This window comes from Tachysurus fulvidraco, chromosome 16, assembly GCF_022655615.1.
Source record: "Tachysurus fulvidraco isolate hzauxx_2018 chromosome 16, HZAU_PFXX_2.0, whole genome shotgun sequence".
Taxonomy (NCBI): domain Eukaryota; kingdom Metazoa; phylum Chordata; class Actinopteri; order Siluriformes; family Bagridae; genus Tachysurus; species Tachysurus fulvidraco.
Window position 1 is genome coordinate 9,478,469 of NC_062533.1, and position 228,380 is coordinate 9,706,848.

The 228,380-nt window shown below is 37.4% G+C and overlaps 16 protein-coding genes and 1 pseudogene across 47 annotated transcripts in view; 8 read left to right on the forward strand and 9 right to left on the reverse strand.

Moving 5' to 3' along the window:
- pak5 (p21 protein (Cdc42/Rac)-activated kinase 5) overlaps positions 1-20,116 on the reverse strand; it is a 49,966-nt gene extending 29,850 nt beyond the window's left edge. For 3 of the 5 annotated variants that reach the window (XM_047801886.1, XM_047801887.1, XM_047801883.1), the window contains exon 1: positions 19,755-20,116. Coding sequence is in view for 1 of the 5 variants with exons in the window: in XM_047801885.1 (XP_047657841.1) it covers positions 5,081-5,096 (16 nt within the window). In the remaining 4 variants the exon portion in view is untranslated. Of the gene's footprint in view, positions 1-5,080; positions 5,551-19,754 lie in introns of those variants that run through there. The other 2 variants (XM_047801885.1, XM_047801884.1) reach the window with 2 other exon arrangements.
- An 8,622-nt stretch (positions 20,117-28,738) lies between these two features.
- On the forward strand, positions 28,739-31,317 carry LOC113644784 (galectin-3). Its single transcript, XM_027149890.2, has 5 exons — positions 28,739-28,802; positions 29,532-30,078; positions 30,222-30,310; positions 30,432-30,603; positions 30,808-31,317. The coding sequence occupies exons 2-5, from the start codon at positions 29,545-29,547 to the stop codon at positions 30,964-30,966; spliced, it is 954 nt and encodes a 317-aa protein (XP_027005691.1). The 5' UTR covers positions 28,739-28,802; positions 29,532-29,544; the 3' UTR covers positions 30,967-31,317.
- Positions 31,318-31,454: 137 nt separating this feature from the next.
- On the reverse strand, positions 31,455-46,545 carry LOC113644193 (mitogen-activated protein kinase-binding protein 1-like). 2 transcript variants are annotated; one of them, XM_027148828.2, is made up of 29 exons: positions 46,229-46,545; positions 44,580-44,671; positions 43,875-43,937; positions 43,713-43,770; positions 43,332-43,502; positions 43,099-43,236; positions 42,503-42,685; positions 41,917-42,077; positions 41,153-41,342; positions 40,185-40,325; positions 39,756-39,940; positions 39,437-39,528; positions 39,201-39,326; positions 38,819-38,889; positions 38,320-38,441; positions 38,123-38,198; positions 37,912-38,023; positions 37,501-37,564; positions 37,305-37,412; positions 37,056-37,210; positions 36,935-36,972; positions 36,467-36,697; positions 35,300-35,477; positions 34,403-34,546; positions 34,223-34,295; positions 33,879-34,138; positions 33,084-33,782; positions 32,263-32,348; positions 31,455-32,021 (listed from the first exon to the last, which is right to left on the reverse strand). In XM_027148828.2, the coding sequence occupies exons 1-29, from the start codon at positions 46,334-46,336 to the stop codon at positions 31,794-31,796; spliced, it is 4,353 nt and encodes a 1,450-aa protein (XP_027004629.2). In that variant the 5' UTR covers positions 46,337-46,545; the 3' UTR covers positions 31,455-31,793. The 2 variants fall into 2 exon arrangements, with proteins under 2 accessions (XP_027004629.2, XP_027004628.2); XM_027148827.2 differs by having other exon boundaries at positions 42,503-42,688.
- Positions 46,546-48,043: 1,498 nt separating this feature from the next.
- magl (MAX dimerization protein MGA-like) lies at positions 48,044-63,114 on the reverse strand. Of its 7 annotated transcripts, none has more exons than XM_027149494.2 (23): positions 62,813-63,114; positions 61,245-62,226; positions 60,426-61,032; positions 60,202-60,301; positions 59,914-60,021; positions 59,708-59,839; positions 59,150-59,257; positions 58,510-59,057; positions 58,167-58,407; positions 57,751-57,920; positions 57,408-57,551; positions 57,248-57,296; positions 56,205-56,573; positions 55,951-56,096; positions 55,559-55,856; positions 54,899-55,153; positions 52,697-54,741; positions 52,492-52,592; positions 52,249-52,282; positions 50,601-50,786; positions 50,360-50,471; positions 49,878-50,099; positions 48,044-49,156 (listed from the first exon to the last, which is right to left on the reverse strand). In XM_027149494.2, the coding sequence occupies exons 2-23, from the start codon at positions 62,165-62,167 to the stop codon at positions 48,666-48,668; spliced, it is 7,389 nt and encodes a 2,462-aa protein (XP_027005295.2). In that variant the 5' UTR covers positions 62,168-62,226; positions 62,813-63,114; the 3' UTR covers positions 48,044-48,665. The 7 variants fall into 7 exon arrangements, with proteins under 7 accessions (XP_027005295.2, XP_027005297.2, XP_027005294.2 ...); XM_027149496.2 differs by having other exon boundaries at positions 59,150-59,227; positions 62,763-63,114; XM_027149493.2 differs by having other exon boundaries at positions 62,763-63,114.
- A 5,544-nt stretch (positions 63,115-68,658) lies between these two features.
- LOC113644692 (bromo adjacent homology domain-containing 1 protein) lies at positions 68,659-89,465 on the forward strand. Of its 4 annotated transcripts, none has more exons than XM_047801689.1 (7): positions 68,659-68,977; positions 79,672-81,369; positions 81,998-82,347; positions 82,425-82,584; positions 83,325-83,404; positions 84,277-84,368; positions 84,501-89,465. In XM_047801689.1, exons 2-7 carry the CDS (start codon positions 79,692-79,694, stop codon positions 84,685-84,687), a joined length of 2,547 nt encoding a protein of 848 aa, XP_047657645.1. In that variant the 5' UTR covers positions 68,659-68,977; positions 79,672-79,691; the 3' UTR covers positions 84,688-89,465. The 4 variants fall into 4 exon arrangements, with proteins under 4 accessions (XP_047657645.1, XP_047657646.1, XP_047657644.1 ...); XM_047801690.1 differs by lacking the exon at positions 68,659-68,977 and adding an exon at positions 69,161-69,299; XM_047801688.1 differs by lacking the exon at positions 68,659-68,977 and adding an exon at positions 74,657-74,885.
- Positions 89,466-91,040: 1,575 nt separating this feature from the next.
- LOC113644290 (echinoderm microtubule-associated protein-like 1) lies at positions 91,041-99,497 on the forward strand. 2 transcript variants are annotated; one of them, XM_027148970.2, is made up of 7 exons: positions 91,041-92,881; positions 94,432-94,614; positions 95,648-95,783; positions 95,908-96,012; positions 96,103-96,137; positions 97,193-97,219; positions 97,427-99,497. In XM_027148970.2, exons 1-7 carry the CDS (start codon positions 92,497-92,499, stop codon positions 97,684-97,686), a joined length of 1,131 nt encoding a protein of 376 aa, XP_027004771.1. In that variant the 5' UTR covers positions 91,041-92,496; the 3' UTR covers positions 97,687-99,497. The 2 variants fall into 2 exon arrangements, with proteins under 2 accessions (XP_027004771.1, XP_027004772.1); XM_027148971.2 differs by having other exon boundaries at positions 97,438-97,625.
- Positions 99,498-100,051: 554 nt separating this feature from the next.
- On the forward strand, positions 100,052-130,023 carry evlb (Enah/Vasp-like b). Of its 3 annotated transcripts, XM_027149120.2 has the most exons (14): positions 112,085-112,205; positions 114,594-114,699; positions 119,332-119,500; positions 120,401-120,578; positions 125,582-125,645; positions 126,735-126,811; positions 126,968-127,248; positions 127,521-127,615; positions 127,715-127,760; positions 127,888-127,930; positions 128,279-128,339; positions 128,932-128,992; positions 129,094-129,151; positions 129,261-130,023. In XM_027149120.2, exons 2-14 carry the CDS (start codon positions 114,656-114,658, stop codon positions 129,296-129,298), a joined length of 1,215 nt encoding a protein of 404 aa, XP_027004921.1. In that variant the 5' UTR covers positions 112,085-112,205; positions 114,594-114,655; the 3' UTR covers positions 129,299-130,023. The 3 variants fall into 3 exon arrangements, with proteins under 3 accessions (XP_027004923.1, XP_027004920.2, XP_027004921.1); XM_027149122.2 differs by lacking the exons at positions 112,085-112,205; positions 114,594-114,699 and adding an exon at positions 100,052-100,375; XM_027149119.2 differs by lacking the exons at positions 112,085-112,205; positions 114,594-114,699 and adding an exon at positions 107,731-108,213.
- A 596-nt stretch (positions 130,024-130,619) lies between these two features.
- yy1b (YY1 transcription factor b) lies at positions 130,620-139,531 on the forward strand. Of its 4 annotated transcripts, none has more exons than XM_047801596.1 (7): positions 130,620-131,357; positions 133,573-133,735; positions 135,617-135,652; positions 135,929-135,989; positions 136,237-136,395; positions 137,641-137,665; positions 138,374-139,531. In XM_047801596.1, the coding sequence occupies exons 1-7, from the start codon at positions 130,775-130,777 to the stop codon at positions 138,415-138,417; spliced, it is 1,071 nt and encodes a 356-aa protein (XP_047657552.1). In that variant the 5' UTR covers positions 130,620-130,774; the 3' UTR covers positions 138,418-139,531. The 4 variants fall into 4 exon arrangements, with proteins under 4 accessions (XP_047657552.1, XP_047657553.1, XP_027004924.1 ...); XM_047801597.1 differs by lacking the exon at positions 138,374-139,531 and adding an exon at positions 138,017-138,039 and having other exon boundaries at positions 130,621-131,357; XM_027149123.2 differs by lacking the exon at positions 137,641-137,665 and having other exon boundaries at positions 130,623-131,357.
- Positions 139,532-145,691: 6,160 nt separating this feature from the next.
- On the reverse strand, positions 145,692-158,815 carry lrfn5b (leucine rich repeat and fibronectin type III domain containing 5b). Of its 4 annotated transcripts, none has more exons than XM_027149479.2 (7): positions 158,630-158,815; positions 157,576-157,636; positions 155,352-155,498; positions 154,823-154,921; positions 152,093-154,048; positions 147,754-149,176; positions 145,692-147,240 (listed from the first exon to the last, which is right to left on the reverse strand). In XM_027149479.2, exons 6-7 carry the CDS (start codon positions 149,148-149,150, stop codon positions 146,268-146,270), a joined length of 2,370 nt encoding a protein of 789 aa, XP_027005280.2. In that variant the 5' UTR covers positions 149,151-149,176; positions 152,093-154,048; positions 154,823-154,921; positions 155,352-155,498; positions 157,576-157,636; positions 158,630-158,815; the 3' UTR covers positions 145,692-146,267. The 4 variants fall into 4 exon arrangements, with proteins under 4 accessions (XP_027005280.2, XP_027005278.2, XP_027005281.2 ...); XM_027149477.2 differs by lacking the exons at positions 157,576-157,636; positions 158,630-158,815 and adding exons at positions 155,736-155,922; positions 156,429-157,541; XM_027149480.2 differs by lacking the exon at positions 157,576-157,636.
- entpd5b (ectonucleoside triphosphate diphosphohydrolase 5b) lies at positions 158,054-166,240 on the forward strand. Its single transcript, XM_027149452.2, has 14 exons — positions 158,054-158,555; positions 160,154-160,418; positions 160,547-160,626; positions 162,214-162,357; positions 162,487-162,562; positions 163,019-163,054; positions 163,476-163,558; positions 163,953-164,032; positions 164,113-164,174; positions 164,302-164,403; positions 164,517-164,657; positions 165,143-165,199; positions 165,586-165,701; positions 166,043-166,240. Exons 2-14 carry the CDS (start codon positions 160,196-160,198, stop codon positions 166,124-166,126), a joined length of 1,284 nt encoding a protein of 427 aa, XP_027005253.1. The 5' UTR covers positions 158,054-158,555; positions 160,154-160,195; the 3' UTR covers positions 166,127-166,240.
- A 763-nt stretch (positions 166,241-167,003) lies between these two features.
- znf410 (zinc finger protein 410) lies at positions 167,004-172,036 on the reverse strand. 3 transcript variants are annotated; one of them, XM_027149450.2, is made up of 12 exons: positions 171,901-172,036; positions 171,297-171,374; positions 171,145-171,196; positions 170,903-171,035; positions 170,547-170,717; positions 170,047-170,238; positions 169,747-169,906; positions 169,243-169,424; positions 168,782-168,871; positions 167,539-167,658; positions 167,227-167,337; positions 167,004-167,140 (listed from the first exon to the last, which is right to left on the reverse strand). In XM_027149450.2, exons 3-12 carry the CDS (start codon positions 171,175-171,177, stop codon positions 167,040-167,042), a joined length of 1,293 nt encoding a protein of 430 aa, XP_027005251.1. In that variant the 5' UTR covers positions 171,178-171,196; positions 171,297-171,374; positions 171,901-172,036; the 3' UTR covers positions 167,004-167,039. The 3 variants fall into 3 exon arrangements, with proteins under 3 accessions (XP_027005251.1, XP_047657620.1, XP_047657621.1); XM_047801664.1 differs by having other exon boundaries at positions 167,004-167,161; XM_047801665.1 differs by having other exon boundaries at positions 167,004-167,161; positions 171,825-171,963.
- A 3,734-nt stretch (positions 172,037-175,770) lies between these two features.
- Positions 175,771-181,882, reverse strand: cipcb (CLOCK-interacting pacemaker b). Of its 6 annotated transcripts, none has more exons than XM_027149462.2 (4): positions 181,743-181,882; positions 180,491-180,652; positions 180,149-180,324; positions 175,771-179,707 (listed from the first exon to the last, which is right to left on the reverse strand). In XM_027149462.2, exons 2-4 carry the CDS (start codon positions 180,597-180,599, stop codon positions 178,862-178,864), a joined length of 1,131 nt encoding a protein of 376 aa, XP_027005263.1. In that variant the 5' UTR covers positions 180,600-180,652; positions 181,743-181,882; the 3' UTR covers positions 175,771-178,861. The 6 variants fall into 6 exon arrangements, with proteins under 6 accessions (XP_027005263.1, XP_027005265.1, XP_027005262.1 ...); XM_027149464.2 differs by having other exon boundaries at positions 180,491-180,637; positions 181,743-181,865; XM_027149461.2 differs by having other exon boundaries at positions 181,633-181,754.
- Positions 181,883-184,781: 2,899 nt separating this feature from the next.
- Positions 184,782-193,996, reverse strand: pgfa (placental growth factor a). Its single transcript, XM_027149475.2, has 8 exons — positions 193,653-193,996; positions 188,484-188,586; positions 187,766-187,799; positions 187,450-187,646; positions 186,559-186,638; positions 186,413-186,442; positions 186,251-186,322; positions 184,782-185,907 (listed from the first exon to the last, which is right to left on the reverse strand). Exons 2-8 carry the CDS (start codon positions 188,547-188,549, stop codon positions 185,889-185,891), a joined length of 498 nt encoding a protein of 165 aa, XP_027005276.1. The 5' UTR covers positions 188,550-188,586; positions 193,653-193,996; the 3' UTR covers positions 184,782-185,888.
- Positions 193,997-195,230: 1,234 nt separating this feature from the next.
- On the forward strand, positions 195,231-196,697 carry LOC113644538 (annotated as a pseudogene).
- Positions 196,698-197,638: 941 nt separating this feature from the next.
- On the reverse strand, positions 197,639-205,023 carry actr10 (actin related protein 10). The gene is made up of 13 exons (XM_027149457.2): positions 204,837-205,023; positions 203,980-204,052; positions 203,623-203,705; positions 203,383-203,491; positions 201,921-202,028; positions 201,512-201,579; positions 201,118-201,197; positions 200,847-200,882; positions 200,666-200,745; positions 200,434-200,507; positions 199,485-199,566; positions 198,447-198,648; positions 197,639-198,355 (listed from the first exon to the last, which is right to left on the reverse strand). The coding sequence occupies exons 1-13, from the start codon at positions 204,911-204,913 to the stop codon at positions 198,174-198,176; spliced, it is 1,254 nt and encodes a 417-aa protein (XP_027005258.1). The 5' UTR covers positions 204,914-205,023; the 3' UTR covers positions 197,639-198,173.
- Positions 205,024-205,351: 328 nt separating this feature from the next.
- Positions 205,352-213,487, forward strand: LOC113644527 (armadillo like helical domain containing 4). Of its 2 annotated transcripts, none has more exons than XM_027149449.2 (8): positions 205,352-205,823; positions 206,589-207,671; positions 208,761-209,135; positions 209,364-209,450; positions 209,527-209,685; positions 211,295-211,326; positions 211,416-211,550; positions 211,656-213,487. In XM_027149449.2, the coding sequence occupies exons 2-8, from the start codon at positions 206,696-206,698 to the stop codon at positions 211,725-211,727; spliced, it is 1,836 nt and encodes a 611-aa protein (XP_027005250.2). In that variant the 5' UTR covers positions 205,352-205,823; positions 206,589-206,695; the 3' UTR covers positions 211,728-213,487. The 2 variants fall into 2 exon arrangements, with proteins under 2 accessions (XP_027005250.2, XP_027005249.2); XM_027149448.2 differs by having other exon boundaries at positions 205,354-205,823; positions 209,304-209,450.
- Positions 213,488-213,603: 116 nt separating this feature from the next.
- Positions 213,604-219,301, reverse strand: LOC113644534. Its single transcript, XM_027149465.2, has 4 exons — positions 218,408-219,301; positions 217,301-217,424; positions 217,116-217,171; positions 213,604-216,859 (listed from the first exon to the last, which is right to left on the reverse strand). Exons 1-4 carry the CDS (start codon positions 219,128-219,130, stop codon positions 216,722-216,724), a joined length of 1,041 nt encoding a protein of 346 aa, XP_027005266.1. The 5' UTR covers positions 219,131-219,301; the 3' UTR covers positions 213,604-216,721.
- Positions 219,302-228,380: the final 9,079 nt, after the last annotated feature.

Sequence of the window (228,380 nt, forward strand, 5' to 3'; positions counted from 1 at the left end):
CTCTCAGAGGTTTTAACAAGCCCAAGCCAAATGACCACGAGCCATGAATCTGTGTATTAGATCGCCATATTGGTGCCTTGCCCCAATGAGGCAGAGCCTCCATCCCTGAGAAAAGATAGATAGAGACGTATATTAGAAAGGCCATTCTAATATACCTTCCTGATTTTTTATTTTTTTGCATGTTTGTCACACTTTACTGTTTCAGATCATCAAACAAATTTAAATATTAGTCAAAGATAACACAAGTAAACACAACATGTAGTTTTTAAATGAAGGTTTATCACACCTGAGCTCAAGTTCTCTAGCCACACCCAGGCCTGATTACTCCACACCTGTTAGCAATCAAGAAATCACTTAAATATGGCCTGACTGACAAAGTGAAGTAGACCAAAAGATCCTCAAAAGTTACACATCATGCAGATATCCAAAGAAATTCAGGAAACAACGAGAAAGAAATTACCCCAAGAGTGCAGTGACGACTTATCCAAGATGTCACAAAAGACCTCAGTTAAGGTCAGTGGTCATGACTCCACCATAAGAAAGAGACTGGGCAAAAATGGCATGCATGGCAGAGTTTCAAGACGAAAACCGCTGCTGAGCAAAAAGAACATTATGGCTCATCTCAGATTTGCCAGAAAACATCATGATGATCATGATTTGTGAAAATACTCTGTGGACTGACTAGACAAAAGTTGAACTTTTTGAAAGGTGTGTGTCCCATTACATATGGCATAAAAGTAACACTGCATTTCAGAACAAGAACATCATACCAACAGTAAAATATGGTGGTGGTAGTGTGATGGTCTTGGGCTGCTTTGCTGTGATAAATGGAACCATGAATTCTGCTGTCTACCAAGAAATCCTGGAGGACAATGTGCGGCCATATGTTCGTGACCTCAAGCTGAAGCAAACTTGTGTTCTGCAGAAGGACAATGATCCAAAACACACCAGCAAGTCCACCTCTGAATAGCTGAAGAAAAACAAAATGTAGACTTTGGAGTCCTGACCTGAATCCTATTCAGAAGATTGACCTGGCATGACCTTAAAAAGTGCTTGAAAACCCTCCAATGTGGCTGAATTACAACAATTCTGTAAAGATGAGTGGACCAAAATTCCTATACAGCTCTGTAACAGACTCATTGCAAGTTATCGCAAACGTTTTCCCTTAATAATACAAACCTTTATTTAAAAACTACATGTTGTGTTTACTTGTGTTATCTTTGACTAATATTTAAATTTGTTTGATGATCTGAAACATTAAAGTGTGACATACGTGCAATAAAATAAAAAATCAGAAAGGGGGCCAACACTTTTTTACACCACTGTACAGTATACAGACTACGAGGGACATAAGGCAAGTATAAATATCCCTTTCCCCTTGTTCCCTACAACCCATTTGTGCCCCTATAATAATGTCGAAGCACAACAAATATCTAGTGATGTTTTGTTGATTGTTCAACAGCCTTTTTTGTTGCCCAGGTTTTTGCTAGTAACACACTTTCCAAACATTCTTGAAATGTTGTGTTGTATTTTATATTGTATGTATTCTTCTTTTCAGCCACAATAACACATTAAACATTCATCAAGTTTGGCTCTATGTTCCTTAAGATCAAATTCAATGTCAAACTGGAAAAATGTTCAAGCAGCCTTCTACAGCCTTACTGGGACACATTCTGTATCATTAGGGACTGAAGATGAATGACACCAAGCTTAAGGCAGTCGCAGAATGCCCACAATCCTGCTTAAAATATTTCAACAATGGCAGGCTGTACAGTTTGAAGCCATGCTAAAACCTTCCTTTCTTTATGAGGGATTAGGTAAAGTGACCAGCAGTGTTCTTATGAACATGGGTGATGAGCTGCTGACTTTCTTGCTTCTTCATGGACATCCTTTAAAGTATGCATATATATATATTTCTGGTTCCTTGTTCAAGTACCATCTGTTCAAAATAATATGTCTGTGCACAACACTGCATTCCTACATCTATATCATCTTACTTATTCCTTTTCTGCTGACTTGTCAATGAGCTCATAATATCACCTACGCAATGCAGGCATGCCAACACTCCTTCTCAATCCTGGCTTCATGCCCACTATCACTGGTTTATTGGCTGAATGTGTCGATGTGTGTCGCTGTTGCAATTGGGAGATGTATCCAAACACAAAATGGCACAACACAAAACACAAAAGCCAAACAAAACGAAGAATGTGAATAAATGTCTACTTGATTGTCAGCGATTTTGACGTTGTAAACAGTATTCTGTGCAGGTGCACTCTTCAGAGGCTTGAAATTCTCTTTAATCCAAGGCTATAAAGACATGAGTATCCCTCTACAGCTGTAATTTCGTTAATGGACAGATGAAGGAGTGAATGGGCACTGCATGAGTGGTCTATTAGCTGATCTACCAGGACAGGAACAAGCTATTTTTGATTTATTATTATCGAACAGAGCTTAATAATATAAGCTCTGTAATATACAATAGGCAGACAGACTTTTAGTTCTCCTCCCATTCAGGACTTTATCAATAAAATGTCTGCACTAAAGGTTGTGGACGATGTTGTGGTTTGAAGAGATGTGTGTGTGTTTGAGGGTTTGCATTTATCTCTTCCTTGTCAAGCACTAGACAATCACGTGTGCCCATGTGTTTATGCATACAGGAGAGGACATTAGCATTCGAGTACAATGAGCTCAGCTGTAATGTTTTATGAGCAGCAGATTGAAGTGAGACAAGGCAGAGCTGCAGATGTTTTGGACGAAGCACACCTCCCATACTGGTAGCTGATACGTTATGGGAGGAAACTAGTTATTAAGTGGGGAATATGGGAAGAAAATTGAGTAATACATTCACTAACATCCAACCAATCTGGACAAGAAGCCCTGTGATCTCTCCTGTCAATCACACCTACCACCACCCCCAATGGATTTATCTCAACAACGACAAATATCTACATAGTAAAGACTGCACTCGAATATCATGGTTTAATTTTTGGCCTTGCACTGTTCTGCCTGTGTCTCTTAAATATCTCACAACTGAGCAATTGGGCTGGATAACAGGCAGTCAGTGAAGGGGCTGCTGGCAGTCATGCTCCTGTTAAAACCTTTGACCTAGATGAGTGGAGATGTCAGTTAAATAAGATTACATAGACTGCTGAGAGCTTAAAGGCATTCTTGGCAAAGAAGAAAAAAGGAAATGTGGGCACAGAGAGAGTGCAGCTGTGGCCTTTTCATGACATCACCAAAAAATATACAGAGAATCTAATTACTTGTGAGCAATCAAGTGACTTAAAATGAAAGTGTGGGAAGGTTTTGCATGAAAGCCCTGGACAATTAACATGTGGAGATTTCATGGATGCAACACTGAAGTCAAAAATGTAAGCAATGCTGAGAAAATTCCTGAAAAGTTAACAATTTATATTAGAATTGTATAACTAAGGTCTTAAAATTAAATATATTAAGATCACAATATTATATATTAAGATCACAAAGGTAGAGGTAGCTGAAAAAAGATTTACACAGCTTGCATAGTGGGTATTAAATTTGCTTATCCCTAAACCCAGGACAAAAATCAGTACTTGTCGTGAATCATTTATAATGCCAGTTTACATATGCAGTGTACGCCAGTTTGTGCCAACACTCCAGACCACAGATTTGTACTTGCAATTCACACTTCAAGTTACCCAAACAGACTTCATGTAATAATGTGAAAGATTCAGTTCCACTTATGACATGCATAATCAGAGAAATGATTAAATGCATACATTAAAAGCCTCAGGGACTGAGGCACTCAGGGGCCATGGCAGTGAAAGGAGAAGACTTGCACTCGACCTGAAGCTCAGTTTGTCCCTGAACCATCTGTCACCATCTGAGGGACGGCAGGCATTTCCCGCCCGGAGCAGTGCACAGGCATCATGGGGCAGAGCATGGCCTGGCCTTTCCCCAAAAGCCCTGCTAACAAAACAGAGCCCAGTGCTATTTTAGGCCCTTGTACACATGTGCTGTTAAGTTACTCTTTGCAAGGCCAACTGGCTGCAGACCCCCTGCTGCCTATAGTTTATGGGGATACACATATCACTCACTCACTCTCACTCACTCATTTTCTACCGCTTATCCGATACACATATCACAATTAACTGATTTAGGACAAGCATGTTGTACACGCAGGTTGTTCTTTACATTAGTAAAACTGTAAGAAAGAGAATAAGGAGAAAATAAAAGAGCACAGTATGTTTCGAACATTTTCTGGAGCAGAATTCTTAGTTCTCTCTCACTACAGCAATGTTGACTGCATATCACATGTTTTTAGACAACTGGACTAACTGGGCTTTGAATGGTCACTCATTGTTAGTTCACCTTTACTAAAAGACAGAAAATAATGACCTAGACAAGTGCCCATCTAAACGGTCTCCAGAGGTGTACAGACATATGGACATACTTATTCAAGTAAAATAAAAGTTAAACCTAAAGCCTAAATCCAAACCCCCAAACATGGATATCTGGACCAAAGGAATGCAATGTAAGGGACATGCAGAAGGGGGAAGGCAAAACAAGGAAAGACAATCAAAAGAAGGGAAAGCAAATGACAGTAAAGGGAGGAATTAAAAAAAATAAGAAGAGGTTTTTGGCCACACCAAATGAATACCTAATGAACCAAAGATTCCCTTTTATAAGTGATTCCAAACCAAACCAATTAAAAGAGTAAAAACCATTAACTATACAAATATCCAGCAGCTTTCCTGGTTGGGAATTCCCTATAATGAACATATAATGATCATTCTAACTGAGCAATACAGTTCCTCTAATCTGAATCAAAATAATGCTCTGACTTTCCAGAAAATTAGAAAAAAGACAAAAGAAACTTGATAAACAAAAATCAATCTTTGAAATTTTATAATATACTTACAAATTATAAATATATATATATATATTCTACAACAAACAAACACACACAAATAAATAAACAATTTTATGGTTTCATTCAGAAAAAAAAACATTGAAACAGTAATCATTTAAATTGTTTTGCTCCATGTAAACATTAAATATAGATCAATAAAAACTCTGTGGAAAAATTCTGCCACCTTACCTTGTATCAGATTCATTCGTCCTCTTTCATTATATAAAAATTCAAGAATTTCATATTATTTATATACACAAAAATGTCCATAAGGGTATGTCATTTCGGAAACACATTCCCTGGATCTTCACTGTGGGTGTAGTAGAGGCCTCGCATTGGGCTCACCCATTCCCGCTCCTGTAATGACCAAAGAAACACTGTGCCAAAAAAAAATGCCAACGACAGCAGCCTAATGCAGACAAGCTAAGCCTAGGGCATTGGGATGCAGGACAGCAGAGACTGTCCCAGGCTGACACCATCCTCCTGTGTGTCCTGAATTCCTACTCCAGCACTTCCTCTCACCTCCATGAACACTGTCACCTTATGTAGTCTACCAAACACGCAGAACGGCACAACATCCGGAGTGTGACCACTGAATGCCACCGTCTATCACATTATGTGTGAGAGTGAGAGTATGAGCCACCCCACAGAAAAGAAAGAATGAGAGAGATAGAGATAAAGAGAGAAAGACAGCTGCTACAAACAGTGAGTATATAATGTCACACACACACCCACACGACAGCAGTAAACGAGGATACCTAGATTGGAGGTTATTTATTTCATCCCCCTCATCCCCCCAAGGGTCAGAAACATTTCTCAATGAAAGAAGACACATATAGCGCACTACAAACTCGTAGACTTTCAGGAGGAAGTAGAGAAACTGCCAAAGCTTCTGAAGCTGAGTGTGAAGCCTACAGCTGCACCACACCCCTTTCCCTCCACACGCTATTTTTACCCACGTCCCCACAGCCCGACTGTGGCATGCATATTAGGGTGTGGGCTGCAGGGGCATCTGGTCTACCGGTGCAGATAACACTGTGATTCACCGCTCCAACATAGAAACATGCCAGATCAGCCACGAACATGAGAACGGCCATCTTAAACATCCAAAGATTTTTCAATAGGCGCGTTTCACTTGTTCCACTGCTAATACTTCACTCGGTAGGGTTTCTGCCTTTAATCACCATTATACTTTGATTTTAGTTTCAATGTCAAACATAGCATGCACAAAGACTTCATTTATATTTTATTTTTTATTATTATTCATTACTTGGGATCTTAGTAAACTGGGCCTGACGTAGATGTAGACATAAAGATCTTTTAATAATGAGAACATACTTTCAGACAAGCAGTGGTAGAAAGCTATCTTTATAGAAATCTTTCACATTTCTTTTGTCAAAGCCCATATGGAGTGTGTTAGTGTGCCTAGAGCGAGGCATCTGTACACTGTCACTGAGACTGACATAGAGGACTTTGCTCTGAATCAGCATATTCTTTTCAAGAATGAGAACTGAACATCTCTGGCCATGTCTGACCTCTGAACAGCTGAGTCATGGCCCAAGGATACAGCCATGCACGTGACATCGGATAGAATTTCCGGTATGTGAAGGCTGATAATGACAACACGTGCAGGACAATCAATCTAAAAAAACCCACAAGAAATAAATATATATGATTCTGAGAGGTCAATTCCTTGTGTCTCAAGCCAATTCTTGTAGGCTGACATTTTTACTACTAGACCATCTCAGTGAGTTACAGCTCTCAATCAGCAAATGTATCAATCAAACACACTGGTTTCAGTGCAGGGTCTCAAGGAAAAGTCAATAAAGCCGGTCTGTAGATCAGGTACAAGGTTAGGAACAGGGTAAAAAAATCAACAGGGTCAATCATCACAACCATTTTCTATACCATCACACATATTATTCTGAGACCTGCAACACCTTTCAACATTTCAATCATCACACACTGCACCTTTAATAGAAGAACAATATTTTATGGAACAAGGCCATCTAGCACCTCATCATGCCATGTAGGCACACACATGCAATATAAAAGATCACTGAGCACTAATCATGAGCTACAGAGCTATAGTTTAAGGTTTAATCATAGCCTGTCAGTCCATTATTAAGCTTTCAGCATGAGACAGAGGTGTTCTGGGCAGTGAAGTTAAATTACAGTCTATCAGACTGCTGAGCAGCAGTGCACACTTGCATACACACACACACACACACACACACAAACACACACACACACACACACACACACACACACACACACACACACACACAAACAAACACACACACACACACACACACACACACACACACACACACACACACACACACACACACACACACACACACACACACACACACACACACACACACACACACACACACCTCCAATGCCCACATAGATTATTCATTCAAATATGTAGACATTTCCGAGCACACATCTTACACACACACACGCGCACACACGCACGCACGAATGCACGCACGCACGCACACACCTCCAATGCCCACATAGATTATTCACTCAAATATGTAGACATTTCCGAGCACACATCTCACACACACACACACACACACACACACACACACACACACACACACTCTCACACACACACACACACACACACACACACACACACACACACACACACACACACACACACACACACACACTCTCACACACACACACACACACACACTCTCACACACACACACACACACACACACACACACACACACACACACACACACACACACACACACACACACACACACACACACACACACACCTCCAATGCCCACATAGATTATTCACTCAAATATGTAGACATTTCCGAGCACACATCTCACACACACACACACACACACACACACACACACACACACACACACACACACACACACACACACACACACACACACACACACAGCAGCACAAACAGCATACAGTAGATTAACATACTGCAGTAGCTTTCTAGTTTAAAAGTGCACTCCTGCATATCTCCTCTGTGACCCTGTTTAAATTGTCTTGTGAGAGAGAGCACTTTGCTGAATCCCGTGAGATTCTTGACAAAATCGCTCTACATGAATCATTTAGCAGACACAACACACTGCACGGGTACGCTGCATGCACGAATTACCCGAACATGCGTATATACGACTGGGTATGTGAACGAGACTTTCTTTTAATTACGCTGAATGTGACAACCCTATGCAATAAAATTCACTGGAACTTAAAATTTTGCACAATATAATAGAGCTACTTTTATTTAATTTGTATTTGCTTTCACCCAAAACATCAACATTCACCAACAACTTTAATGGGAACAGTTCATGTTCACATCAATCTTCAGGAAAATGGATGGGGAAAATGGGATCTTGGTGATTCTGACTGTGGCATGTTTGTTAAAGCAAAATGGCTGGTTTGAGTATTTCAGATACTTTAAGAAAAATATTAAAGTATTGTTAATTCTTAAAAACTGTTTTCACTCTTTGTATCTGAGACCATTTACAGTATAAAAACAAAAACGATGTTTCAAAGTTGCTGAGTTCTAGGAACATCTAATGTACGCTCAAACTGGCTGATCTGACAATATAATGATCTTATTATAAATAAATGTTTTATGTCGTTTAATAAATACAGACCAGCTTAAAGCTGCTAATTAGTTTTTAAAACTTTGTACAAATTCTAAGAATGTTTGTAGAATAAAAATTGTATTCGTATAAATAATGTCTGAGCATCTGCATATATGTGAGTTTATACTTTGCATGTGTGGTTTTTTTTTTTCAACAAATATATCTGCAGTCTCTGCCTCTGCATTTCTGACAGCGACCGGATCTTAATGACAGCTTCGCTTCCCAAAGGCATTATGCAACTTAAAAACAAGGTTCAGTATAGCAGCAGGTCAGCAGCCTACACACAAGAGAGAGAGAGAGAGAGAGAGAGAGAGAGAGAGAGAGAGAGAGAGAGAGAGAGAGAGAGAGAGAGAGAGAGAGAGACTGCTGAGGTACAGAGATGACACACTGACATCATCCTCTGCAGGCTGGAAAGTACATGATTTGACTGGTGATAATTAGAGGTGTCCAAGTCCATGAGCTCATCTTTGGAGGATGTAAACTGATCTAACTGGTAAGCAAAAGAAAAGCTGTTAAGGTACAAACAGTGAAATAAGAAGTAAGTAAACAGACTGAGGTGAAAGTTAAACAGTGGTACAGCGGGCAGAGTTGTCGCCTCACACTCCTGAGCTGTCTGTGTGTGACTGTTGCATATTCCCCGGTTAAGAAAAACTGCCTCAAGTTATGAATGAGTTTGTGAATGTGATGGACTGGGTGTATCCTGCATCAAGCCAAGACCAGCATAAACATTTACCAATGGATGAATGAATGAATAAATAAATGAAGAATCAGACTGAATACAGTTCCGCTTTTATTCCCTCACTGTGACATTTACACTGACATTTCCATCTGCACTGTTAGATCACTGAGATATGATGCTTTGGTATCGAGGTCCATGAGCCAACATCAGACAGATGAACAAATATATCTATACATTTAATCACTATTCATGTAATAATTTACTACAGACTAGAAAAAGTAAATGTGCTACACACAGGCTAAAAGCAATTTGCAAAGAAGTTGACAACAGAGAAGTGATTTCTGCACGAGATAAAGGTTACGACATGGTTTTAAAAATCGTGCTGAACAAGAACAAAGCAACTGTTAACTTTTGTGGTCTGTAGTCGTACAATAGTGGGAAAAAAAACCCTTACTATTATTCAAAATCCTAGTGTTTCTTATCTGTACTTAATATTAACACAGAAACATATTAGCTATATGGTCGGTTCTTAATCAGAGAGCATTTAAAGACTTTGACAGGAAGGAATTATTGTTGGGTCTGTGGTGAATGTAGAGTTTGCGATGACCCATGAGTTCATCAGGAGCTCTTGGTTGCTTGACTACAAACTGTTATAGAAATTATATTATTTACATTTACATTATTTCCTGTCCAGTGTCACCCAAATGATGATGGGTTCCCTTCTGAGCCTGGTTCCTTTCAAGGTTTCCTCCTCATATCATCTCAGGGTGTTTTTCCTTGCCGCCATCACCTCCGGCTTGCACATTAGGGATAGATTTTAGAGATAATATAGTAACTTAATTTTAAACTTAAAAATATTTATTCTGTTTCCATACTTCTGTAAAGCTGCTTTGAGTCTATATGAATTGTTAAAAGCGATATACAAATAAACTGAATTAAAATTAAAAGTGAATTAAATGGAAACATCATACTGCTAGATGTCTGGGATTCATATCGCCCACACGGACGGTAAAGAAAACAAATCTAATTTACCCACTACACATGCAAACAACAAAAATTCCAAAAACACACAGTGCTTCTGGGAAAAATGTTTTATTTTTATACAGAAATTATAAAAGCAAAAAGTCATTTGCAAAAAAAAATTTTTGCAAAAGATTTTGACTGTGTATAAGCTCAATATGTTTTAAAACAACAGTGTATTTTTATTACACAGTAAATTGGAAACATTAAAACAACACTGATTTAGTAATACTGTATCAGATGTAGTATTCAGGTTAGTAATATTTGCTGGAAACACTACCGGAACCTACTAATCTACTAATTTGATACTAATTTATGTGTGCGCGTGTGTGTATGTGTGTGAGTGTGTGTATTGTGTATACTATACTAAATTGACTCAAATTACACACAGACAATAATCTGAGATTTGGATCAAACCAGTGACCCCGGAACTGTAGGGCAGCAACTCATCCCACTCTAGCCAAAAAGTCACTTTCTTCCCAGAAGCCTTATGATGTTAAAAATGTTCTAATGGTCTGTTGTCCTACTTTTCTGTGTTCTGTGTTGTTACACGATCTGCTGTTTGCACTAAATTGTAACACAACCCTGAGTTTGAAAATGTAATCTACATGAATGAAATCTACAAGTAGCTCAGTTACATTTAATCAAACTTGTTCCCCACACACCACTGGGTAGAAACAGTCAACAAAAAAAGACAAATATACATGAGATTATTATGATAAAGATGATGTCAGTATCATAGAACATGCACGCTAACACACTAACACTTATTCATGAAGAACAGCAGTTTATAACTAAACCTCTCACTGAGATGCAAAATATTATCAGTGAAGAGTCATACAGAGGCTTTGTGTAGTATAATAGATAATAGATAATTCATCTTCTCTCCTATTTTTCCAATACAATGATATATCTGAGCTTGATACAGAATATTTCACAGCAACTCCCTAAACCACTGCTGACATTAAATTTAGCCTTCACTGGTTATGTGTTTTTTAAAAGGAATAAAACACGACAGGCATGCTGTTATAACAGAGTTACTGTTTCTGTCCCTACAGAGAAAAGCATCTTTTACCGCTGCCTCCTCTCTCTCTCTCTCTCTCTCTCTCTCTCTGTCATTCTCTCTCTCTTTCTCTGTCTCTCTCTCTTTGTCTCTCTCTCTCTGTCTCTTACACGCTATCTTTCTCTAAGTTACAGAAAAAAACACACAATACAAACACCTTCTGTTCTGAAGACTTTCCTGTGAAAGAAAACTTAAAGGAACAGTTTTGCTTCTATCACTATTACAAGTGCTGCCTTTTGATATTCTTTCCATATATAAAATAACCAAAGTATATATTTTTCTTTGTTAAATAACATGTTTTTAATCTGTTTATTATTAGCTATAATTTATGTGGCACATCTGCTACATAAGTCCATGTGAATATCTATAGAAATGAAAACACAATACAATATACAAGACTGTACATCACTTTGCAGCCTAACTGTCTGGGCTGCTGTTATATAAAAAATGAAGAGCTTTTGACTATTTAAATTCAAGATACCTTTAAACTGCATTATTCAGGTGTGAATGCATTCGATGGTCAGCCTTTAAACTTTTTCATCCTAGTCTCCTGTATAGCCTTACAAAGCTTCCAGCTGTAGAGTGTCTGATGCGTGGATCCATGTATTTGCTTTTCGGAGTGAATTCATGCACTTTCATGCCTCGTTTCTCCATCACAGACCCCTAGATTACAGACTCGCATGAATCCAGGCCTGACTGACAACCTGACAGGAAACGCACTAATACTACGCCAACACTACAGTTATGTTATGGTTGGAGCACAGTGCAGTGATGATGGTAATGACCCTCCTCCATTCACGTCTATGCTTTCTGCTCTAACACATCACTCATCGGAAGGACTAATCTAGCTGATGGTAAAGTATGAAGAATGTTACCGAATTAGGCCAGTGGTGTTTTTTTATTATTATTTATTTATTTTTATCCGAGATATCTAGAAAAGCATTAAATAGACCACCTCAGAGCAGAATGTGGATGTGCCAATAACTTGTATATAGAGCTCAACAGTATGCTCAAAATTACAGGAGATTGAACATGAATAAAACCATAGGGTTTGTGTCCAAAAGCAAGGGTAAAATACAAAAAGATTGCTTTATAAATGTCATAGACATGTCATATAGACACGTCATAGATATGACCTAGATATGTCATACAGCTACATCATAGATATATGGCACGTATATGGATATCATATATCACAAGTCACACTATGTCATAGACATACAGTAAACTTGTGACATATCTATGACATATATCTATGAAATAAACCTTTCTGAAAAATAATCTGCTGTTCATGACAAATGTTTGGCCTATGTTGTATGTTGTACAATAATTATATGTAAACTCAGTCTGGGAATATAATATAATGTAATATAATATAATGTAATATAATATAATGTAATGTAATGTAATGTAATGTAATCAGAGTGAACATCATGTGGTTCTGTAGTAATGTGTAGGGACGAGCACAAGCCTAATTATGAGATGTGTGAATAAACCTGAGACAATGTAAGGTCTGCAGAGATGAATAAGTTGCACCTGTAGTGATTAAAGCTCAGGGTTGGTGACGGGGAGGCTGGGGTTCAAGCTCCAGCACCATTGCAACTACCCTCTCTGTTCAAGGGGTGCTGTATCATAGCTGTGCTCCTCTCTGATATGTAAGAAAAGATATGTGGCATATTCTGAATACAGCCAAATCCCTGTGAAATACTGACCAGCTGCTGGACATATATATAACATATATATAGGCTATAGAGATGTTCGATCAGCGATGCAATAATCAGAACTACAGTATACTTGTAAGGCTGTCAAATCTAACATTAATCCCAGGCCTTGTCCTTGAACCACACCAGGAGCACTATACTGATGAAATATATATCTTTAAATGTTATAAATCTTTAAAGACAGAGTTTGGTCATAGTTAAGTTACAAACTGCAAAAAAAAAACAAATCATAAAGCATGTTTCTACAGCAGTGTGACATTTTTCCAAATGAAGCAGGCTCAGCTCTTTCCCTCAGGATAGCTGGGAAGAGGGGGAGGTGAAACATGACATGATATTATTGGTATTATTTCTCCTTGGCAGTCTCTAATGTCTCATCTTTGTTTTAACATTCACGTTGTAAATGTTTGTACTTTTTGTACTAATTTACTAAGATTGGAAATGCTTGTCTCTATTTTGAAGATATTTTATGAAATACTTTTACTTACAAATGTGGCATGACATATTTTCAATTGATATTTGTTAAATAAACCTTTTACAGTATATGTGCATATTACAATTGCCTTCTCTATTGCATATGATCAAAGGCTTATATAATGAAAATATGATATGAGATATGATCGGCTTAAATAGCTGTGACAGAACTGGCATTATACATGACTGTTAGAAGTTATCTTTAGATTTACTCACATAAATGTTTATTAAAGTCTACATATTTTGTCTTTGCCTCATCTTTAATGAGTAGCCTTTATTTTTTTAGAAATTACATTTTTGTTGTACCATATAATCAGTGATGGTAGGTAACAATGAAATCTAGTGAGAATCAATATCATGACAGAGAAACTATTACGGTTGAGTAACGCGTTATATAACAAGAAGACACTGATGATATAATAAGAATGATTTGGAGCAAAATCACACACACACACACACAAATACACACACACACACACACACACACACACACACACACACACACACACACACACACACACACACACACACACGCAAATTCTTCTCTTCTCTCTCTCTCTCTCCCTCTCTCTCTCTCTCTCTCTCTTTTAAAGGTGGATAGGCAGCTGCATTTATAATTTACATTTTCTGACTGTGTATTTTTGTGTGGTCCTTAATGAATAGACTAGTTTCCTCTGAAACCCAAGCAAAAGTTGTGACCATTCATTCAAACAAAAAAAAAATCACTAAACCTATAGTTCTGTCTAGTTCTTGTAATGTGATTAAACATTATTCGGCTTTTTCTCCAAAGGCATTTTTTAAAGAAAAGATGATGGAGTAAATGATCCACTGCATTCACATTCATTACCCTATAACTGTACTCCATGTGCTACTTGTCTTGTCCTGATTGCATGATACAGACATATCAGCAAAGCACAGTGAATATATTAGCTCAAATTGAGGGGGCTTTTCACACTGTGTAGTCTCCTGGCACAACTATCAACACATGAAACTGTTGCTTCTTCATACCATTTTGTTTAATGTATTCACCATTTGTATTGCTGTTAATTATTGCAGATGTCCTTCTTACAGTATATCCACACTGGTACACCTTCCTAGTAGGAAGGAAGTAGGAAGGTCTATCTTCCTACATCCCAGATGTTAATATACACAGGCAATGATACCATTCAACATACAACACACAATTACAAGAAGTGAAAAATAAGATAGGTAGGGTAAATTACACAGTGACACGAAACAACGTTCCTCCAGATTCCTCCACAGTGGTACATAAAACAACACAAAACCAAATAAGTCTATGCAGACCTAAACAGGACTATATATAGTGTACATGTGCAAGACAGTACCATAATTACTAAAAATGGGACAACAGACACAGTGAATCTGTACAGTATTTAGTTTACTGTGTTTTATCAGCAATTTTAGAAAGAACTGTGTGAAAATGGCAAAGGGAAATGGATGGCAGAATGGTGTTCAGTTGAGAACAACATCAGTTCATGAGCACCAGGTTCAATCTGTTACCTATGGCAGTGCATTAGTTATTAGGACAAATCTGTTGGTTTGATGGAGAGCTTTCTTACACACTCCATTCCCCTTACTGGTGCTGGAGAAAGATTACCAAAGCATGACGAGTGGCATGGCCGTGATGCTATGGCTGACTCATAGCTTCCAGAGCTTTTATTGGATAAAGATGAGCAGGAAAATTTAATGAAATAGGGCAGAAGGGCCAAACAAGATTTGGAAGACCAAGTGGTGCAAGATGTTTCCCCAAGATGAATATCCATGCCAAACACTGATTCAGTTACTCTTTGCAAACCTAATTTTTTTTAACAGTATATTTTGGACAACCAGGTTCAGAATGAGACACGTTATCAAATTTAACCTTTTGTTTATAGTGTGCTTGAGGTGCCAGACCCAGAAGCGTATGAGGAGAGACATCTAGGATCAGGAAATCTAGGTCTCTAATTTCTAAATCTGCCCTTTGAGTAGGAATGTTAGTGACATGTGCACAACCTTCTGAAAAAACTTTTAAACAAATTTAAAAATTGAGGGTCCAATGACCCTAATGTGCAACCAGTTATAGCAATTTTCTTCATAGTTTACACCTTTTTGTTGAGTTTCTTATTGGGAAAAAATGAAAGCATTACATTACAGCAAATAATAAAACTATCTGGACCATACTGAGGGAAATGGCTGTAATTTTACAGGTGTTTTAATGGTAAAGAACTAACAGTCACTAACAGCCAACAGCATTCAACATGTGCAACGCTCCCAAGCTGAACTAAACATAACTGACAGAAACTTAGAGACGCTAAGCTTCACTCATGCACAAAATACTTATGAGCAAAGACTGTAATGTGAGCTAATCCACTGCTGCTGCTGGATTAAAAAATAACCACTACTGCTGAGCAAGTCCAGCCCTGGAACTAAAACATACACATTTCAAGAGAACGTTTAATTGAACCAACAAAAGGATTTGCATAAATATACATGATCAAAAAAACTATTTTCCTTGAAGTAATGAACTATAAATATTCAAACCAGAACATTTCCAAGACTACTTTTGGACTTTCTTTTTCTTGTTGTATTTATGATAGTTTATTGCTTAAGTTACAAAAGTACAAAAAAGCTCTAAAACACCCATAAATCACACATTCAAACAGTGAGCTTTCAGAGAACATTTGTAGTAATTTACTGGAAAATGTACTGCATCTGATAATTAGCTGCAAAGATGTAACTCACATTGTACAGTATATACAGTAAGTACCATTTCATTTCAACTAGAATGAGTTGAATCATGTAAATGTTCTCTGTATACATTCAAAAGGTTTTGTCATTAAGCAAACTGCTTAAACTAACTGGCTATTTCAACATGCTGTTAATAGAAGTGAATGTTATTTCCACAATAGCAAAAGAAATGGATAGATGAGTTATTGTTTTGTTGCATTAGCTAGCTCAGCTCTCGGGTTGCTGTTAGCTAGCTAGTTAGCTAAACGGAAGCTTGAAGGTCCTGTTAGTTCACTCTTGCATAAAAACCTTTTGAGTAAAAACTAGCTCTCAAATCCTCCGTGTACATTTTTACCAAAACAGTGAGTTTCAACTTCTATTTAAAGAAAGAAAAAATAGATGGAAAGTGCCTGAGCCCTTTACTGAGCTTTTGCTTTTCTGTTGAAAATATACAGTTCAATAAATTAAATATTGACAAAGTCAGTTAATTCATAAAATTGCCAATTCTGAGAATTTGTGACTGTAAATTACAATTGAAATATGTAATGTAAATTGCACAGTAAATGACAATATACATTTGGATTCAGCAAATTGTGCTCAATATTATCAATTTTTATTTTTATCTTTGCTTTAATAATTAAAAATGAGCTGATATGTTGTAAAAAAATATAGTCTTAGAAAATGTGAAAGTTGAAAAAATTATTAAATATTTTGATTTCTTCTCAAAAATAGAACTGAATTGTAAAATGAAAATTTTAGCTAATTAATTGCTGCCCATTTAATGACAAACCAAGATGTTATATATCATGTATCACAGAAATGTCCAGAAAAATTGTAATGTGTTATTAATATGTCACATTGCCCAACCATAATATGGAGCCTTATCCAGGGAACATCTAGGGACAATTCAGAATCATCAATTCATATACCAGAATATGAAAGTAAACCAGAGAAACCAGAGTAAACCAAAATGCAAACTCCACACAATATTATTATTATGCAATATTAGGTTTCATTCATTCATTCATTCATTCATTTTCTACAGCTTATCCAAACTTCTCGGGTCACGGAGTAATCGGGCATCAAGGCAGGATACACCCTGAATGGAGTGCCAACCCATCGCAGGGCACACACACACTCTCATTCACTCACACACTCACACACTACGGACAATTTTCCAGAGGTGCTAATCAACCTACCATGCATGTCTTTGGACCGGGGGAGGAAACCGGAGTACCCGGAGGAAACCCCCGAGGCACAGGGAGAACATGCAAACTCCACACACACAAGGCGGAGGCGGAAATCGAACCCCCAACCCTGAAGGTGTGAGGCGAATGTGCTAACCACTAAGCCACCGTGCCCCCCTCTATTAGGTTTCAGTTTATGCTATATGTAATAGTAAGAGTGCAGTAATATTCAGATACTAAAACTTCAGAAACACTCAGTAATTATTGACCACCTGCATGAACAGGTCATCATGAGTGCAGGCTGTAACTGTTACACAGAAATCACACACTCTGAGCATGTGTGATGCTAAACTGATGCATAATCTGCTTCGTTTTCAATATCGTCACCTCAGCGGCTGGAGTTGGTAAGGAGTTGGTATTTATTACAGAAATGCACTACAAATATCTAAATTAACTTAGGTCCTGAGCAAGTTCTAATTAAATAGTGTCTTTGTGAGGAATTTATTTGTACCCTAAACACAGCACCTCGATGGAATCCTCTTCACCATCATACTGTGGTCTGCACCCTCTTGACATTTACAAACCTCCACCACCAGCAGCACCACCACAAGCACCCCTTTTGTGCATATTATTCAGTGAGCTTGCAATTTTAATCACAAAATAAACACACCACAGTCAGTGGCCGGAAACAAATCACTGACCAACCAAGCCTGTCTGTCCCTGCTGTTATTCTAAAGCATCCTTCATTTGTACTGATGCACCACCATAGTTCATAATGAATCTGCCTACTTGCTTACTTAAAAACGCCTTGTCTCTGCTCTTTCTAACAGTCCCACACTCCTGGTGGATTTCCCCCCTCATTAATATGTGTTTGTTGGCTTATCTAAGGGTCACCCTGATCGATCTTTAAGAGTCTGGTGTACTTAAAGTGCTGGGTTCAATATGCAACATTTTTTTTTTGCATAGTTCAGTCTTTGTTGAAATATTCATAAAATGATTGCATGTATTAAAATGCTAGAATTCATACATGTCCATGTAGATATGGGCTTTTGAAAAACATTTCATTTGTAACATTAGTAGAAAAATGTCATTACAAGACAAAAAAAGCTTAAACACCATCAACCCTGAAGCATTTTAAACTATTACATTATAATATCATCCTCTTTTCATCTCTCTCTCTCTCTCTCTCTCTCTCTCTCTCTCTCTCTCTCTCTCTTCTGATTGGTTGCTGGCTCTTGCCTGGCACAGTGTAGTCAGATAGTGTATTTCATTCCAGCATGTCAAGACATGAAGACTTTCACTGTTTATGAGACAGTGTACAACAAGAATAGAAATTTCCAACCAACTCCAAACCAATAGATTTGAAATAGTTCAGACTGTGGTTTACTATTAGGTTGCATAATTGTCAGGATTAATAACAAAAGCTAAGGAGCGTCATAATAAAAACGCCTTGTCTCTGCTTACAACAATTTTCCACACTGTACCAAATAGATCATTTCTCACTGCAAGTCAGCTGTAGTTTTGCTCCTATGTGATATTAATATCCAAATTGGAGACAGAAGTCCTGCCACAGAAATCTAGTTATTCAATCATGTCCTTCCACAGTGCCCGGCTAACATGACACCAGAACGTCATCATGTGAGGTGAAATGCTTACAACTCAAAGTCACCCAGACAGACTAACAATAATAGTAAGTTATTAGTAACATTCTCATGACTGATATTATTAAGATGTTATCGATGCTATTCCTTTGCCTTATTGCACTTGAACACTAAAACTGCAGACTACAGCTACAAACCAAGATGCATGGGCCAATGACATGCCTAAGTGCATGCAAGGAAACAGTATTTACTTCCCATGAAAGGCAACAGTGCTTCTCTTCGGTCGATATTGACTGCCAGCCAGCCATGATGACACTCTATTTCTCTCCTTAACGCTTTGTAATCATGCAGGTTTAACTACAAGCACTCGGGACAACCTGCAGAAGCACCAAATCAGAGAAGAATCCATCTAAATGTATGTAATATAGCGGCTGTAACATCCTCGGCCTTGCCGGTGATGATCTTTCTCTTAATTGATCCGTTCAGCTCGCGCTCGCGCTACTGTTACAGCATCCTGCACTGACAATGTTTTCACGCAGTCACTTTGGACAATAACGACACATATCCGAGGTCAGAAACACGGGTTTCTTGTGCATTCTGTCATGTGTGCAGTTTTATGGATGAAGCTCTGTGAGAGGATGAGGATGGTTTCTGGGTTACAGTGTAATTTCCGCACAAAACATCACGTCACGAGACGAGACGTCTGTCGCTAGGCAGAAACTACAATACACACATTTCTCTTACCTGCAGCCTTTCGACAGACTTCTCACATTTCTTGTGCTCCTGCGCTGTGATTGACCGGGAATGATGCACCGTTACGTTTTCGCCAGCGCCATATTCCCGCTCTCCGGTCCGGTCCTGATGCGAAGACGCTGAAGCTCACATCCGGGCTGTTGCTACGCAGCGCGAGCGCACGGGGAAAGCAGAGCACCTGAGCGCTAGGCACGCCGGGATAAACGGCAAATCACGGCTCGTCACGACAACACGCGAGATCCAGCCTATAGCGACTGGAAGGGATTTGGCTGCCTCACTTCTGCTAAGTCACGGTCACGGCCGGAACTAACGCGCGAGACACTGACAGCCGTAACCACGGCATCATGGATGGGCAGGTGTGGCTCTGTGACTAGGACACGCCCCTCGGTCGTTAAAGCCACGCCCAGAACCACCGTACACTATCGTAGCCTATAGATTCAGACTCAGAATCAGGTTATTGACCGAGTGTGTTTACACACACAAGGGATTTGGTTCCAGCTGTTTGTGGCTCTCAAAAGTACAGACGTAAATAACACTATACTATACATTTAGCTTGGACAAGACAATGCAAGACATTACAGAATATATAAGACAATACAGACATAAATAGCTCTATTCTATACGAGACAATACAGCCTATACAAGATAATACAGACATAAATGACACTACTATACAAGACAATACAATACAGACTATACAAGACAATACAGACATAAATAACACTATAATATACAAGACAATACAATACAGACTATACAAGATAATACAGACTATACAAAAGACAAGACAATACAAACGATAAGATACAATATCGACTATACAATACAATACAAATATAAATATCACTATACTATACAATACTAGACAATACAGATTATACAAGACAATACAGATTATACAAGACAAAACAGACTGTACAAGACAATACAGACATAAATAACAGTATACTATACAAGACAAGACAATAAAAACTATACAAGACAAGACAATACAGATGATGAGATACAATATAGACTATACAAGATAATACAAACTATACAAGACAATACAGACTATACAAGACAATACAAACAATGTGATACAATATAGACAGTATGAGTATTACATATGATACAGAATCTGTCATCACATAATCTGTATGATCTGTCATACAGAATATACTGTATGACAGATCAGTTATGTACATAAATTGTGAGAGTGCATGCAAGTGCAAATAATTTTTGTTGTATTGTCTAAAATGTATTGTGCAATATTATGCTTTTTGCACAACATACAGCAGCAGTAGTGTGTAATGTATACTGATGATGTGATAACTGACAGTTCTTATAATGCAGTACTTAGAGATGAAGCAGGGAATGTAATTATGGTCAGTTGTTAATCAGGGTGATTTGGGGCCTGGGGAAAGGAACTGTTCCTGTGTCTGGAAAACAAAGCTCAGGAAATAGGTGTTCAGGGTGAGAAGGGACAGTAGTGATTTTTCCTGCTTGCTTTCTGCTAGTATGTCAATGAATAGTATATGAATAGTATTCTATATATCTACTAAGAATAGTAGTCTTTTCTATTGTACTCTATTCTTGCAATTATTGTATGCATAATGTAGCAAATACTTCAACATAGTATATGAAGTTTGAAATATAGTTATACAATAGTATAACTCTTAATAATAATAATTCAGGCTGGTCTATACTGTGAGTAGCTAGTAATAGCTCATATGTACTATTTAGTACGGTAGCATGTACAATTAGCCTAATTACCAGCAGACTGACGGATAATGAGTACAACAAATAAGTAGCTAAGACAACTGCTTAATCCAAAAAATATTTTAAGACACTTCGTTTTTACATGGATGAAGTGAATGTAACCACTGTGGGGCAGTACACACAAATCTGTCAAAAGCAGATCTTAGTTGTGATCCTAAACCTTAAGAATACCTGCTCGTTTCTAAGAACTGGGCAGATGGGTAATAACATTTATAAATAGCCTATGTATGTAAAGTAAAAGAAAACAACAATTTTTATTATAGTAATGTGTCCTTCAAGAGAATATATGTGCATGATTAAAATAAATAACATACATATGAATATACCAACTCTGCAGATCAACACAATTTGTGTTAGTTAAGTCACAGCACAAAGCAGAATGAAACTCATCATTAGTGTCCTATGCACACTATTTTCACGTATATAAAGTGACAATAAGAAAAGCAGTGTAACATGGATGGACCTCTTTTTGAAATGAAGCAGCACTTCAAATTTACACTTTTTTCTTTCTACAGAAAGAGTGTGTTTTTTTTAGCATAAGACTAATGCAGAAGCTTTGTAGTTGACAGCCTAGTTGACAACCCCCACAATCCTCTCCAGCCTATCATCCTCCTTCTGTGCCTGACAGGCTCCCTTCCAATGCTGCTCTGTAAGGAGCTTAAATTGGCTAGACATGTTTTACTACTTAAACATCATTAAAAAAAAAGTGTCCAAGTGTTAAATATCTAAGTGTCTAAGTGTTAAATATCTCTCTTATTTCATTCTTTACAATGTCATACACACATGGCTATAAGAAGATATTCAAGCTTTATATATATATATATTTACACTTTATGTTGTAATATTTCAGGAATTACTCAAAAATAGGTCATGAACATTTGACAGGTTTAAAAAGGCTTCAGTCATACTTTTCACTTAGAGGTGTTTTGTGAGATTTTCTTCACTATAATGTAGATCTATTTTTTTCTCTGCAGGATAATTCCCACAGTGGCCGATTACTTAATATAGATATTTAGTGCATGTATTTTAAGTGTCAATGTACAGCCTAGATTATTGTACAGCCTTAAGATTATTGTCTCAAAGGAATACCGTACCAATTTTACCAGTATATCAACTTAATTCCCATCATAAATTCCAAATTAAATTCCAAACACCAATGTTTTTCCACCAAAGTAACAAGTAATTTCGCTTTACTAAGTTTTTCCTAAGCTATTCTGGTATCTATGTGCCTATTGTTTTACTGTGAGCTACATCAGTATATACTAAAACATAGTTTGGAACCTTATTAAAAGACAAATGACAGATTTAAAGTTAAATTTGTGAACCTGAGAAAAACATGTTTCACGTAAACATTTATTATGTGGGTTTATTGCTCATTACTAGACAATGTACTAGAAATTGTACTGTCTATACACTGTTGATGTATCAGATAGATATTAGGGTTAAAAACATTTTACAAGTATTCATTATTGTTTATTTGTTTGTAAATATCCATGCATTACTTATGCTTTTACATTTTCCAAAATTGTTATAAATGCTGTCTGAAGTTGAAATATAAGAAAGAAGCATTCAATAAAATACTACTACTACTACTACTACTACTACTACTACTACTAATAATAATAATAATAATAATAATAATAATAATAATAAATATAGCTGCAAGCAACGATGGCGGGCCCTCGCACGTTGTTTTATCGCTGTACGGTGCCTCTCAGAAAACAATGCACGGTGTGCAAGTGCATCAAGTGGGTAAATATCAGTGGACTATTTGACGTTGTTACTGAACAATTTGGGGACTGTGGGTAAATGAAACCCCACATTTTAGACAAACGGGGGCGCTACTGAGCCACTTAAGAGACGCACCTTTGTCTGACATTTTTGTCCACATTTAACAGCCGACAAATGTGATGTATGTTTAAAATTTCAAGTTAATCTAAGCACGCCAAAAGCCTTTAATATGCTTGAGATAAAAGTACAATTTGACACGATGCCATGGCAACAGTGTTTGAGATAAAATCCGTTCGCAATTTCACATCTCTAATATCTCTGAATCATGGTGGCCAAGTCTGGCCTCAGTTGCATGAACCCACTAGTAGGAGCATTTAAAAGTTTACCGCATGCAGCTGTCAAAAAAATCCACCTTTGTGACTGACACACTTCCTGGGACCTGTTGGTGGCGCTATACCCGGGACTCACAATTAGTACATCGATGCGATCGGAATCCTTGGACGAACATACACGCCGCGTGTCATCACAATAAGACATTTTTTTGCCTTAGATAGAAGACACTTCCTGTTTCTCTGAATGCGCCATAAATTAGTCGCCTCGCCATGGCAGCACCGTTCGAGATATCAAAAATTAATTCGGAATTTAGCAAGTGCAACGTCTCGGCATCATGTTGACCACTTTTGGTGTCAATCGCATGAATGTCCTAGGAGGAGTATTTAAAAGTTCACCACATGCAACTGTTGTGACTGACACACTTCCTGGCGCCTGTTGGTGGCGCTATGTCCGAGATTCACAATAGGCACATCGATGCGATCGGAATCCTTGGCCGAACATACAGACCACGTGTCATCCCAATGAGACATTTTTTGCTTTAGATATTAGACATTTCCTGTTTCTCTGAATTCACCATAAGTTTGTCGCCTCACCATGGCAACACCGATCGAGATATCAAAAATCCCTTTGGAATTAAGCAAGTGCAATATCTCGGCATCATGTTCACCACGTTTGGTGTCAATCGCAGGCGGACTACTTAAAAGTTCACCGCATGCAATTATTGAAATAATCCAAAATGGCCGACTTCCTGTTGGGCGGAGCTCATAGTTTAGAGCGCGAAAGTTGTTCAGGTCGATGAGATCTATATGCGTACAAACTCTCGTACATGTGCGTACATAATTGCCCGATCTGTGCACAAATGTTTGTTTTTTCATTAAAGGGTGAGCTACAGAGCCCCCTGCCACGCCCGAGTTTTCGAGCATGGTAAGGGACCCCAATTGGCCAATGTGTGCTAAAATAAATAAATAAATTAATAAATAATAATAATAAAAAAGCTCGGGCCCTAATAATAATAATAATAATAATAATAATAATAATAATAATAATAAGAATAATAATAATAAGAATAATAATAATAATAAGAATACTAATAATAAGAATAATAATAAGAATAATAAGAATAATAATACTTTGTATGATATTTCATGTATAGAATCCAGGGGCGGTTCTAGGCCTTTTTTAGGGTGGCTTCAGCCCCCCTGTCTGTGATTCAATTCAATTCAATTCAAGTTTATTTGTCTTTTTACAATAGACATTGTCTCAAAGCAGCTTTACAGAACATAAACACAGAGCAGAAGGTAAACATAATTAATGATAAAGGAATTAACGAATAATAAAAGAAATAAGAATTAACAGAATAAAAATTCTAGATTATTATTAGTTGTATATAGTTCACAGTGTGTATGTATTTATTCCCCTATGAGCAAGTCTGAGGTGACTCAGGCAGCAGTGGCAAGGAAAAACTCCCTTAAATTGGTAAAGGAAGAAACCTTGAGAGGAACCGGACTCAAGGGGGAACCCATCCTCATATGGGTGACACTGGGGGTGTGATTGTAGTATACAGTCAGTTAAATGTTGTATTGGTGTAAGGTTCATCTCAGCCACCATAAAACTAAAAGTATAATTTTTACTTTAGTATATAAATAATAAAAATTACGTTTAAATGCAGGACATGTCGTCGAAGGGAAAGAAAATTGTTTATCAGTTTGAAGCAAGAGCGATTTTTTTTAACTTTGCTTTTACGCGCGTGCGTTGTACTCTTTCAAAAGTGCGTCTTCAGCTGTTTGCCTTATATAAACGGAGAAGCACAGGTACGAGCAGCGTGCACGCGCAGTCAGAGAAGAGGCGTTTATCTATAACGTTTATCGGCGGAAAGCCGCAAAGACGGCAACCAAAAGCAGTGAAATTTCACTATTCTTATTAGCAGAGTTGATAGCACAAACAAAATATTAATGCAAACAATCCATTTAATACTAAATACAAATAATATTTATTGATTTGGTCTTTGTCTTGTGAATATTTTTCTATTAATGACTGCATTCATAGGACACACTGTTTGTACAGAATGCACACATACATGAACTGATTTGATTCAAGACTGGCATCATGCATAAAATTTTGGTGTCCACTTCTGCCATTTTAAATAATACCATAACTTTTGGCTTTCAATGTAGTCATATATAATATATAATATAAAACTCTTCTTGTTTTAAATTCTCACTGAGTTCTAAAACCCCCTAAAGATGAAATCCTAGAACTGCCCAGATAGAATCTATCAATCTGGTCTATTTTACACCATGTGGTTTGTTTTTCAGATTTCTTAGATGAGTAAAAATGAAAAAAGGCTATATAACAGATATTAGATAGTGTTTAACAAAAATGTTTAATTCATAACAGATGTTCTTTCTGTTGGTCAAGATGAAACTCTGTGTAGTCTGGGCTCAGTTTCTGCCTCACCGCATGCCGTGTGGCTTTACTATTGCCAGCTGGGAAAGCTACAGGAGAGACACAAGGCCTGTCAAACCATCCAACATCAGCCGACACAGATAAGGCTCAAAATAGAAGCTCACCTTCTTCTCACAGTTCCATACCACACAACACACATACAGAGAATCGAATAGCTAGGATAGACATAACAGATAATATCATTTCCATGTTTGTTGAAGAGTATAAATCCAACATTTTAACATAAAAGTGATTTTTTTATTGAATTACCAAGTAACCTTTTTATAATCCTTAATCATTTTGTCAATCTTTGATTAGTTTATTTTAGTTTCTGGACATTACCTTATTTTTCAGTAGATACATTTTCAGGAAAAAGATCACAATTTGCCATTTTCATTGAGCATACTATAAACATGGGAAACTTAAACTGCTTTCTTTCTTTGACTGGGATACAGAAGCAAAATACAGATATTCAATACTGTTGTAAATTTCCTCTCTATATGTAAATGCAGACTTTACTCATGCATTTAAACTCATGAAAGTTAGTGCACAGAGAATTAGTATAGTCATGAGCAGATGGGAGAAGATAAAAATGAATTAAAAAAATGTTTGAAATCCTTTAAACCACACAAGCACCCAGATACAAATGCTTTTAAAGTAACTACTGTATATAACAATAATCGTGTACAATTCTGTATAAACTCAAGGACTCTTGTGCATAAAAATTGCTGGCAATCACCAATTTTTGATATACTCAAACATCTGGCACCAACAGCCATGAAAACGAGATCTGCTTTCACATGATTGGCTGACTGGATATTTGTGAACAATAAACTGAGTAAATACTGTGTCTTAGTAAGTTTTTAGGCCACTACAAACTACCAGAACAGCCAGAACAATACAAATTCTACAAATCTCTGGACCTTTACTGGGAAAAGATTACCATTCTTTCAAAAACTAATCCTTCAGCTGGTGTTTTGATGATGTTGGTGGTTCATATCTGATATATGATTGAAGGCCATTGCATGAGATTTTTATGATTTTCATAATCGATAAATGTAGATTAAACTAAATGGTTTACGTTTCATTTCTCACCTGAATATATGCATTGTTTTATCACCACTATTGTTGCCTGGGTGGTGAAATGAACTCATTACTCTATTCAGTACTAGAAAAAATGAAAATGTTGTATATGAGGAAGACAAGAGTGTAGGAAAATGATTATGTAAATCACATAAATACACTGATCAGTCATACTTAGAAATATAGTATTGCAATTCAATACAAGTAACAATAGGGTCAATATTCAAACTCTAATATTTTTGTTCGATGATATCCAGTGCAGTAAATAACAGCTTTGATGGAGATGCCCAGATTTTACCCAGGTCTTATTGTGGTCACAGGAATTCAGACACACACACAGTGACATACATACAGTCATACATTCTTAATAACAGCACAGATTGTCAGGTCACAGTTGGTGCTGTGTTCATGTACAGGGTGTCTTTGTTTGATAATAGAGCTGTGAGTGATACGCATCCACATTCTGCACTGTCCACTCACAGCAATTATCACTTTCTCAATTAGGTTGCATTTTTAAATCTAAACTATTTGAAGGAATTTTTTTCGTAAAATTCTGTTTTTAAAAAGTCCCATTTTTGTTTATCCACATCATATTATGTAATAAACAAAGCAGGAGAGTGGGTAGCATTGCCACCTTACAGCTCCAGGGTCCTCTGGACTTGCATCCTATACTGGGTGTATTCTGTCTCTCTCACTTTGCACCCAGTGTTCCCTGGATAGACTCCAGTCCACCATCATGACCTGGAAAAAAGAGTGAAAAAGAAAAACAAAAATGATATTATGCATGTTTAATTATATTCTATCATTTATGCATTCATTAATTTATTGCATACAGGGAAATTATATAATACATTATGATCTTTTGTGTATTGTTCATAGCAAATGCTAGCAGGTATGTATTTCCAAAAAACATACAAACTCTAGCTGCCACTAATCAGTGCATTGCTTATTGGTGAACCTCAAACTTTCTAATCACTTATGAAAGCTGAAATAAATGTATAAAATATACTATGTCTACTTGATGAATATTCTCAGTATGTATGGACATTTTACAGGTATGTGGCCAAAACCAATGGACAAAATGATATTTACCCAATGAGTGGCTGATAACAATTTTGGCTTGCTAGATGATATTGTAAAATTGTACTGGTTTTACCTCGACCTGACCACTGACCTTGACTGCTATGTCAGAATAAGAAACTAATTTACCCAACAAACTGCATTGCTTTTAATGTTATAGCATTGTGAGATTTGGTCTATGCTGTGTTTCTGTCAATTTCCAATCTAAACACTGGGGCTTTATCATGGGCCAGTGTTGAACAACAGCTCAGCTGTGTCACTGTTATTGCATTATTGCACTCCTGACTAGTCGAGTTTTGAGCAGTTAGCATGAGTCTCATGACTGCTCACAATAATGCAGTATCATACACTCAGGTACTCCAATGTATCACCCTGGATTATTCCGCCCAGATCTTTAACAAAGCCTTGTTTATTGTTTACAGAATAATGAAGTGGAATGTGACTTTACTTAACTGAGTGTGATTTTCCCTAAAGTTTGGCAAAGAGGGAGTGGCCAGAGCACAAAGCATATATATATTCATGTGTTTATGTACTTATGGCAGGTTTCTTTCACAGTCTCCCAGAGATCTCTTGTATTTGTGTTTCCCAGTCTTCGCACTTTAACAGGTATGTTAATGCTTTCTTTATTTATTGATTTTTGTGAGTGTTTATGGGATAACCCATCATTTTAATTAAAATGCTTTGTCTGCTCATATAATTATTTATTACAGAATATGACATTTGCTTTTGTCCCTATATACTGCCTACATTCTAATGATAGATAGATAGATAGATAGATAGATAGATAGATAGATAGATAGATAGATAGATAGATAGACACTGTAGTAGCAATTGTGCAAATAGACAAGTGCACATAAATATGTACAGTAGCATATGTACAGCATGTAATATATATAGATATATATGTAAACATATGTACAGCAAATAATAAAGATAAATGTACAATACAGTTCAATTATATGCTTTGATTTCTCTGGTAAAAAACATTAATTTAAATCATATTATTTTTATTCATTAATTAATTTTTCTTACTATTCGATTTATCATATACGATTGAATTCTGTCTGACATTATTATAATATGCAGATAGTATTCTATATTGTAGCATGTGGAATATTATATTGAACAAAACATCTTAAACTGAAGAGATGCATGGACTAAAATGAACATGTAAAATGGCTGCTTATAATTTAATGTCACAGCTCGCATTTCATGTGTAGATGTGTCTGTATGTCAGTTTGTCCATATGTCTATGTTAACATATATGTCCATGTTTACTTTCACTACAAACAAAACCATCATACTGTATGTGTATTATTTGTTACTGATCTGTAGCTTCCAGATAACGATGAACTGCCCATCATCTGGATCCCAGGGCAATGGTATATGGCCTTGCCAGAGCACTCAGCAACCTGGGGTACCAGTGTGGCCAGGTCAACCATACCAGCCTTGCTGGCCCTATCAGCCCAACCAAGCTAACTGGCCTGGGATGCAGCCCACTGTACCAAACTGGCCAGCTTACCAGCCAACACCACCCACCCAGGCAGTTTGGCCAAGTCCTCCACAAACTGGACCTAGCCAACCACTGCTACCAAGTCAACCAAGCCAACCCATCTCACCAAGCCAACCAATGCCACCAAGTCAACCGATCTCTCCAAGCCAACCAATGCCACCAAGTCAACCAAACCAGCCAACACCACCTAGCCAACCAATCCTACCAAGTCAGCCAAGCCAGGCAATGCCACCAAGCTGGCCTTCACAACTCCCCAACCCCATTCCACCATCATGGAATGGAAACCCTGGTCAGCCAGGATGGCCTAATCAAGGCCCCACTGGAGTTCAACAGCATTCATGGCCACCTGCCCCACCCACGGGGCCTGTGGTAAGTTATAGGTGGTAGATATTTGGCAGTACAGCATATAGCAACTCGCTCCTTTACGTATACTTATGACTGACTGATAATTGCAAATTGTCAAGTGATAAAACACAACTCAACCCTATGCTTTCAATTTGTTTTGATCTTAGTCTGTGCCTTTCAACATGAATTTTCCCCGAGGCATCTATGATAAGCTGATGCTTACAATCAGAGGACAAGTGAAGCCTGATGCAAAAATGTGAGTGGACATTCTATGGTTCAGATATTTTTAACAATGTGTTTAAATAACATATGGTATATACTGCAGTAGTATTTGCCATCTTCATTACCACAGCTTTAATTTGGTATTTGGGTACCAGGTTTACTGTTAATTTCGTGCGTGGTAATGACATCGCCTTGCATATCAACCCACGCTTCAATGAGGGTGGGAAGCAGGTCCTTGTTCGCAACCACAAGCTGGGGGATCAGTGGGGACAAGAGGAGAGAACTCTCCAAGCACCATTTCCCTTTGCAGCAGGACAATACTTTGATGTAAGAGACAATGCAATCAGGAAAGACCATACATTTGCAAAGAGCTGTTAATATTCAATACACAATAGATTTTTATGACATTGTATAAAAATTATTAACCCTTGAGCACTCTGGTAATGTGAAACCATTTCAGATGTGAATTTATTATACTAAATGCAGACTTGAGCTCTGCATATATTTACAGGATCTCCTCTTCCTCTATAGATGAAGATCCTCTGTACAGTCAATGAATTCAAAGTGGCAGTCAATAACACACCTGTATTTGACTTCAAGCACCGCATCAGAGAGGTGAACCAGATCGATCGTATCAACATCCTGCATGATTTAAATCTTACATCTGTCAATGTGGACACTCTTCCCTGAGACACTGATGCATAACTGCGACAGTTCCCTTACTTTATCAACATTGCATATGAATAAGGTTCAGGAACGGCAAAGTTAATTCGTCTGTCTTTAACACAATGTTTGTGCATTTATTTTAGACACTATGCAAGTGTTTCCATTCACAATGTTTTGCAAAATAATGGCACAGACTCTTGCGAGTCCTAATTTGATGACCGTCTTGCTGAAAGACTTTTTCCTTAATATGGCACACAGTGATGTTAAGTCTTATAAAATAAACGATAATGTCATTCTATGATCATTAAGAAATTATGTACAGACCTGATGTGAATTGACTATGGTTGGTTAATAAATCAGCGAAAAAGTATTTAACCACTTCGAATTTTATTTTAAGAATATTAGTAACAGCATGTGAAATGGAACTTATGGTACAGAAGTCCGAACCAGAAACACATCAATAAACACACAAACTCACCCTCTAGTTAAAAACACTCAAGGCTTCATCTTGTGTTCACAAGGTTCTTCCTTTTGAATCTAATAGACTATGTACACTGTGTAGGATGTTTAAAACTTTATTCAAATAAAAATAAGACCAGCATATATTTAAAAAAAAAAAAAAGGATATTCTTATTAATATACTTAAAAGACACACATACATTAAATTACATACATGCAAAAAAACTTCATGTTAAAAGACAGTATAAAAAAAAAGTATTTTCTTGGTATAACACGTTAACAGAGAAAATCTGTCAAATTTGTGTATAGATATCCAGTGCATAATTCCCATCTTTACTACCATATTAATGAGGTCAAGTTAGAAATATTAGATATTAAATAGATTATTTAGACTAGATTTTGTGTTCGAGTCTCTTCTCTACAGACTGCAGTAGAAGCTGAGAGTACTGCTCCAACAGAGCCATTGTCTTCTCTTCACCTTCACCGAGTACAGTCAGCCCTGATGCCGGATTGAGCCCCGGAACAGCTTCCAGCTCGGAACGTGCCATGAACAATGCCTCAATCAGCACACGCTCCATCTCCTTCTGATCCAAACCAACATTTCCATCACAGGAGCTCACCTAGTTCAGCACATGCACACAGGCACAACCACAGAGACAGACACATAAAAACACACAGATCCAAAGACACAAATAAATCTTCTAAAAACACATTCATGGGTTTTGAAACAAATGATAAAACCACACACTAAACAACAATAATAACAGTAATGATGAAATTGTGTTATAGACACTAATATACACACTGTAAATGGAGTATATAATATAGTATATATATAAATAAATGGATCGCTGCACTCACCATGGTGTACACTTGAATGGCCTTCTTCACACAATTGTACAGCTCTGCAGCAACTTGTCTGCAGGTCTCCAGGTTTATCAAGGGCTCTGTAGGACAACAGCAAATTGAGAAATTGGACATGGGGACATGTAACTGAAGTAGAAAAGGCCTTTCAGGTCAGACCTCCATAATGGTGCAATTTACAGCTGTGACATGGACAATATGGACAAAACACAGATTATGTGGCTACACATTTTAGTTGATGACATGTTTATGACTTATGAGTCAAGGTTTGGGATCAGCTGCTATTATTATTTAATACAAATTACCTGCTGGCTTTAAATCATGCAATGCACAATTTTTCATACCATGCAATTTTGCCATTTGTTGCTCTAGTAGGGCAGGGTGATACTGCAGTAAGGATATTGTGAGAAACAGTCACCATATTTTCTCACAATATTTTCTCAGTATTGTAAAATAATTATAAAAGTAGTTTTGTAATTGTTTTGAATATTGTAAAAGTAGCAACACTGACTAGTTTTATTATTATGCATAGCCAATCAGAAATTATTAATGGACATTAGGTGGGGTTTTTTTTTGGCTGGTGTGGCATGCATGTTCTAATCTTTATCACCTCATACTGTATACTGTACTGTATACAGTGGGGGTGTGTGTGTGATATTTATGTTGTAAAGCAAGAAAAGAGAATAGCATATTAACCCTACAATAAGAAATGTAGCCCAGAGTACATTTAAAAAAAAAAAAAGACATTAAAAGAAACACAGCATTATGATATTTTGAAACAGTGCAGATACAATAATAATATAGAAAAAACCTCAAACCTTGATCACACTGGCTCTTGCGCATCTCATTGCATGCCTGGATATCCACTAGAGGGTGTTGCAAGTTGTGGGTTGACGTTTCAGGGCCCAGAGAGTCTGTTATAGACAAAGACTGAGAGACAGGAATAGGGAACGCATACTTTGTAGGTTGCACCTGACTCTTGGTATAAAATTTATCACCATGACGAACTGCAGTGTTTGTGCCTGCAGCAGAGACTGTACTGGGAGCAGGTGTGAGCCTACTGGGACACTCCAATAACGGGCTACTCATTCTTGTTGAGACGCGGGACTTGATGACTTTAGCATTTGGATTTGGAGGACTTCCACCATGGCTCAATTTTGATTCGACTGGGTTGCACATACCCGGGAGAGGGGCAGATAGAGATGTCAAAATAGGTGAGCTGGCACGAGATGGACTGGACTGTGGGGATGGAGCTGTTTGACCTGTGAACAGGTTCAGATGAAGACCTTCTTTAAGGGACATGGAGCGGCTGACTTTGGCTCTGGAGCTGGTGGTGGGACTCATGTATGAGCGCACTTTGAGACGTCGGATAGTGTTTGGGCTTTCCCATGGCTGGGGAGATGGTGAGTCTGTAGAAGATGGGTGCTGGGATATTGAATCATTCCTGTCTGCATGTAGCTCGGATGAGGAAGTTTGCGATGCTTGCTTCAAAAGGGATGTGGTTACACACTTTCGACCTTCAAAGAAAAAGAAAAAAAAAAAAGTTCTCACACCTATAAATGAGCAAGTAAAGACAAACCTTTTTGAGTTAAAAAACATCAGAATCAACATACTGTTTGTTGTAATGCTCAGTGCTGACATGGATTTAAAAAGTGGCTTGTCTACAGGGCTGACCACCCTGGACATTGTTGGGCTTGTCACATTCGTTTTTCTCCTTTTGGGGGATGAGTGTAACTGCTCTAAAATGCACGAGTCTGATCCCTGTTCCACTTTTGTCTCCTGACTGTTTTCCTTTTGTAAGGGATGTACTGTGGACACCAGCGGCTTTAATACAGACTTCTTGCCAGAATTGCAGTGGAATTGGGAAAGTCTCCTACCGACAAACACACAAAATGAATATCACATATGTGCAAAATCATTAGGTAATCAGGTTAGCCAATTTAGTAACATGTCATACCTGGGGGTGAAGCCTTGGGCAAGGAAGCATGCTGATCTGCTTCTCTGAGGTTTGGCACCTTTACCAATTGGCTCTGTACATTTGACAAAGTACAATTTTGGTTACTAAAAAAAAAAAAAGGTGTGAAAACTACGGATCAGGATTTACACATTTACTCAGCACATAGATTGTAGACCCTACCTGAGATTCTAGCGTCAGCCAGTGTTTCAAAGTGATTTTTGAGGAAACTCTCTTGTTCAGGGCTCTCTGGTTTGTGAAATTGCATTTTTCTTGCTGCTTTCTCATCTTCCTCATCAGTACTGAGTGGCTCAGGATCATCTAAGCCTAAGATTGAGAGAGGAAAAAACAACAGTAACTGATCACTATAAACAGGCCGACTGAGGTTGACTAATCTAGTTCTATGGATATCCTGATCAATAGCACAATTCTGAAAGAAATGCTTGTTCCCTCACCCAACTGCCCCTCTACTGAACAAAAAATTAAAATACCCATGAACTCATTTATAATACAAATTTAAGGCAGTTTTAAGGACAATAGAAATACACTTTGCAGCACAGAAAACCATTTTATATTTAAACATTTTATAGCAAGGTATCAGATCCTTTTGAAGTCAATAACAGTTTTACTGGTGTGTTTAATAAACTGCCTTCTTACCCAGTGTGATCTTTGCAGAAATGAGAATTTTAAACCAGAGCAAAAAAGGAACACAATTTGTTCTTTTGGAAAGAAAAAAAAATGAAATATACTGCAAACTTGCACAATATTCTGGTGCAGAATGTACAAACCTAAGCATGGGAATCAAAATATGGGTTTCTTTGACTAACCACTTCATATAAAATCAGAGAGAATATTTGGATCGATTATTCATTTAAAGCCATAATATTTATTTTGGTAAGCAAAGCTCCGGACATCTGTGAACCATGTACGAGGGCAGAATAAATATCTACAGAGGGCTATTTGTGACATATGGTAGCTAATAACAGGGTGTCTAGCAGGTGGCTGTGTGAGTGGTGTTTTAATCATGCATCTTTCTTTATGATTACTCCTTCGGTTTTTCTTTGTAGTAGGGATTCTGACCTTCATGGGCGTGCTCTGGGCTGGATCCTCCACTGGCGTAGCCCATGGAGCTGCCTCTGTCAGAGCTGTGGCCACTCTGGCATAGTTCTGAGCTCAGCATTACACCCTCAGGTTCAGGAGACGAGGCAGGACCCAACCAGGAAGAGTCAAGATGAGCCTCCAGTTTCTTACTACACTTCTGAGTTAGTATGAGAAAATCTCATCATTAATAACATAAAATAACACCTCTCTTGAGACAATCAACTCTATTGGATGGTGGCTCACAATGGAGTTAGTGTTCTACAGGTCTTTATATCCCTTAGCCCTTGTGTGAGGTCTAATTTCTACTAAGCATTCGGTCATCTTTATTAACCTACTGTATATATACACTCACCATTTGCCTTATTAGGCACATCTGTAAAAATGCAGCCTAATGCAATCATCCAAACAGCCAATTACCCAATCAGCCAAAACATAAAATATGCAGATTGAGGTCAAAAGCTTCAATTAAATTTCATATCAAACATCAAAATGAGGATAATCTGAGAGACATAGATGTTGGTGCCAGCAGGTTTTGGTGTGAGTAGATCAGAAACTGATGACCTCCAGAGATTTTTACCCCCAAAAGTTTAAAGTACCCACACAGACTGGTGTGAAAAAAGAAAACACATCTGGTGAGCAGAGGTTTTGTTAGTGGAAATGGCTTGTTTGAAAGAGAGGTCAGAGGAGGACAGATGGACTGTTTCAAGCTGATCAGAAGGCTACAATAACTGAAAACAATCAACTTTACAACCGTGGTGAGCAGAAAAGCACCTCAGCTTGAAAAACATGACTACTGAAGGCGAATAGGGTATAACAGAAGAAAACCACATTGTCAGACAAAAACAGGAATCTAAGGCTATGGAACTGGATTATAATAAAGATCTAAATAATACTTTTGACCTGAATGTGCAGGACTTGCATTGCGCTGCTACCACATGATTGAATGACTGTTCGAATGACTGGATAATTACATGATTTATGTGCAGATGTCCTTAATCAAGTGAAAAGTGAGAGTAGAGAAATATGTTTGTAAAGAATGCATAATCTATGAACAACTGGAAATATTAACAACAAGACCTGTCCTAAATAACAGCCACACCACCCATCAATGAACTATTGATGATAACATCCTAGTACTGAACTCACAGTGACTTTGTGATGGCTGGTAGTTCTGCCGCAGGCCTGCTGGCTGAGCTGACCAGTGGAGCTCCTTAGGGGAGATCCAGGCTTAGAAAATGAGTCAAACTGCCTAGGTTCCAGCATGGACTTCACCATCACCTCAAAAGAACCCATCCTACAGTTCCAGCGTTTTCGCCTGCGTGGAACCTCAGGCAAAGATGGCTCAGATGTGCTCGAACCTGAAGATGACTCCTGCAACTATATCATACCAAACAATTGGAACAGTACAATAGTATTAAAGTCATGGAACTAATTTTCCAATAACAGAGCTAAGTCCCTGCAAAGAAGTGATGCTACATTAAAAAAAAATTATTTTACATCGCCAAAAATGGGTCAAATGGATTGTGATTTATGGTCATAAATGGTCAGGCAACCAGTTGCAAGCTTATGAAGCAGGAAACGAATGTATGTGATCGAAATGTAAACACTTCTAACCTTAGAGGAGTCCCAGTCATTTGTGTCATCAGAAGCACCTGTGGCAGAGCAACATCAATATCATCATCTAAAATGACAGCATTTAAACATACATTGTGGGTGAAAAGCATGAAAGCATTACCCTGATACTCGTCTAATGATCTTTGTGGTACACTGCTGTCATCTGGTATATGGAGATCCTCAAATTTTTCTTTGTCATCATCTTCCTCACTCTCAGATATACTGATCGGTAGAGACAGGGTGCTGTTCATCTCCAGACTGCTTGTAGAGGCCCGTCTGAAATTTTCCAAACTTGTAAACCATGTAAGATCCTCATCTATCTTATTCATGTAAAATTATATAACTGTATTGCAAAACTGTATTGGTGTACCTGCTCTCTGAATCTGTGAAAGCTGGTCCACTTTGACAGTGTAACTGTTCCATCCTCTCCCTCATGTTAATGGTCAACTCAGGAGCAAGGCGCCATATAAAGATACAGCTACAACGCACCACAAACATCAGCATGGCACACACTGAGAAGTGAACTGCAGATTCCAACATTAAAGATACCAAAACCACATTCCTACCTATCTCCTGAGGCAGAGATCAGATGCCTGCAGTCACGTGTGAATTTAATGCCTGTTACGCCTTCTGCAAGGACACAGGTAAAGAAAACATTACATATTTTTTTACTTTTATATTCTTTTTAGACTCATCAAACGTTTTAAACTGTTTACACACTGTTACAAAGCAGCTTTACTGAAGTTCAGGGGTAATTGTACATCTTTAACAAGCAAGACAGGGTTGACAGGAGCAAGGAAAAAAACCCCATGAGAACAAAACCCCAAAAAGGAGGAAAACAATTCTCTATTTACTATATCTATGCTATAAAGTGGAAAATTGAAATCGTATAAAATTCCGACTAAACTATTACTTTTATCAGATCAAGATAATATAGCACATTATTCTAAATGTTAAATAGCTGAGACAGTGTTTACCCGAGTGGCTGTACACGGAAGCCAGACACTCTCCGGTTCGGATATCAAACAGGCTGAGATTCTTATCTGAGCAGCTGGTAGCCACATACAGGCCAGATGGGTCAATCTGAACCTGCAAAAACATATGCATATTTGAGGTGAAATCTACAATGTTTAAAGCCTTAAGTCATTCGGTAAATAAACTGTGTGTTGTGCTGAAGACAAGCCGTACCCTGAGAAGGCTGCCATCTTCAGCCTGAGAGCCTTTAAAGGATTTTTTCTGTTTCCCACTGCTTATGTTAAACACTCTGCCAGACAAAATCACATTAAGATTGTGCAGTTTACAGATAGAGATAAAATGTAACAGCATGCTATAAAATGACCACAGGAGCAGACATTTCAAGCGAGAGTATGTGTGAATAAATTCACCTGATGTTTCTGTCCTGACAGCCTACAGCTGCATACTTGCAAGTGGGATCCACATCCATGTCATGAAGTGTGCTCTTTCTCACCACATGGTGTGTGCGTTTAAATTTTACTCCTTTAAAAGTCTGGTTTGTGGAAAAAAACAAATAGGTGGAAAGTGAATGAGATATTTTACAATTAACGGTTTAAAGGTGCAGGTTGGAATTTTTTATGTGTTACATATAAAACATTAATCCTATGATGTTAAGGATAAATTAGAAAAGAAAACCGGTCCCTTTTCCAGAAGAGTTACTTTACTTAAAGGGCACAGTTTTAATGAACATTTGAAAAGACCCCAATAGTACAGAATCTCTAACAATCCTTATTAAAAGCCCTGCTAGGAACACCCAATTAACCAGGAGGACTTTTAGATCTGGAACAAAAACTAAAAATCTGTAACCACTCATGGTTTAAATACATTTCTTAGCAGTCTTCAATCTGTTGCTAAGCCAAGTTCGCTCACCCTGTGGGCAGTGCGGAAGTACAAACTCTTATCGGCTCCACAGCTGACCATCCTCACCTTTCCCTCGCTGGCTGCAGAGGTGATAGCAAGCACAGGGAAAACAAAATAAATAAATTAAGGCTGTATGTGAGAGGGAAAACATTCCAAAGGTAGAATTACAAAATTTTATTTCCATGAATGAAATTGAGCCTCATAATGATAATGATACTCGATGGTTGAAAATCATTTCAATTGACCACTTCTGTGACAGAGTCAAGCAGGACACACAATAGCATCTCTTACAGACAAATCTGGATTTATGAGACAATCCAAAACAATGACCAAATATTACTGCCTATTTACATTCCACCATACACATCACATATGAAACTAAATGTCTCACTGGCAAATCGAACAGCTGTGATGAATGAGGAGTGTTCATCCAAGGTCTGCAGTAGACTGTAGTCTTCCTCAACATCCAGTACATGAATCATGCGATCTCTACCTGCCGTCGCCAACAGTTTCATTCCTAACAGATCCCAAACACACAGGAAAATCCTAGTGAGACTATGCCAAATCCCTTAACGTTGCATTGGAATGCACACACCAACTCACAAACAGGATCACGCACATACAGACCTGTCTCAGGTTTGGAGTACTGCAGGCACAGGATCTCAGAGTCGTGCACCTCTACGTTAAGGATCTCCTCCATGGTGTTAAGTTCATGAATTCTACAAGTTAGAAAATGGAGTTTAAAGCTAATTGTAAATATTTCAGTGAAATAAAGCATATGTAATGTTTCAGCTGCTCCCCCCCCCCCCCAAAATGTGATTTTTACAAAGACTTGTTAATAGCCAACATTTCTGCCCTTTTTTTTTTTAAATACATTTTTTTTTTCCATTTTTACCATCCAGTGTAAAGCTGATTGCTAGAATTAAAGTAATGGCAAGGTCACTACCTCAGTGTGCCATTCCTGTCTCCTGAAGCCAGATGTTTGCCATCTGGACTCAAACAGATGGTCCTGATGCCCGTTTGGCCTTCTGCAGACTGCTCCTCTGGCTTCTCTGTGCAGCCGGTGCCTGTTCCCTCTATGTCCAGCAGGCACGCACTGTTACTGACTGTATAAATCACCCTCCGTAGATCCTATTTGTGGCAGCATAATGTTAAACATGAAAATCTGTCAGTCAATGATCTTTACAGGACAACAGAAAATAATGTGTACACGCTATAAATTTTTTTTTTTTTTTAAGTTTTTTTTTCCAGCAAAACTATTGAAAAAGATTCCCTAGTGTACTGTTTTTATGCAACAGCGCCGCCTTCTGGGCAAAATGCTGTCGGCAAACATTTGCATTTGCAGACCTATACAAGACCTATACAGAAGACTTACATTGCTCAGAAGATTGCTACTGGTTGGGTTGGTGTGTGGCTCTGTGCTCCACATGCGGACTGTGCTGTCTGCAGAGCAGCTGATGAACAGCCCTGAAGAAGTGAGCCCCGGCAGAGGCTCCTCTTTAGCTCCAGGGCATATCTGGGAGGGGAAAAAAGCATTGCCACATCATTCACACCGCATACAATGCTGATTAACTGCACATCACGAGTTCTAACGCAGAAATGAGACAGTCATATCTTTGTTGTTTGCATTTGTATGATCTCTAATGCAGCTTGTTGTGTGTTATTTATGAATTTAGATTGTAATGTATATACTGTTGGATTCTTACATCTGTTTAGTCAGAAGGTGATTCATTTTCTATAACAATGCAAAAATGACAATAGTGCTGGCTTCAAGTCAAAATACAGGTTTTTATTAATGCACTTGTTCGAATACATTATTGCTTCTATAGCAAAGATTTACACTGATTTCATTTAGGAATTTTATAAGGAGTCCCCAGTGTCAGCACTTTATGTTTTCTGACACAGGAAAAAGGGGCTTTGCAATTTCAGTGTTATTTGCCAAACTGCATGTCTTCTTTTCTTAATAATTTCAAGGGAGAGGAAAAAAAAAGAGGATAACATTACAGCTGGTGCTAAATAAAAGATAACAGAAGCTAGCTTGTTCACAAACATCCCCTAATGTTAAATTAAACGAAATATATGGATAGAAATATGATTGCCATTCTTGAAGAAAAATAAATGTGCTGTGGTATAAAAGATTCCTACATTATGTAGGAATCTTATGTAGGTAATTATGTGGTTACAGTGTTTTGGAAGTCACATAAAACCAACCTGAAAGTCAGTTCTGAACCTGCTCTGAGGGAATAATTGCTAAATCTAATGTACCGATCAAAGAGTAGATCGGTAAAGCTAAAACATTAATGACTTCTGTATTACAGGTTTAGCCCCATGTTCAAAACATACCTGCACATCCCACACACAAGCAGAGTGGTAAAGACCAGAGTACACTTTTCCTACTCGCTGCAAATCTTGAACGTCCCACACATACAGGCTGTGGTCATTATATACACATGACAGCCAGAGGTTAACAGGGTCATAAGTCACTGCTACGGAGTCAGGATATCGGGCATCTGGTTTGTTGCAGAACAGGTGACTGAAAAATTAAGAGAAAACAAGACATTTATCTGGGTTCATCTACAGAATGCACTTTACTGGTCATAGTCAAAGTGCATCCAGAGCCTAACAGCAAAGTTTTATATTTAATAATAAATGCGATATAGATGACATGCCTATGGAATATGCACTTTAATATCTAAGAAATGTTTAGCGAAGATGCAACTGCAAAAGCCATGAGAAAGATTACCAAAAAAATGTGGTGTCAAAGAATATGATTAAGTGTTAGAATTAGTCAGGAATCAGATTTCCTTCTAGACCAGTATATATATATATATATATATATATATATATATATATATATATATATATATATATATATATATATATATATATATATATACATATACATATACATACATACATATACACACACACACACACACACTCAAAACCAATTCATCTTGAAAAAAAACAAGGCCCTGTTTGCAAATAATAATTTTAGTAACCTTTTTATAATTATTCATTAATAATATGTATTAATATGTAGGCAAAGAAAGCCTAGTCGTTCATTTACAGTTAGGGGTCTCACAAATGAGACTGCGTGATCCCACCTGGCCTGCGTGACAGACGATATATCAACGCCCAAGTGATGAGGCCGAGGCAGGGTGCAGATGAAGTGCAGGTCAGACGGACTAAACACTCGCACAGTTCCTTCAGCACACGCACAGAAGATCAGCTCCTCCGTGACAAAAAGAGCACTCGCTGTACTGGTCTAGAGAGTTAAACAAATAAAAAAAAAACAGGATCACAGTGGAGTAATTAGACATGTGAATGAAGAACAGCATTTCTTGTCATTGAGAACTCTTTCATAATTAAATAACTCCGGTTCTAACCATAGGCTCTTGTGCACTGCATGCAGATCACTAAAAGCAATTACACTACCACTGAATATCATACTCATAGGCACACATTAGTACCCCTTTCTGATAGCCAAAGTAATCCTGTTGATAAGCATTAAACTTTAACTGCAATTCATATACTAAAAAAAATCCTTAAAAAATCAGAGAGAAAGCATGTGTTATATAAAATAATATTTAAAATATTTAGAAATGCTGGAAAGGACTGAAATAACCCTAATGCATTATCTATTCAGAGCACTATAGTGAGAATGCAACAGGTTCTCCAGCACCCACTCACCCGCAGGTCCACCCATTTATCCAGCATCCTCTTCTCATTGAACTCACACAGCAGCCCTGAAGACGTGATGCAGAAGGTACTCTCAGATTTCCTACCACGGCCACAGGCTACATCGCAGAAGTTGTTGTTCTGCAAGTCCCCCAACAGGCCCGAACGGCCAAGCAGTGGAACAGGGGCTGTGAGCTGCTGTGCATAATTGAGTATAGGAAAGTGATGGTACAATGAAGAAAACGGTCAGTGAAATGTACAGTTTTGTCGTCTAAATTTAAAAAAAAAGTACTTGCTTGGTGTCTGATCTGTAAATCTGGAGTAATGTGTGTACATTTGGTAGTAAGGGATAAAGTGTGTTAATCTGGAGTAAATTTTAAAAATAATGTGAATACTTTGAGAATCTAGAATAAAGGGTAAACGTATTTTCTCTTGATGTCAAACTGCCACATTAACATAGGAGCTTAAAACTTTGCAGTTTTTCAACCTTATGCTTCACACCAACCATTTCACAGAAAAAAATTAAAAAGCATTTCATACCATAATAACGGAGGATTACAGATCACAAACACTATCCAGATTCCCTCGTGCTCATCAGTAAAGTATACCTTGGTGGAGCTGCAGGGTTCCAGGTACCAGTATCTGACATGTCTGTTCCCAGCTGTCACAAAGTAGGAGCTGTCCTCAGAAAAAGACACCGCTGTTACCTTACTGGACACTTTGTTAGCAGCCACCAACATGTTTTTCTGTAAGAGTAATGCATCAAGAAGAGCCTGCTATTATCTTGGTTTTCTTGTCTGTTTTGCAGAGGTTGAATGCATGGCTAGAGATTTGTGTTTACCTTCCAAGCCCACACATTGACACTCATGTCATGCTGGTAGCCAATGCTAACAATGTATTTGTTGTTTGGAGAGAAGGCCACAGAGGCCACTCCATACTTGTGCTCCTGTAGCTCTGCCACCTGAGAGCCATCAGCCACATCCCAAACCCGCACTGCAGGCAGGTGACCATACTGGGGGAGAGAGAGTTTTATGTAATTTTAAAGAAGCCTTATAAAACCAGGGACTCAACTCTGCCCTGCAGGCGCTCCAGCTAGGAGGAGGATTACATTAATGTGCTTCTGCAATAAGCACAGAAACATTTCTCTGCAGACTTATCCCAAAACACAACTTCACATCTATGAAACAATTATTCTTTTCTAGTTTGTTAGAAGATACATTACCTCTCCTGTAACAAGATATGTGCCATCTGATGAAAAGGCTAAAGCGGTTATAGTTTTTCTGTGAAAAGAAGAAGAAGAAGAAGTGTTCTTCATGCCTGTTAATTTTTCAATAAACACAACATTTGATCATGTCATCATTCAAACATTATGTCAGCTAATTACCTGGACACGTTGATTATGTGCTGCTGTCGGTTCTTTGTTGGGTTAAGAAGCACTACTACACACCTACAGAGATCACACACACAACACAGAGACAGCTATATGTTTAATGTGTACACATATGATGCCTGAATTTTTTTTAATATAAAATAACAATGAGATAGCATTTGAAAACTCATTAACTAATTAACAATTAACAGACACAAAATGTTTTTCTGCTTCAGCAAAAGCATAAATACACTTCCTCAATCATCTGTAGGCTATGATTAAAGGTTTATCTTTAATATTTATACGAACATATAAATATGTTCTTGATGTGTTCAATTTAACTCAGCTTAAATGATAATATGCTTAAGCTGAGTGCTTAAAAGGAATGCAGTTTCTTGATTACACAACACAAAGCTAAAAACAAAGCAGACTCGCAGTTTCATCATGGCAATAATGGGTGCTCTGTGGTGTTAAAACTAATAGGCCTTATTCACAAAGCTTTTACATTTTTAGCTAATAGACTTTCATCAATGGACTTACTAAAAAATAAAAAAAAACTGTAGGCATATTGTGCCAAAGCTGTGTGTTTAGGGTAAGAATAAAGTCTGTACTGTAAGTGTGAGGGATTGCCTTGCAACATACCTGACCTACTACTTTTTGGGATATTAGATTGTTAGGAATTAAAATTAATTTGCTTTCGATATAAAGCTTCATACTCACCCGGCCGGATAGGCAACAGTCCCAGAACAAGGATCACATGTTAGTCCACTACTTCCAGATGTAGTTATACCAAGCACTCTCTCCAGAGTTAACTGTAACATCACAAAGGCAAACTGAAACTACTGTCAGAATCAAAACACCACGGAAATCAAGGAAACTAATTTCACTTGAATGAATTTTTTTTTCACATGTCAAGCATAAACACCTTTTAATTAGGATTTCTTACGATTCTTAAATCATGAATCAATCAGTTTTTAAACTAAAAACTTTTTAATACAAAAACATCTTAATCAGAGCCAATTTGTGTTAACATTTGTAGCGATCACTTTTAATCACACAAAAAGCTTGCCACAGATCACTAATGGTCTTTTTTGTGTGGGTTTCTCATCAAGGCATTGTTCTTTACTGGTTAAAGAAAAGCCTTAAGCACTGAGGGCATTTATCAGCAGCCAGCAATCAATGCTATTGATCAAATACTCAGTGGCCATTTTTCACAGAGCTACTTTGTCTGTCTATACATGAAAACGGACAGACATTACAGATATAAATAGATAAAACAGACCTCTTGAATACAAACCACATGATCAGTGTGGACTCACACACAGCATGTTTGGTCATATATAATGTTACATATAGTATACATACATTACATACAGTGTGTGTATATTATATGTGTATATATAAAAAAATTTAGATTAGTTATTATATTAAATCTAGATTTCATACGATTTGTAAATCATATAATCCAAAACACTTATTACACAACTGTAAGATGATTAGGCAAGTGTTACTTTAGTTATGAAGCCAACAATCTTATACTACTGTACTAAAGTCGTACTGACAGAATAATGTGCCAAACATTTAAAACTGGTAACAACTTGTTTTAGATATTATGGTGGATTCAATGACAGAGGTGCAATGGTGTCCTTACACAACTTAAATGTAACTTTATTTTTCATTCCCTTTTAACATTAAATCTTAAAAATTAAAACAAGTAAATAAGCATTCAAAATAAGTACCAACTCTGATCATAAAAAAAAAACTTCAAAGTTTTGTTGCTTAGAACAAGACTGTACTTTTAATTGTAACCTCACAAAAAATATCATAAATCATTCTAAATGAAGGGGAAAAAAGCAGAGAGAATCTAATTTTCCTATGATCTACAGGAAATATAAATGTAGATTATGCAACTTCCTGTTAGACATCTGACTTGTTATGATGTCCAAATGTTTTCGAAGGGTGAATGTTGTAGGACACAATTATAATATACAGCTCATGGGAAAATATGTTTTAAAGCATGAGATGTTAAATGGATATTAATATAAAATAAATATTAAAAAAAAAAAGTCTTTTAATGCTTATATTTAGGTAGAGTGTATTGCATATGTTGTTGTAAATGACAATATATATTATATATACAAATGTAATATTAGTGGGATATAAATACCAGCCACATAAGACATGACCTGACTAAAAAAAAAACCGTTTTATGAATATAAAGTAAAACATTATTAAAAAACAGCTGAACAATTGAACAGTCTAGGTTTCATTGTGAACCGTCTGCATTTTGTTTGCACACTGATTTATCACTAATGAACACTATTAAATGAACAGTTCTATTTAAATGAAGATACTGTGCACAAATATACCTTGTTAGTCATGTTTTCTTTGACCAGCCCTCGGTTTTTCTTCAGCTTTACAGACGGCGACCGCAGCAGAAGATTTTTGATTCTGTTTTTAATTGTTGAAGCCTCCATGTGCGTTTCACCACAAACTCCACTCAGTATTAACTAACCGTGTTCGGCTCTCATGGGTTACCGCATTAACTCTCCGCGTCCAATAAACAAGAGCATGTGCTGTAAAATATTTGGTAACTAACTCAGTAATGTAGATTGATTGGTAGCGGTGTGAATCACGTGACTTAGCTGTATAGTTTTCATGCAGCTTTTCCGACTGGAACGTACCTTGAACTGGGGGGGGGGCAATGGGCGAATCTGATTGGGTGTCACTTTTCTCACGTTTAGCATACAATTAGAATGGTCGTGCTGAAGATACGTGCAAAAACGCATAGTCGGGTAATAACCGTCAGGTAAAAGATTAACGACAACAGGATTAAATTGATGTAAATAATTTGAACATTTATGTGTTTGTGGGAAAAAAAGCCCTTAAAACACTTTTCATAATTAATCATGTAGTGTATCGGATTTGTTCACATCAGTGTTTATACCCATATATAGTAATAAATTACATATATATATATATATATATATATATATATATATATATATATATATATATATATATATATATATATATATATAAGTGCACACAAGTGCATAATTAGTGACAAATTCTGGCTAATACCTGGCATCCATTCAAAATGCACGAAATGCACTTTTCAGTTTATATGCACAGATCACACGAGGAAATACTAAATAAAATCAGTGATTTAGTCTTTTTTTTAAGCATGGTTTTGTGACAACATGAAAATGGGTTAAAAGGATAATATAAGACGTTTTTTATGGTGTTGCTACATTTTATCTTATAAAAACACCACCATTTCCATGTTACCATGTTATCAGCACTGACTCCAGCTTTCAAAAAGAAAGGGATTTTGATTATTTTTCTTCTGGTTAATCTTTTTCTCTTTCTCTATGTTAGCGCCAGCACTAGGGTTAATGGAGGTGATCGTGGGTATCTTTTAGAGCCCCAACCCACTTAAAAATCAGTGGACCATGAATAAAGGCGTGTGAATCAAAAGTCATTTTTGAATTTGATTCTCATTAATTGTATACATTTTTTTTTTTACAATTATTATGGATTTGTTTCAGTCCTAAATCAAGATACATGACGTTTTTAGGCAACAGTTGACCACAATGTCCCTCTAATAATACTTTATCTGACTACTAGAATATAATTATCAGGAGCTTATTTTAGGATTATTAAGATACTCTTTTTGATAGCCAGTAATAATTTGCAACTCATGAGCAATATGGAGCAAAATCTTCTTGGTTTTTTTTTTTTGGATAAAAATAAGATATGAACATAATTCTATTTTTGAGACTACTAAGGTCATGCTTAAACTAAATAACTAAACAGTGCATCTCCTATTCAGATGTATCTGCCCTTTCTGTCCCCATTTTTAGCTAGTCTTTTTGTGTGGTTTTCAAATATAAGTTACAGCCTGAATTTTGCTGAAACTTGGCAATCTCCTCCCTGACCTTCAGTAAACTTTTTCTTTGCTCAACATTACAGCAAGCTTTCTTTTTATATATACATACATACATACACTATAGATAGATAGATAAAAAATAATAATTAATTGTTCTTCTTGTTGCACATCCACAAAGGGCCAGTATAGTAAGCATGCTTTTATTATAGTCACATAGGAGGCACACTCGATAGTTAATTGGGGACCAAAATTAAAGAAGTGGAATCAGGTGGGAAAAAATAATCCAAAAAGCTTTCTTTAAAAATGGCATATTTAATGAGTCACTTTTATACATTCCTGCACTTTAGTAACTCCCTCACAATTCGTCGACCATGAGGCATTTATACTGCCAAATGTATTTTGCAACAACTAGTCAGACCCAAAAGGATAATCAGTAAAAATCATGATTAAAAAAGTATATCATACAATGAGTTAATCCATTCCTTGCTTACATGTGAAACCCTTATTAACAAAATATGAACTTATCAGCAGACACATAGCATGATAAACCAAAATAAAAAGCAATTTAGTAAGTTTATCCCAATATGGGTTTCTCGTGCAACAATTACAGGTAATATGCATACATTAATTTAATGTTTTATTCAAATGCTAATTATTCTTAACAATCCTCAGTTTGGGCACAAGTGTATTTGCAGTACCCTGAAAATCAAATAGCAAATAGACAATCAGTCCTAACAGTCTGGATGCAACCACCAAAATAAAAAGTACTGCAGTCTTTATTCTTTTTTGCAGAGAAATACAGAGAACTACATTTTTTACCCAAAATCCTCTGTAGTCTCAAAAAAACTAAAATTAAAAAATATAAATATTATTAACAGACAAAACTGAGAAGACAATTCACAAGTCTAACAGTTCTAAATAATTCTCCTTCTTTTATTTGCTGTTCTTCCCCTTTTGGCCACTCCAGTAACTGCAGGGGGTCTTTGCCTTAGCTTCCTGGGTCCTAAGGCATCAGGATTGGATACGGTCTCTTCTATTACCACTACATTCTTTCCTATTTTTTTCCTCACTTTTACCACAACTGCAGAGGCTTGTTCATTCTCCAACTTGAACATGGTTTTATTTTGGACATCATTCCCAGTGACTTCGGAGGATGGAGCTGGGCTCTCTTTGTTGGAGTTCTCTGCCACTAGAGTTTTCTCCATCACATTTGAGGCTCCTGTTGCACTGCATGTTTCCATTTCTTTGGTTTGAACATTCAGATCCAAATTACCATCCATTAACTCTTTAGCAGACTTGGAGACTTCAGTAGAACTTGCTTGAGATGTTCTTGTTTTATATGTGTGCTTTACGGCGTCAGTCTTGCCGAAGGACTGCAATGCAATCTTTGGCAATGATTGTTCATCTGCAAAGGCAGACAATTTATATAGTAAGTATGCTGTGACTCATCATTGACTCAATGTCATTCAAAGGCAGATATGTTCAAAATTACCTTTTAGAAATAGAAACTTTCAATTATTACTCCAAAGTGCATTAAGAGAAAAATAAATCTAATGATTAAAAAGTAAAATAAAAAAGAAATAGTAATGTTAAATCAGCAATGATGTTAAAAGTGCATACTGTAAACTACCCTGATTAATAACAGTTCATTTTATGTTCCAATTACGGGATTTCACCTTATTCACATGTTCATATTCATTCCATGTTTTTTAATATTTCAAAAAGTGAAAGTATGGTGACCCACACTCAGAATATGTTCTCTGCGTTTAACCCATCCAAAGTGCACACACACACCGTGGACACACACACAGAGCAGTGGGCATCCACTTATGCTGTGGCGCGCGTAGAGCAGTTGGGGGGTTCGGTGCCTTGCTCAAGGGCACTTCAGTCGTGGCCGGCATGAGACTCGAACCCCAAACCTTAGAGTTAGGAGTCAGACTCTATAACCATTAGGGCCACGACTTCCCCAGGACAGTAGATTTCACTCTTATGCACTAAATAAGAACTTTTTCTACACAAACTTTGATGAATAAGACCCACCCGCATGAGATCACTAAATGCACAAATGGCCAGCTCTGGATGCCAACCCCAGAAATGATAGAGGCAATGAAGTGTATAACACTAACCTGTGGTAGTAATAGGAGGCTGCCTTAAGGCCGTTTTGCGTATATAATTAGGTGCTTTCCCACATCCAAGACTGGGTGGAAGTCTGTTGGCATCACTATCTAACCGTTGAGGGTTTACTAAAGGAGCTGAAACTGAGGTCTGCAGTGCATTTTGGGAGCCAATCTGCTTTTGCTGTTCACATTGTTCCTGAACCCTGACATTGATGCCATCCTCTGTCTTTTCTGTTCAAATTAAAAAGAAGAGACATTAACCTTGTACAAATGTCTCATAAAAATTCATGATATTTTATAATACTTTCATATAAACTTGGAAAAGTGTAATTCGTCTTGTGTGTCACAAAGGAAGGGCAACAAAGCTGACATGCTAAAGGAACTGTGTGATCCCAAAACTTCATAGTGCTGTATGGCAGAGTCCAAACAGGTGATGCACATCAAGAAAAGACTGCTGATATCTTATGAAGTGACACTTCCACATATCTTACCAGACAGTTCTACAATCTTGTGAAGATAGGCAGACTTTCTCTGAAGTAGAGCTTTTTTCCTTTCCTCTAAACACTGACCCCGGTCCTTGAGAGCCCAAATCGTAAGTCGAGCCTGCATCCAAGGCAGAAAAACACATTGTTAAATTCATTAATCTTCAGGAGTCTAGTAATGATGTCACCTTAAAATAGGGGTTCTCAGTATATTACTAATCCCCCTTACATCTTTATGCGTGTTACTAACCTGATTTAGAATGTCATGGTTGCACATTTTGACTCGTTCCTCAACATTCAGTGCTTTTTTCAGTGCAACAAAGGATTGACGCATTTCATCTCTGCGAACGCGCTCTTTTTGAGTGTGATTGAGCCGTTTTTCTAGCTCATGCAATGGCAGATATCTTGATGTCTTAAGACTTGTGAAATACTTAATCTGTTAAAAAAAAGAAGAAGAAGGAAATAAATAAATAAATAATAATAAAAAAAAAAAACATTGCAAATTCTATTTAGATTAATTCCAATACATGTATTCTATTGTAATACACTGCTGAACAAAATATTAAGACATTGGAAACATTCCAAATATTTGCATTTCGTGCTGGTGGATCATAACCAGGTGGTAAGAACTGCTTTAAAATGTCAAAAGAAGAAAGAGACAAAAACTGCAATTAAACTCAAACAGGCTGTTCATCGGCTGATCAGACATTTAAAACCATAGCCCAAAATTACCCACAACAGAACTAAAAGTGTCAAAAAAGGACTCGGTAGTGAGTAACCCCACCGTTCTTGTCGATAACTTCAAACCACTGGTTTCGGCATGCTTGATGCAACTGTTTCCCGGAGTCTGGTGTGAACTTTGCTACATGTGCTGAAGACGGCTTCACGAAGGGCTTCCAGCGTTGTTATGTTTGAAAGACCCAGTCATTACCGCACAGACGAGAGCCCTAAGTGAAGAGGGATGCCTGCTGCAACATGTCCACATAGCCAGCCGCCGTTTGACGCCCCTGTACAACCTGAAGCTCCGTTTTCCCATTGAAGGAAAAATCATCCCAAATCATGATGAAGCCTCCTCCGTTATGCCGGGTAGAAAACATCTCCAGTGAGATCAGGACCATACAGGTTACATTTTTTCTCGACAGAGAATAAAACTTTCTTCCATCTTTCAATGTCCCCTGTTTGGTGATCCCTTGCAAAGCCCAAATCTCCTCCCTTGCAAGTTTTTGGTGGGAGGAGACATGGAACTGTTCTTGTGTTCTTTAAGCCCTTCTCTTGCAAATGCTGTCTTGTGGTTATTAGGCTGCTGTCAGCATCAGTAATGGCCTTAATTTGGGTTGAATATTGGCCTGTGTATTCACGGTCAGCCCGTCTTATCCTCCAGCTCATGGCGGCCCAATTTTTGTGTGTCTACCACTTTATTTTTTTTGTTCCATAACTATCAGGATCTTTTAAGAAATTTAAAATGACTTCCTTAATGAGTCCAGCAATGGCACGTTGTGAGAGCCTATGTTTGTGCAGCTCAACAATCCTGCCACGTTCAAAAACAGAAAGGCTTTTTTACTTTGCCATCAGGAGATCATGACAGTGTGACTTTCTGGAGGACAATGACATTAAGGCCATATTTTTGCAAATTTTGCTCCGTTGCCTCTTGCTCCATATTCTTATTTTGACATTTAAAAGCAGTTCTTACAACCTGGCTATGATCCACCAGCACGAAATTCAAATACTTGGAATATTTCCACCAAACTTCCCCCAAGATTTTGTTCAGGAGTGTATGTGAGTTTTCCAGCAAAGGTATTAAAAAGTGTAAATCTGAGAAACATCATTTAGACTGACAACAAAAATCTAGACAATTTAGGTAATTTTTTTCATGGGTTCTTTTATAAAGGTAATCTTACCTTTTTTTCCAATTTAGTTGCTTTCCTTGATTTGCTGTGTGAATAATGTACATTGATCAATAAATAATCACCACAAAGTATTTGAATAATAATGAAAAAAAATTTCACTCCACCACTGACATTGTTTTGGCCTAAAGATTTCTGTTAATGTTTGGCCATAGTATTCATAAATCACAAAGACAACATTTCAAAATGAACAACCAGCTGCCAGAAGTAACATTGGAAATCCTACTGAGGTCTTACTGTTTATGTCTGGTCTGAACATTTATCATGTTTATACATCTCTTTCCATCATTGTCCTCAAATGATTCAGCATCAAAATAATCTTCACACGATAAATCCATCTAGGATTCCAAAACAATTTCAGCAAAAATGTATTTCATTTTTTTTTAAAGTGGCATCTGGTAGATTATTGGTCATTTTTAAATATTGATACTGGGCCACTTACAGTGTCATCTGTTGTTTCGCTGTCACTAGTGGAGATATTACTGGAATCCTCGTCATCACTAGAGGTCTCACCAGAGGCTATTGAATCGGCCTCATCTCTATCAAACTCGAGAATTGGAGCTTCATCTTCACTCAAGTTCATCACATCCACAGCAATCTCATAATCACTGCACAGCTCTCTGACTGCAGTCTTGTTCCTATCCAATGCTTCATCTTTTCCCTCATTTGATTCTGATATTTTAGAACTCTTAGTGCAGTTGTCTGACAGGTTAGCAAAACCATCTGATAGCTCAGGGGATAATTTCTGCTTATTATGAGGAATAGGCGACACACATTGTAAGCCAGTTTTCTCAACCAAAGAGGCTGTGTTTAGTGGATGTGCTGTGGGTGTGGAGATCACAAGGATCTGACTATCGAGTAAACAGCATTGAGCATTACCAGCAAGGTCAGCATTCTCAAGAATTTCTTTGGTATGCAGTGAAGCTGTGGTGTTGGGTTTGGATGGATTATTATAAAACTCCATATGAGTGAGAATTGGAGAACTGTTTTTAGAGTCCAAACCTTGCTTATTTGGGTCTTGTGGAAATTCAGTCACTGTTTGATTCATACTGGGTTCTTCTTTATTCATAAGTAGTAAAATATCCTCTGAGCCAATATGCTGTTTAGCAACATCACACATGGTACTGGTGTGTGTCCTGAGTGAGTCACTGCATGATTCTATTTTAGTAGAAACACTGTTATTATTAGCAGAGTCAAGTCTTTCGTTCATGAGCTGAACGTGTTTGAGAAATGTATTCTTCCCTGTTTGATGGTTAGTTTCTATTCTACTGATAGCCAAAGTGCTATGTTCAGCTAGACGCCCTTGGCCCTTGATGCCAGGCTCATTCCCAGCCATGTCCATATCGGTTGTGTTATATGGATCATTTTTAATGTGAACTGAAGGACAATCTTCTTGAAACTGAACACTGATATTATGGGAGCCAGAAAGTATCTGTGATGGATTATTATTGCCAACCTTTTTAATGGGAACTGAGAAAGGTGGCTCTTGCTTGCTAATTTTTGCAGTGTAGGAGTTATTTGCATTTATGAATGAATCACAGTCTTTTTCATTGCTGGATATGCTAGATTTCGGATGTTTTTGTTCATTAGCTGGAGAACTTTTAGAACATGCATCTTGCAGATTATCTACAAGCCTTTCATCACAGCTACTAAAGTTATTTCCTGTTGTTGTAGTCTTTGGCTCACTGGCTTCCTCTGAAGGTGGGTTTTCATTCTCCTCTTCATCAGCAGAGTCAATCCACAAAATTCGCTCTGCTCCATTGGGTGGCCAGTCATCCAGATCCTCAGTTTCCAATTCACTAACATCACGGTGTACCATCACAGCACCTTCAGGTACCCAGTTATACTTGTCTGGAGACAATGTATTTACTGAAGCAGAGAAGTGTTCCACAGGCTCATCTTTAATAGCATCTTCTGAGGGAAGGCTAGCAGGAGCCCCATGTTCAGAGTTTGAGGTTTCAGGAAGAAGTGGTTTGGAAATGCTTTCTGAGACTTGATGATTTTGTTCAATGCTGGGGGAGCCACTCTGTAAGTTAGATTTCCTCATATTTTCATCATTCTGTGGGATTTCAGCTTGATGAAAATCAGTGACATTTGCAGGAACAGCTGGCGCAGCAGGCTGAAGGAGTTTAATCAAGGTGAAACCTCCAGGAAGTAACACAGCAGAAGGACGGTCAGCAGAGGGTTCAGGAGGCTTACCACCATGCTCTGATCTTACAGTCTTCCCTTGGCCAGTAGGGGGACAGATTCGAAAAGAGAATGTACCAGTTTTACCTGGAAAACTCGACTGCAAGTTAAAAGCTGACACGCCACTGGCAACGTTCATGCCACTCTTTGCTGACAGAGAGAGCGCATTGGGTGAAATGTCTGGCAAAGGCTTGAGTAACGCTTTTGAAAGAGGAGTAGAGATCAAAGGCATCTGAAGAAATTTGGTGTCTTTTGGCAGGCATGTGTTGTATGGTGCTTCCATAACCTGTGAAGTGCTTTCTATATAGCCATTGCAGGAGAAGAGAAACAAGCATGTTTTTCAAAACAAGTAACAAAACAAGTAACAGTTCAAGTTAAATCAATATATCCACTTTGTAATTTTGGATGTCTTAAAGTTTAAAAATCCATACAACCAAAAAAACGAAAGGACACTAACCTTCACTGGCAGAACTAGGTTGTGGCTGAACAAGAGGCCCAGTGCTGATGGGCTTTAGTTGGATCATTTGGCCATTGTACTGACATAAAAAGTTTGACCCTGGAGCAGGCTGCAGAACCACTTGCTGACCAGGTGGGAGGGTGGAACTATTAACAGTTTCTGCTGACGAAGCAGCTGCAGAGGTGGAAAATGTTACTGGCATAAGAACAAATCTGGTGCCATCAGGTACAATGGTGGTTGTGCCAGGGGGTGAGCCTAGGGAGATAACAGAAATAGCTTCCCTTAAAAATGCTATTTTCAAGACAAGAAAAATAGATTTATGAAGAACAGAAATACTTAATATTGCAAGCAATTAATTAATCACAAGCAATATGGCCACATTATATTTCACAGTAGGAAAAGTTTTACAGAGCAATTATGATGAGAAAGGGTCAACTATGTAACACTGGTCCATGCATCAAAGCATACTAAGTAAATAGTAGTACATAGTAGTACATAGTACAGGTTGTCAGTTTGTGTACTTCTAATAATTTTTCTGCACTGTTCAAATGATGTCAAATATATGAAAGGAAGCAACATCTGTTTGGCATTATAACATTTAGAGAAACATCATTTCAGATTAAATTTTCTATTTGCATTGTTACATAAAACATTACTTACCCACAAGTTGTGAAAGGGCATTCATCGGACTATTGTTTGAACTACTGTTCTTAGGTTCAGGTTCACTGGCTGCAGCATGATTTGTTTGCCTTGAAACATTTGTCACTTTGATTTTAGAACTAGGCTTGAGAGATGCTTTGGGAAGACATGTTTTAGTGATATCACCCACACATTTAGTCTGATCTCGAAGTACATGCTGTAGCCTGCCAGTGACAAAAGCTGCAATGCGATTTACTCGATGTAAAGCACCAAGTTGGCCCAAGAGGAGTTTAGCTTTAGAGTACATTTTGCCATTTACCTGCAATTGAGACCCAGAAGACATCAGCACAATGAAAAGGGAAAAAGACATGCAATTATTGATCAAGTGTCTCAATTTTGTTTAGACAATTTACCTTAATTAGACTTTGAGTAGGGCTTCCGGGTTTCTTTTTATCGGCCTTGAGGCAACCAACATGAGCAGCATGGGTTCGGTAGGGCAAAGCCCTGAACACTCTCTTAGAGAAAAACCTTTTTTGCTGCTTTAGAGAATCATAGCCCTCTGTTGCAGTGCAAGAGATAAACAACATTAATATCAAACATATAAAGTCACATAAGTGTAAAATGTTATTAATATACAAAGAAGGCTCCATAATTGCCCAAATGTTACCTTTCTGAGCTCGTGTTTCACACATTTTTAATACTTTGGTTTTAACACCTTTTACACTTTTTCTTTTTATTCCCTTCTTCACTGGCGGCTGCAAGTCTTCAGTCATCTCTTTTTCATTCGCCCGGGAGATGCACACCTTGTAAGTAATTGTAGAAGACCTGTCTACTCCTTTGATGGTAGTAGAAAGGAGCTGTATTTTGTACATGCCAAAGCAGAAAGGCTCAGAGAGTAGGTCACTGTTCATGCGCCGGAACAGAGTGCTCAAAACCAAATTTCGATGAGGCTCCCAGTTACATTCAGACAGGATTTCCAGCAGTTTAGTGGGCTTGGGCTCAAATGTCTTTATTGGAATCTCTGTCGGATTTGTTTCTAAGTAAAATTAACAAAACTAAATTAACACATCACTTACTACAGCAGTGGATCAACAATTCACACTAACTTGTTCAGGTACAATTGGAACACACAACAAGAAATGCACTATGAGCTTCACTTTAAAGCCTGGCAACTCATTTTTCTGTTATATATATAGCTTTTGTTGTGAAAGAACAAAAAAGGTGTAGTATAAATCTAATTACATTTTATGGCATTTACATTCCATAAAATTCTCACAATAAAAACAATGATGTATATGAAAAATATGATCTGAGCTTGCTGAGTTTCACCAGTAAACCCATGATCCTTAATAGACTTAGTTTAACATCTGCTGTAAAGTTGAATAATATATAATTTAATATATTTGAATATAATAATATAATTAATATATTTGTAAAGTTGAATAATATATAAAATTTAATATATTTCATTATAGGATATGCACATAACTCCTTAGACTTAGCATAGGGTTCTCAATAAAAGTGGCCTGCAAGGGTATATTTGTGTCTACCATTAAGTAAATCTATCACTGATTGGTTATTTAACTTCCATCCCAATTCTATAAACATTTGGAAACAAAATAATTAAGATTTCTATTCATAAGTAATTTATATCAGGCTAATTCTGTATAAGGGCACAATGCGATGAAATTCAAGATCACAGATGCCAACCTCTTGCTTTTTGAGAGGAAGTTGGTTCGCCTGCTTCTGCAATTTCATTCTAGAAAGGAAAAGGCACGATGTCACTTTAAGTGTTGCAGTAAAACATCAAGGTAAGAAAAGGAGCATTTAAAAACACATTTGTTCATTTTCTATACGTCATAATACTTACAAGCTCTTCAGGTTCTGCCATTTCTTTTTTGGTAGGGAACATGTGTATCTGAGGTGGTGGATTACTGTTGTACTCTCTCACACGAGCACATGTCATCATACTCTCAAAATATAGATACACAGGATCTTTATCTTCCTCCCGCACCTAAAACAAAAGCACAACAATCCATGTTAAAGAGAAAAAAAAAATCATGCTAAAAAATTAGACTGATTTCAACTACAGGCTTGCTAGAGTTCTTTAAGGACAATCATTTTAAAGTAGACAAAGCAATTAAAGTGTGGATTCCATAACATCTTTACTGGGACAAATAAACTGCTAACTATTAACCAGATTTATTATTCACCTGATTAAAGGAGTTAAGACTGGTACGTAAATAGGGCACTTTTTTAGAAGAAAGCGAAGGCTCTGGAGTAAATATTGGCTCAGGGTCATATTCCCCTGTGTTCCTTTTCCATAAGGTGGTGATACTGGGTGCAGGTGGTGGTCTGGTTTCCGTCTCTGGGTCTGAAATAGCTTTTGGGAATAAAGTGATTCATGTTATTCATTTTCAGTTGGAAGAATAAGGATAACAATTTTAGGTAAAGGTTGTTAGTCAGAATGCTACTTTCAGGTAACAGTAAGTAAGTGGTAGTAGATGATTTACAGTGTGGTTTGTTGTGCTTATGCTCTTTTCCAAACACAGATAGCTAGTAAAAGCATCAACTCTGTGTGGAGCGTCACTTCCTCCTTACTAAACTAGGTAATTACAAGAGAACTTACAAAAAGCCAGTACTGAACTCTTCCTTCCCTGGTGAACATTTGCCGTCTCTTTTGGAGGACAACGCAGAACCTTGTGCTTGAAACAGTTGCAGTCAAACATGCACTCAACTCTCCGACAGTGTGTAGGCCCTCGGATTTCCCTGCCCAGGCTATCACATACGCAGCCCAAACGACAGAAATCCTCAGGACATTCTCTCTCATTTTTTCTGTGCATGTAGTACTTAGTCCTTTTGCGTGATTTCTGAAGAGATTAACAATGACTGTTAGGAAGGAATTCATTTACTTTACTGATATGTATAGATTTAGTAACAATTAATGCAAAATATGGTTATATAGAATTTACCTTGAAATTAATCAGAGAAGTAAGAGCAATTTTTGCTCTTTCAGCAGTGATGTGTGTACAAAGTTTACCAAGATCCATTGCCTTTTTCTCCATCTCTTGAAGTAACATCTTGTTTCTGGCTTTTACAGAGACATATTTGCCAGGTTGTTTCTCTATTTCACCTCTAGAAACAGATTTGCTGGCTTGAAGTGTAGACAATGCATCTTGCTGTGCCTGAAGTGAACATGCAAAATTTCTCCCTTTCTCTCGGTTTCCTTGTAATCCTGCTGAAGACAAAGATATAGCAGTGTTTGGAGATCCTCTAAGTGGAGATCTGAGCAGAATTTCGTCCGTCGGCTTGGTGTAGTCCTTCTTTGATGAAAGAGATCGACTCTTAAGAAGACTGTCCAGAGTAACCACATAACTGCTGCTCTTTGAAGGTAGCTGGTATGATACTGGTGATGCAGAGCATTTAGAAAACACAGCAACACGATCGCTGATTTGCTGGGCCTCATTTTCTAGATACGCATCCAGCATTTCACTGCAGAATGCCGAACTATTTTTCAGGCCTATTTAAAACCAGAAAATTTTCAGAATCAAATCTGTTCACCCAAACAGACATAATGTTACTGAAGTAGTTATTCACAAAGCAAGTCCTTACCTTCAGTTGTGGACTGCACAGTGTTCGTTTTAAATTTATCTTTCCAGCCTTTAATCTTTGTGGGATCATTTGTCTTCCCTGTCCGTGACACAAATAATCCAGCACCATCTAAGCAACAATAAGCATTGTAACTTTCCTCTCTATATATATTTATATATACATTATTTTTTCACATACATTTTCATATTCTATATAGTTTTTATATAGTTTATACTTTATATTGATCGATCTCCTTTTGGTTTTATTTTTTATCTCTTTTTTGCATTCCTTTTATGCTTAAATACCGGACAGATGCAAAAAAGCATTTCACTGCATGTTGTACAGTGTATTAATGCGCATGTGACAAATAAAATGAAATTTGATTTCAAATTTGATTTGAATTTGAATCTGTGAAAATAGCTAAATTAGGACCGTTGTGACATAACTCGACGTATTATATAAAGCACACTCTGTTTCACAGTCTCTTCTAAATTTTTATCTCTGAAGAGCCACTTATCCTGCAGGAAGATGCACTAAAAAGTTACAGTGCAAACTAGTATTTTTTATTTTTTTACACACCAGAAGGCGACAGGCTCATGGGATGCATTTTATCCGAACCTTTGTGAAGAGCTGGAAGAGGCGGCAATTGCACACCCAGGTACTGCAAGTCTATCGGTAACTTTGGATCCAGAAGGGCCAATTTCATGCCAACTGTAAACATAAACAATCTTCACTTTTTAGCACAGATAGCGACTCTTAATATTAGACACTCGTTCTCTACACACCGTCTTGTAGGCATGGGTGAATGACCTGTCTGTGTTTTCGTTGTTTTAGGTGAAGGAGTAAAATTTTCTCCAATTTGGCAATTCTTTCCGGCACAGAAAGATTGACATCTATAATAATACAAAGGAAATATAGAAACAGAGACATGCTTTGTAGATAAGATTTTAAGCCTTCCTAAAAAAAAAAAATAATTTCACCAGACTACTAACCTAGTTGTAATGAAGATTTAATATAAAAACTAAAAAAAACCCCTCAAAAATAAATAAATAAGCCAGTGAAGGTCTTCATACCTTCAGCTTCATGATTATCTGACTGGTCATGTGTTGGAGATGGTGAAAGCATTGACGTTTCACTTTCCTTTGTGTTTTCAGCAGGAATTTTTAAGGCTTCCTTTGGAATAAGAACAAACTCTCGCCTCAATATATTATAGTGAAAACAATTACAATCACATGGTTCAAAATAAGTAACAAATCAATTCATTGAAATATCAGAAAACAATGTTTAAAAATCTTACCTTTGCAACAAAAGATACAAACAACATTCCATCCACATCTTCAAGGTCTGGGTGCGAGGGAGCGTTAAGTGGCACAACTGTAGGAGGGGGTTTCTTATACTTTGCCCTAGACCACAGTTTAGATTTCGCTTTTTTGGCCCTCCGACGTTTAAGCAGATGGCCTGATTTTTGCTCGTGTACTTCACTAGCATTAAGTGGTGGTCTGGGCAGGGAAGCAGCAACAGACTTTATTTCCCTCTCAGTCTGAGGACTCCGAGCAGACATTAATGTTTTTGTTGGTAAGCCACTGTTTTGGCAGCCTAAGTAAGAACTAACAGCATGTTCAAAACTCTCAGAAGATTTTGAATTTTCAGTGCTGCTTATGGGAGGAAATGGTTCATCAGCAATTGGCAAGGGTTCTTCTAAAGGATCACTTTGTTCGAATTCCAAAGGTGCCATATACTCATCCAGCACGGGTTCTGCTGTACAATTATACACAGAATCATTTCCTCTGTCATTTTCACTGTAATCAGTATTGTTTGGACAACTTAAAATGGCATTTTTCATTTTACTAAAGATGCCCTCTCCCTCTTTAAGAGATTCTGTTCCTGCAGAAAGACCTCTTTCTCTGGAAAACAAAAAATAAAAAATTCAAATGTTTGAAGGCAACTATTTTATCCAAACTTATATGTAAACACTAATTAAATAAAATTCAGGCAAAGATCTACGTTTTCCCAAAAACAAAGAAATCAATGAATAGGGTTTCAAAATCCATTTTTGAAACAATTTCCCAAGTTAAAAATGTGCCAGATTATCAATCATCTAAAGAAATTTAAGTACCTGTTGTCTTGAATACGGGTTGAGGCTCTGTTCTTTACTGCACCCTCTTTCCATTTTCCACTGAAATTCCGTGCCAAACTTAAAAGAGGAGCTCGAAAGCGTGTACCAACAGAAGAGCAGGGCCTGGGTTTGTCTTGCAGCAGGCAAATGCTTTGACTGTCTTCTCTGAAGGCCATCGCAAAAGGGTTACAGTCAATTTTAAGCTGAGTGATTCGAGGGTTCTGGTAGCTGGTGACGGCATAAAACGCTGTTTGAGGGAAGCTAAATATCTTAACTTTTGGACTATCAAGTGCAATAGTCCCTCCTGAATTTGGATCAAAAGGAACAATACAAAGTCGTGGTAGGTAGCGATGCATTGGATGCAAACGCACACAGCCCTCTTGGTCCATGGAATCATTGGATAGCTTCACCTTGTAAAAAGACACAGTGCTATCCATCCACTGTTGGCCCAAGGCCGGGGACTCTGGGTGAACACATATCTGTCCCAGCACATGAGACTCATCCAATACAACAGGCTCCCAGGTCTTTCCATTCCATTTGTAGGTAAAATCATCTAAAGCCATGATATCCATAACCAGAAAGTACTTCCTTTGCGGATCCAATCCACTTAGTTTAAAGCGACAGCAGGGGAACATACGCCGGCCTTGCTTTGTGAGGATCATCTCTGTGCCTAATTCGTGAAACCGACTCCAAACCGATTCGTTCTCCAGAGTGACTTTAACATCACCGTTCATGTGACTTTCTTGAGTTGAACTCTGAGTAAGTGTAACAGAGGACAAGGTAACTTGGTTTGTCTGATTACTCCCACACTCATCAATTTTGCTTGGTTTCAAAACCTCAGACACCGAGTGTGAAGTATGTAGACATGCCTCTTCTGTCAATCGCTTCATTTCCAGTGTAAGATCACTTTCAGTACCTTCCATGGTGCAAGCACTATTATGCCACAGTTAGTGGTGTAAAGGTCAGTCTGATACTGGGCAATCTATACGCATACAAATTAAACAGAATGGTAAGACAAATCAGACTAAATCCTTGAAAAATAGTAACATTTCTTTACCTATATACATTAACACTCTATACAGTTTTACGTTAGCAGGATCTCGCTAAATACATAATGAAACCAACATGAACAAGAAAACACACAAAAATAAACAAAAACACGTCAGAACGATCCTTGGATTAGAAATGAAAAAGGGCAAACGAAGAAGCGGCGAAAACTCGGAATACGACGTGATTGTTGCTAAATGGATTGGATTCTACATGTTTGTTTTTGTTTGACTGTTTGTTTGTTTTGAAAACACGACTGTACACAGCGGTTACAGCCGGTTAGCTATCTCTTGAGTTAGTTAGCAAAGCAAATAACAGCTAGCTGAAGCTAATTAGCGCTGTTGCCTAGCGACTCGAACCAAAAGGCAGTTTCACGTTAATAATAAATGTACTAATACAATAAGATTCGGTCGAAATGTACACTATTTATACGTTCTTTTGCTAAATGGAGCAAACATAGCGTTGTGTTACCGTGTAAGATGCGAAAAGCTGAGCAACTTCGACGAAGAACCCAAACTCACCAATGGTGGCTTGTTTGCAGCTGAAGCACAGGGGTACTGAAAAGACCTAATACGCATGCGTACAAACTACATGGCGCGTAATTCCCGCACGTGTCCGACTGGAAGCGGGAATACGTCTGTTCCGGTTTCTAAAAAAACAACAAAAACATATTTTCCTAAGCGCACGTGTTTTACAGACAGCCCACTTGCCTTTCACCGTCAGCTCTGCACGCGTGTTGGAAAAGTGCTCCACGTTTTTCTTTCGTTGTCTCTCAGAACTGAACTGTACCGTGCATCATCGTGTCAAACTGTAGCGCGTGCACACACTTACAAGTGCGCGAGCTGCGTACGTGTGTGACGTCAGCGCACTTGGCAACCATGGCGGCTCTCTGAGGTGAAGAAGCTTCCACACAATCGACCTGCTAAAGCTAATCGTCTTAAGACTGTTAGAAGTTGAAGTACATTTCAGAGAGCTGCTCAACAGCTTGTGTATTATTACTACAATCACGGGGAATTGTATATAATAGCAAAACCGACCTTCTGTATAGACAACATGAAGTAAACATGCATTATTTTATGAGTTATTGACCTGTAATTACATTGGATGAAAATGTTTCATTTATTAAAAAGATTGTAATGATTCAATGGCTAAAGAATAATTGTAATTACTAAAAAAATTTACATGTACATTTCTGGCACTTAGCAGATGGTTGGAATGACAATAAAAGCTTCTTGACTTGACACCCTTATATCCAGAGAGACTTACAATTTATTTCAATTCATACAAATGATCTAGTGCTTACTAATATTATGAACAACAGCTACTCTAATTCCTCTCCACTGCTTATCTCTTTCTACCCATCCCGAGGCATCCAGAAGTTGTACCAGCTCCGATTGTCTTCCGTGACATGAAGATTTTGGACCTCCACTGAGATGAAGCCAACCATGTGAGGATCCTGAGGCATCTACAGAGATGTACCAGCTCCAGTTAGACTCTGCTATACTAAGAGGAGATGCCAACTAAATATGGTGTTTGAGGACAGAAATCTCCTCATCAGTACAACATTTATCAGACTGTATATTTATAATCACACCCTCCAGTGAGGATGAGTTCTTCTTTGTGTCTGGTTCCTCTCAAGGATTCTTCCTTTACCATTCAAGGAAGTTTTTCCTCACCACAGTCACCTGAGCCACCTCAGACTTGCTCATTAGGAATAAATACAAACACATTTAAATATATCTAATATTATTCTTGAATTTTGTATTATATTAATCTTTATATTAATCTTTATAATAACCTTTTGTTTTATGCTTATGTTCCGTAAAGCTGCTTTGAGACAATGTCAATTGTAAAAAGTGCTATACAAATAAATTTGAATTTAATTTAATTGAAATTATTAAGGTATCACAGTGGCTTAAACCAGAGCCTAATTTGTAAAAACTTATAAAAAAATATGTCTGTTCATTGGGCTGGTCTTCTGCTGACATCATGAAATAAATTGGTATAAATGCAAATATGAAATCTCTGACTAAATATACACTTAAAGGGTTTATTATATACTATATATACATACAGTATATATACTAATGGGTAGAAAAAAATTAGAAAGTAATCTAAAGTTCACTTAAGATTTCAAGACTTTTTAAAATACACAGTCCAACTTTTAATACTATAATAACACTAAAGACCCAGGAATGTAGCTGTGTGCTTCTCTCCTTCTGCACTAACAGAAGAAGGTGAGAAGTGTATCCATTTTGTTGAGAGAAGATTGTGGAATGGAAGAGGATCATGGATCAATTTGCTGTTTAAATGGCTGACAGTTAAGAAGTGTAGGTCTTGCACTTAAATCTTGGTGTCATGTAGTCTGCTGTTGAAGCAGTGACATTGTCAACACTTTTGATGGCATCTAGTGTCAAATAAATAATCTGTAATTACCACATCAGTAGTCAGCTAGATCCTTCATGTTGAATGAATACTTACAGTGATAATTTGCATCTAGCTGGAGTTAAATGAAAAGAGACTGAATTGTTAATATCAACATTTTGCTGTGTAATAAACTTACTGCCTACTCAATGTTGAATATAGACCAGTAAGCCTCACAAGAACAAGGACGTCAAGTGCCATGATCATTTCATGTTAGGATGACAAAGCTCTAAGGCATCAATTATATGCCTCCCAGTACTTCAGCTTTTCCTCAAGTCCCAATTAACCAGTGAGCAGCCAGTAAGTTTCTGTAAGTCTCCTGACATCAAGCTCTCTGATTCACTGAGGCAGAAAAAACAAGTAGAGGAGGCAAAAGAAATAATTGTGCAGCATCATTCTGTAGTTACGGACTACAGACTGACAGGGATTTGTCAACACAGCTATCTAGCACTCTAACCTGATGGAGAAAATTGTTTTTTACCTTTTTTTGCTGAAGATAATTATTTCTGTTATTGGCATAATAGGAAATGGGGTCTTGATCATATCAGTCCTCCACTTGACGCAAGTGAAAACATTTGAAATGTTCCTGCTTGGACTGTCTATCACAAACTTTGGAGAGATTATGCTTGTGGACATCTATGACACCATTGTCCAATCTTTGAATTCCAGACAAATCCAGTACTGTGTTGTGCTAAACTTTCTAAACATCTGCGGAGAAAATGCCAGCATTTTTTTCACAGTGCTTATCAGCATCTACCGCTATCAGAAGATACGCAATGCTGCCATGAGGATAATCGCACCTATCTTTATGGATAACCACAAAGCTGCATTTGGTCTCAGTATGGCATGCGTTTTGCTAGCTGTGCTTTCAGGTTTGCCTTTGTACTTCATAAACAATAATACTTGGCATATGGAAAATTCCACTACAGGAGAATGTCTAGCAGATGTTTTCCAGTGTTCAGAAGGTCACTGCCCTACTGGAAATAGCGTTTACAAATACTTTTTTATCATCATCTGTCATGTTCTGCCCCTCATAATTGTCACATGGACAAGTGTGTTAATTGTCAGGATATTGTTTGTTCAGCAAAAAGCAGTGGATGCACATCATGAGTCGGATCCAGGTGCTACAGCTGGTCATCATCATCATCATCACGAACATGATGTGTTTCATCGGAGCACCATCGGTATCCTGGCTGCAATGGCACTCTTCCAGGTGTACTGCATTTTGTATCTGATTCTTCACTTAGTGTTTAGCCCATATGATTTTCCTGCTTGGTCAGAGATGAAGCTCTTCATTACAACAATTTATATAGCCATCATCCCCTACATTTATGGTACAGGACATAACTTTTTCAGCGTGAAGCATTTTATAAAAGAGTAACTCTCCCTGCAGATCTCATAATAGAAATAAGTATATTAAGCAAATGTGACAATTTCCTTGTATTCATTTCATATTAACTGTTATTTCACTGACATTTCAAATTGAGTTCAAGCTGTTTTTAAAAAAGTTTTTAGTTATTTTAGTTCATCAATAGCTAGAATTTAGATAGCAAACATTGTTATGTGAACAGAACAGATAGATAGGTTTGTTTAAAGTGAGTGTTTGGAACACATCTTAATTAGTGCTGAAAAAAGGGATAGGTTATTTGAGTTCAATTCCTTTATCACTTTACCATTAGACAGTGTAGAGCATTCCCTGCTTTCTACTGCTTTTAATTTTCTTTTAAAATCACATTTTTCTTAGCTTCTTTTATTTATTTATTTGTTTGTTTGTTTGTTTCTTGTTATTTTTTAATCATCATTAGTATTTTCATTTTTGTTAATTTATTTTATTAAGATCTATATTTATACACGTTTATTTTACTACACCACATTACTGTTATTATTATTAGTAATAGCAGTGTTATTATTACTTCATAATAATATAACAGGGTGTCAGAGTGGTACAGAAGATATAGGATCACCACATCACAGCTCCTGAGTTGATCCTGAGCTTATGTTCGTCTGCTTGTAGTTTTGATATTTACAGTATACCGAAGTCAGTGCTGCTAGACTATTTCACCCTCTGCCTCAGCTCTCTCATGCTTTTTATGTATAACTTGGACTTTACCACAGAAACATATGTACCTATCACACAGAGTGTTTCAGTGGGTGCAGAAAAATTAAATAAATTAATTACTTGTATACGTTGTGTGTGTTTCATGTTTAAAAGGTAAACATTAAAAAATGTTTTTCAAAATGTATAATAAGCTTAAATAGTATATTACATAAAAGATATAGTAAATGGTGGTGCATTCTATCTGTTCCAATTAATGCTGGTTAAAGATAAATCTATTTAGCTGTAAAATGCTTAGTTATTATCACCCAGCTGCTAGCTTATGGTTTCTGAATTTTGAAGCTTATCATCCACAGGGCTTTCATTAACATGTTCTCTACACAAGTGGAGGCTCTATTTTTTAAAGCTTTCACAGATGGCCTACACAAAACAAATAATATAAAAGAGAGGTTCTGATGCCTGCACTATGCAATCTTTAAATAAAATGTTGTCATAAAATAATAATTCACATTGTATTTTTTTGAGTTAGGATAAGGTAGGCACGGTGGCTTAGTGGTTAGCATGCTCGCCTCACACCTCCAGGGTTGGGGTTCAATTCCCACTAATAACCACAGCAGTAACAGGGTGTAACCACTGCAGTACAGCAGTGACACTGACATGTATGTATATGGTAGTGTGCTGTTTGCAGTGCAGGGTTAAGCGTATACTGCCAAACATCCCACAATAGCTCTATGGTCTGAACGTGGCTAAATAACATCAACTATATAGGTTACATCACATACTACTATATTACTGTCTGTATAGTGTTGCACATGTGTTTCCCATGTATTACATGTATTATACGTATACATTACACTCTCTCTCTCTCTCTCTTTCTCTCTCTCTCTCACATGTTATACTGTATACAGTATATATATATATATATATATATATATATATATATATATATATATATATATATATATATATATATATATATATATATATAAATTTAAAACCTTTATAGGTACTCTGAAAAATCCAGTGTACTCTCATCAGCCATCAGCTGCCACAAACATCTATTTCCACCATGATTTATCTTTTTTACATCTTAAATGCTAGAGGAAAAAAAACAGGATCTTTGTATCTTTAAGAAAATAAATTAACATTAACAAATCTGGTGAAAAACAATAAGATACATCAGAAATAACGTACAGTAGCCAGTAAGACCAAGCTTGATATTTTCAGCACAGCCTCATGTACAGCTGATTGATTGTTTCTCTATCAAAAAGTGTTAGAAAGAAGAACAGTTACTGAAAGGTAGGAACCGTTCATTATACAACAAACCAATAGAGAACCCTTGATTTTTAAGTAGAGCAGTTTTGTGATGTTCTACACAGATCTGATAGCAGGAAAATTACATGAAGACAGTTAGAGATTATCACATAAATGTAAATAAACAGATATTCACATGCTTTCTTAAAAAAAATAAAATTTTAACTTAATATAGTGTTTCAACATATGATTAAAAAAAGTCTAGAAGCCAAACAAAAAGTAACTGCTGAATTCAGCATTGACCTCTATATCTGCATGGATATAATGCCTTTATGAACCCTAGTCCATGTTTGACCAATATTTTTGACAGACTGACAATTGTGGGCATTGTGACAGATGAGCTGCACTCAGTAACTACACCTGCCAGTTGCATTGCCACCACACAATAATGGTCCAACTATAAGAAATGCTTTTAAACTGGTTAAGTTAAATATTATGGACCTATGAATATGAAGCATGGTGTGAAGGGGCGATGCTGTGATGGTCTTCACACTGGAACCACGTGGTCACGAGTGTCTTGGTGCTTCATAGAGGAACAACCACACAGTGTGGTCGCTTCAGGGCTGTGCAAGTCGTATACATCCATTTAATCCTCGAATGCACTTTTCTACTTTATTGATTGCGCTTTAAAATTAAAAACATTGTTGTTTCCCTCTCTGTTTTATTTATTTTACTTTGAAACGCAGACATGTCCCTTTAAGGAACATGTGATCGGACATCGACATGGAGATGGTGCGGTTATGAAAAATAGTATATATGTATTGAACAAGGCGTTGGGCTCCAGAGACAGGAGAGATATCTGAAGCTACGTCTGCTGATCGCAGGGTAAATTCAGATCAGTGTTATTCCTGTAAGGATAGTGTGGACTGCTGCGCTTCTCCAAGTCTGGGAGGTAAGAAAAAGGAGCTCTAAGGTGTGCAACGGGTTTGATCTGTTACTGATCTCGACTTCTTCTAATCATTATCCTTACCATTATGCTTGGCTTATATATATTATTACCATTATGGTTCATTTTTATGCATGCATCTGTTGTGCGCATGGGCACAGATGGGGTTTGGAACACGTCAGTGTTGTCGACTTTGTCGTTTGCTGAATTATTTTGAGGTTTCAACCGGGGTAAAGCGGAAGACGTCTGAAAACATACAACACAGAACACACCAACACAGTAATGGCATGCATCTAGGAACTGGAAAGAAAACAGTGCAATATAAAAGGTGCGCATTATTATTATTATTTTTTTTGTTTTTACCAAAGTATTTAAAGGTTTCGTTCAATCCAATCGGATGCAATTTATCGTCCATTCTGTTAGATAAGTTGTTGCACGAATTTAAACAAGTTGCATTAGACTTGGACTTGAAGCATAACTAGTTGCAACAGTAATCTGACGGATTATTTTTGGCTCGTGACATATTTACCATGTGCCAGTGTGTGTGTGTGTGAGAGAAAGTGGGAATATGACAGCTGGAAAAGGGCTTTGCAATCTATTCCGTATCATTTCCAGACAATTTTGTGAATGTTTGTGTGTTTTTGTTTATAATGGCCGTGTAAATGTTTTCATTAGCCCCTTCAGGTTTACACACGTACTGTGTGTGTGGGAGGAGGCTCGTGGGAAAAAAAGGCAAGTCGCCATAACCATGGGACAGGTTTTGTGCAGTGTAATAATGATGCATGTGAAAATGCGTTAACCCTATGTATGAGCTCTCAGGTGACGTCATCGCTGGTAAGATATTCGTGTGGTTAACAGGTAGATGTTCAGATAGCTTGATGAAGGTCACCAGAGTGTGACAATGATTTCCAGCCAATCTTGTTACCTGTCAGTTTGGGTTATGTGTAAAACAGAAGATAGCTTTTTCCATGCTTGATGTCTCATTAATTAAATTCTTACCTTTTGCACAGTGGGAACCCACAATATGCCACGCCAACCAATGCAGGGAGCCTTGAGTACACAACCCAATTCCGACTAATCCCACACACATACAAAAGGTGGCAACACATACGGAAATATATATTATATGGAAACCTGATCCTGGCACCCATATACAGGCTTGCCTCAAAGTACCACAAAAGTTAGAAGCCTATTTGTCCAGAATGCCTTTGTGTGCTGTGCCGAGGTTCACTAAATTTAAGATGTCTATTACAAACCTGCTCCAGCATTGCACTGCTCCTGTGCGCAAATTGAGGTCCATAAAGATGTGGTTTGCCAAGGTTAGTGTGGAAATTTCAGTGGACCTGCAAAGAACCCTGCTGAACACCTTTGAAATGAATTGGAGTGCATACTGTGTGCCAGGCCTTCTCGCCTGAAATCAGTGCCTGACCTCATGATCTTATCGCCAAATGTGGAAATCCCCACAGCCAGGCTTTAAAATATAGTGGAAAGCATTCCCAGAATTTTGGAAGCTGTTACAGCAGCAAAGACGGGCACATATGGGCATTAATATGAGCATTAATACCCCCATTTTAAAAGTCCATATTTTTGAAAAGGGACATACAGTAGACCTCTATCATTACACATTGATTTTGAGTTTTTAATGAACCTGTTTGCTATACAGAAAGTTGTCTCATCTTAGGTGACTGACATCTTTCTTGTTTGTCACCTTGCAAACTCATCCACCAAACTGGCACATGCTCCAGCTCAATAGTCAGAGGTGACACAATGCTGAATCTACTTTGGTCCATTTTAGTTCAAAGTTCATTTTTATTGTGAAGCAATAAAATAGGGAAAAGTGTATAGGGAAAAGTGAAATTAAGTTTTGCTTCCATTAACTTTTTAGATGTTATATTCATCTGCCTACGTAGTCTGGCTTTATGGTTATGTTTTTCATTTATTTATATGTTTAGCAGGCATGACCTTTGTGGTGAATTCTCCCACCGTGTAGCCAATGATCCTGGGGCAGGCTCTGGATGTAATGTAGCTATATTTGCAGAAGTAATGTGTATTTATTATTTTTTAATCATATGCAGTGCAAATATAATTGAAAGTGAATCTTAGCACGGAAATGAATGAGTTATTTGGCACAAACAAATGAGAGTCAGTTCTAGTGGGAATGGTAATGTGTTTGTCTCACCTCTTTAGGTGTCTTGGGCAGCAGAGGGTCTGACTACACTGCTGCTTTCTACAATAATGGATGCATAATATAGTTTGCTGGGGAGGTGAACTGTTGTTAGGATAACAGCTGGACAAAAATATTCTTCAAATTTCATTTAGAAGTCTATTGAGAAGTTTGTTAATATAAATGACTAACTAACATTAGAGAAGGATTATTTTTAATCAATTACCATTTATTGATGGCATTTAAAAACGTCAACAAGTCAGTGTTTAACTTTTTTTTTTTTTTTTTTAAGTGTCAACACATTAGCCTGATTTGAAGCAGGAGTGTCACAGTTAGGCACGGTGAGACAAAGTCGAGTGAGGATCCAAATGCAGTTTAAAGTTTTAATCCAAAACACAAATGAACAGGCAGGCAACACAAGGCAGAACACGGAACAAAACAGGAAACGGGAACATTGACATGAACACACCACATACCAACAACGACTAACACCAGGGAAGTGAACAAACAGATGTAGTAAACAGGAACCAATCACAAAGCGGAGACAATCAGAGACAAGGACAAAACACCTGGGGAAGAGATTGAGTGCAATTAGTGTCCATGGTAACAAATGAGTGGGCGGGGCCAACAATTAACAGCAGGGCAAGACAGCAGACAGAAACAGGGCAAAAACACAGACAGACTTATTACAGTGCACTTGTTTGTTTATGTTCCTCGTCACATGTCTGCCCTGCCCTCGTCTGTTCCTCCCTGTTTCCACACCCGTTCCTAATTGTATCTGATTGTTTTTTTGTATTCAAGTGTGCCGCGTTGCTGATGGCAGCGCGGAATCTACTGTTGTCCTGTCCTGTCTTTAGTCCGTGTCCTGTTTAGTGTTTCTTTTGTTATTAAACCCTGTTTTGTTTTGCTATCCTGCGTTTGGGTCCGCTTCCTTACCCTGCGTCAGGACATGCACGTGGCCAAAGTCCGAGCTGAATCATGACAGTACCCCCTCTGAGGTGCGGCTCCCGAAGCGCCTAATCCTGACAAAGTCCGGGAGAGGGGGGCGAGGCACACGGCGAGGCAGGTGGGGGGAGCAAGGCACATGGCGGCACAGCCAGAGAGGAACGAGTGACGTCCACAGCCGAGCAGGGGGAACGAGCGACATCCACAGCCGAGCTGACGGGCCGAGTGCTACCCTCGACGCACCGCAGCCAGTCCCACTTATCAGGAACCAGGAACCAGGAATGGGGAGGGGGGGAGGGAGGGAGGTAAAGAAAGAAAAAAAAATCCTCCACAGAACAGAAAATCCATAGGGGCCAAAAAATACGGGCCTGCAACACCCCCCACTAATAGGAAGTGGGGCGGCGTCCTCCACGGAAACAAAATGTGAAGCGACGCCCCCCACCGGACAAATGCGGGGCGATGTCACAGGACACCGAAAAAAACAAAACAAAACTCTGGCTGGCGACATGGCCCGCAACCGGGAAGTGAGGCGGCGCCCCCCGCGGAGAAACCGGATGCGGAGCAGCGTCCCTCACCGAAATAATGCGGACCCGATGTCACCAAACCCGCGAAGTCCAAGGGGAATAAAAAAACAAAAATGCTCCCACGATAAGCCGGTCCAAGCTGCTATCTTGCTGGGTCCTGGTGCGACAGAATCTTCTGTCATGACGCGGGGTAAGGAAGCGGACCCAGACGCAGGATAGCAAAACAAAACAGGGTTTAATAACAGAGGAACACGAAACATGACACGGACTAGAGACAGGACAAAGACAACAGTAGATTCCGCACTGCCATCGGCAATGCGGCACACTTAAATACAAGACAATGATGACACAATGAGGAGCAGGTGTGGTGACAGGGAGGAGCAAACGAAGGCGGGGCAGACACGTGACGAGAAACGTAAACAAAACAACTGCACGTGGCCAAAGTCATAACACATTCACATGCAAATGTACAAAATAGCATTTTTCTAATTACCTACAGATGCACTGCACTACACTGAACAACCATTTCCAAAATACTCTCCTCAAAACCAGTGAGCCTGTTACCAAATGTTGTACCCGTTAATACTGGCTAGGGAGAAATTGTGCAAACATCTGCCTTTACCAAACATGAATTCATTTAGCTCTGGATGTTTTCTTAATGCTCTCCTAAGAACCACGTTTGCTCTTCTCAGACTGAAAAGAGAGTATATGATGATGCAGTGTAAAGTTTCAAAAATCCAGCTGTCTTTATTGTGAATGTGCCTGAATTTCACAACATGTATATTAATAGCAGTACATTGGTTTACACTGCCACGTGTTTACATTTTGCTCAGTTGCAGAAATTTTTATCTTCAGTAACTTGCAATTGAGACGTATGAATGAAGATCTCGGGCCCCCAACAGTGGCAGCTAAGTTGAGATTTAAAATCAGCAATTTGTAGTTGGCTGTATGTTAAGTGCCTTATAATATTAATATTGTGTTTCATCTTCAACTTCATAACAGCTAGGTGTTACACAGTTACACAGCTTATTTTAAGGGAACGAATGTGTATATAGCCCTTGGACAAGTAGCAATTCAAACATCATTATTCAGATTCAGAAAATCTTACATTTTAAAAAAGGAATGTTTTCACTACCTAAGTTTTTTGCTTTTCTTAGGCATACATGACCTAGAATTACATGGACTGAAACTATATAGAGAGACAGATTGTGTGTGTGTGTGTGTGTGTGTGTGTGTGTGTGTGTGTGTGTGTGTGTGTGTGTGTGTGTGTGTGTTTAAATTCCATTCTAAGCAGTGCATAAACATATAGATATATTGTAAGTCTATATAAGCCCATTGAAGGCATGAGAAATGCATTAGCAAATGATTATTCTCACAAAAGGTTAATGCTGTACAAACAAGCAAGACAACTGATGTGTAGATTTGTAGAAAGTGAAAGCATAGCCTGTCTGATAAACACTGGTGTCCTATGTTGCTGTTTTATAATTTCCTACTGTTGAAACAGTAACACTCTTATGTAATGTGATATATAAGTAATGTGAGATTCCCAACTCAAAATATCTAAAAGTGTGACTGTATTGATACTACTGTACTATGATAGAACAGTGTACTATCCTAAAGTTTATACAATCTTATTATCCTAAAGATTATATTACTTTGACTTTTACTAAAAATCAGACATTATAAAACAGATTAAACCGGTGCACACACTCACACACACACACACACACACACACACACACACACACACACACACACACACACACACACACACACACACACACACACACACATCTTCTGATGTGACTTGAAGTGGGTGCTGTGCTATATGTGTAAAAAAAAAACTTGTAAAGGGAAAAAACTCTAAGGAAATATTTTTATAATTATGAATAAAAAATAAAAAATTACATTTAAAATTTTAAGTTATTTTGAAGACCGGAACAGTGGATCTGTAATCATTTTGATCGAACCTTCCCCAGGATGAACAGCTAAACTTAGCTTCTATGTTCTGCATTATTTACAAATAGTTATAGCTTGGAAACAACAGCTGGCGCCGCTCCTGATTGGACGGCGAGAGTGTCAGGCTGCGCGTGCCTCCGCTGTCATTGGTGCGGCTGAAGTTGAGAGCAGCTTTAAGCTCGTGCCGAAGCAGGAAGAGGACAAGCGGGCAGTCAGCTATAGCGTCCGTACCACACATCAGCCCTCTGCTTGGCCTTTTAAACGTGACTCATAAGGGAAAAAAACACCTCCTTCGACGTTCAGCAGGATTGTAGCTTTAACCGTAAGTACGGTGCTTTTTATTTTCGAAAACTCGATTTGAAACGACAGACATCTTTTTCGTGAAGTGTGCGCGAGACCCTGCTCGGGACGTGTGGTTTTCTGTTCGGGGCGGATTTTGTCTGCGTGCTGCTGTTATTGTGCTTCCTACGATACGATAGGCGAATCTGCACTCGGTTTAAGGCGTGCATATTTCTTCCTGATCCACCTCGAAGTGTTCCTGCACTGATGAAGCTTCTGTTGCACCGACGAACATCGCGGGCGTTCATGTATTTCTCCTCCTGATGGAGGCTGACGTCAAGCGAAACCGCGTCAGCGCGCGCGCGCAGCAAAACGTCGTCCTCAGCCGTTTGGCACTTAACTTTTAGTTGTAAACATTTTAACGCATTCTTTTTTTAATTTAAGGAAGCTCGGGCAGGATTAGGGAAAGAAGACGATAGAAAAAAAAAGAAGAAAAAAAAAACAGTGTGGGCTTCGGGTTTTTGTCGCTCCGAAGTTCACGAGCGTTCAGTTTTGTCGGAAGCTCGCGGGCGGGTGCGCGTGTGTTCGGCCTCATTAACGGAGAGCACGAGCTTGCACAGGTCAGGTGCAATAGAGCTGCTCTTATTGATCTAATGATGTTTGGATTATAGCACAGTGACCTCAGAGCTTCTGGGTGAAAGATTATTTTAAAAATGTTTGAGAAAATCAGACACTTTGCAATTTAAGGGCATTTTTGCAGCCCATAATCTGGTAAGTGCATGAAGGAGGTTACATGCAACCTGTTTTTAACCTTAAACTGATAGTTTAAATAGTAATAACTGCTATTTATCTGTTTACACTACTTCTCAAAGTATTAGAGTTAAATACAGAACAGATTTAGTGACTGAATTGTGCTGCATCGTTCTGCTTTTAAATGAAAACAGTATAGTGTCTCTAAAGCTTCTGTGTCACTATAAGAACAGCTGAGGAGCAAATATCAGGGCTGCAAAACCTGAAACTAAACATAAACTGAACTGTATATTTCTTTGGACTGTTTCTCATCACCTTTCATTGTACACGTCCTCTACTTTTTGTATTTCCAATATTTTTTTATAGAAAAGTTTTTTCTAGCGTACCTTTTAAAGCTTTAATCGCACACATGGGACAGGGAACAGAAAGCATGCCTAAGTTTAATTCTGGATTTTTTTCATTCGTCCGGGCTTAAATATCAGTCGAATGGTTCTCACAAACTTCTGTAACAAACTAACTACCTCGGACGGCAAAATAAACAACAGATTTTAGAAAGTGGACATGCAGAATTCCCTTCAACAATTTTGGCTCACTTTTCTTTACAACATTGTTTCTGTATCCTTGTATGAGGTCTTGTCAGAATTGTCCATTCTGAACCTTGATTTTTTTTCTTCTTTAGCCAGTCACATAACTAAAACATAGAATTGAAGGAGGGAGTACTTTCTTTGTCCCTTTTATGTCCCTGTTATTTTTTTAAAGGTACACTACATCCATGTTTACAGGTGAAAGATTCATGTTATGGTACAGAAGATAACGATACCACCACAATAATGTGGAAAGGTACAGTTTAGCACTTTTTAATCAGAGATTGTGTGACAATAGTGAGTTTTTTATGGAGCCTTTGGAATGACATTATTATTATTATTATTATTATTATTATTATTATTATTATTATTATTATTATTATTGTAGGACCTTGTCTAACTAGGTCTTACTTGGATCTGAATGAATTCTTTTTTATTATTATTTCAACATTTCTATGTAATGTATCTATTATATATTGATACTATATATATATATATATATATATATATATATATATATATATATATATATATATATATAAATTACTACACATTAATTACTAGTTTTAGTTATGTAGTTACATGCCACTGACTGTCAGTTTTTCTTGGTCTTTTTGGTGATAAATATAAAATTAATACCTTTCAATTTATGTACAGAAGAGAATTTGATATTTATTTAATGGCTTTTTTCTGCTGAAAACCTCTGCCTGTTATGACATGACCTGAATATTAGAGTAGTGCATTCTTATGAAACGTTCACACGTACAGCAACATGCAGTGACCCGAGATCATTCATTCTTCAATGAGAGCTGCCGACTTCCAGTGACATAAGTGACAGCGACCATTGTTGTTGACTGGATGTCCTTGTGTCCAGTGATATGACAATGTTGAGAAAGGTTTAACTTTATGCAAATATGGAGTGACTTGTGCAGCAACTTCCATTTAGAGCGAACACAATATAACGCATGCAATCCGTGGCAAAGAGCACACACTGCTTCTCTTTCATAACTTATAATATGACGCATAAATACAAACGCTCTTCCCCCCAGAATGTTTAATTTTAGAAAACCGATTATTATTGTCAAAAGTGCAATGCTAGTTTCACCATTGACAGATAAATCTTATTACCATGGCAACCAGTAATAAGAATGACCAGGAACCAGTACTAACAACTTCATAGTACAGCAACTGGTGACATGCAGCCTTTATCTTTATTAGCATTGACATTGCCATGTTCTGGCAAATGTATGTTAATGAACCATATCAAGGTGTCTAATGACCTAAAACAGTCAACACAGGTTCATTTTAATCTCATGCTTTAAATCAAGCTTAATGATGAGGCCAATTCAAAGTTTCAGTGGGATCAGAAAACAGCTCACAAAATACAAAATCCTGCATTGTTGCTCTTCTAATTTCCATGTAATAAAACAGATTTAGCAAAGCAATAACACGAGTGGGATTTCTCTATGGTTGATGTCATTAATTTTCCTCTTAATCATGTTCCCATGTTTAACAGTCAAGTGGCTTACTTAGGGATGTGATAGCTCAGTGGTTAAAATGCTGGCTGACTGATCACAAGATCATGAGTTTGAATCCCAGGTCCACCAAGCTGCCACTTCTGGGCCCCTGAGCAAGGCCCTTAACCCTTAGCTGTATAAATTGAAATAAATTTTAAGTCACTCTGGATAAGGGTGTCTGCTAAAGGGCAGAAATGTGAGTGTAAATGTTTTTAATGTCATCAAATTTGAACCAAAATCGCATGTGGTTTTAATGTTTAACATTTATATTTCCTGCTTATATTAAACTTGATCCTGCAGTTTTATATTTTGATGAATTGCAGACCTACCAGTAAATAAGATGTTTTGGGGAAATAGATCAATGACACTCCACTGGCACAATAAACTTTGTTTCTGACACACAAAGTGACAGTCTGTCTGCTGCATCTATATTGCTACTAAGTGAATTGATCTGGTTTTATGTTTTAATGCACTGCTGCCTTCTTTCATTTGAACTTCAATATGTCCTTTGTACACTGAGTGTATACGGTATATCTTGTGCAGAAAGTTGAGATTTGCGCTGCTGTCAGACAACACTGCTGAACAACACGCACATTTATGCATCTATCGTTTATTATTATCCGGTCAGCTGCTTGCTGGAGTAACTGCCTGCAGTCCAAGGGTGCCACAATTATTCCTTTGAATAGGGAACGCCTATGAAACGCTATGAAAACAGTCTGGCCTTGGTTTATATAAAGAGCAGAGTAAAGCCTGAATGGTTACAAACCATCCAAATGTGCAGTGGGATGAGCAAACTAACTGTCTAAATGTAGTATTTAGCTGCTGCATTTAGAAATAGAATTTTAGGAAAATTGCTTTAAATGGTGAATAAATTCAACAAGCTATAATATATCAGTACATTAGGCTTTTCCTTATGACCAAAATAAACCTGTGGTTAAGATGCGTTTGACTAAGAAACATGCTAGTGAACTAATCACAGACGCTTTTACCAGCTTTTTAATCAGCTTTTAATGACTGAGTTTTAATATTTATAATTGTTTCACGATCGATTGTTTTTGTTTGGTTAGTTGTTTTTTATTTCATTTTTAAAGAATGAAATTGGGGCATAGAGGCCTTTATTATCACCACATTGCAGCACAGTGGAATTCTTTCTTTACATACCCGAACCGGGGACGATGACAGGGGCAGGAATAATACAGTGCCCTGCAGCAGCCAGGGTTAAGGGCTTTGCTCAATTGCCCAACTGCAGCTTGTCAGTGTTGAGGCTTGAACCCTGACCTTCCCATCAACAACCCAGAGCCTTAATCACTAAGCCGGGTCAGGCATGTTGCTGTTGAAGTGAACTGCGAGAGAAAGAAGAAATCTCTTTGGCATATAATTCTTATCCTTTGATTTCATTTTAAAATATTTTACTTAATTTACTTCATTCTTACAAGATGCTATATAAATAAAATGAGCGTGAATGAGTTAAAACTGTTTGTTTTTTTCTCATAATCAAATGAGAACATTACGATATTCACTCTGGCACAATAGTTCCTTTGTGTGAACTAGAGGTGCTTGCTGCTTTTTTTTCTTTTTTCTTTAAATCTTACTTAGGCATTAGTAAGCATTTAGTGACTTACTTGGCTGTTTTTTCCCCCAAATCTGAACAAATATGTCATTTAAAATACAGTAACCCTTCCTAAGAAAATGCAGTTTCTGAAAATGAATAAAAATGTAAAAGATATTACATTGTGCTACTCGGTTAACCCAGCTCATCCAGCACCAAAGTTACTCAGCGTGACCTTTCATTGTTCCACAACTTTCCTATCTGAGTGGCTGCATGAGTCTACATAAGTCCTGAGTGATCCCACTCAAATACACACCTCTGGTGTGAACATGTTTCTAAGCACAATTGGCAAAACCCTGAATACTTTGAGTGGCCTGTTACAGCTTGATATATTTTTAAAATAAATTTTTATGTTTCTGACCCATCTAGATTCTCTTCGAAAGCATGTGATGAGCCAAGCTCAGAAAAAAGTCTCCCTCAGCCAGGGCTGTGGCAAGGGCTGTAACCATGTAGATGGTTGTCCCCATGGTAAAACCATGGGTAGAGCTTTGCCTGGGCATTGTTTGAAGGAGGCCAAATCACTAAAGCACACAGCCAGAGACAAGCAAAAGAAACGACAGCCCATGGAAGGATGCCTCCATGACGGAGGTAAGACTGAAGCTAAGTTAAAAAAGAGCAGGACTCTGAAGGTTGTGGACAAAAAAGTCAAGGCAAAAGTGTCCAAGAAATTGAGGGAAGAGCGGAATAGGAAGCTTTACCCACTACGACGAAGAAGTAACCAATCAAAAGACGAGGCCTTAAGTTGCCAGGTCCTGCTTACCCGCCTGGAGCAGAATGCCTTTGAACAGGATAGTGAATTAAAGGAGGAAAAGTCAAATGCAATTTCAAAAAGAGGTCAGCAAAAAAGGAGAAGAAAAAACAACCCAAATGCAATTAAAACCTTATGTACTCAATCTAAAACTAAAAATGAAGCAAGTACTAATACAATTCTTGCTCAAGAGCCCCGTAAACGCCGGCTTGCAGCTCTTAATGCCGAAGCAGTCAACAGCCTGCTGCTGGAGAAAACAGATGTACCACTAAGCAAACTTCCGAAGAAACAGCACCATGAGACAGCACTTGTTTTTAATGAAACAGATGATGCAAACATTTGCTCCCTGTCAAAAACTGCTGCTCAAGCCCTCAAGACTGAAACGTGCCAAACCCGTAAAAAGGCTAAGAAGCGCAAGTCAGAGAAAAAAGACATTATCGATCTAAATCTAGATCTGTACACTCCTACTCCTAGACGCCTTGCCGGACTCAATGCTGCCGCTCTGCTGAAGCTCACAAGCTCCACTACTGGAAGTAAGCAGCGAGTGAAAATGGACAGTAAAGGTGTCTGTGCTACAGGGAAGCAGACCACATGCTGTACATCCCGGGTGCCACAGCCCAAAAAGCAAGGACTCAAACAGGCTTTACCTCAGGGTGGTGGTGCAGCATGTAAGACCAAGGGGAGTGAGTCTAAAGTGAAGTGGGATGGACCTTCTGACTGTCACTGCTTAGCCAAATCAGGGTATTATTCTCATGGCATGATGGGATATCCCATTAATGTGGTAAAAGAAGAGCAGGTGGAAACTGAGCTTGGTTCTTGCTACTGCTGTTCTGGAGAAGGCTCAGTGGAATACTGTCACAGGTTGGCATTGTACCTGAGCCAGAAGGCCTGTAGTGAGACAGACGAGCACCCTGTGGCCTCAGTGAAGCACAAATGCCTGGTTGCCCCGTCTTCACTGACCCACCCAGCGCTCACCCTCAGTGCCCACCCATGCCTATGTGCAGACCCATGCTACTCTAGTTACTATGTTCACTTTGCAAATCACGGGCCTCGTTCAGTTTGTCTAAGTACGCAGCCACTACCTTGTGCACATAGCTCCATGTGTCCCAGCAGGGTCTCTGCATCAAAGCTGCTGTCCTCCTCTGTCTCCCACGCCTCAGGAATCTCACACCCTGCCTTCTGTAGTCCCGTTCGCTCTCCATGCTGCAGCGAGGGCTGTAGAGTTGGCAGCTACACTTTCAGCGCTATGCAGCCTGTCACCAGCAGGGCGTGTTCTTATGCCACAGGCTGCTCCAACTGTAGCCATCAAATCAAAACAGGTAAAATGTAATAAGGGAACTGTCAAAAAATATCTATGTCATATTTTGACACTGTGGTAGAATCATTTGGGGGTTCTTTGGCATGATCCCAAGGGGCATACTTATAAAAAGAATGCAGTCTCTTCTGGCAGTACGAAGGTTGTTGTAAGGATTTGTGGTATATTTTTTAAACTTCTGAATCATTTGTGGAATAATTTTTTATGACAATTTAATTTGGCTTAGGGAAGCTCCATTTAGCTTCCTAAAGTGTTTTTTAGTTTCTACCTCTTGTAAACCATTTATCATTTTTATTTAAAACCATGCAACATTTGCCATTTGGAAAGGTTTCCCGGCGTAGCCCCTTTTAATGAGCCCATACAAAGAACCATTTTTTTTTCAGTCTACTGTTAAGCAGTACTTAACAAGCTGCATTCACGTGGATCTTTTGGAAATCTGTTGCTGTTAATTTCAGAAAGAATGCTGTGTGATTGAAAGATGCATATCCATGCATATACAACATGACTTAATATGTAATGCTTTAATAGGTTTTCTGACAGATGCCAGAAATTTCTTATAAAAGTAGCCTTGAACATTTGAATCATTATGGATAATGTGTCAGTCATCTAAACAGTGTATTGTACTTGTGCAGAAGGCTGCTCTTCAACCCAAGGGGAGCAGGGTTCATCTTTGCTTGTTCCACCAGCCCTGCCTCTTTCTGGATGCCCGTTGCCTAGGTTAAGCCCATCCACCACGGTTCTGCCACATCTTCTGTCCACTCTTGCAGACAACAGACAGACAGAGGTCAGAGGACCAAGAGAATGCCCTCAAAGCACCAAACCACCAAATGGCTCTATTGGTGCAAGACCTACAAAACTGTCTCAGAGACAGCCAGTGCCCTGCCCAGCAAGTGCCAAACAGCAGAAAAAAGTACAACGCCACCGTACCACAAATGGCTGGCGTCCTTTTGGAGAACCCACAGAAAAAGAAGTCTTTATTGCGGTGAGTTTGTTACCCTGGTGATTAATGTGGATTATTGAAGAGCATCCCCCCAAAAAAATAAATGCATTGTGTCGCAGGGTGACGACATGACAGTACTGCGACAGTGTTATGAAGGAGTACAGCGAGATGGAGAGGTGATCCGAGTCAGAGACACAGTGCTGTTGCGCTCCGGACCACGAAAGAAATCCTTACCCTATGTGGCGAAGATATCAGCTTTGTGGGATGACCCTAAGACAGGTGAGAGAATGTTTACTATGATTATCAGTGCTCCCATTTAATTAAACATGACTATTTTAGTACCTTTTAGACTTGAGGTGTATGAACTGCCAATAACATAATGTAGCTTTGTTCTGCTTTGTATTTTATATAAGAAATAAAAAAAAAATGACATTGGTTAGAGTGTTCCTGTGTATCTGTGGTTATTTATTTATTTGTTTATTTGTTTGTTTGTTTGTTTGTTTGTTTGTTTGTTTGTTTGTTTATTTATGAGTCCATAGAAGGCTGCTGAAAGATTAGAAATGTACTGCAAGGTGCACGTCATAACAGTTATCAGCTTAAGTGTAAAAGAAGATTGCTATGATTCATGTACACCTCATACTGTAGTGGGAGGCTACTGATGCAGGCACCTTAATGCATCTGGATTGTGTGTGTGTGTGTGTGTGTGTGTGTGTGTGTGTGTGTGTGTGTGTGTGTGTGTTTTCATGTGTGGTTGTGTTTTGAGGTTTCTAACATATTGTTAAATGTCATTACCGATCTCTACTGATTACATCTATGGCAAGTACAAATGTTTATTTATAGCAAGTGACACGATAAGTGAAATACCAGAAGCAAATTTGTTTGTTAAAGAGAATAAGTCTTTGTCTCTGTATTTGTATTGTTGTTCGTGTCGAAATGATCAAATTGTCTTGCTTCAACATATTTGAATGTAATTTTTTATGAATGTTGCTGAAGATTTTGCTGCTGCTTACCTTTTCCAGGAGAGCTGATGATGAGCCTGTTCTGGTACTATCGACCAGAACACACACAGGGAGGCAGAGATCCCAGCATGCACTGTGAGGTGAGACAGCTCTGATGGGCGGTTTAATAATGTCCTCCATGCAGTTGGTTTCAAATAATTTAAAAAATATTGTCATTGAAAGCTTTAAAAAGTGCCCATTTCCACCATGTTTGTCTGTTTACGAAAAACAAAAATTATGACAAAAGCCAACATCCAATATTAGTGTTGTTATTTAAAAAAAATTTAATACTAATGGCAGAAAATTTCCCTTAGTTAAAATGTAATGTGGGTTTGTCACAAAACAAGAAAGTACACAAGGCAAAAGCAGCAGAAAACGATTTGCAATTGACCGAAAGCAAGACGTTGTGTTTTGTAATGACCCCCTGAGTTTACACACCTGATATGAAGAAGTCAGTATTTGGCTGCTATCTGGAGTTAGAACAGATATTTCAGGACAAATGTGGTTAAATATTAATGCTGAGGAGATCCAGAAGCTGATTCCGGATAATAAGGCAAAGAATGAGCTAACAATTTGCTAGAGGCTTTTATTATCACGTCCTGCATGGGAGAAATCCAAGATTTTGAACAGAACCCATTTTTATGTTTTTCACTACCATTGACATTATTCAGCAAATTCTGTTACTTGTACGATGAAACATCTACAAAACCCAGAACGTTAAATGTCTTGTCGGTGTGCAAGCACCTTTTCCTAAGACAGAATCTGCTGAACTGTATGACTTTTTTCTGTTTCTAAATTTTTAAACATAACATAACATTTAAGTTTTAACATGTCTACAAATTGTGAAAGTCTTGTGCTTCAATTCAACTGTAAATTAAAAGTGCTCCAGGTAACCACAAAAAAATGTATGTTTTGGAAGAGCTCCATGTCTTGAGCACATTTTAACTTTTGTCACTGCAATGGCTGGTTCCAGAATGAAATATTCGCCTCTCGACATCAAGATGAAAACAGCGTGGCCTGTATTGAGGACAGATGCTATGTTTTACCTTTAGCACAGTACTGTAGGTAAGATCTTTTAATATTTTATTGGGTATGTCTTAATTGAATGTACTAATTGCAGGCCTTTTGTTAGAGGATCTATCTCATTTAGGACATAGTATATTAATTTTAGAGAGTTAATCTCCTGTCTTCTTGTAGATTTTGTGCCTTGGTAAAGCGCCGCTCAGAGGGGGTTTCCCACAGCGTGCCCATGGTGCCCCAGCCCTCTGACAGTGCTGTCCCCACTCACCGACTTGTGCCCGATGACGTTGATCCCGAACTGGTTTACCTATGCCGCCATGTCTACGACTTCCGCTACGGCCGCATACTGAAGAACCTGCAGTAAGAGTGGAAGCCTGCGTGCAGCGCACACACACCTGCACCTCACTAATAATGGAAAGCCTTCGTACTAAAAAGATCCCTGTGCAACCTACTGGCCTTCTTGTTCTGATTTACTGTTGAAAACATAAACGATCTGTTTTTCTTATTATTCGCTCAGGAGGGTAGACCTCAGGGAGGTCTGGGGCTGTTGGACAAGATTATTTTTAAACTGTCTCCACATTCCCAGAGTGGCAGCATCTAAAGTGAGCGCTGCAGAAGAACGGAAATGACAGCTTTATTAAATCCTTGATGAGACGCTTTTTAAATTCTCAGTAGAAATGTAGTTTTTATTCACCCTTCCATTTAATACTGGAAGAGGCTTTATATTTCCCTTTGGTGATTTGTCTTGTACACTGGACTATGACACTGGCAGGGGAATTTAGATGAAGATGCCAGTTTAGATTCAGCGTGTAATCAAATACAATTTCTTACAAGTGTCGCTTACATTGTAGGCTGAAAGTCCTTAAGATAATCTAGTGCTCTTGTATAGGAAAGTCTGGCTGTTTGGATTAAAAAAAAGAAGATAGACAGACAAGGTAGACAGGTTTTTATTGTTTGTGTTGGAGCAAATGCTTTCTGTTCCTGTGGGACTCAAACTGTACCATCGAACCCATACCCATACCATCGAACGTTCAAATGACTCGGTGACCAGTGAAGAGTCGAGGCTTGTCTTTTCGTTCTCACGTTTTGCTTCATTGCATTCAGGTCACTTTGTAATTTTTGTCTTTTTTCGTTCTTCTCATGTCTTGCTTTATGCAGGTCACTCGGTTGGCAGCTAGTTAGGCCGAAACCTCTAAAAATTTACCTTCTGTACTAAAACCAAAGGTCAGCTCAGTGCTAATCTCTGTTCTCACTAACTAAGCCCCCAGGATATGTGCCCTATAATTCCAGAGTTTGGAGAAGCTGACACTTGTTTTTCAAGTAAAATATATCTTTATCACGTACCGAGAGGAGACACTTAACAGACACACGTAACAAATATATTGTCCCTTGCTTCTAGTCACACTAGCTTAATTGCACTAATCCATTGCATGATTTTTCTCTCTTTCTTTCTCTGCGACTATTTTAATTTACAGTTAGGTTTTTCTTTCTGTTTTCGTCAACACCGCTGACAACATTTAGTCAGCAAGGAAAATCCCTGGAAGGACGTCTTTATAAAACTTTATAAATAGATATCAGAACAACAGAATAAAGAATTAGCTACTTCGAACAACATGGAACTTCTACTATTTTGCTAGTTCTATATTAAGTATATACATACAGAATTCAATTCAGTGGCGCTTTTACACCTGTTGAAAATTTGCTGGATGAATCAGAGGGAAATGGATCTTGTTGGTTTCACTTGTGATTTGTTTTGGTTTGCCCTCACACTACACATAATTAAACAAACCAAACGGTTAAAGAAACATCGACTAAGGGGTAGGCTTGTGCGATACTGATTTATCCCTGATCGCAATTTTCTATTTTAACATAGAACTCACAGAATAGACTGAAAAATGTAGATTTTCATCATTTCCGGTTATTTCCGGTTCCAATATATCCAGCAAATGGAAACTACAGCAATCTCGAAAAACTTTTTAAGTGATTCTGCAGTAATGCAGAATATATAAAAGCCCAAACAGCACATCTGGGTATAATTCTTCTACAATTCAGATGTCTAACATTTCATTTTTAATCTTAAAGCTGTTCATTGTTCAACAGGTAAAAATGATAAATATTCTAATAAAGCATCCCTGATTAATACATTCAACTGATGTTAAATACATATTTGACTAATGTTAAGGAACGGGGTGCAAATCGTTACAGATTCACATGTCGATTGTCTCAGATCTCATTTTACTGGGGAGAAAACTCACCGGTGCATCTGTTGTCTAGAGGTTCAGGGCTGGAGCACACTAACCTTCTGCCTCTCTGGGGTAATTTCGTTATTTTGGGGTCTTTCTCTTACAGTGATGGTTCAGGAGAGAGCCTAGCAATATTCCAGTTTACTTCCATACACAAAAAACAAAAGACAAATATGCAGACTTACAAAGTCACTCAATCTTGTTGTGCCTCACAGACTCACAGCCCTAAACCCCACCCAAAACTACCCACAATGCAGTGTACCTAAATATGAGCTTTTTACTATCTAACACTAGCATGCTCCAGGTTTCCTTCTTGTGGAGCTCCTATGCAAAACGTCTGGATATCGTGACCGTGTGTTATTGTGTATTGTAGGGAGTATTGTAGTCATTAGATCGCACAAGCCTACTGCAAAGTGTATAAGGCTGAAAATGCGTTCGTTCTTTTATCAGATTCATGGTGACAGAAACTGATTCATCGGACGCTTTTATTTCCCCCTTTTTCTATGTCGGTGAAAACATCTAACCTAAAGCACACGGCATGTCTGGAGGACTACAGCTCTGCCCTTTGGTTCAGTTTGCGTCTTAGACTAAACCCTGAATTTGAATTTTAAAACCCTTTTTTAAAAAGATTTTGAAATCACTGCACTCCACTATCCTTTGTGTGTCCTTTATTGGCATCTAAATCGGAAATCTAATAACTATGTGAATCGTATTATTGTTGTGGTTGAATCAGGGCCTATGTGCTTAGAGATGAAGCTCTCATTATATGTTACAGTAGTGACCTCTAAGCTTTTGAACAACAATGAGTAATACTTAGCACTTTTTAGATTAGCTAACGCTAGTTGATTTGAAGTAGTTTTCAGTGTTTGAGATGCTTAAGATTAGGAATGCATATCATTTGCGTTTTTAATGCTTTACCTGTAAACCATATCCATGCTCATATGAATTATTGATATGTTAAACTGTTGTACAGTGGGATCAGAATTTCTTCAGTAAGGTAGCTTAGATGGCTTTCCAGCATTTTATATATATACAAGTTTAATGTGTGTGAAATACCCAGAAGTTGTTTTATTCCATTGTATCATTGGCACAGATTTTGCTGCAATTATTCCTTGATAAGCAGGTCTTCTATAAAACAAAAATATATATAATATTAATATTGTGGTTAAAATGAAATGACGTTTTTTGATTCCATGTTCGTAAAAAAAAAAAAAAAAAAAAATCAGTTTTTCAATTTCTCCTGCAAACAAGATATTTTATTAAGGCTATTTCTAAAGTTAGAATATGCAATATATTTTTGGGACTATTTTTGAGGAATCTATTTAAATTAAATTACTTATATTGTTTTAACCGTTTTAAAAAAAAAAGGGTTTTGCTGTGGATTCTAAATTGAAAATGATAATAACCAAATAGGCATAAGCTAAAACATGGACAGTGTTTCGTTTTTATTTATTTTTCCTCTCAATTGGAATCCAAAGGTTTGGACAACGCGACAGCCATTCATGTAGAAGAAATGAATTGTACATATCTTGGTTATTGAGGAATCAATCGATCATGTTTGAAATAAGACAAACCGTTGCACAATACATTTTTATTACTTACGAGTAACTCTATTTAAAGAAGTTATTTAACATTGAGTAGAGATACAATATAGATATCTATATTTCAAGTAAATCTTTCAAGTCATTTTAGTTTGAAAGTGTTTTGAAGTGCTGTTGCAATACTTGTCAGTGAATGCCATACTTTTTTTTGTCTTTTATAAATTATGAAGTCTTTGGTGATTATGATTAAAAACTGAAACTGTTGTATTTATGATGTACTGGGCATCAAGGGTTAAAGACCAAAGCACACTCTTAAACTGGTGCCCTGTTGTGTGTATATTGCATCTACATGGGGTTTTCCTGTACAACACAGCAGAAAGCCTTTCCGTCACCAAACCAGTCACACAGGTACTTGAATGATCGCTTTGTCTGAGTCAGTTTTGTAGTCTCTTATAATATCCATTCTACATGTGGCCTTTGCCCATTTACTAGAAGTTGTCTTGGTCTGATTCACAAGAAACAGGCCAAATACAAGAACAAGTACAAGAAACTGCAATTGAACTTGTTACAAACATGGCAGGAAAAGTCGATAAACTTGAGAATGCTGTACTCTGAATGTGTTTCTGAACGAGAAGAGCAGGTGACTGCAGTGTCGTCCCACTGTTCTTTTGGTCAATCAGATAGAGTTTGCTGGGTTTTTTTTGTTGTTGTTGTTGTCTACATAAAGCCTGTGCTCTTTGAGGTCTTTGGGATAACAGATAAGGAGCCTGTGCCAGGAAGACCTCACAAGCACCACGGCTCCTCGTGCAAGCCTCTACAGCAAGTGTTTTCATCACAGTGGTCAACTTAACAGATGATCAGGAAATTTCAACTAAATCCTTTTTTTTTCCCATACATGACAAATTTAAATAAAGTGATAAAAGTGAGAAGCAGGTTAATTATAAATCATACTATTATATACTCCATATTATACTATTATTTACATACTATTTAAGTGTAATTCACTTTGGTTGACCGCTTTGTTGCAATAAAAACTGCTGATAGGCTTTTGTATGATTTCAGATTCGTTTTAAATACAGTGACCAAAAACAATTTAAAGATTTTTTTTTATTATTATTATTATTATCCCCTTACCCTGACCAACTTAATGTTCATTTTGTTCTGTATTGCTAGTTTCATGCTTACTGCTAACATATATTTTGATAGAATAGACCATTGGTTAAACAGAGGTTATTTTTAAATGGGGGGTGTGTTTTTATGTGTCGCTAGGTCATGCACTTTTTTTTTAATGACAACAAGAATCCCTGCTGATTATTGTCAAATGAAAGAGTATTTATAAAATCTTTTGTTAAAACCTGTTTGAAGTGTTTTATTGTTTCTTTCACCAGCACCAACTCCAGGTTTAATGTCCTTGACCGTGTTGGTCATGTACATGGTCTTCGCTGAAAACTTCGGTCTCAGTGCAAGCATGATAGAAGCGTACAATTAAAACATTACTTATTTATCGTTTCTGTTGACAAAATAAGAAGAAAAATTCAATGTCTAATTACATGCATATTATTTTATATATATATACTATTCTCTCTCTCTCTCTCTCTCTCTCTCTCTCTCTCTCTATATATATATATATATATATATATATATATACATATATATATGTATGTATGTATATATATATATATATATCCCTCTCTCTACTGTATCTCTATCCCTCCTCTCTCTAGTCTGTATCATTGGAATCTGCACTCTCAGGTTTGGGCTTGAGGCAAGAGGCAACATAAAAACTAATGCAATACACAAACATAGCTATAAATGAATATGAATATTGAAAATACTGTAAAATAAAAATTATATATATATACATATATATATATGTATGTGTATATATATATATGAAATAAGTGATCTGATGGCTGGTGTTCCTTCCCCATTGGGGCTTGAGTGATCTGCTTTTTGTTACCTTTGTCAGCATCCTTCTCTCTGCTGCTGGGTCCAGGTTATCCTCCAAGGACTGATCTAGATCTATTTAGTCTAACACACAACAGCATAAAAGATAGTACTCAACATGACAGACCTATAGAAAGTAAAGTTGACTCTGACACTTGTGCAGCCTGTCCACATTCACTACTTATTGAGGCCAGGAACTGATGTTAAAAGTGAAGAGGTCTGAGGGACAGTCAGCATTCCAGTTCATCCCAAAGGTGTTTATTATGAATGAGGTCAGGGCTCTGTGCAGGACACTCTGTGCAGGACACTCTGTGCAGGACACTCTGTGCAGGACACTCTGTGCAGGACATTGGAGTTCCTCTACATCAAATTCATGGATCCTTCTTTGTGCACAGCATTGTTAAGCCTGGACATTTTTGGACCTCTTAATTCCAGTGAAGGGAAACGATAGCATAATATTGCACATTGTTATTTGCACTCCCACACTTTATGTACATTACTGATCAGTCATATTCTATATTCATATTTTATATATTTTATTCATTCTATATTAATATTTTATACTCATTCTATATTAATATTTTATACTCATTCTGTCTATATTGTATCTCATCGTCTGCATTGTTTTCTTGTTTAGTTTGTATAGTATAGTGTTATTTATGTCTGTACGTTTGAGAGTCACAAACTGCTGGAACCAAATTCATTGTGTGTGTCAACACACTTAGCCAATAAATCTGATTCTGATTCTGATTCAGATAATGCAATCCTGAGCTTTAGACTTTGTTACAACTGTTTTAGGAAGAAATCACATGATGTTCAGGTGGTCACAAACTGTTGAAAAATGGTGGTATTTATAACACAATAAAAAAGTCTGACACATATGCAGTGAATTAATACCACCACTTAACTTATACGTTAAGTGGTGGTATTAATTCACTGCATATGTGTCAGACTTTTTCAAGAAGTTAAGAATATTCCATGAGTAACTGCAGTGTGAACTTGTGTTATTCCTAACCAGTAGAGGTCACCAGCAGTCTGAAACATCAAGTGTTGGTCTTTGTGCTGTCTTTGGTCACTTTGTTGTTTAATGCCCTTGGCTTGGTTACTCACTGTTCATAAGGATCTGTGTTGCATGCCTCCTGGTGTCTGTGTCTGTCTCGTGTCACAACAAATGTCCTTGTGTGTTGCCCTGTAGTTGGATTCAGCTTTGGACTCTGATCCTCTTTAAAGATATTAGTGGTGCGGAGCTCTCAGTGTTGCCTAAGAGTGGGAGGCCCTGATCAGACATGTCAATAAGATGTGTGTGTAAAGACACAAGCAACATAAGTACAGAGAATGAGGTTGTACCACATTTTAATGAAATGCAGTTATGATCATAATTTTGCAACAAAATGAGAAAATAGTGCAACATTTGGAAAAATTCCTATGTATAAAATATTTCTGTTCTTTCTATACCTTTAGTCATAAATCCCAGTAAAACTGAATACATGTTGAAGAATTGTGGGAAAACCATCCTAAGTAGTTATGTAAGCATGAGCTTTGTTATAAAGATGATTTATAGAGGTTGAAAATTCTCCAGAAACCTATAAATTACAGTGTTTGAGATCTTGTGGATGTTTGGCAGTCCAGTATGAATTTGGCATAAGAGCTGTTTTTTAGTCTTCCGTTAGCATAATGATTGTGACACTGAAAATACAGTCAAGCCTTGTTCGGTTTAGGGTGGATGGAAAAAATGCACAAAATTATACTTATGTGAAAGAATTGTTTCGAAACGTAACTCTGTAAAATGTGGAGGTCAAAATGATATTTGAGTAATATTTGAGTTAAAAAAGACATGGCTTTATCTGAAATCAGAAATCAGACCATTGTTTTTCTAATCAGTCCATTCTATTTGAATAGTTATTTGAAACTGCATCAGTGGTTTAGGGTCAGAGGAGAGAGTGAGTATTTTATCTCACAATTATTTTTATAGAAATTGTAATGAAATTTATCAACGTTTGTTGTGCTTCAATTTTAGTACATTGTGTACATGAGATAAGTTTCATTTTCATTCTTTCATTCAGTTACCTTCATTAATTACCCTGTCACTCACCAGACTTGCGGTAGATCCTGAACCGATCCTACGAAAATAGGGGTGTGTATTTGGGAACATTGTTGAACACCACATGCAAACGTATTTACTGTACATATAACAGCAATTTAAACCAAACGGGTTTTTCTCAAGAACGATATAGTTTGAGTTCTATATAGTGTTGAGTGCAACACACTTATTTTTGGTGTATTGAGTTTGTTGTGTGTTGTGATTCGATATTTGCTGAAATCCATTAGCTGTTTATTCAGTTGGGGCCTCCCCCACATACACAGTCTCATTTGTATAAGGGCTCTTTGGAATTAAACATGTCTCTTTAATCTCCCAGCCCTCAAAATCCAACCCACACACACATGCACGTAGACAGCTCATGTTCGCTCCTGAGGTGGCTTACTAGAGGCAGTAATCTGGGGGCAGTTACATCATTCATCTCAAATTGTGTGTATCTGAGGATTAAGAAGGTCAAGGGGAGGAGGAGTGTGCAGTGGTGGTGTGGTCTCTGTTATGCGCTTTTAGTTCAGGACAATTTAGAGACTTGGACACACATGAACACAGGGGTTTTTTTGCACACACGCGCTCACCAAGTAGGCCCTCACATGATGGAAGGCACGTCAGCAGCAGCGATGGCAGACGCACACATGGAGGAACTGGTGGAGCGATCTGAAGTAGCTGAAGATGGAGGAGCTCAGCTGTACCACGATGGCTCTCTCTTAGCACCCGAAGTAGACTTCATAATAGGTCAGTACCGTATTACAAGAGTTCTGCTCAGCCGTTACATATGGTTTAATTGTATGAAAACAAAACTTTTTTTAAAATTACTCTGATGTGTATTTGTGTTTTGAAATTTCAGTACAAATCATTAATATTAAATTATTATATAAGCCTTGGATCTATACCACTGCATATAAGTGTATACTCTAATCGTTATGTCTACATTAAACCACAAACCTATTAAAACTACAGTAAAAGTGTAGCTTTATATTTGATGATCATGCCTATGACCATGATCACCTGAAAATAAATCCATTTAACATTTAAATAAGATTTTGTTACATAAATATCACTCTCAGGTACGAAGGATTGTGCACTGTACGTTTGTTAATCTGTTGTTTTATTACCTCTTTATATGACGTTATAAATGTTGTTTTTCCTCTGAATATAATGTACATACATCAAAGTTTCTGACTGTGTTTCTGCACAACAAGAATGCAGTTCCACTAATTCCCTGTTGCTGCCATGGGATTAAGCACTATTTCAATCCCAATCTCCATATGGGTCCTCTCAAAATAACAAGTGCCTACTGTTGGATTAATGCAGCATGTAATAATGAGTGATTCCTTTTTTTATTTTGGAGCAGTGAGATATTCATGAGCAATGCATATATGAAGTGACTGAAACGCTTTATATTTGGATTTGCCCTGATGATCCCCTGACGAGCCCCTGATGATCCCCCTCCTTTAAAATGAATGTCTCTGAAGGCCGGTTGTAGAAATTTTTCAAAAGCATATGAATCTACATTTATAGTATGAGACCAATATTAGAGGGTGTCATGTCAGCAATGTTCCATTGGGATTTTTATCCAGTGTTTTTTATGTTATATGGTAAAAGGTCATATCAATTACCTCTACTTTTCCTAAGCTTTTGTTGTATACATGCAAAGTAAAGGAAATGTTCTACAAAGTACTTTATCAGAAATTAGAAATTCATATCAGAAATTCTTTAAAATTAAACTAATAATAAATTAAAAGTCTATATTAGCCCTAAATATGCATCTGTGTCAAGGCAGGTAGGCTGTCAGGTATCTGTCTATGGAATAAGGTATCTTTTTTAAAGCATCTTGGAAAACTTGCTTACAATATTTCTAAACACTTTGGCTGTCACACTTGCTTCTATTTCTAAAACATAAAAACATTTACAGCATTTAGCAGACACTCTTATCCAGAGTGACTTACATTTTTTTCCACCCAGTTTACACACCTGAGCAATTGAGGGTTTTGCTTGCTTAGGGGCCCTGCAGTGGCAACTTGGTGGACCTGGGATTCGAGCCAGTGACCTTCTGATCAGTAGTCCAACACCTTAACCACTGAGCTTCCACATCCCACAGTACTACCTTTCTTTTAAAATAAAGACACACTCACAGGCTAGGCAGGGAATGCTTTGTGGAATGAAAACATTTACAATTAAATGCTAAAAGTTCATCCATTTTTGCTATGAGCCATAATCTGGCATGTACAGTACACTTAACACAAGGTAAAAACAAAAGTGTCCTGTCCTCTGTGTGATGACAGATGAACACAGCTCGACACACAGTAACATGGAGGTGACAGACAGGCTCATGTACTTGGAGCAGCGTCTCCAGATTCAGGAGGATGAAGTGCAGCTGCTGAAGATAGCTCTGGCTGATGTGCTCAAAAGACTCAACATTTCAGAGGCTCAAACTGCTGCTCACACTAAAAGAGGGCCTGCTAAAGGTACCACACATGCATACAGTATACACAGCAACGGACCACTTTTTTACATAGTCTTTAAACAGAGGATCGGTTTAAACTTTAAAGCATTAAAAACTAAACAACTAAGAGATTTACTGTGGCCAAAAAGAACGATTGCTTGAAAAGAAACATTTCAAAACAGGAAGAGAAAGGAAACATACCAGACTGTGTAGACCTACTTGATGTCTTTCGGCAGAAAATAAGGGAAATAATCAAAGGTTTTGTGTACAGAGTTATTCCCACTATAAAACTAATGATTTTCCAATAACAGCACACTCTCTTATTCCAATTATACCTCAGCTCTGTCCTGAAGATTTTCCCATGTCTGAAAACCACAGCTTTACCTCTGATAGCTACAAAGCACTGACAGCAGAGACTTTCTGAAAATACTAAAAAAAAATAAACATCTTCTAACAGAAAACTTCACCCTATCAAACTTGATTGTGTGTAGCTTCAGCCAAGAAACAATAATGTATTAGAATGAGAACATTGATAATAGATAGATAGATAGATAGATAGATAGATAGATAGATAGATAGATAGATAGATAGATAGATAGATAGATAGATAGATAGATAGATAGATAGATAGATAGATAGATAGATAAATGTGATTTTCCTCGCAGCCACAATTACTGTCAGAGCTGCTGTTACAGAAAAGTAATCAACACATTAGAACTAAAAATATTTGAGAATTCAACAGTCCTCTAATATAATATAATATAATATAATATAATATAATATAATATAATATAATATAATATAATATAATATAATATAATGTTTTCAATTATGAATAACATTTAAACTTCCCGAACCTCAGTTGACTTTGCTGAGATCGGAAGGCTGGGTTCCCTTATTTGATTAGCTGGTAGTTTCATTAGTGTAATTAGATTAGTGGTGTGCAGGCTTTCAACAAACACATGTATATACCAAATATCTGAATTCATATGATCTGAATGTTGGCACGAGTAAATATGACATTATACTAAACTATTTTATATATATTCCTTTAGCATCCAGGCCTATGTCTTTGGCCCTGCAACCTAGAACAAGCAGTAATACAGCCAACTCCATGAAGAAGTGCTCCAGCTCCACACTGCCCTCTTCCACATCCTTGAAGAATTACAACCCTTTGCTAGCCACTAAAAGGTGCATGGCATTGGCTATAAGGATTGAAACCAACTCACAGTTATCACATAAAACTGCTTATGGATTTGTATCTATTCCATTTTTTAACTGAGTAAAATAATGATTTTTTTTCGGTCTGGTTTAGAGGCCCAGCAAGCAGTACAAAAGACAGTTACAGTCTTCCTGCAAGCCGTCGCACTGCTCCAACAACCAGCACCACCTCAACCCCCTGTAAGAAACTTCAAGAGAGGTCAGGCTCGTCAAAATAATCCTAATTCTGCATTGACTCTTGCACTACTGAATACTAAACATTATCATTTGGGATTGTTTGTTCATTTAGCAACAAACCAAAGGAGAGCATCACAAGTGTTGTAGGTAAGAAATTAAATAAGGCATATTCAAATAATGTTACTTTCCTCCCCAAAAGTATACAAGCAAGCTGATTTGTTACAGTACATTCTGTTCTACATATAAAATGGAATTCTGTATTATAGATTATTCATAGATTTAATGTCAGATTTACTATTGAAAATATTAAGATTCCCGGAGAAGACTAATTATAAATTGTTTTCTGTAAGGGAAGGTCTTCAGGATTTACACTTTCTGGTTTCTCAGTAACGTGACAAGCTGTCAGGATCTAGCCCAGATTTTTGACCTGTGTTTTTGTTCACGTGTCTGCCCCACCCTTGTATAAATAAGGAATTAGACAAGAAAGTGGCAGACACGTGAACACAAAAACGTAAACAAAAACACAGGTCAAAATGTCCGGGCTAGATCCTGACACAATCTGTTTTTTTATGCTTTATTTTTTGGTGAGGTAACCACTGCTTATAGCTCTTATACTGTAGTGTAAATAATAACAGAAACATTAAAGTCTACTATACACAATATATGTTATGTGCCATTCTTGCTGTTATATGCAAGGAATAAAAAATGTTAGGAAATGCTATTTTATGGTGATTGTGAACTCTGCTTCATATCGGGCCACAGTACAACACTCCATTTTGATTGTTTATATATAAAAGCATGTTTAATTACAGTACTTACATAAATAATATTTTCTGCAAAGGTTTTGAAAATTCATAGCATCTGGTGAAAATATACTAGAGGAACTGTACATGAGAAGCTACATGTAAAATAGCATCCATTTGTAATATATATATATATATATATCCATTTGTAATAATATATATATATATATATATATATATATATATATATATATATATATATATATATATAGTGTATTTCTATTCTATTAATTCTGTTTAAAATGCCATGATATGCACTTTGGCTATGTGCAACTTGATGCCAACCTTGTTCAGACAATGAGACACAAATATTACTTCTGTAATGTGGAAAGAGAGAATCACTCTGGAAATGTGGAGGTCTGATGAAAAATGTGATTTTTTTCCTTTTTTGTTCTTTAGGAACCCGACGTGTGACTCACTGCAAAGGTAGACCTCATGCCACTCTTATTATGCCACATTCATATTCACATATTTAATTTAGGGTGACAGACAGAAAGAAAACTCAAACATTTTGGATAACTATTCTTATGAATCTTTGTTGTTACTTTATTTTATTTTTTTATCTCTTTTTCTCCATCTCATTTTCACCCCTTTCTTGTTTCTGCACCCCACCACCATGCAACCTTCACTTAGTGACTATGCAGATCTATCTGAGTCACCCAGCAAAAAAGACTGGGCCAACTGAGAATGCGGTCGCTATACCAGTGCGGCCGAGTGTGTGGTCTCCAGATAAAGCTGCCTCAGACAAGAAGAAAGTAGGAGCTGTGAAGAAGCCTCCCTGCTCACTATCCTTACACAGGAGCACATGTCAGAGCCCCTTTTCTCCTGCTGACACCCCTATCTACAAGAGCCCCCTTAAGTCCCCTAGTCAGTATTTCCAGATCTGTTATTAAACACACACAGTAGAAGAACCTGGACAATCAATCTGGTGTTCATAAGCCACTAAATAAAAGCTGGTGATTGTTAACTAGTGGAAGTGACATGTTGGTTAATTCTTAACTCTCGAATGACTAACATGTTGGGTTTAATTATTTTGGTTCTGATAATGTGAATTTGCAGGACGTTATTTGTTGCATGATGTAAGTAAAGTAATTTTAGGTTGTTTTTTTTTTTTTTTGGAAAAACGTACCAACAGATATTCAGTTAGTCTAGTATTTGGCTTTCTTATTACTTCCTGTATTGTCATTTCTCTGTAAAAAAGATTTTTTTGAGTTGTTACAAATGATATATCCTATAATAAGAAGGCAAAGGCTCTTATCTAAAGTAATGAGTCTGTGTTAGTGCATGCTGCCACCAAAATCACAGTGCAAAATCATTTACGCAATATTTGACTGGTGGAGTATCTGTAGGTTACCACAGAAGACTTTAATTACTATAGAAGGGCTATAATCATACCGGCAATCAATCTGCCACTCCACTGATATTATACATTACTATTATACATTACTGTCTGCATATGCAAAAGGATAGAGACTGCACTTGTGACCATCATCATGAATTATTATGTTAGATTTTGCATGTATTCAGTGTTATATAGTACGTGTAAGAGCTAATGCTAATGCTTGTGTTCATGTGTAGGAAAAAGGGGACAGGCTTTGAAAATCATTTAAAATTTTTCAGCTTCATCCTACACACACCTGAATCACAGAGAGTTTTTGGTCATTTGTTAATTTGGAGAAATCTGACCTAAAGAAATTTTCATAAGGAAGTAATATATTTCAAATGAAAATTGTAGAGTGCTTGAGTAACAGATTGAAAGCCAAAGGTTTAAGCTATATGATGTCATAACTACCAGCCCTGTTACATGTTTAAATACACAGGATTGTGGTCTAAAACTAAGTAAATAGATTTGCTGCACATAGCAGTGTTGCCCTGCAGTGTACTGTATTGTATGGAATAGACAGTGTATAATGAATATGTATTATTTTTAATGTCTAAAAAGACATACTGAATGTTGAATACTGTGTTATTTAGGATATACACAAACCAGGGCTTAATACAAGGCTAAACAGATCATAACACACAATCAGAGGATTTATAATTTCATTTGGTATATAATAGTTGAAGAAGATACTTTTCTGCTCACCACAGTTGTAAAGAGCGCTAAGTTGAGTTGTTGTAGCCTTTCTGTCAGCCTGAAACAATCTGGCCATTCTCCTTTGTTCTTTTTCATCAATAAGCTGTTTCTGCTAATAGGTCTGTTGTTCACTGGACATTTTTGGTTTTTACACACACCGTTTTGTGTAACCTCTACAGACTGTTGCAAGTAAAAATCCCTGGAAATAAGCAGTTTCTGAAACGCTCAATCCAGCTTGTCTGGCACCAACAGCCACAATTCCAATCAAAAATCAGATTCACAAATAGAGATTTCAAAATAGAGATTTCAAATAGAGAGCACTTGGCCTGTATCTGCATGATTTAAGTGCACCGCCACCACATTATTATATAGAATTTATTATTAAACATAAGCACAGGATTATGATGCCTGTCCTACTGTGTTTCTAATTAATCTGTTCATCTCCTACTTGAAGGCTAAATTATTCTACATAAAACACATCTTATACTGTAAATACTAAGTTAACTATGCTGTAATTGTAATAAAACTAGGACTCAAATGATGATATTTGTACACAACGTACCTACCTAATTCTGGATGTGAGTGTAAGCTTTACTTCAAAAAGCAAATAAATATGCTGGCTCATAGTTGCCATGAGCTAAATATTTGCTGTAAATAAATACATGTTGCGATTATAGAGTCTAATTTTTACAATGAAAAAGTGGAACATTGTTCGGAATTCACAATTTTGTTGATAATAAATGGCTTATAACAAAAATAGGCAGCATGGTACAAATAAATCAGGATGGCAATAAAAAATTAATCCTGTTGATACTTATGATTGATTCAGTCAGTCAGTATAAACCAATTCCTCTGAGAATCACTCATCACTGAAATATTACAGCAAAGCAAACTGCTCTCTCTCTCTCTCTCTCTCTCTCTCTCTCTCTTCATCCCCCCTTCTCTCTTCCTCTCTCCATCCCCCCTTCTCTCTCGCTCTCTCTCTCCATCCCCCCTTTTCTCCCTCCCCCTCCCCGTCTCCCTTCCTCTCCCCCCTCCCTGTCTCTCTCCCTCCCTCTCCCTGTCTCTCTCTTCCTCTCTCCCCATCTCTCTCTCCCTCTCCCCCCCTCTCACTCTCTCTCCCCCCTCACCCCTCTCTCTCTCTCTCTCTCTCTCTCTCTCTCTCTCTCTCTCTCTCTCTCTCTCTCTCTCTCTCTCTCTCTCTCTCTCCATGTATGTAAGGATGTAAAGATGGCATCTTCTACGCCGTTGCCTATCCACACATTGACTCGCTCCACAGAGACAGCAGTGGCGATCGATGTGAAATGGAAGTGAGAGAGAGATCTGAGGGAGCAAACAGAAGAGACGCTTCCAGCCTCCGCACATCCGGCGTGTTAACGGAGCCGTCACAATTACAAGGATAAGAGACTTAAAACAGACGGGTAGGGAGTGAATTCGGGAGAAAAAAAGAGGTCGGGGAAGATTTTGCGCAGTCCTCCATACGGAGGGGAGAGGAGAAAGATGAGGTAAGCAAAATCACGCGCCGTTAAAACACACGGCGCCGTTAAACCGCACAATGAAGGGCGCGAGCGCTACTGCATGCGGCGCGTGCCGATGCCGTTTGTATGGGATTTACACCTGAAGTTGTTGATGACATCTCTGTCCGGTGTGCTGCTTATACGTGGCTTCGTTTACATGATTGATGCATATAATCGTGTGTGTGTGTTCTCTGTGTGTGACACTGTGTGTGTGTGTGTGTGTGTGTGTGTGTGTGTGTGTGTGTGTGTGTGTGTGTGTGTGTGAGGTGGGGCAACACACATCACCACTCCGGTTGGAATGCAGACTGTTTTTATTTGTTCACTTCTGTCTCCGTTTACAAGAGGCGCATTTTCAAGGTTATTAGGAAGCAGCATAGTGTCTCTGTAGCATAAATAGCCAATGTATGCTAGTGCATGGAGCCGAGGGATGCATAGAATGGAGCCGTTGTCATAGAAACCCGAGAGCACGTGCAGCTTTCATTGATGAAAAGACGGCGGCCGACGAGGAACCGAGCGCTTTTGTATCTATGCGTCTGTGAATCAGACTCTACAGTCCCACGGCTCACTGGGGTGAGACTACATCAGACCAACTGTTTCTGTCATCTACATCTAACCTTCTCTTGTCTCAGGGTCTCATTTATTTCAGTCCTCACCAAGTTTGATGCTTCATTCCATGATATGTGTTCCATGATTGACAGAAGCATGATTTAGAACAAGGTTCAAAGTTCATTTTCAGAATCTCTGCTGTTTCATGCAACCACAAGACCAGATACGTCAGTGGATTTGCCTGATACATATCTTCATGTTCCCACCACACTGGAGCACAGATGTTTTTGAGGTTTGTTTTTCAACATCCAAATTCAAAGTCCTACCCTTTGGCTTTTCACTAGTACCAGAGGATTCACAATGAATCTGTACTTGGACTGGCACATATGTGCCTCCACCATGGAGCAGGCCATCTGGTAAACGGTAGAATCCTTGCATGCATTACAGCACTCTGTCTTACAGTGTAGCTTTATAGTAAGAATCAGTGTTAAACAAGATTAACTGAAAATGCAATTTTAATGCTTACCAATCAAATTTAAGCAATCATTATGTACAGTTCTAGTTAATGCTGAGGATATGGTCCCCTTGTACAGATTGGAACTAAAGACATTTTATAAAATGGAGTACCAATTTGAGTTTAAACCCAGACTTTCACGGACAGCTCTAACAAGCTGTAGCTGCAAGACAAAAGGGGTCTGTCTGGATGCAGTGTCTTCTTAGAGAGATATATCACAATGGATGCCTCCTTCACTGCCAGACAGACTGTACCACAGAAGCACAGGTGGTGTGTGAAGCCCCAGTGAGATAGTAGAACACATCAACCAACTGGAAGTGAGGCAGCTCTTAATTTTTTTTCTGCTTTCTACAACCACCATATGCTGGTCTATTAGGGCAACACTGTAACTGTCAGAAAAAAACAGAAAACCATGGCTGCTTCCATTACAGGAGATTCTTTGAATTCAAGAGCCCCTGGTAGACAGTCCTTTTGTGCTCGAAGGTGCAAACTGTTCCACAAATGCTGTTTACTCCATCATCTGGTGATCATTTCAATAAAAAGAGTGGGAGAACTACATTGCCTTAGAGATATGCTTGCCTTATAGGTGTTGGTGGCCCCTACTTTCTTTTCATGAGCTTTCCATTAAGGCGAGCCTGCTGAGTGTTCATTGCACACTACACTGGTGATTTGATCATAAGACCAAATCCTACAAGACCATCTATAATGAAGAAAAGGATGAAGACTGTCTTTGTCAAAACAGAGACATACTCAGTAGGTGGTGAACATCATCACTTTTCTCTAAAGGCAGGCTGGCTTCCAGGCCCCTACCATGACGTGCTACTCTACAGTATATGGACCTTCTCCTCTTCATGTACACTTCTTAAAGGAAGGTGGCTCCACGAAGTCTGAACTACTGCTATCTGAGGTATTAGTGTATAACTTCAGGATCTATAACTTTAACACTGTCCCTCCTGATGATGTGACTATGGCAGCATTCTTCAAAAACATTTCCTGTCACTAAGGTAGGCCAGGTTCTCATGAGACTCTGGCATAGATTATCCTGGTGCTGATGAGGGGTGAAATAGACAACTAATGACTTATGTAGCTCCAGGGTTCCCTATCATTCACAACCAGTCTGCAAATTATACAACATATGGACACAAGGTTTCTGCAAACATGCACATATGCACAAGAAGGTATCCTGGTGATTTTCACCACCCCTGGTGTTTACTACACCACTGTCTTTCAATTCAACTGAATTCTATTTTTAAAGTTTTAAATGTTTCTTAATAAACCTGTATATCTTTTCGACGGAACAGAAGATTTATTTGCTTATTTATATCATTTGCATAAACTCTGGATATATCTATAAATATTTGTGTATCTACATTCATTCATCCATCTAACACTAGTTGTTGTTTAGTGCCCCTTAAACAAACTCAAACTTTTCCATAATGCAAATTAGGGAATGTATCTGCGTGGGTGACATAGTTGAGTCATATGTGACTTGTCAGATATTAAGTGTCTCTCTGCGTATGCTTTGTCTGCTATATAAAGTATATAGGGAGATGGATAAGCTGGGTGTCAAGGAGATACAAATCACAGTAAGATTTGCTGGCCTGAAGTTAAAAGAGTTTGAATAGGAATTTATTCATTATACCGTAATAATTCTGCCATCATTCTTCTGTCTGCTGCTGGTTTCAGATTCAGATCTTCAAATGCAGTCTTTTTGAGATAGGTGTCTGTAGGTGTGCAGAAGTGTGTCATAGTCAGCCAACTTTTCATTGAATGATCACCCTAAATCTAAATGCATAATATCTAAATAATTATTTTGAATTATTTTCCATGTAGTTATAGGATAATAGACTTTAAGGCAAAGACCCATACTGTAATACATGAATACATTATATAATGATTATATTTACAAGGTACTTAACACTTACCTAATGATTTTTCCATAATGGAACATCTAACAAAATGAAAGAGCATTAGCAGCATGTGAATTTTATTGACCTCATTTAAAAGCTGTGGGGCTGGTCTACAATTAAGCCTTCTTGTTTAACTTTGCTGTAGAGCAGACAGACTAAGCAGTTACAGACCTACTTTAATTCCTCTCAGAGTCGCTGAGTCAGAATATCTTTTGATCCCCAATTCAGGTACTGTAGTGTAAAACCTGGCATATATTTTATAGGTCAGACGTGTACATCTAGCACAGGTGGTAGGATTGTAAGGGATCACAGACACACACATGTCCTAGACTGTTGTGCTGGGAATCTGACCAGAATATATGATTTTTAGATCCCAGCACAACAGTCTAGGACATGTGTGTGTCAGATAACAGATAACATTAGAAATGGACAGGGTTTTATTTAAAAGGAGAAAATATAGAATGTAAGTTATGAGATTCATCTATTTTTTCATCTACAGTAGTTTCTTTATTCTGGTCAGGGTTGCAGTGAATACAGATCCTTTACTGGAAAAACTGTGTGGGAAGCCTGTCCATCACAGTGTACTCATTCACAGCCAGGGAAATGTAGTATAAATTCCAAATATATGACATATAAATGTGTTTTTTGTTTCAAAACTAGTTTCACTTCATCTCTCTTTTATTAAAAAAATGCTGGAACATTTCACTGCTTCAGATTTTCCCTTGGGGATCAATAAATTACATGTCTCCCTCTCTCTTTCTCTCAATCTATTTATCCATCGATGTAATCCACTTATCCTTTACAAATCAAAAAGCTTTGTAAGTTATACATAATACGAGAGGTTGTTTTTACACTACATATAAACACTGCCAACATTTTTGCTTTTCAGGGGTAAAATAGCATCAAAGCAAAGGCACTAAAACTCACATCCTCTAGATCCAGTCCAGTCAATATTGAGCTGGGTCAGTGTATGGATCTTCTGACGGCGCTTGCTTGGATGGCCAACATATGAGTTTGAAATAGAACATCTTAAGCTGAATGCATCTCTGGATCTGCTGAGATGCTTATAAAAGCAAAATAACCCGCTCACAGATTTTCTTCCGTGTAAATACAGAGCGTGGCATTAGCGTCACACTGCAATTATTTTCTGAAGTGTAAAACATCCATCTGCTTCTGAAGGAAGTAACTGGCACTCTGTTGGTTTTGTTAAATGGATATTAAGAGACACTATACAGATTTGTCAGAGATATACATGAGCAGATACATTCAGTGGAATTTAGTCCAAGGAGAATTCTACTGTAGTGTATCTGTAAGTAGAGCAGATTTGGTCTATAAGTGAATTCAAATAAAACAGTATTTTTTTTATCTATTCGTAATCTTGGTACGTTTAGGGGAATACTTTTACAGACAATTATTATTTTGCACTGGATAGATCTAGTAACTTGACTCTCCATGATGTATCTGGAACCTGTCCCACAGACACTATAACCCTCCAGTTCCACATTTTAATTGCTGTATAAGAACATAGTAAAATATATATGTTTGTAACATTAAGACATAGCAGTTATTGCACAGCAGATATTCAGTAATTATTGTTCTTTGGCCTTTTGGCAGTGTGTAAGCAGTGTGTAAGCTTGCATTTATTTGTCATAAATAAATTAATCATTTCCTTGAGTTAGTTGAGTTTGAAGTTAAGGTCTGGGTGAGGTGTAGGTGCAGGCATGATGAGTATTTTGTACTCTATTTGTGTGTGTGTGTGTGTGTGTGTGTGTGTGTGTGTGTGTGTGTGTGTGTGTGTGTGTGTGTGTGTGTGTGTGTGAGAGACAGAGAGAGAGAGAGAGAGAGAGAGAGAGAGAGAGAGAGAGAGAGAGAGAGAGAGAGAGAGAGAGAGAGAGAGAGAGAGAGAGAGAGAGAGATGGATATTTGGGATGGGGCAGAAGTGAACAGCATCCTCTTAACCTCCAGATTCTCTCTCTGTCTGTGTTCTGCTCTCTGTCTATCAACCTCCCTCAAATCTTATACAATTAGATTGTAGGAGACAGTCCTTCTGGACCAGTTGCCATTGTCCAGGTAAGTCATGAATATTAAACCATATTCATGAACCCGGTTTATTATGAATATGAACCCTGATGTGTCAGCCAAAAAAAGTTATTCACACTTGGTCATATTATGAACTCCAATTTGCCTTGTGATATTGAAACAAAACTGCAGTAGAACATCATTAGCAGTTGAAAGCCTTACAATATTCTATTAATACCCCATATTAGGGCAGCTCAAGGGTAAAATGTTACTCTTATGGTCTGTACCTGAGCTTCTAGCACATACTCATTTATAAGTTGTTGAAAGAATAAGTGATTGTTATAACAGCACATTTGATACTGTAGCACCTGTTGAACTGATTTTTACAAGTATATTTCACTTCTCGCAATTACTGCAATTGATTATATCAAAATGTTGCAATGCCTTATTTTTCCTCTTATGCCGTGGTCATGGACACACTGACTAAGCTTACAGCTGGCAAATGGTGATGAAATGTTACTGTTATTTAAGCATGTTATATCTTTATATCACCACAAATCACTAGATGGTTTCTAAAAATGGTCTAATAAAACTAGTCAGAAATACAAACATATTATGTGTTTAATTTAATTAAAGTTTAATTGTAGGGGTGTTTTTCACAGCATAATTTTAATTAGATGCTCATTATAACAGTGTGTGAGTTGAAATCGGTCAAATTATGCTATGCAGAAATTTGATCACAGCGTGTATTTAGCATGCGCATGTTTAAGTACTGTATAGTGTAGAGTTATAGTGCCTTTTGAACCTAGTCTCCGATGACATTATACATATAATCCACTTCCCTTAATGGAAGACCATGCCAACAAATGGCTGTAAAAAGGCTAAGGAAAGTGATCCGCCTTGGAGCCAGCTGTCAATCTCCATCTATCCAACCTCTCTTCTTGTCTCATTGCTTAATCAGAATTTCACTGTCAGCCAATTCTCCACTTTGCTTGATGTCTATGAAATGTTTATGTTTACATTCTCCTGTGCCATCCATGAATTATGTTTGATGGGTCCCCATTCATTCATATGTGTATTTCATTACCTTTCTCTTTCTTTAATTTATTGGCTTGTATACTCCATCCTGAACTCCCCCCTCTCCATCTGTGGTAGTGCTCTTCATCATGGGAGGCTGTGTTCATGTGTCTAACAGAAAGTCATGGTCCCTGCGGTGTGCTAATGGTTGTGCAGGTTACAGATGACTTTTGGCTGAGCTCCTCTTTAAAGGGCGTGTTTCCCTTTAAGGATTAAAATGCTGTCTGACGCCATGCAGGAACCTGCTAAAGGGGATGATGATGATGATGGGGGAAGGGCTGCTTGCTTCCTCTACATAAGAGCCTCCACTAGTCTTTTATATCTGTATCTGGAGTATATCTATATCTATAACTAGTGTCATGACTAAATGCATACACTATGACCTGGTCAATGTTTGAAATATTACATTCTTGATAATAGTAGAGGGATTTTCATTGTTTAGTTATCTTTAAACCTTGAACTGCCAATGTTAGTTTAAGCATTAAGTTTCTGTTGATGTCTGTTACACACTATAATCACAGAAAAAAAAACCCTAATTGAAGCATTTTTCTAAAATGTAGAAGTTTTTGATGCATAATTACGAAGAAAAATGAGATGAGGGAACACTTTATTAAACCCCGGTTGCAAATTCCAATCTTTGGCGCATGCATGGTGTTTTTAATGATCATAGCATCATTATAAATGTTTAACCCTTTTATTACAGTGTACATGACCAGATCAGAATAAATGACAGAGCTCATGTCTGAATGTCATGTCTCAGAGAAAATGATGATGGCTTAGTGCAAGCTCTGGTGACTTCAATTCACAACCTCTGATTAGTGACATCAAACCAAGAAATGTTTTCTAAAAGCATTTACAGTTTAATCAAGTGTGTTGTTGTCAGTACTGTGTGTGTGTGTGTGTGTGTGAATTCTCATGTGGCATAGAAGATACTATTCAGCAAGTATAAGTTCAGGTTTTGAGAGAGAGAGAGAGAGAGAGAGAGAGAGAGAGAGAGAGAGAGAGAGAGAGAGAGAGAGAGAGAGACGGGGGAAAGGGGAAAATGGGAAAATTAAATATTGAGAGGCAAAAGAAAAGAAGGAAGATATGAGAGAAGGACCAAGTAACAGTAGTAGCTGTAATTGTGAACTGGGGGTTTTAAGACTATTTTTTATCACAGCTGGAAGGAAGGGGGATGGAGAGATGGAGGGTTGTGGGAGGGATCTAATCCAGTAGATGTAGCGAGAAGCAGTCGGAGGGGGATGCCTCATACAGAATCACTTCATTCCATCCTCTCAGAGGAGAGCTCTCTTTTTTCCTTTTTCCCCTTTTTATTCTACTACTTTCTATTACCTAGCTTCTCTGGTGTCGTATTCTGTCAGGACTGATTCAATCTTTTCCTTCTCACTAAGAACATCTGATGGCTTCATTCTATTTTTCAAACCAAATCCATTCCAGGGTCTTTGCTTTACTGAGTGTCTGCGATGTGGATGTCTGTGTGTGATGGAAGGTGAAGCGAGATCAGGCAGCTTCCTCTGCCTTTTGTGCAACTCCTGCTCCTACCAGATGCTGTTGCTTTTTCTGTCTTTGAACCGTTAATGAATGCTACACTGAGTGGAGGAGCAGCACAGCTTACAGCCCGTTGAGGGATTGAACCAGTGAATGTGAACACTTGTTCCCCTGCTATGACACAAAATGGATATTAACCTGCAGTCACACCGCTTCTACCTCCCCCAGATCTACTGTGATGCCAGCACACAGGTCATTGAGTATAAGCACAGGTAGGTTTGTCCTCTGTCCAGCTGTCCCTGCACTGAGTTCTGGAGAGGAATTCTAATTGAGTGCTTTTGTTGAAAATAGACCGGAGGTTGAGTTATGCTTTCCACTGTAGCTGAGACGGCTGTGCTGGCTGGCAGTGGAAGTGCTGCTTATCATGCTCATGAAGTGTACGGCTATGAATCTTTTGTTCTTGCTTTCTTATTTTCTCTGTTGATGTTTCCTCAGGATGCCTTGTGGGGCCACATCACTGATATTGTTACAATGGATTTCACTCAAGGAATGTGTTTAAATATTGTTAGCTATTGGTTTGTCCTCACACGGCTTTAACTTCATGTGAGAGTTTTTTCCATGTCAATTAAATGACAGCCTGGATAAGCATCATCATTGGGCTGAGTGAGTGGTGAAATGCCAGTCCATCCATTTCTCCACTCATTTATTATTTCAGATTCATTTATCCCCTTATCATCTTATTTTTCCCTTTCCACAGTTACGTATAATTTAAAGTCCCAAGGAGTATTATTATACTAATCAGATTTTATTGCTTTGATGGTCTGTGACTTTCCTATCAGCTGCCGCTGAATTTTGAATTTAACACTGTTGCTTGGAGGCTCAACCCTAATGTGCTTGGCTGACTGTGTGTGTGTGCTCTGCTTTGGGGAAATAGTCCTTGAATATCTGTTTGATTTGGACGTAGAAGTGTTCACACAGCATGCGGATTGTATTTCTGGCTCTGATTCCATGTCCACTCAGGGATATTGTTTTAGCACATTCCCCAATCTAATCTACTAAAGATGTGATGAAATTTATGCGATTAAATTTTAGTAGTTGAAGAAAAGTATGACATTTTATAGTGAATAAAAGGAAAGCATTATTGTCCATAGCGTTTTAACGATGACCAAATGTCATAAATGTATTCACTGTAGAATTACCTACATTCTGGCTGTGTTCTTGAAGCCAGTTTGTTTTTAGAAGTGGAGGTTTTGGGTTTGTGCTGCTTGTAACATAGTTGTGAGGTTTGTGGTCTTGATGTATGGACTGTTTCCACTGACTGTTACTAAGATAATACAGATCAGCTAGACTGAGTCAGAAGAGCATAGCTTCAGTGTCAGGCTACAGACCCACTGGCTTACAGTGTGATCAGTAATAAGGTTTACTGGGTTAGATTGGGAAGGTCAGAGTGAGAACAAAGCAAATAAAGGAAAGGGTAAAGAAAGAGGTAAAGGCCAGATGGATCGATGGACAGAAAGAAAATGCTGCCCTACATGTAATTGAAGGGAATCCAAGGGAAGACTAAGAGAAGAAAATGCAAAGAAAATGATCAATACATATGAAATATAACTGTAAATTGAATAAACATAAGATCGATGGCTGTGTGTGTCTTCCTGTCCGTGGTCTATAAGGTGGGCAATGTAAGGAAATGGATGCTTTGTACCACAGTAAGGATTCTGGCTACCATGGAGACATGGTGCTTCCCAGCCTCCAATAATACAATTCACCAAGGCTACATGGCGGACTCGCCACGGGAGAGCACTCACTGTATCCTGTCTACTCAGATAGCGAGGAGGAAAAGGGGCTGTTGATGTGTTCTGATGCATGTTCATTTACGTGAGCTTTCACAGACGTCTGCAAGGAATTAGATGTCTGCAGGCTTTTTGTGTTGAGTACTGAGATGCATTTACAAAATGAATCAAATCATCTATGATTGTCTTAACCATTTCTCATGCCATAGATTCCTTAGAAGATATAAAGCCATGGTAAAACCATAAAACGTAACTGACTGAAAGCTTACATGCTGTAGGATGTTTGTACCATATGATACAGTATTAGCTTGCTTTAAGGCTTCAGTGCTCACATGGAACATAGAAAACTGTAGTCTCTCACTGCCATGCTCCCATAATTTAGGTATGTTCCTCTGTTATATCATATCTCAGACATTGATTTGTGTCTGTCTATCCCCATACATTATATAAATGAGATCAATTTAAAACAGGATGTCTAGGAGTTTTAATACTAAATTGTCTTTACTCACAAATAGCTTCTAAATGATCATAAACATCCACAAGGTCTGTGACATGCTGAAAGAATACCAGTAGAACTAATGACAATATAAAAGCCAAATTGTAAAATAGGCTCAACATTGTGAAACCTAATAATATAATTGTGTATCCTTTTTTTTTTGTTCATGTATAGTGACAGTTAAATAAAAAAGATAATATTATTAAACGATTTACTTTGTCTTGTAATTGATTGCTACTTAGGAACAACAAGATAAACAAAATGCTGTCCTGGCTTTAAGAGTTGAAGAAGGCTGAAGACAATGTTTAGAATAGATTTATGATTTGGAGTCACTATAACACAACAAGGTTCTCAGATTTTTAGCTTTACTACTAAAACATCATTTTCAAAGCTTAATGTTGATCCATGGAAAAGAGGCTTAATACAGTTTATACATAGTAATTAGGTTAAAATGTTGTAAAAAGTCATTAATATTTTGAGTCATATATGAATGTTGCTTGTCCAATCGACTGTGCACACATCATTTTCTTTCTTTGTGTTGTGTAGCCTTGTGTAGTGTTTCTTATTTTTTTGCACACTTGCAGAACTAGCTAATGGCCATGCTTTTTTATTTTCTATATGGTGTAATCCATAGGATAATTACAAAGCCGTCAAAGATGTTTTCCATTGGAAAAGTGCTTTTTTTTTTTTTCCATTTGACGGGGTCTGTGATTGTGTCCAATGTGTGTAGACTGTGAGCAGATGATAGAGGCCACCAGTGATGCCTTTAGAGGCCATAGTGTGTTTGCAGATTCTGCATTAGCACCTAAAGAAAATACAGATATATAAAGTACTACTGATATTGAAGATAATTGCCTTTACTGATGATTATTTGTCTGAAGGCATGTAGCATCTTTAAATAACTTGTACTCAAGGGGAGATTAAATGATTTTGGGTATCCCAAATGATCATGATTTGTGTCAGAAATTAACAAGTAAGCAAATATTGCTATGGTTTGTATGTATTTAGTGCATGTTCATTTTATCCAGTGTTTAGATTAGCTAGGTTTATTCAGTGTCCAGCTCAATGCATTTCACCCCAATACACAGTGTTAGACACTTTTAAATTTAAAGCACGTAACCAGTGTTTATACTACAACAACTCTTCTGTTGATTGTTTCTGTAACAGCACATCTCTGGCTGTCTTTACAAACTATGATTCAGATCACAAGTTATTAAACACGCTCTTTCTGATTCTGTCTCATTTACAGGGACAGATTATCTGCATAAGCTAAAGCTAATAATAAATTCTAATATTAATAAAATATCATATAATCTGTAATAAGTCTGTCCGTGTTTTTGCCATGTTTCTGTCTGCTGTCTTGTCCTGCTGTTAATTGTTGGCCCCGCCCACTTATTTGTTACCATGGACACTACTTGCACGCAATCTCTTCCCCAGGTGTTTTGTCTTTGTCTCCGTCTCTGCTTTGTGATTGGTTCCTGTTTACTACATTTACTCTGTTTGTTCACTTCCCTGGTGTTGGTCGTTGTTGGTATGTGGTGTGTTCGTGTTCCCGTTTCCTGTTTTGTTCCGTGTTGCCTGCCTGTTCCTTTGGGTTTTGTTCATTAAAACTTTAAACTGCACTTGGATCCTCACTTGGATCCTCACTTGGATCCTCACTTGGATCCTCACTTGGAGCCTCACTCGCCTTTGTCTCACCGTGTCTCAGCGTGACAGAACGACCAACCCCAGGGAAGTGAACAAACGGAGTAAATGTAGTAAACAGGAACCAATCACAAAGCAGAGACAATCAGAGACAAAGACAAAACACCTGGGGAAGAGATTGAGTGCAAGTAGTGTCCATGGTAACAAATAAGTGGGCGGGGCCAACAATTAGCAGGACAAGACAGCAGACAGAAACAGGGCAAAAACACGGACAGACTTATTACATAATCGTTGATGTGAAAGAAGCGATTGACTTATGGAAAAGCAGTTCCAGGTATCAGTGCTTTGTTACAGTCATGTGTATGTTTTATGCCCTTGGAGATCCTTTCTGCTTTCTCTGTAACATAACAAGCTGTGTTTATTTGTTATATATCAAGACAAAAACGTACAGAATAAAAGAGTCACTGGTGGCCGAACTTTTCTTGTAAATACATAAAATGTACCATTTATACTAATGTGCTCGTTATGCTATTTCAACGTTTAGGATATAATATTTAGGGATCAGTATGAATTATTATGATTGTTGTTGTTGCTGTTGTTTAACATAATCTAAAGCTAATTACTCTTATCCAGAGCAACTTGCATTTATCAGTTGAGCAGATAAGGGTTAAGGGTTTTGTTGAAGAACCCAGCAGCTGCAACTAGGCAGAGCTTGTATTTGAACTCACAACCTTCTGATCTGAAGGCCAACAGTTTAACCAGAGAACTACCACTCAAATAGCAAATAATAAATAGATTAAAAATGTGTTGACTGTGTACAAAAATGTGTAAAAAAAAAGCAAAAAATATAAGACTTGTAGATATGGTGAAGCTTTCTGTAAGGAGATTTATTTAACATTTATGGAATGAGTCTCAGGTGCTAGTGCTTTGAACAATCAGAAATAAAACCTTGTTTCCTTAAGTTTTCAGACATGGATGTGGAATTGTTCAGTTTCTTGGCACCTGTATTTTACCCTTGTATTAACTTAATTATAGGATTAATAGAATGACTTGATAGCAGCTGTAATGTAATTGGTAGGAGGCACAAGCCTAGCCTATACATTTAATGTAACTCTTAATAAATTTTATGTCATTCTTTAATAATTACACATTTATAAATTACCAGGGGCGGTTCTAGGGTTTTATCTTTAGGGGGTTTTAGTCCTCAGTGAAAATTTAAAACAAGAAGAGTTTTATATTATATGACTACATAGTAAGCCAAAAGTTATGGTATTATTAAATGGCAAAAGTGGACACCAAAATTTTATGCATGATGTAATGATGCCAGTCGTGGATCAAATCAGTTCATGTATGTGTGCATTTTCTACAAACAGTGTGTCCTATGAATGCAGTCATTAATAAACAAATATTCACAAGACAAAGTCCAAATCAATAAATGTTATTTTTATTTAGTATTGAATGGATTGTTTACATTCATTTTATGTTTGAGCTATCAACTCTGGTAATAAGAATAGTGAAATTTCACTGCTTTTGGTTGCCGTCTTTGCGTCTTTCCGCCGATAAACGTTATAGATAAACGCCTCCAGCTCTGACTGCGCGTGCACGCTGCGCGTGCCTGAGCTTCTCCGTTCAAATAAAGCAGACAGCTGAAGACGCACTTTTGAAAGACTTCAACACACGCGTGTAAAAGCAAAAAAATTGCTTCTGGATCAAAATGATAAATAAATTTCTTTCCCATCGACGACACGTCCTGCATTTTAACGTGATTTCTATTGTTTATTTATGAAAGTAAAAATTATCCTTATAGTTTTATGGTGGCTGAGATCACATACAGGGGGCTGGATCAGGCTACCCTCTAATAAATCATACTACAACCAAACTAATTTTTCTTCAACTTTAGGTTTATTTATGCAAATGGTTTTAGTCTCTCAACAATTACCATAGTCTGTGACTGACACATCAGTTTCATGCCCGTAAAATATGTCTCAGAAGGTTTTTATTTGTGATTGTAACTGAATAACATTACCAAAAAATGGACTTGAGATTTTTTCATTTCAAAAATCGTATCATTTCTATAAAAAAAACATCCTATCAAAAAACATCTCTTTTGGCTCTGAATGATTTCAGAGGAATTTTAAATGTCAATGCTTTTTATTTTTGTAGTCCAGACTTTTGATAGCAGGAAGCTTTTTCCTCTCCTTGTTCCTCCACTGCCACCAAACCTCAAATGTGCAGTCCAGCAAGCTTCTTATGTAACACCATCTTCCCCCAAAAAACCTGACTCATAATTCTGACTGCAGTTCCTGATCCTGGAAGGCTATTTTCTTTGGCAAGGCATTCTGCCACTTCTATCACAGAAACACTCAAACCTAACTGTGTAGTTTCTACAGCCTCTAACCATGTAGTGTCCAGAAATGCTACTATATGATACTACAGAGTTATTAAAGTTTCTCAACTTGACTATCTGGTCCAGGATTATTTTATTTAAATTGTAGTTAATATTTAAATATAATAGTATTTGCCTGGACCGATAAAGTATTAATAGGAAAAGAAGTGTGTTAGTGAACTTACGAGGGCCAATATTATTAGAATTTCATAATACAGTATCTGATTCATCATCCTGGCCTGGATACAGAGACATACATTTTGGGATTCTACAGCAAGGTTTATACACAAAACTCTGAAGTTCATGCATCATATGTCCTGGTCTCTGCACATCCAGGGTGATGGTGAGTCCTGAGCCGCTCCTGGGAACACCGGACATGAGGTGGAAATACACACTAGATGGGCACCAGAAACACCTCACACATACATCCAAGAAACACCAGGTAAAAGGCAAGAATATACCCTGGATGGGAGTTTAGTCATTCAGGCATGTATTTGGGAGGTGGGTGGAAACCTCCTGGAGAATAAACCTGTACTGACCTTTGGACTACATGTGAATCTCCCTATATACAGCCACCATCTGTGCCACCAATATTATATTTATGTATATCGGTATTTCTTGTGGATGCATAAATTCTACCTACACTCAATGAAATTAAATCTTAGAGGATCTTTCGGGTTGTTATCCATTTTAGAGTTCTGTTTAAAATGTTTTTGGACAAAGGAAACTTTCCAAAATCTCCTTTCCATGATTCTACATACAACAGACTAGATTGTCTCAGAATGTATGGGGGTTGATACCTTTCTTTTAATTTATTTTGACCCTACTGGAGATTTAACCTGCTGATTGGGATTTAAAAGCACTTAAATGCACACACATTTGCCAAATGTGATGTGATAAGGGAAGACATTGACAATAACTTTTACAAAGTAATCCCATCAGCAGTGATAGCACTTTGTGGATGATAGCATCATGTCATCATTAATAAAGCTGTGTTGTGTTGGCTTCATTTCACCTTTGAAGCAGCTTTGTGGTGTTAGATTTAAACAGACTCAGACACACTTGCAGATAATAAACCTCTCCCTTGTCATCATCTCAAAATACATCATGTTTTGATAAAAATAGCCAGCCTGTGAATCACATGCTTTATCACATCTACATGAGTCATTCAGTGCAGTGGTGAATTGGAAAAAAGTCTGTCTCTGATTAGAAATCATGGCATAGGATGGTGATAAGAGGAAAGATGTGACAGATCACTCTGTAGGAGAAATAGTCAAACTATGTTAAATCATTGACTAGGTGGAAGGGGTTCATAACAAAGCCTCTTCTGATAATCCCAGATCACTGGGTTAATGATCATAAAGTCTATGTGACAAACAATGCGATCAACTGTAGTGCTTAATCAGCTGTATTGTTGATCAAGGAAAAGATGCTTCCAGAGCATTTCAGAGGCACAAACTCTGTATACACACAAATACACACACACATACACACGCACAGACACACACATTCACACACACACACACACACACACACACACACACACACACACACACACACACACACACACACACAACCAGCCCACACTACCAAGCAATGTATATTTACTGTAATAACAGACCATGGTTGTAGTGTGTTATACTCTTGGGAACAACAATCCTGCACTCTGACTAATATTAGGCTTTGATCAAGGCCTCACTGTGCACATTTTCCGCAACAACACAAGGCCATGCATTGTAATCTCTAGTGAGTAAATCGTTTTTAATTTAGTCTTGTTATATATTTAGATAGGGATGATTCCAAATGCATCGCCCACATTAAATTGTTTTATAAGGAATAGTCAATAAAAACACCATGGAGAGACAGAAGGTCTGAAGGAATAATAATTCATTCAGTAATTACTGAATGACATGGATTGGGGATAAACTGCAAACTTTTCCCATTACAAGTCACAAAAATCCCTTGAAAATGATAGAAATTACAATGATGTACACATCTCTAAACTTTTCTCAATGTTATTTAATTTATCTACTTATTATTATACAGTTTATACTTCTGGAAACTACAGATTTTTTCCTGGAATTAAATGTGTTTCTATTTTTCTGTCTAAAACCAGAAGGATAGTTTTGGGCATTTTAAATATGAGAAGTAAAAATATAGAAAATCACTTTTAAAAATGCAATTCAACAAAGCAGGTTTTCCAAAGCTGCCAAAGATAAAACAAACCAACTTAGGATGAATTTAGGTTAAAGATGGCTTATGGAAACTGCAGCAAAAAACTTATTTTTGGTAACATTTTTGGTAATGTAAATTATTAGCAAAACAAATGGCAAAGATATTCATATTGTCACATTGTTAGAACTGCAATGCATTAGGCATTAGGGTTGGCATATTTTCAGTTTACCTCTATTGACCTACAAATTCAAACCTTTTAATCACTGTTAATCAGGTCACAAATTGAAAAAATACTGCACTTTAAATAAACTGGACTCTCAAACATTCAGTGTGACATTTTACTTACGTAGCTTTAAATCCAGCATGTAGGGCACAAGACAATAGAAAGGGTGTAGAGATATTAAATATGCAGTCTGGGGGAGCGGGAAATGAAGAGAGAAGAGGTGATGATGGGGATGTGAGATGTGTGCATTGACACACAGATGAATTATCCATGAGAGGTGCAGGGATGTGGCTGAGCCAGCTTGAGATCTTTAAGGGGACAGACTGCATCACGAAGCCTCAATCCACACATCCATACACACATCAGTCGGTACTGACAGCCTGTCTGCACACACACAAACACACAAACACACACACACACACACACAAACAAACACAGGCTATGCTTAGATTTGCATGTGATTTTAAAGAGAAATTCAGTCATCTGAAATACACATTAAAGTGATCCTCTGAGTATTAAAGGGATTTCAGGCCTTTTATGAAGATGTGTTACAGAACTACAGGACATTTTCAAAATCATAAAGTTTTATGAACCCAAACTTTTAGATTTTATTAAATGCATATCTTCAGAATTGAGGGCGAGGATAAATAGATATATAATTTCTCTTTTTTCTGATGAGGAGTATTCCACTCTAATTAAAAAAATTCAAAGAATGTAATATGGAATATAATGCACAGTGTGAGTGTGTGTTTGTATGTCAAGATATTTGTATATTGTTCCTTTTTCTAAGCATTTGTGTGGGTGGGTGTCTCACTCTGTGTGAGTGTGTGTGAGTGTGTGTGTATGTGTGTGTGAGTGTGTGTGTGTGTGTGTGTGTGTGTGTGTGTGTGTGTGTGTGTGTGTGTGTGTGTGTATGTGAGTGTGGGTGTCTGTGGGTGTGGGTGTCTGTGGGTGTGGGTGTCTGTGGGTGTGTGTGTGTGTGTGTGTGTGTGTGTGTGTTTGTGTGTGTGTGTGTGTGTGTGTGTGTGTGTGTGTGTGTGTGTGTGTGTGTGTGTGTGTGTGTGTGTGTGTGTGTGTGTGTGTGTGTGTGTGTGCGCGCGTGTGTCTTGCTGGCTTTTGTCACTTCTGTTTAAATTGCTAGGAAACTAAATTAGACATGGCCAGTTCAGAAAAGGAGATCTTCTAATGTGCTGTGACTTTTTCATTAGTCTTTTAGTCTTAATGTAGATATTTATCATAAGGCTTTTTGGAGTGTACTCAAATTACAGTCCAAAAATAAACCTATATTAACCTATATTATTGAATAATTATGGTTTGTTTATTGCAACGGCCATAGATTCTAAAGATTTCTTTTCCTCTTCTTGTCATTCACCTTATAACCCAGTCCATTATAGTAGTCAAGTGGATTCTCTTTGTTTTTCTCAGTGCAAAAATCATATCAGTGCTTATTCCTCCTTCATTTCCTTCTCATACACTATAAGTATACACTATAAGAGTAAATGCATGCGGTACATTTTTCATATCTGTGTTAATAAAATGACTTAATATTTCATAGTACAGAGCAGAGAGTAGCAGATATATATATTGTTCATATTCTTAGCGAGCAGGAATGCTAAGAAAAAAACTTGTTCATAAGATGTGTTAAAAGTATTTGATAGACATTTACGAAATATAAATAAATGAAATGAACAAATGAAAGTATTTGATAGCCATTACATGCTGGAGTTGCTTATGAAATGTATGTACATGGATTAGGCCTCCCTGTAGTTTTTTTGTCTATAACAAATACAAAAATTATTTTAGAACAATATCATTGTCAAAAAAATATCAGTCCTTATGTAACCTCGTATCCAAAAGGTATAGGTCACTATGGTGTGGTATGGTGTGGTATGGTGACCAACTGGTAGCTAGCAATCATAATGTACTAGTGTTATCAAAAGTTAATAAAAATTGATAACGCAGAAAATTTTTGGATTTTGTAAAAAAAAAAACAATGTCATGTACAGATTTCATAAATGTCACCTAATGTAGAGGACGAGAATAGCAAAATAATGACTGGCCACTTATGAACCTTAATAACAATAATAATTCTTTACAATTCTCATTAAATCACCTGGTGTTGCTGAACACATTATGTTCCTTTTGCTGTAAAAAAGGGTTAACAATGACAGTGACAAACTATGGAAATGGATCAGTCTGTCATTCACTGTAACGTACAAGCATAGGCCCACTGATTAGTTCCACTTTTATCAATACATAATATTCTTTTGAAATTCCAGTAACTGCCTTTCTAAATTGCACCATCTATTGTCTGGCACAAGAAATGCATAAAGCATATCTTCAGTAATCCCTTATTATATAAGGGAGAGAAAACTAGGGCTAGGAATTCCCACTAGCCATGGGACAATTCACACTCAGATCATACCTAGAGTTGATCCCAATCAACATTACTATATTAGTGGAAGCATTTGGAATAACATTGTGTGTATTGTATATATTATAAGTATAATAAAATATTATAATATTTCTTCCTGTCCACTTTCTCTTCCTTTGGATTCTGGTGATCTATGCACTGGGTTGCAATGCTGGTTTGAGTAGGAGTGTAATTTTTTGCTAATGCACCTGTATGATTATAGACTTTCTACTTATCATGTCACCTTTTTCCATTTATTGTAGTGAACAGAGTATTTGCCAGGCCCGTGCCTCTGTGATGGTCTATGATGACACCAGCAAGAAGTGGGTGCCCATCAAACCAGGCCAGCAAGGCTTCAGTCGCATCAATATCTACCACAACACTGCCAACAGCACCTTCCGTGTGGTGGGGGTCAAACTACAGGATCAGCAGGTCAGTGCCCTTGTTTCACATGCTTGAGCTCCACTTAATTTAGTGCTTTAAAAAAAACATTTTTACAAAGCAACTTTACAGAAAGCTGATTGTAGAAGTGTGTTGAAATGATGTTCAGACCCTGCATTTTTTACAGGACAGTCTTTATTATTACAGTAGTACAAATCTAAAGTGTAGACATTAGGATAAATCAGGAAGGTCCAGAGGGCAAGATGAACATAAGCAGAATTTGTGTATCAAGATCTCAAAACATTCTTTGCACATACTGTCTCACATAACACTGTGTTCATTCTAGTATTACTGCACACAATATTGTTAAACATATAGTATTCACACCAGTCTGTGCTGTTTCTGTTTATTTGTCTTTAGTGTATAGTCTTTTTTTTATTGTCTTGTAATTGTTTGTCTTCACTGTCTTTTGTTCTGCACTGTCTTGTCTGTCTTTTTTGTCTGGTCCTGCACTGTTTGCACCAGGTTGCACAGATGCACTTTATGTATCTAGGACTAACTTACTAAGTCCTCATAGCTCTGTCTTTGTTTTATGTAGCACCAGGATCCTGGAGAAATGTTGTCTCATTTCACTATGTACTGCAATAGCTATATATGGTTGAAATGACAATAAAAGCTTCTTGACTTGACTTGAAACATCACATCAAGCTTTACAGTCTCATTTACTGAGTTACTGCAAAATATGGACTAATTTACCTCCATATATGAAAATAACTGTGGAACCGTATCAAATTGACCCTGATCAGTTAGTGAGTAAGTACAGTATATAGGACATACATTGCTACTCATTAATGGTGGGAATTATTGCTTATGTTGCTCTTCAAGTAGCCATTAATCATGATCATTTACCAGATTCCTCACAGTAAAGCTGACCTTCCACTTCTTTTACAGGTTGTCATTAACTACTCTATTGTAAAGGGGCTAAAGTATAATCAGGCCACGCCTACATTTCACCAATGGCGTGATGCCAGGCAAGTGTATGGACTCAATTTTGCCACTAAGGAGGAAGCCACCACATTCTCCAATGCCATGCTGTTTGCCCTCAATGTGCTCAGCACTCAGGATGGAGGTGAGCCTACACACAGGATTGCATCACTTTGCTTTTATAGCTACTTTAAGTAAGACATGCTTCTTGATTTTTTATTTCTGAAATACATCGTTAGTGGTAGTTCAACTACTGACTGCATATATTCAGTTAAATGATTCATTCCGACTCGTTCATTGATTCATTGCATGGCTTCCGTGGCTCAGATGTGCAGCCTGGTCATGCTGCCATTTACAGATAATAAACAACGTGAGTGGTGGAGAAAACTGATCATTCTTTATTTTAAGATATCTTGTTCATCTCTGTGGAAAAAAAGGATTTATTGAGTATACATGTAGGTTTAGCAAACATGCAATTGCAGCTACCTCATCTGAATCAGAATCAGATTTATTGGCCGTGTGTTGACACACACAAGGAATTTGGTTCCAGCAGTTTGTGACTCTCAAACGAACAGACATAAATAACACTATACTATACTATACTATACAAGGAAACAATGCAGACAATGAGATACAATATAGACAGAATGAGTATAAAATATGAATATAGAATTAAGAACATATATAGAATATGAATGATCAGTAATGTACGTAAAGTGTGGGAGTGCAAATAACAATATTTGTGCAATATACAGCAGCAGTAGTGTGTAATATACAGATGATTGATGACTGACAGTCCTGATAATGCAGTACTTATGATAAGAAGCAGTGAATATAATTATGGTGAGTTGTTGATCAGGGTTATTGCCTGGGGAAAGAAACTGTTCCTGATTCACATGCACAATTGACAGATGTTTGAAAATATTGGCAGATAAATGCATATAGAATAAGACAAAATCTGAAATATATAGGTTTGATTTGCTTGGGTTTTGGGTCAAATATTGGTTAAATTTGCATGCACTAAATTCCATTAAGGCTCTTATATAACCACCCTGACCTCAAACAAGCTTTCTTTATCTTTCAACTTCAAGGAAAATGCAGTTAGAACAAAAAAGTGTAAAGTAATAACAAGAGGCCGTGTGAGTTTATATAATAAAAATAAGTATTAAAAGCAGTATTAAAAAGGTTTTGCTACAGTAGATAAGATAAGTCTGTGGTGGCAAGCAAACAGTAAGGGATTAAACCTGGCTGTAATGAAACCCTGTACTGATGGTCACAGAGTATCAGAGTATCTGAAAAAAAATTACCATCCATTCATTCCTGGAATCGGATGACTCTTTATATCTTTGACGTCTGCATCAGTGTGTTCATGGATTATGCTCTGATGAGATTTTCACTTGTGAGGACTCAGTGGGTTTAAAGAAAGATTTGGTGGGTTTTGCAGCAGACGTTGGTCTTATCACTTTTAACCCTGTAAATACTCGTGTGTATCTGTGGCTAAGTTCTGTGCAACTCAAGCATTTCTACTGAGTGGTGATGTGGGCAGAGAGCCTGCATGGCCATGTGGTAATCAGGGGGCCCTCTAATGGTGCTCACTGTACACTGCATCACAGACTTATTTCAGAGGAAACACTTAAAAGTTTATGTTAAATGTAATTGGTAGGAAAACAGAATAAGGGTTCATTGTGACTGTTGTCACTCACTAAGTAGTGGCCTGGGAAAACCCTTCACTCTTACTATTACATAGGTTTAAAATTCTCAGCTTAATATATTCAGTTAAAATCTGAATATTTTTGCAAATACCTCAGTCTCAGTAAAATTAATCTGGCTTCTTTTCTAATTAGCATCATTGGTCAAAACAAGTCAGTGACTGATCTTCATTTATATCCAGCTTTTTTTCTGTGCCGTTTCACATGTATTCGTTCTATCCCCTACACAGGGCATACAGCATTTGAATCATCTCCCACACATGATAATATGAACTCAACCTTGTGACTGATTATCATGAAACGTGCAGAAAGTGTGCATAGGGAGATGAATTAGAATTAGGGCTGCTAAGTTAATAACTGAGAAGGACTGAGAAGGACTTTCCCATTACAATGCTAATCTTAATTAAACCAAGTGGTTGTGTTGCGTTCCCCTGGGTTCGGTACTAAAGTTTATTCTCTGCTTTTTTTCGTTCTTGTCGAGTGAAAATGAAAGATGAAAACATCTTCACGCATGCATCTGCACTGCTCTCTGTTGGTCTGGAGGTGTTTGTATGTATGTGGTAGCAGAGGCACTAGAGCCAGTGAGCTTTAGAGAAATACGAGCTGGTCAGGGCTCGCTAGCCAGCTGCTACACTTCAGGTGTGGGGTTACCCTGTGGAGAAACAGGAGACCTGCATGAACGAGTGTAGAGGACACAGACAGGAGGAGGAGGAAAGAGAGGAAGAGAAGGGATGAAGTGCTCGGGTGCACTATGATCAGCAGTGAGTTTGTCTGTGGGTGTCTGTGTATCTGCCAAGGCCGACTCTTCTTCTTCAAGATGTCCTGTAGGTACTGCTTGCTCTCCATCTCACTTCTGTTGTAATCTTTCCTATCAGGATGGTTTAATGGTCCTTTAGTGGTGTTGAGAAGGCTTTAGATCATGTTCGTCAGGAACTATACTGATAAACTATACTGACTATACTGATCAACTCTACATGCATATATACTGTACACACAATAAATACATATAAATTCTATATGTTGAAAGAAAATAATTATGGGTAGGGAGGATAAATTAAGTTTTACTAAGGTGAACTGGAATATCGATATCTCTGGGTATGATGCTCTACTTACTCTGAAAAGGTTTCTAGTAGAGGAAAGTTAAGAAATAGTAACACTGGTAAAAGGACCATATATTAATACGCTCAATTACATTTCACATGGCATCAATAAAATGCAACAGGAAAAATCCATATTATTCAGATTATATTGCCAAGTGACAGTGCAAACAGACCAGGATACAGGGTCATGTTAAAGGTCACTGTAAACTTGTAATCTCTCAACAAACCTGATGTACAACACCGACACATACAGTATCATAACAGCTGATGGCTTTAACTAGAGCTTGTGTTTTCTCTGAATGTTTTAATCACCTAGATATAATACAAATTACATACAGGCTTCATTGTTTTGCTATTTTATTTTATGCTTCTAGGATGACTTCATTTGTGTTACTTGTAATGTTTACATTTACGTTAACATTTACAAATGTAAATGCAGTTGTAATATTTTGTTTTACCGTGTCACGTGCATGTCAGTGTTTACCGGTGAAAAATGAGTCAAAGTGCCGGTGTCAGGCTCTGAAAGACCAGATCAGGTTCTGTTGTGTTTTATGTGTTGGTTCAAAAGCTGACATTTGATCCTGAGGAATGACTGGCATTCCCTATAACAATGTATCAGTGACCGACAATATTATCAGTTCATAGCTGTCAACTACCTTCTAGCAATCAGTTCTTGATATTCCTGTGTATTTTTCTAAATTGCTTACAGAAGGTGCAGCAAATATACTGTATAGCAGTAATAAGCTGTATTGCTGTTTTTATTCTTTTACTTATTTAGCCTTAAAGGTAACATGTGTACCTCCTTCCCTTAACCAATATTCCAGTTAAATCCCAAATGTCAATCAGTCAGCATTTATTACCTTAAATCAATTGTGCTTATATGTCTATTTTTTCCAAGATACTTAAAATGCAATAATTGCTTATATGTGAATAAGCAGCCACATTTTTAGTCACATGTTATTGTTATTGGATTCAATTTTTAGTCCCTGACATAAAGACTGAAGCTTTAATCGCCTGATGAATTCCTGCCAAGTCTAGATCATTATCATAAAACACAGTGTGACAGCCAGAGGGCATTGCATCGTCTGCAAGACCCTGAAATAAAACACTCTTTGGTTCTGTTAGGGAACAACAAGGCCATGAGCATGAAAAGCACAAGCAAACACCCACACAATTAATTACATAGTATATATACTTCACTATATAATTTAAAGACTCATACCCATCCTGTCATACTAAATAAACTGATTAAATACACAGTATGTGTCTATGTGTCCATGCCGGTCAGTTCCTTAACACCATATTTTTCCATATTGTAGCATTTGTGCTTAAATGACTTCATTGTAAATGCTTTAAATTTTTAAAATCTTGCCAAAGGAATAGGTAGAATCCATACCTATATCTAAATAATATATCTTTAAGACTTTTTACCCTGGTTTTACCCTGCTAGCGTGTTTATCGTTCAGTCTGCTTCAGTTGAATATATTATACTGTTCAGTTATAGAGAGTGTTATTCAGAGGGAACAGTTAATAAGTTGGTAAGAAGTAACCTCGGGCAGTTTATATACTGTATATCATGTACTGCCTTGGTATTTGAACAAAATATTTAAGTATTTGTCCATTCTAATTTGCTTTGGCTATAAGCCAGATTTGATCCATTTTTCCTCTTCCTGTTTGTATTTATGGGAGTATACTTTAATATAAAAGGCACATATCATCATGTAGTTAAATGTAAATTAAACAAATGAAATAAACAGACATATAAGATATACTGCCCTTACTGAGACAAGACATTTTGTCAGTATAAAGTCACTGACATGCTCTGAAGTGTTCAGCAAAAAAAACTCCTGCAAAAGCACACAAGAAGACAGAAAGCACATGCTGTAAAATAGTGACAGCCAACTGGTAGTGTTACTACTGATATATCATTGTGATGTCTATACATGAAATTTAGTCAATGGACAATCTTCTTTTTTTTAAAGAAAATAAGAGGAGCTGCTTTGGTTAGATATTGTAGTATACAGCGCAATAGAATCTCATTTTATAATTAAGCTCATCTTTGCCAGATTGCTGTCAAAGATACAAGGCCAAATGTCAGGCTTATATTACAAATAATAACTAACCAATAAAATAGCTTTTTTATTATTTGTTTGTTTGTTTGTTTGTTTATTCAAATGTTTAATACATTATGACTATTAGGAATTCATTAACTACTATGAAACTAAATGGAAAACATGTTGCTATAAAAGTGAGGAATGAAAGGTTTGCCCCAGTGGCAGATCCTGGCAGTTTTTATATGAAATACTGCAATCATCCTGTTCTCAATCTTCTGTTCTCAGGTCCAGCAGTTCAGCGCCATGTACAGAACGGCCCCACAGCAGAAGAACTGGAGGTGCAGAGAAGGTAAGGTCCTACTTATAACTGCAGCAAAATTTTGCGAGGCTCACAACTTGAGAGTCACGAATCATGCAAAATAACAGACATCATTCTCCCTCATTATGTACTCCTTCAGGAAGAACATTTTATTTATTCACATTCAGATGAAATATGCAGTCAGACTTAGTGAAGCACCAGAATAGAAAATGTTGTCCAAAGAGGGAAGAAAGAAATTGTGGCATGTTTTTTTTTTTTTTTTTGCAGTTATGAGGTGCAGGTGAAAACCTTTACATCTCTCTTTTTTTCCATGTATTCTAATAGAGCGCTGGCAAAAATAGCAATCATTGTGCAATAATATATGATATAATAAATAAAATTAGTACACAGTATTTTAACAAGCGATCTCAAATGGCGATCATGGGATCTGTGCCAACTAAATGTTGAATGAGAAATCCTTGCAAATGATTCGTCCTTTTTGTTTGGTAGAACATTCTTTTAAACACAAGACATCACGTCTGCCTGTAAAACTGAAAAGATGACTATCTGAAATGTATTGAGAATGCCAGCATGCTCCCTTTGAGTCAAAAACAGTTTTTACTTTAAAACAGGAATTTTCTCCAGCTCCAGGGTTGGGTTGCTCTTTTTGTGTGGAGTTTTGCATGTTCTCTTTTAGTTTCGTCCTTCCTATCAAAATGATGCATGTACAGTATACTAATTGGTTAAGCTAAATTAATTGCATGTGCATGATGCCCGGCAGTTGTCTGGCATCATGCTCATCCAGAGTGTAAAGTGTAAAGGGATAGATTTTTCATATATTATGACCCTGATCAAGGTAAAGCAGTTACTGGAGAGGAAAGAAATAAATTGATTCTCTGAATAATTATTATTTTAAAAAAAGGACCCACTACCAACCCATAGGAAATAAAGTCCTACAGTACCATGTGTAAAAGATAAAATTACTCCAGATCCCCATGTAAAAGTTATTCTGTACAGGCCCTAACTCTTCATTGCTGTGAGGTCTTACTGCATGAGAGTAATTGCATGGTATTGAGCTGATTCTAATGCAGATTATATCCCCTGTTCTCTGACTCTATAAATTGCATGTGTGCTCTGCAGGCAGATGGAAATGCAGCAACAGCAGCAGCAGCAAATGCAGGCACATATTGAAAGAGAGCGACGCTCCTCCAACTCAGGTAGTAAAAGAACGAGAGATATGGCCTAGCAGAACATAGATTAAGTATCAGCTCCCTCATATTTTGTTAGCCTTATTTGCTGCTCCCTGTCTTTTTTTTACATTATCTTGTGTTACCCTTTTAACTTTTCATCTATTATTTAACCATTTTTGGCAGGCTCCCCGTTTCAGGGACATCCCGCAGTGCTCTCGGTGGCACCTCCAAGTATACTGCCACCAGTCATGTCAGTTGGAGGCCCATGCCCACCTCCACCTCCTCCTCCTGCACCTCCTGGGCCCCCGCCTTCTACAGCAGGAGCCCCTCCCCCTCCTCCACCCCCTTTACCTCTAGGTGGAGGTGGGTATGGAGCTCATCATCATCATCATCACGAGGATGCGCACGCAGCCACTGGCCTCGCTGCCATGATTGCCGGGGCCAAACTGCGCAGAGTGCAGAGGGTCCGTTTGATCTTTGAGCTATGCAAATTGCAACTTGTTCTGGATTTACTGCAATGATTGGTGAAAAACTAACAAGTTGTTTATTCTGTATCAATACTGCTATCATTAATACTATTAATATGTGAAAAGGAATACTTGAGATTCATGATGTCTGTTAGTCAGGTGTATGATATTAAATGAGCTTTACATTTCTGAAACCTATATGCATGGTGGAGGTGCTGCACGTACAGAGCTGATGCTGTATTATTTGTGATTGCTCTGTTTGTTTACAGCCTGACGAGAGTTCAGGAGCCAAAAACGATGCCAATCGGACGAGCGGAGGGAGTGGGGGCCTGATGGAGGAGATGAATGCCCTGCTGGCACGGAGGTCAGGAACAATTCAATATCTAAAGACAACCAAGTGATATCTCTTTTTGTTTGAAAAATAGCTTGGTTTTTTTTTTTGCACTTCTAAATTAATACATAGACGAAAAGTGGTCGACCAGTCAGAGAAAGATGGAGACTGCCAAAATGTAAGTACATTAAATCTTCTCTTGAAATTCACAAGATAACTAAAGTAATAAAATGACTACAGAAGCAGTAAAATGCTTTATTCTCTAGATGTTATGAAACATTTTATACAAATATGCTTTATTACAGGATGATGCAAATTCTTCTCCAATGTCTAGAGGACAGAATGCAGGTATCTGTTACAAAAGCATGATCTTTTAATGCTGCTTTTTGGATTTTTCTTAAAAACCAAGGAGGCATAAAAATCAAAATGATCCATTTATCTAAATCGTTTATCTATTTAATGTTCGATGTATGTAATCCCTGTTCAATGGATAAAATATCCACTGTGTCGACATATCCCTATACTATAGACAGTTTTAATTTTTACTCTATAACTCATGGCAAATTGTATTGATAATATTATCTTAGCTGATTCATGATAATAAATTAATATGATTTATTATATAAATAATGAAGTGCAAGAGGTGGAATTCTTGCTGTCAAACAGCCTGTAAACTCTTCTTGTTCTCACATGCAGATGGTGCAAAGAAGCCGTGGGATCGAGCCAACTCCGCAGAGAGATCATCACTGGTCTCGAGGTGAGGGTCTCACAAATCATGGAATATTATCAACACAATCAAAAGCTTTTAAAAAGAATGCCATTGCTGCCACTACAACTCTGTTTGTTGTCTAACAACTATAATAATTATTAGAAACATCATTCACATTTGATTCGTTTTGTTGACTTTTCTGAATGAATCTGTTTTGAATCTGTGGTAGTTGTTAAAATTTTGATCCTTTCATTCTTTAAATGCATATTTTATATCAGTTTTACACAACCGTCTAAAACATACAAAGTGTTTCGGATGACATTTACTTGCTAAGGGAAAGATAGCTGTTGTATTAATCGGTGCAATGACTATAATATTCTTGTATAGACTTTTCATACATGAAATGCATCACCACTGTGGGATTAAATTATGTTAATGGAGTAATTTAACCCCTTACTTTCTGTGGTTAGTATTCAATTACCTGCAATAAATCATGTTAGTCGATAACTGTATCTGGTAATTATTCAGTAACTACAGTAAAATTAATTAGAAATTGATGTAGTTATGTTCACAAATTCTTCATTATGTCTGAACCCAATTCATTTTTTATAATGAATCTGTGTGTATTTGGTCTGTTCAGAGTTCGACCCGTGGGCAGTAGCACTGACACAGACTCCTTAGACTTGGATAGAATGAAACAAGTAAGAGATTAGTCTTGTTACACTCAGTTAACTTAACGTTCCATATTCTTAATATATTACTTACTATATTTCCCTTGTTATTTATGTTTGTTTATCCATAGGAAATCTTAGAAGAAGTTGTTCGTGAATTGCACAAGGTGAAAGATGAAATCATTGATGGTATGTTAGGAAATTTCATAAAAAACATATAATTACAGTAAAGTTAGATCTTATTTATGCTAAATAAATCATGAAATAGTAAGAAAATGTTTTTTCTTTTCTTTTCCAGCCATTAGACATGAACTTAGTAGAATTAGCACGACATAGTCTCCCAGCTTTCATGTGACCCCACTTTTATGAGCCCCGACCCCTGGCAGGAACTGCTGTAGCTGAAGAGGGGACGACATCCAGCAACGTTACCACCATGTTAAAGCAAATGCTTCAGTTTGCTCTAATATGTACTCAACATTGTGGTACCCCTCAGATGTAAAAACAGATGGAAGACATTTGCACTGACTTCTCTGTTTTCTGGTTTAAATTTATATTTGGCAATGACCTTTTCAAGTCTTTAATATCTTTATAGGAATTTCTTCTGTTTTGTCCCTTTTTTGGATTATTTATTATTATTATTATTATTATTATTATTATTATTATTATTATTATTATTATTATATTACTGGTAGTAGTGATTATTTAGGTGGTAGTAGGTATTTATGTAGTGCATTAATAATAATAATAATAATAATAATAATAATAATAATAATAATAGACTGAACATTGCCCATGTTCATAGGTCAGCCTTTTATATTGTTTAACTTTTATTTTCCTTTGTTTGTGTTAAAAATATTTGTTTCTCACCATGATTTTGTAAAAATCTTTTTTAAAGTACTTTTGGCAACACAGATGTGTAACCACTGACAGGAAGGAGGAACATGACACTGGGGGTCAGGAGATAAACTTCCTTTTTGGATATTGCGCTCTTACATGAAAAAAAAAACACTACACCAGAGTATTTGTGATCATGTTGTTAATAAAATGTTTATTGGCTAAAATGGTCCAGTAAAGATAGTTTGTTTTGAAATTTCCCCTTTTCTGACGGTGTGTTTTAAAGCACATGAAATAAAATTGAGAAAATGTCTTGCATAAATTAGTTGCTATGATTAATTTGAGAGATTTGAACAGGAATATTCACTTCAAGTGCATCCTCTATAAGCCATAATCAATCATAAGTTATCAATATTCTATTTTATACTTAATAAATAAAACTCAAGATTATTTTCAAGTGCAAGAGACTGTTAAAACATGCAAAAGACATCTGTATGTTTCTCCTGAGGTTTTATTTTTACTGACTGTACTTTTTACAGAGCACTTTTCATTGTCACTAAATAAACAAATCACTCAAATAATTAATGAATAATAACAACTCAATGAATTAATTACTTAATTAATTACTTAATTAACCAAATAATCGACCAGTTGGTTAAGCAATTAATAAATCATTTATTTATAGGTTTCCTGGTATGACATGCTGACTTACTACAACATTAAATAGAAAAATTATGTATTTATTTATTTATTTATGTCAGCAATTTGAGATAGTGAGCGTTTTTCCCCTCTCTCTCAAATCTCGCGAGATCTGTAACTGGATCTGAGAGCTGACGTGAGCTCGTTGTGAGGAAGTAGAATTATCTGTATTATCGAAAAGAGGAGGGAGGGCAGTTATCGTTTCTCTAAGCTGAGGGGGTGTGTGTTTGTGAGACAACGCGCGCGTGTGTGTGCATATGTTTGTGTGCATATGTGTGTATGCAAGCAAGCAAGCTGGCGGAATTCAATATGGCATCCGGAGAAACGCTGTATATTGAAGCAGACGGCTCGGAGATGCCGGCTGAAATAGTGGAACTTCACGAAATAGAAGTGGAGACGATTCCGGTGGAAACGATCGAGACTACTGTGGTCGGAGGTGATGATGATGATGAAGATGAAGAAGAAGAAGATGATGATGAACACCAGCCTATGATCGCGCTGCAGCCGCTTGTAACAGACGACCCGAATCAGGTCCATCATCAGGAGGTGATTCTGGTGCAGACCCGAGAGGAGGTGGTCGGTGGGGACGAGTCGGATCTACGGACAGATGATGGGTTTGAGGACCAGATCCTTATACCGGTTCCTGCTCCCGGGACAGATGAGGACTACATCGGACAGACTCTGGTCACGGTAGCAGGGAAGAGCTCCATGGGCCGAATGAAGAAAGGAGGAAGCGGTGGGAAGAAAGCGGGTAAAAAGACGTACCTGAGCACTAACGAAGCCACCGGGAGGAAATGGGAGCAAAAACAGGTGCAGATAAAAACTCTAGAAGGAGAATTCTCCGTGACGATGTGGGCGTCGGGTAAGTTACACTGTCACACACCGTGTAAGTTTCTCAGCTCGTTGTTTTTGTTGTAGATACAAAGCGCGGCCTTGCAGGGCGTTGTCTGTCTGTACCACTGACTGTATCTCGGAGTAATGACGGGAGAATCGTTTCTGAGACTTAAGTGCGCGAACATGCGAAGAGTTCGACTCTCTTGTGTTTTTGTTTTGAAGGGAAGCCATGTTTTTAAGTGTTGCTGGGCGCCGCCATGTTCCCCGAGTCCAGTATGGCGGCCCGAAAACATGGCGACGGCGCGGCCGAACGAAGATGGCGGCGTTTGCTGGCGCGAGCACGCTGCTCGTGCAGACTGTAGGCCGCTAGTGTGGGAGGCTAACTCGTTAGCACGGCTTTTAATGTATAGTTAAAAAAATTGTGTTACTTTAAGTACGTCGTACTAATTTGGTGGAAGAATTATGTTGTGTGAACTTTTAGTACATAAATAAATAAATATGAACGTGGTTATCAGTGAGTCGATTGTATTTCCGTCAACGTCCATTGTTTGTTTATAGCTAACTGGCTAACTATGATAGCATCACCTTATATAGCTGGCTAACTAAATTAGCAATAGCAGCTGTCGGCTAGCACTGATAAGCCCTATATGGTTTGGGATTCGGTGTTGTTTCAGTAATTTAACCCCGAGCGATATAAACGTGTATTACAACACGCTTTTTTGTTTTAGTTCGACCTCTTTAATTTAACGGTCATTAATAATATCAGTCATTTAAACACGTATACGGTTTAAATGTATAAGGAGTGAATTTGTCAGTAACCAAGGCAACAAAGCCAAGGAGACTTCCTTTGTGACCAGACGGATGACATCCAGCTTCTGAGGTTTATGTCAATATTTTTCCTGTTTTATTCGTTTGCATGTAGTTTAGCTGTAGCGAATGAACATGGTGTGAAGCTAGTGACAACAAAAGCCCGTGTATTATTTACCCTCGTACAACAGTTCGAAGAGAAACGCTCCTGTTTTCTGTTTACACTCACCGTCCACTTTATTAGGAACACCTACACATGTATGCAGGCACCGAAACAGCCAAGTGGCAGCAGTGCAGTGTAAACAAAATAATGCAGATGAAGGCAATAGTTTCATTAATGTTTACAAATCAATAGAATGAAGAAAAATGGGATGTCTGTGTGAATAAAGCAGAAACATCCTGTGAGCAAAGGGTCTGTAGACTCTCAGAAACTGGCCAGATAAACAATAGAAAATTACCATTTTATTTATTTAACTTTTTTTATGGAAACCTGGCACACAGACTAAACCGGTTTTGGCAAGCTATGAGTCACAGAGATCAGACTTTTTCTTCATTCAGATGATTAACGTGAACATTATCTAAAGCTCTTGTCCTGTATTTACATGATTATTTACATTGCACTGCTGCCGTGTGATTGGCTGATTAGATCACCATGATTATACAGGTGTTCCTAATAAAGTGGCTGTCTGAGTGTATGTATATGCACAGCAAACTGCACCCTCTCTAACAATGTCAATGTCGACAAGAAGTCACAGCCCCCACTAACAATGTCACAAGGAAACTAAAACTAGACTCGATATACGTGATGGGCTTTTTTTTTTAATTCACGCAGAACAATATTTATATAACTTACTGTGGCATTACAATATGACACCTATACACACAATACATTTACTTATGTACAGCGTGCAATATTCCACTTCCCTGCTACTTCTCGCTTCTTGTTTCACTGATTGCACTGCATCGTGTCAGTTTACTACATGCCCGTGCTTTGATTTGACAGACTCCGTTTTTATATATATATTCATATTAATACACACACTCACACACACACACACACACACACACACATTCTGGAAAAGTAAATCTGGTCCAGAGCAGAGAATATCAACATGTACCAGAAATACATCTGAGTTGTTTTAAGCAGTTTGCTGAATGTCTGACGGTGACAGTCGTTTTAGTGCTTCTACCATAATAAAAATTTAGAAGGACATCCAGCGTAAAAACCTGGGAAATGCGAACCAAACGATATTCGCATAAAGAGAGAACTGTTCTATCGTGACAACTTTAGTCATTACATCTCTGTACACAATACAAATCGGTTACGCTGACCCTGCACACTTTATATATAAGATTTTCATAACATTCTTTGTAATGATCTGTAGTTTGATGATTAATAATGTATTAATAGTTTATAATTTTGTTTTATATATCAGATGATAAAAAGGACATTGACCATGAAACAGTGGTGGAGGAGCAGATTATTGGGGAGAATTCTCCTCCAGATTACTCTGAATACATGACTGGAAAAAAGCTTCCTCCCGGTGGTATCCCGGGCATTGACCTCTCTGACCCCAAACAGCTTGCAGAATTTGCCAGGTGAGACACACATACACACATACACATGTATTTATGTAACTGATGACAGAGGATGGCTACTGTACATGACTTGGCATTTGCTATTCAGACTGACTCACTCAAAGAAAGGTCATTTTAACTGTACTGTAATGTGGTTTCGGGTCAGAACTGACTTGTCAGACGTCTCTGAGCAACATGTAATTTGGCTAATCTGTTTTCTGCTGTTATGGAAAAAGAAATATTTATTTATGGCGACAGCGATTTGGGGCAGTTTATCTCAGTCCTGCTCTTCATATGTGGATTACAAAGTTAGGTGGTTTGGATTGATGTCCACCTCTTCAAAATTTAGGTTAATTGGGGCATTCATAAAAAGAAAAAAGGACACTGATTGATTAAAAAAAAAAAAAAAAAAAAGCTTATCTACCCAACTATCACCTGATACGGTTTTAACCTGGTTGAGTTAGAGATGGGAAACTGACATGGCAAGATGGCAGTACTCCAGGACATGGTGTGAAAACTGACCTTGAGAGAGAGTAAGTTAAGGGTCTTTACTAATGACCATGACATTTGTGAGGTCAAGTACAGTATGTTGACTGTCACTACAGGGTTTTTGTTGTTGTTGTTGTTGTTTTGTTTTTGTTTTTTTAAACCTGCAGAGCAATTACTGATTTTATTTCTCAAATGTGACCGGAACAGACCAAATGTTAAGAATAAAACAAGTAAAATCATATAGCAGACAAATTTAGTTTTTTTGTTGTTGTTGTTGTTGTTGTTGTTGCCTGGAGATTTGGAGTGCAGACACCACTTTGCTGAGAGAGCAGTGGATCATTATTCAATTTAATTTACCCAACACAATTTTAGCTGATCTCTAATCTAGAGTTTTCAGACACTGGTACATTTATCTGAGAATGCGCAGACAGGTCTGGCATTTTGCAACCCACTATGAGCTAAATAATGACATGTCATGCGTGTATTTATATCATTCTCTGTGCAGCACATCACGTCTCTAACTACGGCAGCAGAAAAAGACCGCAATAATGAGAGATTCTCATACTATTGCATAGAATTCAAACATGAAGCCATACAATAGAAAACCAGTTTTAAATTTATTTCACAGTGAAATCACTCAAAATTACAAAATCAACCATTTTGTTTATTCTGCCTCATGCAGTATTATTTGTTCTTCACTGATTAAGTTTATCTTCTTGGATCTCTTGCCATGCTCAATAGGAACAGAAAGCAGATGTACAGTATGATAACTGTCACTCAACTGTACAGCTCACATGTATTCTGATGTAACACCTCACAATCACTCTATTGTTTATGGCATGTTCATTTCCCTAAACACGGCAATGTTTCTTTTCTGTTATGTGAGAAAAGTGGTCAGTATCGCTATTGAATATTCTGACAAATTAGTGTTTCAGCTGCTCAGCACATTGGCTGGAGAATGTGCTGTGACTTGCAATGAATCACTATTAAATGCTCTCTGGTTAGGGATTTGAAAGGATTTGTCACAAACTAGAAATCCTGTTAGCAACTAATTACAGATCATAGCTTTGTAATGAACTCTTAGGAAATCAAGAGTAAATAAATTATTACAAACGATTTTTCTTTCGGCTCGAGACTGTTGTGAGATTAATGGTTTTGGGGGGGGGGGTGAAAAATCGTGTGGCTTTATTTTAACCTATTTGTTTAACCTTTGTGTGTGATTTAGAATGGACGTGATTTTGTATATTGTGTAAAGACAGCTTTCCAGTTTACACAGTGATGCCCTTATGGCATGGAATAAAATGATTGCATGTTAAAGTAAGGAGTGATTTATATGTAAATCACATGTTTTTTTTTACCCTACATTTTAACCTGATAACTATAATAAATATTAACTGAGGTCTTTTCTTACAGTAACAATAGCGGCTCTTTGGGTCGCACCTCAGCACGGTAAGACATGGACCCATGACATGGACCACCTGTCAATCATACTGGTGTCAGAGCTTGTGTAATTCTCATTGGGTCTATAAGGGGGTAAACACAGGACACACTGGTGGTGTAACTATTGAAGTCGCACAGCTATTTTTATCACGTTGTCTGTGCTGTGCAAAAATGTTTGCACATGAGGCAGTACATAAAGAAAAATGTTGTTTTATGAGCAATAAATACAATAGTATTTTGCTTTGATTCATCTCATCAGGTCCATTGTTCTATTTATTCTCTCAGAATGAAACCACGAAAGGTCAAAGAGGACGATGCACCCAGAACGATAGCCTGTCCCCACAAAGTAAGTGTTTGTGATGTATTCGCATCCTTCAGTGGAATTTGCACCTCTTTTGTGTTTTGTCAGCATGCAGAAGTAATCCTCTTGTACAACACAAATTTTAAATTCTTAAGAGGTCTTCAAAGCCTTCAAAGCCAAAACAGGTTTATAGTAATGTGTTTATCTTGTTTTAATACTTTGCACTTTTATAAGTTCTTGGTGTGAAGCTTTGTTTTGCAAGTGAGAGTAAACTCGCATCTGTTTCTTTCAGGGATGCACTAAGATGTTCAGGGATAACTCCGCAATGAGGAAGCACCTCCACACCCACGGACCCCGGGTTCATGTGTGCGCAGAGTGTGGGAAAGCCTTTGTAGAGAGTTCAAAACTAAAGCGCCACCAGCTTGTTCACACCGGAGAAAAACCTTTCCAGGTTAGTTTCTACAGAAGCTGTCTAACACAATATCTGCCTTCTTGTGAGAACCTGAAAGACCGTAATCTAAGACTCTTCATATTTTTTAACCTAAAATTAAAGCAAAGATATATCTTAAAAAAAAAAATATTAGTTCATTGATTCCCACCAATGACTGGCTTGTAATCAGAACAGGTTTTTTGCAAATAATAGGGAAATCTGTTTAAGCGTATGTGCTATTAGGTGATTTATTAAAACAATTTCCTTCTATATATTTGTATACTTTGTGTAATCAAATTATTTATTTATTTTTGCCTGCCAGTTTCTATGATTTAGAAAAAGGAGTAGCAAATCAGGTTCAGCAGGTATTTTCTTTGTTTCTGTTTGAAAGCTACTAGCCAGATATGTGCACTGTAGTTATCAGAAAAGCAAGCAATTCTATACTATTTAAATCGTTTTCTTTGCTGTGGTATATGTGCTAAATGATTTAGATAATAGATTTGTCATCACCACTCCTACTACTGTGCCTGTAAATTGTGTGAAACTGTTGCACGGATCACATTTTTCTTTCATACTTTTTCATCACACTAAAATGAATTCCTGGTTTGAGGATTACCAATACCCAACATGTGTCTGTATAGTTTTTAGATGCGAGTTTGACTCGCATTATATGCAACAGTGTGTGCTGAAACGCTGATTAAAATCAACCACTGAGAGATGTGAGCCTGCTTGCCAAACAGTGGTGTTCTCTACATTTCTGATCTCTTGTGAATTCTAGATCTTGTAAAAATGTTGTAGTAGTGCTCTACGAGCTGCACCAATATTATTTTCTCCCATGTTCATTCAGGCTGAATGAAATGTGACAGCAGGCCATATTTAGCCTTTGGGGCTTGTGCATGACGTGCAGAATAAACACTTGGCCATACTCAGGCTCGAACTTTGACATGCTTTGACATTTGCTTCCCCCATTGCACATTTAAAATAAGAAAAGGATCCAGTAGAGCATGAGGTTATAGAGGTTTTAGTGCTCTATAATATTTTACCAGCTGTGATGACAGTAAAAGCACCTGCATGTACATTTCAGCATGCAATAACCCCATAATTGGGTCCAATATTGAAGTAAATTGTTGAATTGCTTGGATTAACATTGTTCATTTAATCTTATTGATTAATCTGGTTAACTGTCTTATATTGGCTGAAATGAAGTTACTAATGAAAAGGCTCATTGATTAAATGTTTTTCAATTTTCTTTATGCCCCTATTCAGATTGATTTAATCACAGGGATGCTGGGTAAAAGCCTTTATTCTGATTTTCTTCTTTTTCTTTTACTTTATTTATTCTTGTGAGCAGAATTTGTCATGTCAGTAATTTTTATTGGCAGTGTTTTCCAGTTTCTCTAAAGCTTTACATTCTTATACCTCCTATAAAGGACCAGTAGGTATATACTCAGCTAATATATATTCACTCTGAGTAGATGCAGAGATGTGGTATAATTGCATTATACCCTTTATGAAAAGAAACTTTAGCTCTTGTAATGTTATGGGCATGCAGCCTTTAATGCAACATGTATATCTATGAAAAGCAGTTAAAAAAAAACCCAAACATCAGAATGTATTAATCTTGAGTGTACCTGCATTACAGATGTCTAACAAACATTATTTCAAGCAGAGATGGTTGGTGACATACTTTTTTTTTTTTTGGTATGTTAGACTAGATTAATGTTTAAAACCACAGACAAAAATATTTTCATTAAACTAAATGAAAATATCTGTGTGAAGACATTGTTGGTGTATTAAAATATGGCCTAATATTATATAATATTATAATATAAGGCCTGCTTGTATGCACTGTAATTGTTGTAACAAAATAAAGTATATAATTTTATACTTCATATGAATGAAGGTTTATTTCACATATATAAGACTCTGTTGCTACCATGGGATATGTGGGGGGATACCTGTAGAAAGCTCAATTCTGATTCTTATCTCTCTTCCCTAGTGCACTTTCGAGGGCTGCGGCAAACGCTTCTCCCTGGACTTTAACCTCCGCACACATGTACGAATTCACACCGGAGACCGCCCATACGTCTGTCCTTTTGATGGCTGCAATAAAAAATTTGCTCAGTCTACCAATCTCAAGTCACACATTCTAACGCATGCAAAAGCCAAAAATAACCAATGAACAGCTCTGTACTGCATTTTTCCTTTTACTCCTGAACCCAGCCTCAACGTGACAGCATCTTAAAACACTGGAGGTGTGAACTGTCCCCTTCTGTAGTTCTCCTAAGGAGTGCAGAAATGATGACTAAAAGGACTTGGGGTTTAATTATGACGTATTGTAAAGGACACAAAGTGAAACATTGGTAACCCCTGTATTCTTGAATCAGCCCACTTAAGCGTGTGGCCCTTACCGAGGAGCAGAGCACGGCCGTGTCCGGCCCAGCTGCCCATCCCACGTTGTGATGGCTTACTGCAGCCAGCAGAATGATGGAACTCATGGACACTCATCTGTAGACATTACTTTTTACCACAGTAAGGAACAAGAACATTTTGGCTCCATTTCTTTTCACTATTATATCAGTTTCATCAGTCTGCATAGATATAGCTTTTAATTTTGTATTTTTCCAAGTGTGCATATTGTACACTTATTTTCTGGAATGTACTTAGTAATGCAACCTTGTGATTATTCTTTATCCCTGAAGACTTAAGGATTTGCTTAGGGCGTGTTCTTGAAAGGGTTGACTATAGTTACTGTAAGACAATACTTCAAAAGTATTTTATGTAAAAAGATATCTTTTTTTTTTTTTTTGCTTCATTTCTGTTTGGTTGTAATCTAACCATTGAATAATCTTGTACACGTGTATTGTATGGCTGTGTGATGATCATGTAGAAATGGACAGTGTGATTTCAAGTGTTTACTGTTTATAGCATTCGGTCATCAATTGCTTTTTCTTTTGTCACATTGTCTCACATGGCAAAGAAACATTAATTCACTTTTTAACCCATATATTGACCCATGTTTCACAATAAACCACAACATGAGAGTTTGTTTTCCTTTGTTTGTAATGTATTGTAAAGGCCTAAATCATGGAATATTCTTTGTTAATAATTACATTGTCATGTATTTCAGTCTACAATTAAAACTCAAATGCCTCAATGTTTTCTCTGTGCTTGATTGTATGGACTGTATAAATATCATCAGAAGCAATTAAAGAGCAGAACTATACTCTAGGCCATCCTATCAGTGCTTGATCTGACTTTAGTTGGAAGTGTTTTTTTGTTTTTTTTTAAATCTGACTTTGAACATATAGTGACCTCTTGTGGTCCGGATATAAAGAGGTGAGTCACTCTTGTTTTCAATAATGATTTCTTCATTATTCTTAAAAAAAAACCTTGTCTGTGTCAGTGTGTTTGCAATGGGGGATAAGGAACTGCTCTTCACAGAGAGCCATTGCTGCAGCTTGAGTCTCCATTAATCAATAATCACTGTATTTCTATGATGTTATTAAATGTATTAAGCCAGAGAGATATTTTGATTTCAACATTAAGTCCATCCAGCTCCTCTGATTATACCTGAGTCTTATTAATGCACTGTCCATGGTCCTGACCTGCTATGATGATTCATTCACTGATTATGTAAAATAATGCATGATACTGAGTGGGTGGCACCATGGCGCAGTGGCTAGCTTTAACGGGTTACTGTCTGTAGAGTTTCACATGTTCTCTCTGTGTTTATATGGGTTTTTGTCAGGTTCTGCAGTTTCCTCCCATTGTAAAAACAAAACCTGCAGACAGGAGGACTGGCTATGCTAAATTGCTCGTTATGAATGTGAGTTTGAATGTTGTCTGGCGATGATCTGACATCCTCTTTATTCTGCTTGGCCTAAATGTTTCTTTTTTCTTTTTTTTCTTTTTTTTTGATATTCAATATATTCTAATCTTGACCTGTTTATGTAGTATTTAAAATTGAACATGAGCCAATGAGAATATAGCTTTTCATTTGTACAAAGGTGAACAGGGATTCCAAAAATAAGGGAAGAGACTTTCCAATAAGGCTCCACTGCATCTGTCATACATATTTGTTGTTCATCAGATAGGTATACTATCTCACTCTGACAGGGTCGAAAACAGGTCCACACTGTCCAGGTTTTGTGATTCCTCACTACTCTAGAGACAGTGTAAATAAGCAATCATCTCAGATTGTTGTTTTTTTTTGTCACTGTTGCCTCTGCTTTGCTCATTATGGATAAAACTTCACAATTTTCATTCTGAATTTTTATATTCCTCTAAAGCTGATTTGTGACAATGTCCACTGTTAAAAGCACTAGACAACTTAAATTTAATTGAACGAAAAAAACATAATTAACATTTGATGGTAAATCATAGTAGTAGCTTTGTTTGTACTTTTATAATTGGTCTATTTATGCACTAGACAAACCCATTGTATATTTTATTGTGTGTACTCAACAGATGGAAGAGATTAAATCTGGTGCATTCTATTACATTGTCAACAGAGACTATTTATTATAGTCGCTTTTATTCTGTAACCAGGCTTGAATGGAAAATTGGGATATGTTACATTCTATGCAAAGAAATGTCTATGATAAATCCATTAACCAGTGTTTGTGGTATATGCACCATATTGATTCTCATCTTCTTTTGTTTTTCCGCTGTTGTGCCTAAAGGCTAGAAAGCACAGATATCTTTGTATTACCTGACAGTAATGATTAATAATGGTGGTAATGTAGAAAGCCATAACATTAAAACCACTGACAGGTGAAGTAAATAACATTGATTATCTTGTTACAATGGCATCTGTCAAGTGAGCAGTCAGTTCTAAAAGTTAACATATTAGAAGCAGAAAAAATTAGCAAACATAAGGATCTGAGCAACTTGGATAGGTGACAAATAGTGCCTGTAGAAGTAGAAGACCTGATCATGAGATCATCTGCAAAAGAAAGTGGCCTAGTCTGATGAAACATGTTTCCTTTTAGATCATGTGAATAGCCGAGTGCACGTGCATGACTGAGGTGATGGCACCAGGATGTGACATAGGCAGAAGCCAATGTGATGGTCTGTTCTGATGGAAATCCTTCTGTCCTAGAAGTTTTCATGTGACTGTTATTTTGACATGTGGAACTGACCAACACATTATTGCAGACCAAATCGCACAATTTCATAGCAGTGCCATCCCTAATCTTAGTGGCTTCTTTCAGCAGGATAATGCTACCTGTCATGTTCCCTGCCAATGATTTCAGGAATAAGACAATGAATTCATGGTGTTATCTTGGCCAAAAACATTTCCTACTAAAACAGCACTGTTTCATGGAAAACTCATATCACACCTTACTAAATTTAAGGTTTTTGCTGGTAATGTTGCCCTCAGCACACCTTCGGAGCTCTTATGTAGTCCATACCTCAAAGGGTCAGAGCTTTTATAGCATCACAAGGGGATCTACACTATATTAGGTAGGTGAATTTAATGTTATAGCTGATCACTGCATTTGTTTATCCACCTAATAATTCACACAAATCTGTTTTAAGGCCTGTCAGGTCTGTGGGCGTGAATTTAGATTCTGACATTAAGTATTTCCTGTGAAATGTACTGCAACACAAATTTCCTATTGTCTGTGAAAGAGCTGCCAGCAACGGATGCCTTGTGTGCAGCAAATGGAAGCATGTTTTTGTGTCATGCGTGTGTGTGGAATTTACAATTTATCACTGGGAGGAGTCGTCTGCTGGGGTGTTTGTTTAGGTTTGGAGCGATTGTGAAAGGTGGTGGGGAGCAAATGTTCTACTTCTCATGCAGTCAGGCCTCCTGCCCAGAATGAGCATGAAAAACATGGGTGTTTTTTGCCTGTTCATTAAGCATTTCCCCTCAAGCCAAATCCTCCGCCTGCTTCATCATGTTTCTGAGCATATGCCACCGCAGTTTGTCAACATAATGAAATGGAAAAGTGGATTTAAGCCTAGCTGTTTGTTTGCCTTGATGCAGTAATAGTAGATATGCTTTTCTTATTTTGTCTCTTCATCATAGCTATATTATTTATTTACCAATGGTGAATATTTTATTTAGTAGAGTTCATGCATATCTAAATGAAAATGCATTGCATGTTTGTGCTCATGTGTATTTATGTCCGTGCACATGCATCTGTTGGTGGTGTGATAACAGCAGGTGATATGATTTTAGAACGCTCCAGACATGAAAAATCCTGTGTGTCTTTGCAGCAAGCAAAGCCTGCATTTCACATATAGTTATGCAGAAATATGTTGCCAAGGTAACAAAGTCATGAAGGGCTGCATGCAGATCCCCTTGAATTCCATGGAGTTGGGGAGAGAGTGGAAAAAATCATGCATGTGCCCATGATTGATTAATGCATTGATAAGTGGATGATTGTGTTTCATTTAGCTGTTGAACTGACTAAGGAGAGATGCTTTACTGAACATTTACTTTTGTGTGATTATTGGATTTATTCTAAGGCCAAGCATTCAGGAAAGACATAATGTATCATAAGCTTATTATCATCAGGTTAGAGGTAATTGTATGCTAAGGATCATGAATTCCAAATGTCAGGGTTAAATCATAAAACAGCTCATTTGGTTAGTGAGACAGTGTAGATTGAACCATAATTAAATCTTAGGTATAATTTCTGAAATTGCTCATAAAATTTTCATCAGTGATGCTAAAGACTAAACAATTTGCAATTAACTTGAAAGTTTTGTGTAAAAAGTAATATCAAAATGGCATTTAGGAGAAAGGAAGGAAATTGGACTGAGGTAGCATACCACAACATTGGTTTTAAGTTAATACAGAATATTAAAATGACCATTTTTGTGAATCAATTCATATTTTCCATAAGACACAGCAGCATTTGAACCGTTTTACCTGAGTTCTATGGCAGGCCGTGTTAGTCTAGTCTTGAGTGTTCTTTAGGCTTTACCATTTCAATTACTCGACTGTATTCTAGACAGCACTTTCCCAGAAGGAGTAATCACATTCAATATTAACAAGGATGTTCATTCAGAGCACATTTTCCTGCATTAATAATGCATATGCTTGAAATTGCCTCTGCATATATTATAATTCTGTTTATAATCCCACTCCATAGGAATGCAAAGTCCAGTCACTGGACACATGAAAACCAATTATTTTTTGCTCTCATTGTAGACATTTAATTGTTAAATCAATAATGCAAGAAAGACATAGTTGATGCTTTTTATGTGACAAAATATAATCACATCCTTTGTATGTTTGCAAAATTGATATGGAGAGATTCAGCTTGTATATACCCTACACTCTTAGAAAAATGTTACATCTAGGACTCTTGGACTCTGCGGTTGTCCCATTAATCATTCTATCAGTATGCAAAATCCTACAACAGAGCAGTTCCATTCTTTCAGATAAATGTTCCAAGAAATATTGTATTATACAACGGCCACTTGAAAAGGCACTTGCAGAAAAGTAATAAATAAATAAATAAATAAAGTGCAAACCCCATGAAACAATACAGACATGGTACCTGTATATCATTAAGTGTTGATTAGCTGATTTTATCGGCTTAACAGGAAATTACTACCATTTTTTGTTTGAAAGCTACAAGCCTTTATTCAGGAGTATCTTAAGTGGTTGACTCTTCTCCTATATGAGGGTAATTAAACTGAAACTCTCATTACCTTGGCCTTGGTATATCAGTGCTAAAGTGGCAATGCACCATATGGCCGGAGTAGTAATTACTGACCCTTTACGAACAGGATGAGCTCTGTTTATCTGCAGCTGACTGAATCATAGCCCAAGAGCTAAGGAGCTCCTTGTCGGATTTCAAGTGAGGCTCTTGCTCCTGATACTCATGTTTTATTTATGCGCCCTTATGGGACCGATTTGAGACTGTCACACAGCGTGCTAAAGTTTGCAGCATTTTAATACTGATAATGAGCAGAAGGAACAATGACCTGCCCTCCTCATGTGCATGAATTAATCAATCCTTAATTGACATCTTAGCTTCCAGCAGTAATGTTAATACCCTAATCTGTTCAACACCATATTCCATGGTTGAATTTATCCATCCATAGGCATCATTTACATTTATTCTTTTAAAATGATACCTGGCATTTATCTCTCCAGTCGCGCATCCAGCTAAGTGGAAAGACACAAATCTTTTTACTGCTGATGCAAATTATTGCCTATTTAAACCCATTTGTCCTTTAACAGTCAACTAAAGTGATGTTCTGTAATCGGTGCTATGGTGGATGCAGGCTCGTTGTCTGTGTGAAATTTAAGGGCTGCTTTTATAAGCATGAGAGCTTGTGGGAAAGGGAGGGGAGCAGAGTCTCCTGGGACTAGAATGGCCTCTTTCATAGCCTTCTTGCCATTCCTTTGAACAAACAGAAGACCTCAGAGAGCCTATGCTTGCGAGAGATCCCCTCTCCTACTCAGTGCTGCCGTGGGAGCTGAAGATTAACATTTCTAAAAATAATTACCGCACAACCTTCACTGCTGCAGGCTTATTCAGCCATGAAATATATTACCTCCACCTAGCCAGAAAGAACATGAGCTCATCTCTCCATATTGGAGATAACATCAGAATGAAATATATTGACAATGCGGCTTTCTGATCGCTTCATTGTTAGACTCCATGATGTATCTATACCTGTTTTCTAGTCTGCAACCTCAAAGCTTGCCAACGGTTGTTAACATAATCATGTAATTATATTACACTGCAAAAAATATCTTAGCAAATTTGGATATAATGGATAAAAGAAATGTTAGCTGATATATTTCCTTATCATCTTATTATAAATTGTACCAATTATAAGACCTTTAATTCTATTTCTAGACAGGCTTTATTATCTTATTCTGTAGGCACTTATTTTTGCCTTTTAATACATGAAATGAGCAAAAGAAGATCATTTTAATCTTGAAATGAGTAAAACATATCTAGGCTTAATAATCAAATATTGCTTGAATTTGCCCATTTTTTTTTTTTTTTTTTTTTTTTTGCAGTTTACAGACTGAAATGCAACATTTTCCCCCCACAACTAGGCTATTTTTGTGTGTTGTGCATATAAATTTAGCTTGGACAGTAAAACATAATCTGTGGTGCTGTGGCATGATTTAGGTGGATTTTAATTAAGAGTATTTTTGAATCCAAACTGCTCTCCACAATCAAATCTCTAATTTCCCAATCTAATTTTGATTTATTCCCAGCTCTTTTACCATGACCACACCCCCTGTAAAGTGGAAATTACTTGAAGGTTTGTTCACTGTGCAGTTAATAAAACAATGCTTTCTATACAGTGTACATTGCTGTAGCATTATACCGCGATTAAAACTGTCATATCGTATTGTCCTGTACGTTTGGATGGCTTTAGATCAAAGGGCAGGAACCATTACACTTATCTCAGTACACTGATAATGGAGCATAAACAGGAACAATATTGATTACAGGGTGATTTTTAGCAAATAAATATTTATATCCACTAAATGTGCTGCCTATTAGTTCTTACTAATGATCACATCTCAGGTTAGTTATATTGGCAAGCTTGTTTTAAATATCAGATGAAAACCAAGGGGCTTTTCACATTTTATTTTACACAACATAACATGTTTATACAGGATGTACTGTATGGATTACTCCATATAACAAAGTAATATACATGTCAACTGCATTATTTAGTATATGCAGAAAATGGTATTTTTTTTGTACTTAAAAAAAAAAAAAAGACATTGATCAGCCTGTTGCCTTTCCCCCTGCTATGTAAGAGTGTCATGTCCAAGACAAAAACCAGATACTTTTAAAAGATTTGAGTTTTTCATCTGACCTATAATAAATATAATAATAAAATGGTCTGTAAGTCTACCAAAAACCAGTGTGATAAGGTTGTAAAAAACCTAATTAAAGTGTGCTTTCTAGAACCCATTCTGACCTTGACAGTGAGTCTTTTCCATGGATTTTGGCTGAAACATCCAGCTGTGGAAGATCTCCACCACTCATGGACAGACTGCGTTTAGACCGAAGGCTGCCAGTCTGCTGTGGGAAACTCCCATAGCTGTTTTGCTTACAGGAGTCTACGTTTAAAGAGTGTCTGCGACTCACTCTCATACATCCCACTGGAACAGTCATGTAGCGTGAGGACTCTAGCTGTACCTTTTTGGACACTGGAATCACTGTGGTGGAATAGACCCGTATTTGGGCAGATTTTGGACGTGCCTTGGCTGAGTTGTTTTTGTTGGTGTTGTCAAGCTCCACACTGATTTGTGTGTCTGGTTTTTGAGGGCCTGTAGGTTTGTGTGAGGCAGCATGCATGGGACGCTGGGTGTTGGGGGAGGCAGGATGCCAGCTGTGACTGGCAGCAGAGGTAGTAACGGTGCAGTCAGGAAGGGCAGGTTTAGAGGGCAATGGCCCAGGTGTAGTTCCCAATGTGGGCACTGACTCCAGCTGTGGGGAAACTTTCCGACATGCATCCATCTCCACACCCAGGACCTGTTTAGACATAGACTTGATGATTCCACAAACCTGCAGCTGCTCACTCCTGGATTGAGAACAAACTTCTCCTAACTCTACTCCCTTGTCCTCTCCCTCCTGGTTGCACACTCGATAACGTACAATAAGGAAGATGATGAAAGACAAGACTGAGGCCACAATGACACCTCCAATGATGACAACAATGGTACCTCCAAGGAACTGTGATTGCATGAAGTGGCATCGGAGGTACTGGGGCTCTGTTGCAAAGTGAACACACCCCACCACACGGGTAGCCGTCAGCGTGGTCATAGCGTCATCGTAAATCGCAAGCACACAGAGGTCATACGATGTCCCAGCTGCCAAGTTGTTCACCAGGATGTTTTTACTGGTTGGGGGGATCATTCTGCAAGGACACATGGTTTAAAAGATCAGCAAAATTTAAATATAATTATTCTATTACTCTCTGTTAATTAGAACTCACTGGGCTCAACTGAAGTGCAAAATATTGGAAACAAATAATGGAAATATGAATTAAATGGCATGAGAGTTCCTTGCTGCTGATGTCATGCACTTGAATTTCCTTTGTGTTTAAAATATAGCTGTAGATTTATCCCACAGTCCTTTTTACTTACACAATAAAAAAGCCTGTGAATTCTCTGAACATTATTTAACTTGATAAGAATCATGGTTTATGTTTGGGGACTATTTCAAGTGGCATGCGAGTAATTCTACATTTCTACAATGCTTAAGTTTTATTCAACTCATGAAACAACAAAATTGTGTATGCAGGTTTCTACATATATCCTACACAGTCTGCTTCCAAAATGCCATTACACTAAAATTAACAACAAATTAAATATAACCGCTTGCACAATAATGCCTATTATATAAAAATGTCCAAAATGTATGCTCTTACCTGTAGACTAGCGAGTCATCATAGGTGCCATTGTACTGGATTTGGAACATACGAATCCCTGGTATATTCCGTTGTAAGTTAAATTTCACCAGAGCAGAGGAGGATGTAATTTCAGAAATCAGCACCCGTTTTTCCTGCCCAGCTTTGGTGCTGCTAATGGCAGTGCCACTATCTCCACCTGATTTGGTGGATGTAGCAATATCTGAGGATCCAGGGTCTGGCTCCTGTACTAAGCTTGTATCATTAGTAAAATGTGGCAGTTTGATAATAAATAGCTGAACAGTCTGCTGTGCTTCTCCTGAAGGATTGGATGCCACACATGTGAACGATCCAGAGTCTTTCACTGTGCTTATGAGGATATCTAGTGTCCCATCAGTGTGCACAACTGTTCGGGTTGAGTTAGACACTAGTCTACCATCAGGGGCAATCCAGTGAATAACAGGGTCTGGGTCACCCCGTGCTTTACAGCGCAAAGTAACATGTTGGCCTTCTAATGCCCGGGTCTCCTGGGAATGACGTGTGATGAGGGGAGGCTCACACAGGAACTCCTCTTCAGACACTGTCCAGAAGTAACGTCCAGAGAGGTGCTGTGGAGCAGCGCAAGTCTCCAGGTCATCCTCACGCCGTAGTCTCCTCAGCCATAGCAACTCACAGTTGCAGCGTAATGGGTTCCCCCCAAAGCTCAATGCAAATGATGATGGACCCAAAACACCTGATGTGGCCAAAACACCTGCACGCTGGAAGACTGGATCAGGTGGAAGCTTCTGAAGCTTGTTGGAAGTGACATCCAAACGTTTGAGTTTCATGAGGCCTGAAAATGTGCCCTCAGGTATATAGTCTATCATGTTGTGGTCCAGACTTAAGGTGTGCAGACTAATCATGTGCTGGATGGCCACCCATGGTGCACTTTCTAGATTATTGTAGGAAAGATCAAGCTCTTCGAGGGCCAGGAGGTCGTTAAAGGCTCCTATGTGAATATATGTGAGCTGGTTGTTGTTCAGAATGAGATGATGAAGCTTTGACATGCCGCTAAAGGTGTCATTTGTGATTCGTATCAGACGGTTACTGTCCAAGTGCAGGGCACGCAAATTCTCCAGATCATTGAAAGCGTGAGGTGTGATAGAGCCTATTGTGTTCCTGGAAAGTGTCAAGTCTACAAGCTTGGTCATGTTGGCAAAGTCCTTCCGTTTGACAGTTGTGATAAAATTGTCACCAAGTCTCAGTTCTACTGTGTGTCTGTCAATGTCTGGGGGAACAAAAAGCAGCCCCTTTTTGTCACATAAGGTGGCTAAGTTGGGAGGCAGCACTTGGCAAATACAACGTTTGGGACATATTTGGATCTTCTGGGCTTTTACTGCCATGATCATGACCATCAAATAAACAAAAATGGTCTCCATCTGGGTTCACTGTTGTAATACCACCCCTGTGAAGATGAACCAGAAATGTCTTAGTGAGTAATTCAAGTCTATGTAGTAAACAGGATAGAATAACAATACCTATAACTCTGAGGTATAAAAGATTTCAGGTCATGAATTGATGAAGAATGTTCCACAGCATGAAGAACTGCACAGAAATGGGCCTAGTACAGATCAGCTGAAACACCCAATGTTCACGGTTTTGGTATGATAATGCTTAGCCTTTCATCTTTGTATATAAAGGGATCAAAGACTCCTCTGGTCATCCAGTTACTCATTGAAATTAGGCTGATGTCTCCAAAGATCATTTGGAGACAAAGAGAAGGGATCAGCGCAGATGCCACATCAAGAGGGAGACATGGTTCTGTTCATATTGATTTTCCATAGTGCTTCACTTCTGCTCAAGTTTCTGTCTATACAAAAGTAAGGAGGAATAAAGTATATATTCAGTGACTCTTGACAGATATATAACCTTGACAAGGATATAACATTTAATACATCCTTAAATTATGAATGGTGGATTTATTAAGTGTTTTAAAGACTATTTATTGTAGAGCATACTGTATATAAAGTGCTTATTATTTTTAAGAGGTAAGTATTTCTATACTCTAGTTCCTTTGTGTAAAATATCCATTGTATCTTTAGTACATTTGATTTACTACTGTTGTGTGATTTTTTTAACCGTTTTGTGCTGTTTAAATCTAGATATCTAACTTTGACATTTACCATCAGGGGAATTGGGTCTTTAACTACATTCGCACAAGTGCCCAGGGTGCATTAACTGTCATCTGAAATACAACTGTCATCTATCATGGTTACAATCATGTGTGACTTATCAGATCAAAATTTAAATCACTACGTAAAATCAGCCACAAAAAAGAGCTATCTTGACACATAGACTAAGAAATCTTAAAGGCCTAAAATGTTACTGATAAGAAAAAAATGATTGTGCATGATGAAACAATCGACAACCCTGTCTTTTCAAATTTAGAAATGTTCTGCTTCTGAGCAAGCTAAATAGCTACTGTGTTACTGTGAATATATGTGACATTTTGCCACATTTGGTCACCTGTAATGCATATTATAGTTCATATGAATTGAGCTGTTCAATGAATACTATTTTATCATGTCAAATGCCCTTCACATCATGCCACTTTATTAACCAACTGCTGCTGGTACTGCAGGCCAACCAGCTGGCTGCTTTAGCTGGCAGAGCTTCTGTCTGCTTGCTGGGCTGAAGTGGAGCCGCTATTACCCCCCACTGAAACACTGCATCAACTTGCTCAGAGCAGAGTTTTTTCTTCTATCCCAGAGAAAAACATCAAATGTGAAAAGGAGAGCATAAACGCATCTTTAGAGTTTTTTGGGGTGCTTTTCATAACAGATGAATACTTTTGCACACTTTGCAGATTATCAGACGTTGTCAGATTGCAGACGGAACCTGATACATCCAAGCCCTGCTTTTACAAATGCTGATAAATTCAGGGCTATTATATCTTACTTTCTGGCCCTCCTTTTAGACAGCTTCTGCCCTGCACCATGTTGTTTGTGTATCAGGGTCATCTGGGATCAGGCTTTAGACTGCAGTAGTCAGATGTTTTGGATTATCAGGCTGTCAGTACTGGTTTCTGCTGGTTTCTTTATTATGTCATTACCTATAAACCAAAATATAGCTGGCAATTTGAAATGTATGAATATCTCTCTGTATTGACCTGCTATAGCCACTTCCATGCCGATACAACATAATTTAGAATGCAGTTTCCATGAGAAAATATTTCAAACCTACTGGACACTAGAGCTTTCAGTGACAGAAACATGTCTGCCCAGCTTCATGCTTAAAAGGCATTTTCATTACTTGTCTGGTCGCTCAGGCGGCGGACGGATACCGCTAATGGAGCAGTGGTGACTACTTGCACACTGTCACTAAAATCAGGTCAGTAAAATCTTCAGCTCATATATTTATCTCTCCTTATTTGTTTCCCTTCTTTTCTTTTCTTTTTTTTTTTTGCTAAACATGTGCAGTTAGATTCATTGTGATTCAGCCCATTTTCCAATTATGCACAGGTAATTCATCCATACACAATAAATTGGGATGACCCACATGCATATGACATCACCGTTATCAGGTATGTGTAATGCAACAATTAATGAGATATTACTGTTAATGTGGCCTATGTAAGTGGAGAGCTGAAGTGAAATTGAGCATAATATCTTGCACTCAGCTTTAAGAGTGAGCTTTAAAACACGTCTCTCTAACATCCATGGTCTCTCACACAACCTCTTATTCCACAGCCTTCAATATAGTTCCTTAGTTTATAAAACCACTGATGTTAATAAGGTAACAGTTTAGAAGTTTAATTTGATATAAATATATATATAAATTTAAGCTTTAATTAGTGCTTGTTATAGCATGGCAAAGTTAGAAGTGTTTTAGATACATAAATACATAAATCCCATCATTTTCTAAGGACCACATTAAAATAAATAAGCTTAGAGTGTTCAGAAAATGTGAAGCCTCAATAATAAAGTGATCAGTGCCATAGTGTATTGAGAAGGTAATAAGATGCTCAGTTTGCCATCCTAACACCAAGGTTAGGTTGGAAGCCATGCATAATTGGTTACCACATAGCCAATGCATTAACAATTATTTTACACGTCGATTATTGTCGGTCGGAAACGACTTTGCAATGCAATCCTAGATTTCTGGTGCGATTGCAGCTGATGTATAGAATTCTGTGACCTTGCAATGTACTATCTACACTACCAGGATACATTCTCCATAAGATCATATTTCAACAATCGACCATCTCTATCCAAAGAAAGACAAAATAAAGAACTTTAATTTACGTTTGCATTTGAGCAAAATGGCAGCAGCGTGTAAAAGAAAAGCATCAGGGTGTAAACGCCTTGTACAAGAATATTACCTTGTGTAGATTTGAGCCTTGCTTCGTGCGGCACACCGCCCCTGTTCCCAACAAATCCCGCTTATTCCCGTTACAGCATGATCGCCCAGTTCCTCTGAGCACGGCTTCTTTAGCTCTGACCGTAATAAGCGAACGAGGGATTACTAAATAAAACAATGCAAATGAGATCCCATCTCTGCGGGAGTAACAGACGTCCAGCTCCAAGCAGCCTCTGTGAAATCCTCACATGCGGATGTCTCTCTGTCTCTCTGTGCGTGTCCGCATTACGGCTTTACGTACTGGAAATGTCTCAGTGGCCGCCGATAGCAAACACACAGCGCGACTGGTCTTGAACTGGGATCGCATCTCAGCAGGCCAGGGCAGATGTTTTTTAGCATCTCTTGGCTCACCCGCCCCAAATATGGCCTCCGGTGGTGTCAGTCTGGAGCGGCGGAGCAGGTGTCACATCCGCGCTCTTCTCCGCGCGCCGCCGCTCTCTGACATGATGACAGCGCAACGCAAGCCGCAGCTGGACGTGCGTGGCTTCAGATTAGAGATCACTGAAAAACCCCGTTCCGAAGATGATCTTAATTGTTGCTGGCTGCAATTCATCTAATCCACAGTATTACTTTGCAGGTTTACAGAAGGGCATGTCATCACTCTCGCTTCCTCTATAGGTTTTAACACTAATGGGACCACTTAAGCATATTAGCTCAGCTGAATCAACAGATAAATGTCACTATCAAGGCTTCAATCTACGTATTAGACTTGTTAATAACATAAACATTAATGAGTAATAATTCTGTAAGTTTTAATATTATATTTGGTTTAAAACTGTTATATTCCAGACCAAAAAAAGAGAGAGAAAAATAATTGTTATTAATGTAACTTCTTTTAAGGGTGTTAAGTGATCATAAATAAAATTGCTTAAATAAAAACATGCAGCAATAAGCATTAGATAAACCAATTCCAATGGTCACCAGAACCAAGCTGTCCCTCATCCAGTTTTTGTTGCCAAATTGTGCAAGCATATGTACACTATTGTTGAGTTTTAATACAATTTGTGTCCTGTGTTCATGTGCAAGGTCTGTGTTGTGTGTAATATAATGCATTCTCATGCTACAAAATATGTCTGATCCAATCCAAGATGTGGTAGCTCAGCAGTTAAGGTGTTGGACTACTGATCAGAAGGTCATGGATTTGAATCCCAGGTCCACCAAGTTGCCACTGCTGGGCCCCTGAACAAAGCCCTTATCCCTCAATTACTCAGTTGTATAAATCGAAATAAAAATGTAAGTCACTCTGGATAAGGGTGTCTGCTAAATGCCAGAAATGTACATGTAAATCTGATGCCAGTGGAATGTTTCAGATCAGTATTAGCTCTTATACCAACACTCATTTTCAGAGTGGTGCATTGCTAGGAATCTATACATTTCTTGCTTAATTTTGAATTATTTCTAAAGCTACAGTACATATTTGGGTCTCATAAAATAATGAAAAAGGATGTCACTAAGTAAGTCTAAGCATACTACAGGCCTAATTAAACCTTACATAACTTTCAATTCCCCATCACTGTAAAACACATAAGGCAAAGAATGCTTAAATTATGAAGGCAAAGCCCAGTATGCCATAGTCTATTTCCCACAATCACACACCAGGGATAGATCAAATTGTGAACAACAATAGAAGTAATGAAGCTCCTCAGGCAAATCTGTAAAGCTAATTATAATTAAAAGAAAAGCTTTAATGTCTTTTTATTATTTGTTTTTACTGAGATTCATCAGCTGCTTTACTGTAACCTTGCTGTTTACTTATTTGTTTGAGGAACTGAGCATAGGTAAGATTATCAGCTCTTTCTCCAGTCCTGCTTCTGACTTGTAAAAACATGGCCATATCATCTCTTGGTGGGTCTGCAATACTGCGATTCCACAATGGCTCTGAGATGCCTAACAGCTCACGGACACATGCTGAGATTGCCTGCAAAAGAACAAAAAGAGTGAGAGATTGATCTCCATTATGAAATGCTTTACAATATTATAGGGCTTCTACAGACTTTTAAAGTATTCTCTCCTATAGCTGGTGTGTCTCCATTCAACTCTGAGCAAAATATACCATACTCAAGGATATCCTGAAACTGGTGTAATTATTATAATTACTTATATAATAGTTAGAACATGTCTGACGATGTGAAGTTTGATTTTGACTTCTAAACTTGCATCAGTGATCTTAAAGGTCTGCATATCCAAAAGTCAGCCAACTCAGCATGTTTTAGTGCAATGTTACTAATGACACAAGTGCACTTTCGCTTTGCTAGAGCAGACCATGTCCTCAATTGACTGTCAAATGGAGTAAGTGGGGAAAAAAACTGTAAAATAAGTGATTCTGTAAAACAGGAGAGCTGTAAGAACTTGGCTGATTCTGGACAGCTTCTGATTTGCACTAGATACTCAGGCATCCCCTGGGTAGAAGTTGATGAACACTAGAAAGACAGGGAGCTGGTAGGTGCAGATATTTCCTCATAAGTACAGAAACTGACAGATGGGAATTTATAGAAAGTTATCTAGGAAGAAGGTGATGCTTTACGTGTGGTCTTTTTCCTGAACACCTCTTATTTCAAAACTTCATTTCTAAATAACATCACTTACAACCTGGAGAAACAAAATGTGGAACTTCCTTTATCTATGTAGAATCCTAAAAGCAAAGTTTTTCTGGCTATACAAAAATTGCATGAGGCAGATTATGCATTCTTACCTTCATGTGTTCAAAGTCAGTGATTCCTAATCGTGGCAAATAATTGCAGTTTACATAAATCAGCTTTTTTCCTGTGATAAAATTCTCAGTAAAGCATGCCTGTGAGCAGATTAATACACAAATATACCACAAAATAAAAACATGGTTTTATATAGGGTATTGCTTTAATTAATCATAGCAAATGAAAGTAAATTTTTCAAAGCAATAATAAAAACATTTGTGTGCTCAACTATGGCCCACTTTACGTCTGAATTTATGTTTGATATATCATTGTTTTACACAGTTTTACATTGGTAAGAGAAGAGCACACACTGCTGATGTTAAACATGTTAAAGATGAACTTCTTGATAAAATATGTTTGATATTCTTTCAGAGAGGACTAAATCTGGGTCTCTCTGCTCAGAACATCCCCATTTCATTTTCAGGAGCAAGACTAAAGCCAAAGACTAGTCTGTATCATCATCCTAAGACTTACACATCTGTGGTTAAGACTTTTATAACACATCAGCAGTTATTTGCTCTGTTTTACCTTATACTGTGGATATCCGATGGATTCTATCCACTTTGCCACGTCTTGGCAGCTCCACTGAAGGAACGCCATTTTTTCCGTTTGTCTTGTTGCCATGGCAACACTTTATCCAATCAAAAGTGGTTTCAATATGAGTGAATTTGCATACTGTGGGGAGAGAGAGAGAGACACACACACACACACACACACAGAGAGAGAGAGAGAGAGAGAGAGAGAGAGAGAGAGAGAGAGAGAGAGAGAGAGAGAGAGAGAGAATAATAATAATAATAATAATAATAATAATAATAATAATAATAATAAATTGGTGTATGAATAAAAAAATGCAAAAATAATAGACTGTGCACGTTTTAATAGAGTATTGTGTTGATAAGCGGCATTTACAACCTAGCTGCCTCCTACACTGTGCAGCACTTAATTTAATTTAGCTGTGTCGTGGCTTCATGTTGCTGGTGTTTAATTGCGTTCATGCATCACAAGTCTGCCATCCTCTAGTCCGATTCATCAAGCCTACATCAGCCAGCTCAGTCTGACTCTCAGTGCAGCATTTTATGAATCTAGAGAGTTATGTATTCTGAAATAACATGTAAGACAATATCCATAATGATGATGATGATTATTTTCTTCACTATTTGTATCTATGCTTTGTTCTCCAGATGTTCTATAAAATTGTGTAGTATTTTTTTTTGTAAATAATAACACCCATTTAATTTTAAACCAATTAAAACATGAATCACGTTACGTGAATATAATCAAACTGTATATGGGACTAACTTTGAAAATAAAAACAAAATATACAGCATATTTCCATATTGTGTTCAATATATGATATTGTGTGTTTTTTTTTTTAGACAAGAAACCAGAACAATTGATACTGTTAACATGTGCATAATTGTATAAGCCTGCATGCATAAAGATATAATATTCCTATAAAGATATAACATTCCTGTTCATGTTCTGGGTTCTCCTGCCATTTTACATTTTGCACTAATTTCTGTAGCAAAAACAAATAAGGTTTTTAAATATCACATGAGTTATAAGTAATACTTCCAACATTGCTGCTTAATTAATATTACTTACCTGTGTATAGTCACTAATGATGTTATTTTTATGTTGCTATTTGGTCACCTTCTGGGTTTTGCATATAGAGCATCACATCACATGGTGGATCTCTCATACATCTTGTTACTATGCCAACCATGGAATCCTTATAGATCCATTTACAGATAGAATGTTTGTATTCTGTGTTATTGTATCTGTGTGCAATTTAGATAATTATATGAAAATACTATTTTTCTAAACAGCTGTTTATATCAGGAAAAAAAGGAGTTCATTTCTTCTAGTCCATATACACATGAATTATTCATATTCATGCACCCGAGGGTACTAGTTTTGCAGGTTTTGTACAAGCCATTTGGTGTATACATATTTTATTTTGATTAATCTATTTAATTAATTTCATGACTGAAATGACTAAGCAATTACTAAACATCTAAGTGTGAAATTAGCTGTTAGACAAATTGCCGCTTCTATAAAGGACCATATTTGCTTAATCATTATATAGTGCTGTGTTAGTGTAATGTGCATATTATCAACATGTTATGTTTATGCATAGATAGCCACTTATCTGTATAGGGACGGGTCTCCCTTTTGCTTCAGGAACAGCCTGAATCATAAAGGTGTTTGATGATTGTATTCTATTAACTGGTAAGATTAATAGAATACAATCATCAAACACCTTGATGAACAGCACAGCACAGTCATTTTAGCACAGACTAATACTGATGAATAATTTCACTTTGTGAAATATGTTATTATTTTTGGTATTAACCTATAATTTAATGTGATAGTGAGATTAAAAGTCTCATGGACCCTCTGCATTTTCTCACCCAACATGCAAACCATTACCAGCTCAAGGAATGTGGCAGTGGGCTTTAAGTGGTTAATGCTTTGAGCTAGTGAGTGGATTCAGGAATCACGTTATGTTTCATTTATACAGCTAGACAGCCAGCCTAGTCATTTAATAGCACAGCACAAATAATATTAAGACCATACAACAAGGTGGCATGGTAGCACAGCAAGTAGTGTATTTCCACCTCACAGCTCAAGGGTTACCCTCCTTTCAATAACATGCTAGTAGGTTGGCTGGCTATGCTAAATTGACATTAAGTGTGAATGAGTGTGGGAAAATATGTGTGCTGTGCCCTGGGATGATCTTGTGACCCACCCAGGGTGTGTTTATTGCCTCCACTTATCCAGTATACCTAGGACATAGATCTAACATTACGCTGAACAGAATAAATGAATGTCAATACACCATTACAACAAATAAGAGATGGCCTCATTAAAGGCCAGAGAGAGAGAGAGAGAGAGAGAGAGAGAGAGAGAGAGAGAGAGAGAGAGAGAGACACACACACACACACACAGACAGAGAGAGAGAGAGAGAGAGAGAGAGAGAGAGAGAGAGAGAGAGAGAGAGAGAGAGCACATCATTTCCAAGAATTCCAATCGCGTCGCCATTTTTTATGTTCCAGACTTGCTCGTTGTTTTTAAATAGTTATATTAAATAGCTTTACTTACTCAAGTAACAAAATAATATATATTAGTAGTGGACATGTATTTAAAAAATGATACGACTTCTACTTCTACTACTATGAAGTGATTCACGTAGCTATGAGATTGTGTTGAATAAGTGGGCGGGGTCACGCCACTTAACGCGCTCAGCTGTATCTGTCAATCAAAGCTCCAAGAGAGTCGAGTTTAACCGACAGTGTCTGAGTCGCTAAAATTATCCAACGACTACAAGGAGTGAACTAGATTTTTACTTTCGAGATTTTAGCCCGCAGTGTAGTATAGTAGAAAGTGCGATTTGTAATAATTTCTAGCTATCTAGCCATGTCACAGTAGTGTTTGCTAACGTTTATAGTAAATAAATTAAAAACAACTGGCTAGCTAGCTAACAAGCTAACTCGCTAATCAACACAGAGACTCGTCATGTGTTGGTCAGCATAATGACACGTAACAACAAATAATAATACTCGACTTAAACTCTAGGAGAAAGGTCAATGTTTGTTTGGTTTATTTAGAACATAAACCGAAACAATGCTGCATGAGACAGGGGACGTGAGACGCCACGCCAGGGACATCACCAGGGTTAAATACCACTTAATACATCGCTGTTCTGCCCAAAATGAGGATTACACACCGGTAAGTGCACATAAAACACTGTGGAGTCTTTAATTACCCGCATTTCTTTAGGCACTTATTCAGGTGTATCTCACCTCATCATGCACGATGACCTGTCCAATAAGCGTTCAGCAACTAACAAGTAATCCATTCTGAAATCTCTCTGTCTCTGTGTCTCTCTGTATCTGTCTCTCTGTAGCTCTGCCTGTCTCTCTCTCTCTCTGTGTCTCTCACTTTGTATCTCTCTCTGTGTCTCTTTCTGTGTCTCTCTCTCTGTATCTCTCTCTGTCTGTGTGTGTATGTATCTCTCTCTCTCTCTCTCTCTCTCTCTCTCTCTCTCTCTCTCTCTCTCTCTGTGTGTGTCTCTGTTTCTCTGTCTCCCCCTTTGTTTCTCTCATATTTTAAATTAAAAGGAAATTTTATGTTGTTGACGGATATGATGTTTAAACTGATTTTAGTTTATATATTTTTATTTGGTTTTAATCATTATACTCTTTGATGGCACACAACCTTAATAATCCTTAAACAAGTTATTTATCCACAAGTGGAATATGAGTTAAAATGAGTGGAAGGTTAAGGAATAAAATGAAAGATATAATTCCCTGTTAATTGGGTCTGATGAGGGTTTATTTTTTTCAACATTTTAAAAGGTGATAAAGGAAGTTGATGTGTCAGTGTTTATGATTCACTTTATCTGTTTATTCCACATCAGATCTGTTCCCCTTATGAAAAACCCACAGCATACTTTGAAACTGCTTTGAATAAAAACCAACAGACACAGTTTTTTCCATTTCAGTAGATAAATGCGCATCCTTAGACTGAATCATACATTAATAACTAATACGGATTTATAGGCAAGAAACACCATACTCCATTAATAAATAATGATTGATCTGTTGGCTTGCTTGTTAAAGATCATGTCTCGAGCGGGTTAAATAAATAATAGAATTACTATATTTAATACTGTACCTGTAGTGTTTTGCCGTTGTCTTGAATTGCAGTGTAAAGTCATATTTAATGCTCATTCTTTTGTCCGCTTCAATATAACTGATTTTTGTTGGTATATGTATTTGTACGTATTTTACTTATCATTGTACTGCATGTGAAATTTGTGTGTGGTGGTATATATTTGCCCTAAATTTTCACTTTAACAACATTGCAAGACACTTTACAGTGTTTTGTCTAATATAATTAGCCTGTGTTATAATTTGCTTATTCACCTTGGTAGATGTTTGTACACTGATTTCTGCTTTAGCATAAAAATCTGATGAAACTTTTTTTTTTCCTTGTATGTTTCAGATTTGTTAAAGTTGTAAGAGCTGTAAATTATGAATGAACTGACATCTGAAAGCTGTTTGTCAGACTTCTAGCCTAAATTTAAGTTCCCATGTGAACTGTCTTACCCATTTGCATGATGTAGGAAGCTAGTTTGCTACAGTAAAAGTGTGAGGTTGTTTCTGTGTCTGACTATAGAACTGTATGAAATTTGTATTTGTCTATCCATCTGAAAAGTCCGGCCTCGCTCTTACCGACTGACTTTTGTGGGTGTGGCTTTGTCTTGTTTTATAAGCAGCACCAGAATCTGTGAGCTTAACTTCTTTTTTGTTGCTTTCTAAAAGCTTCCCTAGAGAGAGAGTTTGCTGAAGGATTTCTGCGAGAGCATGGCTCATGTGCTGCATTTGCTCCTTTTATGGCTCTTCGTGAGCAGGTCAGAACCCCAGGGTTATGTGGGCAGTGGATTGGATCTTGGGGCAAACATTGAAAAGATTTTACCCTCCATTACTCACCGTGCCAATGGCAGCCGAAGTTTCTATGGAATCATGTTTGACGCTGGGAGCACTGGGACACGGATCCACATCTACACCTTCATTCAGAATGACCCAAGTGAGGGGTTTAACACTTTCCCATCACTATTAGCTGAACTGAACATAGCTGACATTTGTAAATGTCTCATGTTTTTTGTGCATGTCAATTTTATGGATAACTTTTGTATTCTTCGGTTTGTTTTCTAGACGGTCTCCCTATTTTGTATAATGAGATGTTCCAGTCTGTGAAGCCTGGTTTATCTGCCTATGCTGACATGCCAGAAAAAGTAAGTAAAGCCTCCTTAAGTCAGGTTAGTAAAGTGAAATTTTCAGGCTATTAAACCAAAATGCATTCCTTTTGCACATATCTTAAGCACAAGTAATGTAAAGAAGGAACAAATGGCCGCAAGCCCTTTTAGTAAAATAGCAGGATTTGAAGTGTTATTCTGGTTATTCCACAGCTTTCTTCAAAGTTTACAATAATTCATTTATCAGTGAACAAAACATTCCAGAGCATTTTAACAGTTTCCAATTAGATTTAATGTTGAACATCCATGAAACAAGTTAATTCCTCCTCTTACCGGTTATAGCTGCGATAACAAGCCTCTGTTTATTATTAGTCCTGGATTATTGTGGAGCCTCTGCCATATACTACCCTGTGTATGAGCTGTTCCTATAGAAACAATAGCGTCTTACAAGCACATTGAAGGTAACTGTGTTCATGTTACAGCCAGTATCATGTTACAGCCAGTAACTCGCTGTTATGTGAAAAGAATCCAGACTGAACTGATCAGATTTAAGCATTCAGCTGCACTGTGGTATAAAACACTGTAAAGTCTTGATCCCCGCAAAGTAAGAGGAAAAATTGCATTTAAAAATGTAATTACAATTGTACTGAAAAACACTCACACTGCTTGTCTAAAGCAGCAGCTACATATTGATTCACTTTGCATTTAATTTATCCAGTAATAAATAAAATGACCAAAATAATAAACATGCCCATGAAAAAACTGCTGGCTTTATTTTTAGTCTATAGCTGTTTTTGGTGTGACATATTTGTAAGCGGTGCAGAAAGCCTAGAGAGGTTTACGTAAAATGTGTTGCTTACAGCAGCACCGATAAAATGGGTTTTAGGCAGAAGAACCTTGTTTTGCTCATAAACCAAAGTTTGTCAAGATTCACTTACACTGATATTCAAATGATATTCCAAGACCACCACCACACATTTCAAGCCAGCTAGAGGATTGTTGATGTGCTCTTTATTTCATATAGCAAAATTGCGTGGTCTGATTTATTCTGGTCTTCTTGAATTGTATAGTTTTTTTTTTTAATTATTTGTACTGTGGTTTCTGGCTCTTTTAAAGTTTTCTGCACTTTTAAAAGATTCATTTACAGCAAAGTTTTTTTTTCACCGTAAGTAACAAAAAATACAGTATATACAATTTATAAAAATAGAAAACTTTTACTGTTATAGGCAATTGTTACTGAGAACAAATACATTTAAGACAACCATTAGACAATATACAAAACAGATTTTTTTGTGTGTGTGTTATGCAACATATAATCATTTTATTAGCCTGGTTTAAGTATTAGTGAGTTACAAGGCCTCAGTCTCATAACTGATAGATTAGTAATGTGTGAGTGTGTTTTTGCCAGTCTATAAGTGTTAGTACAGTTTATTTCAGTTTTAAGGATGTTGGCAGATGTGACTCACTCTTAGATTAATTTTTATGAGCAAAGGACATCATGCATATGAGTCCTAGAGAATGACTGGAAAATCATTCCTTATAGAGGGGAAAATCCTGTTATATTTTAAAATATGACTGTTAAAAATAATGTACTAGTCTGGTGCATGAGTGCCTGTACGTGTGTAGGCCGGGGACTCAGTGCGGCAATTGCTGGAGGTTGCCAAGAGCACCGTGCCTCATGTGGAGTGGAAACAAACCCCGGTGATGCTGAAGGCTACAGCAGGCTTGAGGATGCTACCACCTGCCAAAGCTCATGCACTCCTGCAGGAGGTAAATTAAGAGCCCTTTATTGTAGATACTGGTTATTGCACCTAGCAGTTCTAGCAGTTCTTTTGACTTTGGTTAAAACCGGACTGAGTTTTGTTTTGCGTTTATCTTGCACTGCATGTTCTTCATCAGGTTCAAGATGTGTTTGATGATTCTCCATTCTATGTGCCTGCTGATAGTGTAAGCATATTAAGTGGAACAAGTGAAGGTATGTTGACTTGTTGGCCCAAACAGATTAGCCTGTCTTTAGCCTTTAAATGTGTGTTGAAGATGACTGATAAAAGATTTGTCAGCAAAACACACTTGTGCAAAGGTACCATCCAATTAAATTGTAAAAACAGGCTTTACTCATGGATGAATCCTAAACATCACCAGTGATGTCACAGAATTGTCTCAGTTGTATGAACCACAGATTATCTGAATTGTGGTGTAGTGTTGATTAGCAGTTTCACAATAACTATTAGTGGCCAGTTGAAAACATGTTTCTCACACATGAATAAATATACAGATGACATTTAGTGTGACTTAATGTATAAGGTAAATCTGGTAAACATCCTGTTTTCTTTACCATAAAAGCCTAGAAATATAATAATGGACACATTATAATAATGGTCTTTAATGATTACATAAATGAACATGAACTATGCATCCTCTTTCTTTACAGGTGTTTTGGCCTGGGTGACTGTAAACTTTTTGACAGGTAACTTTTTTTTTTGTATAGACTTACACTGGTACTACTCTGTTCATTCAAAGCATTTATAATTTACAAAAAAAAAAGAGTATTTAAGTTTTGAATGTTAATAATGTGTTAGAATACTGCCCTGCTTTAGTGGGATAAGCTCCTGACCAGGATAAAGCTTCTACTGAATCAGAATGAGAGTAAATTATTGAATCGTATTTATAATTAATGATTTTTTTTCTAAACTCTAAAATGAAATGAATGAACTTTTGAATTTCAGATTGGTCAAATCAAAACAAATACAAATGTAGTTTGAAGTAATATATTAAAACAAATGCTATTTCAATGAATTTAGTGGTGTTAAATGATGTTTAGCATTCAAAGCTTTGTCTTTGTTTTTACTTGCAAAACATTATGCCCCACTTATCAACTCTACTTTTAGGTCAACTTTACCCCATCTCAAAAAAGTCAGTAGGGATATTGGATTTGGGTGGAGGATCAACGCAAATCACCTTTCTTCCAAGAGTGAGTGTGTGTAAAGATATGATCATTACACAATACTTAAGGCAACACTTTCAGACCACCAATTTGATTAGCCTAATGGCGTTCTATGAGTGCTTATATTAACTATAACCGCACTGTATCACTGTTCATCTGTGTTTGACACACAAAAGTCCACGTTCTGTGCTATAGGCTATATGTCAGCATTATCAGAAGATATGGCGAATCTCTTTCCACTAGCAGAAGTGTTTTCTGTCCATTATTTGTGTCTTAAATGTCAGTTACTGCGGTTCTATCAGCTGCGATTAGCAAGGCCACGGTCATGCCTATATTCAGTATAACAGCAATCTTGTTCATGCAGAATTGTTTAAATGTACATGTACTCCTCTGAGTAAACATTACTCATTTTGATTTACAGAAAACAACTGAGAGATTTCCTGCTGATTACACAGCAAGATTCAGTATGTTTAACACAACCTATAAATTGTACACTCACAGGTAACTGCATTAAAAACATCTTGGAAATGTTGTACAACATGAAAATTTGGTTTTAAGTTGTTTCTCACTCCCATTTGTAGTTATTCAGGGAATGGAATAAAGGCTGCCCAGCTTGCTGCTATTGGTGCTTTGGGCTCAAAAGGTACAGCAGTGAAGTAGTTTTATTTTTTCTCAGTGTCCTATTGGTTTTCATACCAATAAATTAGACCATATCAGGCATTCAGCATTGACCATTGGGTACCATTTGCATTTTTGTAATTTTGTTCCAGATCCAGAAGGGAAGGTTTATCAGAGCTCCTGCTTGCCTAAGAATTACAAAGGGAAAATTAGCTTCGGAGGGTTAATATACAAAGTCAGCGGAAAACCAGGAGGTAAAAAACATTCATAACACTTCTCCTAAATAAATAAATAAATAAATAAATGTAGTCCCTGATAATCTGTTTAATGAAATGCAAGATGCATCGCACTACTTTTCACTCTCCAGGTTCTACTGGATATAAGAGCTGTTACAAAGAAATGCTGAAGGTTGTGAAAGGTGTAATTCAGGAGCCAGATGATATGGAAGACAGCTGGATTTATGCCTTCTCTTATTATTTTGACCATGCTGTTGAGGCTGGCCTTGTTGGTGAGAAAAAGCTAGTAACACTTTCTTTACAAAAGTGCAATTATAGGGCACTTCAAGTAAGTGGAGCAGTGATCGCTCGGGTAAAAGGGGCAACTGCAATTAAGGTGAATAGGGCATGTCACATAAATAAGCAAGTGGTGACTGAGGACAAGGGGGCAGTGGTAGTTCAGATGAATAGGGTAAGCACAGTCATGAGTTTATATCGCTGTAAGAGAGCCAATACTGCGGGCATAAGAGAGCTTTTTACAGTTGCCTGAACAGTCAGATACAAAATCTGCCAGGGGAAGGAATTTAAAACAATGGCAATAAAGCCTAATTAATTAACAGCAAAATACTTAATACTATTCACTGCTAATTTATAGAATTGACTGTTGAATGTAATACATGATCAGTTGTATGTCTATAATTATATGCAGTTTAAGTCCATTTAGCGTTTAATCTGGCCCCAACAACTCAATTGAAATGCATTCACTCATCTGTTCCAGACGAAGCCCGAGGTGGTGCTGTGCAGGTCCGGGACTTCAAGAAAAGAGCTAAGGAGGGTGAGGGATTAGGATCTTCCTTCACACACATTTTGTAGCTATTGGGGATTTCAAAATGGTTTTACATGAAAGAGCTAATTAATGAGGGAATTGCTAAATAGTGTAGTAACTAATGAAGACTGAAATACAAACGAGCGAGGAAGTAGGACACCAAAACAAATCCCCACATCAATGGTGTTTGATATTATGTAGTTGAGTGAATACAAATGATCTCTACAGTAAACACATGATAATCTTAGAGCAAAGAAATGATCTCAAAAAGTTAATTAGTAGTAAAGTAGCTGTAGTTTTGCAGTACCAAAACTGTCTGGCTAGTCATTACTGACCGACGTTATTATTACCTCGAGGCATTGCTTGGGTTATATATGACTTTGTTTGTTTTATAGTGTGCAACAAAATGTCCATGTATAATCCTGACTATCCCTTCCTGTGTATGGATCTTACATACATAACCTGTCTTCTGAGGTCTGGATATGGCTTTGAGGAGAAAACAGTCCTGGAGGTAATGTGTTGGCATCAACATTTCAGAGAAAAGTCTACATTTACTCATTCACTATAGCCAGAAAGGACTGGGTTTTAATTTTATTAAGAAAGATCAGTGAAAGTTAAATAAATTGCTTTCCCTGGTGTTTGTTGCTATATCAATAAAATCTAAAATGGCAATATAGCTGAAATTTAAGAGACTTTGAAAGATATCTTAAATCTTGCCTCTGGTCATTTAAGATATAAATAGACTTTTTCAGGTTTAAAGTAAGGCAGCTAAAATAGTTCAAACACAGTTTGTCACAATCATCATGTTCATTTCATAAAGACTCATCATTTGTAACTTCTTTTTGTTTATAGTTGACCAAGAAGCTGCACAATGTGGAGGCCAGCTGGGCTTTGGGAGCCACTCTGGGTTACTTTGAACACTTTAGCATTGTCTAAGAAAAAGCCAAGTATCATCTCCTCTTTCATCACTTTATCATCTCTAGTAGTGAAGTCACTTATGCCTTAAACTCATTTTTGTTTGTTGTCTCTTACAATAAAGATTTTATGCGAGTTGACATTTGCCTTTTTTCACCTAAAAAATTGTGCATGAGATGGTATTTTGGGGATTCAGAGATATGCCTGGTTTAAAAATTACCCATGTTTTCTTTTGGAAGCAGTTTAAGTAAAAACAAAAACCCTAAAACTAAGACTAAAGTGTTTATCTGAAAAGCTATTATGTGCCTTGCTAGTGGGGGGAAATTGTACTCTTTTATAGGCTGCAATGAAATGCTGCATTTTATGAATTTAATTTAGGCATCTAATAGAAATGTTGTATTTTCCTTTACAATATTAAGCTGGGAAATCTGTGTACAAACAGCTCTGCATCTTACTGAGCAAAGTAACATTAAGATTTCACACTGAAGACAGCTGCACTTAAACTAGGGGGGAAAATGGGCAAATGTGTCATAGGCCAGCCATTAAACATTGCTCTGTCTGTAAACAGTTACAGTGGAAGTTGACATTTGTTTCAAAATCAATCAAGTGGGTTTTTTTGCCAGCACTGTTGCTTATACACAGTGAATTTCTGATATCGCACAAACCTGTTTAAACATGTGTCTGTACTTCTATAACCTTGTGTAACAGAAAAAAAATCATTTGCTTTATCTTCTAAAACAGTAACTGCAGTTCAAGTGCCTTGAGTTCAGCTGATTTTTAACGTTTTAAAGCTTGTTCACTTTAGTACAGGGGTCATTAAAACAGGTGACAAAAGTGCAGCATTTGACTTTTTGACCAGAAAGCACATGATTCCATAAAATAATGTCATGTACTTGAATGCAATTATTAATAATTATTTTATTTACAAATACTATTAGAGCAATGCCACCACATCCTCCCCATAACTGTGAGTTCCAGCCGTCATGTTGACCAAGTCATGAGGTGGCGACAGAACCACTATGGGGTCTGTAGGACCTGCAGTACATAAAGACAAAACTGAAATGTAAGTTATATTATATGATCACTTAGAGGCAGTGAATATCTGGATGAATGCTGCATACCTTGTGCTCTCAGCATCACGTGATGAAGATTAACTGGCTCCACAGTCGTCATAGTTACCATGGAGGCAGCACCATCAGCCTCTAACAAGCTGCTATGAGTCAGTGCCTCGCCTGTCAATCAAAATCACATCTGATAAAGTGAAAAGATCTCCAGCCTAACATTTCTTTTCCTCTTCTGTGATTTCCCTGCACTCAAGCAAATTATCACTGTGTAGCAAATATGTGTAGCAGATATCCATAATAGCCTGGTGGAACTGCTGTGAAAGACTGCAGACTCAATAGTGATCATATTACTCAGTGAAATCTTGTTACCTGTTTCTCTGCTTTCAGATGCGAGTGAATCCTCTCCGTGTCGCTTCCTCATGTGAACGTTTCTGCTGCCACTCTGAGAGAACATCTTCCCACATATGGAGCACTGATGGGGCTTCTCCCCTGTTGATGCAAAGATAATGCATAATAATGCATGTTATTGATATTGGCATGTGAGCTGAATATGTTATGTGGGTATCATGTGTAGTCAGATCTGATTTAACATGGGAGTTTTATGTTCTCTAATCTAATTTCATGATGTAAAGATCTGACCTGAACATGAAACACACATGAACTACTCATACTCAAGTCTCTCATAACACAAAGCAGTATGTTCCCCACGAATGTTCACTGGGGGTTGTGGAATGTGCAGTTCTGATGGGCAGAAAGTCACAGAAATGAACTATAGCTTAGAGATTATTCTTTATTAAAACACATTTGACAGAATCACCTTTCTACCTAAGAAGAGAACAGTGAGTTTGTTGTAAAAGACGAGAGCAGCCCATATTGTATGGCAAGACTTTAAAGGTGCAGTAACTGAAATTGTACCTGAAGAATATGTAGAAATCATAACAGAAATAATTGTTTAACATTGGCATCATAAAAGGTGTTACATGGCTGAGAAACCTTGTTTAGAAAGCTTGCTACAGAATAACTGCTCATTTGAGTTTAAATGGTCCTCTTTTATCCACCACTCCACCCCACCCCTAAATCTGCAAATTTGGAAAGAGAAAACACGACCGAGTTGGTAAACCTAATACAACCACATACTTTTATAGTGAGCAAAAAATACTGCTGTGCATTGACAAAATTTAATGCCAAAAAAGACAGCTTTCTTTGCCACATTACAAGCTGTCCTAATGTCCTGTTAACTACTGTGAGGAACTCACGGTTTACAGCTGCTATAAAAATTAAAGGTAACTGTTAACCGACAAAATGTTTGTTGTTCTTTAATAATAAAAAAGGCTTTTATTGGAAAATAAGCATCTTTGGTTTTTATCTTACAACAGCAGACCTGAATTTATTTATTTTTTTGACATAAAAACTACAGGGTAACCAAACAAACCGGACAAGAAAACTGCTGTAAGTATTATATGTTCGAGCAAAATGAAACAAGAGCACAGAAGATACTTCTTTAGTAGAAAATTAAAACACAATCGAATATAATCACAGTTTTTTACAAAAAAAATGTTACAAAACACCTTTGTATATAGCTGTGTGTTGCTGGAATAAAATAGAAACTCACCAGAGTGAACCAACATGTGTTTGCGGAGACTTGAGTACTCTGCAAAAGACCGCCCACAGTTGTCTACGTCACAAAGAAAGGGCTTCTCACCTGACGCACGAGGGAACGTTCAAGACATAAAGTGTACATGATCGTTAATAAAAGTAAACGATCACATTGCATCGGCCACTAACAATTTACTACTAATAAAGCAAATTAAGGTAATTTATGTGTGTCACATTTTGTCAAATGTGTTTTGTGTGTGCAATTGTGTCACATCTATTACAGTCATACATATAATTGTTATTAATCACACGAGTAACTAATTGATAATAAATAGTTGTTAATTGGGTGCAATAATAACCCTCTGTGTTTCTTGTACTTTATTTCACTCAAAGTTTAATATCACATATTGGAAATCACATTTTATTGTTATACAAACTAAGTTCTCAGAATTTGATGTCTATAATGAAGAAACTTACCGGTATGTGTGCGTTTGTGGTTCTTCAGATTACCAGCGGTGGTAAATTTCTTGCCACAGTTCTTCTCATTACAGATGAAGGGCTTCTCACCATTATGTGTTCTCATGTGGACCTGAAGTCTCTGCAGTACATAAAAGCTCTTCCCACAGCCCTCAGCACCACAGCGGAAAGTTCGGTCATTCCTGAAGCGTGCGTACACACACACACACACACACACACACACACACACACACACACACACACACACACACACACATACACACACACAGTGTATTATACACTCAATGCCATCAGGTTAAGGCTCAACAGTAATTGATGGTAACAAAGCCCTGCATTGTTTGAGGAAGAATAACAGGTATAAGAATTATTTACTGTAAGCATTTCTCTCTTATCTATCTTAGCTACAATGCAAAAATAAAAAAGCAAGAACAAGAAGCAGAGACTAGTATTTAACTGTGTTAAAAGGAAATATTTTCAGTTCCAGAAACACCTTCCTTCTCCTACCTATGTGTTTTCAGGTGGTATTTTAGATGTGCAGGATAGGTGAAAGTCCGTTGGCAGTTCTCGTAAGGGCACCTGAGAATCTTCTCTGTAGACGCACGACTGTTTCGTGGCGGTGTCTCCTTTTTTGGCCCCTCTGACTGGCAGCTAAGTATAAGGTCACCTGGACAGGGACAGTACAAGGGGTTTATTATGAGTTGTTGTAGGTGAAGAAGCTATATTCAAAGCAGTACCACCATAAAGATTTATACAAGACAAAAATTAAAATGCTGTAACAAGCTGACTGAAGAAAGGGGATCTTACTGTTGCTACTAGCTCTGGCTTCCTTTGCTAGCTCGGCTCGAGTGGCAGCAATCAGGCTGTCGTGGGCAAGCTCTTGCACCCGCAGGTACCATGGGGCACTCCCGTCTGCACACTCCCCTGCCGAAATTTCCTCTTCAGCCTCATCTACGTCATCCTGCACAAACACCAGGGGCTCTGTCGAGGCTGCCAGCCCTGCAAACAAAGCAGGTGATGAGAGATAAATGAAATCGTTCTCCTAATGCTCATTCTTATAACACTTCATAAAACTGAGAAGATGACAAAATGGCAGCTAATAATTAGACTTTAGAGTTTGGGTTACATGCCAAACATTATAATGCCATATTAAATAATAAGTCAGTACATATAACAGTAATGGTGTCATTGCTATTTAGGTATCTTACATGGTGTACAGAATATTTACACTCATAACTGAACGTTGTTACAACCTACCAGATTTATTTGCATGGTGGAAAAGGGCAAATTTTAACATTTGACGATACCTTTGGCGAGGTTGAGTAGAACATATGAGGTGCTGTCTGGTTGATGGAGGTCTTGCAGAATTGCAGGTGAAGTCGTGGTTGGAGAGTGAGACTGGAGCTGCACTACCAGGGAGTTTTGTTCTGGTCCAAACTCTGACAGCGATGGGGATGTTGCATCGCTAAGAGCACTCTCTAGACAAACACAATCAAGAAACATGCTTTCATTATGGAACAATTTGGGGCATTTAGAAATATATAAATATAAAGAGAACTACTTATACAAGTTGCACAACCTCAACATGTAGCTATTAAAAAATCTAGAGATGATTTTCATCACAACCAATCCTAAACAATACAAAACACTCATCAGTGAATACCTGGAAGGTCTAGCTGGCTACATATGGGATTATCTGAAGAGGGAAGGAGAGGTAGACACTGTGTTTTGGAATCTGATTCCTCCAAACCCTGACCCAAGGGTATGGAGGCGTTCTGCACAAACTCAACCAGCAGCTTCACAAAGATGAAACCAGGTTAGATCAAAAGAGAGTGGCATTTTAATATCATATACAGTAAATGTTTAAAACCTTTTGAGAAAGGAATGCGTGTTGTGCTTCGATACCTCAGGTTTGGAATCAAGCTCATCAGAAAGCATGGATTCAGTCTTGTTTGTTCTGTGGTGGGGAAAAGAACCGATTACAACCAAGAACCAAAATAACCATCAGGACACGAAGCCATTTAATTCGACTTAGATATATGTATATAAAAACTTACCCGCTGGTGGATTAGAAATAGCAGATTATGGTCATCGTATCACATCTATGAAAGGCTTTTGGTCAGTCGTCCAAAAGACTAAAATTGAATCAAAGTCAAAGGAAAACGATTCATTTAATACAGCAGTCAATAATATTGAACACAGTTTAGTGGCAGTTAAAAAAAAACTTGTAAATTTTTCTGTAATTGTTAACTGTGTAGTAAAAATTTCTGATTTTAACCTAAACAACAACAACAACAACAACAACAACAGCTTTTCCTCCTCCGGCCTTTGACACCTGGATACACAGAACATATAGCCAGCTAACTTTTAGCCACTGACAGATTTAAACCAACTTCATATACAAATAGCATAAACAGTCAAACTGCTAACCTGAACTTAACCGTATTATACACACTAACTCAGGCTAGATAAAGTTTTGTCGACATTTAATACCCTTTAAGAAGCTAACTAGCTATCTGACTGTTAGCTAGCTTAGATTTCTTTATTTCCACTATTTTTCCATTATTAACGGTTATATTTTTTACATGTTTTATATTTCAGTCCAGCTTATTCGTGCATGCAGTCAGCATTTTGGTTCAAATGTATGTATTTTAATCCTACCGCCATCCGTCATGTTAAAAGAGAAAACAACAACATCTCAGACAAAAAAGCGGTGCCAAATTGTACTTCCGGGTTGAGATGTGAACAGTGATGTGTCGCTGAAGAACGAGTCGGTTTTTTTAAGGTGAACCCCGAGTATCGACTCGCATTTGAACGACTCAAGTTTTGAATATGACTCAAAATTCTCATCCATAAAAATGTAGGACATTTAGTTATTATCAAACAGTACATGAAAATGTACCAAAGGAAGTTTGTCAACAACAACAACTAGTCAACTGAGTAACAAATAAAAATGCCAGCATTTCCAATAGAGATTAAATACTTAACTGGAAGTGGTAGTTTTTCCTTTTTCATTTTGTTTTAAATAATATTGTAAAAATGACTGCAAATGATGCATTAGCACTGCACCTTTGCTAAGGTCCTCTCCCACATACTATTAAATATAAATTTTTGTAAAAAAATAAAAATAAAAAAAAATGGGGGGGGGGGGGGTTGTCCCATTTCGGGTTATTTTCTGTAACCCTACACCTAATAAACAGTCCCCTCCAAAAGTATTGGAACATCAAGGTCATATCTTTTGTTTTTGTTTACACTGAACCGTTGTGAACGCCAGAATGTACACGTCGTCGACCGACGTCGGCCTTCGTTTGTTGATATTTACAGCAAAATGTGTTAAACAATAAGGAACATGGTAACATAGCAGACCATGCAATTTGAATGGAAGCAAAAGATTAGGAACAGGTAAACTTAATCTAAGTTCAATTAAATATGGCTTAATATTTGGTTGCATATCCCTTGGTTGCAGTAACTGCATCAAGTCGTTGACCCACTGCCATTACGAAAACGTTGCGTTCTTCTTCTTCAGTCTCCTCTTCAGAAGGTGAAATTCTGCTCAATTTGCTTAAGGTCTGGTGATTGACTTATCCAGTTTATCACCTTAAATTCCTTGGCTGGAATTGCATCTACAAGCAGAAACATCCTTAGTAGTAATTTATTTGTACATTGTGTTTTTTTCATCTGGGGGCCTTTTTTGGCTGGGTTAATGTAAATAATAAAGAAGTGCCACCACAATGCTTTCTAATCATTACATAACTTGATTTCTTGTAAAAGTCCTCTAGAAGGGGCCAAATCATTTTTGTTTGGTGGCCTATTTAATGTTACCTTTTTTGATGATTTGTAGAATATATATATATATATATATATATACATATATATATATATATATATATATATATATATATATATACATATATATATATATATATATATATACATATATATATATATATATACGACTGAGCCACGACTGAGGTGCCTTGAGCAAGGCACCGAACCCCCCAACTGCTCCCCGGGCGCCGCAGCATAAGTGGATGCCCACTGCTCCGGGTGTGTGTTCACGGTGTGTGTATGTTCACTGCTGTGTGTGTGCACTTTGGATGGGTCAAATGCAGAGAACGAATTCTGAGTATGGGTCACCGTACTTAGCCGTATGTCACGTCACTCTCTCACTCATATAATATATGAGGTGCTGTCTAGCTGGTCTTGCAGAATGTTGGGATCAGTTAGTCGAGTGAGTTCCACTATCATGGGACTTCAGTCTGCTCTAAACTCTAAACATTAACAGTCTGCTTTACTTTCAGTATCTTCCTAAAATATGAGAATCCTAAAACAGGTTTCTTAAAGCCAGTTTAAGGGCAATGATAGATTGTATGGTTCTGTATGGCTCAATTCACAGCTTGCATCAGTTCTGTATTTGTGGGCCACGCTCAGTAAAGCCAAACTCTTCTTGTTTTATGAAATTTGTATGAATGACCCCCCCATGGAAGACTGTTATATCTCAGACCCTCAGGTCCACTTAAAGAAATACTGCAAGTGTATTAAAGTTTTTAAGTACCTAATTTTCTTTGTTACTTCTGAGCTGCTGTTTTTAGCACACTCTAGAGGCATTCCAGAGTGGACATGGTGTATGTAAAATGAGAATGATTTTTGTTGTGATTTTGTGTTTTGATGTTGGTCCTAAAGAGTTAGTCACCTTTTCTGTTCTAGCAGTATATAAAACTAGCTCCACTGCATACCTGCCCCTGCTATATCTGGGTAAAAGCAGTGATTATATTTGTAGATGTTTATGGAGCTCTATGTACAGTACATGCAACACAGGCTGCTTTCATGACATTTAGGACTAATCTTTGTAAGACTCTGCTACTATATAACAGTTTCTTGTGGAAAATCCTAAAATAAGCCAGAGACAAAACAGTGTACAATGAGAGCTATGCATACCTCCAGGTCCCATTGTTCCTGGGATATGCCCTGGATCAACCACAATTGCCCAAAAGGAGAGGGGAAAACAGTATTTAAAGCATCAGCTGTCTGCTTTTTCTTTTTAATAACTTGGGTTGCAGCATCCCCATACATCCATCTTCAGAATAAAAATAGAAAATATATAAACAAGGATGTGTGCAAATAAAAAAAAATCCATATGTTTGTTACCATACATATAGGCTAATTTGTAGCAAACACTTTCATTATGATTCCATACTTTTACTCTGGTGCACTTTGTTGTAGTATAACCTTTTGCCTCATTCTCTCATTCTGCATCAGAGGCATCTCATGTTATGAATAATTGTTCTCTGTCTTTATATTTGATGTTTTTTGTTGTTGTTGCTAGAAATAGACATTTTCAATCTGACGACCTTTAATCAGACGTCACATAAAATGTATCTTCTATAATTTAACTGAGTAAGCTAATTGTTTGCTAAATGTTAATTTCAGTTAACAATAGCCACCTTAAATATACTTGTGTGCTCATGATCTTCCAAGAATATTTTCTTTGAAAAATAATGGGGATCATTTAAGAATGCTGAAAAAAACATTCAGTTGGCACAGCGGATCATCCAAGATGCATTTTTTTTTCATATCGGTATTTATGCCGAATGCCCTTCCTTATACAACACAAACCACACACACAAATTATCCAGGCTTGGAACTGGCACTGAGTTAATGAATGTTAATATATTTTTAAATTAATCAAACAATTATTTATTGGATAGCCCAGAATATATAGGCTGCCCTGAGCAAACTGCGTTGTCTGTGTGAGCTCAACATATAAAAATCATATTTCTTTTGTTTGTATGGTTTGTACATATGGTTTTATTGAGAGGCTCAACATTTCCATTCAGTTACATCCCAAGTACACATTTACATTCAATTATGTTACACCTTCTCATACACTGCTACAGTATGCAACACAGTCCACTAAGAACCATGGAGTAACATGACCTGCTAGCATTTACCAGCCACATTAAGGAAATTTTCTAATCTTGCAGGTTCAGTCTGAAGCAAATATTATATGTAAAAGGGGTGAAAAAAATCATTTCGGGTTATTTTCTGTAACCCTACACCTAATAAACAGTCCCCTCCAAAAGTATTGGAACATCAAGGTCCTATCTTTTGTTTTTGTTTACACTGAAGCATTATGAACGCCAGAATATTGTTGTTCGTTTTCTTATATTTACATCAAAATGTGTTGCAGACCATGCAAATTGAATGGAAGCAAAAGTTTAGGTAGACTTAACCTAAGTTCAATTAAATATCACTTAATATTTGGTTGCATATCCCTTGCTTTCAGTAAGTCGTTGACCCAATGCCAATACAAAAATGTTGCATTGTTCTTCTTCAGTCCCCTCTTCAGAAGGTGAAATTCTGCTCAATTTGGTTAAGGTCTGGTGATTGACTTATCCAGTTTATCACCTTGAATTCCTTCCCCTGATGAAGTCCTGTGTTTTGTTCTAGAAGCAGCCATGCAAGCCCAAGCCATTGTTTATACATCGGCCACTCTACATCACGTTCTGTTTTATTTTGGAGTGTTTAAACTTTTGTGGTTCATCTCTGAATTTCTTCACGAATTTCTTTCTGCCCTTTAAATTCTTATTACTGATAAGCGGTTTGCATATTGTGTTCCATGTCTGGTTTTAGTACACCAATTTTTTTTTTTCTTTACCCAGGACATTCTTATTTGTTTTACTGGCTGTGCCCAATGCATGTGTGCAGTGTCTCTGAGTTTCCCTGTTTTCTCAGCTTCAAATTCATATTTTTATATCAAGCACAAATGTCTTCAATGTACGGGGCTGAAACTGTTCCAATACTTTCAGAGAGAACTACATGACACAATGGTGGCAAACACCTGGATTGTACATCACAGATCCTATAATGGAAGACTGCGGAGTAGGAAATGTGTATTTAAATACGGAATGTCCTACAAGGTCAGTTGTTTAAAACAAACCAACAAAAACAAAGAATAAAACAACTAGATAGAAAAATAAAATGTAGCTGTTCAGATATTATGAAATAAAGCACAATTTGCAGTTTGCAACGTTTAAAAGAAAAACATTGAGAACCGTTTACAAATTGTACATACATGCAGGATACATGTACAAGATGAATTATATTTGTACGATTATTCAAAAAAAAAGAAGAGGCCTTTTGCTTTTAAAAGCAGAAAACAGTGCACTAGTGTTTGTTACACATACATCTAAAATCCATCACTTGTCCTGTCTTTAAGATCTAGCCATGACCCACTGATGGACAGTTATGTCTCCCAAGAATGTGGTAACAACTTTAATACTAGAAAAATACATTTGCAAATGAAAACTGGCTTAAATCATGGTTTAAAGTTAAGTGGCACAGCTGATATGAAAAAATAAAGAGATAGTAATGTAATATTTTACAGATATATGACAGATTTTAAAAGGTCGTTAGAGGAGTAAATAACACACACTAGCTAAATCTATAGATCAGTGCAAAACCCACAGTCTATTCTGACTGACCATGAGATGTACATGGTCTTTTACATGACCTTTGTCAGAAGCAATAGTACATACCTTTAAGGAAGATATTGACATAAAGGCAGGAGAATGCTGCTATGGTCAATGTGATATTCATAGACTATATCTTTTTTTTTTACATTTGCGTTTCAAGGGAATTTGAAAAGAAAATGTCACAGGTACTAGTGGTCAATGTCCTGCTGCCCCTAAACAAAACCTTGAGTATCACTTCTGATATTACCATTCCATTATACCACATATACAATTGGAATAATAATAATAATAATAATAATAATAATAATAAGATACCAGGATAGTTGCAATCCAGTGTTTATGCACAACCTAATCTCAGAGACCCTTCTATAGACACTGTGGATCCAAACAGAGACTCTGCCTACAAGCTACTTTTTCAGTGATAACTGCCTGGATAATATCCACCTGGTTATGAAAAGCTTTCTTTCTATTATGCCTGAATGTACAAATAAAAAGATTGTCAGTATATGGGCTTACATATACCAGTATAACACCAGTTCCCTTTACTGTAATTCACAGAAATCATTTGATCTTGTCCGAACCCTTAAGAAGATCTCATATCTTTTTTGTAATGATGCTGAGACTAAATACAATAAAAATCCATCACCTTAATAGATTTCATCATCAGGATCTCTGTAAACTGAAGGTTTAGACAAGAAATGTTAGAAAAGCTGTGTTTAAAGAACAGGTTCCTGTGCAATAGTGATCTTGTTAAAAAAAAGTTTTTCAAACCAACATTGTTTGCTTAAGAAATAAGCTACAGTGAAATTTTGGTTAATGTTCATTTACAAAACCATTTATGATAGGGGGGGGAGAAAGAGATTAAAAATTGTTTGGGACACAATTGTATATTAATATTAAAAAGACAAATTTGACTCGACACAATACACATATTCTGAAAACTGTATATTATCTATGCTATGGTGAGGTTTAAGGCAACTGGTTTTACAATTAAGGATTCAATTAAGAGGCTCACATCTGCCTCGGGCATTTAAAAGATACTTGAGGGCGATCTGATCAAGCAGTAATGCTCTTCTTTTTGGCTGAGGAACAATGCATACTCTGAAACCGCTTTTCTTGGATTTTTATAAATCTAGTAAATGCTACTAAATCTATATGGTATATAGGTAACGTAGGTAAAAGACGCACAACAGAGAACTGCTGCAAACACCGCAAGAGTTGCATCTGAAGAGTCCATGCTACAGGCACAAAAATTACAGCACTGAGCTGATCTTATAAATATTGTAGTAGCTAAAGCACTACAAAAGACTAACTACTGATTACATGTTTGTACTATCACTAATATTAATGTCACATGACTCTACAGAGCATTAACATACCAGCCTGCTTTGCCTGCTGATATGTGAATTTCTTTTTTTAATCGGTATCCTAGTTTTTATATATTAACGGTTTGCATTCAGCAGTCCATAAGCACATTCTTAATTTTGCTAATACTATGTGAACAACACAATTTAGCTATATTATTGAGACAAAAAAATTAAAGCCATTTCAAAACTGCCTGCAGATAAGATTTATAAATATGATTTTTCATTAGTACAGACAAAAAGACTTTACTAAGGTCTGACATATTAGTTCCATTTTACAACATTCCTGCTGTGGTCATGGTTCTATTTCAATATTTCATTATAAATGAACCTTTATAAATTGCTCTATCCTGGTCCCAGTGGTTCTAGAGCCTACCCTGGCCACACTTGGAGTGAGATGGGAATGCCCCTTGTATAGGATGCCATAACACTGCACATAATTCACATTTTGGGGCAATTTAAATTAGCCAATCCATCTATCAGGCATGTTTTTAGGAGGTAAGCAGCAAGTAGTACAGTGTGAAACTCCACAAAGACAGTCTCTGGAACTCATAATTGAACAATGGACCATGGAGTAGTGAGCTACCTGCTGTACCTGCTGTCTCATGTGCTTGGAGCAATGCTGCCACAGGGCCCAAATATATTGTTCATCTTTGATGACAATAATGCAGATGTTGGAAGTTCCCAAATTTAGGAACATTCCATCACAATGGAAAAAAGGATCAAGGACTAGTAACATTTGCACAACCAGTTTCAAAAAGTATCTTTCCTGGTTCAAGTGTCCTACATCAAATGATCCATTTGTGTCTCTGGTCCAGTATTCAAAGACTTCTCAAGTTTTTCCTGCATACTCATCTGTAGTTTGGTCCAGATACACAAGTCTCCTGTTTGTATGGCCTCCATAAACAGGTTTGTGTGCTCCCGGAGTTGATCCAGCTCTACCTGAGTGCGCCGATTCTGTCGTATCAACTCTTTAGTACGCAGTGTAATGTCCAGCAGGCCTGATTTACTTAAAATATTGTAGGTGTTGCAGAAACGCTTCCTCTTGTCGTTGCTATCCGAGTCACTGTTCTGGCAAATGTCATCTTTAAAGGCAGCCTGTGGTTGGGTCTGTAATGTCTTGTCGTGCATTTCTGTAGGTTCTGTTGTGGACTCCAGCCTTTCAGCTATAGGCTTTTCCACACAAGGATAACTGGCAGTGGGAGAATCAGTAAGTGGAGCCTGGGGCTCAGGTGATGCTGGATGATGCCTGGATGGTGTAATGTGGTTTGGAGTAAGAAATCCAGAAGAGGAACTAGTTTGTACAGCTTGCTGCCTGTCTCTATCAGGAGAATCCCAACAGCTGGAAGATGAGCTGGAACTCTTCATTGATGCAGTGACAATGGAGCTGCTGCTGCTGCTAGTACAGCTACTGCGTGGACTGTCCCCTGGGTGGGGGGCAATTTTGGGGTAGGATTTCAGGATGGGGAGATACTTCTTGTGCTTACGACGCTTAAAGGGTGGTCCTTTTAGCTCTGAAGTATTTCTCTGCGATATTACTGGTTGGAGGAAGACTACCTGGGGTTGCTGAACAACCTCAACAGCTGGACTGAAGGCCCATGGTTTCACAGAGGGAGGGTTATCACCAGGCTGTCAATAAATAAATGCATACAAAAACTAATGAGTTCTTAGCATGTCAAATGATCCTTAGCTGAATAATAAAAAAAAATGAACGATTCATTTGAGGAAATGTAGACCTATATATTTCTGTCTGGTGACACAGATTCAGGATAATATTTTCTTGCTACATAAATTTTAGTGGCCAAGTCCACTAGAGCTACATATCCGAGTGACTTGAGGTTGCTCATTTAAAGTACATTAGTTTTTTTATAGACTGGAATCTTCCATATATTAAATGCTTGTGAATTATTTATAAAATGCACACATTTTAACTCATAATAAACACATTTTTGAGATTTTTAACAAAAGTGCTTCTGTCTTGTTTAGACTGAATATTTGTTTCAAATAAATCATATTTCACATTTTAGGTACAGCTTCCCTTGAAAATGATCAAGGGAGTGTTGTTTTTACCTGTTTGAGAAGAACATTATTCATGATGATCATGGGTGACAGGCTTTGAAATGATCCTCCAATGACAGCCAGCTGAGAAGTCTGAGACCTGGAACCTGACACTGCTTGCTTCATCCTGCGTGCTACATCCTCTGTGTCTGTCTGATCAACTACACTCAGATGCTCTGAACTAGTGTCTACAAAAATAAAGAAATATTTTTGTAAAAAATATAAATAAATAAATAAATAAATAAATAAAATAAAACAAAAACAGCACATAGCGTAAAAGATAAATTCATATTCCGACACCAAAAAAATTACTATTATTTTTTATTATCATCATATTATTCTTTTAATACAAACCCGAAAAACCAGAATCCCTTTCGGAATCAGGTTTGGACATTTCTATTCTCTTTGTTTTAGATTTGCCCATCGTGGTTACAAGCCCGTCGTCTTTCATCTTCATGCTCATACCGGCTTCACCTTTGGTCTCCTCACACCACACTCACACTGTCAGAAAAAGTGCTGATGAAAGGCAAACAGTGACAGTTACACATCATCAAACCGTTTCCTGATAAGAAAATCATTTGATTTTTAGTTTGAAGTAAAAAAAAAAAAAAACATCATCATATTCAAAAATAATGAATATGCTGCAATATTTATGAAGAGATTAAACTAATGAAAGTTAATTTCATTAGAAAGAATAGAATAACGAAAGAATATTACAATTTATTATCACTTCATAATGCATCAGGTGTATTAGATAGGTTCTCGATGCACAATTTACAGCAGTAACACCAGCAAATTCGTATAAAATGCTGTACACATTAATAGCTTGTTTGTCAGCATGTTAACTGTATATTTTAGACCATTAAATGTTGAAAAGCAAGCAACTGTACAAGCTGTTACTGATAACATCTGACAGTTCTGTAGGACGAGGAACGACCTGTTGAATTCTGTTGTTTTATTTACAATTTTACATGATGTTCTTCAACCGTGATTAAAAAGTAGTAAATACAAGACAGTGGAAGAGTTGTTAGGGAAAAATAAATATAATACCTGTAATCACACGGAGACGACTGTCTTCGTTTAGTTAAACTGGGACTGGACCATTACTCAAATTAGCTAGCTACACGTTAGCAGGTAGCTCACTGCCTGGTTTGACATTTAACTGATTTTGGACCATCATATAACAGTCGAGATAAACATTTACATGTCAGAATGATAAATAAAAAAAACACTCAGTAAGTTTCTCACTCAATTTTAAGCATTATCTGGCCAACCTGGCTAACTACGTTATGGTACTTTACTGTTAGCATGCTAGCAATGTTGTTTACCAAAGTCGGCTAGCAGGCTAACAGGATTACTAGCTAACATTGGGTAAGATTAGATGTGTGTCTATGTAAGTGTCCAGAAGATGACGATGAAGTAGCAAAGAACAAACAAATAAACGATTCCTAAAATGGTTTAAACGTGTGAAAGTCTGCGTGGTTATACCTACCTACCTTTCTGTGTGTGTGTGTGTGTGTGTGTGTGTGTGTGTGTGTGTGTGTGTGTGTGTGTGTGTGTGTGTGTGTGTGTTCTCGTCTCGCCCGTATTGCTGGTAGCTACACACCTCAGCAACAATCCACGATACTGTACACGAGACAGCAGCTGCTCACGTAGAGCGCGCGCGCACGCACACACGCAAGCGCGCGCGCACACATACATACATATACACACACACACACACATACAAGGGCATCGATTTGGGTAGGGACGGTAGGGACATGTCCCTATCAATATCCAGGGAACACTCAATTGTCCCTAGCAATAATTCGACCAAGCCTATACATATATTTATACATAACCACTGATGTCCGTCTGTGTCTTGTGCTTTTTTTACTTATTTCATTTAACATTTATCCAGGACTCATTAAATAAAATGAAAAATATTTTACAACGGCGTTCTGTAAAAAATAGCGCAACTAGTGGAACACAAACAGTTAACAAATCCCCCCCCGCAATGAATTCCGCCTCTGTATCTCACCTCTCTGAAATGATTGGCCTTTGCCTTTTTTGAGCCCTGCCTCTCTAACCCACGTGGCTGTTTGATTGGCTTTGTCTTTCTCGCTAATGTGTTGAGGTCGGCTGCAGCTATATTCCGTTGTATGAAGCAATATGCAACGTGATTATGCAGGCTACCGGTATGTGAGGAAGAAAGTATTCTTATAACAGTTTTATCCACAAAACACAATCCCATATAAACCGGATGAGTTGCAAATTTAAACATTAGTGTGTAAATCTTTAACAGTCATTTAAATAGTGGAATGTCAGACAGACAATCAAAATCACTCAGACCACTGTGTCCAACCAGGTGGACAGTGCGAGGAAAAGCAATCAAAGTGCTGTCTCAGTATGAGAGTGTTTTATCAAGCTTGGAGGAGATGGCGTCAAATGGATCTAACACAGGTGTGAGGGCAAATGGACTGCGAGAGAGGTTTGAAAAGGGTAAAACTGTGCTTGGACTCTTTCTGGCATTAGAAGTAGTTGAGGAATTGGAGTGTCTGAACAAGTCTCTGCAAAAACGGACTGAAACTGTTGCAGGAATGAGAAGTGCAATAGAGTGCATCAAGTCCAATTTACAAGCCAAAAGAAATGAGGAACGTTTTCAGGAGGTTTTTAATAAAGCAGCTGCAATGGTTGACTCCCTTGGATTTACGTCCATTCAGTTTCCTCACCAAAGACACCCACCGAGGCGATACACTCTCCGAAGACTAAAAACATGGCTCAGAACAACAATGACATAAGTGAGACTGAACAGTATTGCTGTGTGCCATGTCCACCAGGACAAACGACAAAATCGATGTGAAACACATATGCCAGCAGTTTATATCTGGTCATGACAGACGTAGACGTGTGTTTGGCTTGTTCAAATAGCAAGTTACAGTACAGTACATACTAACCTCTCAGTTTTTATGATGTGGCTAGTTACCAATTATATAGTATATATAAATATATATTGTTGTTTAAGTAATTAACAATATATAAATATATATATATATATAACTTTAACTTTAAATATATATATATATAACAATATATAAATATATATTGTTGTTTAAGTAATTAATACCTTGTGTTCTGTGATGTAATGTGTTGTTTTTCTGGAGCAGATCTAGAGGAAATCTGCTTCTTCAGTTTTTTTTTTACTTGCCTTGCTAGAATTCTTACTGGCATCATAAAAAAAGTAAAAAAAATAAAATAGACCTATTGTATATCTGTTGTTTTTGACCTGTGTAACCTTAATAAATAAAGTTATGGCACAAAAAATACTATTTTAATTATTGTTCGAGTAAGAAGCGATAAGCTTTTATACTTTTGTGACAATGCGGCTCTGCAGACCAATTTTATTTATGTCCGCACCGATGTCAAAATCAAACTTACGCCCTTGCACACATATACACATACACACACACATACACACGCACATATACTCACACATATACTCACTCACCCATACACACAAACACTCACAGAGAGAGAGACATTGGAATTAAACGTCAAAATGTACTGCATTTTTTTTTCATGATTTTCTTACCACCATGTTTTATATGGAACATATCATCACGCCTCTATGAGACTGTATTTATGTTACATATTTTGGTAGAAGAGAAAGGGGTGTGACCTAAACATCTACATGCTCTTATGTCATTGATCTTCCTCACGCTTCAGATCTTGTTCTGCTTTTCTATTGGTCAGTGCTACAGACGATCAGCTAAAAAACGTGACAGAGGGCCACAACGTTCGAGCGTGGGAAATACGTGCTATTGCGCATGTGCAAAAACATATTTGCAAAAGCACGATTTGCTAAAGATATAATTTTTATGTCAACTATAGCAAGCTTGTCAGGACAATGAACCTTAATATAGTGAAACTGAGTGTCTTAATTATGCTGGGTCAAAATATAGTAGCAGATGGCTATCAGTTTAAATGCAAGTAAATAGGATGCAAATATTTAAATCAGCCTGTGTGTAGGCCAATAGGGCCATTGCACCTGAAACTATGTCTTTGAAGTTTTATTAACTTTTGTGGTTTATTCAAATTGTGGATATTCCTGTCTGTGGCATGTAATGTAAGTAAATAACACGTGACTGACATGAAGAATCTCAGTGCACTAGGATTTTACTGCATACAGGAGTCTATTAAACAGATCACGCTTTTAAAGATATTTTATATCTTTAAGCTGGTTTGTAGTGCTTTATTACTACACTATTTTAGTTGAACCCAGGAATCTTGTCCTAATAATAAATTACTTTGTATGTTTCTGATGTAATCTTGAATAAAACAAGAGATAGTGAACAAAAAAACTTTATTGAACATTTATGAACATTTATTATTGAACATTTATTAATTTATTCAACTATTAATATGGGAAAATCAGCAACAAACAATGCATGAAAAAAACAGCACTTGTTAAGCTCACAAAAAATACTTCAATGTTCTGTTTTTAGATCATCATGGAGCCATTTTGTTATTTTGTCAACATTAAGTGTTCATGACATCAAATGACATCAAAATTTTGTACATGGTTTTGCTTATTATTATTATTATTATTATTATTATTATTGACATCTACTGTATATGACAAGAAATTAAATATGCACATAAACACTGATACATAAATATATTTTTATTCATTTAAAATGTTCTGGATAATGGTATATTCTTTAGTCAGTTTACATTTAATTTATTGGGGGTTTTTTTTCAAGCTAATGTCCCCCTGCATGGAATAAATTCTAAGAGGCACTGATATGGAGTAACAAGTACACGAATGGATTTAAAAAAAAAACGAACATTCCAACATCATTTGAACCACCATCAGTTGTTCATGTCTCAAACACGGTGACTTCAAAACATATGGGGCCCCATGGACTTGGACATGGGTTGTCAACTCTACTCCTGTCAACTCCTGTTTAGTTCAGTAAAGCATGTACTTTTTCTATCTGTGCTCAACAGGTCCAAGCCTAGCTAAGTGTTTCATATAGAAACTACGTTAACAGTGCAGGTTATTGTTTAAAAGAATAAAGTTAATTGCACAGAACATTTGGCTGTGGATGTGATAGCTTAGTGGTTAAGGTGTTGGACTACTGCTTGGAAGGTTGTGAGTTCGACAAGTCCATCACGCGATCATTGCTGAGGAAGGTCTTTAACCCTTAATAGCTCAGTTGTATAAAAATTGTAAGTTGCTCTGGATAAGAATGTCTTCCAAATGCCATAAATGTATTTCCTAGCAGTATGATCTTACTTTAACCTTTGGTGGAAAGAAGTGGACAAAGGTTTGGCTGAACATGTTAAAAATTAATTTCATTATATTATTCATCTTTTACAAAAACACATATGCCACCAGAATCAGACACAATTTAGATTTCTTTAACATTTATTACATACATTGAATAAAGCTGGCTTTAGTCGTCATTTCTCTTTTAACAATGATATGTGTAGCAGTCACCTTTGTGTTCATCAATCTTGTCAAAAAGTCACGTCTCCTTGTCATTTCCATTACCACACTCATCATAGCAGTGGGTTTAAGCAAGTTACACAATAGAGGGGGATTACAGAGCCTCCACTCTGTTATTCTATGGTTCCCATAGAACTATGTATATCTTATTGTCTGTGGACTGTAAGAGCTTCCTCTGAGAGAAGAACTCATCCTGGCTTTGACCCCAGATGCATGTACTGTTCATGTCTTATGTATGAATAAAACAAGAGGAAATGGAATTTAGCTAAAATGATGACACCTAAAAAATACAAACAGTTTGATTAAAAGCTTCAGCCAGTGGTCATGCATACAGTATATACAGTATATGCAATATTTATGTAGCAATACACTGAGAAAACACCAAAACCAGAAATCATTTGTTAATTATTCTTGAACATCATTTTATACTCCGATTATCTACCTATTGACTACGTTCATGAAATATAACATTTATATTTGAGAACATTTATTTTTATAGGATCCAAGCCTTTAATTGATTTCTTTGAAATGAGTCCTCCTATTCATTAATGAATGAATGAATGAACTCATGATTTTATCAACTCAAATAACTCATGTCATAACCAGCAGAGGATAAAATATACCTGGCAGTGTTTTCTGTTCTCTTTTTGTCTTTTTTCCCCTTTCTTCTTCTGTATGGCCTACTTAACCTCTGCCTGTTGTGCCAGAGAAAATCATTATTATTCCACATTCATAACAGGGACTAGATATAATATATAGTCTAGTTTCTGACAGAATAGACTCACCTCTGATATCTTATGTGATTCTGTTTGGGCCTAGGTCATAAAAAATATGTTTTATGATGTTAATAAAGAGAATAAGATCAGTAAAGTATTTTAAAACTTTCAATAATAGCTGCAATGCAATTTTAGATGCAGTTTGATTTCCATACCTGCACTCACAGGAGCAATGCTCTGAAAATGAAAGCTCTACATACTGCTTTGTCCTCTGTACTGGGTTTATTCTCACCAGCTGGAAAGAAAGGAGGATGGTATGTTGAATCCAATTATGCCATGATTAGTTGCATGAAATATACATATCTATATATCAAGCACCATTGATATATCATGATTTTTTCTTTACCAAAAGTAAAGAAAAAATCAAACAAGGTCATGGTTTTATCCAAGAACTAACTTAAATTAGTCTTTACCTATCTAAAGCTATTATAATCAAATACGCTGTTTTGCCTAAAACATTATTCACTCTCTGTAGTTTTCCCCTTGTAGGCATGGCTAATAGTGTTTTGCTAATGAATTAATATAAAGTATCTTGTAATAACCAATATTATAGCTTGAATTGCTGCACAGCCAGTTCAGCTTCTGGAACTGATATTTGCCTATTAGCAGAGAAAACCATGCAATCTAAATATTTAATGTTAGCAAATTAACGAAGCCTAAATCAACATAATTTTTAAAATGAGATGGTCTGTTGAAATGTTGAAAGATTGCAAAAATGTTCCTCCTCCACACGTAACATTTGCCCGACAGTCTAATCCATATTCAGACACATGGATATCTATTGCAACAGCATCATCTACATTGTGTAAACAAGCAAGCCATTGCAGATGATGAACTGGCACGGTACTTTTTACTTTAAACGCTATAAACTGAAATGTAAATACAAGGTTTAGGATCCTTTAAATGTAGAGCATATATTTAGATGAGATTAGAAGCATAGATTTTTTCCTACAGTGTACACACTGTATATATGGATCAAGAATTCACTGTCTGCATGTTTACATTTACCCGAGTAAACTAACAGATGTAACATATTAAACCTGTACCTGTATTGTGACATTGTGTCTGCGGGTAGGGGAGCACAGTAATTGTTCATCATTACAACAGCCAGCACAGCGATGAAGAGGCACACAGCGAGGATTAAAGATGTACTCCACGACCCCTGGATACTCCTGCTCCACCTCCACCAGCCTTTCCATCGGGCGACACAAACTCCGATGCCACACATCAGGAAACAATATCACTACACGATCAATTACAAACCTTTAAATGTCTTCACTATTACATATGTGTGAGTTTTGTGTGTGGCAATTATTTGCATGGATTACAGACATAACATATGAGCAAAAAAAAAATTTTTACCATTGGATTGGGTCATGATTAGAGTGTCCGAGACCTACAACACCAACAATATATGATAGAAATTAACATCGTAATCATTTCCAACTCATTTCACACTTTGACTCATGACATGTAAATGTACACTAGTACTGACATCCATTGAGTCGAAGAGAAAGTAGTCTGAGCAGTGTCAAACAACTAATTGTCTTTGTGCAACAAACCAAGTCTAAATCAAGAGATTACTTTGGATACTTGGCTCATATTCACAGTCAGGATGATTTGTGAACAGACACGTAGAAGGTCTAAAGTAATTAGAGCAACTGAGGGGCATTCTGGGGTAGTAACAAAGATTAGCTAGAGGACGTGCAAATTCCCAACCACACTAAAATTGTAGCTAGACTTTCACGTACTCCACCAAAAAAAGAGATAAAGTTGATCAAAATGAACATATTTAGATTTAAGACATCCTATCAGACTTAAGAAAACTGGGCTAGCATAAATTAAAACACACTCATCGATTCACTATATATGTATATGCATGCACTGTGTTGAGAAACTAATCACTCAGATACAATAATAAACAAACGCAGGTTAAATCACTTGGTCACACAGATCAATAATATTATTCAGATTTAAAAATGGAGACCAGAATGAAAAAGAAAAAGGTCTTCAAAGTAAGTAAAAATATTCACACAATATTAATTTTATATACAACAAAGCATGTGAAGTTATTTCATACCTCTGTAAATGGAATGTGGAGGAGAAGTGTGGCTAGGATCTGTGCTATACTGGCCAAACTGCTCATGTTGAATCAAACCTCCAAAAGAGCACTTCAATGAGCTCTGTGGAGAAGAGCATGCATCGCCACACACACACCACGAGGATGAGACGTCATTATCCCAGACTGCATGACACTGTTTAACACTATTGCACACACAATGACCAGTACACCATGGTGAAAAATCTATACTCCTCTGTAATCTGTTCGTTGGATTCCAAACTGTAAAATGCAACATAGGTAGATAGAATTTGCTAAAATAAAGAATTCAAAAAAGAATGAATACATAGATTAACAGCAACATAAACAGCAAACTAGATAAAACTTACATTCATAGATAAAAGATCATTTTTATCATTTTAATTTTGGCATCAACCTTTGATTAGTTGCTGTGTCCAAATTTCTTAAAGCTTATTTTATTTTTACCTTTGGTGGAACCCGAGGGCAACAGCACTACCAATGGCCAAAATAAAAACAAGTATTATGAAGAATAATATGAAGAATGGGGTTTGGGTTCACTGTCAGAGTAAAACAACCAGTGTTGTAATGTAATGGAGTACAAATACTTTGTTATTTTGAGCTTTCCAACCCATAAGAGTGACCAAGAACGTGCAGATGAAGTACGGTTTCAAGTGTAATGACAATAGATTCTGTGAGGAAATACCTGTATATACAAATTACACCAAAGGGAAGACAAAAGAAAAGTCTAGTGGTTTTTCTGTTGACATGTTTGGTATTTTGAGGAACCAGAATATTACAATTACAAATGCACTAACGTGCGTAAAAAAACATGTGCGTAAAAAAATATAGTATATACATACATTTTTTTCCAGCTTTTAACATCTTTACAGTTTTAATGCCAGAAGAATATTAAGTCAAGATTAAGTTGATTACTGTGGTGTTGTTCAACATACATAAATTAAGGAAGTGCTATATTTTTAGTGTTTTTTACCCAAATCACAGTAAAACCTGGAGGTCATCCTTCAGCTTCTGATTATATTTTCCACTGGAAATAAATTATGGCACCAAAATATTGATTGCAAATTGGAACAATTTCAATTCTTCTCTGTTGTCCTTTCGCGGCGATAAGTGTAATATAAAAAGGTTGGGGGAAAAAGGGAATCTGCTGAGCTTTTTGCCAGTAAACCATATGAGAACAAGCAGAAGCAGACAGTGATGTTTCACAGCTCCTGCATTATCATAATGACAAGTAAACTCTGATAGGATTGGGAGTTGTTACAGAATCCAGGATTTTCTCTAGCTTCACACTTTCAGACTCCAGGTAGAATGTTTTATCTAAATTTTGAAACCAAGTATGTATTATAATTACATTAGCTTAAAACATTTTAAAAAACAAATTTTTCATTTGCCATTTTTACTAGAATAATATTTTATAATTCACAGAGCATTTCACTGCTACAAGTAATAAGGCTGGAAGCAAAAATCTACATGCTACTTACAATCTCCACTCCTGAACATTTTTTTTTTTTAGGTAACAGTGGAATGAAGGAGGACTCTTTGCTGATATGGTGGCCAGTGTTATAGAGATGCTGTAAAGCGATAAGAATGATCTATTTGTCAGGGAACACACACAGAATACGCAGGAATGTAAACGAAGAAAAGAAGAGGATTTTTTATACTTGACAGCTTCAACTTCAGGACTAAATATGTATTGACATTGATGTATTGGCACAACTGTGACTTACAAGTTCTACCAATGTCTCATCTTCAAACTTCTGTCGGTGGACTAATTGAATTCTAGTCAATTCAAGTAATTTCTGCTAATATTTTGATCAATTTAATGATGTTCTTCATTCATTCATTTTCTACCGCTTATCCGAACTTCTCGGGTTACAGGGAGCCTGTGCCTATCTCAGGCGTCATTGGGCATCAAGGCAGGATACACCCTGGACGGAGTGCCAACCGATTGCAGGGCACACACACACTCATTCGCTCACGCAATCAAACACTACGGAAAATTTTTCCAGAGATGCCAATCAACCAACCATGCATGTCTTTGGACCGGGGAGGAAACTGGAGTGCCCGGAGGAAACCCCAAAGACACGGGGAGGAGGCGGGAATCGAACCCCCAACCCTGGAGGTGTGAGGCAAATGTGCTAACCACTAAGCCACCATGCCCCCCTAATGATGTTCTTGACCAAACAAAAAAGTTTGGAATGTATATGAATTGACATTAAGTAGGTGGATGACTTGCAAATCCATATATGCTGTATTTGGTAATAGTGGCATAAATGAATTAGCATTCTCTTAGTGGAGCTATAACATATTTCGGCTTTGAAATTTTTGGCTAAATGTTTTTTTGCATGGTTAAATACTAGCTCCTAAAATAGAAACCCTAAGTCCTGAAGGTACATATAACCTTTAAAAAGTTTAGCAAGACTCTAGAAACCTTTATATTGCTCTGTGCCCTGTGATGGGTTGGCACTCCATCCAGGGTGTATCCTGCCTCGATGCCCGATGACGCCTAGGATAGGCACAGGCTCCCCATGACCCGAGAAGTTCGGATAAGCGGTAGAAAATGAATGAATAATTTACTGGACTCTACATTGCGTCATTGAATACTACATTCATTCACTCTGGTAGCAATTACTACTAGATCATGCATGAAAATGCACAGCATTCTTTAGCCAGCAAAGCTTCAGCTTACCGGCTGTCAGTGGACCACTATGAAGTGAACCATAAGCTGATCAACATGATCCCTTGGCAAATTATGACTCAAACCCAAACCTTTAACCTACACTACCACACTGTAGTAGCTCTTTTAGCTTCAGTAACTCTACATCAAGCAGGTGTACTCTCAGCATGTGAAAGCACCTTGATACATCCTTCAGCAGCTTAAAACAACTGTCACAAAGTCCAGATGATTCCAGCTCCAATTGTAGTCACACAAACAAGTCTAATAGGATTAGATATTATTATTCCATCAGATGCATGTACACCCTTATCCAGAGCGACTTACATTTATCTAATTTACACAACTGAGCAATTGATGTTTAAGGGCCTTGCTCAGGGGCCCAGGAGTGTCAGCTTGGTGGCCACGGGGATTCAAACTCACATCCTTCTGATCAGTAGTCCAACACCTTAACCACTAGGTTACCACTTCCATGGAGAAGTGACACAATGTGCTAGAACTTTATCCTAGATACCTATTCAGTAATCAATCCAGAAGCGAAAAAATCTGAATTCTATTTCTTCTTTTTCTTCAAAGTATTGAAATTTAGATTTAGATACAAAAAGGGTACATTCTGGCTTTCTCCTACCTTTACAGTCCTATTGAGAAATAGTAGATTTATGGCACAAATTACATAAATAAATCAGTTTAATTTAGTAAAGTCAGCAACAACAAACAGCGATAACTGGATTAGTCTATAGCTCAAAGATCTTGTAAAGCAAATAATCAAAATAAAATTTAATGCATTTCTGCAAAACTTAATAATGCTGTGTGATTGAACTTAGTGTTTTAGAGCTATTTGTGTAGTAGTGGGACCTATTAGTTTCAGGTCAGAATGTGTGTATATATGGACTTGTAACCAGAGTAATCAGGTTACTAGTTAAAAGGGGGAAAAAGAGAGAAAGGAAAATAAATTTGGTTTAATTTGGGCTGAAGGAGTGATGGGATGATGGTGTTGAAAGCAGAGCTGAAGTCCACAAACAGGATCCTCACATAAGTCCCTGGTCTGTCCAGATGCTGCAGAACATAATGCAGTCCCATATTGACTGCATTACTCACAGACCTGTTTGCTCTGTAGGCAAACTGCAGAGGGTCCAGTAAGGGTCCTGTGATGTCATTCAGATAAGCCAGAACCAGTCTTTCAAATGATTTCATGACCACAGATGTTAAAGCCACAGGTCTGTAGTCATTCAGTCTGGTAATTTTGGGTTTCATTGGGACAGGGATGATGGTGGAGCTTTTGAAGCATGAGGGTACTTCACACAGCTCCAGTGATGTGTTGAATATCCGTGTGAAGATGGGGACCAGCTGATCAGCACAGGCTTTCAGACAGGCTGGTGAGTCACTAGAGGAAAACTGAGTCCACAGCTCTCTCTGCCCTCCTCTGTCTGTCAGTGGATCACCAGCTTTCTGACAGACAGGCAGAAGCTAGTGCGGCTGGGAAAACTCAAATCTAGCACCCGCACCCTCAGCACTGGCACCCCCCCAGGGCTGTGTTCTCTCCCTACTGCTCTTCTCCCTGTACACGAATGACTGCACCTCTAATGACCCCTCTGTCAAGCTCCTGGAGTTTGCAGACGACACCACACTGATCGGCCTCATCCAGGACGGTGAAGAGTCTGCCTACAGACTGGAGGTTGAACTGGTGCAGTCAACAACCTGGAGCTGAAGACGCTCAAGACAGTGGAGATGATTGTTATCAAGTGTTTTTTTCCAACAGTGCGCTTTCCAACACTTGAAGAGGATAGGTCTCACTATTTGAAGGATTAAACAGGATTCCACTCAATGATTAGGCCTTGTGAATTTCTTTCATCCATTTATTTGTGTCAAAGCATTAATCTATGTAGGTGAAAAACCTTTAAAGACAAACATACAAACAGTGTAAATTACCAGCAAGCCCAATAAAATGCATAAATTAGCAGGTTTGACATGACTTGATTATAACTTTACACAAAACATTCAATACCTTAAATTAATGAACCATGAACATTTCGCCAGACCTAGGAGTTGGTAAATATCTCACATTTGTATAGCTTAATTTACTGTAAGGTTGATTGGCATCTCTGGAAAATTGTCCGTAGTGTGTGTGTGTGTGTGTGTGTGTGTGTGTGTGTGTGTGTGTGTGTGTGAGAGAGAGTGTGTGAGTGAGTGAGTGAGTGAGTGAGTGAGTGAGTGAGTGAGTGAAAGTGTGTGTGTGCCCTGTGATGGGTTGGCACTCCGTCCAGGGTGTATCCTGCCTCGATGCCCGATGACGCCTAGGATAGGCACAGGCTCCCCGTGACCCGAGAAGTTCGGATAAGCGGTAGAAAATGAATGAATAATTTACTGGACTCTACACTGCGTCATTGAATACTACATTCATTCACTCTGGTAGCAATTACTACTATAGCACGCACGAAAATGCACAGCGTTCTTTAGCCAGCAAAGCTTCAGCTTACCGGCTGTCACTTTTTCGAGTACCCGCTCCCGCACAGTGTTTGATATCAAGCTCTAATACTCATTTTTCGTTAAGTTAGTGCTGCTCTTTGCTGTGGCGTCAATTCCCAGTGCATAACAATAAAAACAAAAAACGCGCTTCCTTATCCAGCCAAGGCGCACGCAACAGATTGCGGATTTGTTTCACCTGGTTCTAATGAGGGAAGGCGGGCGACGGGCGGTTTGTTGCAACAATTGTGGACTTCAGGAGAACCCCCCCTGCTCTTCCCCATTTACCATCATGGACATGGACATGGACATTGACATTGTTACAGCAGTGGAGTCATTCAGTTTCCTGGGAACCACAATCTCCCAGCACCTGAAGTGGGACATTCACATAGGGTGCTTTCACATCTATAGTTCGGTTCATTTGGTCCGGACCAAAAGCAAAAAATGATACATTGTAGCTTTTTAGCAGTTTTGGTTCCTTTTCACACCGAACTGATCGCCACACTGATCGTTCTGTTCCGCACCAGTTGAAACGAACTAAAATGCAGTCATGTGATAACATAGACATTACGCATTGGCCACGTCATCACTTATTCGCCACATGAGCGTATTTCCTAAACTGCTTCTCTATTGGTCAGAATAAACGTGCGGGAAATTTCAACGAAACTCCGGAAGTAAACAAAAAGAGGAAAATACAGGAACATACAGCATACAGTACACCATGGAGAGACGACTGCAATTATGTTCGTGGTTGTAATCTACTACATCGCTTGTATACAGCACTCTATGCAAAGTCTTAATTTTCAGAATGAAGCAAATCATTGTCACAACTCTCCCCACTCTTCAAGACCTGTTCTCCTCCAGAGTGAGCAAAAGGGCACAAACTCAAAAGACAATCACTCTGGACCCCTCACATCCAGCACACTCCCTCTTTGAAGTGTTACCATCTGGTCGACGCTATAGAGCCCTGAGCACCAGAACGACCAGACATAGGAACAGTTTCTTCCCTCAAGCAATCCATCTGATGAACAATGAACACCATGGAACACACAACACCTAATTGCACATTCACACTTGCACATTTGTACTATGTATACTTCGATTGCACATTTCATACTTGCACATCTGTACATACATACATACATGCATGCATACATACATACATACATACATACATACATACATACATACATACATACATATTGTCTATACTGTTTACTTCAATTGCACATTTCACAATTGCACATTTGTACATACAAATTGTATATATTGTTACTTCAAATGCACATTTTTCTCACACTTGCAAATTTGTACATACAAATTGCCTGTATTTGTATATATATTTCTGCACATTTCACACCTGTAAATGTGTACATACAATACAATTTCGTCTATACTGTATATGTCATTCTGTTACACTGTGAAACTTCTGTCACTAAAACAAATTCCTCGCATGTGTGAAAAAATGCCTGCCAATAAAGCTGATTCTGAAAGTTCCAGAAGGAAAGTTGTTTTGTCCAATCACGGCTCTCGTTCCAGTGATTGGCTCTCCTAAGAGCCGATTTTTCCTAAGCCCCGCCCACGGCGCTGCTGCACGTCACGAACGGCGGGAGAGAGAAGGATAATAGTAAGAGTTTATTATAATAAGAAACTCTGAAATAGGCATCAGACGGCGGGTTGAAACTCAAGTCGGAACCTTTGTTATTGTTTGTGTTTCTGTCCTGAACTCTGACTATTAGCTAAAGCTAAACATGTCTGAGAGAAAAGTCTTAAACAAATACTAACCCCCGGATTTTGATCCATCCAAAATCCCTAAACTGAAACTTCCTAAAGACCGTCAGTATGTGGTCAGACTGATGGCCCCGATTAATATGAGATGTAAGACGTGGAGAATACATACAAAGGGAAAAGGGAAGAAGTTTTATGCTCGCAAAGAGACAGTACAGAATGAGCTGTATCTGCGGCTGCCCATCTTCCGATTTTATATTAAATGCACAAGATGTCTGGCAGAAATCACATTTAAGACTGACCCAGAAAACACTGATTACGCTATGGAACATGGAGCGACACGAAACTGTCAGGCTGAGAAGCTGCTCGAAGAAGAGGAGAAGAAAATCCAGATGGAGAGAGAGGAGGAGGAGTTAAATAATCCCATGAAGATTTTGGAGAACCGCACACGGGACTCGAAGATGGAGATGGAAGTTCTGGAGAACCTACAGGAGCTGAAGGATCTGAATCAGAGGCAGGCTCTGGTGGACTTTGAGTCCATGTTGCAGCAGTACAGGGAGCTGGAGAAGGGACAGAAGGAAAAGGAGCAGGAGGACGATGAGAGAGAAACCAAAGAAATTCCGGAGAGGGCATTGGTCAAACGGCTTAGAGACTCTGATTCTGACTCTGATCAGGAGCCAGAAAATGTAAAAGAGCAGCAGAAAAGACACACTTCTGAGAAACCTACAGATATCCTGACTACAGACAAAGAAATGGATACGAAGGGTGCCACTTCGTCTGGAATAAAGAAGCAGAAAGTTGAGAGCTGGGAAAAGAGTGTGGGCGGGTTAGGAGGAAGAAGTACACTAGGGTCACTTGTAGTGAGGAAGAAGCCTGGGGCAACAGTTACAGCACCGCAGCCTGCAGCTGGAGCTCAGACTGATATAAATCTTGGCAATGCCACTACGAGCAGCAGCCGAACACTAACAGTTCAGAATGGTTCCTCTCTCAGCCTGCTGGGGGCGTACTCTGACAGCGACGACAGCAACTCCGAATAGTCCTATCATGGTGATGGAAACCACGCCTGATGTTAACTGTGCAGGTGTAACTGATGTAAAAAGGAAACTCATTAATTTAACCTGACCCGTGTCAATTTCCTGCATTATTATTATTTTTATATTAAAATAATGGTTTAGTGAACTCCACAAAATTTTGTCCTTAATTATTGTTCATAGAATATAACTTTAAAAGTAGTGGAACGTTTTTTTTTATTGCCAGGCATGTTTTCACGTGCGAGGAATTTGTTTTAGTGACAGAAGCTCCACAGTGTAACAGAATGACATATACTATATAGACAAAATTGTATGTACACATTTACAGGTTTGAAATGTGCAATTGAAATATAATTGCAATTGAAGTATGCAATATATACAATTTGTATGTGCAAATGTGAAATGTGCAGTTGAAGTAAAGAGTATAGACAGTTTGTATGTACAGATGTGCAATTATGAAATGTGCAATGAAGTATACATAGTACAAATGTGCAATAAAGTGTTGTGTATACCAGTAACAGTGTAGACTGGTAAGTTGCCAGCTTTCTTGATCACAATGTGAACTTCTTTCTCCCGCTTATCTGCTAACTTATTCTTTCCTCTTAATCTAACATTCCTCACCAGGACGCTATCACCAACTTCAAGGAATGACACGACAACTCGCTCATCAAACCTCCGCATGTTGCGCATTGCTACTTTTGCAGCATTCTCTCTCGCTACCCTGTAGATCTCCTCCAGTCGATCCTTCAAGTTCCTCACGTAACTCAAGTGAGACTGGGAGGACTCATCAGCAGGTAAACCAAAGGCCAGATAAATTGGTAGTCTGCCTCCCGAACATTAACTCATATGGTGAGAATCCAGTCGAATCATTACGAGTACAACTGTACGCGTGGACTAATGGCTTCACAAAACTCTTCCAGCAGGTCTTCTCTTTGTCATCCAATGTCCCCATCATCTGAACGTTGCTTCAGACACACACATTATTGAGCATTAACAAAAATTTATGATTCTTTCAAAAATTAAACAAAAATTGAGGTGTCTGACTGGAGTTCGTTAGATTACTTGTCCCTTCACGTGAAGAAGTACATCAATTGTATAGTTTATTATAGCTTACACAAAGTGCTACTGTGTGTCTACCAACAGAAATATTGCCAGAGCTGGAACTGAAAACAAATAAAAGACTTCTAATATATACACCTCTTATGACATTAACATACTTTTTTAAGGAAAAAACCAAAATATTCATTTTATAGCATTTATTTAGTACACATGTCACCATGTATTTTTAACAGCATTCTCAACAACAATGAGCAAATAAATTAAATACAAGTAAGGTTCTTTTTAAAAGCACTGAAAATACAACACAAATATAAATGTACAGAATGGGAGACAAGAAAAACAAAATAGCCCAAATATTTTTTATAACGTTGCAATTTTTGCAATAACCTACGCAAAAAGCAGTGGAATTTCCTCCACCAAAGTGGTAAGTTAGAAAGCTCAAAACAGCTCAAAGAGTGTTTAGTTTTTTCAGCTATGTATCTTTTGAAATAGCACAAACTTCTTATGCTTACAAAAGACACATAGGAAAAATGCAGTATTAATACATCTGCCTTTAAGTGAATTGTTGAACTGCCACCTAGTGGTCATCTTTTTGTGAACAGCTACACACAAAAATCACAGACAACCAGAATACATAATTGCTTTTAATAAACATTAAGTCTGGGTAATAGGTTTTTGATGATGTGATGCTTTATGTTACATATCATACTGAGTGGATTATTTTTCTGTGGAGAATGCTCTCTTCATGAGTGGTGGGCCTGTCTTTCCAATGTCATACAGTGACTCCAATGGAGGAGTGCTGAGATTACACCAGTCAGGAATGCGGCCTGTCTGACTATAGTAGTCTCTGGACACAGACCGACTACCCAGGATGTCCTGCAATGCTCCGAATATAGCCCCTGCATAGGTAATAGAGAAAAGTATACAAAGATGATTATAAATGCCTATGCATTGTTTAGAGGTTACAAGTCTAATGATCATCTTTCTTACCTCCGAGCCAGGCAGTGCAGTTTGGTTTGGCCGGTGGACTGTGAATGCGAAAGCTCTTGGTGGCGAGAGCGTCACGGTATTTGGGTTTTTCTGCCATTAAGCGGATTTCAGCCAAGAGTCGATGAAGGAAGCCAGGCAGCATGGCTGTTCCTCCAATTACCATCAAGTTCTCAGACAGAACCTTACGTGTGTCGATGGGGCACTGATGAGGAATAAGCAAACAGGTACAAGAGTCTTTTGGTTAGAACCTGTAGAATCATCTTCTGCTTTGGGCTTTTCCTGTTAGGGGTCGCCACAGCGATTCATCTCTTTCCACCTCTCTATCCTTGGCATCCTCTACTCTCGAACTTCATGTCCTCTTTTAACACATCCATATATCTCCTCATTGGCCTTGCTCTTGACCTCTTACCTGGCAGCTCCATCTCCAACATTATTCTACCAATATAACCATCTCCCTCCTCTGTACATGTCCAAACCATCTCAATCTAACCTCTCTGACCTTGTGCCCAAAACAGCCAACCTGAGCTGTCCCTCTGATGTGCTTGTTCATAATCCTGTCCATCCTTGTCACCTAAAGAGAACATCACCCTCCTCATCTCTGCCTCGTCGTTTCCTCACTGCTACAGTCTTTAACCCATACAGCAAACCTGGTCTCACTACGGTCTTCTACACTTTTCCTTTGATTCTCGCTGACACTCTTCTGTCACACAACACTTTTCTACACCCACTCCAACCCACCTGCACTCTCCTCTTCACCTCTTTTCTACACTCCCTGTCACACTGAACTCTGAATACTTAAACTCTTGACCTCAGCCCCCGGTAACCTCACTGTTCTACTTCTCTCCCTCTCGTTCATACACATGTATTCCGTCTGAGGCTACAACCAGTAGAATACAGACAATAATATTCTAAAACTTTGTGGATTAATAAATAGTGCAATGTAATTTGAGATGTTGAAACACAGATTTGAGATGATGAAACTGAAACACAGAGTGGAGATTAGTGCAGATTGTGATATTTTGTTTTGTGTTTTTTTACCTTAACAAGAGTGTCGAGCACTAGTGAGGCAACAGATTTTTCTTCATTATCTTGTTCAAACAAAATCTCAGCAACCGAGTCTCTAGAAGGAGAGAAAAAAATGTATCGTTCAGGTCATTTTAACCTAATTATGTCTGCCCCATTTGTATAATGACATCAATGGTATAGTGTGGTAATATTTAGTATGTTAGTACTCAGTTTGGAAAGAAACTCAAGAATGTGCTGCTTATGAAGTGTTATAGTAAGGGAATAACTACTGTGCGCATCAGTGTGATTGTCCTCCTACATCTTGAGTACCAAATGAAAGAGAAACCTCTCAATAAAAGCATGTCTTAACTACAGTTAGCTGGCTAGTCCTTGGTGTGAAGAGAAAAGCCTTATTATATTCTGGAGATTTTGTGCTCCATCCAGTCAAAAAAAGTTTAGCTTGAACCGGATAATGTTAAAAACATTAACTATAATCTTCACTAACATTTCAAGACACAAAACTGTTGTACAGAAAGACTCAAATCACTTACTCTCTCCTGATATGAGAGTTTAAGGTACAAAAACATGTAAAAACAATACTACAATCGTATGCAAAAGTTTAGGAACCCCTGACAATTTCCATGATTTTCATTTCATTCTCCTCAGCAAATTTGGTCAACATCTCTGATTCACTTAATTATTAATTATACATTTTTTAACAGTTTGACAAGAGAAAATAATGCCAAAAGACCCTAATCCTTTTTCCTCTTGTAATAAAGTAATACTTGTACTCATAACTGTTTTTTATCTGTCTCTCACAGTCACACTCTCTCTTTTCATTTTTACTAAAATTCCTATGCACTACAGCTTTAAACTCAAAGTCGCAGTATAATATCATTAAAATGGATTTGTACGTGCACCAGTCAAACGAATAAAAGTAAAACAAGAATCCATGTTTTGGTAAAGGTTTTTGCAGGCTTACCTGATAGATCCCTTAATGTGAAGGATCTTCCTTCCATCCAAGGGATAATCAGCATCTGGTGGAGGAGCAGGTCTCTATAGACAGAAAAAATGTGCTGCTCAGAACTAATTCAGTGTTTCTTACACACTTCTTGCATCAGCTTAAGCAGCACACAGTACAGATAACGATAAAAATGACCAGTGTGATGTTCTGAAGCAACATTCAACTAAACAGTAAAGATAAGTCATAAAACCTCTGCAGTTCCATCCATGTTGAACTTGGCCTCCTGGATTTTTAGGCCTCTCTGCAAGTCACTGACAAAGCATGTCCTAACTAATTACAGAAATGGACAGGACACAAAAATTAAACACATTCAATTTTACAGGTGCCATAATCTCCATCTTTTACTGATTTATTGCTGTTTTGGAGCTTACCTTTAACATCCTCTACAACTTCTTCTGGTATGGTGCCTAGAGCAAAGACAATACAAATATCAGAATAAAGATCCTGCCCTATTCCAATAGACCTGATGAGGATTTGTAAATGGCTGGATTTGGTCTGATTAATTAGAAAAATCTGAAGGGGCAAATGTTTCTGCTGTTTTGGTCATCCTACCAAAGTGCAATTAGCAAGTAGATAAAGTAAAGGCTTTAAAGACGAGCTGTAAACTTATGCAGCAGTATATGTACAGTAGCAAAACTTTACCCATGGTGGCTGGTAAACTTTGGCCTGTGCTTAAGTCTGTATCCACTGTGCACTGTTCTGTCAGCAGACTTGCCAACTCCCTATACAGTGATGAGAAAAGCACATTAATGCTCAGATACACACAGACATACCAGGTCCCACCAAGAGATCACTGGTTAATACTACCTGAAATCTGGATTTTTATATGCTATAGTTCCTAACTATCACATTCTCTGTGTCAATTCTGCCACGTCAATATACTGTATATAAAAGTGTTAACACCCTTAATGTGTGTCAAATTCCACATTTTACATGATCATGTTACAACTCACTGTGTCCATTTTAAAACCTCATATTTAAAAGCTTTTACATATAAAACAAAAGATCTTTTCACCAGTGAGATCATCTGACTTACGTATGAATGGCTTTCCCACCCATTGGCAAGGCCTCCCATGCAGACAGAATGGGAATTCCTTCATAAACCTAGTAAATGATCAGGAAAATCCAAACTTGTATGTATAAATAAAAGGAGTAATCTTTTCAAACCACTCCTGAACCATATCTAATGCAGTGTAGAAAAAATCCAGGCCACTTGGTAGTCTCCTTCTCAGGGCTTTGAAAGTTTTCTTTTACCAAAAAGCATTTGCAGGACTTGGGACCTCAGCATTTGCCACTGAGGACTCAAGTGGGTCTGCAGGCATTTGTTCCAAACTGTCTAAACAGGCTTCCTGTATGATATATGAACTGTGGATGAAATTTGCACAGCTGAAAAGTTTAATAGTCAGTTCTCGAAAATAATCGTTTAACACATGCTGAAAGGATACAGGCAAAACCAATGTTTCTGTATATCCACAGTCCATCACAAGAGCAGAGTTGACACCTAAAGTCATGATGGACATTAGATGGCTGGGAGCAAACAGTACTGATGGCACCTAGATGGGAAGAAAGGCACATGTTACAACAGAGGAGAATCATTTAAACACTGTTTTAAACATTATAGTAAGCCGAAGTGATTCTGCTTTACAACAGTAGAAAAGGCTTAGTGCAGGAAAATCTGGTACAAGGTAGAAAACAAAATCCTTGATTCCAAAGATCTAGATAATTAACAAACAAGACTGAATAAAGACAACACTTACTGCTTAATTCAAGCTTTTTTAAACAAGCCAGTTCAATAATTAAACCAGAGAGGGTAAATAAATTGTTTCATCTATAAAAGTCTGTGAAAACCCCCTTTTCGGACCGAATGTTTCTAGCCCCGTAGCTGGTCTCTGGTCTGACAAGCAGACTTCAGCAAAACATGTCTAGTTTATTGGCTCTGCCTCAATCATTTTTAGGTTTAGTATTGTGAAATACTTTGCTGCCATTCAAAGCCATGATGTGATTCACCATGGAAGCCTGCTTTAACGAGTTCTATTTTTTTTTTAAATTGTACATTCGTTGGGTTTTCTAACCACCACCTCCATAAACAACAACAAAAATAACTGTAAATAGAGTGATGGGGAAAAAAGACAGCTCATTTTATTTTTTTTACACACAAAATGGGGTTTCATACTGTGAGGCAAGGCCTGAACTGACGCCTTACGGTGGCATTTTCTCGCTCCTCTCAGTACTATAGCCAATCAGAGCAGTGCTACAACCTCTTCACCATCCCAGAGAAGAGGACAGAGATATGGTAAGGGCCAAGTCACATGTGAACTAATGTGGCCCTTATCCAGAGCGACTTACATTTTATTTAATTTTTTTTACAACTGTGCAGTTGAGGGTCAAGGGCCATGCTCAGGGGCCCAGCAGTACCAGCTCGGTGGACAGATGAATTGAACTCACAAGCTTCCGATTGGTAGCCCAACACCTTGCTGTGAACCACCCACCTCCTGGGTCTTGCCTTGTCACTGCTCCTCACCCACTGAAGCCCGCATTGCACCGAGGATACCAAACCACAACTAATTTTCCCCCTCTTCTCGCTGCGCCTTGAGACTTCACACACAAAGACTGCTCCACTGAATTGCATGATTAATAAAAATGCACTTAAGTTCACGACTTCTGACTTCTGGTGTGTTTGTGTTCATCCCCCTCACAGCCAGCTTAGTGACAATACAAACGCATACATCACACTAGCTTAAAAAGTGGCATATTCTATCAGTCATTGAAATCCATGCAACATGATATCTGACACAGCAAGATCCAAGTGATTAAAAAAAAAGATCAGTTTAAGAGTGTGAGATCCATGTAAGGTTTTCCAGTGATGTTAACTTGATTAATACTGTTTCATGTTAATGAGTCTGTTACCTCAAAGTGTTTAAAAAAGACCCGTGATAGTGTTTCTCTGAAGTGTGAAGGGCAGAGTATAGACTCGATGATGACCACTCTTCTGTCACGTGGATTCACAAGCAGATGCCTACAAACACAGCAGTCACAGTTCAAATCACATAATGATGATCGTATCAAGAGACATACACAAGATGTTATGTGCTGATGTGAGCCCGGGTATGGAAAAGCATGAATGAAAATGTGATGTTTATCCCTTACCTAAAATACAATGTGTGAATGAACTCTTTCAGGTTGGTGTACAGCTCCTCTGTGTTTATGTTGTACTGTACCACCTTAATAGGCTGGAAGGAAAGAGACATAATATCCATATTCACTTAAAAAATATAAATTATGCCACAACTAACACACAATCTACTTTTTTGACATTCTCTCTGTAGCCTAGAGCTGGGCAATACAGATTTTTCAACTTTATGAATGATTCTCAATTAAGGTTGAAATCCAAGTTCATATGCAATCCAAAAAAAAAAAAAAAAAAAAGCAATTTCTATAGTTTTTTTTTATTATTATTTAGTAACAGCCCCATCAAGTGTATTTAATGGTAGATATCCGGCTCACCTGCTGAAGTCCAGGGCGCAGGATTTCACTAGGAATAATAAACCTAGGCCCATTCTCACCAGCAAAGCCACATCTTTAAACAAACAGACATGTGTTTATTTATATAAAAAGTACTGCTTAAGTGGTGAAAATATAGAGGTGCAAACATCTGATCACTTGGATTAAAAAGGCATTGAATTAAAAGGCAAAATCTGAAATGCAACAGTCAGGGGAAAAAGTTTTAAGTATTAACATTTACAAATGAATGTGTAAACAATAAAAGTCTGGTAAAGTGATTAGTAAGTCTGCTCATTGTCAAATACTGCCTTCTTCAGGTGGGTTTTTTTCAGGTTTTTATTTTTTTTTATTTTTATAAAACTATAATGTTCTGTTGCAGGATTCACCCTTCATATCGTTTATTAAATTCTATAGAATTATATTGCAGAGAAATTGTAAAGTGGACAAAACGCTGTCTTGAGGTTTCCCAGCCTATAAAATGTTATTATTGTCATTTTTCAAGTTGTAAACAGGCCCATTAGCCGAGCAGTAAGTTTCCACTGTATCACCGTCCCACCAGTGACCATTTAATAACACACGGATTATTTTACGCCTGAAGCAGGTTCATTAGTTCTTTAATTAGGTTGATTAGTTTTAAGAAACATCACATCATGAAGTTTTCTGCTTCTCTTGATGTCATGCAACATCCTGCACCAGGATCTATAGCCATTCCTCGTGTTCACACAACAATAAAGACAAAAAGCAACCATAAACTTAGAGTTATAAGATAAAGCTTCTGTTCCGCATTTTACTTCACCACAAATGAAGCTAACTCTCGTTAGCTAGCGTTGCTAACGATCCTTAGCAACGTTAGCACTTACTTTGTATATGCAGCTCCTAAATCAATAACAACAGCTGTTTTCTCTCCTCCGCTCCCCAAAACCTCAAACAAGGGCATTTTTAATTAACCGAGTGGATTTATAACAACAGTATTTACAGTCAGAACAACACAAGCTACAAGCTAGCTCCTGATGCATTTACAGGGCGGGGGAAAGGTCCTTCACTTAGCAGACCTAGCATTTGCCTAATTAAAATAAACAACACTATTTTTTTTAATTCCTACAAATAAAAATGAATTACTTTACTTAATGACACAAGATGCATTATATAACATTTCGCCAATATGTCTGCTTGTAAATTGTTACATTTTCTCCTATCGTTTTTATTTTTATTTGTCGAAAGGCAATATTTGGGTCAGCAGTAACGGTGCAACACAACATGCGCTGTTTCTGCTGATCTGAGACCAGCTGAACGTCGTTTGTTAGTTAATAATATCGGTAAGATTAGTGAAGAAGCTGATCCGAGATCAGATATAATGAACGTTTTATCGTCACCAAGGCTGCTTGGTGCTGATGTAGACCAGCGATATCTGATGCCACAATGATGGTTTATATAAAATTGTTTCAACGTGTCAACATAGAATTGTTCAGAAAGCTGCATGAAAAAATAAACATATTGTACATTGTACTATCTATGGGATGTATGTCTATGAACTGATTAATAGAAATACATCCCAAAAATCAGTGGAATAATTAGATTGAATTAAAAAAACAAAAAACACACACACAGTTGTAGATGGAGAAGATGATCCTGGATACAAACAACTGGGTGTTGTCTTAGTAAAAAAGAAAGATTTTGGGAACCTTTTTGTTAAGGAAAGATTTAAACAGGATTCAAACATGCTTTTGGGGGATTTTCCTCGTTATGGCATCCGGAGCTTATAAACCATAACAACATCCACAATCTGGATCCAGGGTGTTTCTATACCTCTACAGAATGAGGTCCACAGGCTGACTTTAACACACCAGGTAAGAATCAGTGATTTGTATATGCTTCTACATCATGACACTAAAAATAAAAGAAGCTTTGCTGAATAATCCATAATAATATTATAATAATATAATAATAGTATTATTATAATCATCAATAACATAGGTATGCTTGCTCATGGCGTAGGAAACACAAATGTCTGTGTTTACAAATATGTCACCCAGATTGTGAGTGATATGTCTTTTTATTTGCACTTGGTAATTTGCCTTTATACTGCGCATAGATGAGAATCAGAGCTATAGGTACAGTCTTTATAATTGTATGTGAACAATAAAGAGAAGGAAAAAAGGCATTAAACACCAGTGATTGTAATTTCCATAACACCCCCCCACACACACACACACACAAATAACAATAGAGTATTTATTTACTGGCTTTCAGGTTCACACTTGCTGAAATAAAATATGTTACAATAATTCATCATTAACAATGGTCTGCACATTGATTTGTGCAGCCTGCAATAGGGCGCTTTGTCGTGGAGAATGAACAGTGCTATTTTTAGGGGTTTTGTGAGTGGAGGAGTGCAGCAGTGGTGCTGTGTCAGGTTCTGCAGGGGAGGTGTGTGTATTTTTGCAGAGAAGAGATAAAGATTTTTTATTTGTTATTTGTCAAAATGGGGTGTTAAACATAATTTTTTTTTTCCTTCAGTGCCTTTTCTGTAGGTTCTACTTCACATCTAGCTCTAATCAATGTCGATGATATGGTGAAGTGAAAGGTAAACATTTTCACTATTTCTTTCCTAGGTGAGTTCTGGATGTGTCCAAATATCAATCCTTAGGAACCCCTTAGGATTCCCTTAATCTTCGTCTTCTCAAGCCACAAAATTTACATACTCGACAGTCAGTTAAGAATGTCGCACTGTGTACTACTTCAAATTCTCTTGTTGGTTGTGGCATGTTTCTCCACTTGGGCTGCCCCATTAAGGACCACCTCCTTGCTACAGGAAAGACGTTGTGAAAGAAGAGAGCAACAATCAAGAGATACCAGTGAACATCCAGTGAGCCATCATGATGACAAAATGTGCTTAGTTTCTTCTATACCCCTGGGATCATCCCCTTTTGTACAAGAACCTAAAGGAACAGCAGATGTCTTTTCTAGTGCAAAGCATGAAGAGATGAATATTGCAGTTACAGATGCCATCCTGGGACACAAGATAGAGATGTTTCAGAAAAGCACTAAATCTTACACACAGTACCATGAAGAAAGCACTGAGCCTACTTACGAGAGTTCAGCAGAGGAAAAGAATCTGAAGATTTTACCTACAACTCCACATGAATCCCTTTCTCTCATGGACTCTACAGTGGGACCTGAAAATGAAAATACAGAGAAGGAGCCGCCAGCATCTCCAGAGAATTATTCTGAGCGGAAAGTAGGGCCATTTATATTGCCAATACAGCTGAGGACAGACAGACCTGCACCGACACGAGGTGACTACATCAGCTTACCTTACAGTGATATAGGAGAAGATAAGGGGACTGAACAGCCTCTTACAAAACATGAGGGGAGATGGGATATAAAGACAAACAAAAAAAAATTTGATGAACTAAAAAGTTCGAGAGGAATTTCAACTGAACCCCCATTCTTTGCCCATGCCTCTGTAAGCCAGTCTCCCAGGAACATCAACCCAGCTGTTACAACTCCAACCACTTCACACAGTTATGATGGACAGACTGGAGGATCTACACAGGACAAAAAGAGTGTAGCAGAGGTAAACTTCTTTACAGCTACGAAGCAAGATAAAGTATTGGTACCTGGATTACTGACCCTCAGTTCCAGACTGGCTGAGCTTGGAGACACCTGGACAGAACCAGTTCAGTTACAAGGAGGTATGCACTTTATGTGATAATTGTTATCATCACATTATTTACTATTTTGAATAAATTTGTGTGTTTCTATGTTTTTTTTCATGTTGAACAACAAAAATGCTTTTTATATTTTCTGCTCCTAACGTATTGTTCCAGTGAATATACAGCACCTGCATTACTTGTATTTTCAGCAGTCATTTGTAAGGTTTTGTTGTTACCAGAGGAGGAATGAAAGAGGTGCAGAGAGTGAAAAAGATAGACTTTGATTATGAGTAGCAGGCAGAAGTTTTACTTGCTCTACTTTGAACCACAGTGGGAAAATGGAGGCAGCCTAATTACTTTCTATTTTTATCATTCAAAATTTAAATAAAAAGAGTGGCTATAAAACCGGGGAACAACTAATGATGGACATGCTGCTGCTATATTTGGAATGGCTGTGCACATAAAAAAAAAATATATATATTAATTTTGTAAAAATTAATTATATATATAAAAAATTTGATAAGTGAGTACTCACAAGAAAATATTTTTATTTGAAGTTTCAAAATAAAAGTTCAGTGCTGAAGATATGCCTACTTAATATCTGTACTAATTGGCCATTTTATAATAGCCACACTAAACAGATAGTGCTTCAAATTTATGTCTTCGCAATTAGCCATCATGGATAGAGTCAATTTTATCAAGAATTTTCTATTATAAGATTGCTGTACCAAATATAAAAAAGTATTAAAACTATTTTATAGACATCTTTCAAAATTTTAATTTAAATAGTCTTATTTGATGCTCAGATAATTTTGTTTAGTTTATTTGGCTCTAGAACATATCAAAATGATTTACCAGTGTAAGAAATAAATTTTAAGTTAATTTACATTCAATTTCTAAGTCAATTTCTAAATCAATTTGCTAAGTCATTTTGTGCCTTTTTTTGAGGAAACAGAATTCAAGATCGTACCGAGTTCCCTGCAACTGTGAGGCAACAATGCTATTTGACAACCTATTTTTAAATGCTACATGGGAGATTGCTTTTATTTGAGTCATCGTCAACATCAGGAAAGTATTTTAAAAAAGGTCTTAAAATGCATCTTATTTGTTTCTCCTTTCTTGAAACAGTCGAAGAAGCGAGCGTCTTGCCCTTGTTACAGGAAGTGGGCACAGAGGCGACCATGTCTTCTGAAGACCTCCCTTTGATCTTTGAGCCACTTGATGATGTCACACCATCCAGTAGTTCAGCATTGGCATCTGAGCTGTCTGTCGCCATGGTGCCCGCAACAGGGATGGTCAGGGAGTCAGAGCAAGAGCAAACACTCTCCATGGATACAGACCACAGTCCTCGTCAGTCTTTTCCAGGGCCTTCGGATTGGCCTTCACCATGGCAGATGTCAGGTGCCGAGAACTCGGATACTGTGTCGTCATCTCACATGCCAATCAGCGGGCCTTTCTCTGAAGCAGACGTGGATCGTAGTGAAAGGACAGAGAGGCTACAGAGTGAGAGTGCATAAATGCTGTCTAGTATGTCTTGTATGTATAGTATACATTTAATGTGATGCATAAAAGGTATTACCGATTCATGATATATAATAGCCATCAACCATAACCAAAATCAAAGAAGAACAAGAGGTTAAAGTCATTGAAAAAAGTGACATGTTCTTTCAGATCCAGATGTCCTCCTAACGTCTGTGGATGTACTTCGTTTGTTACCTTCTCCTGTGTCAGCCACCACACAGCAGGTTGCAGGCATGAAGTTGACTCATTCTGCATTGCTGAAGCCAGTGTCCGGGCTGGAGGAACTGGAATCTCAAGGTTTGTTCTTACAGATATGCTCTCTCACAAATAAAGCTTATTTTGTTACTCATATTGTCTTCCCTTAATTATCCAGAGAATGAGGATGAAGAGGATGAATATGCAGATGAATCTGAGGAAGATGAAGAGGAGAGTGAAGAAGAGCTGACTGAGGTTCCTGCGCATTCTCCTACACGTCCTCCTTACAACCTCATCCCTCCTCCTCCAGTCTGGGGTCAGAGGAACCAAGGCCTCAGTGAGTCTGTATCTACACTTATGGACTGTGAATAGAACTGTGTGTTGTGTGGTAGATTCTGATCATCTGGAAAAAAGGGATATGAATTTGATTAATAAATATATTTTCCTTTTATAAAGCAATGAACAGGACTACAGGGCAGGGCCCATATTCATACAGATTTTTATTGCAAAGAGTTGCTCTTAGTGACGTAATTCTACGAAAATTCTTAAAAAATGTGGGCGTTTCCCCTAAAAATGAAAGAGAAGATCTTAGTAAAGATAAAAACCCTTAGTAAAAACCCTTAAAAGAGCTTAGGTTAAAAAGTGTTAGGAGTTGTGAGAATGACTTTTAAGAGGCATAAGAAATGTGTTGCGTACAATATCATATATGATTAGGTCATGTAGGGATTAGTTGTGTGACCAGTCATATTAGAGATAACATCTCAGACACAGCGCAGAAATATATAATATATATAATTTGTTGCTATGACATTTCTGTGCTGTGTAGGAGATGTTTACATTTACACTTCCAATACATTTACATACAGTTACATCTCTAATATGATCGGTCACGAACGTAATCCCTACACGATATAGCCTCAACTATCTTAACATAGAGGCAAAGTGAAGGCTTATAATAGACCATATTTAAAAGTGCTGCAATTTTTTTTTATCAATTTTTTATTGGACAACTAATCAGTCTTCAAAAGAATATGTTATACCTAGCAATGGGTTCAGCCCTGCCTCCTCTACAAGATAAATGTTAGAAATATTTTTCTTGTTAGAAATGTTTAAGCTAAATTAGGAGCTCTCTGAGATCATTCTTAGCATCTTTATGGATAGGGACCCTGATGAATATGAACTGCTCACAGTGAGTTCTCTATTCCTATGTTTGATAAATAAATTGACATTTATTGTTGTCCTTCCTAAAAATGGTAATAACTAAACAGCACATGTGAAGCCAGATATTTAGACATAAAATCTGGATATGCTGTCAAGATAGATTTTATTTGATATTTTTGCAAAACACAGGTTTCAAAATGATCCACACTCCTCAATAAGCTCTTCTTGATCCTACTGTAAAGATTTTCAATCAAGTTCAAATACAGTTTAAGATGGTGTTGCATTTGGTGGGTTGCTTGTAAAACATTTTAGACAGCCCTTCAAAAAAAAAAGCATGGTTACTGATGTGGCTTTAAGATGCCATCTAATAATCTCAAGCATCAAATAAACTGTGTTGTTGTGAAAGTGTGCGTTCTTCCTTCCTATGTAAGACTAAAATAACAAAGAGCAAAGAAAATGATTTTGTCCCTAAATTAGATGAAGAGTCATGAATTATTTAACTGGGATTATAAGTTTAGTCATTATTTTCTAGAATTCTAACCAAGTTTGCATATTCTTGTAGAGTGCATACTCAATAATGATTCAAATGAAGATCTTCTCTCCTAAAAAATGCTTCATCTACACACAATACAATGTACAGTACAATTGCTTGTAAACCACATGCAGTAGGATCATGCTGACACATAATGCCTTTAAGTGACTCTGAACTCAGATTTAGATGAAGTTTTAGTTCAAATAAAAAACGTAGCCTTTTTTCGCGCTAACAATTGTTTGCTTTCTTGCAGTACGCAGCTGGGTTAAGCTGATACGAGAAAAGGTAGGTGATTTAAAAAAAAAAGATGAATGTTAATCATCTAGTGTTAGTTTTTCACTGCTCAATGTGGAAAGTAATACTGTTTCTTTAAGGCTGGCTATGTTTCCGGGATGTTGGCACCTGTGGGGATCGGTATAGCTGGGGCACTACTTATTGTTGGAGCTCTTTATGGCATCCGGATGATCCATCGTAAGAGGAAGAACAGCCTGAAGCAACAGAGGAGAAAGGTAAACCAGACAGAAAAAGCTTCTTTGTGACTCATGCATAAATTACGAAATGTGTGTATGGTACATGTGCACTTCTGATTGCTATTTTGTTTTTGTTGACTACAGCAACCTACAGAAATCAGAAGTGGGCCAGACCAAGCAATGCTACTAGCTGATAGCTCTGAAGATGAATTTTAAAACACTCGATACAAAATGTCCGTCCTCATGATCATTTAATGCTTTAGCCATCTCACAGTATTACATGTCCTAACAACAGATATTTGGAAAAAACTTCATTTTGTGAAGTTGGTCTCATACTAATTATTTAAATGTACATTAAGGTGCATTTTACTGTGCTTAATGGCACTCAAACATCAGCAAATTTCTATGGTTTAATATCGGTGCAAATAAATAAAATGTTAGTTTGGACAGAAGATTTAATCAGAAAAGCTAAGACATTCTTGGAGAGCTCCCAAGTGGTGTAACAGAAAAGCTTTGGTCATACCATGAGGAGATTAAAAAAAACAAAAACAGAATTGGTCATGGGAAAGGAGGGATGGCGTACTCTCTTTCCTCTTTCAGTCACCAGCCAATCATGGGCATCTGTCCTCAAGTATCGTTTTTACATGCATCCAGCTTTGGTGAACAATATGACCCAAACGTGATATAATATGTATCTTCTGTTTATACTGAAACTGTTTATACAGTATTTGGATGGTTCTACATAGCCAGCTATGTCTTTTAAAGCAAGTACTTGATGTAGACATCCATGCTCACTGCTAAACAGAAAGCAGTAAATCTAATCTTTAACTAATCTTTAGCTACATTTGCCTTGTAGATTCAGTCAAGGTTAAAGTCTTTAAAATTTTTGAGGTTTGAAACTTGCTTTATTTTTTAATAATCTGTAATCGTGCTTGTTTTTTTCCATTAATGGATTAATGCTCGGTATTCTGACTATTCAGTACATTCCAAAAAAATGAAACCATTTTGACATTGTGTTATTTTGCACCTGGCTAAGTCCATATTGTCTGTCTACTCTCCAAGAACTTCACTGTATTATTAGGAATTATGCTCCTTAATCTGTTGCTATAAGCGAATGCATTAAACCACACATATTAATCAGTACTGCAGTTTCTTTAAGAAAAGAAATGTTAATATCAAATTAGCTAGTTAAATTAGCAAAGCTACTTAACGAAAGGTAATTACTGTAGCTTGCAGCATTTTGCCAAAGGTGTGTGACATGTGATGATCTTAAATTTTAATCTCCGTTACAGGAAAAATAGGAATAAATCTATATTGGCAAATCTTTACTGTCAACTTTTGAAAGTACAGAAAAAAGGACATTTGACTTTTGTAAAGCTGCGCAACAAGCCTGTTCTGGATGATTGACTTTTTTTTTTGAGGTAATGAGAAAATTGTGTAAATGATTTTTTCCTATTTATAAATTCTGACTACAAGCCTACTGTATTTAGAATAGATCAAATCATTTTGATGTGCAAAGCTCTTTAAAAGAAAACTATCATTTACAAATTGAAAATTATTCTTTTTATTTGATGCAGCTGCTTATGCAATGGGAATAGTTTTCTAAGTTTTTGCTAACACAAGCATCAGATCCTCATAAAAAAAAACAGACAGAAATCTAAAGGTATTATTGTTCACTAATGGAGTACACTATGTTTACTGTAGCCCACTTTCTGAAAATAAACACAAGCTCCATGAATGCATACAACTGTATATATTACATGGATCATGTTTGTGCATAAAGTATACATTGTACTGTACAAGGTTTATTGCTGTATTACTGCTAATTATTGTTAACAGCTCTTAGATTTAACATGTTGTTCCAATGCCTTCGTGACAATCTAACAAATTGCACTTTGTTATAAACATGTGTTTATGTGTTATTTCTGTTGTCATAATGACAATTAAAAGGACCTAAGAGTAAATAACTGATTTCCTGCTGATTTATGGCCCTTTTTTCTTCACAAGTTCTGCAAAGTAGAGTTGACTTAGTGATGTAGGAAAACAGAAAATGGCTTGTAACTCCAGATTTAGTCCACAAAATTACACCACAGAGAAAAAAAATCTAACTTTATTTGACATTCTGTGCTGTCCACAACAATTAATAGACCAGGATATGTTAAAAAAAAAAAAGTCCAAGGTTACTGTGATGAATTTAGAAATAACTAAATGTAAAAGTAGATGTAAAAACATGATGTTGTGTAAACCCCAGCTTCACAGAAAGATAAGGACCCAGTAAAACCAATATATATAACAAATCACACATTTGTATATAATAATTAAATACTAATCCATTTTGTTAAGGTAGTTCAGCAACTATAATGAGTTCGTTATGACAATTGAAAGAATTTGCACCAACAGACATAAGACTAAACAGAGTGAGGAAAAACAAGCACATGTTGCTTTTATGTGTCCGGATCTTCAAAATCACCTGCAGCAAATAATAAGAAACAATGTAATAAACAAAATTCATACTTTGTGCACTTTTCTTTAACAAATGTTGACATGAAATGTTATTTTTTTATGATTACCCGACTTTTTTTTTATGAGTATCCGAAAGTTTAGTCATTTTGACTGGTTTTTAACGTATATTCACTGAGCGTAGTAAAACATTTCAGTATCTTAAAACAAAGGCAATAGAGAACATGTTTAGTACTTAGATCAGCTACTTCATTTTTTCCACAACTTTTAAGTGTGTTGATTTTACTGGACATGTGTGAAAGCCTTAATATGAAATATAAATATAAAATTTGACCAGTTGCTATTGGCAAAGTTTGTTAAAGGTGTTTAGTAATGAGGACATTTTTACATGTGACTACAGTTAAGCATGAACTACAGCTTAATACAGCCATGGAGAAACACCAGAGAAACTGGCTCTATGCTTAACCAGATCATGTATTTACTTTTTTTAACACTTCACGTAGATTTAGCATACTGAAAATCTGACAGATAACAGTTACATTCCATAACTGTAGTTATCTGCTGTGTTCCGTCTTTTATTAATAATATTTGGCTTTAGAGTTTTTCTCTAATCTGCCCATGACTTTAGCCATCCAAAAAACTGCTGGATGTGGGGAACTTATCAGACTGTTATTGTCTGCTGTGCTCAGCTAACTGAAGTAGGAGAAGAGAGATTGTCTGGGTCTTCTTCTGTTTCGACTGAAGGCTCTCTGTGGAAGTTGTGCTTTTGCTCTAGTGCTGCACTCTGCCTGTGGATCACAAAAGTGCAACATACTTTCTGACATCTCACTTTCAATTATAAAATAATTGTAGAAACCTATTTTCTTTAATTCAAAAGCTAGGCAACATGAAGCTACCGTAATAAAATTACATTTTCTCACAGATGCTGTAAAAGTTAAAACAAATTTTATTTCAATTTAGTTCAACAAGGGCTCTAAAATGTGAAATATCCAGTAAACTTTTCAGCTGCTCTCATTTTCCACATACATTAAATATTCCAGTTGTTTACTCTCTTCTATCCGATCTAGACACCACCTCCTGAAGCAAACACCTAATATATATATGAAAGCATTGTGTACGGTTTGCATCTTTCATAATTTCTGGTTATGAAATAATATTAATTATATTGTTTATATACTGTATTTTAAATATTTCTCAACAAACAGATACAAAGCATTAAACATAAAACAAGGCAACAATCCAGAGTGTAAAGCAACATGAACAGAAAAAATGCTCGCTCATCATGGATAACATTGGACAGAATTATTGTGTAAAAAATTATTCAAAGGATGCAAAAGTATGTTAAGGCTGTTACAAAATAATAATTTTACCACACATACCACATTCTCCCAGTTTCTGACCATTTTTGTTACTTACGTACTCTGTCTTGTTTTCCTTATACTTCACATTAAACAGTAAAATATTCTATTTATCTTTTGATTGCTTGAATCTGATGCTTGAATCTGATGTAATTCAAATCACGTGTTTATACTCGTTCTAATAACTTATAGTCTCTTCTGCAGTACTAACTAATTCACAGGGACTTTTATTAGATACCGCGTCTTGTAGTCTATGTTTAACAATAACAGGACATAAAGACTGTAATCATTTAGACAGTGAAGATTTCTGTTATGAGACCTTTATGTAAGGAGTCTCTGGTGTCAGGGGTTTGTAAATGTTTTTCTTTTCTTTTAGTTGCAGCATACTCCCAATGACAAAATGAGTTCCAAAGCAAAATGTGTAAAACACGGAAAATCTGCTATCTTCCATCTTACTTATTACTTGACATAATAAAGGAAAACTTTTTTTGTAATTGTTGATGTTACATTCTAAAATGAAATAAATTGTCTATGATGTAACAACAGCAGAATTCATTCATAAACTATTTCTCAAATATTCTTCTTCTATTCTATCAGCATGACCAACACAAAAGGTGTTTTGTGAGTTAGTAGTTGGTCAGACTAAGTTTTTTTTAAGACATGGATTTAAAACTTGGATATTCCTGCTGACACAGGTAGAATTTCACACGGAACCTTCCGAAACCTGAATCTCTCAGTTATTATGACTAACGATAATTTGTGAATATGTGCATCAGTACCACATTAAAGAGCTCCCGTACATGATAAGTGTTTATTCTGTCTTTTACACAATGTATACTTGCTCTTTTATTTCAATAAATCTTTCATTAAATCTAAAACTTGATGCATGATTCAACAGAAGCTTATGGGGAAATGACAGCTTTGGGACTAATATAGAGTGGAACTCTTCCACCCATGTAGAAATCACATATCAGCTTCAACAGTAAGCACATTACTTGCACACGCTGCTCACAGCATCCCCTCAGTGCAATCAAAAACACACCACACTACATAAAAAAACGTACTTTTTCAAACCACTGTGTAACAATAAACAAAATGGAAACAAAATGCGTCTTATTGAAGCCTCGAGTTAAACACAAAATGTCTTGTGTCAGTTATTTGTTTCAGCCTAATCTGATTTTTATCTGCTAGAGCGCTGCTTAGAGTTATACCAAGTAACTCTGAGTACTTCAAACGCTACACATGAGATTTTTTCCTTTGTGATCCCTGATTCTCACAGAGATATATCAAGTTTTGTACTTTGTTTAAACAGCAAAAATAGCCTTTAATGATTGTGCCCAGTCAAAACTGTGTTCTGATCGAGCATACTGAAGAAAGAGAGGCTCAGACAGCTTAGCGTAGCCACAGTTTGAGCCGCAAAGCGTCCACACCATTGAGATAATATCTGAAGAGCCGCTTGTCCCTCACAAAACCCAAGTTTTCATACAGCTTCAGAGCAGAATTGTTAGTGATCTCTGTCTCCAGAACCACCTGGAATAAACAGATTCATACAACACAATGTGGCAATGATTAAAGAAAAATACAAAATAAAATTTGTTATATAAGCAAAGGTTTGTTACAGTTACATTTGTTTACATTTGCTCTCAAATATCATGCTAACTCATCCATAAATAAACTACCAACAATCACTGCTTAAATAATCACTATTCTTATTCTTATAATTTACTATTTGTCCAGTACAATAATCTAAGAAGTCTGACTTGTAAAATAGTATGTGGCAACTCACTTCATCACAAGCTCCCTCCACCATAGCATTGATGGCCTTCTTTACAAGGTTAGTACCTAAAAAAAATCAAAACACAGTTTAGAGCAAGGTTTGCCAAGAACATGTATGTACAAGGTCATGATAAATGCATTTCCTGTCCACATCTAACAAAGCCTGGTCATTAACTTAAGGACAGAAATCCTCACCAATGTTTTTTCGACGATATTCGGAGTCCACAGCAAGCATAGCAATGTATCCACGCCGAAACATCTTCTTGTGCATGTCTAGTTTACACACAATTGCTCCCACACAGACCTCCTGTACCATTGCCTGAAATAAAAATAAGTTATAATCAATCATTACTAACTTTATATATAGTGATAAAATCTCTAATTTGTAAGATATTCAAAAAAAAAGGATAAGAGCCAGAATTTTTTTTTTAACTTTGTCTAAAACTCTTCAAAAGGCCCTCTTTATACACCATGCAGTCAGAGCTGTAACTATGAGTTATTACAGGGACTAGAGAAAAGACAATTTATCTAAAAATGAACACGGCACTCTTATTCATTAGCATTCTCATTCTCGTCTGCAAGCACGTATTAGATAACGTTGAAAATAATATTCTATTTCACCAATATTCCATTCAAAAATTATGGATAAATAAAGTTAAGCATTTACAATGATGTCTTGATCTAATCACTGCTTTATTGAATACTGTTGAAATTGCTTCAAGATTAACATGTATCATGGAATAACATCCTAGGGGTCAGTCACAGTGCTTTTTTATGGTGGAAACACATTACTAGACAGATGTGATCCGAAAGCAGGATAAAATTTCAGATTGATTTGTTGTTAGATTTTTTTTTAATCTCTTATTTGTGCTCCGTGTCCGTGTGCGGTCCAGCAGTAAAATGTAAATATGCACACTTCTTATATATAACCCCCATTCAGCATTACCAGAGCTTCTCAACACACAGGGATACGACTTAGGTTTCACTTGCTGTCCTCAAAGCTTTGCAGTTTTAGTGGATTAACCATGCAATAGATACAAATGCTATTAATTTTACAATTTTACAGAGGCAATTTTTTTATACAGCTTGTGCATCAATAATTCATGGTGTTTGCCAAATGAAAACTATTCACCTGCGTGCAACTATTCAAAAAGTCCATCCAACATTTCACCACTGGTCCAACAAACAGATTAATATTTATTTGCAGTTTAATCAGCAACATTTCATACTGAGGTTTTGTCAGCATGTACAACCTCATTGAACCAGATCAAAGATACGGCTTAGATAAATTTACCTACATACCAGAAAGCAAAGCTGTGGCCAGTTGTGGATAAAGTACCGGTACGTATATATGGAATAAGGTTCGGACAGATCCTTAGTTATCAGTCTCATTATGCCTGGCATCTGAAGTTCAGATTCATAATGCACATACACAACATCCTGACTTTGGGTCTCTTCTGTGGCTGGTGGTGAACGGTTCAGATTTAGCCTACACATCTCTAATACTGGTCCATCAGCACCACAAACAGTCTGATATGCTACAGCAGGTCCTTGATCAGTCCTTAGGTAACATTTTGTGACTTTAATACCAAGATCACGTCCTATATTTCCATGAGTTTGACTGTTGTCAACCTTTTGGTTTACATCATGGTAAGATGATAAACCTAGTTTGTGCTCTGGGTTGCTGGTGTTTGGGTCACTGTTGGATCTGTCACAGTGATCTGAGGTGGATTGAAGTTCATTTAAACTCTCATCCTGTTTGTGATCGTGGATAAAACCTGACAATCCGATACAGCTGTAGCCGTTAATCTGTCGCACAAACGTTTCACAATGTTGGTTCTGTTGTGAGAACGGGTCCAGTTTACATCCGCACACATCCGGTGTCTGTCCTGTATCTGTCACGCCCGAGTCCTGCAGCTTTCCACTGATGGTCTCCAGTTCCCCGGGGACAGAGCGCCGAATCCCGGGGAAGGAAATCATCTCTGCCCGGGATCCGCTACCAGGCCCAGATGGAACCGCGGCCATCCGCGTTCACGTTACAAACCCTAATAAACGCAGCAGTATTCACCGAGTTTCATACAGAAGACATTGATTAAACGACAGCTCATATTTAGCCTCACGTTAACTCCGGCTCACTCACTGTCTACACCGCGTTGTTTACCTCACTGCCGGAAAGCGCTGCGTTGCTCGAATCGTCATTATTGCTGCAAAGCATTTTCACGACACAACGTGACGACATATTTCACATAAAAAAGGAAATTATGTTTACAGTAATTGCACATTAGGCTGAATTCAGGTGTATTTGGGACTTCATATAAGTTGCCTCATAATTTTTTTTATTTTTATTTTTTTTTTTTGCTAAGCAGCATTTGCTTTATTATGGCCTGATATTAGAAAATCCACATTAGGTTACAAAACCCTGACTAAAGTGATAAGATCATGACAAGTACATTACACATATTATACATATATGCATAATCTGTACTACTGTAACATAATAAGAATAAAGTCTGTCCAAATCAGATATACAGAATTATAATGTGAACATTTTCAAGCTGTTCAGTCGGTTGACTGCCAAGAGGTTAAATAAAGAGATATAGATAGTTATACATATGGATATTATGAGATATTTGGGGTCAACTATCCAGTGTGACAGGGAGTGTGGAAAAGAGGTGAACAGGTGAATGGAGGTGGGTTGAAGTGGGTGGAGAAAAGTGTCAGGAGTGTTGTGTGTGACAGAAGAGTGTCAGGAGTGTTGTGTGTGACAGAAGAGTGTCAGGAGTGTTGTGTGTGACAGAAGAGTGTCAGGAGTGTTGTGTGTGACAGAAGAGTGTCAGGAGTGTTGTGTGTGACAGAAGAGTGTCAGGAGTGTTGTGTGTGACAGAAGAGTGTCAGGAGTGTTGTGTGTGCAAACAGGTTAAGAGTGGCATGTGCAGGATGGCTGGGGATGGGTATGGATTTTGGGACCATGTATCCCACAGCACTTAACCTTGATAGCCCGTTGTAATATGACGCCGGCGTTGGTCTATGCTATGCCATGGTCATGAGGGTTATCAGCGGCAGCGTTATAATACCTTATCATTAATAGTGGTATCAATATTACTGTTATTATTATTATTATTATTATTATTATTGCTATTATAAGTACTACTATTATCATTACTATTAATGGCTCTAGAAGCATTATTATTGCTATTACTACTACTAGTTCTATTGGTCCTCTTTCTGATCCTTTAACCTCCCCTTCATTCTGGATGAAATGAGTATATTTGTAAATATATTTATCATTACTACTACTGCTAATACTATTATTACTATTTATTATTAATTGGATTTTTCAATATTATTATTATTATTATTATTATTATTATTATTATTATTATTATTATTATTACTGTTGATATTCTCACCTTCCTCATACCCAATGTTACATTTACATTTTGTCTTGTGTGATACCATTACTGTCTTCATCGTTATTATAATTATAATTATTAATATATTTTCCTCTTTGATTTATGTATGTCTGTATATATATGTATGTATACACACACACATACACACACACACACACACACACACACACACACACACACGTTTTGTTTTGTTGGTCTTTGTATTTGTATTTTTGCATCTAATAAAAAAAAGGAGTGTTGTGTGACAGAAGAGTGTCAGGAGTGTTGTGTGTGACAGAAGAGTGTCAGGAGTGTTGTGTGTGTGACAGAAGAGTGTCAGGAGTGTTGTGTGACAGAAGAGTGTCAGGAGTGTTGTGTGACAGAAGAGTGTCAGCAAGAATACAGCAGTGAGACCAGCTATGCTGTATGGGTTAGAGACTGTAGCAGTGAGGAAAAGAAGATGTAGCAGAGATGAGGATGTTGACGTTTTCTTTACTACACTTTTAAACTTTTACAATCTGGCAGGCAATACAGAGCCCCAAATACCAGAACAACCAGGCACAAGAACAATTTCTTCCCCCAGGCAATCTACCCCATGAACAGTTAAATGTTCCCCTCATTATGCAATAACAATGTGCAATAACCTTATATTTAATTGTTACCATCTCCATCCTAGTACATCCCTGCATCTATTCTATTATTATTCTTCTAGATATTCTATATATTCTATTCAATTTTACCGTCTATAGCACAATTTATTTATTTTGAAATTTATTTTCTCATTTTTTACATGTGTATTTTTTGGAAATCTCATCTTGTTGTTTTTGTGTACTGGAAGCGTATAACATAAACAAATTTCTTGTCGCAATTCAGATTCTGATTTAGGGGTGACGAGGATGGACAGGATTAGGAATGAGCACATCAGAGACACAGCTCAGGTTGGCTGTTTTGGGGACAAGGTCAGAGAGGCTAGATTGGGGTGGTTTGGACATGTACAGAGGGGAGAGATGGTTATATTGGTAGAAGGATGTTGGAGATGGAGCTGCCAGGTACTGTAAGAGGTCAAGAGGAAGGCCAAAGAGGAGATACATGGATGTGTTAAATGAGGACATGAAACTGAAGATTCGCTGAGGTGAAACCTTATGGGAAAAGCCCAAAATAGAAGAAGATATTATTAGATATTTATTTTGACATTTATGTTTGAAGCTTTTTTTGTTATGATTCTGCAAGAAAAAGAATGATAAAGTATTGATATGGAGAATTGTATTTTAATTTCTTATTACTAAAATTGATTTATTTATTTCCTTGTGTGTGTCAACACACTTGGCCAATAAAGCTGATCCTGATTCTGAGGTCTGTGTAGTAGGGGCAACAAGACGGGAGGTCTGTGTAGGGGCAACAAGACGGGAGGTCTGTGTAGGGGCAACAGGACGGGAGGTTTGTGTGGTGGCATGATCGGAATCAGAATTGCCTGAATTTGTTATATTAATAAATAAATGATGTATTATCATAAGTGTCAATGACAATACATATTAAGAATACAAAAAAAAAACTATGAAAATGTGTGTCCAAACTAACAGACGTCATTACAGTAGTTTCTTAGTGCAGTACTGCTAAAGTAGGAGAAGAGGGCGGTGTTGTTGCATTGTTTTCCCCAGTTCTGCACCTGAGATCCGACATGCAGAAGTGACATCTCTAAGCTTATTATATTTGTTAATAAACAAATTTAATTTCATTTGCCAACTTTATTTCATAGCTTTTAACAAAATAACAAAAATACAAAAAGTGTGTACGTGAGCAAAGAACAAACTATTATTTTTTTATTATTATTTTTTTTAATTTTATCATTCAGAACAACTGATTTATTAACAAATAAACAAACAAATAAACTATTAACTATTAATCACTATTAACTTATAATAATTGATTATTAAAGTAAGCCCTGTACTCACATTAACAACATACACTTCTAAATACAAATATTTGGGAATTGCCAAATTTTGAATAAAAAATAAAAAGGCAACATGTTCCATGCTGTTGTATGTTTTTTTTTTAACTACCAGTTATGTTAACTAAGTTGGCTTAAGATAATATGCAATAACAATAACCTAGCAAAATTATTCACTCAAAACATGCTTTTTAATCAAGTATTTGTAGTATTTATTTATTTATTTATTTATTTATTTATTTATTTATTTGAAGTCTGTTCTTTCAAAGACAGAATTGTGTAGACAATACTGTACACATACACATATTTTGAAGCTATTTTACAATAGTGATGTAGGGCTATATTGATGTTTGCAATTCATAAAAACACACATCTATTGTATGCATGTATGCAGACATTAGGTTAAAAACTGTAGACAAACTGTAAAAGTGCTAAAATTTTACAGTAATTTATTGATGATTGGTTTTCCAACAACAGCTTTAACATTTGCCTATTCCATACCTAGTGTAAAGTATTTTATGTAGTATCAAGTAACACATAATCCTGTACATTTGCTCATTAGGCTAATCCTTAAAAACAGGGAAAAACCTATGACTGATGCAGGAAACAACTGAACAAAAGGTTAAGGTTCTAATTCAAGGGCCCAACCACGGCAGTTTAGAGTTGAGTTTAGAGATGATTATTTGAGGTTGCTCAGTTGTTAAGTCTGAGTTGCAGAACATAAGGTTGTGTGTTCAAATGCCAGCACTGCAAAATTGCTATGTTGTCCCTTCAACTCAATTGTAAATAGTTTGTAGATTTAAAAACATAAATGAAAATTTTTTAAACTAAAACAACAAATGCACTGGATTATGTGTGTAATATGTTGAAATTTTATTGTAAAAAAAAAAAGTGCAGTGGTTAAATACAATAAATTACTCTAAAATTGACAGGGTTTTTTTTTGTTGTTTCTACTGTGCAGTGTGATACATCTGTAAACACACTGGCAGTGTGCTGAGCTGAGACTCACTGTGAGCTGCACTTACTGTATATATGCACATTAGCATGGTGTGAGCTGTCTGTCAGTGTATCATTTTCACTGAAATGTTAATGGTAGGATATTGGATAGCAAAAATTCTTTAGTAACATGTGTGAGTGTGAGTGTGTGTGTGTGTGTGTGTGTGTGTGTGTGTGTGTGTGTGTGTGTGTGTGTGTGTGTGTGTATATCCATGTGGGACACATAAACCTAATCCTGTGCATAACCTATTCTTTGAAAGTTAAGCCTTCAGTCTGAGAACCCACTGATGAGCTAGAATCAGACATGCACAATCACTTTCTCTCTTTTAATCTCCTTTGGAGGCCTATCTATTCGAGCAGGCTCTCCTTAATTACTGTCTCTCTCACTTAGCAGTCTGTGACTGACTGTGAGAGCACTACCATGGCAGTGGCTGGGAATTTCTTCCACTCAGCCATGCTTAGTCATCATAGCTTGCTCACTGAGTCTAAAGTCAAGATAGAACTTTCTATATGAATAGATCCAGAAATTACCAATACAGTCAATATCAACACAGTGTGATTTCACCAAAATGCAAGCTCAAGCCAGCATAATCACAATAATTATAATAATCACAATTTTTAAATTATTGTATTAATATTTCTGATATTCAGTCAGAAATATTTTCTATGTTTAATAAAGTCTTGCCACCTCACAGACACCAGGTTTGATCTTGAGCTCAAGACTGGTGACTGCCTAAGTGGAGTTGCTTTTGATATTGTGTATTTTTCTTCCACCTCCCAAAAACCTGCCTGAAGGTGGATTGGCTAAGATGAAGTGTGCCTAGTTGTGAATGAGTGTGTGAAAATGTGCTTGTATGATGCCCTGCTATGGACTGGCAGCCAATCCAGGGTGTGTTCTCATCTGACGCCCTTTGTTCTTGAGATTGGCTCTGAATCCATCACAACCCAAACCAGGATAAAGCAGCAGCTGAATGTGAGTGAGTGAGTAAATGCTCTTCACGGATTATTCCATCTTGGTCAGAACTCTTGGGTTTTGAATCCAGAGCCAGCCCTGGGAAATACGGATGATAGGCAAATATTCGCCCTAAACAGAATATCAGTCTTTCTCAGCTCAATATGCACACAGATTCACACACACATTCACCTAGGAAGTCATTTTATCATATTCAATCCATTTTAAGAATTAAGATTAGGGGACATTGTATAGAATCTTTATATCTATAATTATATGGTGTGTTTGCAAGCAATGCATTATTTTTTTGTAATTAGGGTCCCTGAAATGTGCATAAAAGTGTAAAAATGTGATCTGCTCTTAAAAGATTAAAATCTAATATATATAAAGTTAATTTGCAGTAAAAGCATAAAAAACAGGGCTATAAATTCTTTAAGCAGCTGCTTCATATTTTGTGCTGCATCATAATGATATGTACAGTTTGCCCATGATGTTTAATTACAATCTGAAATATTACTTATTAATTTTACTTATTTATTGGTTTCTAATTACCACAGGGAACAATGTCTTCTGTATAACTACTGCTGTCATATCCAATTGCCCCTCTTCAGCGTCTCTATTTATGTTTGTACGTTTCATGCTGAGGGGCACAATGCAGGTCCTGGAGAGGAGTGGGCTTTAATTAGTTTCTGTTAAGTTGATTAAGAGGGAAAAAGTTCAGGGTTGAGGCCGGACAAAAGCCACTCTGGCCAGTCGCAGGTGCTCTAAAATGTCTGCCAGATTCTACTGGCCAGATTAAAGTCACTCAAGCCTCTCTAGAAAAAGCCTGTCGCACTGCACCAGAGGCTAAAGAGCTCTTATGTGAAACTTTTTTGAAGCGCCAGACTTTGTCCTACCTTCTGCCATGACTGACATGGCTGTCTAAGATATAAATAATAGTATATGGAATAGTGAATGTATTTCTTTATATTTAGACAAATTAATTTTGTTTGAAAAGTGCTCTAAATATCTAAGCCAAAACTTCCGATGCTAAATTCTGGACAAAGACATCATACAATAAGTTTTTCATGGGTCATTTGGACCTCCCAGACTTCGGAGAGTGTCCATGCGTAAATGCAGCTATCAGCTGTGCCTTATTTGCCTTTTTCTAGGGACTGTACTGTATAGTCTGGTTCATCACATGCTCATGTCTTGCACAGAGTTCTGAGGGAACATCTATCCTTACCATGTGATCCTCCATTGTCTTTGAAATTTTCAACTGGAAAATGAATGGTGTTGATTGGTCTGGCATGTGAACAGATAAACTGAGACTGGCAGGTACAGTATGGTTGTAATGTCCTGCAGAAAGAACCGATATAATAGACAAATGTAAAGGTGTCGGTTTTGCTTCATTTAAGATGTAGTTCCTGTGGAAATATTTCAGTTTTCTGACAGAAGGAGAGCTAAACTTAAACTGAATCATACTATGGGTCAAATGGGAAACAAGCAAAAATAAGACAAAAATCATGTAATGGAGGAAGGAGGAAAAGGACAAGAGAGATATAAAACCAAAGAGTCTGCACTGGCAGCCCTGGCAAACTCTGGACCCCTTACTGTCTGATCGTCCTAGGGTCTTTTTGACGGGCGCCAACACAACAGGGTAGAGAGACAATTGGACAACAGCAGGACTCATGACTGTGTGTGTGTGTGTGTGTGTGTGTGTGTGTGTGTGTGTGTGTGTGTGTGTGTGTGTGTGTGTGTGTGTGTGTGTGCGCGGGTGTGTGTGCAGTGTGTTAGGGTATGGGTGTAGTTGTTTTAGAGAGAAGAAAATGAGTTGAAGGTATCATTCAGAAAAGAGTCCACGGAGATGGACTGATGGAAGAAGTGAAAGGTGAGGTTTTAGAAGTTAGGAAAGGGGGAAATTAGTAAAGTGAGTAATGGAGGATTGCTATAAAGAACAAACACAAAAAGCAAAATGATAAGACAAGATCCAGAATAGAAAATTAAAGAGGGTGAATTTGTATTGTAGGCAAAATTGATAGGAGTGATAACAGAAATTACGTGGCTAAAGAGGAGAGAAGTGGAGAGATAAGTGGGAATGCAGAAGGGCATGAGAGAGAGTTCATTGGGAAAAGGAGGAATGTCTTATCATAGCTGCAGATCATGTTGTGTGCACATTATTCCAAGTGAACCATCTGCTTGAGATAGATAAGCCTTAGAGAGAGAGAGAGAGAGAGAGAGAGAGAGAGAGAGAGAGAGAGAGAGAGAGAGAGAGAGAGAGAGAGAGAGAGAGGTACAGTAATAAAAGGAATAATGCTGGAGAAGAGAATACAGAAATGATATTCACTGTAATATGGCCAGCTAAAAGGAGCAATGTCTTCTCATGTTATAGATATTTGCACTTACATGTCTCTCTCTGGTATCCATTTATCCTCATGCTACTGATATTCTGTATTGTTTGCAGGTGACATTATTTTTCATCAAAGTGTAAAAATGTACGGAAATGAAATAGCAACAATAACAACAACACTCATTTATGGGACACATCAACTGAATAAATTTAACTAAATGTTATTAGAGATATTAAATATCTATGTATAACAAATTCTATATTTGTGCTGTACACCCCACATAAAAGTATTTCAATATTATGTCTAATTGTTGATATTTTCTTGACATTTTGTTTAGCATATTTGGAAGGAGTCTCCAGTGTGTAGCAGATACTATGTTGATAATGACGCCCACTGGGGGGTAAAGTTATAGGTTGGGGGTTCTGGGGGGATTAGGGGATGCCAGTTGGATCATTTTACAGCTGCCGGACCCTGGGCACCCCCTAGCCTCCTAAACAATGAGGATTAAACCCCTCTTGTTCTTAAACTCTAAAAACAGCAGGGTGACGAAGACTGTATTCCTTCCTTTACTTTTAGCATTAAGCTGCACTGGAGGGGTAGGCGAGCAGGGTTTGGGTTTAGGGGGTAGGGGGTTCATCACAAAAATTAATCCTTGATTTTTTTTCCCATTTGCAAAGTTATATGTAAATGTTTATATTGATGGTGAAATATAAGGCAAAAGACTAAAACCAACTTCACAAAGATATTCTGTTAGTTTGTCCTAATAGTGAAATGACTTAAAACGTTGATACTACCCCAAGGCAAGATTAATCAATTAACCTTGTTACAAAGGTTTAGTCACAAAACAGCTTTTCCAAATGAGATTACCAAAGTTTAGACATGGGTTTACAAGACATGGAACTTCCACATTTATAGATATTTACTATAGAGGGGTGAACAGTTAATACATGTTAATCTGAAAATCAATACAGACAGAAGAATAAACAGAACTAATATATATATATATATATATATATATATATATATATATATATATATATATATATATATATATATATATATACATTTCTTCTACAGATTAGGTTTTGAATTCAGGTTCCTCAGTATGTTGACATCTCTTACATCCTTTATTCTTCTCTTTTTACAGATTGTATAAATAATCTGTAATAGCAAAGTAATGGTTCTCTAGTACTGAACAATATAGTTTTCTTTTCACAAATTGAAAGATTTAGAAGTTGTGCTTGACAAGAATCTCTTTTGCTTTGCATTCATCAGATTTATGGTCAGGATCAAGTACCGAATATGTGTAAGAGGAAAAGGTAAAAAAGTGGATTAGAGGAACCACATGACAAGCCCCTTTGGTGCAACTGAATTTTTCATCTTAAATCCAGCAGCATGATGGTTATGTGATGCAGGAGAGAGGCAACACACACATAAAAGGCCCTCTTTTGTAAGGAACTCAGTTAAAAAAAAACAGAAAGGATTTTTTTTCTTTGCCTGTCCTCATGACCTATCAAAGCCAATCAGTGTGTAAAGCCTTCAGAACATTGCTCATATTGCAGGCTCACTCTGACAATGGTGCATAATGATGGCCGCCACACTCATCACATCCAATTTAAATCGTCATGGACAGGTCCACTGAGAGGGGCAAAGGGAG

What these genes read in the sequence shown, in the direction of transcription:
- LOC113644784 (XM_027149890.2), top strand. Translation starts at nt 29,545, where the DNA reads ATGAACTGCCCATCATCTGGATCCCAGGGCAATGGTATATGGCCTTGC. An exon ending in CCCCACCCACGGGGCCTGTG is followed by an intron (nt 30,079 to 30,221) that starts GTAAGTTATAGG and finishes TTTTGATCTTAG; the next exon opens with TCTGTGCCTTTCAACATGAA. An exon ending in GTGAAGCCTGATGCAAAAAT is followed by an intron (nt 30,311 to 30,431) that starts GTGAGTGGACAT and finishes TTTGGGTACCAG; the next exon opens with GTTTACTGTTAATTTCGTGC.
- LOC113644193 (XM_027148827.2), bottom strand. Translation starts at nt 46,336, where the DNA reads ATGGAGGCTTCAACAATTAAAAACAGAATCAAAAATCTTCTGCTGCGG. An exon ending in ACTGTTGCCTATCCGGCCGG is followed by an intron (nt 43,938 to 44,579) that starts GTGAGTATGAAG and finishes TGATCTCTGTAG; the next exon opens with GTGTGTAGTAGTGCTTCTTA. An exon ending in CCCAGAGCACGCCCATGAAG is followed by an intron (nt 34,547 to 35,299) that starts GTCAGAATCCCT and finishes TCTCAATCTTAG; the next exon opens with GCTTAGATGATCCTGAGCCA.
- magl (XM_027149494.2), bottom strand. Translation starts at nt 62,167, where the DNA reads ATGGAAGGTACTGAAAGTGATCTTACACTGGAAATGAAGCGATTGACA. An exon ending in TCACCCATGCCTACAAGACG is followed by an intron (nt 59,840 to 59,913) that starts GTGTGTAGAGAA and finishes TTATGTTTACAG; the next exon opens with TTGGCATGAAATTGGCCCTT. An exon ending in CAACTAAATTGGAAAAAAAG is followed by an intron (nt 50,787 to 52,248) that starts GTAAGATTACCT and finishes TTTTTTTAACAG; the next exon opens with ATTAAGTATTTCACAAGTCT.
- LOC113644692 (XM_047801689.1), top strand. Translation starts at nt 79,692, where the DNA reads ATGAGCCAAGCTCAGAAAAAAGTCTCCCTCAGCCAGGGCTGTGGCAAG. An exon ending in ATCCCAGCATGCACTGTGAG is followed by an intron (nt 83,405 to 84,276) that starts GTGAGACAGCTC and finishes GGCTGGTTCCAG; the next exon opens with AATGAAATATTCGCCTCTCG. An exon ending in CCTTTAGCACAGTACTGTAG is followed by an intron (nt 84,369 to 84,500) that starts GTAAGATCTTTT and finishes GTCTTCTTGTAG; the next exon opens with ATTTTGTGCCTTGGTAAAGC.
- LOC113644290 (XM_027148970.2), top strand. Translation starts at nt 92,497, where the DNA reads ATGCACGTAGACAGCTCATGTTCGCTCCTGAGGTGGCTTACTAGAGGC. An exon ending in TAAAAGAGGGCCTGCTAAAG is followed by an intron (nt 94,615 to 95,647) that starts GTACCACACATG and finishes ATATTCCTTTAG; the next exon opens with CATCCAGGCCTATGTCTTTG. An exon ending in ACGTGTGACTCACTGCAAAG is followed by an intron (nt 97,220 to 97,426) that starts GTAGACCTCATG and finishes ACCTTCACTTAG; the next exon opens with TGACTATGCAGATCTATCTG.
- evlb (XM_027149119.2), top strand. Translation starts at nt 108,128, where the DNA reads ATGGATATTAACCTGCAGTCACACCGCTTCTACCTCCCCCAGATCTAC. An exon ending in GTCTAGAGGACAGAATGCAG is followed by an intron (nt 127,931 to 128,278) that starts GTATCTGTTACA and finishes TCTCACATGCAG; the next exon opens with ATGGTGCAAAGAAGCCGTGG. An exon ending in ACTTGGATAGAATGAAACAA is followed by an intron (nt 128,993 to 129,093) that starts GTAAGAGATTAG and finishes GTTTATCCATAG; the next exon opens with GAAATCTTAGAAGAAGTTGT.
- yy1b (XM_027149123.2), top strand. Translation starts at nt 130,775, where the DNA reads ATGCAAGCAAGCAAGCTGGCGGAATTCAATATGGCATCCGGAGAAACG. An exon ending in CAGCTTGCAGAATTTGCCAG is followed by an intron (nt 133,736 to 135,616) that starts GTGAGACACACA and finishes CTTTTCTTACAG; the next exon opens with TAACAATAGCGGCTCTTTGG. An exon ending in CCGGAGAAAAACCTTTCCAG is followed by an intron (nt 136,396 to 138,373) that starts GTTAGTTTCTAC and finishes TCTCTTCCCTAG; the next exon opens with TGCACTTTCGAGGGCTGCGG.
- lrfn5b (XM_027149480.2), bottom strand. Translation starts at nt 149,150, where the DNA reads ATGGAGACCATTTTTGTTTATTTGATGGTCATGATCATGGCAGTAAAA. An exon ending in GATGACTCGCTAGTCTACAG is followed by an intron (nt 147,241 to 147,753) that starts GTAAGAGCATAC and finishes GTGTCCTTGCAG; the next exon opens with AATGATCCCCCCAACCAGTA.
- entpd5b (XM_027149452.2), top strand. Translation starts at nt 160,196, where the DNA reads ATGGCTCATGTGCTGCATTTGCTCCTTTTATGGCTCTTCGTGAGCAGG. An exon ending in TGGTGCTTTGGGCTCAAAAG is followed by an intron (nt 164,175 to 164,301) that starts GTACAGCAGTGA and finishes ATTTTGTTCCAG; the next exon opens with ATCCAGAAGGGAAGGTTTAT. An exon ending in AGGAGAAAACAGTCCTGGAG is followed by an intron (nt 165,702 to 166,042) that starts GTAATGTGTTGG and finishes TTTTGTTTATAG; the next exon opens with TTGACCAAGAAGCTGCACAA.
- znf410 (XM_047801664.1), bottom strand. Translation starts at nt 171,177, where the DNA reads ATGCTTTCTGATGAGCTTGATTCCAAACCTGAG. An exon ending in TCTACTCAACCTCGCCAAAG is followed by an intron (nt 170,239 to 170,546) that starts GTATCGTCAAAT and finishes CTTTGTTTGCAG; the next exon opens with GGCTGGCAGCCTCGACAGAG. An exon ending in ACACATGTTGGTTCACTCTG is followed by an intron (nt 167,659 to 168,781) that starts GTGAGTTTCTAT and finishes TTGCATCAACAG; the next exon opens with GGGAGAAGCCCCATCAGTGC.
- cipcb (XM_027149462.2), bottom strand. Translation starts at nt 180,599, where the DNA reads ATGAGCATGAAGATGAAAGACGACGGGCTTGTAACCACGATGGGCAAA. An exon ending in AAGGGATTCTGGTTTTTCGG is followed by an intron (nt 180,325 to 180,490) that starts GTTTGTATTAAA and finishes TTATTTTTGTAG; the next exon opens with ACACTAGTTCAGAGCATCTG. An exon ending in ATAATGTTCTTCTCAAACAG is followed by an intron (nt 179,708 to 180,148) that starts GTAAAAACAACA and finishes ATTTATTGACAG; the next exon opens with CCTGGTGATAACCCTCCCTC.
- pgfa (XM_027149475.2), bottom strand. Translation starts at nt 188,549, where the DNA reads ATGAGCAGTTTGGCCAGTATAGCACAGATCCTAGCCACACTTCTCCTC. An exon ending in TCCACATTCCATTTACAGAG is followed by an intron (nt 187,800 to 188,483) that starts GTATGAAATAAC and finishes TTGGTGTTGTAG; the next exon opens with GTCTCGGACACTCTAATCAT. An exon ending in AATCATGACCCAATCCAATG is followed by an intron (nt 187,647 to 187,765) that starts GTAAAAATTTTT and finishes TTGATCGTGTAG; the next exon opens with TGATATTGTTTCCTGATGTG.
- actr10 (XM_027149457.2), bottom strand. Translation starts at nt 204,913, where the DNA reads ATGCCCTTGTTTGAGGTTTTGGGGAGCGGAGGAGAGAAAACAGCTGTT. An exon ending in ATTCACACATTGTATTTTAG is followed by an intron (nt 203,492 to 203,622) that starts GTAAGGGATAAA and finishes CTGTGTTTGTAG; the next exon opens with GCATCTGCTTGTGAATCCAC. An exon ending in CACATTAAGGGATCTATCAG is followed by an intron (nt 199,567 to 200,433) that starts GTAAGCCTGCAA and finishes CTCTCCTTCTAG; the next exon opens with AGACTCGGTTGCTGAGATTT.
- LOC113644527 (XM_027149448.2), top strand. Translation starts at nt 206,696, where the DNA reads ATGTCGCACTGTGTACTACTTCAAATTCTCTTGTTGGTTGTGGCATGT. An exon ending in TCAGAGGAACCAAGGCCTCA is followed by an intron (nt 209,686 to 211,294) that starts GTGAGTCTGTAT and finishes GCTTTCTTGCAG; the next exon opens with TACGCAGCTGGGTTAAGCTG. An exon ending in TGAAGCAACAGAGGAGAAAG is followed by an intron (nt 211,551 to 211,655) that starts GTAAACCAGACA and finishes TGTTGACTACAG; the next exon opens with CAACCTACAGAAATCAGAAG.
- LOC113644534 (XM_027149465.2), bottom strand. Translation starts at nt 219,130, where the DNA reads ATGGCCGCGGTTCCATCTGGGCCTGGTAGCGGATCCCGGGCAGAGATG. An exon ending in ATATCGTCGAAAAAACATTG is followed by an intron (nt 217,172 to 217,300) that starts GTGAGGATTTCT and finishes GATTTTTTTTAG; the next exon opens with GTACTAACCTTGTAAAGAAG. An exon ending in TGGAGGGAGCTTGTGATGAA is followed by an intron (nt 216,860 to 217,115) that starts GTGAGTTGCCAC and finishes TGTTTATTCCAG; the next exon opens with GTGGTTCTGGAGACAGAGAT.